Here is a 281,904-nt window from a genome sequence, read left to right on the forward strand (position 1 = left end):
CTGTTTCACCTCTCTTTTTTTATTTGTATTAATACATTCGGTCTATTTAAAAAAAAAAAACAGAATAAAAGAAAATATATAATATCATTACTTATTAACTATTTCGTTACGTATATTTCTTCAAGAGATGCACCGGTATTTTCAATAAACGTTCGCAATACCTTTTTTCTCTTTATCTCAAAAATGGACTAATCAAATATTTCTTAAACGTTTATAAGCAACTTGTAACTTCTATGTTCATACTCTTACCAGATACAGTTACAACTTCGCCAGCGAGGCAGTTAATACAAATAATAAAGCAATAATTGAACATGCAATTTTGTTAAGTGCACATGTCTGAAAATGTAAAAAGATTAGGAAATGGAAAATACTTCCAAAGTAGTGCAAAATAAATTAGATTCATTTTTGTGCTACGACTTGGGTTCAATTAGCAATAATGCAGAAGTTTTGTTATTTGTTATTATATATACATTTATAGATATTTAATATTTATGAAATTTGCCGTTTTCGAAATTGCATATTCAATTGGATTAAGAACATATTCTGCATCGTAGACGCTGAGCCTGCTACGAAACGAACGGCTGCAGGTTTGATTCCCTTACCGGTACAATATTTGTGTGTTCATAAAGTATGGGTGATCTGGGTTTTAAAGGATCAAATGTGTCCCGAATTTTTTGTTATTTACAATAATTAAGGCCTGTATGCGATTTATTATATTTTATTGTATTAAGAATTCTATAGCTTACTAATATGGTCTTTGACTAAAGAAAATGTAAATAATTTTATTTTTATTTTCTTGTTCAACACATTTTGATCAATTGGTAGAAAAAACCTGTTATATTTTCATACAAACCTTGCTAATAATTAAAAAATAAAATTAAAACCAAACATACAAAATTTCCTACAATACATTTTCACCTAACCTGTAAAATTTTCATCAAAGACCAAGTCCATCCACAATGCACATTCCAAATTTAAACTAATTAAAACAAAAACAGACATACCTCAGATAAAATAATTTGCGTACACGACAAATAACCTCAAACCCGCACCGGGTTCTATAAATCAAGCCGTAACGAAAACCCCCTGTCTCATTGTTCCGACCAGCTATTCATACATCTATTACCTTCGTGGTTTAATGCGATTTCAATACAATAAGAAATAAAACGGTGATAACTAATATATAGGTTTAACTCATTTTGTTTCATTGATCACTGCCGGGTTAGCATTTGATTTGTGGAAGAAATGTAGACGCACACAGGTGGTTCAAAAAATCACGTATAAATATACCTCTGTATACTTTTAGAGGTAAATTGACGATATTTTGCTTGTGGTGGGATATTTTATCCGCTCAAATAGCTACCATTATACACCAGGTGTTAAAACCCGCCATATTGGCCTAACAAGTGTGTCGCGTTCCGGGATCAGTCTGTGTATATCTGGTTTAACAGGCCGGCATAATTGTTGCGACTGCCGAGGAGTAATCATGCTTAGTTGACATTCTATTGGTTCCCACTCTACTAACCACGAGTTGCAGTAAGGTCACGTTGCAAATAAAAAAAATGTTAATCCAAGATGTAGTTAAGGAGCTATAGCCTCTGTAAGTGGAACGGACTGCCGAGATGAATGTCTGCAGGTAAAAGCCAAATAAACCCAGCTATGACTTTTCTAAAGTAATGTGTATTATATATGAATTATCGCTTGCTTTAACGGTAAAGGAAAACATCGTGAGGAAATTGCATACTTGAGAAATTGTCTAGAATTTTAAGGGTATGTGAAGATTGCCGATCCGCACCAGGCCAGCGTGGACTAAGGCCTAATTCCCTCTCAGTAGTTGAGGAGGCCCGTGCCCAGCAGTGAGACAATATATAATAAAGGGCTAATATTATTATATAATGTAGTACAGCATGTGTCAAATATCGTCCAGATCTGTATGTTGTAATAGGGGACCGGCCTATGCTTGATTTTGTACATTATTCTATATGTAATGGTTAATAATACGAAAAAGAAGCACTCCTGCGAAAACTGCATAAAAATTGATAATAAATGAGCGAGTAATTCATATTTAAAATATTGTAATGTGCAGAAGTGGGCGCGATGTGGGGATATCGCTTCATCTCTTTCTTTCACACGCGTCGTAATTCCCGATGACGTCACATGTGGGTATTTCGTCTCTTTTCTGTGTCCTGTAAATTACCCCTTCCACCGAAATTCAAAGACTTATAACTTGTTGATTTTTTACCGGATTTTAATAATTCCTTCTGTGTTATCATATATATTATATAAATATTTGATAATAGTAAAGAACAAAAATTAGTCCGGTACCCTATTCCTTTTCATTCGATGTAATTTCTTAAATGCAGTGGTTTAGTATATTAACTGAATATAATTATCATTTTTTATTAAATTCTACTTAAGTCAAAGACATTCTAAAACAATCTTGGAATATAGATACATACTAACTTAGATTGTCATTACATTTGAAAGTATGTTGATTAGATTTTGTGCAGAAAATAATATTTAATTTAGAAAGTATTCTCAGTAGTTGTGATTGCTATGACGTCAAGTAACCAGGTAATATTGATACTCATCAAAAGCCATGGCTACATGGTCGAATGATAATGTTTTAATGCCAGCATGTAATATTCTTACATCATCACCAGACCATGGAGGTACCCAGGGGAGACAGCGAGGGCAGAGGAAGGTAGCTACCCACCCGTCGATTCAAATGCACACTTGTTATGTAAGTACTTGCGCTGTTATTGAGATTACCTATATGAAATGTCCACTTTGCCTCCGCCCCTAACCTAGATCAAAATTAAATATTTGTCTCCCTCGTGTCGACAGCTGGCTACACCCAACCTTCACAATCTAAAGCATCATTACCAAGTCATCAGCAGGTGTAAACACATTCAAAGCATTTATTTCCAAGTAATTCCTCACAATAAAGCAATTAATTAAATAAGTATAACGCATAAAACTTTACGTCCTCACTGACGCGTGCCAACATTAGACAGTGGTTTATACTGATATTGGCTGAACATAAAAATGGCGTCGGACTCGTAATGGCTACTAGAGAAACGATAAATATATCCACTGACCGAAGGGATAAACAGACGGTCCTCCAAAAGCTATGCTATAGATTTGCTGGCCATTACATTTTGGATATATTCCTGCTCAAACTCGTTTGGATATTCATTTAGTAAACAAATCGATTGCTTACTACAAGGTTCTATGTTATATTTGATGTAGAATGAATTATCACATGATTCTAAACCTTTTGCAGTGAAAATTAAAAAACCCCGAAAGATAACAGAGGAACCATAAATTATTTTCCTGACATAATTATTTTTCTCATTTTTGCAATATAAGTAAAAATTAAAACATATTACTTTGTAATAGTGAGCCAGCGAAATAATATGTATTTATTTTATTCAACCAATAAATAATGATGATATAAGTTCTTTAGATGCTAATAATCCTAACAACTGTTTTTTCTAATTATTTATAAGTAACAGAAACCTCATACAGATTTCTTAGAAACAAGCAACTGATCGCGGCTTCGCCTGTGTGAAAAGCCTTTCCCACTAAAAAAGTCGCTAAAACACTGTACAACACCAGCGTCATCTATTTAAAAACATGGGATTCACAATTTTTTTTCCCATGGGAGCAAATTACCGGAATAAAAGTAGCTTATGTGTCATTTTAGGACATGGTCTACCAGTGTGCCAAATTTCATCTCGACAATCGACACATTTATGCCAGCCTGTTGGAACCGGATATACACAGGCTGATCCCTCAATGCGACACACTTACGTGAGCCCTATGGTGGGTTTTAACACCTTGTGTATGGTGGTCGCTATCCGGGCGGATATAAATTATATCCTACCACCACCAATTATATGTGAGAGTCCGCCTGAGTAGGTATCACCGCAATGTTTATTTCTGCCGGCAAGCAACAGTGTGTAGTCAGTGTTGTGTTCCGGTTTGAAGGACATTGTAGCCAGTGTAACTACTGGACATAATGAGACTTAACATCTCATGTCTCAGGATGGCGAGCGCAGTGGAATACCAAACAATACTTTGTAATTAAAGGTGTTGGATAGTGTTTCTACTGTTTATGGGCTGTCATATCGCTTACCATCAGGCGAATGGCAAGCACGCGTCGTCATTCGAAGCAAAAAAAAATCATATATTCAGTCTTTAACTCCAAAAGGGCAGTTATAGCAAATCCTCAGGTACGAAACAGTCCTAACGGCATGTGCGCGCGACGGCAGCGGCGCGGTAGCGGCAAAGGGAGATGCGCCTTTGAAGATAGCGCCGATACATTTATTACCCGGCTGAGTTTGCATACCTCGCGATTTCGGTCTATCTGGCCCCACGGACCCTCCGGATTCGAACGTACGAGTGGCTTAATTGTCTTCGAGATTTTGTGGATAAGTTTCCGATCATTTTAGGTATAGACGAGCGGTGTTTTTGGCAGATGTGAATGGTGTAAATGGTGACATGACAATATAGAGTCCTTGAGAAGTTTTGGCTTATTATCAGATAGGTGACATCGTAAATGAGTGACGTGGCAATGTAGATTCCTTAAGAAGTTTTGACGTATATATATCATCATCATCATCATTTCAGCCAGGAATCGTCCACTGCTGGACATAAGCCTCCCCATGGAGCGCCACAGGGACCGGTTCTGGGCCGCCCTCATCCATCGGACTCCGGCGACCCTCACCAGATCGTCTGTCCATCTCGAGGGAGGCTAGCCTAAGCTGCGTGTCGCATATACGTTGACGTATATACATACGTGCTAGAATAGGTATGCATTTATATAGATGACAATGTTTAGCAGTGGCGGTGTCCTTATAACCCGATTCTTACCGGCCTCTCTTTGGTAATTTATGTAAAATCTAATTATCATTAAAACGGTTTACAGATTGCATTTATGCATATTAGTGCCTGTATTATGATGTGTCGGGTTTTCGGAATACTTCACCGTTTGCCAGTGATATTTAGGGAACCTAAAAAGATTGGGCATGAAATTAAATTAAATGACATGATTTATTTGAACCCGTAAAATGTTATACATTATTGAAATTCCGTCAATATTAACTCTACCACCAATTCGGAAAGCAGTTCTCACCAGAGAAAGCAAGAAACTCTGGTGTTGCTCCTTTCAAAAGCATTTTAAGGTATAGACTACAGTACATGATAGAGAGAAGAAAAAAATACAATTGGTTTTTTATTGTTGTTAGAGCAGTTAATTTATATACTCGCAAAATAAGGAATAAGGTATTTAATATACCTATTTGTTAGTATGGCTAGTATAAATTATGTGTATAGGTCGTGTCAGTTATTGATTGGTATTCATCAACAACTATTTTTGAAGAAAGCCTTAAATAACAAAACACCAAACTTTTCCCATTTGTCAAAAACTCTCCTAAAACTACGCAACAAAAATATCCAACAGTCAAAGCTTAAACAAGCCAATCCTTAGTAATTAGAAATAGTTAAACATTCATAATGTTTGACCACGTGCGGCGTATCTGAAGATGCCCTTTTTACCTAGTTTCATTTCAAACCAAAACATTTTCTTAACGATCCATTGTTAAGGCGTAAAACGCGTTGTTTCCAAACAACCTAGGGAAAATAAAAGATCAGCCGATATAGCGATAGTGCGATGGTATTTGCTTGGTATTTAGCGAAAATTATAGCAGTGTATCAACGAGGGGAAACCGTGAACTAACAAATGATTTAACTTTATACAAAAATATGTCCATCATACTACTCAGATCACTATTTGGATCACTTTGTCATACCCATAAAAAACCGGATTGAGAATTTGGAATATATGTGAAATCTACTAAATAAATAAGACCAACTTGAAAACTTCGAATATATGTACCAAACCACACTAGGCCAGCGTAAAGAACTGAGGTCGAAACCCGCTAAGTGATAGAAAAGTACCCTTTTTCGTAAAGCATCTTACAAATTAGTCGTCTATTATTATTTTCTTATTATTTATTTATTTATTTAAATTAGAACGGATAAACCAATTACACTAATTAATTTAATAATAACACATAACTACAGTCAAATATTAAACAGATCAATAATGTACATAATAACTACATGAAATATACGGTATCATGAGTTAACTTCACAATAATGCAAACATTCATACTGGATCACGTTCCAATCAGCCGAAAACACGTCAAAATTATGTTACAATTATTATTAAACTATAGCGAATAGACTGGGTCTTCTATCCACAACACACCACACACCATTACCTTTCAGAAGTAGCAGAAGCGTATTACACTCACCGTAGCAAATAGATTCGGCCTTCTATCACAACACACCATCACACCATTTTACGTTGCAAGAGCAGCAAAGGTGTATCTCACTCACATTTCGCTAGCCATATACAGAAGAGGGCGAGCCTATGGGAAAAGTTTAGTAAGAGCGTTAATATTTAAACCCTTAATGAAATGTATTGGTGGAAATCTTTGCATCCTCGATCTATATTTTTTTATTCCAACTGAGTGACACAAGGATTATGACACTGGACGTATGGTAGACGATACGACCGCCTATAAACAGTAGCAACACTATAATGAGAAGAGAAATGTATACCGGAAAACTCCTTCACGCGGGCGAAGCCGCGACAAAAAGCTAGTTCTTATATGAAATAAATAAATATATGAAATCCAGTATGAAACAGCAAAGTCAGGGGGCCCTATTTCGTCTACAGAGCATTTCTACAATTTTTGATACATACATAACATCACGCATTTATCCCCGAAGGGGTATGCAGAGGCGCAATTAGGGAACCCACTTTTCGCCAAGTATGTTCCGTCCCATGATGTGATAGGGGGCGAGCCTATCGCCATATCGGGCACAAATTCCAGACTCCGGACTGATACTGAGCAGAAAAACCCAAATATCACTTTGCCCGACCCGGGATTCGAACCCAGGACCTCAGAGCGCTATTGTACCGGGCATGCAATACAACTACGCCACCGAGGCAGTCAATTTTTGATATGATACCAATTTTGACTACAGCATGAAAGCATTAGTCTGCTTTATCCAAGGTGGTATCTACACGTCGTACGTCTACAGAAAATGATAACAAAAACAGCTTTCAACGTTTTTTTGTAGTCGATAAGTTTGTCAAAAATGTTCTTCGCCATATCCAAGTATCCTTATTGTAGACAAAATATAAATTTCCAACCTCATCTTTCTATTCAACAATTTTTTTATAAGGAACTCTAAATTACTAAGCACTGCGTGGTACTCCACCCCTAAGACATAAGATGTGAAGTCTCATGCGCAGTAATTACGCTGGATACAGTTTCCTACAAATCGTCAAACAACAGTGCACACAATGCTAATTTCGTAGAAGCAGACATTGCGGTGTTAATTACCCAGACAGGCCCTCACACAAGACATTTTTTTTTCATGTGCAAAATCCTCTTGGATTACCGTCGTGCATATGCAAGGTAGACGGGGTATGTCGGACTTTTACCACATAAATCCCCATGATGGTCTCCATTAGCACTTTAGAATGACTCCAGGACCTCGAACCGAACACGCCGAACATCATAAGACACCTACCACTTTCTCAATAGTACAGAACTGTTAATAATAAACGCATTTCGCTGAGTCATCACATCCTGCCCGGCTAGGTCGCTTCATCCGTCCGTCTGTCACGCATATCACATTTGCATACAAGTTCATCCTATTTTTTTGTAACGGGCACCGGTATATTTATTAAAATTGTCTATGGTATGGGTATATACTGTATGACGAAAAATAAATTGTGGAGACTAGCTGGTAAATGTTATAAATACGAAGACAGAACTTAGAACGTGTTAGGAATCCTACTATGCGAAAGTTTGTTTGGATGGATGTATGTATGTTTGTGCCTCTTTCACGAAAAAACTAAACGGGTTTGGATTAAACTTTGCATTAATATTGGTTATACATCAGAATAACACATAGGCTACAATTAATAATTATTTTGTGTAATTTGATCATAATATAACGATACATATAAAGTATGTCGAAAAAAATCTATCCCGGAAAACTCCTTCACACGGACGAAGCCGCGAGAAAAAGCTAGTCTTATATGAAATAAATAAATATATGAAATCCAGTATGAAACAGTAAAGTCAGGGGGCGCTATTCGGTCTACAGGGGCATTTCTACAGCGTTAGATATGATACCAATTTTGACTACAGCATGAATTAGTCTGCTTCATGCAAGGTGGTATCTCTGTCTACAGAAAATGCTAGCAAAAACAGCTTTGCTTTTACGTTTCTTGTAGTCGATAAGATAGTCAAAAATTATCTTTTCCATCTCCAAATATCCTTATTGTGGCCAAAATATAATTTATATAATATTTTAACCTTATCATTCTATTTAATTAACTTCTTTATAAGGTAAGACAAAAAAATATAAACGGGACTGTGCGAACACTTTAATGATTGCTGTGTACTACTTTAAGTTGGTTGGGCAACGGAATCTAATCATCGATATATATACTACTGTGTAAATTTAATGTATAACCTGCTGGAGAACCTACAATAAATAAATATAATACGCGTGTCATAACGATCCTTCACAGGAGTTCGTAGTGGCGAGTGCGTGGGCGAGATAGGGTTATTTATTTAAATTTTTCGAAACATCTAGATGATTATGAATGCTAAATGTTAATAATCACTAAGGCAATTCATTTTACATTATTGCAATTAATAGAAAAGCAAAATAATTTTCAGAATAAAAAACAAACCGTCGTCACTCGAGAAAAAATACAGCCAATATTCATAAATCGACATGGTGCGACATACTCATAAATAAAATTAGAAATTCAAAAAATCTCTCGTCAGACCACCCCTAACTACACAACGTATTCTTAAACTAATCACGAACAAAATTACCATAACTTAGCACCAAGTAAACCACAGACAATAATATAACTTTTAAACTCCATAATTATAGAGTCGATATCACACTTCACCTGCTCTATGGTTAAGTTTGTCAATAAAACCTTTTTATATAAAACAACTTTTTTTTTTATTTGTTCGGACGCGTGCTATGACATCGTAATTTTTGTACCAGACGCAATTTCCTATTGATTTGCATCGAGATAATATTAGGAAGTGACGAATGTTTACAGTGGAATTTATTTATTATCGTCGTAAAAATATAATGTTATTGGCCATTGATTTTATTTAAAATAGAAGGCATTTTACGATCAATTGACAAACAAACAATAACATAAAAATAAGTGTTTTTATTCCTTTTACAATACAATGTGTAAAACAGAGTGAATTAGATTCAAGAGGGTGAAATGAAACAACATTCAGTTTTTACCAGATCAAAGTAATTTAATTTCAGTTCAAATCTTTGTTTACGTTAATAATGGGTGCTAGAATTTTACGTAGTTTACACTTTGCTCAGTCATACTTCTTACTATTATAAATGCGAAAGTTGGTGAAAATGTTTGGATGTTTGTTACAATTAACGCACGAAACATTTGAACGGATATGGATGACATTTGGCACACGGATAGACTATATTCTGGATTAACACTTGGCTTTTTATTATACTAGTAATTTGCTCTTATATGGTTTTTTTAATCTGATTTTTAGGAATAGATGGTGCTGGTGTTTCCACGGTTAAGCAACTTTTGTAGCGGAAAAGGCAATTCACTCGGGTTAAGCCGCGAGCGAATGCTCGTTTGGAAATAATTTGCAATATAAGTTTCCACTCATTTTGTCTTAGCTTATATTATTTTGGTTTAATGGCATGTGCAATAAACATATATTTATAAAAAAAAAAAGGAATTATAAAACATATCCTTATTACATTAATTTTCCGGTCTCCATAAATAATGACACAGCAATTCTTTTAACCCTAAAATCGATCAAACATAACCTAAAAACTCAATTACATAAACCAATTCGCAATTTACGAACATAATTAATTATAATAAATATTCGTGAACGTAATAAGGAACGCACCGGCGGATTCCAATTAAAACAAGCACTATCAATATCAGTCTAATTACTAGGCTATTCGCCGGTCGCATAGTTCTCGAAGGCTTTTAGCTAAAAATGTCTAGTGAATCTGGAGGGCATCCCTCTTATGTTAATGGTCACTTGAAGATTCCGGTGCGTACAACAAACGCTAATTTAAACTGGATGCTGTTGTGTACGACTGAGGGGAATTTGGATCGTGCTGGTTTATCAGCCCTGTATTATATACTACTGCTAGGCACGGGCCTCGTCTACGCAGAGAGATTTGGCCTTTGTTCACTGTAGTAGCGTAGTGCGGATTGGTATACTTTACACACCATCAAAATTCCTATAGAGAACTTCAGGTCTGCAGGTTTCCTCATATTTTCCTTCACCGATAAAGCAAGCGATAATTCACAAAGAAGAATATAATTTTTGAAAAGTCAGAAGTGCCTACCGTTGGGTTTTGAATCTGCATTCATCTCGTCAGTGTGTTCCACACCCAAGTAGACTATCGCCGCTTGTCGATGTGTTATCGTGTAGTTACGGTTCAGAATTTTATAATAGATTATAGTCACATAAGTAGGGTGTAATTATTGTAGATCAGTACATAAATTACAAAAAAATATTTCGTACAGACTATGGGACCGTAGCCTAGATGCCTTTCTACAATCGTTAACGATAATAAAAAACAAAAAAATGTAAGGGTATTACGTATTCGAACAATAAATCTGTCGCTAAAATTTCCATACATGACATTAGCGTTATCCATTGTAGAAAGTACCTTGGCAATACCTCATGCTGTTGAAGGCATACAATTTGATAAAATCCATCTATTACATATATTTATACATATTCATATCTATTACATACATATGAATATATGTCCTTTTAATACTGATAAATAATACAGGATACAATTAACGCTCTCCATTTTCTAACATATGTACTACATTACCTCAAATAAGCTGATCATTCCTCAATAGCAAAACATTAAATTATAAATTGTAGTCCATTTACAAATCCTAAAATTTTGCCAATACATTACCTAATCACACGACTATTGCTCTAATTTCTACAAATTCGCTCTATAATAGACAACTCCAGTTCGTTAAACACTACAAACATCAAAGCAATCCAAACCGGCCTGCGGGCGTACACGTCAATATTTTATTTATCGCGGCGGTGTATCGCAGATATCTGGCGGAAGATAGCGTGGTGGCAGCCAGCCACGGCAGCCCAGGTAAATGAGGGGGACACCGCCCGCCTCGCACACTGATTTATTACACACACGCACTTTCGATGGATTTTATATAAAATGTCTCATATTTATGAGATCTAAGGAACGGCGGTTCCTTGGTCTGCCTTTCTTGAGTTTCAAAATGGAATTTTGTTAGACATTGCATTAGCTTGAGTTAAAAATTGAATTCCGCCAGATTTTGTACTATCTAGAATTTAAAAATGGAATTCCGCCAGATTTTGTACTATCTAGAGTTTAAAAATGGAATTCTGTCAGGCACTGCACTATTTCGAGTTTAAAAATGGAATTATGTCAGACAATGTGTAAGATACATCATGTCATGAATAGTATACATCATGGACTTAAGTTGATATTCGGCAATTCAGAAATTAGTCATGAAGTTATTTTTTAAATTTTGTACATAAAAATGAAATTAAGTCAGATTTGGTGCAAAATTGTGTCCAATTCATACCTTACGTCTTAAGTAATTATTATGTCTATGGGAACCTCTTTACCGCAAGCTCTATTTATTCAGGAACTTCTTTTATTTCAACTCCAGTAAAACTATATTCCTGTCCGTGTCATTAAACTTTTTTCATTTATTTATGCTCGCTCGTTGATCTTAATTCTCTTTTAGGGCATCTGCGCAGACGCTAAGACCTGAATATGTACATCACAACCACATAAAATTAAATTCAATTATCATGAATCCAGTTCAAAAGACATTTCTGTCCAATAAAAATCATCCGATCAAAAAGCAATGCAAATGCGTTTAAACTGAGAACGCGGGTTGTATGTAAATACGAGATCTATGCGCCCGCGCAGCCGCCGATTTATTGCATAATTGACTTCCGGTGCGCGCGCCATCTTGACATCACACTCGTTGCTTTATTGAAACTTGTTTTAGAACAACTAGTAGACTAAAATATATTATTTATACTCTCATATCACCACGATATAATAAAAACATATATAATAAGTCTAGTTTCAAACTACATACAAATATACCGTGATTTCAACTTTTTGATTTGAGAAAAACGAAGTTTTGTAGATTTCCTTCGTGTATTTACTTTATAACTACATATTAATGTAAATAGATATTAATACTTTACTCTTTGCTCTATTCTTTCAAGTAATCGTCAATCATAATATATTTTAAAGCTCAAAATAGTTTCCATCAGCACTAAAAATACATAACAATTACATCATAATACTTAACTCTTATAACTCATCGGCGTAGAGGGAAACTAAATAATTAAATATCCTACTAATATTATAAATGCGAAAGTTTGTGAGGATGGATGTATGGATGTTTGTGCCACTTTCACGAAAACGTACTGAATGGATTTGGATGAAACTTTACAGTAATATTAGTGATACATCAGAATAATACATAGGCTACAATTTATAATCATTTTGTGTAATTTGGTCATAATATAACAATACATATAAAGTAAATCGGAAAAAAATTACCCCGGAAACCTCCTTCACGCGGGCAAAGCCGCAAGCAAAAGCTAGTATATTTATAAAACCCATAAAATAACGCATATATAACTGCTGTTTCTTAGCTTATAATACTAACAATCAATAAATTAGAGTGGTCATTAACCAGACGGCAAATCGACCATAAAATCTTATAATCAAGCCGAGCATCGCATTGTGTGCGCCTAATTAATTGGGCTTTGATTGCGCGTCAATCGGAAGATTAAACCTTGACGGGGGATTGAGGAGGTGGACTGGAGATGGTTGATAGCGTAATGTGTGGTCTTGGACGTTGAATGGTCAACAATAACCTCTGGCGGTGCGTTTGTTGTAGAATATAGTATTCTATCAAGAATTACACAGTCAGATTTAGCAAAACATTTTACACTAAGCACTGCCTGTCCCGTAGAATGAATTAAGTAGGATTAACATTTTGGGCGGGTGTGCCGTGTTTAAGCAATTTCAATAAAAATTAATAGAAGTCTTCAATTATAAAGAGGCAGTTTAAACTTAGGTACGTTCTATTATCAGGATGTCCACTGCTGAATGTAGGCCTCCTCCAAAGATATACAGATCGACCTATTTTTTTTGGTGATCTGCCGTGGTCATCTCCGGGAGTACCCTGCTAACGGTGTACAAGCGATCCCCCGGCTTAGCAACCACGGCAGTCTCATGACGATTTGGTGGGCTATCCGGTCACAGAGCCCGGGAGGAAGAAGGGAGGGGATAGACGGAAGTAAGAGAAAACGAAGAAGAAGGAGCTTTCTTAGAATGGTTGGATGGAGAGAGAGAGGAAATGTTCGCGAACCCTTATAGGCCTCAAAGTGTATTTAGCAACCACCATAGGTATACACTGAACTGTGTGCCTAGAGTCGCGGCAAATGTGCCCCCATTCATGGGTGTGCATTTGGTGTGGAGACCAAGCGCACAAGAATTACCTCGGGGGGTAGATCGACCCATTGGAAGCAGCCCGCATTCTTTCTGCGACTATTGAGTCATCTGTCTACCTCATTCGTACGTTTACGCTATTTTATATAAATGAGTATGAATATTATTAATGTGGCTTGCGCAGACGCTGTCAGTAAGTTGAGAAGAAATACTGCGTTAATGATTTCTTAAGTTTACGCGAATGTTAGACATTTAAATTAAACTATTTTGGGGGACTGTCCCCCCCGTGACTATGAAGGCTGCAAAGTCTTCGAAACATCGGAAGAAAAGTAAAATATTAAAACCGCGATAAAATTCGTAAAATAGTTTAATTTAAATACTGCTTTAATTACAGGCACGAGGTTTCTGGACAGTCTAATGTTTCCGCTGTCCTCGACTTTCTAAAAACTGTAGGAACAACGTTTAATGAAGATTTCTTATGTTTACGCGAATATTAAACATTAAATAAAACTGTGAAATTAAAAAGTAACTTTGACTTTTCGGATGACCAACACCTTAGTCCGCCCCGTGACCACGAAGGCTGAAAACTCTTCCAAATGTCAAGAGAAAATTATAAAATTATGATTAAATCCGCAAATAGTTTTATTTTAAAGCGTTTAATATTCGAAATTCGCTCTAAATTGCGATGTCAGTGAGTACATATAGTAAGATTGTTAAGGTTCAAACAGCACTTAACTAATAAATCTTTATAAATAAAAAACAGTTGCCACTAATATGTGCTATTGGTAAGATATATTTATATCCGCCCGGATAGCGAGCACCGTACAAGTTGTTAAAACCTACCATAGCGGCCCACCTAAGTGTCACGTTCCGGAATCAGCCTGTGTATATGTTCCAACAGACGCGCATAATTAAGTCAACTGTCGAGGAGTAATCATCTCTCGTCAGTCGACATTCTATTGAACCCCACTCCACTTACCATCAGGTATAGTTTGATCACGTTGCCATGCACGTATTAGGAAATACATTAAAAAGATTTAACTCTACACTGAATCTCAGAATATACGATATATAATGAACTGTGTATGCAAGGCTGTGCCCAGCACGGTAGCCTGTCGCATGTCGCTGCGACATCGCTTTGTGAGGCGACACCGCCGCGGCGACTTTATTGCCAACTATATTGCCTATATATACCTAGTCTTGCCATAAATATTGTAATAAAGAAAAAAGAAAATTGTTAACTGCAAATAACATTTATTACTTTTACAGTGTGTCAGTTTAATACATAAATATAAAACAATTAAAAATATAAAAGCTTATTCGAAGTGGTCTCCATTGGCTGCAATACAGTCCTTTAAACGATGAGGCCAGTTATCAATAGAAGCACGCACTCTTTCCATGGGAAAATTCTTCACTGCCAATCGTATAGATTGTTTTAGGGACTCCAAATTATCATGGCGTTTAGAGCAAGCTGTACTCTCTAAAACTGACCACAAATCATAATCCAGCGGATTAAGATCGGGACTAGACGACGGCCAGTCTTCAGCTCTGATGAAGTCCGAAACGTTCGATTCCAACCAAGACTGCGTGGACCGAGCTTTATGACCCGGCGCCGAGTCTTGCTGGAAGGACCATACTTGGTTATTGAACATGGTGATGTTAAGGGGCTTAACTACCTTCTCAAGAATGGTATCTTGATACACTTGTGCCGATGTTTTGATACCTTTTCACAAAAATATGGCTCAGTCACTCCTTCATAGCTAACACCCCACCAAACCATCACTGAAGTCGGATAATGTCCACGTTGCACTCTGTCGACTAATTGGGAAGCTTCCTTAGAGCTTTGAGCATAAATACGGTCATTTTGTTTGTTAAAATGTTGCTCAATTGTAAAAATTTTCTCATCCGTAAACAAAATTTTTCTGTGACCTCCCTTTGCGTACCGCTTCAGTAGTTGTTTCGATTTTACCACCCTATTCTTCTTTAAATTATCAGTTAAGAAATGGCCAGTGCGTCTCTTATAGGCTGCAAGTCCTAAGTCATCTTTTAAAATACGCGACATGGTTCTAGGTGCTATCTTCATTTCCCGAGATAAAATCTTTTGCTTTCGGACAGGATTTCTTCGAATTCTTTCCCTTACTGCTTTGACCACCTTTTTCGTACGAACACTACGTGGACGGCCAGATCTTTTCTGTCACAAACAGAGGAGGTCTCATTGTACCTATTAATAGCCCGGTACACAAACATTTTACTAATACCAAGTGTATGGAGAGTTTTAAAAATTGCATTTGGCTCCATACCTACTTTGTGTAATGCTATCACAGCGATTCGGTTCTCTTTATCACCCCACACCATTTTAATATCGCAAAATATTTTACAATGTATTGGCGCCAAAATGAGAAAACACAATGAACAATCGTATAAAAATGACAGATTCGAAATTCAAATGTAATATTTTTTTATAATTAAGTGTAACAGTATTTATGGCCAGACTAAGTAAAACTCTAGAGTATATGTCAAACTCTAGAGTATATGTAAAACTCTAGAGTATATGTAAAACTCTAGAGTATATGTAAAAATCTAGAGTATATGTAAAACTCTAAAGTATATTTAAAACTCTAGAGTATATGTGAAACTCTTGAGTTTCCTTCTTAATAGCAACCCAACACTAAAGGTTTAGTCCGTCTTGAAATGCTTTGACGGACTCGATGTATTGGATGGACGAGATGGGTGGATCATGGAGAGGAACCCGATCGACTTGTGTGAGTAGAAGCTCAGCAAATCTCTGGTAAACTTCATTTGTTTTTAACCCGCAACGAAACATTTGACTGCCTTAGTGGAATTATTTCGTTCCGACTACAGTGTAAAGGTAGCGGATTCGATCCCCGGGTCGGGAAAAGTACTATTTTTTCTACAGTAGCCCAGGGAGTCTGGAATTTGTATCCGGTAGGGTGATATTCTCCATACCTACCATCATGAGATGTTATACAGGGAGGAAAGTGAGTGCGCTAGTTGTGCCTCTGTCTACCCCTTCCGGTAAAAGGTGTGTGTGTAGGGAAAAATTAGGAGTTTTTTTTCATTTATTTGAGGAAAGCTAACAGGCTAATAACGATTAACAAAGTGAACAACATGTATAGGTAAAATTAAGTTGCTAATTACAAGCTTCTATCAATAATTGTCAATACTATTTGTGGGTACTTTAACCTTTCAATTACGCAATCGCAAAAGTGATCTAAATATTTTGAATGGCATAATGCACTAATACCTATCGGCTAATCAGCGCGCTTGATATCTTGCGGGTATCGGGCGGCGCATAAAGATGCGTCCGATAGCCGTATCTCAGATAGTCGAGATAAATGGCCGCGCGCGCAGCCGAAATACGGGCAGCGCTGAGCAAAAAGGTGCGCGGGCGCATGATGGCGGTATGCTGTACGGAGCAAGTTTTGCAGTGATTTAATTATAGTAAAATTTCATTATATTAAATGTTTGTTTTGAATTATTCGTACGTTTATTATAGCAAATTGATTTTATCTTACTAATTCTTTTTTACCATGAAAACATGACTGATTCAACGTCATTTTGTTATTTCATTAATAGTATGATAATAACACTATTATCAATAATTGGTAGATAATATTACAATCCAAGGCACATTGTTTGTCAAGCCTTTCATCCACAATTTGAAAATGTCATAAACGCCTCCAAATCCTTCTTTGATTCAGACAGTGTTCATCACGTGACCAAAGTCCTTTTCCGACTTCCCCGATTACATAACGCTGTCCCCGCGGCGTGTGCAAAGGGAGCGCGACACTGTTATTTAGTATCGGCAGCCGGTAGCGATACCGCGCGTCACTCGCGCCGCCTGCGCTTCTACCACAATACCACTTTATAAAGAAATAGATTTTATGATTTTAAAAACAGCCAGTATTAATAAAATATTTTTAGTCAGAATAGGTTTCGATCGACCGATCAATAGAACTGGCCAATGGAATCTTCTCGAAGACCCTAAATTTAAAAATTGAATAGGTCGATTTTGGCAGATGCGCAAACCGCGCCTTGCCAGAGAGAGAGAAAAAAAAAAGTAGATCGATTAATGAGTGAAATAAATGGTCAGGAAGCCAAAATCCTCCTAAGCCCCAGATTTAAATATGGAATAGTCTAAATCAATAGATTTTTAAGTCTGGCCAGGAATAATAAAACAAATGCTGACCAGGACAGGTTCCATCGACCAGTGAGCAGAACTGGCCAGTAAAGTAACATCGTTGTTACTAATCTGCAGTTTTAAATATCGAATACCTTGACTTCTGACACGTCGCTCGTGTACAAATAAGATAAAGTAGGTAACCGTTGCATTTGGTCAATGTGAAATGTGAAGAGTTGGATCTCACCCATTGCTCCCTAACTTCTATTCCTTTTCTTTCAGTTTCAAAATTGCATAAAAACTTTAGTGATAGATATACACACAATGCTTTTTGAACTGGCCTTCGAACTTAGCCCATTCTAATCGAAAAACTATATAATTATGTAGTATTTAAATAAGAAGGCGATCAGCGATAAATGCAAAATGGAAAGGATTAAGTAGAAAGAAAATCCGATACCAGTGCCAAGGTAAATTACAAGAAAATTTAGAACCTTAACACAGGCATCTTTTTCAATTCCTTATTATTACAAATGGCAGTAATTAAATCCCCTCTCATACTGAAATCAGAAACTACAATATTGCTTTTAAATGAAGACGTATACTCTGTCTACAAATAACTAAACTATACAGATTTGCAAGACCCATATGAAGATACGGCTAAGCGTAAAATTTGGAACCAAACTCACAACCAAAACAGCCCATTATCATCCTCTAAACAAAACGGTTAGGTCGTTTTGTCTCCAACAGCATCCCAGCTAATGTAAATTTTTATTGCAAATTTTATTTCGCCACAAAGTCGGGTGCTTCGATTTTAATGTCCATTCTCTGGTGCAAAGTAAGTTAAACTCTTTTAACGATATTCAACTTTGTTCGTAAGTAAAAAGGTTTATTTTAGTATAGCCAATGATGAGGTAAGCCGTTTCGCTTGTAAACAATTTAACAAATTAAGGACTCTAATGGGGTATTTAAAAATTGTTTAATTGTACTACGAAAGATAATTGTGGATTTATTTAAGTGTTGTTTTTATTAAAAACTAACTGACCCGACAGACGTTGTCCTGTTTAACTATGTATGCACGCGCGCATTCTGTCGATCGCTGACAGTTATTTCAAACAATTGACAGTTATATAAAATTTATATTGTCGTTAAGTTTTCTTAAATTTTCTAATTTTCCGCAATTTTTTGAAGTTTTCCTTTCATAAGAACCTTCTCCCACAATAATAAACACAACAAAATAAAAAATAGTGAAATCAGTCCAGCCGTTCACGCGTGATGGCGTGACCAAGGGAAATAGGGATTCATTTTTATATATATAGATCTCTGGTTCCAAGGTTAAATATGTAGTATCTACCTATAATAGGGGACCGGCCTATGCTTGATTTTGTACATTATTCTATATGTAATGGTTAATAATACGAAAAAGAAGTACTCCTGCGAAAACTGCATAACAATTGGTTAAAAAATGAGCGAGTAATTCATATTTAAAATATTGTAATGTGCAGAAGTGGGCGCGATGTAGGGGATATGCTTCATCTCTTTTTTTCGCACGCGTCGTAATTCCCGATGACGTCACATGTGGATATTTGGTCTCTTTTCTGTTTCTTGTTAATTACCCCTTCCACCGAAATTCAAAGACTTATAACTTGTTGATTTTTTACCGGATTTTAATAATTCCTTCTGTGTTATAATTTATATTATGTAAATATTTCATAATAGTAAAGAACAAAAATGAGTCCGGTACCCTATTCATCGCGCAGACGCGCATAATATTACTGGGAAAATTCTGGTGGTAGTTCTGTCATATGTGAGAGTCCTGGGTAAGTACCACCGCAATCTCTATTTCCTTCATAAACACAGACTTAATCACCGAAAGTTCTTGTCAGACTCACTTCGGACAAAGTCTTTTAAGACGGGAGTTGTAAGTATAGGTTTATTGATTAAATCACCTAGAATAACATGTAGCAAGCTTTGATACTTAATTTTTGTTTCAAGCCAGCAAATTTTAGTTTATTCTTTTCCAGTCTTAAAAACTACAACAGAATGTAGGCCTCGCTTAGAGATTTCAAGACTATCGTGTTAGAAGAGCCCTTTCTCGTTTTTCTTCACACGATCAAATCAGATATAAGGAGATTCGAAGAAGAGCGCAATTTGCCGACAAAGCCCAGCAGATTACCAAGCTAGGTCTATTAAATCAATGAAATTAAGTTAAATCTTGTCTCACTTCTTACTCTTACTAATATTAGGTCCTTACATATGAAATTGGCGTTTTGTCGTACTAGCCGCTTTGATCTGAAATTTCTTTTGTTTGGTTACGAATTCCAAATTCAAATTTATAAATGCATTTAACTGGTATATTTGAGTTTCGAAAACAGTCATTCATTTGTTTCTTCCTGGTTAATTTTTTCTTTGCGTGTTATATTACACGTTGTGTAATATAACACGCAAAGAAAATTGTGTACTCTCGTTGTGTACACCTACCTCTTCAGTCTCTGCACTACCTGAAAGTTGACTGGTAGAGAATGCCTTCTTCATTAAGTCCGCCTGTATACTCTTTGTATATAAAGTGTAATAAATAAAATAAATAAATATTAGAATGTTTATTACTATACGTAGTGACTGTAGGCGTATATTCTATAGACACGAACGTCCATATTATTTCAAAATCTGAACTAAAATGGCAACCATAACTTTCTAACTAACCTATTTATTTAATTATTTCTTAAGTTTACGCGAATGTTAGACATTTAAATTAAACTATTTTACGAATTTTATCGCGGTTTTAATATTTTACTTTTCTCCCGCCGTTTCGAAGACTTTGCAGCCTTCATGGTAACGAGGGACCTGAGGTGTTGTTCATCCGCAAAGTCAGAGTTACAATATCTACCTACATTTTAATTTTTTTTAGCTGTTGGTGGTCCGATCTACGCAGAATGAGCTCACAGTATCTTGAAGTCTGGCAGCCGGTCTTTTGGGTTCCGATTTAATTAAATGTAGAACAGGATCCCAGGCTTGCGCAAGCTTCCAACCATCTTCCCTATTGAAATTAGGATGTTTTTTAATTTCAATAGCCTCGCGGATCATCCTACGAAGGAATCGGTGTTCTTTGGTAAGGATTTGTGGCTTGACAAGCGATTATCTGCGACTAGACAATTCTTGTGCGCTTGGTCTCCACACCAAATGCAAGCCCATGCATGGGGGCACATTTGCCGCAACCCTAGGCGCACAGCTCGTGCGTATGCCTCTTGGTTGCTAAATTCACATAGAGATCTGTCTAAGGTTCGTGAACATTTCCCTTCCCTTCCTCCCAACCATCCTAAGAACTCCTACTCCTTCCTCTTCTCTTCCTTCCCTCTATCCCCTCCCTTCTTCCTCCCGGGCCCTAAGACCATCTAGCTGCAGGCTACCGAGCCTACAGTGATAGCGATAGGGCCCACCAACTCATCATGGGGCTGCCGTGGTTACTAAGCCAGGGGATCGCTTGTACACCGTTAGCAGGGTACCCCCGGTGATAACCACGGCAGATAACCAAAAAAAAAAAAAAAAAAAAAAAACCTATTTATTCACTAGAACAACAAATAATTTTACTTATATGACTAATTTTTTTTTATTCCATGTTTACATTTAGACTCTAGTTCTAAGAATAGAAAAAAAAAATATATATATGTCGGAGAAGCATTATTCCCGTCGACATCATCATTAGTGGTTGCGGACTTAGTGGGCGTTATCGGGGTAAAATGCGAGCACAAAACACAATGATCACAGATATTTTTATATTCGAATTCAAATTAAACAATATTTGTCACTTTACAATAATGAAGATAGAAAAGTGGACAATTAAGACCGAGCAGCGGGTTCAGGGCACCGATCTTACTTTAACCAACAAATATTCTCAACGATCCAACTCGATCAACTCGACCAGTCACTATCATGATTCCTTCAACGAATGTCCAAAGCACTCATGGCCTACCTGAATAGTAAAGATGGCGCCTCGACCCCGCTCGAGGCACGTGCCTGCTCTGATTGGTCGTTTCGTAAATTATAATTTTTAAATAAACTTCTATTACATTATGGCTTATGCGTAAGGTTTTAAGTAATAGAAAAATGTAACAAATCTAATAAAATTAGATTAACAATTATTGTGCGTTATGCACGTAAACAACAATCAACCGGACACATGGCTTTCTCCGACACGGCCGTCCTGACATATTACACGCCCTCGTGTAATGTTGAAGGCCGCGCATCATAGTTTCCTGCAGAAAAGAGAGTAATATAATAGCATAGTTCGGCCACTCCTGACCAAGGAAATCGTGTACATTTTGGCTTCTGCGCGACAACTTTCTTTAAGGTATTTTCACAAAATAGATGCGCTATCATAGTAATTAGGCTTTCCGTATCCAATCTGAATCTCAATAGACTCCACATTACATACTGAATTAAGTCTGCAGTATCGAAACAGTCACCTCGTCGTCTATCGCGTTTCACATTTCTTTATTATTAACAATGGCCACCTCGCCTCTTACACTACTTTTCTAGAGCCACCTCGCCTCTTATACACTTATCAAGGGCCACCTCGCCTCTTATACACTTATCAGGGCCACCTCGCCTCTCATTCTACTGATTCTACTTTTTAATGGCCTAACAAATTGGCATTTCAAAGCTTAACGAAACCATAACCACCACCACGCCTGCCAGGCTACCTTATGAAGAAAATTTATCTCTTGTGAAATCCTTTAGTAACAGACGATATGAAAATATTTAGTCATATTGCTACTGGAGCTGATAATCTCGCACTACAAGAGGACCTTACTCGTTAAACAAGTTAGTTTTAAAGATTTAAACGTCTCTAAATGCTATATCTGTACCTTTACACGAAAGCCAAACCCCATTGAATTTACAAAATCAATTGATGAAACTCCTTAACCAGTGTCAACTCTATTAAAGACTTAGGAGTAACGTTCGACTCGAAAATTTAGTTTGATATCCACATTAACATCATCAAGGCTGCATCTAAACCTTAAGGTTTCGTAATGAGAATATCGTCTGACTTCAACAATATAAAAACAATTAATGTTTTATACTGTACTCTCGTGCATAGCCATCATGAATATAATTCACAAGTATGGAATCCAAATTACAATAGTCATCATATCGACAGAATTGAAAGCATTCCGAGAAAGTTTGTGAGATATTTACACTATCGCTCCCATAAGTATCTTCCAAACTACATTATCCACTACAAAAAAATCACATTCATCCCTTAGAGGAACGGAGGCGCATAGCTGACTTAGCGTATCTCTTTTACATTCCGAATAGTTCTGTGGACTGTCCTGATCTACGGACAAAAAATGGCATTACATATCCATACTAGCCATATAAGAATACCAAGCCTATTACATGTACGCACTGCGACGTAAGTTTATCATCAAAGCTCTTATATAACCAGAGTCAGTAGAATATTTAATTCATTGAAAGTGTCTCGAAACTAAGAAAATTCTTGGCTGATGCTTTCTTTTTATAATACGTGTCACTTCTCTACATTTTAATTTTTATTTATGTAATGTGATCTCTGTAATCTTCTGAGCTGCCTGTTATTACTTCTAACATAAACTCACACATATCTGTGAAAACTTTAAATTGGCCTTCAGTTATAAAATTGTTCAAAGTATATCTGTTTTAGCTGATAGTTTTCTGTAAAAATAGAAATAAAATATTAAACCGTCTGCTAGAATGAAAACATATTCCTTTCATCCTTTTGCCACTGAACTTACTTGTGGCGCCGATGTGGACTGTAAGCTAAGGAATATCAGCTTTCAGTATGGACCGTTACACTATCGGTTGTTTTCCACTTCGTAACTTAGCTACTCTACATGTTACGCAATTTTATGATGTATTTTGAAATACTGGGAAGCCCGTAATGTTGATAACATGCCATCTCTTAAGTTATATCCCAACCCAAGGGAAAAATTTACTCATGTATACCACTAATAATTGACCAATGAAAAACTGTACATTTTTCGCAGGTATCACTAAATTATCCATGTAGACAATTGTGGAAGATTGCGCTAAGTCACCTAGAGCCATTGATGTATATTCTATAGACACGAACGTCCATACAAACTATTTGTTCAAAATCGTAACCAAAATGACAACCAAAACGTTACTGTTAAACCCATTCATTCACTTGAACAACACATAATTTCACTTATTTGATCAACATTTTTTTTTATTCACATCCAGGTACACCCAGACTCGAGCTCCCTTATAATGAGCGTCACTCCACACACAACCACACGCTGTCAATGTTGAAATTCATACTAAAGTCAGGTGTACGGATCGCAGTACAGTTGAGTCGAACACAATGAGTGTACGGAACACCAGATCCAGCACGTAGTACATATACATCGATGCCTAGAGCAGTATTAATAACTCTCTGATACATAGAGGTTGCATTTCGTAGGCCAAAATACATTACAGTAAACTCATAATGAGAGTTCTGAATAATAAATGCAGTTTTTTGTATTGAATTTGCCTCTACATCTACAGGAATTTAATTAAATCCATTAGCCATGTCGCCACTTATTTAATCGCACGACGGATAATCTTTGAACTTGATCACCGATTAGAGTATATGAGTTTAATTCTCGGTTTTCTATGCACATTCGATGTGTGCCATCGCGATGCTTCACTAAGAGTATTGGGTTAGAGAAGAGCGAGTTGTTTGGTGTAATAAATCCGGCAGATATCACTTACTCTTCAGGACTCAATGACATGGTTGCCGTTGCACGATTTTTCTAGGATCTACTAAAGTCATTTGTAACTCACCTCTTTTTATTCTACTAGTAGGCGTGCCTTCAACAAATGGGTTCTTGAAGCTGCTAAGAAGTTCTATTAGTTGTGTTTAAAATCATCAGGTATATCGGTATCCAAGCCAAGAAAATCAGCCACTACGTTTACTTACGTTGCAAATATTAACTAGAGAGGGCCTTGCAATTATATTAAGTTTATTGCTCGATATGTGTATACTGATAAACCTAAGGCTAACAAATTGCGTCCAATCAAAATATCACATAATACATCGCATTTTCTTATACCAATCAAAGTAACAATTGCACGCTACAATGTACCAACAAGCTTAAGAGAGACGCTCTTTCTCAATTAGGGAACAGTCAGCACCGGAATCAAAACAAAATGAGAACTGCTCACCAAATTACGTAATTATCCCAGTGATAGGTTTCATACCACATACGTCCACTCGCTTCACAACGCTCGGTACGGTGGCAGATTGTGCACTACTGCTCGCAACTGGCCATATTTTAGAGCACCGCCACGTCACATGACCCTCAACACTACTCTTGTAACAAGTAACAGGAGTCTGTGTAGCAACGGCGGTGTTTCGGCGCTCAGATGTCGGGGTTATCTTCTGCATGTTAAGTAGTCGACTGAAAGATCGTTACTTCTTTAGAAAAAAACTAAAAAAATATTACGTTGTACACGTGGCTCAATTTGTCCCATGTGTGCAAGTATTAAGGGTACCATCACTTCTTCTTTGTCTTAATTACTCCATCGTGAAATAAGTAAAATAAATAAACGACTTGTATATGCAGCAAGACATTCTCCTTCTTACGGTCTACCAGTAAGCATTTCTAATATAGTCGCTGCCTAAGATGTTTTCATTACATAGACACGTTGTCCGAGCTATATTAGCAAGACAAAAGCAAGGCAATTGCCCGACATTCAATTAGTTGACTTCCAACACTGTCGCGGCTAGTTGGCCCACAAGGTTTTTGTATTTTAATAAATAAAACGCCTTCCTGTATTTTTAAACGACGTACAAATTATACTCCAACTGTGAATGAAAAAAAAACGTTTCATTCCATACGTTAGTAATAAGCATACACTATTCAAGTCATTTTTAACCATTAAATACATTACATTCGACTGTCATGGCTGGTCATGGCGACCAGAGACCAATAAACTAGATGGTCACGGCGGTCGACGCTCGGGCCATATCAATGTGAGCTGCAAGGGCTGTACAAGTATGTGACTATAGTAAATAGTACGCTGCTCCTTTGTGCAATTTTGCTAGTCCATGACACGTCTATTTGTAAAACGTAATTGGTCACTGCACATGTTTTTTTTTTTAACGTATCGAAACGAGAAATAACAATTTCCTTAAATTTATTCACTACATATTAGGAAAAGCTATCTGAGAAAACCATGTTGCGGGCAAGCCTTTCATTGCCTTACTAAGTATGAGAATTAATTTACTTCCCTCTATATCACAATCCGATAAGCAGATTGCCTGCCGTTGACAGCCAAGCCTGGGCATCAGTGTTTGTATGTGCCAGTTGGAATTTAGGTAGCGTGATACCCTTATCCGAGATATTCGGTGAGTTGGTTAGCGCCTCCACGAGTAGCTTCATATTGGTTTCAATGTGCTTCGAATAACGTGCACCATCCGTCATTTGCCGCCATCCATCCACTCACGTTTTGTGCCTGCACCGATCCCACTTCTGATGTCGGAGAAGCATTATTCCCGTCGACATCATCATTAGTGGTTGCGGACTTAGTGGGCGTTATCGGGGTAAAATGCGAGCACAAAACACAATGATCACAGATATTTTTATATTCGAATTCAAATTAAACAATATTTGTCACTTTACAATAATGAAGATAGAAAAGTGGACAATTAAGACCGAGCAGCGGGTTCAGGGCACCGATCTTACTTTAACCAACAAATATTCTCAACGATCCAACTCGATCAACTCGACCAGTCACTATCATGATTCCTTCAACGAATGTCCAAAGCACTCATGGCCTACCTGAATAGTAAAGATGGCGCCTCGACCCCGCTCGAGGCACGTGCCTGCTCTGATTGGTCGTTTCGTAAATTATAATTTTTAAATAAACTTCTATTACATTATGGCTTATGCGTAAGGTTTTAAGTAATAGAAAAATGTAACAAATCTAATAAAATTAGATTAACAATTATTGTGCGTTATGCACGTAAACAACAATCAACCGGACACATGGCTTTCTCCGACATATATATATATATAAAGGCATATCCCCATTATGCCGCCAGTACCGCACCGTGATCGTAGATCGGCGATGTTCAGGAAGGGACGCTCGCCGATGCGATCAACAATACTTATTTGTACTTAACTCGGCTACACAAATCTACCTTATCGTCGGTTTAGTTTTGTCCACTTTGTGTTTTGTTTAGGAGTGGACTGCCGAAGGTAGAGTCAATTTAAAGTCAACTTCTGACATGTTCTTAAAAGTATCTGTTGTTTTACGTAATTACTTGCGTAAATTTTATGAGGTTTCGGGTTATTTTATTAAATTGCATAATAAATTGAAGACATGACTCGAAAATCCCACAGTAGATGGTATTAAAATCTGAGTTCAATACTGCATTGATAATGAATAAATTCCAATAACGGAATCTATGATGTTTTCACCTCATATCATAATATAGAACAGGAGTAAGCTCCGACAATGCTCTTTTATTTCTACCTATCTCTTAAAAGATATAGAAATAAGAGCTCATTTCAGAAGTCATTTAGTATCTAAACTATGACATATATGACCTATCCTCGTATTTCATTATTATTAACCTATTTTACCACAGTGGTTATCACTATCGTGCATAAAAAACATATCCAACGTACTGCGTATACATACGTTAATTAATGTTGACGCATTCATACCAATTTTATTTTAGCCCTAATTTAATAATATATTATGTATGTATTTTCACCCGACTGCCCGAGAAGGAGGCTAATGGTTTTTCACAATACGTTCCGAGACTAATTGGACGCAAAACTTGTATGTAAATGCTTATAAAATATTCTAGGTCAAAGCTTAGCTCTCGCTAGATGCCCAATATGGCAATCATAGTTCAAAGGATCCACGCGAAGGCTGGAGCGGACTTGGGAGGGGTTGTTGAGGTTTAAAACCCTGGTTTTTCCGAATTGTTAAAGACAATTGATATAATAAATCTTTAAGGAAACATGTGGGAAAGAATATCCTCGTTACATCGAATTGCCTTTATTATTTATTTTTAGAGGAGGCATGTGAGGCTGAAATTGAAATAACACGATCCACACGATAATGTGTCAAATCTTAAATTAAAGTCGACAATGAATCACACTACTTAACGAAATTATTTTTTTTTTGTAATTTTTAAAGCTACCAAATAAAATGAATAGCACATAAAAATATCACCATTCGAATTGTATACCTATCTGCTCCCTAAAATTTGTTTTTTGTTTAAATAAATAGTCCCCCAGATAGCTCTAAGTCCGTGTCGTAGAAGTGTGTGCAAGGAATAGTTAGAATAGCCGACGGCAGAGGTCGCCTCCGGTCCCGATCCACCTCAGTAATTAGCGAGACCACTAATTAAACTTATGAGACAGGTGACAATAACTTTGGTTAAGAAAACTGATAATATCGTTAATTGTTAGTTAAAATTATTACTAAATTATTATTAAAAGTGCGCGATAACCTAGATGGGTATAGAACGGACTGCCGAGACGAATGTCCGCAGGTTAAAATCTGAAGGGGACACCTCTGACATTTCTAAAAAAAAAATATATGTGTATATTCTTTGTGAATTATCACTTGCTTTAACGGTGAAGAAAAACATCGTGAGGAAACCTGCATAGCTAAGAAATTCTCTATTAGGAATTTTCGAGGGTGTGTAAAGTCTACCAACCCACAGTAGGCCAGCGTGGTGGACTAAGGCCTATTCCCTCTCAGTAGTAGAGGAGGCCCGTGCTCAACAGTGGGGCAGTATATAATACAGGGTTGATATTATTATTATTAAATTTAGACATGTAAGTGTTTTGGTCAAGTGCTGTAAACTTAATAAATAAATAAATATGGTGCTAAGCCATATAATGAAACGGCATACATATGGTGGAAAGTGGGTGCTATTTCTATGCTTACTTTCGGAGATAAAAGACGTGAATAAGTGTGTGTAAAAGAAAATCAATCACGCCGTTTATCCTCAAAGCGGTAAAGAGAAAATCGATGTAAATTCAGCGGGCCCTAGTCCGTCTACGGCGGCATATCCGTCTTTTAGCAATTACGGGCGTTCTTATTAAAGGACTGCTTTGATAGCCGTATAGGTAAATAGGTGATTTTTTTACTCTCTTACTAGTACGGAACATAAACAAATTGATGTTATAAATAGCAACTCCCAAAGTTTATAATAAGTTTGTAGCAAATACTGTTTTATAACAATTACAAAAACATTAAGTATTTTTAGTATTTTAATATTTTATTAAAAAGGACTTAAGTTGGCGATTTCGTTCAATCTTTACACCTATTAAAATTAAATATTAACACATCTTTTGTCATAGTTATAATTTGGGCACAAATTTTGGAATTCACTCTAGATTAAGTACTAACCTTAGCTATCGTCATTATTATATGTTTTGACTGTATTCTGTGTGTATCTTAAATGAAAAATTCTATGTGTTTTTAGCCAAAATAAACTTTTTATCTTTCTAATGTTTAATCATTTTTAATCCGTTATATTAGCCAATAACCATCAGTTAATTAGTAACCAGATAGTACAACCGACCCGTGCCGAATACAGCGATAAACTGACTGCACGCTGCAGCCCCTTATGGCAATTCTGGCCATAAGCAGAAATCAACAAACATCGTTCAATCGATCCTTTAACTACGACTAGTGATATGTTCTAAACTTCATCTAAATACTATATGCTAAACAGTTATATATGACTCTATGGTGCATTAGTACTACTGTGCTGAGGTCTCGGGTTCAATTCCCGGGTCGGTATAGTGATATGTGATTTTTCTGCTCACTAACAGCGGCTAGAAAAACGACAATGGCCTAGGTGTGGAACGGACTGCCGGGACAAATGTCCGTAGGTTCAAAACCTAAAGACACCTCTGACTTTTCAAATGATGTGTGTATTCTTTGTGAATTATCGCTTGCTTTAACGGTGAGGGAAAACATCGTGAGGAAACTTGTATACCTGAGAAGTTTTCTATAGGAATTCTGCGGGTGTGTGAAGTCTACCCGCACTAGGCCAGCGTGGAGGACTAAGGCCTAAACCCTCTTAGTAGAGGTGACCTATGCTCAGCAGTGGGCAGTTATGTTATTATTATCCAAATGCCAATCGACTTATATTGGACTAGTGAGCTGTTGAGCTAGTGAAATTTAGATTACACTACGTTTTGCTCGCGGCTTCGCCCGCGTGAAGGAGTTTTCCGGGATACATTTTGTTCCGACTTACTTGATATGTATCGTTATAGTAGCTTCCGCTCGCAGCTTCGCCCGCGTGGATTTCGGGTTTCAAAAATGGAGAAGGTGATCAATTTGTCGCGATGTTTTTTTAATTTATGGTGGTATGCAGGTGGTCCGATTGTCCGGTCAGGGTCTGATGATGGGATCCTGGTGAAATCGAAGGAACTTTTAACCATTAAGGTTGCACACGAAATGACGGAAGCTTAAAAAATGGAGTAACTTCTCCCGTTTTCCCAACATTTTCCATCACTGCTATGCTCCTATTAATTGTAGCGTGATGAAAAGTATACTATAACCAGCTCAGGAGTATGAAAAATAATTGTACCAAGTTAAGTTAAAATCCGTCGAGTAGTTTTTGTTTCTATAACGGTTATACAGACAGACAGACAAAAATTTTACTAATTGCATTTTTGGCATCAGTATCGATCCCTAATCACCCCCAGTTATTTTGGAAATATATTTCATGTACAGAATTGACCTCTCTACAGATTTATTATAAGTATAGATATGCAAAAGTAGCTCAAAAATTGTCCATAACGAAAACATGCATTTTAAAGTAAAACAAAAGAAATAATATCGTGAAGCCAACCAAATAACTAATGATATATTAAATTTTGTGACTGTTCAATTTAGTCGGGTCCGCGATATCACTTTTGTTGAGTTTCAGAAGGTGACATTACATTATTATATTCTGTGCTCCAACGCACACTGCTTTGATGTTAGGAACACACCTACATTGCTTAGACAACAGTGAACTTTATACAATAGCAATAAAGCTCAAATTGACTCTACGTATTAGTTAGAAAACGTTTGTATGGGAAATAGAAAAATGCTGTTTTGAGGATTTTCCCGGCAATTATTCGAATTTTTCTCACCTTTTAAACCTTCCCTAGACCTCCACGAATAATTCAAGACCAAGATAAGATAAATCCGTTCAGCCGTTCTCGAGTTTTAGCGAGACTAACGAACAGCAATTCATTTTTATATATATAGATATATCGTTATATTATGATCAAATTACACAAAATCATTGTAAATTGTAACCTATGTGTTATTATGATGTATAACCAATATTCCAAATCCGTTTAGTTTTTTCGTGAAAGAGAAACAAACATATATATAAACATCCATCCTCACAAACTTTCGCATTTATAATATTAGTAGGATTCATGCCTACCCCTGCGAAGAGAAAGATTCCAATACCATGTCTAGTATCAATGGTCACTTACCATGAGGAGACCCGTTTACTTTTGCACTCACACTTACAGAAATACGAAACTACAACCAAAGTAATTATCTCAAGGGCCATTAGCTAAATACTTTAATCATTAGATTTGTTTAAACAATAAACAACAAATATATAAAATTTTAAAAATGTCCTGTCTGTATATTTAATATACTATTAACAATATTTTTCCTGGGTTCGAATCCCGGGTCGGGCAAAATGATATTTAGGGTTTTATGCTCAGTATCAGCCTAGAGCCTGAAATTTATGCCCCATATGCCGATAGGCTCGCCTCCATCATATCATGGGACGGAACGCACTTGGCGAAAAGTGGGTGCCCTGGTTGCGCCACTGCATACCCCTTCGGGGATAAATGCGTGATGTGTGTGACTATTTAAAAGCTAAATAAAAAATAATTGAAAGAATCCAATTAAAAGATATAAATACTAATTAATTTTATAAATACATATCATTAAGTAATAATGAAAATAAAACAATATATTTTATTTATATAGAAGGAGATAATTCACAAAAAAACAATCGATGCTGATAATACCTGTTAACATTCTTTATTTAACACTAGCTTTTGCTTACGGATGTGTTCGCGCAAGGATAAAATGTATGTGTGCATTTCATACAAAAAAAACACTGGTTATAACACTTTTTGAATAGGGTATTTTTCCAAACTTCATCCGAATCTATTTAATACTAATTTCCGTATACTATCCTAACCGCTAAGAACAAATTAACTGTAAGAATAAACGAATAAAAATAACTCACTTATAATCATGTCAAATAAGGTTTATTTAGATTGGTCAATTTTCGCTATAGATCTAAACTTTACAATTAAGATAATGTATTAAAACCCCTTTAGTGGTTCGAGCAACTAACATACAAATCACAAACTTTCACATTAATTATAATTATCACTAAGTTTACTTAAACTAACTAGAGGTTATCCGGTATAAAATTCTGACATTCTACACTAAATTATTGCACCAGATCAATTCGTTTGTTGTCACATTTTTGTAGGAATCATCTGTCTTGTAATATAAATATCTCGTTTTCAAAACATGTCAATTTTGCAAGTTTAATAGTTATTAGAATTTGTAATATCCAATATTGAAGAAATTATTACAGATCGTAAACATATTTCTTATAATCTATTAAACAAAATCTGAATTTCAAATAATCTCTATCGACCTATATCAATGAAATCAATATTAAATTTAACGTAAATATAAATGTAATACATACCTATATATTCACGTCTTTATTAGATCTTTACAGGAAAGATAAAGTTGTAATGTCCGCCCAGGTGGCTCTACAATTAAAAAATCTAACAGATCATCAATCTTTATAGTAACAAACATTAATAACAATTATAAATTAAGTAATTTACACGGACAGATCCGCGGGCTAACACTTGTGAATAACAAATTGACACTGACATTATCATCGGAAAAGGTCAATGCGAGACAACAGCACGGTTTAAAATTATTCCAGTCACTCTTAAACTGGAAGCTCACGCGGTCACACTGGCAACTTATTTTTAAAATAAGAATAGAACGTCTCTAGTAGAGAGACCGTTACAAAGAAGAAACATGGCCGCCGCTCAACGGCATATTAGCAGCAAAATCGGCATTTGCACCAGCACCCATATCTTGTGCACGCTGTTGCTACCGTACGTTGCTCTCGCTAACCAACCATCCTTTGATGACTCTTCAGCAAGTTTATTCAACCATCTCGCTGTAGACAGCAGAACAGGAAACGTTTACATTGGAACAGTAAATAAAATCCACCGACTAACACCAGATCTAGAAGTTATACAAACCGTGGATACAAACCCTGATAAACTTAAAGACAATGTGAACAAGGCCTTGTTGATTGACTACGCAAGCAATCGTCTCATCACATGCGGGTCTGCAAATGGTTTTTGTTCAGTGAGAAATCTTAATAACATTACCGAAGCTCGTGAAATGGAAGAACCAGTTGTATCTAATAATGCAGAAGCTTCTACTGTCGCCTTTATAGCTGAAGGCTCTGGATCAAAACAAGTAATGTACGTGGGATCTACTTTTGCGCCTAACTCAGATGATTTCGTAAAGCCTGCAGTGAGCAGCCGTTCGCTAGAAGACGATCGCCTATTCAACATAGACCAGAGTGGAACCAAAATGTACGTAAATTCCTTATCACGGGAACGGTATCCTATAAACTACGTGTATGGGTTTAGCTCCGAAGGATTCAGCTATTTTTTGACGACACAGATGAAGGAGGGAAGTTCCACGTATTACAGCAAGTTGGTGCGCGTTTGTAATAACGATGAGAATTATTACTCCTATACAGAGATCCCTATTACGTGTAATGGAGTGGGAAAGAATTATAACCTCGCTCAAGCAGCATTTGTGGGTAAAGCCGGGTCGATGCTCGCCTCAGAATTAGGGATAAATGATCAACAAGAAGTCCTATTCGCAACGTTTAGTCCGAGTGAAACGGAAAAATCGAGCAAACCCTCTGGAGCTTCAGGACTCTGCATTTATCCCCTCAAAGACATTCGGCGTAAGTTCACACAAAACATACAGTCTTGCTTTAATGGCCGTGGCTCACGAGGACTCGATTTCATCACACCATCCAGTTCATGTATATCTATAAAGATGGAAATTAATGAAGATTTCTGCGGCCTAGACGTGAACACGCCTTTAGGAGGTGAGGTAGCTCTGGAAACAGTCGCAGTGGCCACATTCAACGAGAGACTAACAGCCGCGGCAGTGTTAGTCACCAGTTTCTATACGGTTATGTTCGCGGGGACCGCACAAGGACATCTGAAGAAAATTCTCGTGAAAGGCTCCAACGCTGTTGAATATGATGACATAGTTATTGACAAAGGTTCGATCATCAAAGATTTAGTTTTCGACACTCAAAAGTCGCATTTGTATGTAATGTCAGAGCGTAAAGTGTCCAAAGTGAAAGTTCAAGAATGCAGTTTATATCACTCGTGTTCAACCTGTCTCGAAGCCAAGGATCCGTATTGCGGATGGTGTCCTTCAAAGAACTGGTGCAGCACTCAGTCGTCTTGTGAGAATAATCCTGAAAGTACTATACATTGGCGTCAAAATATACCCCCATATCAAAAAGACATATGCGCCACAATCACTCATGTAAACCCAGCACAGTTGCAACGGACGACACCTGCAATTTTTAATGTTTTTATTAATAACCTACCTGCTTCTGATGAACAGTTCTACTGCGTATTTAGAATGTTAGGTCATACTGTTACTACTGTTGCTACCCGAGAAAGTTACGGTGTCGATTGTGCGTCGCCTTTTGCGAACTCATTCCCGTCATTTCCTGCCGGCCGTCATCAGCTCGAAGCTGAACTCATCGTACGATCAAACTCATACACTAATATAGCCTCGACTAACATCGCAATTACTGACTGCAGTTCCTACACCTCTTGTACAGAGTGCACTAGTTCACCCTATCCTTGTGAGTGGTGCGTTGACAGTGGTCGTTGCACGCACGATGGTGCTACATACTGCCGCAATGATATATTAGTTACGAGCAACAGTTCTACCAAGGAAATTCCTGGTACCAACTCATGTGCGTCATTTCATTCCAAATCTGGTAATGAGATCTTAGTACACTCGGGTGTAAAGAAAGGTATTTCGGTTAAGGCTCACATACCAGAGTATGCTATATTGTCTAGATTTTTATGCGAATTTATGATACAAGGTAAAAAAAATCTCGTGAATGGTCAGTTAGTTGCAGACACTATTTATTGTGATAAATTTAAATTTACGTATGCTTCGCCGGATCCTTATATTACTGCTACGTTTAAGATCTTATGGGGTGGCTCGAAAGCTGTTGATAATCTTGATAATGTCCACATTGTCATTTACCGTTGTGACTTGGCAGAAAACTGTGGATCGTGCCTTACAATGCCCGAAAAGTTTCAATGTGGATGGTGCAATGGCGTGAATAAATGCGAATCACAAGACAATTGCAAAACTCCAAACGTGTGGTTTAGCCAGAACCGTGCTTGCCCGAATCCTGAAATTCACTCGTTTACGCCGCATTCAGGTCCTTGGGAAGGGGGCACTAAGATCACCATCGTAGGTGCAAACCTTGGAAGAAAGATATCGGATATCAAAGGTGTGGATATAGCAGGAACTTACTGCGAGCCTATTCCAGAACTGTATGTTAAGACTAAAGAAATAGTATGCACAGCGTTGGGTCCTGGGGATGACGTGCCTCGAGAAGGCCCAGTTGTCGTCAAAATAGCCGAATATCGCGGAGTATCTAACGTTAATTACTCCTTTGTCAATCCAGTAATAAACTCTATCGAACCGGCATATGGCCCACAGTCGGGTGGCACACTATTGCAAATTAATGGCGAATATCTGGATGCGGGTAGTGACATAAAAGTGTATATTGACGATTCGCCGTGTTACATTATATCAATCTCGCAAAGTAGAGTCCAATGCAAGACAAGCCTTTCACATATCGCTAAATTGGGAACTGTAAGAATAAATTTCGATAATGCCACCCGAGTTTTAAATAGCCCAAAGTTTGAATATGTTGAAAATCCTATTGTATTTTCAGTAGGAACCAGACTGTCCTCTGAAGAGCATCCTAGAGGTACCCCTTCTGGCGGCACAAGCATCAAAGTTTTAGGTCGAAATTTCCGTGCAATACAATCACCGAAGATATACGTATATTACAACAATAGACTTTTCACTGGCCCTTGTAATAAGGTTGATTATGATACCGAACTATCATGCGAATCTCCCAAAATTGAGGGTATTGTATTCTCAGATGAGGAGCAACCTCTACAACTGGAATATGGCTTTGATATGGACGATGTGGAAAGTGTACAAATAGTCAGCAAGAAGCTTGGTGCATTCGTTCTGTACCCTGATCCAATTTACGAGACATTTGAAGGTGTTAAGCAGCTTAAATCCGATTACCTGACTATAAACGGTGATAATTTGGATCGGGTTAGTTCATCAAACGATATAGAAGTGCGCATAGGGAATAAAAATTGTAATGTGACGTCACTGTCACGTCATCAATTGACTTGCCGACCACCAACGTTAAATGAGCTACCTGTTGGTGTAGATGCTTATAATGTGGAGGTCAAAGTAGGGCGGAAGCTTTACAATATAGGCAAAATCTCATACGACCAGCAATGATTGCATTATATCATAACACTAATTCATAAGAATAATTATTTTTAGTATAATACATAGAAATTTTGACAGATTTTCATTAAATGCTTTGTTAACAAAGTTATAATTAGTCGACTAATTGCAATCAAGACCTTTGTTTTTCTTATTGTTAATACATTTTTGATGGTACAACATAATAATTAACATTTACAGGTTAATTATTTTGTTATACCATCAAAAATGTATTAAAAGGATTTAATAAAGAAGTAATTATAACATAACATTATAATGAAGTTTCTTTTTAAAAAAAAACTTGACTTGTATTACGGTTAATTCAAAAAAAATATTGCATTCTAGATTTTTCTCTTCACATAAACATTAAGAGGACATAAATTAACAAAGTTGCTTTAGGTATAAATTACCATGAAAAACATTATATATTCCAAGTTCTAGTTAAATGATCCTTATTTAGATAGGTAAATGGTTATATGATAAATAAGTGCTTTATTATACAAATTTACAATTTATATGTGCAAACGAAAATAACCAGTTTGAAGTATTCACAGCTCTGACTGTAAAAAGCTATATTCCTTTGCCTGCGCAAATTAACTTTTAATTAAAAAGCAGCATCCCGTATTAATATTATTTGTATTTTTTAGCCTCATCGCTTTGGATAGACGAAATTTTAATCGAATATATTTTCTTGCGAATATTCGAAGTTATATTAAACATTGAGAAATACATAATTATATTAGTAATTATTATTTATCGACTCATTTCTACGATAATTATAAATCAAGTTTGCAAATTAGTAACATACTTTGCTCTTTAGTAAGTAAATTAAAAGTTAATTAATACTCAATAATTTAACCAACTTCTTATTAGAAATTAATTACCCACCATTGTAGCTTAAAAGTAAAAATAAAATTAAAGTAATAAACATTACATACAGTACTAAAAGGCCACTATAATAACTAAATGTCGGCAATCCTTGATACGTTCGGCATCAGCAATTTTGCGACTGCCTTTACTTTGGAATATGTTCTAGAATTCTAGTTAATATGACGATACAGTGTTAAAATCTAGAATAACTTAGTAAGCCGCTGTGGATATAGATTATATATCATCACAAATACCTTTGTAATTTTTACTAGCTTATCAACCTACTAACACTTCAATCTTCTTTTCCCAATTCAAAAGAAAAAAAAAACAAAATAATACATGAAATATTCAAATAAAGAACTGCCACGCTCATTTCCTGTCAACTTATCCGTCAAGTTGATGCAAAGAAATAAAAAAAAATAAAAAAGCAATTTACGAATAAAGACTTAGATATTCAAATCACGACTCACGACGATTAGCATCCAAGATGGCGGACCCGCCCGATTTTCGGCCGGTGATACAAATTTCAATTTCCTGTTTTCTTTATCGTACGAAATGATCTAAGTTTGACAAATAAGTTCATTTTGACGAGTCGTCCAGTGATGGAGAGGGCAATTTATCATTTTAAATGATGGTATCCAGTAGCTGCCACTTCGAAAATCCGATAAAATTCAAGACTCATGAGAAGAATATATACCTACTACTGGGTAAATATTTTTTCACGTAATTAAAATGTAGGGTTGTTTTAGCTGCATTTATATTACAAATTAAATTAATTATTAATAGCAGATATAGTACTAACTAAACTCTAAAGAAACATTTACTTTAAACCGATCCAAAACAAAAGCAGCTTTCTAACCGCCATATTGAAAATAAGAAAAAGCATCGACCAAAGCGCGTCGAAAATAGTGAAATAATTGCGACGGTGGGTCTTAAATCCGTGCTCGTGTCATTTGTTTATTAAGGGCTCGCCGGCCGGCCTTTTAGCATAAATACGCTGTTTGTGGCAGCTCCCGGCAGCCGCTGCAGCCTGCCATAAAATGAACGTAAGCTAACCTAATATGAAAATACGATCCGTGTTTCTACCCGTATACGCTTGATGTAAAAACAAACAAATGAAAAATAAACGCATTTTCTATTGTTTTTTAATCGTATGAACATCATATTACATTAATTATGTACCTACATTTTTGTACGTACACATCACGCCTTTATACTCGAAGAGGCAGCCTGAAAGGCAAACAGGGCACTCACTTTTCTCCAAATGTATTCCGTCCCATGATGTGATAGGGGGCAAGCCTAGCTCCATATCGGGCACATTCCAGACACCGGTGTGAGCGGAAAACCCCAAATATTACTTTACCGGACCTGGGATTTAAACCCGTAACCTCTTAACAATAGTCGTACCACGTGCACGCAATACGACTGCGCCACCGAGGCAGTTTGTATGTACCCTACAAATATATTGTGATCTATTCGAATGACATTGTTATTACAAATGGACGGGATATAACACCTACACACTACATCATTTTTCTGAACAAGAAAAGCTGAGCTCTCTTTATAATAAAAAAACAACGATTTTATCTATCCTGGCGCGTAAAAAAATTCGAATTAAGAATGCGAACGCCGATACGTACGGTGTACCAGGCGCACATAACGCGTAGAGAAGTGGCCGGGGCCGCTGTCATCGCGTGGCCGCGCGCACATAAATCCGACGACAGCATTCTTTGCGACCGCCGCCACCGCCGCTCTGCGCTCCTGATACAATGACGACAGAAGATCGCAATTGTTTCTCAGTTATTTCCATGATATAAGGATGTATTTTTCATGACATACGTTGACGTTTTTATATTGTCTATGATGTTTGCGATTTTGTTTTGTTCTATCGATGTTTTATAAATGTCACGATGGATTAATTTTGTTTTAATAATAATCTTTATTATTTAACGCTCTATTATTTTGAACATTTGTAAATACATATGTACTGACACACGATTTAATATAAAAAAATGATTAATGTGTTCTCTCGTGGAACAGATTTGGCTACGTAAGTAATGAACAGCATTCTAAAAGATAGTTCTCATCCAAATGAAACACAAGACATAGAATTGGCTAACATTCAGTTAGTACCGTGAGTCTATTTAATTTTATCCGAAAATGGCATTGGAAAACGGCATTACGAAGCAGCGTTCGTTAGTGGTTGCATCGCTTAACAAACTTTACTATCGTACATTATGAATAATAGATAAACTGATTTCTTATTTATAAAATAATAATATATACTAATATTTTTACTCGGTATTAAGACTAAAATTAACATTTAGCACACGATAATATTTCCATGTAGCCTCGAAATTAACATCTACCTACACCTCCCTATTCGACAATAGACAATTTTTATTTTTGTTTAAAAAAAGAGCAAGGTGTCTCGTGGCACATGCCACCATGATCACCACTGTAAAACCTGAAATCGCAAAGAAAATGTCAAATGTATAGATCAATTATCCAAAGCTGGCGAACACATTGACATGTTGCGCGTGCGTACAATGATTAAAACTACGTCAGTATCGGCAAAGGCAAAACATATAGCATATTGTTTTGTTTGTATCTATCAATAAGTTCTAAAATTATGTAGAACGAGCATTTGGAAGATTTTCATACAAAAATGTTGCGTTCATGCGATAGTTACACGATCTAACGTGAGATAGCAAAACACCAATGTAAGAGCTTCATTTTTTTTTCCATATCATAATTAATGCGAATTTGAGCATATTTTCGATAAATATTTTGTTATTGTATTAATATCTGAAGTTGCTGTGACATCTTGTCGTACGGACATTTCAAATAAGACAACGACTTATTACCAATTGGTAATAACTTTTGGAGCAGAAATTTGGTCCTGATGTTCGGTCTATAACGAAATAACATCCTGATTAATGTCATTGACATATATATATATTTCCCGTCAATAATAATAATTTGTTTTTTTTTAACACACTTTGCATAATTATATTGTGTATTGTAAACGTGCAAGCTTTAGTTAACCGATTCTGAATGAGATTGCATAGCGTTTTATGAGGCACCGCGCTATCTATCCAACCTAACCTACCACGTGACACAAAAAAGAAAACCTTCAAATATAAAATTTAGTTTTTTTTTTGTAACTTATAGTGTGAAAAGGTTTTTCATGCCTGAGATGAAAAATTACTTTGAAGTTCGGCACAGCAATGTCATTTATTTTATCATCGCCATTTAACTAATCTTAAATAAAAAAATAAGAACAATTTAATAATAAAGCTTCCGTGACTCTTAAGCCGCCTCCAAATTAACCGCGCGGCATGGTAAATCCGTACAAAAAGGCACGCGCGACTAACGCGCTGCGGTCGCTTGCAGCCGCGTCGCACTTAGCGGCAAATTGAAAGCTCTCTTAAGTGTTTTACTTTAGCGTCGTTTGTGCAACGTCAATGTTTGTGAATCTACAAAGCAGTACTGCTGCCGCACTTTAGCCGTGGGGATAATTTAAAGACGTCCTTAAAATATCATAATCAAAGACAATATATCCAATCTCTTCATGTTCCGCGTTTCTTTTAAATCTTTAAGGCATGTCATCCTTTCAATCGGTCTCTACTACAATTTCAGTTAACACGTTTGATATTCTGATATATACGAATAATTTGCTATCTTTCACTTTCAAATGGAAGAAAGCACTATCCCATATCCATACTTGGAGAAATTCATTCACAGATAGATAATTTGCTAGATGATTAAACACCCACACAGTCAAGGGCAACCTTTCACTATATCTGTTATAAATGTGAATCTGTTAATAGGTTCGAAATAAGAGGTATAATATAAATGTACTGCGGTGCGCAGGTTGCAGAAACAATCAAATTTAATGTGCATCACATAGAGATGCGCCTGCGCACCCACGCTTCGCCCACGGTGGGTAGGGTGGCCAACAGTTACGTTGTTAAAGGTTGTTGATTGGGACTATGTAGAAAAAATACAACGACGGATACTGCTGCTGCTACTGTTTATAGACGGTGGTATCGCTTACCATCAGCCCAGTGTCATAATCGTCTTGTTACTCCGATGGCAAAAATAAAATAAATCCTAATGAAAAATATCTCACATTCCCCGTGAAAATTAGTAGTTTTCCAAAAATAAAATATATGATAATATTTATACACTTAGATACTTAGTGACATATTTAATCACATAAACCTCGTTTCCCCAATCACTATATTTTAAGAATGAAGAAAAGTCTGTCTTATTTCCTAATTCATATGGGTCCTATTATTATGAGCACGATTTTTCCGGCCAATCAATAAAACCATCGGCTGCCGCAATGAAACAATATAATGCATCGGATATTTCGCAAACGGTAACCTTGCCTCATCTGTAAATTGTTATTTGAAAACTTTATGATTCATTGGTCAATCAATCTTATACCTTTAACATTAGAACTGCGAAGTGCGAAGTACTTATTATATCGTGGTTGAAGTTATTGCTTGGATTTGAGTTATGACGTCATGATTATCATTTGAAATTCGAACGTCGAATTTAGTAACACCTTTTACATTAAATATTATCTTTCTGCACTCTTTCTCTCTATGAACTTAAAGTTTTGGTTTCACGTATTAATCATATATAGATTAATCATATTTAAATCCTGGTTAATCTAGTTGCCGTATATGTTATTTTGTATTATTGGATGTTAACTCTGTAAGTATTAGAGAGATCTTCGATTACTAAACAGTTTTTTTTTTACATAATTTTGCCGGATTTAGATTCAGACAGCCTAAAAACAGCCGAATCGTTTGTGCAAAATAAACAGTATCTGACATATTAATGAAATAAGTAGTATATATTACATGGCTCCGACCCAACTTTCGTGTTATATAAAAAATTTATTTATATATTATATGAAGAAACATTACATTTTTACCAAAGCATTACCTTAAATATTCCACAGATCTGATTTATCAGAAATATTAGATAATCATTAAGTACCCACATTGGGCACTTTACAGACAAAAGCTCCTTTGCAGAAGCTACAAGTTCCCTAATTTTGTCAACTACTTATATAATGTTACTACAGTATAAGTAATGAAAAAGTAAATTAATTAAGTTCTTAATATAAATTAGGAGTGTAAATAGCTTTGTTTTTAAAAGCCCGCCAGTAGAAAAAATCAAGTAAGACGACATGTAATATCAAGAGTGGACCTAAAAACACCGACAACAGTACCTATTTGCAGTCTCGATTATGCCATATTTAAATATTTCAAATTTATAACAATTACTTAAATTCGTAACAACTTTTAACCAACCAGTTCATCAACCTAAAGCCCGCCACACACGGTGCATCGTGAGGGTTGCGCCGCGATCAGCGCCATCTCTCGGCAGGCGGGGTGGCTCACGCGCGTGACGTCATCGCCGCGGGCGCAAACTGATTGAGCGATGAACTTTGAAGGCCCGTCGATCATTGCCGTATTATTATTACGGCCATAAGGATTATCCATTCAGATATTGGGTGCACAGGATGCCCTTAATGTAAACGCTTTTAAATTTGCAAATTTAATTAGGAAGAGGAAATGAACAAAGGTGGTAAGAAAGATTAAAAAACACAAGTTTTCCTTGGATAAGTACCCATTAAATAGTCTTTTGTGTGTGGGTGTTTGTCCACAATCCGCATAGATACAGCCACTTTGGTAGTACATAATACCTTCGTTATAAGCAGGTAATTAAGGGTTCTCAATAGTATTGCTATTGTTTAAGGGCAGGCGTGACAATAACCATCAAGCAAGCGACCAATTTTAGTCCTTATTTCATTAAATAAAGTATACATATATGTATTTGAATAAAAAAAAAAACAAATTGGTTATACACCTTATCTAAAATTAACAGGCTGTGATATCAATACAATTTCTCACAAAAAAAGAACAATCATAGTTTTACATCCAGAGAAACTTTTATGAATAATATATGTTACATAGAAATTCATTACAATAGGAATAAGGTCAGAGTGTAAAAGTACGTCTGGTGTTACGCGGAAACTATGATTTACCAAACAACGTGTGGGCTGAGAGATAAGTCGAAAATAGAGGTCAACAGCGCCTTCGAGACTCTTATACAGCGGCGGATGATTTTTAAATAAAACCTTTATTGTTTTTGTTTATGTTAGGCATTGTTTTTTTTTTATTATTTAGCGGTATTCGTATTTTAAATTAAACCTAAAATTATACATAGATTTTCGGAAACCCGAAAACGTATTATTAATAATATTGTAAAAAATCTTATTTAAATATTTAGTTCATACTTTTTTGTAATTTAATGTTTCAAGACTTTATAAACCGTAGGTATGACATTCCAATAAAAAAAGTTTATTTTGAATTAAGAAAGACATCAGCCTGTGCACGACGTAGCCGTTACAGCATCGTTCGCAAGCACTTATTAATAACATGAAGAAAGCTGCACCGAATCTTTGATCGAAAACCAACAGTGGGTGTGTTTGTACCCTCGTGCTCACACAACACTTTTAGTTTATTTTATTTATCGGATAAAAAGTGATGGCAAAATACTCTATTAATAAAATGCATTTATTTAGCGCTTTTTTAATTTCAACTTTTATAAAATATTATGTAACAAGTAATAAATTCATAAATGCTATTAATTCATTATAAACTGCAAAAGCAGCTACTTTTACGTAATTCCGTTTCCATTATTAAAAAGGGGCTTAGCATTCAACTCTTCAAAACTATATTTATAAAAAAAAAACATCGCTGTTTTGGTTAATGTCTACTTTAACTCGAATTACCAAATGATTAATATTCGTAATTCAAACTTCTGTAAGCGACTGTACGCAAAACAAATACAGTCTATATCATAGCACAGACATCTCTGTTACTCGTACTAAGCGCTCGTATTTATTTATAAAAATTACCTCAATACCTTATTGAATAATCCGCGAACCGAGATTCAGCTGATACGCGCCCTCGCTGTACCAAATTAATATTTTGTACGGCCAAATTAATATAATTAGTAAATTGATGTTAATTTTTAAATTCTTGTTTCGGTTAGGACCGTGAGAATATTTTTCTCGCGTCACTAATTCCAAAAAAAATAATAAACTAAAAATGTTGCGGGCTCTGGACACGTTTTAAATATTTTACAAATGTAGGTACGTACATTTGTAAAACCTTTTTATAATTATATTCCATACTCAAGAAATGATTTTCAAGTTGAGTTGAATGGAATTACAAACACGAAAATATAAAACGGTAATTACTGTCCATGCATTGAAGATATCCATGAACCAGTTTAGAAGTTTTCTTTTTTTTTCATGCATTCAATTATTTTGTCTTTTACCGATAATATAAAGTAACATTAGATAATCACAAGATCATTTCTATCATCTGGGTACCATGACCGATTCATTTTCCTAGTGCTTATATTTTGCTATAAAATAATGATGAAATCTCTTTTAATGATAGCGCCATCTAGTATAAAAATACGGTTATATAAAACTAAACGTTCCATTTTATAATGCTTATTGAATTAAACATCAGATATATATTCAGAAAAACTTTATGGACATTGTTAATGAGAAAATATATTTATCGGATTAAATCTATTTTTATGAAATCAATCTTCATACAAATATTATAACATGTAACATGTACAAAATATTACATCAATAGCGTATAACGGAACGATAACCTTATGTCAACGCAAACAAAACTATGTCAAAATTTTATCTAAATTCAGTGTAAAAACAATAACAATTTCACAATTACAATTTATGTGCAGTGATCGATGTACTCAGTGTATTAGTTTTATTATTAAATCAACGTGATGGCGGAAAAGTAAGTACGCAAACCACGGCACAGCTGTATCCGCATCGCTTATCATGATATCGAGATTGCATAAAGAATTGTTGTTCCATGCCTGAATTTGTAAACAATATTCTTTTTGTTTACTTATTTCCGTATTCTAGATATTCATATCGGCATATAATCGCAAATGAAACGATTAAGGTCATTACAATTTGATGTAAATATATCCAAGTCGCAACGTATGTACGTTACTTGAAATAATAACTGTACAATGTCAAATAAGTGTAGCGAGAGCGAACAGGTCTAAACTACGTTACATTGGGGACTAGATTAACCGGACTAATTGTTGTCACACCTTCGGATAATCCAAAATTCGGATATTTAAATGTATGAAAAAAGTAATTTTTACATGTGTATGAATTATTATGAAACTGCTTTTGCTCGCAGCTCCGCCTGCATCAATGACCATTCCTGTGTTAAATTGGTCTGTAGCTCTTAAGGGTTATATAGCTTCCTATTGGTGAAAGAATATTCAAAATTCGAAAAAGTAATTTTTGAGATTCATAGAAAGTATCATCCTACTGAAAATTCATCTTTATAAGTGAGGCCTGAATAATGAAGTCTCCATTGCTGTGGGTAACTTTTCTCACTTCACTACTTTTTGGGATATTCAATATGAAGTTAGTTATACATTAATCTTATATATTATTGTCACAAAACATTAAGACTAATTTCAATAATACAATTTCATATTTATACAATATCCAACCATACTTCACATATCTATATATATACTACACCTGTTATATAAAATCTACATATATGTCATAAACTGGTTATTAAAATTAATGAATGCAAATTCTTCTGCCTATTTTTATATGGTACTAGGTATACAAAAAAAAACCAGAGATCAGATAAGATTTTTGAATATTACTGTAGCCAATTTAAATAATGTTGAGCATATTTTTTTTCCGAACTTTATACTTGCAGTTCACAAATAAAGTTCAATAAATTTCTGAAGTGAAATAAGATACTTGCCTTTGCTAGTTTATTTGGCTAAATAACTACTAAATAAAAAAAACAAATTGATATCTATCGTTAGCCACCCATCTCCAATTTTAGAAGCTTTTCAATGTAGATCTTAATGAAATTCTTCACCTAGAAAAAATTGAATTGCGTTTATTCAAAATCTCACTTATCTATATTTATTTCCTGCTTTGCTATGGAGGGAAGTGGACAAGTAATATTTCCAACTCTTCCCTATCTTTCTATTTGATTAATTTTGTTGTGGGATAATGACAAATTAGTTTTCCCTGAGACTCAGCAAGCTTCACTGCTTGGTGTCATAAAATGCGTGCCACTGCTGATCCTGGCTTACAGGAGTTGTAATGGTGGGTGTGAGGGCGGGATAGTCTAATCTATTTTTTTTCTTTTTAAGATCATCTGACTCAAGTCCCAGTGATGTGGCCAGCACTCCTCGCAATGAAGACAGACAGTCTGGCAACTGGTGGGACACATGGCTGACGTCTGCCAAGAGCAAGGTAATAAAATAACCTTACAATAATTTACCAAAAGAAAAACTTCTTGTATTTATTTACATGAAGGTTAGACATTGAAATAAAACTATTTAACTTGCTGCCTTCATGGTCATAGGGGACCCCCTACAAAATCTGTAATACATAGGGAAATATAATATAAAAAAACACAATAGATCCATGTTAAATATTTAATCAAAATATACCGTCACCTCCTATTTTACTCATAAATATTAGTATCGCAACATACATTTTTCATAGAGAGGTATTTAATTTAGTTCATTGACTAATCAATACTTCCTAAAGAACCTAATAGAAATAAATTGTGTCCAAACATCTTCACAAAATACTGTCTAATCTAGGTATCAAATGGACAACCAGGCTCAGCATAAACATGATCTAATATTCTACACTTTATTTTTGAGCATAATTTTAATTTAGTGTATTTGTAGCCCTATCCTATCTTATCTAATAGGCTCTACTGAGATACCTTTAGATAAAAAATATCTAGGTCAACATGAAATTTTCAAGCACTGAGGCCTTCTTCCTACATGTGATATTCAAAAATTCAAAAATAATCAAATAATAATATGGCTTGTATAAAAATATTTGCTTTAACACAAAGAAAATATGGAACAAAGAATATTACAAATGTAGTTTGAACACAAACTACCTGCTACGTTTTTGTTTCTCCTTGAATAGGTCAATAAAGCTTTTCGTTAATATTTATTATGAATCAGTAAGTGGAAAGGAATGTTATTGTATTATCTAAGCAGATATACATATGTTTGAGCTGATTTTTATCAAATATTCTCATAAAAAATATAGTAGACCTTATTTCCTATGCTTTGTGATCATAAAATTTACAGATAACAAACAAATATGTATAATAAAATTTTAATCATATAGCTCCACAAACATCCTTCATCATCAAAAGTCCTACCTAAAAAAATATCTGATCAATTTTTCTATCTCTGAAATTGAATCTATCTTTGGACTTAATTTTAACCCAAATTTTTTATCCCCGCATTTACTTTTAAAAACTCAATTCAAATTCAAAATTCATATAAAAATAAGTAAGTTGGGTGAATAATATATACATTGATCTTAAGTAACAACAATAAAGTTCTCTGACATCTGCTTTTGGAGCATATAAATATTCAGAAAATTATGCTTAGATCTAGCCTAGAATTAATGATAAGTTTATAGCATATATAATTGAATATTATATGTCATTGCTGTCCAATGCATGCACACTATAAATTTTTAACCATTTGAAACATACATTAATAAATCTATCTTGATTTTTAATAATTCTCGTCTATTGTACAACATGTTTACAAAGTAAATACACTATTATCTCTGTCGCTAGACAATTAGGTGTTTGTATAAGATTACCATTGGCACAATATATGTCATCGACCCCATGACAATTTTTCACAAAATTTGTCTGCTCGGCTTTGATTGTATGTAAGAATATCGACGGTCCCTACGTAAAGTATCGAATCTACAAAATTGCATTTTGCAGATGAAATATTTTACGTAGGGATCGTGGAATAAACATCGCTTGTTTAGTGTTAATTACCATGGCGATAAACACTTCGATCCTTGGCCCTTATTCTGTATGATAGTGTAAGCGCGTAACGCGGCCGTGTCATGTTATCTTCGAGAAATGTGCGTGGAATGGTATTCTGTAAGCCAAATCTCTATAGTCCTAAACATGACGCGTTGTGTTGCGACTTTTTACGCACTGTCAAAATAAAGTGTGAGATAGAGAATAACGGCCCTTATTGTCTTAAATAAATGCAGTTCATTTTAATAAGGACCGTTTAAATATCGACAGTCCCTACGCAAAGTATTGAAGCTGCAAAATGCAATAACAACGTATAGTACGTAGGGACCGTCGATATATTTATTTATAATCAAAGGCCAATACCGTCTGTCGGGGTAAACCTGAGCATTCTAATTGAAGGAGTTTGATACCCTTATAGGTAAAAGAGGAAAAAATCCCTATTTACCTATACTGGTAGACAGATTAGGGCCCATGGATCATATTAAATATTATCAATTCCAGCTGCCTAGTGCAGTGGATTTCATACCTCAACTTCCCAATAAATAGATGTCTATTTATCCTATCGTAGAAAAAATGGTCACAATATGGTATTTGACTATGTTTCATTTTATGCTTTTTTTTATATGTAACAGCAAATAGTATAAAAAATAAATCCTTCTGTGAAAACAGCATTAAAATTCGATAAGAAATTAGGCTGTAATTCAAATTTCAAATATTGCTACGTGCAAGAGTGGGCGTGGAGTGGGATATCGCTCCATCTCTTTCTTTCGCACGCATATTAATGCCCGCCGACGTCACAAGCAAGTATTTCGTCTCTTTTCTGTTTTTAGACCCTCACCTCTACTACCAAATTTCAATGGCTCATAACTTGCGGATTTTTCATCAGATTTCATTAATTTCTTCTGGTTTAGGTTTTTTATAAAAAAAAATAAGGCAAATACCCTATTATTTTAATTCCAATGGCAATTATGGCTAACCTAACTTTATTTCAGTCTTGTTTTTCGATCTTCCCATATAGATGTACATAATCGAGAATCTCTCGGGAAAAAACATATCGGTCAAAACAAATTTTTCATGAATTCAGGACACGAATTCGACATTGATCTACATTGTGTCAGCTCTTATCGTCTCATGGATGTTTGCCAAGGACGATGCGTCGCCAATCTCCATTATTGAGTCCAAATTATACGTTTATGCACTATGACATCATAGTCGTGGGTGTCATCCTGTAAAAGATTTGATCTGAAGTAAAATTTAATTTTAATTTTAAATATTGGAATATGTAACGCCGGCTTAGAACAGTAATAATTAATTATAATATGATGTTGTCTTGAAAGCTTATCGTTTTTTTTTGTTTTAAATTTAACTATTATTTTATTTAATATCCTCGTGCAGCATGGCGAACATAAACGTTAAAACGATTTTCTTGTTTTCGTATAATCTTGAGTGGCGCCGTACAGTCCGACTTTCCCCAACCTCCCCGCAAATGACGTCACTACTTCTGATGCCACTACCAATATCACAGCTGAAAAATAAAAGATTTAAACAGCGATTTTTTTATTTTCTTATTTTGCTTTAATTTAATGGGACTTTTGGAGACTACAATTATGTAGATTAAATAATAAGATTTAATTTAATTCATTAAAAAAAATCAAATCAGGTAAAGCAGATAGATTAAGTTAAGTGAAGGGGATGCAGTTGTATTGAGTGTGCAAGGTGACCACTGTTTTTTAAGGTCAGGCATATTTGGGCTTTTCAGCTCATTATCAGCCAGGAACCTGAAATTTGTGCCCGATATGACTTAGCGAAAAGTGAGTGACCTGGTTTCTCCTCTACCTATCCTTTCGGGGATAAAGGCGTGATGTGTATGTGTAATTTAGACATTATTTCTCTCATACATAATGTCATTAATTATAGAGATCGAATAAAAATAGTCTCAACTAATTCCACACGTCTATTAACCAGTAAAAGCCAGCCGACAAACGCGCAATAAAAAAACTAATTCCCGTGACCTGACCCAGTCGAACTGACGCGTTCCACATTCCGAGTCTGTATGCAAATTTAGATGTAATTGGTAATATGATTTGCTCAAACGCGTTGGTTTACGTTTGAATTATGCTATTCAATTATTTTTTTTTATAAATATAATGACAGTAGATCCTATAGCATTCGTGGCTATGGCTGCAAATGAGAAAAAGTCCCATGATGTGATAGAGGACGAGTCAATCGCCATTTCGGGCACAAATTCCAGCCTCCGGGCTGATACTGAGCAGAAAAACCCGAATATCACTTTGCCCGATCCGGAATTCGAACCCAGGATCTTAGAGCATATATCATATAAATAAAATAACATATGGATACAGATACAGATTATTACATTCATTATTAACTTGTGTATAACTAGAGTTCCGTGGTAAATGTAGTACATAATTCCATCGACGAGGTTATGTTTTCTGACCAACACAAAGGGTAGTAATTAACTCAAAGGCCATTAGCTGATGTATTGGACTGTCGCACCTGTACAGTTGTATATTGAAGGTTGGTATGTGGTGTGATTTGTGTAGTCACATGTTATATTGTTGATAGGTTTGATGTTTGACTATAACTTGAAGTGATCGGGCATTGGGCAGTCTCTATTCATTTAGAATAGTAATTATAATCAATCAGGGCCCTTATTCTGTATGATAGTGTAAACGCGTAACGCGGCCGTGTCATGTTATCTTCGAGAAATGTGTGTGGAATGGTATTCTGTAAGGCAAATTTCTATAGTCCTAAACATGATGGGTTGTGTTACGTGCTTGTTACACACTGTAAAAATAACGTGCTGGATAGAGAATAAGGCCCCAGTGTTGTACCTTTACTTATGTTTTTAGAGAGGAACTTAAAAAATTGATGTTTCAAATATCCATGATATTTACTTTACTTAGAGATAGTATTATGATAGACAGGGGCCTAGCTACTGCCGTATCAGCCATATCAGTGATACAGGGGCCCCTCTTGGCCCCTACTTATATTAAACTACGCGGGCGCCCAATAGTTCGCACTGCCCTCAAGAGCCCCCAACAACTATATATAGGGCCCTTTATGGCAAGTTACACTACACATTATAATATTTACTTTTGAGTATGATTTTGGACATGTCGCGGACGCGGTGAGGCGTATATTAATATCGTAGTCATAAGGTTCAAATTACGCCATGTATGCCCCAAAAACAATCACTTATTACATTTGTAAATGGATGTTGGAAAAATAAAAGCTCGCACAGATTGCATAAAGCGATATTTAATTACCAATAATTATTAAATAAAAACAGCTCGCTCAATACAAGCGTAAATGCCAAATATGCTACCGGCATACCAAAGATGCGATAAAAATTATATTTTATAATACAAAATGGATTTTTGACAGTCAAAACAAAACCAAAAATATATGAGAGGTCAATCAGAACAAATATACTGGTTCTACAAGTATAATTCCAGTATTGTATTCTGTATATATATGACGTAGGCAGCGGAATCGGTTATTTAGAAAAATACGTTAAACAACTTTTTATACAAATAGTAATAATAATAAAGTGCAAAAGAAACTCATTAATATTTGCTCAAAGAAAGTCTCGCTGTACTGTGTACTTTCACAGACATAAAAACCTTATTTGTTTCTCACAAACAGTACATTCTTTACCACAACCGTCTAGCCTCAAGGGCGACTGGATGGTTAGAGTACGGCCAGGCTTACGATCCGGCGTTGAGAGGTCCAGGAAAATGGTAAAGGACGACTGTGGGCAGAGTCCCTAATAATATACAACTCTTCCCACAACAATACCAACTAAAACACCACTGTGACAATGTTCAGCGCATTACGGACGTGTGCAGGTTCGTCTGACAGAAAGTGCCAAGTCGTCCGCAACCACCCCGCGCGGTGCCATCTCGTGTAGTCAATCTCCTACGATGGAAAGTGGTTCAGAAGATTCCGTGCCCCGAACGCCACCCCTGTCAACGCCTATCCCGAGGTCGCTAAAAGCATGCAAAGAATGTATATTAAACAAATTACTATTTGTAGAAGGACCACTGTCGCCCGTCCGCAACTCTCCAATGGCCTCTATTATAGCCTCTTTCTACAAACCATGGTGGTATTTTCCAACCGCCTCTAGTCGATAGAGCGGGATAAGTATACGTCTAACAACCAATCCAAAACATGGTCTAGCTGTTCCAGAATTCGGTCACCAATGTCAAGTTCCTGGGTTTACATCTAACAAACACACACACAACATCACGCATTTATCCCGGAAGGGGTATGCAGAGGCGCCACCAGGACACCCCCTTTTCGCCTAGTGTGTTCCGTCCCATGATGTGATAGGGGGCGAGCCTATCGCCAAATCGGGCACAAATTCCAGACTCTGGGCTGATACTGACCAGAAAAACCCAAATATCACTTTGTCCGACCCGGGATTTGAACCCAGGAGCGCTGTCATACCACGACATACATCTAACAAACATCGTCATAAATTTAGACATTAATTATAATGAGTTAGATACCAGTAATATTCTTATTAACATATTCAAATGCCTATATTATACTTTATTATCTCTATATTGGCGATCTTAGGAGCATCGCATCGGCTTTCGACAAAACCACCAGTATTTCTAAATACGAGGCGCTAATTCAATGAAGCGAAGCTAAAATAAGTTGTTAACATTCTGTTTCTACACCAAACATTGCCCGATTTACTAATCAGGGTCAGAGCATCATTATTATGTTAATTAAGTCGATGTTTACTAACGAAAAAATGCCTTTTTTCTTCTTACACAGCATACTTAAGTTTTCCAAAACCAACCTTTGCACTTTGTAGTAAAGTTTGTTTTCTAATAACAAGATATTTGTCAGGATACTTGTCTAAAGAAAATCGGTGTGCTTTTATGATACACTTGTATCATAACCAATCCTAATACTATACATTAAAGTCTCTTTTTCTATAAAATGATTTATAATGCCCGTCTAACAGTGAATCATTTCAGGTAGAATTAAAGCCACTGACCTACAGTACCGTACCCAAAATTTACATGTACACGGCAGTTATTTTGATTTCGCTCTAGTTTTGCGAACGCACCGTTGACCGAAGTTTCCGGTTTGCATTTGGGTCGGGATGTCAATGTATCTAGATTTTTGTATGTTGAATTTAAACGAAATTTCTGGTGGTAGGTCTCTCATATGTGAGAGTCCGCCTGGGTAGGTACTACCGCAATGTCTAGTTCTGCCGCCAAGTTGCAGTGTGTAGTCACTGTTGTGTTCCGGTTTGAAGGACATTGTAGCCAGTGTAACTACTGGACATAATTAGACTTAAAATCTCATGTCTCAGAATGGCGAGCGCAGTGGTATACCAAACAATACTTTATAATTCAAGGTGTTGGATGGTGTTTCTACTGTTTATAGGCAGTCATTCAAAGCAATAAAAAAAATACTGTTAGGATCTTAGAGATAATGAACATATTTGAATTATTAAACGGGACATATTTGTCGGTAATTCTCTGACTAAATGATGATAAGGACATCTGCAAAGCGGTCAATACAATTCTAGGGTAGGTCGGATCCATGTGGTTCAGCATTTGTTACGCCTTCCTACCTAAACAAAATTATATCGAGGTTGAATTATGAAATCGAACAATCAATGAATTTATGCCAATTGAAACTACCGTGTAACTACTGCACATAATGAGACTAATATCTCATGTCTCAGGATGGCGAGCGCAGTGGAATACCAAACAATACTTTGTAATTCAAGGTGTTGGATGGTGTCTACTGTTTATGGGCGGTCGTATCGCTTACCATCAGGCGCACGGCAAGCTCGTCTCGTCATTCAAAGCAATAAAAAAATGCCCTAATAAAAGCAACTTTAAAAAGGTTTAACTATTATATTATTTATTTATGTCAAGAAAAAAATATTATGCAGAATCAAAAACTGAATTTCAACCTTATCAATACTAGAACGCTTATGTGGCCAAAGATTGGCACTCTCCCAAAAAGGCTGTATACTAATCTGTATGTAACAATATCCCCAGTCTCCCCCGCCCCATAACACTTTAGACTCCCCGCGTCCTTGGTAAACAAACGTTTAGTTGGCAACATCGATTTGTATGGTATTATGACGCAGATAATGTTTGGTCTACGAAGGAGAATGTAATGCTGGCACATACTTGGCGTATTTGAGCGAATATTTGCGTTATATGGCCAATGTAATATCAACTTTATACGTAAAGAACAAAAAGTCGATATTGCTTTGTCCAAAAGGCGCAAATATTTTGACCAATACGCCGAGTATAAGCCCAGTGTAAGAACTAAACGATACGGGTGTTAGTTCTTGTGCCGTTTCAGTGAAAGTACTTTGAAGTGAATAATGAAGAAAAATATTATGAATAGTGTAATTAGATTTATTTAATTTTGTATCATTTTATTACTAATTTTTCTTTAGTGCTTGAACGTAATGTCTGTCAAGAAATAAACGTATTCAAAACAATTCAGTGTAGTTTCGTAAGTGAAAGAAAAATCTATTCAAGGTTCAGACTTCAGCAGTTTTAAAAACAGCTCTGTACCATATAAAAAAGGTTTTTCTTATCATTAGCGTGGACTAGATCCAAGAAAATAGTTTGAAAAACCGCAATGCGCCATTTGAAGTTAAAAGTATAAATAAAATTATGTAGTGATAATATTATTATTATAGCTTACTGTGTGCTAATACATTAGACACGCCATCACGGCAGTAATCTCGAGTGTAAGCAGAGTGACAACCTCTTGGTACTTTGACGACATACTTTGAATATGAATACGGGAGATTTTAATTGTGTTTTGGCAATTATTATGTATGAATGCCCTAAAACTTTACTAATAAATGCTTTGTAGCTGTATAATGTTATGAATTAATTAATAAAAAAAATATTCCGTTAAAGACATTTACCCATCTTCCATATTTAAACGTTCTTAATATTCGATTGCTTACTCCAGCCAGTCACAAAACCATCTACTTATCTTCCATATTTAAACGTTCTATAAATTCGAAAACTTGCACCAGCCAGTCATTAAACTATCATACCAAAGACATCTCACCACAGAGTTTTAACTCTATTTTTTTTTTTGTTGTCAGTCAGCTGAAGTGTACACCATGGTCAAGAAAGATCTAGATGAAATAGGCAGCGCCGTGAAAAGCGAAGCGAGCCATGTCTTCAGTACCACATCTAATGTGATAGGCAAGACTTTTAAGGTAAGATTGTTTTTTTTGTGTGTGATCAAAGAAATTTTATTAACAGCCATTGATAAAATATCTGTATGTTTTATTTAGGAATCATGTAAAGGAATCATAGTCTATTCAGCCACTGTTGCTGTGTATAGTATATTTTTGAAAAATAATATACAAATAAAAGTCAGCGTTTTAATTTTTTTTTGCAAATAAATATTTTTTTCCATTTTATTACTCATGTTAACAAACTGATATCTGTTATTTTCAGTTGGACGTACCTGAATCGCCAGCTAATGTTGTCAAGAAGAGTCTCAGTACCTTTATAGGTGAGAACTTTTTATTTATTTGTGGTGCTGGTGTTACCATCTGCATTAAAAATCAAGCTAAATACATTTATACATATTATAAAACAAAGTCCCCAAAGTTACCTGGTGTATGTGATTGATTTCCTCGATATCTACTGAACGGATTTTTGTACGGTTTTTACTAAATGATAGTGCAATTTTTGAGGGTATAGGTTAATAGTACACGATTTCAACGCGGGCGAAACCGCAGGCACAGTCAGTAACTTAACAACCCAAATCAAAATACGTCAAGGCCTTCCATAAACAGTAGCAACACAACTAAGAACTTAAAATGCTATCATAATGTTGCAGTAGGTGTTACCGCCGTTTTCAATAAACAATTCCAATCGCCTTTTTCGATCCATCGTAAAAATTTACCAATCATAGTTTTTTGTCATACTTACAGATGACTTTTTTTGATTGGTTTATTCTACATATAATCGGATCATAGACTGAATGGGATCATTAATTGAAACAGCCGATAGTATGAGATGTTACCTACCTAGAATATCAGATAAAGGAGACCTATCAATTAATTTGAGAGCGACTTTAATGGGCATTAAATAAAGGCTATTTTTTGTAATTTTTTAACAGCCGGACTATACATGGGTTAATCTTGATTTTTACAGGCCAAGTGAGCACGGTACTGAACCCTGAACCCGACGATGAGGACGACACCGAAGTCATACTGTCCTCGGGAGACACCACGATGCTCTCCACTTACAAAGTATTTTTTTTTTACTTTTATTGTTATATATAGTGGTTAAATTAATTGGCTTGAATTCGAAATACTGAGACCAATATGGATAGGTACCAAAATTTTGATAATTTAAAACCTCAAAAACATATTTAGGAAAATAAAATGTAGGTTTTGGGTGATGGTTTACTACTCCCAAAAGTATTTTACACCATTCACGCTGAGAACTTTCAGCAATAATACAAAGAACTGGCCTTTGAAAAACTAAAATTTGTTGAAACAAACTTTGCCACAAACAGATTCTCTATATAAAACTATCCATCTGATAGAATTTAAATAATAACCATATCTCCTAAACTTTCAAAAATTGATCTAATAACCTATCTTCTGAACTTCCAGAAAGAACTAGAAGCCCTGCAACGCGTGGACGCAACGTTCATCGTGCCCGCGTACAGTCCGGAGTTCGAGGCGTGGCTCGCGAGTCTCGAGTCCACGGAGGGAGGCGTCCTGAGTCCCACGGCGGCCGTGCGGAGACTCGACTCCAACCCGATACTCAAGGCGCAGTATGAGAAGCTCGTGCCTGATGCGGTCTCACATGAGGAGTTTTGGGAACGGTAATATTTATTTATCAAACTAAATTATAACATCAATTACAGTTAACACGAACACGATGCTATAACTAATATACATATATATGTTCATTCTCTTTATTTTAAAGGTTTTTTTACATATATATTCTGTAACAAAAAACATGCATATAAAAATATAAAAAAAATTATGACCCTCCGATGGCCAAGTTCAAGACCCAAGCCACCGGCTTAAGAATTGATTAATAACATTATACATATTATGTATCTTTCCTGCGGGAAATCACAGCATAAAGGCAGGTCCTTTTGGAAGGCGTGCGTGGAGACATGGATCCAACACGTAGAGGTCCCTTTAAAATATATTACTCTAGTTGGGGTTTATTATTAAATTCTTAATTCTTATAATTAACAATCATTTTAGTTTTATTTTACACACTTGTATGCCGCTTCAGTTAATTTCGCTAATTTACAATTAAATATATCAACGTCATGTGATATAATATTAAAAAATCTAATAGCCCATGTTAAGTGCTAGTAGTGAGATATGTTTTGTTGTTTTTAAAAAAATATTGCCTCGGTGGCATTGTTGCATTATGATACGACTGTATCGCTGAGGTCTAGGATTCGATCCCCGCGTCGGGCAGTGATATTGGGTTTTTCTATTTAACATCAGGCCGGACTTTGGAATTTGTGCTCGATATGGCGATAGGCTCGCCCCCCTTATCACATCGTGGAACGGAATACGGCAGAAAGTGGGTGCACTTGTGCCTCTGCCTACCCCTTCGGGGATAAAAGTCGTGAATGAGTGTGTAGAAATTTGATACCTTTCTTGACAGGAACAGAAATAAATATAGGCCAAAAATAAATAGCACCATCCGCCACGTATTTTACTATCTTAATACAAACAAGAGGACTGGATGTCGTACAATAATTAAAATGTAGTGTATGGTGTTCCGGGGATATGAAATGAATCAACACTACTGTCTTAAGTGACATCCATTTATTGACTGACTCCTTAATGCTACACTAACTTATATATACCACACCACCACAAAAATGAAAGATAATTGTCACAAAATGGTATTGATTCCAGGTACTTGTTCCGCGTGGCGCTGCTGCAGGACCGGCTGGCGGCGGCGTCGCGCAAGCAACCCATCGAGGAGCCCTCCACCGACCCCGTGCTCGCGCATCTGCCGCTACAGACGCCCGTGGAACAGTCAGTTTATATATATACTAGCTTTTGCCTGCGGCTCCATCCGAGTGATGAAGATTTTCCCGGGATAAAAAATAGCCTATAGCACTCAGGAGTAATGTAGCTTCCTATTAGGGAAAATATTTTAAAATCGGTTTAATAGTTCCTGAGATTAGGGCATTCCAACAAGCAATCACTCTTCAGCTTTATATATTAGTATAGATATAAGGAGTTAATGGTGAGCGGTCACCATACCTCGTTAACGTGCAATTTTGAGCTTGTGAACATTTTTTAGTCATAAAAAAATTGGGATAGGTTCTCGACAGTGATCGCATAATATACAATACTTACCGATAAAAAGTAAAAAGTAATACTTACCGATATTTTGTAAAAATAAACAATAATACATTTTTTCAGCCAGTCATTCTTATTTATATGGTAAATTGTTAAAATATGACTCTAGTCAATGGCGTTTATAAACAAATTAAAATATTTTTATTCACAGAAGTCCAAAAAAAACTATGTCGGGTTTGGAGGAAGAGAAACCTTACGACGGCTCTGATATAGACACCGCCGTCGCCTGGGAGGACGGTGAGTACAACAAACAATCTTAGAATGTGTTGTATTCATAGTCGTGCCGATTTTTTTTTATATAAATTGCTCATACATTAAATAAAAAAAAATGAAATAAGAAAAAAAACAAAAAAAATATTAGTTATCATATCCTAAGCTAAAAAAAAAACAAAAAAATGTTTTCGATATAACTTACTGGTATATGGTTAGTTTTTAATTTCCTAATATAGCAATATGGTTTTTTTTTTTGTGCAGTCTAACATTTTTCTTTGTATAGAATGTAGGTAGCATAATAAATGTTCTAAACTTCCTTATTTAATAAAATTTATACTTATAGACAATGGTTTGATTTAGAAAACTGTAGATTTACAGTTCGTTAAAAAATAACACGCATTATTCCGTATAGAAGACTTCGCAAATGACGTAGAACTTACCGAAGAACAACAAACGCTGCTGCTAGAGGAATACGAAAAGGAGATCGCGTCCAAAAAAATATCCAAACAATCCTCCTTCCGAGACGTAATCAACAATAACCCTGAAAAAATATCCACAGACAACAGCCAGACCACAGACAAAATGAACAACAAACTGACAGTTGACAAGAAAAACAAAAATGGCCGTTCGCCAAAAAAGCCCGCCAAAACTGACGTGTGTGGAAATAACCTAGTCGAGGATTATTTCGGCGACAAAGAAGTAAAGGATGACGCTAGCGCTAATTCAGACGAGAGCTGGGAGAAAGATTTTGAAGTAGACGATGTGGTTGAACAGAAAGCTTGAATCGATATACCGGGCCAGTGATGTAACGTAATCGATATATCACACCGTATGTATGCCCGTGGTACCATGGCCTTGTTTGTCGATAGCGGAACATCACTATTCCGGCCATAGATAAGTATTAAATTGTATGCATAAGCCGGACGCGCAAATATTTAGCTTGATCATTGCACGGTCTGTATATTGAAATAACTCTTCGAAGAAGAAAAATCTAAACCATTTAAAGTAATTTATACTCTACGAAGTATAGCATAAAATCGATTTTAATAATTCGACAGTATGTATTTGAACACCAATGATAAATTTAAAAATCCATGTCGTTATCATAGATTTTACTTATTTTTTTTTTGCGAATTAATGTTAACTTTGGAATAAGTAGTTTCCGTATACAATGGAATCACTAAGGCCGAAAATCGGTTGCGAAATGGACCGATCAGATGAAAGTTTTATTGACATGGGGTAGTCTCGGGATCGATTCAAAGATAGCTATTAGGATCGTTTACTAATTTTGTCTATAAATCTCAAGAGTTTCAATATACAGATCATCAAAACTCATGGCTACAACCAATTATTCAAATAAACTGAGCCAACAACCGAACATTACTGTGGCCATTTCGTCTTATGAGCCTTAATAAATGCCTTTAGTCCAGCGCGCGGTTTGACGTGCAATCGAAATTTAGTGTGGACTGAAAATGTAATTATAATTTTAGGATTATGCGGGGTGTAAATTATTGTATTTGTAAAAATTACTGCTCGATACACGTGTGTCAACCCTAACGTCGATATTTTATGATCTGTCAATGCTTTATGCCTACGTTGTACAACGAGTAAGGTTGTCAAAAAGTGGTTATTTTAGGTAACACAATGGAAAAGTAATTTTTCAGGCTTTTTAATAAAATTTAAATCGATAAAATATAGTAATTAACTTTGTAAAATGCAAATCAAAGTAAAAAGTGGTAATATAGTTTTAATACCAAACTTTTTGTTAAAAGCAGCAAAAAATACAAGCTGCTGTTTTAAAAAAACCTTGTTTTCGAAATTCAAAAATACAATGACATACACCCCGTACACTAAATATAGAGTAAGTGCACATTTTTTTTGTATTGAGCCCCCTTTTTCATCCCCACCATCCTTCCTTTGTTGCATTTATGAGACACTGATATATTGCACATTTATTATAAGTTATATGGAATTATAGTTTATTAGATCTGTTATGTTTTTTCTATTTTTCCAACCATTCCAATATGGAGCTCACCTTTTTTCAGGCATTTTTTGTACAAAATCAATATATTTATTTAAATCTGATATAGTTCATCTCTAATGGTTGCATTATGTAATTTGCGCGAGCATCTCTATGTGGATTTCACTTAAACTACCCTAATGTGGATCTTATGGCAGTGTGTTTTAGATTCAATTCATTACTTACCATTAGAGTGAACTGTATTGAGATATAATAATGTACTGCTGGTGGTAGGATATATTTTATATCCGCCCGGATTGCAACCACCGTACACAAGATGTTAAAACCCGCCATATTGGTACATGTAAGTGCGTCGCGTTCCGGGATCAGTCTGTGTATATCCGGTCCCAATAAGCCGGCATAATTGTGTCGACATTTTATCGGATCCCATTACACTTACTTTCAGTTGACGCGGCTCAAGTATAAAAAAATATGCCATGCAACTGCCATTAAACAATTATTAAACTTATTTATTTATATATGACATTGTATTTTAATTATATGCTCGGATTGTAAACCGCAAAATATGAACAATGTTTTACATAAATGCTATCTGTAAATGTACTCTATCTACTTAGGACATGAAATGGATAAAGCTTATGCAATAACTTGAATTTATTAATAAATTTAATTACGAAGTAAATCTACTTGGAGTAGAGGTGCAATTATGTGTAATTAGGCTTGATACGCACTATCAAGCCAATGACCATCTACTAACTTCAGTCCAGCGTCAGTTATTTTTAAATATTAGTAACGTATTCTTAGCATATTAGTCAATATTCTAATATAGACAAACAAAAAAATGTAAAACTGATTCAAGCTTTAATGTCAATCGCGTAAAAATTACTGTGCTCGCTTCCGAAATCCATGTAATGCTTGCTAAAACAATTATATTTTCTATAATTATTATTTTTATTATTAATAGCTTTTGTTTGGTGAGCACATAGACCTATTCAATAGTTTGTTTGAGACACCTTTCGTATGGTACAATAATGTAAAGTGTGATATCCACGTAATTTAAGGGCTTTTCGGTATAGTAGTGATGTATAGCTAAGAGTGTTTTATTGAATGGATTCCATAGAATATTCGAGAGCCGTGACGTACTGAATTTGACGTTAATATTGGCAACACTACGTTCAAGCGGGATTGACAAGTCGGATTGGTGTGGATTACATAGAATGTATAAGTATAATATAATATGTAAATGTTTGTTCTAAAAATAGTTTTTATACATATTATAACTGTTGAGTTTGAACTATACACATAGAGAATGGACCGTGTGTAAACAGCTGTAAAATAATATTGTTGGAGTGAAAGAGATAAAGCGATCGTACGACCTATAGTTGTCTCGTTCTGGAACTTTAGTTGACGTCAAAGGCTCCACACAGGTGTACACACCTTCGTCGTTAAAGAAATACAGAAAAGAGATAGGTAATGGTCGCTTCGTCTTTTTCTACAAATATTTTGCTCAGTCCATTTTACATGTATATCGTTTGAACTTTGACCTAGTAAATGTCAATTTGGGTGTCCCGTAACCTGCTAGACATATTTAACCATTTCATAAATAAACACTGTGTAAATGAGAAGCTCAAAACACCAAGCCTTATATATATATTTTTGTCGTATTGCCCACTTGAACGCGTCCAGTCGCCCTTATATAACATTGAAATAGGGAATATATTCGGCTACCGCGTGAAGTGCAATAAATTTTATTACCTTTAGACTCTCGGCAATATATTTTAAAATATTTAGTGTAAAAAATATGTGAGATAACTCTACCAGTAATGAGTTTGACATTAGGTATCGTTATGTTTGTATAAATTATCATTATGAATAAAAGTTATTAAAAATTGTAACAGTTGTTTTATTGCAAAAAATATTTCTGTTTTTTTTTTTATAATACTCTCTAATACCCATACTCTCATTTTCGAAACTAAATGTCTGATTCGGCTGACAGCCGTTGTCAATTCGGATCCTCAGTCCGATCCTTAAATCAAAAGAAGTAATTTGTAAGCATACTGATCGATTAAAAAACAATTGGGTTTACAAAAATCGACAGTTATTAAATTCAGTACTCAAATAGCATTCTTTATAAATAAAAATTCATGTTCAAGAAGTAATTAGTGCAAAAAAACACTAATTGTATAAAGTGTATTCAAGCATTTTATGTTACGGGTAAGTTGATGAGCTTGTTTGATGAACATAAAATATTACAGGGATGATGGATGGATGTTAACTGTATCGCCAATCAGTATTATTTCAACGATATGTATTGGTATTTTATATTACCACTGATTTAATTTTACTTACATGAAGTGTTTCATATTTACGATACCTTATTAAGCATATTCAACAAAAGTTTGAGGTCAAAAGATTATTTATATTAATATACAATTGGCTGGGCACCTAAGCATTACCTAATGTATATAGTTAGTTATTTACGAGGATTTTTTTTCTATTAAAAAGGCACTACTATATACTATATACTTAATATAATAATAAATACATCAAATTCACTCGAAAAAGGCGACAGTAAACCTTAACCCCCTTATTCATAGACGTTTTTTATCTAACGACGAATAAGGCTGTGATAACAAGTCTGTTTCTCAGTGCTGACTGCATGGCAGTCTTCGCAGTGCGTAGACGTAGGGCCATTGTGATTGGCTAAAATTGAAATACAACAATAATAACCAATCACAACGGCCCTATGTCTATTTCTCAGTGCCGTTGGGCACTGAGAAACAGGCTTGTTATCACAGCTTTACTTCGTCCTTAGATAAAAAACGTTTATGAATAAGGGGGTAAGACTAGTGCATGCAAGTAATGATTAAGAACACGTCACGTATTACGTCAATTATAAGGTTTAGTATCACGGTAATGCCTATTGAATTAACAATAGACTGACGGCGCCTCGACGAAGTTATTATATTCATATACATTACAATATGTATGCAGGGCAGGAGGTTGATTCCCTATGTCACTTTCGATAACTGTAAACGCGTGTTGTCATAACAAGCTCTAAACACAAACGCGTTTCATAAACGCGCCACGATGTGTTCTTAAAAAATAGAGTTTGGCCAATGAGTAACTTGACCATTTATTTTTCGTCTCAAAACGGGACATCGGTTTATTTACGTCAAGTATAAAAAAAAAAAACAATGAAAAAATGATTCGGGAAAATTCGCGTTTTCCCGAACTATAAAGATAAAATTAAGAACAAAACCTGATCTAAATACAAAATTTTATACAAATCCGTTCAGCTGTTTTTGCGTTTACTTCTGACAAACATACAAACGTCTGACAAACAAAAAACATTCAAACCTTTTTACAAACTTTTGCATTTATAATATTATTAAAATAAGATATGATTATAGTATTAGATAATTATAAATTTAAAATATTATGTAATATACTAATGTTAAATTTTATTTATATTTGTCGGAAGAAGAAATTTGTTTTATTACAGCTGGTTTTTTTTTTAATATGAGTTTAGTTATCAACATTGTTTTCAGAACTGGAATCTGTAACTGAGTTTTTTGAAATGTCCACATTTTATTCATTAGAGAAAAGATTCGTAGGCGTTGTAGTCAAGTAGCAGCCCGGTCGGTTCTTAAATTTTCCCACGGTTTCGAAAAACGGGACAATTTTTGTGTCCCCGAGTTTTTTGCGGGGACACCGGGACAGATTACGGAAAAACGGGACGGTCCCGTTCAAACCGGAACGTCTGGTCACGTTACCAATGAGTCGTGTCACAAAAATATAGCGGCAAATTCAAAAAAATCTACGGTTTGTAACCCCGTGAAGATTAAAAAGATGAGTTTATCTTACAGTTATATTTTTATTAAAAAAAAAATCATTTTAACGATCTTAAATAAATACATTAGTCACTTGATATTTACCCGCGGATATAAGGTATATTTTTTTGAATTTGCCGCCCTACTTTCTGTACCACTATTCGTTGGCCAGACCTCAGAACAATGACAAATTGGCAAGTTGGAACATTTGACATTTTATTTGCTTTTTAATTCGGCACCATAAAGATGACCAAAGGTAACCATTTGATTATTTTAAAGTGTACGCAAGGCGACCTTAGCAACATAATATTTGTCTCGTTCTTTTCAACGGTTTTGGTCTATTTGAAAAAATAGTATATGACTCTAGTATTCTGTATGCCATACGATAGGTTGTCTATGCTTATATTACGATGTGTAAAACGTTCAGAAATCTTTCATCCGCTCAAATTGGAAAGTCCTAGTTAATTTTGTTGTTTGTATTCGTGATATAAGTTGATTTATCTAAAATAAATGACTAGTAATCCATATCTTATAATATTTTAATGTTAAAAACTCGAAAAATATATAAAACCGTTTTAGATAAATTACTTACATTTGAAACGTTAATGAACGATTATCAAATATCAATGTCATAGATGTTGGTTTGCAGTTGCACTTTGTCTATGTCTTGGAGTTTTTAAATTACCTATTGCTTGAATTACAATTTACAACAAATTAGTTGGAATTAAAGAATTTTCCATTTCTAACTTGACATCGCCAGAATTGTCTTTTACACGATACATCCAAACAAAATAAATTGTATTGGACAGAACTTTCACTTAAGAAAATGAATGCCGTTTTGTTGAGGCGAATTGTACGACGTTGGCGCCAACAACGTACAAATATTGGGAGGCGTATGCTTCGGGATGCTGTAGACCCTCTATCATTGGATCCTCAATTCTTTATACGCAATTATAGGGTCACTAAGGATCTCTTTGTTTTTTTGTGCAATATTCTTGCTGACAGTCTAAAGACTCGTGAGAGGTGTACTGGAATTTCCAATCAAACAAAAGTAAGAAACCTTCATTGTTTCATTAATGCAGAATTGTTATCAAAACATCTATGTCAGCTTTTACCTTGATATTTTATTACTCCTTAGTACAATGATTATTTTCGTTTTTCTAGATCCTTGTAGCTTTGAACTTTTTGGCTACAGGAAGCTACCAAAAACCGGTGGGAAGTGATTGGTCGGCACCCGTTAGCCAGCCAACTGCAAGTCGGTGCATAAAGGAAGTAGTGGAAGCATTGAATACACTTCTTCCAACATTTATAAAATTTCCGACTAGTGAGCCTGATAAAAACAAAATCAAACAAGGGTACACAAACCTCCATTATTATTTATTATTCAAATGTGTCAATTCTCTTTATTAAAAAACAAGCATATAAAAAAATTACGACCCTCCAATGGCGAAGCTCAAGACCCAAGCCACTGGTGGATAGGGATTCAAAGTGAGGAATCTCCTCAATTATTCCAATAATTATTAATAATGTCACTGCTAAGAAATATCAAAGGTAATGATAGAGAAGTGTTTGAATAGGAATGCAAATGCTGGCAGTAAGTTACAATATTAGCCAGCAAAAAGAAAAATTCCAATACCATCTCTTTCAACTTAAAAAAATATTTTATATATTGTTATTAATTAAGTGACAGACTCAATAATATGTGTATTGGTATTGTAGATTTTATGAAAAATTTGGTATGCCTGAAGTTCTGGGATGTGTTGATGGCACATTAGTAGCTATAATTGCACCAAGACATGACCCGAGTGAAGCAGCATTTTTTAGCAGTAAAGGATACCATGCCATCAATGCAGCAATAGTAAGTATACTTTATATACATATATATCTAATTGTTTATCCCAATTAAAGGATTTGCTGGTGTTTACATAGTTTAACCAATGATAGTTACTGATCTTATTTGAATCTGACTGGCTTGCACTGTTATTCTAAGTAACTTACTGATAAAAATGTGTATTTTACGACTTAATAAAAATAATTGAATGCATTGTTACAGATTTCTGACAGTGACTTAAAAATCATTGGCTTATGTGCAAAGTTTGGAGGGGCAGCTCATGACAGTCAGGTTTGGAGTTCATGGAGCATAAGCCAATATCTGGAACAAGAAAACAATAATGGCAAAATTGGATGGCTTTTAGGAGATTCGGCCTATCCGCAAAGACCATATTTAATGACGCCTGTATTGCATCCTGTTGAAAATACCCCAGAAGCGCACTATACCAACATGCATGTTCGAGCGCGGATCTGTGTGGAACAATGCATATGGCTGTTGAAGGCTAGGTGGCGATGTTTAATGCCACACAGAGTATTACATTATAAGCCTGCTATGAGTGCCAAAATTATCAATTCCTGTGCAATATTACATAATTTGTGCCTAAATGATGGCATTGAAGTTGACTGTACTGAAAGCCTAGTTAATGATGATAATGATGCCATTGGATCTGTACCAATGGCATCATTTGCTGATGAGCATGCCAGGCAAGAATTAATTCAAAATTTGTGGGGTAATCATTAAGGCATTTTCTAATTTCTTATTATTAAATCACAAGAAAACCATGCCATTCACCTAATGGTGAGTTATATGACTGCCCATAAACAGTAACATTTCTGTCTAGAATTTTGTATTACTGAACCCTACATGACACTCCACTGCAGTTGTTATTCTGAAATGTAATTTCATTGGCTACAAAGTCCTTCGAACTAGAATACAACAGTGCATATACACAGTTGCTTGGCAGCAAAATAGACATTGCGGTGTTACTTATCTAGATAAACCCTCGCATATGAAAGTTCTACCTCTATTATTTATGTGTTAATATATTTGGCTTATTAATCTTTCCTATATTAATAATCTATTATTACACACTAGCTTCTGCAGCTCCTTCCACATCTTTTAGGCATAATAAGTAACCTACTTATACCCAATTCATAGCCAAAGGTCAATTTCAGTACTGTTTTTCATAAATATTAATTCAGCCGTTAAGATGAATTGAAATAAAAGTAAAATAGTTTAAATCAAAGTATATTTATTTCATTTTAATTTATTGGCAATATCTTCTAAAACACTCACCATCCTGTAAAGGAAAGTATTTTATTACTACCTTTGATAATATCAGTTGTGTTGACATTAGTATTTAATGTAATGTGCCAGTGGCCCCTCAAAACAAAAAGCAATTTTGACCAATTGTCATACAAACAAACACACATCAAATATTAAATTTGGCACATTATAGGTCTGTTGAATACACTAATAGCAAATTAAAGTCGCACACGAAATTAGCCCACGGAAAGACCTATTATTCCACAGCAATATAAACCATGTGGTTGATGCAAACTGTACTTTACATATAAAATCCATAGATCCTGTATGCCTCCAAAGGGAGGTTAGACATTTGCACTGAAGGTTCTTGTTCATTTAGGAGATGTTAAGGAGAAACTAATCAAAGATGATCCTAATATTATACAAATATAACTGCAAATACTAAAAACAATTCTTATGAAGAACTTTTTATGTATGCAAGTTTCTTCATAATGTTATTCTGCCCTGTTAAAATCAAGTGAAAATTGAGATATCCATAACAGTGCCGTAATATAATTTTGCAGCATATGATTCCTGTTTTAACAGCATAGCAATACCATTATGCAGCAGCTTGGGAGTTTGAACGACATAAGAGGTAAGCCGTGAGATAATTGTGGTGTGAAATGGTATTTTTTTTTACATCAATCATAGAGGGAATGGAATAAAACCTTCATCAAATAATTTTTATTGAACCCATGATGTGCAGAAAATCAAAATATATACACAGAAACATCACGCATTTATCCCCGAAGGGGTATGCAGAGGCGCAACCAAAATACCCACTTTTCGGTAAGCATGTTCCGTCCCATGATACGATATGGGGCGAGCCGATCGGCATATCGCGCACACGTTCCAGAGTCCGGGCTAATACTGAGTAGAAAAACCCAAATATCACTTTGCCCGACCTGGGATTCGAACCCAGAATTCGTACCGCGCCGCGCATGCAGTACAACTACGCCACTGAGGCAGTCTAAAATCTCTACTATTATATAAAGCTGAAGAGTTTGTTTGTTTGTTTGAACGCGCTAATCTCAGGAACTACCGGTCCGAACTGAAAAATTCTTTTTGCGTTGGATAGCCCTTTGTTCGTGGAGTGCTATAGGCTATATATCATCACGCTATACCCTATAGGAGCGGAGCAGTAATGGTTAATCTCAGGAACTACCGGTCCAAACTGAAAAATTCTTTTTGCGTTGGATAGCCTTTTATTCGTGGAGTGCTATAGGCTATATATCATCACGCTATACCCAATAGGAGCAGAGCAGTAATGGCTAATCTCAGGAACTACCGGTTCGAACTGAAAAAATATTTTTGTGTTGGATAGCCCTTTGTTCCTGGAGTGCTATAGGTTATATATCGTCAGGCTATGACCAATAGGAGCGGAGCAGTAATGAAACATGATGCAAAAACGGGGACAATTTATTAGTTTTGAGAGCTTCTGTTGCGTGCGCTGCGTAAACGGTTAAAGTTATGCAACAATAATGTATGACGGGATTGTTCCTCTTAAAAAGTTCTACAAAATTATATCATAAAACAAAGTCCCCCGCTGCATCGGTCTGCCCGAACGTGTTAAACTCAAAAACTACCCAACGTATTAGGATAAAATTTGGTATGGAGACGGTTTGAGACCCTGGGAAGAACATAGGCTCCCGGGAAAATATATAGCGTGACTTTTATAACGGAAAACTTTAGCCCGACTAACTTTATAACGCGGGCGGAGCCGCGGGCAAAAGCTAGTATATAATATAAAATGCACTTGTTATTTTTTTTTTGTTTTGATTGCACATGCTTGCTAATTCCTCTAATCCATACTTCCAAGCTGCCACATATTAAGTGATGATTTATGGTAGAGTCCAATGTCACCTGTGTAAAATTTCATTCTTCTCTTTTTTAATTCTTAATTTTTCTTCTTCTATTCGAAGCAGTTTACTATCAAAACTATCTGAAAGTAAATATAGTTTAATCTCAGTTGGATTTGGGGTAACTTTTTTATTGTGTAATTAATAATAATATATCTCTTTTATTCAAGTTTTACAGTAAAATAAGTTTGTTAATATGCCATAAATACATTAAATAGATAGTATCTATTTATGAATCAAAAAAAGTATATCATCTTACCCTGTCTCTTAACAATACGTCTACGCTTTTTTATTGGTGATGGTGCATGTTGAAGGGAAGGCTCAGGCAGCACTGGCAGTGAACTGACAAATATTTTAGGCTGGGCCAATGTTGATGTCATCTGGTCAGCAAATGTAAAATCCTGTTCAACAGTTTGTGGTGTTAGTTGTTTCTCCTGGTAAGCAGGTAGTGAAGGTTGCGGCAATTTCAGTCCAGTCAATTTTGCGTCAGGTAGAATAGGCTTTAGAATAAATATATTTTAATTATTGAATAAGTACACATACAAGTATAGTCTAATTTTACTAATATGTGCAACATTTAAAATTTACATACTTCTGTACAGGCAACCTCTTCCATACCATGGACAGCCATGGAGCCCGTTATGGAGAGCACTTGCTCATCCACCTGTGAAACCTTTTTTATTGTCGGAGGTCCATTATCGGTGCTACCAGGACCACACCCCTGATATTCTCTTTTGTTATGATATCCCTTCCTTTTGACGTTATTTCGTAAATCTCGCCAGGTCTAAAATGATAACATTTTCTAATGAACTTCACTTTTGAAAATATACAATTATTTATTTATTTATTTATTTATTTAGCACTTCATATACAAATGTGTACAGGCGGACTTAATGCCATAGGCATTCTCTACCAGCCAACCTTAGGGTGGTGCCGAGATAATCATGGTAGGTGCATGAAAGAAGGGTTGAAAATTTAAAAGTTCAAATGACAAATAATACAATATATAAATAATAATATATATAATAATAATGTATATATATAAAAATTACTATACATAAATATATATGTAATATATAAAGAACTGAGGTAGTGACTCTTCCGCTTTATTCAAGAGTAATTGCTGGACTCTCAATTTGAATGCTAGCCGCGTAGTGGACGTCCTAATTTCGAGGGGGAGTGAATTCCACATAAGAATAGATTGGATAGTGAAAGAAGAATGAGTGAAGTTAGAGCTATGAGGGGGACATTTGAGAAGATTATTAGACGATCGAAGGTTCCTATTATGGCTGTCACAAAGATATTGGAAGTTTGGAGATAAATAAGTAGGAGGGGACAGGGACATAAGCAGAGAGTATAGGGTGGTAAGTGCACGCAAAGAGCGGCGCTGGCGAATAGGTAACCATTTTAATTGCAAACGATGCGAGGAAATATGGACATATTTGCGAAGGTTAAATACAAGTCGAATGCAGTTGTTAAGAAGTCTGTCCAGTTTGTTGAGTAGATCTGCATTCAGGTCAAAATAACAAACATCACCATAGTCGATTGCGGGAAGGATTAAGGTTTGCACCAGCATAATCTTGGTCTTGGGCGTTAGGAAGTTTTTAAGACGGTAAAGAGTGCGAAGAGTACCGGTGACTCTCGTGACAGACAGAGGTTACATGAGGCCTCCAGCTCAGGGTGGAGTCGATGTGTAGGCCTAAGTCTCGAACACTAGAGGACCAAGGTATGATAGTGTCATTAAATATGACAGGTGGGATGTTTATTAAAACTAACCTACTAATCATTTTCTGGCTACCTATAATAATGGCCTGACATTTCGAAGGATTTACCGATAGACCGAAACTGTCAGACCAGCCTTTAATAAATGCAATTAGTCAAAAATTACAATACTAAATCATACCTGTTTCCATTTAGCCACTGTTCTAGTTGGCCCCCCCAAAGAATTTAGCTTTGCGGTAAGATTCTCCCATAATGTTTCCAAATTAGCTCGCTCTTGGAGACTATGGCTGATGCTCGATGCCATCTCACTATGGCTTTTCATGTACTCAGCCAAATAGCTCAGCTGAGCTATGCTGGCCTTGCGGCGCATTGTACTAGTTTGCATTTTTACTAGAAACAAAAGTATAAGACCACTACCCATTATTTATAACAACAGTAATATACTATTCAATGCGTTAGTAAAATTTACTTAAATCTTTATCACCATCAAACTTTATAGGTTTGAATCTTTCACCACACACAAACAATAGAGGATTAATTGTAAACCACATAAGTTGGGCAGATACATTATTAAATATTTACCTTATTTCTATTCACTAATACAAATATACCATGAAAGTAATTACTTTGGTAATAACAAATATATTGATTATCCACAATTGTCAAAAGTCGGGTTGCCAGTAGTAAACTAACTTATTTTTCACCACTGAGTCCATAATACAAATATGTCTATCAAGATAAAAAATATGTTTGAATTTTTATTCGATCATTTAGGATTCATGTTGGTTTTTGTTTCTGCTTAGGTAGAATATTATATTTAAGATTTCACGATGTAAAGAGGATACAATCGTCAATAGAAATTATACAGTCTTTGTATCTAAATAAATAATTTGTCTAAACGCACATAGACGCGCTAGTTTGCTACACGTTATTGTGACAGTTCGTAACATGCCTATAACACGCCCGTAATAGGGGTGCCAGATTTTTTTTTCAGTCGGTACAAATGTCGAAATGGGAAAAAAATACGGAACTTCAGATTTTTACCCGGAACAAATAGGAAACAAAATTATTTTGTCATTTTGTAATTTGTTAAATAATTTTCCGAGGATTGAAACAGTTTTGACATATTCCTATTCGTTTTAACATTTTTGTAATAATCACTACATTAATGATCACAATTAAAAACGGATATCAACTCGCTTTTATTAAATTTAATAAAAACCGAGTCGTATTGATATCTATGCGAAAATGTGGACGTAGCGTGCGTGAGTACTTGTCAATCGTAGATCGATCGATTTACGTCACAGAGTCTTACCCGCCGGGACAAGTTTCTAAATGTACCTAAAATACAGGACGTCCCGGTAAGTACTGGACGTTTGGCAACACTACACGTAACACACATCGAGTTTATGAAATGTCAAATTGGCATACAGAATACTCTTATACATTCATAATCGAAGTTAACATAACACGCCGTGCAACGAGTTTGACATTGTCGTAGAGAATCATGCCCCTACACGGCCCGGTGGCGTCCATCCATTACACACACACATACGCACGAACGCACGCACTATTTGTCAAGCTTTACCGTCACATACGGGGCCTGTTGATCTATGGGTAACGTGACCAGACGTCCCGTTTTGAACGGGACCGTCCCTTTTTTCGAAACCGTGCGAAAATCTAAGAGCCGACCGGGCTGCTACTTGACTACAACGCCTACGAATCTTTTTATTTCTCTAATCATAAAATGTGGATATCTGAAAAAAAGTCAGTTACAGATTCCAGTTCTGAAAACGATGTTGATAACTAATGACAATATATAAAAAAACAGCTGTCATAAAACAAATTTGTTTTTCAGACAAATATAAATAAAACTGAACATTTGTATCTTACATAATATTATTAATTTATAATTATCTAATAATCCAATCCTATCTTATTTTAATAATATTATAAATACAAAAGTTTGTAAAAAGGTTTGGATGTCTTGTATGTTTGTCAGACGTTTGTATGTTTGTCAGAAGTAAACGTAGAAACAACTGAACGGTTTTGTATAAAATTTTGTATTTAGATCAGGTTTTGATTTTTTAATTTTATCTTTATAGTTGTTCGGGAAACGTGATTTTCCGAGTTTTCATACGTGCAACGCTCGGCCGCTGAAGTACAAATTTTCTAATAAGCGTGTGTGATTTTTTTATGCTTGACGTAAAATAAACCGATGTCCCGTTTCGAGACGAAAAATAAATGGTCACGTTATCTATGGGATATGAGAACTAAATAAAACAATTTACTAATTGTATAAAGTATATTCAAGCATTGGATATGATGGGTAAGTTGATCGGCTTCTCCGGCTGCTGGAGGTGCGGATAGTACGGGACGGGTGCTCCCTGAGGCAGGTCGGCGGGCGCGTCGGCTGACTGCGGATACGGGTGGTGTGGCGGCGCACCCATCCATTGCGGGTACCAGTACAGGCCCTGGGGGATATGAAAGGCTTCTAAAGCAGGCATAATTGTGTATTTGACAAATTATTGTAAAGTACTTTAAAATGTTCTAGAGTCTCTAAAGATACGCTTTACAATTATTTTTTTTATATTTAGAGCCATTTTAATAGCAAATAGACAGTTTTAATAAATACATTTTGTGTTTCCCGCTGAAACGCTAAGTCACGTGACAAATAAATGGTGTGACGTCATGATGTAATAGTCTTAATGTAAACAATACGTGAGATTCGTTTATTATTCAAGATTATAAAAAAGGCCAATACAATAAAATACCTTATAAGTAGCACACCTGATGGTATTATTAACTACATTTCTCCCTGGTTATGGTGGCAGGATTAGCGATGTGTGTTTGGTTGAAAATTGCAACTTTTTAGATCATTGGGAACCTGGTGCGATTATACTAGCTGATAGAGGATTCAAGCATATTGAGCAACTGTTATTACAAAAGGGATTTAGTTTAGTGAGACCGCCAAGTGTATCAGTTAAGTCCAATTAAACCAAAGTTGAAGTTCGAAAAACTAAGGAGATAGCAAGTTTACTGATACACATTGAAAGAGTCATCAGACGTCTAAGGGAGTTTTTAATGTTAAAACCGCATTCAGTTGTCAATACAAATTTAATTAAGTTTTTGGACGATTGCATTGTTATTGCATGTGCCTTAATTAATTTACAAGGCTCCTTAATTAAAAACATTTGACGAATAAAAACAAAATCTAGAATAAAATGTTTTATTTTCCTATCTTAAGTTATAAAAATAAGTTTTTACAATAGATTGTAAACATTATTCTTCCAAAACTTTACAACTTTAGATAAAATACCATTTACTTTGATCTCATCATTGATATTACATGGACTATTATTTTTTTCAAATTCCCAATCTGCCACACAAAATAAACCTTTTGTGAAATTACTCACATACATTTTGCAAAAGAACTTAGACTGCAAACTTTTCTGTGATTGTGTTGTTACATATATAATATATAAAACTTTTTTGGCTCATTGGACATTTAATTTCAATAACTGTGTCACTCTTTAAAATACCATCTGGCGATGCAGCTACCATTGGGAATTTTTGGCTGATAATAAAACCACATTCTGCAATCTTGCCATATTTTTTTTCCAACTCCTTTCTTACTACTTCTTCCAATGATTTTCCTCTTTTTATGGTTGGAGTATCTGGTACTTTAGCTCCCATTATTAAGGCAACCAAGGATCCAACAGTTGTTTTGCATCGTGAAACATCAAATGCTTTTGATGCTTTTATTCCTGAAAAGAAAATTCATTTTTTTTAAATGTTAAACTAATGACTGCCTGGTGGCCACATATACATTTATATCCCCACTAGAATGCCCTGTAGAATGGGTGCCCAACACATATGAATGTGAACACAAACATCAAAGACTAGTAAAGCTACAAGTCTAATTTACATTTTGAGATTGCATATCACATGGAAACATATAATTCCAATATATATTACTCTAAGACAGCATTTTCCAACCTTTCTTAGCTGTGGACCACTAAATGAGCAAAGATGATGACCACAGACCTCCTTAAATCACAATAAAATGCTTCTCTTAAGCACAACCTGAAACTTCATATAGCTTTAACATTGAAATCAGCCGACTCTAGATATGTCCACCGACCCCAAGTTGGGAATTTTGCTCTAGAACATTGATTTTAAATATCTTATTAGTTCAATCCTTACAGTATGAAATCACATTTAAAAGGGCAACATCACATTTAAAATACAATCAAATACCTATAAATAAATAATACCTTAACTCATGCCATGCTTGAGTTTTGTGTTGTGCTCGGGTCAGACTTTCCACAAAATTTATATTTTCTTGTGTAAAAACACCATTAATTTTGGCTAAAAACGTTTCACAGTCACTTCCTTTCTTATACTTGATGCTCTAATAATGCATCGAGAACTGAAGAATGTCGGGCACTTTGTAATCAGCTTGATGTTTTAGGATTTGAGTTAGCATATGAATTAGCATCATCACCATACAACTGTCTTGATGATCTGTAAAAATAGAAATAAAGCATCACAGATAGCCACAATACGAGAAACTTTTCGTTGAAAAGATTTTACACAAATAACAGGTACCTAATCAGAGTAAGATTCCTCATAAGTTACGAAGATTGGTAACGTAATAATGCATTATTTGTATTTATAGTCTACAAAGTAAACAAGTACCTATCACATGCATGACACAAAGGTTATTTTATAGCAAAAAAAATAAGGCTAAGTACATAAATCAGACTGTAATCTATTGTGAATTGAACAAAATATCAGAAAAGGACAGTTTTGTACTTACAATGAAGTTTCCGCGTTCCTAAATTCTGCAGAACAAAAGTCCGGGTTTGAGGCAAAGAAATTTGCGATCATAAAAGACTCAATTTTTGGCAAATTTGCACTGTCAGCTTTAATAAAACCAATTTCCATGTGTTTTTTCGGTAAAGTGCACCTTGGACACGAATTAATCATATAAATATTAATGAAACCTGCGAATGAAACGCGCCAAAATCTTTTTCGGAATGACAAGACCAAAAGACAAGACATTACATATAATACATCGTGACGTCACGTTCTCTAGTCTTGGTCGCTTGAGGCGTTTCTTGTAAATGATGCACAGATTCAAAAACTCTTATTTTTATTTAGGAAAATAAAATATTTAATAATTTTTATTTGTAATTTAAGTCAAATATTCTTAATTAGCACCTTAAATTATATAATCTTCAATACCAAATTTATTTATTTCTTTACTATGTCAAATACCCAATTGGGTCGAACGGCAAGGAGTAGTCGTTTCTCGTCGTTATGTCAAAAACAATTGGTTAAGGTGGTAGCTCAAGGTCCATTTTCATACATTTTGTTTCGGCTTTAATCTGGGTAACTAAACAAGTATTGGCAAGTAAAGAATTTAAATTCACGTCTAGTTAGTGATTAGTTCTCGCAGTTGAAAGAAAAATGTAAAAATAATTAATAATCATGGATATTTCGGCCTTTAAAATTTAATATGACGAAATTTTAAAGGCAGAAATATACATGATTATTAATTATTTTTACATTCGTGAATTTAAATTCTTTACTTGCCAATACTTGTTTAGTTACCCAGATTAAAGCCGAAACAAAATGTATGAAAATGGACCTTGAGCTACCAAGTTACGCAATTTGGGGGAAGGGAGGTTCTTTTAAAACGTTACGATACATTACAGGGGCGGGAGGGGGGTTTCGTACGAAGCATTATATAACATTTTTTTTTATTTTTAAACAATAACAAACGTATTTTAGCGACTTTCCGGAATTTTGCGTAAAATAATTGTGAATATTACACAAAAAAATGTCACATTAGAGTTACGTAACTTTTAGAGGGGGGGGGGGGGGCGTACAGTAAAGCGTTACGGCGCGTTACATGGGGGAGTGGAGGGGTCAAAAATCTTAAAAAATTGCGTTACGTAATACTTGAACGGCCCCTAACACAGTCGAACTATCTTTAAACTAAGTAAACATGTTTTAGAAATATTTAATATGAAGTGGAATAACGTGTAGAAAAATATAATATGTCCAACCGCGATGATATAACTTTTAAAGTCCATATTTTGATATCTACGGTGATAGGCTTGAACTTTAGTGAAGTTTAAAGACTATTTGTCTCTAATATGGCTGCAATGCCTTAATGACTGTTGCAGACAAAAAACTGCTAGTTTAGGTTTTCTTTTATAGCTGAGATATATTTCCATTCTTGTGTTCAGACACTATATAAACTAGGCTATCTATGTGTAATCTTGTCACCCATACGAGCTAAGCTAAACTAAATTCGATTCTTTATCTGCAAACGGCTTTTGAGTAAGGACAAAAATAAATACATACTGAAATGAAGTGTTTATAGTAAAACTAACCTTATTACCAGAGCCTTGGCAGCTAAACCGGTACTCATTGACGCTCAGGGGGTCCAAGTAGCTGATGCCGGCGATGGAGCCGTAGTTGGGTGGGAACATGAACCAACAGCCATCCAGAGAATCTGACAATAGTACAGCAGATGATCAACGAATCTCAATTAATGATCTCAATATTAACTCCAGGCTCAAGCATAAAACAATGGATGTAGGATGTAAGCACCGAAAAAAAGCTTTCTGATTGGTCAATTTTGGCAAAGGGAGATTTGGGTCTTCTTCTTTTAAAAAAAATGGCTCCACCGTCTTATGGATGATTTGCTAATGTCGAGTAGGTAGGAGTTTAAAATTATGACATGAGTTTAAATAACTTTCGACCCGAAGTTAACCGAATAAAAAGACACCAACGACAAAGAGCATTTGGGAGAGATTTGGATCATTTATTGAAATCAGCTGTATGTAACATAATTTTGAAGAAAGCTTTTCTATCTTGACACATGACAACATTGTATGGTTCAAACGAATCAAGCCAAATCGAAAACTGGCAGGTTTAAACTTGGAATCTGGAGCTGAGATAAGTAAACCTCCCAATTTTCTAAAATGATTTGCCTGAGTCCCACAAAGAGGGTATACATCAGGTCGTTCGAATAACTAAGGTAAAACCTTTCTGAAATATGCTAGGACAGCCTCTTAACTCGACCACGCATTAGCATTGGAAGCGGAGTCGCTAGCAGGGCATGGCCTATTAATCCCTTTACGGCCATTTTCAATAAACGATCCCAATCTTAATCTTTGATCCAATCCTAAGAATGAATCAATCAAATTAAGACATTTTGTAAACATGTTAAAAAAACTTTGTTCTGATTGGTTCACGTTCTCAGGATAGATCCAATAAATCGATGGGGATCGATTATTGAAAGCCGCGGTTAATTACACCATTTTTATAATAACCATAATTAACGGTTTCTTTAACAGCTCTTTCTTCAATAGCTTTCAGCAGACAACAGAAGAGATCTGGGTCTAACAGTGGGGCAGTATAAAATAGAGAGCTGGTATATAAAATTTCTTCCCTTATTTGCTGGTTACGTAAAATAATTACTTACAAGTGATATTCGGATTGAATTCACCAATACTGGGATCGGTGGTGACATGGAACGTCTCTGTCGTCTGCTCGATGAATGGTGGGATTGGAGACAAGCCGGTTCCAGGATCGCCGGGAATTATGAATGGACCTGGAATTTTTTACAGTAAACAAGTGTAAAACTAAGCTAACTAGCAAGTTCCTGCAGCAATATGTCGCGGAGACCTTCCAGATTTTGCTAGTGGTAGGATATATTATCTTCGCCCTACTAGCGACCACCGTACACGAGGTATGAAAACTCGCCATAGTGGTCCACGTAAGTCGCGTTCCGGGGTCAGTCTGTGTATATCCGGTTCCAACTGGCCAGCACGTATCGACTACCGAGAGGTAATCATCTCGCGTCAGTCGACATTCTATTGGACCCCACTCCACTTACCATCAGGTGAAGCAGGGTCACTTGGCCGCGCACATATAAAAAAAAAGATGCGTTTACTCTATTGGTAATTTCCATAATTCGAAACACATGCAAGCAAGACCTACATGGTAAGTGCAGAAGTCTACTTCTGCAAATTTTCTTGTTAATCTGAAGTTAGTAGTTTTAGGGTACTGTCGTATTTTGTTTAGCGATAATGTAAAAATTGGTCTTTAGGTATTAGAAACTCCAAAATATCTTAAGTTATTACCATTATATAAGAGAAGAAACAAGAATGAAAAATTGCTTTTATAGACAAATCCTCGCTATGTTGTTACTCTATTCTGACGATTGTTAACGGTTTTAATACGTAGGCTCTGAATTGATTGAAGATAACCTAGGATTCTATATTAAATGAAAGCTAAAAACACCGGCTCTTTGTAAGACAGTTTGACCTTCATACCTCCATAAAAGTTCGTGTTGTTCCATTCACAAACATGGTGGTCGCAAACCAACGGTGAGAATGGTTCTTTTGTATAATACGTGTGTCCATTCGGCAATGACTAAAAGCAATAAAATAGAATTTAATTTACAAATAAAACATTTTTGATAAGGTTTTTAGAGAAATTGAAAACCTAAAATATGGAAACTAATGATAAGTAATGAATGAATCCGTCGAAGCCGTCTTCGGCCACGCCGGGCAATCTTAACGGAGGTCAGCCAGGTACGCAGAAAATATTATAGTGCACAAGTTTAAGTAATTCACAGGTGCCCTCTCTGTTCCTTCACTCTCATATTCCGGTGAGATGGCAGTTCGACATGACTGCAGAGAGATCAGGCGCAGGACCGACGGCTTTACACGGTTTCTGAGGCACGGGGGTATCACACCTCCAAATTTCTGACTGCGAGCTGCGAATGAGTAATTTTTGAGATGGAGAAACCCAGTCATATTTAGTCATAATATAAAATAAAATAAAATAAATAGTACTATAGGAGCTATTGTTTTTTTTCGTACATCATAGGTACCCCAACATACGAGCATGGCCTGGTTTCGGGACCCCTGACCATATTGAAATACTCATATTTGCCAATTGTTGTTAAGTTATTCTTAATTGTATTATCTATGTGTATTTCCCGTAATAAAGTTATGTTTATTATTATTGTTATAAATAAATCGATAATAAAAAGTGTAAAATAGGGGATACGATATTCTTACTGAAAAGGCTCGGTATAACAAGATTTTTCTTTAAATACAGTCACTGATATCGCGTCCAAAATATATCGGTTAAACCTCAACAGATCTATCTTACCAACAAATAATCATAATGCCTGAACCGAATGCCCTGTATGTTGAAGTCGAGTATGAACGACCCTGAGGTGATGATGCACGAGGCAGCGGTCAGCGGCGGCAGCTTATACATCTCTGTACCACACTTCACTATCGCTTTGGGTAGCGTGGAAACATCGCGAATGTGCTGTAGGTTTTTCTTAAACGGGAATCTGTAAGCAAATAAAAAGTTACCCCACAGCACCTAATGGTAATTGGAGTGGGGTCCAATAGAATGTCGACTGGCGAGAGATGATTATCCCTCGGCAGTCGACACAATTATGCCGCCCTGTTGGAACTGGATATACACAGGCTGATCTCGGAACGCGATACACTTACATGGGTTTTAACAACTGTACGACGGTCGCTATCCGGGCGGGTAAAAAATATATCCTATCACTAGCAAAATTCATTCATCCCCATGAGGATGGATGTCTAGCCAAAACTATTAGTAGTTGAATCGTAATAACTAAAAATTCCTTACACAAATTCTAAATAAACATTAACAAACGAAATCCATTATGTTGGTAAAATACAACAGAAACATCCGATGAATGACAAACACGATTAGGTAAACACCAAATTTATTCACAAAAAGGAATCCATTCAGTTATATCAGTTGAGTTGGTTATTCGACTAGAAAGCTTAAGGGAAAATGTAAGTTTACATCGTTAAATTAGCAATCATTTTAACCCGTATATTTTTCTATTTCTCCACAGTTCGAGGAATCCTTCTATGAATAGTTCTATAATATATATTTTTTAATTGTATATATTCTTTCATATGGCCTGTTTCTTTAGCAATGCTTTGTCTGAATTGTTCAATATTTTTGTGTATTTATCCTTTCGGGCCATTCCATTTCTGTTTTATATACTTAAGTATTATGATTCGATAAAAACAATATAACTTCTCCGCAAAGGACGTTACAATTTAAATTAAATTGTTAGATGAGTCGACCGAATATTTAAACTAGGTATTGATCGCGGATTTACTCCTTTAAAAAACTTTTCCGTTACAAAAGTCCCTAAATCATAGATATCTAATCTAATCTAATCAGGATATCAGTTAAAAAAATTGCATTATTTCCCATGGGAGCATAATTTATTAGGATCAAAAGTATGTGTTAATCCAGGTCAGGTGTACCTGTGTGCCAAATTTCATCCGAATCCATTCAGGGGCATGATTCTCTACGACAATGTCGAACTTGTAACACGGCGTGTTTCGTTAACTTCGTGTTATGACTGTGTAAGAGTATTCTGGATGCTAATTTGACATTTCATGAACTCGATGAGGTGTGACACATCCGCCTTACGGGCATGTTACGAATTGTCAAAATAACGTGCGGCAATCCAGCGCGTCTATGCGCGTTTAGACTAATTAATTATTTAGATACAACGACTGTATAATTTCTATTGACGATAGTATCCTCTTTACATCGTGAAAACTCAAATATAATATTCTACCTTATCAGAAACAAAACAAACATAAATCCTAAATGATCGAATTAATATTCAAACCTATGTTTTTGTATCTTGATAGTCAAATTTGTGTTATGGGCTCAGCGGTGAAAAATAAGCTACTTTACTACTGGCAACCCGACTTTTGACAACAATTGAGTTCAATCAAATTTATTTTTATTACTTCGATGTAATATTTCTATTAGTAAATAGATAGGCAAACAAATATAAAACACTAATGAAGGTACCTTTTTAAACAATATGTTTTCTTAATTATGTACATTACAATTAATACTATGTAGTTTCTTTGTGGTGAAAGTTTTGTACCTATAAAGTTTGATAACAATAAAGATTATTGAAGAAATTTTACTAGTTATACATTATTGTTGTTATAAGTAATTGGTAGAGGTCTTAATCAAGGGCTTAGCCAGCTTTAAATTAAATATCAAAATCTTCAAAGTGTGAATATCGATCCAGGGAAACAAAGCAAAAATTTCATGTAGGTAATCCCAATCATTTTAAACAATTACATACAAAAGTATGTAATCATGTTGAATCTAAAATTGTTTGTACAAACACTTCCTTTTTATTTTAGGAGACCAAAGGCATCTTACATTGAATACTAATGTTAACAAAACTGATAATATCAAATGTAATAATAAAATTATTTACTTTTACAGGATAGTGAATGTAATGCAAGATATTCCAAATAAATAATAGTAAAATATACTCAGTTTTAACAACACATTATCTTTGTTTTATTTTTTATTTATTGTTCAGTCTTAGATAACATAATATAAGTAAAATTTCTATACATGAGTGAATGTTTGTTAATTAATCAGTTTCACCTTAATAACTAAATGAATGTGTATGAAATATGGTACTCAGACAGTGAGCTGTGGATTGAATAGAGTACTTTTTATTCCAAAAAGATTAATGCCGGTTGAGCGGCTAATAGAAGTTACTAGGTAATAGAGCTATAAATTTTTAAAAATAACGTTTAATAGGCAATATACACTTATTTTAATTATTGGTGGTAAGTCTGTTATATGTGAATGTCTGTCTTGATAGTTATAAGGTGTCTACGGCAATGTCTGTTTCTATAGCCAAGTTAAACTGTGTCCATGCACTGATGTGTACCAGTTTAGAGGAAATTGTAACTAGCGTAATTACTTTATAAGACCTAAAATCTTTATCTCATTCTGAAAACCTACTGTGGAACGTCACATAGTGCTTTGCAATTCAAAGTTCCGGATGGCATTGTAACTGTTTATGGGCGGTCGTATCGCTTATCATCAGATAAACGGCATCCTCGTCACATTATTTAACTAAATAAAAAAAATTGAGTTAATGCCTTAACGATTTTGCAACAAATTTTATGATGGAAGGTCCGTAGAATTCCTCTTAATATACATTGTTAGCGCCAATTTAGCACAAACTACATAAGCACAACAGCATTTACTCTTATTCATATAACAGCATTCGTGTAAAATCTTCAGTAGCATTAAATATATCAATTCAATTCAATTTTTAAAATGTGGCTTTAGTAAACAAATCAAGTAAATAAGTCTATGACATTGACATTGGACAATCATTTTGAAGTAATATTTTTTTCGTTTGAAAACAATCACAGTCTACAGAAATTTCTTTAAATTATTTTTATATTCCTTTCATGTTTCTTACATTTAAGTATATACAAAAATGGGATTAAATAAAGTTTGGCAGTGATTTATTCGAGTTACATCATTTAATATCACGAATACAAACAAAAAACCTTTTCAAAAAAAACCGATACTTGCCGATTCGAGGGGATGAAAGATTTCTGAACGCATTAACACATCGTAATATAAAAATATTAAGCATAGACAACCTATCGTACGGCATACATAATACCTATTTTTCAATTACACATCGTGGCGCGTGTATGAAACGCGTTTGTGTTTAGAGCTTGTTTTGACAACACGCGTTTACGGTGTGTTATCGCGAGTAGCATAGGGAATCAACCTACAGTTGTTTCTGCGTTTACTTCTAACATTGAATTACTCATTCAAACATTTCCACAATTTTTTTTTTATTTTGGTAAGAGAAGACATTGTTTTCACTCTTACTACCGAAATTATTTTATATTTTATTTTAATAAAACAAAATGTTGGTCCCTTTCAGGATACACCACCTCGCATTAAAAATATACATCCTCATAACCTTTAATATTATCACAATAATGTCAATCACCATGTGGAAGATTGAGCCGATGCATTGGTACGAGAATCCAAACGCAGACGACAAAGACCTATGCGCCGATGGAGTTGTTTGTATCAATCTCGATTTAAAAACAACGAAGCTGCGAAATGACAGCAAAGATAACGAAAACCATACTGTCGTAGCAACTGGAGTCCTAATCAGCAAATTCCAAGTCCTCACATCTTTCAACGCCTTTAGAAAATTGACACGTGACAAAAATAAAATGAGATCTATCGCAGTTGGAGCGTTAAAAGAGCGTGTTTACAATAAGTCTAATATATTCTACAATGTATCATACCATCACATTGTATGCGGTAGACAAGTTATTCCGATGAGAGATAGTGATATAAAAACAGACAATTGGCATGGTAAGGATCATCTGCACAGTCCCTTGCACGATTTGATGGTATTACGACTCGAAAGGAACTACACATTGCGGAATAAAGACAAAGATTTATACGTAAGAGTTGAAACTGGGCAAGACACTGCGAGAATGAAATCCGGACCATTGTTAACTGTTCTTGCTAAAACTAATGAAGTTCTTGGAAGGGATATTAAAATAGTATCCATAGGGCATGAGACTGACAAACATATTTACAAAAATTTTCAGTTGCTTCGACATGATTACGATTCAGAAGATAATGTAGTAGTTGATTGCGATCAATGGATTCCTAGGCAATGGGGACACTTTATATGCCTGAGAAATGTTAATGATTTTGAAGCCATAGCGTCTGGTGCTGCTCTGTTCTACAATTCAACATTGTATGGCATTGGAAGCTTTGCGTTGCGAAAAGGAAAGAAGGGTATTTTAGTTTTCACTGACGTGCGGCCGTACTACGGTTTGATAAATGAAACTTGCTCGACGAAGGATCAGATATAAATATACTTATTGTTTTTAATTTTTGTATTATATTCAACTAAAATAAACGCTTGCTGGACGTAACATATTAATGATTTATTTAAAAAAATGTTTTATGGAGAACTTAAACATTTGAAAAAATGCCTTACAATATGCATTTACTCAGAAAATATGAATCAAGCCCTTAATGTCATACCCCTTTATTCATAGACTTTTTTAATACTTTTTAAGACTAATATAATATTGAGATACAACAATAGTAGCCAATCATAACGGACCTATGGCCATGTACTGCCAAGGCTGCCATGCCGTCGGCACTGAGAAACAGACTTGTTATCACAACTTTACTCCGTCCGTAGATAAAAAACGTCTATGAATAAGGTGGTTAATTTCTCTCCTAAGTGCCTACCTATCAATGAATACACCTTGTCACAACGTAACAATGATAGAAAGTACTAAACCGTGACAAAACCATTAAACTCACCTGAAAATACAAACACCAAGATGACACTCTAATCCATGAATAAAGTTGTCCATCTGAAAGACGATGTTAGGGTCTTCTTCTAAGTAGTAATGGGTATCGTCCATGAAATGCACGAAGCCGATGAAGTGGAAGGCCCGACCCTTGCAGTAGGGTGCTGGGCCGCGACCCATGTTGTATATATCACTGTATAGCTCCGACATGAAAATGTACACGTTTTTGCCGCAGTAAAATTCTGGAATAAATTTAGAGTTTTGGATTGCTTTACCAATGGTTTGGAGCTTCGACACAGAGAGATAAAAAAGTACCTATCTCTTGGAAATACCTATGAAGTCTTCCTATATGTTAATATGTTTTCGAGATTAGACGGAGACACGTCATAAAATCCTCGTCGTTTATGAGTAGGCAGAACATATAAGATTCTTCTGAAATAAATGCTTCCATTCTCTTCAGAAACTGGTGTATACCACTACAGCATATGGACTTATCAATAAAACTAAGATAACGGGATTACAGCGTAAAACGTATAGGACCTTTTAAGATTCAAAATTTCAATAATTCCATTATATTATTGCTGTATAAAGCACAACAAATTGCTGTATTCAACAAAATGAAAGCTGTTTATAACTTCTTACTCCTACCCGTTCAAATAATAGGAATAGAATGAGTATGAAGTAAATACATTTTTGGCAGATACCTTGACTCATATAAAACTCTGAAGGCACCGCTCCCCCCGCAGCAGAATTGTAAGTAGCAACTCTTTCCGTTTTGATTGCATTGTGATTGTCATACATCGTCAGCATGTTGTCTATCGTGTCTTCTAATGCTATGAGAAGCACCTGCAATGTACTTTATTTTTCACGGACTGACGAAAATGATAGGAAAGGGATGTTTCCATTGATGTTTAATTTTCTATGCGAAATTCAAGCTGTGGTAATATGACTATTTGTATTGTATAATAATAATAATAATATCAGCCCTGTATTATATACTTGCCCACTGCTGAGCACGGGCCTTCTCTAATACTGATAGGGATTAGGCCTTAGTCCACCACGCTGGCCTAGTGCGGATTGGTAGACTTCACACACCTTCGAAATTCCTATAGAGAACTTCTCAGATGTGCAGGTTTCCTCACGATGTTTTCCTTCACCGTTAAAGCGAACTATAAATTCACAAAGAATACACACATGATTTTTTAGAAAATTCAGAGGTGTGTGCCCTTGGGATTTGAACCTGCGGACATTCGTCTTGGCAGTCCGTTCCACACCCAACTAGGCTATCGCCGATTGTATTGTATTAAATGTTTAATTTTTTATCCACGTACCTTTAGCTCCTTAATGTGCAAATGAATGAATCTCGCTAAATGATCTGTTGCTATGTGCACGTGTTCATTGATGATGTACTGGAAATATGTAAAATGAAATTATGAGATTTTTTCATACCCTGCCTAAAGCAATAATATATTCAAGCTGCCACCGCTGACGGCTGCCTCGTGTACTATCGCCTCTGAATCGTTTATACTCGACTGCAGCGTGCAGGGCATTCGGTGCACGCATGAATATTTCCTGGCAAGGTATGACTGTAAACAGTGACCTGACCTTTAACTAAATATAATTAAGTCATTAACGTCTTATCATGTTCAAAATACGCTCGCACATTTAGTGTCTATAGTAATATTATAAAATTGAAGAGTTTGTTAGTTTATAAATGCTAATCTCAAGAACTACGAAACCGATTTCGATTTATTTTCACGAATAGGAAGCTACATTACTCGTAAGTGCTATAGATTACTTTTTATCCTAAGAACATTTATCCTGGAAAAACTTTATCAGGGGGACGGAGCCGCAGGCCTACGTGCTTTATTAATAAAACAGATAATAAGCCGCGGAAGAGCGTATCACAAGGCAGAACCACGAATTATTGATAATTTTTGGGTTTAAGATTCTTACTAACTAACTAATCAAACGAATCCTTATAGTGAGCAACTTCTCGTCCATTCTATCACTGGTTTCACCCCAGTCGACCCATTTCATATTTACCTGATCAGGTGCTCGCTTTACTTTCATCATCTCTATCTGGTAGTGGGCCAGGTGGTCCAGTTTGTCAGTTGGGTCATGTCCATATATCTCGTACGCGTCGATAATCATGGCTAACGTCAGATTCTCGCTCGGCTCTTGACAACATGGATGGTTGCTTACAATGTAACAGTGCTGGAAAAATAATGATGTATGATCTTAGATGGGTAAGGTTTTTGTAGTCATTTTTTTACGGACATGCCAAAGTGCTCCATGGCTTCTGTTGATAAGCGGCATAGATTCCAGAATGTCGACGGTCGAGAGATGGTTAAGCCTTGCCAGTCGACATAATTTGGCCGTCCTGAAACGGGATATACATAGGCTGATCCCGGAGCGAAACACACCTTCGTGTGCCACTATGGCAGTTTTTGAACCTTGTGTACGGTGGTCGCTATCCGGGTGCAAATATACTAACACGAGCAAATTTATTAATAACACCGAGCGGTGAACCTCGGGCAGGGTTCTGCGAGCACTAATTAGTCTTATTCTGTAACAAAATTAATCAAATAAAAGGAGGAAGGAATTGAAAATATATTTACTGTCTGTAAGAAACATCAATTATTTCTAATGAACTTACCGAAAAAGTAAACAAGCATATTTCAACAAAAACCTTTATTAAAAATCCACATTTACGCGCCATTTCGACTGCTGCCCAGAAAATAACTTTTACCTTTAACAAATCAATTAAATTTATTGCCAATCAATTGATTGAACCTGGATTGTTTTTTATTGGTACTAAATTAATGGGAAACGTTCCGAAATCTTCACGACTATGTAGTGAGGTAGATAGAGTTAATGGAATTAGAGTAGAGATATCACGTAGCGCATCGAAATGACATAGGTCCAGAAATCGAAAAAAAGTTATTTATCGTACTCAACTTTATCAATACATTATTTATATAATAATTATGAAAGCAAAAATTTCAGAAAATGTTTGGATGTTTGTTACAATTAAACGCAGAAACAGCTGAACGGATATCGATGAAATTTGGCACACGGATAAACCATGTCCTGTATTAACATACACGCTACTTTAATTCCAGTAATTTGCTCCCTTGGAAAATAATCAAGTTTTATTAATTTGATTTATAAATAGATTAGTGTTTTAAGTTCCTTTGTAACGGCAAAGGACTTTATATGTTATGACAATACATTATATGTCTTGTGATATAGGTACAACAGCAATATATCAGCTTAAAATTTAAATTTTGGAATGGAATCTAAAATGGTATTATTATTATATATTTTTTTTAATAAGTGAAAATAAGTAGGGCTTTCAATAGCTCAATACATTATGAGCAATAATAATTTTATGTTGCACTGACTGCTGACTGACTTTGTGTTCCCATTGTTGGCGTAATGGGTATAACTGTGTTAGAAGAGTATATTATCTTTATATATTTTATTTTACCTTTTTTTTGTATATGGTGTACTGTTATTGCTCCATTAATAAATTCTTTCTTTTTTCTATTAATTTTATAAAATATAAATTGATAGAACGAATGTATTAAGTTTAACAAGAGAAAAGACAGATGTGAAAAAGAAATTAGTTACAATATTTCATACAAACTATTTCTTTACGTATATTTATTTTAAGAAATTCTAATTAACAATAAGTAATGGGAAAGTCATAAATCACAAATCATTTAACTCATACCAAAATAAAAATTGCTTCCCAAATAAATGCTATCGATTATTCAATCATAACCCAAAAGTGAAACATAATCGTAAACAGGGAATTCAATAAGAAATAAAAATTCTGGGTCTCGGTGAAATTTTACGACCCAGCATTATCGTATCCTGTGAGATTTTACACCTTGTGCCAGTTATCGATCGGTTTCCCGCGCAGCCTCCCCGCGCCGGACTTCATACAACCCCTACATTACGGGGCGCGTGCCAGCAGCCATTACACAAAAGAAAACCAGATTAAAAATGTTAAAATACAAAAATCACTATCGAAAAGCCTAATACAGTGTAATACAAAGTGATTCCAGAAGGAATACCATTAAAAACAAAAATGCTGGCCGCTCGTAAAATTAAATATAGAATGTAAAAAATATTCTAATTAAAGTAAAGAAGTCTTCCAAATTAGTGTTTAAATTAGTAATTTAGAATTTATATAGTATTAAGATAAATCGATGTCTTCCTGTCGTTAAGTGATATCAACATATTTATATAAAATATTGTTCAAATTGAAAATTATTGCATAATCAAAGTAAATTTGGTGTCTAATTTACGAGAAAATAAAGTAGGTGAAGATGATTAACCTCGGGCGCTTTAAGATTCCGCCGTTGAAGAATGCCCTGGACGTAGCTCTGCAGACGGTCAGGCAGCAAATGCCTGACAAACCTGGACCACCGCCGCGTCCCCCTCAGAACGTCAGGTTCGCTAACTTAGGTAAGTCAAATCAGCAAATTATAGTGTAAAATCCATCGAAAAATCACGTTTATACTCGTATAGGGGTCATATCCACCCTGAACTATATTTTACACCTTTGCTACCCATGAATATTAAGTCAAAAATGTGAAAGAAATATGCATACAATTTCAAAACCGCAATTCATTAGTTGATCAGAAAAAAGTGGCTTAAAACTATCTACTCTTTAAATATTAAAATTTATTAAAATGAGTAGGTAATTTCGTTCGGTGCTGATATTTTTAAATAACAAAAAGTAAATTTTTTTAATTTAATATGTATTTTTAGATAACATGGGCGAGTCCTGTGAGTTATCGACCATGAACGAGACACAGTCCCCGAGCTATCAATCGACGAACCCCACTAACCCGTTTCTTAGTGGGGAACTGCAGGCTGAAGATTCATTCACCAGCTATCAAAATACATACCCACAGCAAGATGGGGCACCCAGGTACTGAATACATCCTCTTTTATCTAAAAAGATGGAATTTTCAGAGGATCAAAAATATCATCAATTAGGTGAGAAGAAAAAAAATTCCAACGTAGTAATACTTCTTTTATTTTCAGAACTCAAAGCATGCAAAGTGTAGATTTCTACGCTTCGTCTGAAGAGGGTGGTTTTGAAGAAGGTGGTGGAAAACCAGGCGCTAAAATCAATGAGTTTCAAGCTGCATGGAACGTCACTAACGCTATTCAAGTAAGTATTTAAGACATTGGAAATTTTTGACCTAATTACAATAACTGCCTTGTTTTCCTTATAACTAGAATAAGATTACGTTTATTGAGTATTTTTATTCAACCTACATAACAAGTATAGCACATGAAGCCTTATTTGTAGATCCTTCTCTCAACTCTGTTCTAGCCATCCTTTTGAAAATGACACCGAGCTTAATCTTATTTTTATTGTTACAGGGTATGTTCGTAGTGTCACTGCCGTTTGCTGTCCTCCAAGGCGGTTACTGGGCTATTGCTGCGATGGTCGGCATCGCTCACATCTGCTGTTACACCGGGAAAATCCTAGTCGAGTGTCTCTACGAAGACGACCCCGTCTCTGGACAACGTGTCAGAGTTCGTGATTCATACGTCAGTATCGCTAAAGAATGTTTCGGTAGAAAATACGGTGCGAGAATCGTTAATATGGCCCAGATTATAGAGTTGCTTATGACTTGCATCCTTTACGTTGTGGTCTGCGGCGACCTCATGATAGGCACTTTTCCTGACGGATCCATCGACACTCGATCCTGGATGATGCTGACTGGCATTTTTCTCTTGCCTTTAGCATTCTTGAAGTCTTTAAAGAGCGTCAGTATGCTATCATTTTGGTGTACCATGAGCCATTTGATCATAAACGCCATTGTTCTTGGCTATTGTATACTTTACATCGGCGATTGGGGCTGGTCTAAAGTCAAATGGAACTTAGATTTCGAGAATTTTCCTATCAGTTTGGGTGTCATCGTGTTCTCTTATACTTCTCAGATATTTCTGCCCACTTTAGAAGGCAATATGGAGGACCGTTCTAAATTCGAGTGGATGTTGAAATGGTCTCATATCGCCGCAGCAGCTTTTAAGTCCATCTTTGGGTATCTTTGTTTCTTAACTTTCCAAAACGACACCCAGCAAGTCATCACTAACAATCTTCGATCTTCTGGCTTCAAAGGCCTCGTCAACTTTTTCCTGGTAATCAAAGCAGTTTTGAGCTATCCCTTACCCTACTACGCTGCTTGTGATTTATTAGAACGAGCTCTCTTTAGGGGAAAGCCTAAGACCATATTCCCCGTGATCTATGCCTTAGACGGCGAATTGAAAGTCTGGGGTCTCGCTTGGAGACTTGGTGTGATAATGTTCACGATTTTGATGGCCATTTTTATCCCCCACTTTACTATCTTAATGGGTTTCATTGGTAGCTTCACGGGTACCATGTTAAGCTTCATATGGCCCGCCTACTTCCATCTTAAACTCAAAGGCAACCAGTTAGAAAGCACTACCATCGCTTACGACTACTTCATCATAGGTCTTGGTGTTTTATTCGGCGTCATTGGCATGTACGACGCCGGCTCAGCCCTAGTCAAGGCGTTTAAGATCGGATTGCCTTTCTAATTCTCCATAGATTTAGATCGATTGTTGAACTATTTTTAGATTTATGCATACTTCGTGAAATTATGTTACGTCGCACACACTGCGGCTTGGAAGTCAATCGCACGTATCTAGCTAGATGGCTGTTGTTTATACAATTTTATATGTTAGCGGGAAATAATGCGTACGTTTTAAAGCACATACATTTTACTAGCATGTTTGTGTATATAGTCTATATTGAATTTAGTCGTGTAATAATCCAATGTCTTCCATACAAGATGTTTATTTTGATGTTAACAACGAAGTCTTCCATTATAGTTGTAACGGTTATGAACCTTGATTCATGTGTAAATCAATATTATTTATTTGATAATTAGCATTTATTGTAGAGATACCTATTAATCAATTACTAAGAATTATGTGTAACGTTTGATGTGAGAAATAAAAATTAGAAGTCATAATTTTTTAAATAATTACAAGTTTGTTCGGTATTAAGAAAATTGTATTAATTGATTAATATTTTTTAAGTTATTTTAAATTTTCCATTATAATTAATTCTCGACTTGTTTACGATCGAATTTATCAAATATTTACAGATAACACAATTAATAAGGTTTTGTTTTAAAAAAATAATTGACTATTCATATTTCTAAAAGATTTTTGATGATAAGTATAGGTAAGATGTATCGTCAGTCTTCCATTCCTAAATAAATTATTGTTGTTGATTATATTATAGAGTATTAAGCCAAATTATACACGTTATTTAGACATTAGTCCAGTTATATTGAGCGGGATACGATAATTTTTGATGTATTTTCGATTAGGTATACAGATTTTAATGTGAGGTTATTTGAATGCATTACTTTGATAAATTTTTATTCAACAAATTATACAATAATAATAATGTCAATAATATTTAATTTGTTACAAATGTTATGGCTACTAAAAAGGTTGACAAAATGTTTAAAAATCTTATATTATTAACGACTAGAGAGACCATATACAACAGATTTATAGATAGAATTCACAATTGTTATGATCAGTTGAAATGGTAATAATCCGGTACTCATAAATGAACTGTTTAAGAACAAAATTATTTCCTGGGAAAGGAGTGCGTAAAATCGCTCTCTCCGTAGTCGGTCCCTCATGACTGAGGATCGTGGTCATCACTGGATGTATCGCATTAAGAGCGGATTATTTGTCTCCACCGGATTTTGTTCATTGCATTTTCAACTAGTTTACAACTTGGTGGCAGACGACCGGGCAACCGGTTGGAAAAGGCGACAGCGACCTTGGGGTCTATATAATTCCTAAAATATCCGGGACAGAAGGCAACGGGTAAGCACTGTCACCAATTTCCAAGAATGTCATCATGGGAAGTGCGTAAAATAAGTACCTATTAAAAATAACTCATACATACAACGGTATACCTGACGGGTAAGTATTTTAGAAACTTTTTAATTATTTCACTACGACTTAAACCATTCTTCCAACGTCAAATAATAATCGTGTTTATATAAACATATTATGTAAAGTTTTTAGTTATATATTTTTATTAAATTTTATTATACATTTTCGTCTGTATACCTAGTAAAAAAATGGGCTACCAAATGTTGATGGTTTAAATATACATAAAAAAGCTTGTCTATACCTATCTTAATGTTTAATTTTGTTCATAATCCAATGCTATTCTATACTTAGAGATGTATCCAAGTGCAATAATGTTGTATAAATATAGTTAAATAACAATACATGTATTGTGATGAAATGAAACAATTCTAGGTGTGTATTTTAAAAATATAAAATGTTATTCGATGTTATTCTTTTATTTTACTGGTGGTACTTAAGTCTCTCATATGTGAGAATCCGCCTGGATAGGTACCACCGCAATGTCTATTTTTGCCGCTAAGCAGCAACGTGTATTCACTGTTGTGTTCCGGTTTGAAAGACATTATTGCCAGTGTAACTACTAGACACAATAAGACTTAATATCTTACGTCTCAGGATGGCGAGCGCAGTGGAATACCGAATACTACTTTGTAATTGAAGGTATTGGATGGTGATTCTATTGTTTATGGGTGTCTTGTCATTCAAAGCAACAATTTTTTTTTAACACCTGTTAGAAGGAAGACTAGAGATGCGCGCAATACTCTCACAAATTTCACCACTCTGTAGAAAGAGACGAAACGAATGTGCGGCCAATACTCGTCAGTTTTCTATAAATGTTAATCTATGTGGTAGAATAAAAAGAAGAAGCTAAAAAGGGAAGAAGGAAAGAAGAAAGAAGATGCTAAGAGCGAATAATAGAGCTCTCTAGAAAAAATATAAAGTACTTGGTACCGATTGTTCATCTACTATTTAAGGAGATATGAGAGTTTTTAAAAATGTTTGGATGTTTGTTAGAAGTAAAAGCTGAAACCGGATAATGGATTTGGACCAAATTTTGCAAATATAGGTGTAACCTTATCCTTAATTAGCATATGGGCTACAAAACGGTATAATGTTGCACTTCTTATCTAGTTAGATTAAAAGTGACGTATTTTTTTTCTTCGTGGCAATAAGCAAATGGCGCTCGCAAATACCTTTCTACTTAGATGGTCTAAGCAATTCTTAATTTCATTAAGGTCGACAATGACCTTGCCATTATGACCAATGTTTATCATCCTGCGGTACAGCAAAACTAAGATCGTAAACGTAAATTGCCAATTAATCATTTTACTGTTCGCTATGCCGACAAAATGGACGCTCGCGTTCGAGCATGCGTGTTGCTCGTCGTATATTTTTTGTTTCATATAACGGTAAGTCACAAACTGTTTTTAAGGTAAAGTAAAGTGTTATTACCGGAAAGATTAAGTAGAGAAAGATAGAGTCGGGGAAATAGAGACCTAAAAAATAGTGGCTTTTAGTTTTAACCTTAAAACTAAAGTATTTTACTATAATCCCTTAATCTATGTATCCGTTTAATCCACGTAATAGACTCCATTGCGTCAAATACTAAAGAGTATTTAAATATAGGTAGTACTTAATAATTATTATTGTAATAACTCATAGCGAATAAAATCTGTTTAGCCGTCATTCTATTTTTTTATGTGGGTATAACTCACGACTTAAACAGAAATTGCACTTAAATAATTTGTCAGTTTAATCGCAAATACATAAATACTTCGAAATTCAAATACATAGTTATTATTTTATAATACACATTCCATAGACACCGTATAGCATAAGGAATCATCCATGCTGCCAAGAGCCGAACGAGAACCTCACCCTAGCGATGATCATAGACGCGTTCGAGATATACGGCCACGACCCAACAGATAAGCTGGATAATCTGTGGCTCTACCAGAACGAGATGATGCGGATCAAGACTGCTGAAGATCAAGTAATATCAAGAACTTATACAGCCATCTATCTATGCTGATGCAAAATTGTTACTCACCTAAGATGGTGAACAATTTCAAAAATTCAAATCAGCTGTAGAGACACTTTTGTGTGCTACAAAAAAAAGTTCTTCAGAAAAAACGAATAGTCAATTAAACTTCACGTATTGGAAATGTGATGTTATGAATTTGTTCAGCCTTCTTCTGACTATACATTAACAATAGTTATTGTTTTTCACTTTTCTCTTAATTTACTTACTAAGTTGAAGTATTACGAGAGGATTTATTAGACAATTTGAGATATACTTACTTACTTCGTAGAGGGTTTCCTGGACCAAGATCTATTGATAATATTCCCAAAAATGAAATAACAAAAAAGCAGATATATTTATTTCAAATCTATTAGAATCATGTACACACTTATACGTTTTAATACGCATATTTTACACAAATAGTTAATGTGTCTATTTCAGTATCTAATTAACGAACGAGTGCACATCGCAAGTGATCATTTGGGAAGATTTATAAAACTGCACATTCAAGAGTTAAAGGTACAAAATAAAAAAAATACAAAACATTGTTGATTGAATAAGATTCGAATGTATAGAATCAATGTGTTCTTCAAAATCATTAATATTGTCTGATTCTCGATAATAATTATCTAAATTCGTAACCAAATATACTTAATAATAATAACAAGTTAATTTCAGGCGTATTTATCCATATTTTAAGATTAAAACAACAATAACATATTTTGAAGAAAACTATCCTATTTTACATGCAATTGTGCCCACCTCTGAGTGAACTGAGACCCTTGTGTATGTAATCAACATTTGAAACATAATCATTAAAACGACCACTAAAAGCATCTCCAACAGACTTGCAATCATAGTAAAATTTATTTAAGAACTCTCAACAACTTTAAAAGTAACTAATGTTTCCAGGTAATGCTCATAACATTAGACGACGTGATTGACAATATGTTGACAATGTACGAAAACCACAACGCAATAGCTGCTGAAAGGAAGGCGACCTACACCGGGGGACCGGTACCCATGGAGTTTTACCTTAGTCAGGGTCTGTATATAAGGAAACTAAAAAAAAGAAATAGACTTTTTGCGTCATGTTGTAAAGCAGTAGAAACTTTTTGAATAAAAAGTAAGTTCGATCAGGCTTGAATTCAAGGGGAGTCGTGTGGTATGACCACCCTTTTTGAATGTACAGTAATAAAAAAATAATTGTTTTAAAAATTTCGTTATACTTATTTGACAATATATAATAGTTATAATAAACACGCAGAACTGTGGCAAATTTTTCCCTTTTTGATTTTTTTTTCGTTTTAGAATTCTACTGCGGCAAAAACGTATACATCTTTGTATCTGAGCTATACAGCGACATCTACAACATGGGCAAGGGTTCAGCACCGTACTGCAAGGACAGATCTTTTATATTCCTAGGCTTCCTGCACTACCATGACGAACAAAAGTACTATCTACTAGACGACCCGAGTATATCGTTTCCTACTGATAACTATATGCACGGACTCGAGTGTCACATCGGCATTTGTATATTTAGGTAAGATATGTTTGGAAATAAAGTGATGAGAGATCGTACGAATTGGAAACACAAGGGAGAGGCTTTTGTGTAAGAATTAAACCCGTTACTCATGAAAGAGTAACCAAAGAATAAGGACATGAGAGGGACAACATTTTCTTAAATGGTGAACGAAAGTTGTATCTAATTATACACGATCTCTTTCATTTATTTTTTATTTTATTGCACTTATACAAAACATGTAAAGGCGGACTTAATACCAGAGGCATTCTCTACCAGTCAATCTGGTGTGGTGCAGAGATAGAACATCAAGTGCACAACAGTGCACGTCATCAATTAAAATTGTATCTCTTTCTGTGCTATTACTTGTTTTATTCAGGTTTCCAATTAAGAAACTACTTCAAAGAGAGCGAGATGTGGTAACATTACCCAAGGCTATAGTAAAGTGCGGTTTGGTTATGTACAAGCTGCCTCCGCTGACGGCTGCCTCGTGCATCATCACCTCAGGGTCGTTTATACTCGACTTCAACATACAAGGGCTGCGGTACCGGCATTACGATTATTTATTGGTAAGGTCGTTTCATGGCTAGAATTTATAGAGGAAAAATTATTAATAGAGGCATTCTTAATACCTGAGCCCCTAAGCCTATTAAGTAAATATTTATTAATGTAAAACAATAAATAATAGCCTTTATACTGTCCCACTGCTGGGCACAGGCCTCCTCTACTAATGAGAGGGATTAGGCCCTAGTTCACCACGCTGGCCTAGTGCGGATTGGCTTCACACACCCTCAAAATTCCATACAGGTTTCCAGGTTGACATACAGGTTTCCTCACGATGTTTTCCTTCACCGTTAAAACGAGCGACAATTCACAAAGAATACACATATATTTTTTTAAATAAGAGATGTGTACCTTTGGTATTTGAACCTGCGGACATGCGTCTCGGCAGTCCTTTCTATATCCAACTAGGCTATCGCCGGTTACAATATATACATAATATTATGTTATAAAGGATTTCATTCATTCAAAAAACACGTTCTTAAAACCACATAGAATCGAATGTGATCATAAAAATTAGCAACTGGCAAATAACGTTAAAACTGATTTTATTCAATTGATTGGTAATTTTTCAGACAATACCAAACGGCAATACGTATTACACTAAAGAGCCACATTCTCCCCTCATATGCGACCATCACGTCTGCGAGTGGAATTACACTAACCATTATGGAGGTGAGTTTACCCTATAATTAAACTTCATTGAAAGCATTTAAAAAAAAAATCACCACAATCTTACTTACCATGTGTCGTTTCAAACTCGAGGAGTTGAATACCCTCAAACTCCTCCCTTCTTTTCCGGTTTTTTTTTTTTTTTTTTGCTAGCTTTAATTATGTTTTTTGGTATAATAAACACAACAGCGTCTTGACAAACTAGTTTCAACATTTAAATATATAATGTCATATAAAAATATTGATTTGAAAAAATAACATAGAAACAATCATAAAATGTTCTCGCAGGACCATTCCTGATCCCTGGTGATCCGGGCACTGGTATAGATCCGGTTCCTCCCTACATCGAACCTACGCCAAAACCAGACGAACCGGAGGACGACGAAAACATCACCGTGCCTTGTGAGTTTGTAAAGGTCTTCTACAAATTATTAAAACACAAACAAAAAAGAAATTTAAATAACTCTTCGAAGTAGAGTTATCATACCTTTAGGATGGAAAACTACACGATTTAAAGGCGATGAAAAGAATACATAGCTCATAGAAGGCCACTATTAAAAGAGTTTGATGTCCTGATATATAGACCAAAGAGCTCAAAATCATTTAAGAAGGATCATAGACTAAAATCAGTCTAGAGAACAATACAGTTAACCGTACTATGAATAATAAAAAGGATTTTTTTTATTCCAGATATATTGGACGGTTGTCTGTTCATGTACCCGCCTAACTACGGCTCCATAGCCGGTAAGAGCTACTTGGACGCCGTCGATTTGCACGATGATAGGTTTACTTGCAACGCGGCTGGCGGCAATAAGGTACTGAATCCTTTAATTTATAGAATATTTATAAGGCCTGGTAATGTAAGGGGAAGAACTACGTATAAGGGCTACATGGTTAGTTGTTAGGCCTAAGTCTAAGATAAGACCATAGACTAATATATAATACTGGAAAGATAAGACAGCATTTAAATTACATTATATGCTTGTAACTTGGAATGAGCTAATAAAATGTTATATTTACTGAGCTGCAATTTAACTATACAGGTACAACTCAGTTTAAAGAACCATGACATTGAATACAGAGACACCAAAAGATGCAACACTATTCATATACTCACACACGCACACGCACGCGCACATGCAGTACAACTACGCCACCGAGAGAGTTATAGACACTCCATTGCTCAAAAAACATTTTAATGGACAAATTCGTGGCTCTTTCATGACATATTTCAGATTCTATAAATCAATCGAATGATGATCAAAATAACATAATATCTTATTTATTTATTCGCGATTTTAAGCTTCGAGACGTCAAGTAAAAATTCTAGAACACAATAAAAATATTTCAAAATGTTTCAGGGCCTGTATTGGTACCCGCAGTGGATGGGGGCGATGCCCCACCACCCCTATCCGTCCCTGGTTGATGAAAAGGACGGCTTCGAACCGCCAGGGCCGTACTACCCCCATCAGAAAGGATACGATATGGACGAACCGGACGATTAGCACATTTAGATAAATAAATTATAGTAATATCAGCCCTGTATTATACTGTCCTACTGTTGGGTACGGGCCTTCTCTACTATGAGAGGGATTAGGCCTTAGTCCACCACGCTGGCCTGGTGCGGATTGGTGGACTTCATTCACCCTCGAAAATTCCTATAGAGAATTTCTCAGATGTGCAGGTTTCCTCACGATGTTTTCCTTCGCCGTTATAGCAAGCGATAATTCACATATTTTTTTGGAAAAGTCTCAGGTGTGTGCCCTTGGGATTTGAACCTGCGGACATTCGTCTCGACAGTCCGTTCCACAACCAACTAGGCTATCGCCGCTTAATAAATTGTATCAATTACAATTTTATGATTTAGCATTTCATCTTTAGGAAAGTAAACTTACATAGTAATATCACACCTCTATCCCATAGGGGTAAGCAGAGACTATGGATTGCCTTGTAGGCGTATTTATTTTTTGACAAATGAAATTACTTGAAATTCTACAAAGCTATGTCAGAATTTGTTAGAAATGATTTAAAACCGCATCGTTTTTTTAAGACATCCCTGTTGTCAACAATGTGGGATATCTGCGAACAGTATACTGAATTCTCATGGAAACAGGGGTTTATACGTTACGGAGGGAGGGATGGGATAGAAGTGGGTGTTTTTCTGTGTACCAGTGGCCGCTGGTATGCATTACTGATTAATTAGTCACTGATATAGATTGTTATGATTTATTTGTTATGCAGATTGTCAAGTACGTATAAGCTGCAGCAAGTTGCTGCAGATTGGCGTATGTAAACGCTGTTTACACAGTCGTAGAGGAGCGCCTAGCGAAAGCGGCCACCTCCTCCGGTAGTCGCGGCGAGACTAACCTGATAAGGTTGAATGCATAAACATCACTTCATAAAACTACAATTTGGTCGGAATTACAATCAAAAGCAAGAAATCCATAAACAACTGTTTTATTAACAAATTATATATAACTCTCCAAGAACCGTCGCTCGACCTTACTTCCACGAGGCAGCACGAAGAACGCAGGCGTCCCTGCCTTCAATACAAAATACTTCATCACCAACAAATCACCTAAGTTCTTCAACGGGTCCACTATATGTGGCATCTTGTCACGACCCTCATAATACACATTAACAGTCCTACAACTGTATTTATTCTCCTCATCCCATGGTGCGGGGAATAACTGTTCCAGCTGGCTTAATAAGGGAACATTCTCTGGGCATGCTCTTACAAAATCTGTCATTTGATATTCTGGATACAGTAACAGTATTGGCCATCTTAAAATCCCGTTTTCTAAATTTACTATAGCATCTTGAGCCCCGGGTAGGCTAGGCTCTAGTTTCGATAAGTCTATGTCATCCTCATCATCACAATTGGATAGCTTGATACCACGTTCAATGATTGCTTGGATGACAGTGTCTTTTTGCTCTTCTTTCTTGGCATTGATTCGGGCCTGTTTTCTTTGATCACGCTCCTGCAACAAAAAATACATACATTTTTCTTAATGCCAAGAATAGAATTTCTATATTGTTTTTGAACATTGCAATAGTACCGAAAATATAAATCAGGTGTGCTAATATCATATCTCAGGAAATTGCCCTTACCGATTTTTAAAAGTCGCAACTTATAAATAATTTATATCATGAACATAAAGCCTTAAAAAATGTTATTAATATAATTTTTATTTATTGCTTTGAAAGACGAGACGAGATTGCCGTTCGCCTGATGGTAAGCGATACGACCGCCCATAAACAGTAGAAACACCATCTAACACCTCGAATTACAAACTATTGTTTGGTATTCCACTGCACTCACCATCCCAAGACATGAGATGTTAAGTCTTATTATGTCCAGTAGTTACACTGGCTACAATGTCCTTCAAACCGCAACAAAACAGTGACTAAACACTGATGCTTGGTAGCAGAAATAGACATTGCGATGTTAGCTACCCAGGTGGTATCTCTCATATGAGAGACCTACCACCATTATTAAAGAATATGACCTTATACTAAGCTCATTACAGTCATTACATATTAACAATTATTAAAGCCAAATAGAACATATTTTTTTTTATATTTACCATAACCAATTTCTTCTTTTTGGCACTATTGAGCAATTCTGTAATCTCCTTATCACTTTTATCTTCCAGCAGCTTCTGACAATGTCCTATACATGTATCATACTTTGCCACCTCAAGAGCTGCTTTAGCAGCACGGAGCCTGGCTTTGCTATGACTAGGGTTGAAAGAAAGAGCTTTTTCACTATCATACAAAGCAGATCTGTAGTTCTTTAAATGCCAATGCGCAGCGGCCCTGTTATTGTACAAACTTGCGTTTATTTCTGCATCATCACACTTTTGTTTTATGCCTTCTGTGTATCTGTAAAAAGTATATAATTAACATCAATGCCTTGAGTATCAATTCAGAAAATAATGAGCAGGAAACTTTATTTTTATTGTTTTTATTAGGCAGGCAGTTTAACAAATATGCCTGTATCCTGCAATTCTCAATTCAGATTTAACTTTCCAGCAAAATATTTATCAAGTTTCTTGTTCCACGCTCTTACCACTCTGTTTGTCAAGATATGCTTATGTGGTTATTTATTGGACAGAGACTTTCCCGCCCTCACACCCACCACTACAACTCCTGTAAGCCAGGATCAGCAGTGGCACGCATTTTATGACACCGAGCAGTGAAGCTCGGCGAGTCTCAGGGAAAACTAATATGTCATTATCCCGCAACGAAATTAATCAAATAGAAAGATAGGGAGGAGTTGGAAATATTAATTATCCACTTCCCTCCAGAGCAATGCGGGTGACAAAATCATGACGTAAGGAGGCGATTTAACCTCAAGGATAGGGACGTTTACAACTAGATAAGCTAGTTATAAAGCACCACGGATAAAATTAAATGAAAGGGTCCTATCACATGTGCTGTTAGATTTGATTACAATAGGCATGGCAAAAACGACGGAAAGCACGGAAATTCCGTCTAGTCTCAACAAGGTCCATGTAGTATACAACCCCAGATGTTATTTGCATACTGTTTAACATGATGTTGCGCTCTTCATGCCAGAGACCACACTCCCAAAGTACGTGATGAGCAGATTGTTCAACCTCGTAACCAGGTGTAGAGCATGGGCACGCAGGAGAATCAACCAACCTAAATGAGAACAGTTTACCCTTAAAATTACCATGGCCGGTAAGGAATTGCGATACACAGTAATCTATTTCTAGCCAAGATTTAATTAGGCGATCGCGAACATACGGAAAGTATTTATATAAATGACGCCCTTTCGAAGACGAGTCCCACCTACATTGCCATTCATTTAATAATTCATTGTGTACATCACTGTGCGGTTTAAATAGTCTATCGATTCTTAAGAGCTCGCGAGACGTAAGAAACTTTTTATCCATATCCTCTCTGGTTGAGTAATACATAGCGGCGCGACACTGTACCTCCAAATCGACAGGGAGTACACCCGCGAGGACAGGCAAAGCTTCTGTACTAACAGTTCTATACGCCTTGCACAAGAATATCAACGCCAATCGTTGACTCTGGAGCAGTTTCCTGCGCACAGCACCGATAGTTGCCCTATCGGCCCATACAGGTGATCCGTATGTAATGCAAGCTAAGTAAGTCGCTCCATAAATGATTTTGAGCGTAGTGAAAGACAGTCCCCACCTAGAGATCGATATCCTTGTCAAGGCGTAAAAGTTACGTTTTGATTTTCCCCCGACGTTTTTTATATGCTCTAGAAAGGAAAAATTTCGTTCTAAAATCAAACCTAAATAACAAACCGATTCTTTCCTTTTTACAACAATATTATTAAATTTTATTCGCGGCGGTGATTTTAATATACCTTTTAAAAGCAGTTGGAACGTTTTGTGAGGTGCGAATGTAAGGCGATTTCTTTCACCCCATTCAGATATTAATTGTAAACACGTATCCGCCAAACTTTCAAGCCCCGATCTACTATTCGATTCTATTAGTAAGAGACCGTCATCCGCATATCCGGTTAAAGTGCATCCTACAGGTAAGGGAATTGAAAGAAAATCATCGAAGCTCAAATTCCATAAATAAGGACCTACAACTGAGCTTTGTGGACATCCCATACTCAGCGACTTCGACACGGCATGGTGGCCGAGTTTCAGTTTGGATGTTCCGTACGAGAAGTATGAATAAATTAGGGAATATATATTCCTATAGCAGCCTCGTATTTTTAACTTAAGAAGTATCATAGGCCACCAAGCATTGTCGAAGGCACCGGAGATGTCTAGGAAGATACCGAGTACATATTTATGTTCCGATATACTTACTGTTCTTCTAACCGATATTGCCGGGTCTGTAGTCGACCTACCTATGGTAAATCCGAATTGATTTTTGTGAAATACTGGTCCGCCCGGTAGCAGACGAGGGACAATGAGGCATTCTAGAAGTTTACCTAAAGATGGTAACGACGTAATAGGTCTATATTCGAATGAAACCGGAGCGCCATATTCGCGGAAATATACCTTCAGCAATACATCGGTTAAAGACAGATAGTAACGAATCTCCGGCTGATTTACACGCTTCTTTAATCATCTTGTTAGACACTTTATCCTCGCCGGAGGCTTTGTTTAACGGCAGAGATGCAACAATGGTAATAAATTCATCTAATGTCGCAAGGTTTGAGACTGGAGAGTTTGGCAATTCCGCGGCCCACATTCTAATTTGGTTGTGATAATTGTTGTCATTAATAATATCATCGGGTATAAGTGAATGCAACAGTGCTTCCGTAGTCTCCTCAATACCAGTCGTATAGCTATTATTAAATTTAATATTATCGATGTAAGATAAATGAATTGGTCTATTTGCTTTAAACTCTTGGTATAAAGGAGACCACGGGCCTTCCTTATCTAACCGCGCGGCGATTTTACGCAATAAATTACCTTTCGATTTTTGTACTGCTGCTCTATAATGCGACCTGGCAATTTTAAGTTCATTAAAAGCAGATGTAAAAGTGTCACCTGTGACACAACGCTTTTTAAGCCTATTAAACCTCCTGCGCGCCCTACGAAAAATTCGGCGTAGGTGGACTAGATATTCGTTCCACCAATCACATCTACGAGTATTTGTAATTGAACCTCGACCGATAGCAACATCTGCAAAGTATGTGAACGTGGCCGACATAAGTTCAGCACATGTTTCAGGTGAGAGATCATTGCGAGTAAAATCTCTGGCATGTCTAGCAAATAAAGAGCTAAAAAAGTCCCAGTTTGCCCCTTGATTTTATATCTAAAATCATAGTTGTTATGAATAAAACCTTGTGTTAATCTAGGCAAGAATTCGTACACAATCAGGCGATGGTCACTACACGACGCATCCGGCAGGACACGCCACCTATCAAGTCGAACGTCTCCACTAGAAAGTGTGACGTCAATAGAAGACTCGCCCGTAGGGCTACAGTAAGTTGGTGGTGCATCGGGAGTATTGTGAATACCAAGATTCATCTCTGCGATGAAATCTTCGACGGCGCAATGCCGATCGGTATCGGTGGATCGATATTTGCCATACCAAAGAATAGATGACGCATTAACGTCAGCGCCTATAATTACTTTACGACCTGCAAGTGATCGTAAAACCTGGCGGAGATGGTGTATATGTGGTCCTACCGGGTCCGAGTATTGAAAGTAACAGCTCACTATGAAAACCTTACAGCTCGGATTTGAAACCTCCGCGACTGCACAGTGTGACGTCATGAGATTACGCACTGAAGTTACAGTGAAATTGGAGTTCGCTACATAAATGCCAGCTCGTGAGCTGCTATCAAGCTGTACGACTCTGCTACGCAGTCGAGCGTGTTGATATTGTTCCTGTACAAGTACAACGTCGAGTTTATAATCCCGAACTAACGTATCTAATTCCGACGTCGCCACCCTATCGTTGTGGAGATTTAATTGTCCGATAATAAAGTTATCCATATTAAATTTATTTAATAATTAGTTGACAAAATGATGGTTTCTAATTTATGTTTGTATGACGGACATTCCTGAGACCCACAGCGATGGTCGTGGGGTTTCTTAAAACGTTTGCAAGTTGCGCATACGGGCTTAAAATCACGATTGTCCCTATGTGGACAAGCCTTGGTTTCATGTGCCTCGGAACAAACGGCACAAGTTGGTGTTTTAATGGTGCAGAACTTATGCACATGCCCGTATTGTTGGCAATTGAGGCAGCGGACTATCTCCACGTCATCAATAAACCTGCAAGTTGCCCAATCTATAAATAGTTTGTCTTTGATCGCAACTAGATGTATTCTCACTTCCGAATCAATTTCCACGCCTATCCATTTACGTCCGTGTTCCAAACTACGTCGCCGAACGATTTTTACGGATTTAATGAAATCGTCCTCCTTAATTGGCATTTCATCCTTAATATTTTGCCGATACAAAGCTGTTAAAAACGGTTTGTCTTCCATTGAGGATGGGACATCTTTAATTAAAATTCGCGGACGTCGACCTTTTGGTTTCTCTAAACGTAAACCAGCTGATTTTTATTGCATCCACCGACTGGAGTTTGTGAATCTGACGTTCGTTGGCAACGCGAAGTACAACGCCAGCTTTCGCGGTTTTTTTAACGCCTACGATTTGAAACCCGTCGTCGCTAGGTTTAATTGCATTAAACAGCGCCTGTTTCGTGGCAGACGATGACGTAAGATCAGCCGTCCGCTCGCCAGTCGGGTAAGCCACAACGCACGGAAGAGGCGCGCGAGGCTCCATTGCCGGGGCTTGTTTTGGCAGACGGAGCTTAACGGTACTCGCGTAGGTCATTTTGCCGTCCGCTTTGGGTGGAGTAGGACGGGGACAATTCCTGATACCTTCTAGCTCCCGTTGCGCATTGGCTAACTTGGTTTCGTTGCACGATGACTTTAGGGCCAACATCGAAACGATTGCTGTGATGCGCTGAGTAAAGTCCATTATCGCAGACTTATTCGCGACGTTCATACGCGAACCCTGATCATTCACGAGTTCATTTATTTTGGACAAATAATTTGCGGCCTCAGATACCAAATCGCAATAATTATCTTCTTTTTCAATGTTATCGTCGGACCTAGGCGAAACCGTATTTTGAGATGCGGATCGATTTATTTCCGGTGAAGCATTTAATGAGGGCGAATTTTCTCTAAAAAGTCGCTTGGGTTTTGCGGAAGAAGGCGATCTCGATATTATTCCGCTTTTACGAAAAGGGTTTGGACCCCGATCAAGCGGGTCGTCGTTATTATTTGGCATGTTAAATTGAATTAAACGCTATTAAAAATAATAAGTTAAATGGCAAATACACGGAATAGAAATACTTATTACCTTTACGGCAACCGGCCAAGTACCCTCGCAATAAAAATAAAAATAAAAGCACTTACCGATGAAACAATTTGATAATTATTTCAAAAATCAGAAATAAAACACTCAAAAACTTACGGACCGTAGTACACAGAACAACACCACACTACTAGAAACAGCCCACGAGCCGATAATCAAACCCTAAACGCAATTTGCACAATTTTAATAATCAGTGCGTAAGTACGTCACCGCACCGAGCGCGCGCGCGGAGGGAAGTGTTGGACAAGGAGAATTGTTTTTTGTTATAGCCCCTGAGACAAACATCAGATTAAAATGTGGTATAAAGTATGAAGAGTATTATGTGCTACCACCCACAGTCTGCAGTCCGTCCGTAAAGGACCCCTGATGCAAAGTTTCAAATTCATTCAAAAAAAACCTATGAAAAATTATGTGACCAAATGTTCTAAAGAGACAATAAACCTAAAAGAGAATGACAGGTGAAATTCTGTACCTTCAGCAACAAGAATTTAACAATAAGTGTTAAAGATTAAAATAATACTTTACCCTAATATAGCTAATCTATAATTTTTATGCTTAAAGTTAAAGTTGCCGTCCTCCTTATAATTAGTGGCCAGTTCCAAAGGTGTGTTCTCTTCAGGATCGTATTTCAGTTTAGCTAAACCTTCCGCAAGCGGAGACAGCTCTCCGTTATCAGGTGTTTGCTTCATGAAAAAAGGATGCTTGTCCATTTCCTCCTGAAAAATTTTATAGACAATTATATTATTGTTGTATTCCTTCATTTAAAATCAAATTTGGTAGTTCTACCATCAAATAGGATTTGTTTAATAACTTTCCTAAACAGTAACAGAAAGTCTACAGATGAAACTATGTTCAGGGCCTATGCCCTATGGAGCTTTCCTCAATGTCCTGTTGGAAGCAGGCTGCATCGTGACTATCTGCGACCTTTATCAGGCCAGTTTTACAATATTACATACCACCTTTAAAAAAAGTATAAGTATCATAAATTATGTTTACTTATAAGTACCATACCTCCCATTTGTCCTCCGCCCATCCTTCTGTGTATCTCTTCCTCTCCAAACTATTTATAAAATCGTCAAGCTCTTTGTCCATTTTTTCACATAAGGCTAACCTTTCTTCGTCGGTCATAGGTTTTTTGGATTCGTTTTTTACTTCCTCGGCCATGATTCATTAAATCAAATAACTTTAAAATTAAAACAAGTTTTAACGCACAGCGGTAGTTCCAATAATAAATAAGTTTATTTTTATAGTTCTTAGTTTCTTAGGTCTCACGATCCAATATCTTATAGTTTATTATTTTTCTCTTATTCTATTATCCGAAAATAACCTCAAAACGATTGACCGTTGACGTTTATAATTTTTTTTAAACGTAGATAACAAACGAAAAAAAAACTTAATGCCAATATATTGGGAGTATATAAAATACTCAATTAATATAAAATTATTATTTTTAAATCTTGACTTATTAGTAACTAGTTTTTTGTCGCGTTCGTAAAGATGGATATCCTAGATAGAAGTCCCGCTATATATTTTTTGCAATAAATACCTATGTTGTTCCTGGGGTCTCAAATTATCTCCATACAAATAGGTAAATATGATCGAAATATGTTCAGTAGTTTAGCTGTGAACAGGTAACAGACACACAGTCAGAGGGAATTACTTTCGAATTTATGACTAAGTATGGAAGTATGGATTGACTGCATTTCCGTAGTACGTATTATGCTCTTTGGTTCCAATATTTATTTGGTTTTATCCGGCTTCACATATTAGAAAAAAATTAAACAAATAAAATAATTAAAACCAATAATTTTATTCAATACCTACGTAATCTTTTGTTAGAATGAAATGCATAATATACATGAAATAAATAAAAAATAATCAGCTGTTTACTCAACATAACTCCTTATTATACCAATGTCTAATAAAGTCGCATTTACGGTGCTCGCGTCTGCGGAAATATTCTGGATATTGGGCCTTTTCCAATGGATGCCAGTAATCAAGAACCCAGTCAGGTATCACTTGTACACGATCGTATGCTACACCACCAGCAATACCAACGGATCTAGCAACTGAAATAAAATATATTTTTTTAAGCTAAAATAATTAATTTATGCAGGGTTATACCTACCTAAAGCCTTACTGTGCGGCAGAAGAGTAGCTAACTTAAGGTTATAGCTTAAGGTCCATTTTTCATACATTTTGTTTCACCTTTAATCTGGGTAACTAAATACGTATTGACAACTAAAGAATTTAAATTCACTTCTAGTTAGTGATTAGTTCTCGCAGTTGAAAGAAAAACGTAAAAATAATTAATTTGCATGGATATTTCGGCCTTTAAAATTTCGTCGTATTAAATTTAAAGCCACATTCTAAGTAACTGAGTTACAGAAGATATCAAATCAAATTGGATTTTGTGGCCGATATTCTGGAGACTCCAGGCTGATACTAAGTAGAAAATCCAAATATCACTTTTCCGAATCCGGTATTCGAACCCAGGACCTTATAGCGCTTCCGTACCGCGCATGCAGTACAACTACGCCACTGAGGCAGTTTGTCATTATAACTATACTATATAATCTTTAAATTAGAATTATACATTTAGCCACGGGTATGGGATGCTGCATTGTGAATAGCTCGTGTTCTCCCACCCACAGTAGACGACGTTGCTCTTTTGCGTCACACACAGCTCGATTTTTATCAAATTCGTTACGTAAAATAACTTGGTGATATCGAACAACGAATCTGAAAATAACAGTCCTTTCATTTGAAATAAACCGATTCATATCTGCGATAACTAATATCGACAATATGCAGAACTTTATTTGGTCTAGAAGTAATTTGGAATAATGTTATAACTCCTAGGATGCTACGTTTGGTAAATTACATGGACTTTGGAGTGGAAGGTCTTATGCTCGAAAAAAAAGGAACTATTATACAGTGCTATAAACAAACTAAACCAATATTTAAATATTTAAAACTGTTGGAGCCAAACCTTGCAACATAATAAGCTTCAAGCTGTCGCATACCCTTTTTGTAAAGTGTACATACTTTTTGAGAATGTGTTCTTAGCTCAGGTGCAAATTGCATGTCTCACAATATGTTTCTGCTTTTGTTACTTGGTTTCTAAATAAAATATTTTATTTGAAATACAGATCTACGTAAAGTGACAGAACAATTTTTTTCGATATAAATACTCTTTGGATTTTTGTCATATTATTATTGAATATAAGAATAGTGCCATAATAATCAATGATATTTAAAAAGTGTATTTAATCATAGAAGACTATTTACGAATACGTAGAAGTAATTACATTGTCAGAAAATCAAATTAAAAATATTTGTGTTGTAATTTACGTTCATGCTTTCACAACTCTCACAGTTATAAAAAATGGAACGTCATAATAAAAATGGCAAGCTGTCAATTGTCAGTGTCAAGTGTCAATCTGTCAAACTTTGTAGTTACTGCCAGACCTGTTTAACTCGGCGAAAAAAAGTAACACAATAGCGATGAGCAGCTATCTCACTTTTCACGATTTTTCCATACATTTAATGAATCGTTCCTTAAATGTCTCCTTCTACACAACGTCCTTTATTAGTGTGTGTATTATAGTATAAGCTGTCATTCGATCGCAAATAAGAGTCTCTAATCTCGGATTTTGAAACGACGCGTAGCGCCATTTTTTATTGTGGTTAACCTTTAACCGCTGCTTTGAAATTGAATTTTCCGTTGCAATTCGCTATTTTGATTTGAAGGCGGTTTTCATCTATTTATTATCTAATTATAGTGCTTTATTGTGTGTGAATGTTTTTGTAAACAATATATTATAAAAGCAATCATTTAGTGTTTACCGGTTTAAATGTGTAATTGTTTTCTTCGTATAGTTTGGTTTATTTGATAATATAATGGTTTATAAGTGCTCTGTTCCCGGGTGCAGTACTCGAGGCCGAGGTATTAAATATTATAGTGTGCCGTTCACAAATAAAAAAAGGTGGGAAGAGTGGTTAAGGTTATGTCCATTTCTACAAAATTATCCTCCTACTAAACGCGAAAACATTCGTTTTTGTCATAAACATTTTATTCCCGAACATATAAAACAGAATCTAAGATTAACACCTAATGCGATTCCTTTAGTAAACTTAGGAAATACAGATGAATATAAAGTCACAAACCGAGATTTGATATTAGAAATTGAACCCACTAGTAGCATTACTGAATAGCATTGCTGCTATTAAGTCATTAATATCAGATTCTAATGCTGAACTCCTACGTAGTAACAAATATACCAATGACATCTGTTATAAATCGGCCCAAACCAATTGTACCATATCTATGATGTACCTCATTTATTGAAATGTTTTCGCAATAATTTTCAGACAAAAATCCTACTCATTGGCAACCAAAGGGCAAAGTGGGAGTATATTGAGAGACTTTATAAAGTGGATGGTTTTGGTGGCAGAGCAAGAAGCACCAAACTTACTGAGAAGCACATAAATCCAACTTCATATGACAAAATGAAGGTAAATAAATATACATTGTTCTATCATAGTTTTGTTTACAAGTCTTGACTGATTAATAAAAGATTGAAATTCTCCCTTATTTAAGCATGATTATTGTACTTTGATAATTGCTCCTAATATACTTTTCAATATTGACATTATTAAAAATGACCCTTATGCAAACTCTAATTGGCCTAACTGGCATCATAATTATTGTGCTGCTTCAAAGAATAATGCATCAACTGTAGGCATAGGAGTTTATCACCTACAAATTAATATTATAAAAAAAACCTCCTGGACTGGATTTATTTTATCGACAGCTGCCATAACAGTTGATGACAGGTCAAATAATGCCATATGAATAGAACTGTGCTTATGAAAACCTTTTAGATCAGCACAGAATAATTTATGTTTTTCGAAATATGAGTAATGAGCAGTTAGTCTGTAAATTACTTTCCCAATAACTTTTGAAAATTACGAATTTTTGCTATAACAATAAAAAAACATTATAGACCTATAATTCTTCATATTACTTTTTTGGAATATAATACACAAAATTATTCCTGTAAATATTCTCTTATATAATAATATGTCTTATCAATTAAAAAGGTTTTTAATTTAAGTTTAAATATATCTATGTTTTCTATGTTTACAATACAACTTGTAATTTATTATACTATATTCTTGGACCCATGCAGATAACGCTCTTATCTAATAGAGCTGTATTGTTAGGTGGCATTTTTATTTCGTTTGCTATAATATTTAGTGTACATAATATATGTAGGTTTCTTTTACAAATATTGAAATTTCGTATATAAATAAACTAGTTAATGTAAGAATTTTTCCTTAAGTTCCTTCCAGTTTTAAGTTGCAGTACACCTGGAGCCCTAAAAATCGTATGGCTTCTGCCTGTAAGTGATAATTTATAGAAAGCAATTTAGTTGCTGACCTATTCTTGAAAAAAAAAAATAAGATGTTTTCTTTTAAAGTAATTTATAAATGGTTTTCTGTAAGCCAATTTACAATGTCCTCTAATGCCTTATTTACTCTAGCCTCTAGTAATGACTGAGTTTTCTCAGAGAATATTACCGTACTATCATCAGGAAATAAAATCATATCATCATTACTGATCCTTTTCCTTTCATGTTTCCAATAAATCGTATTCTGTGATTAAATTAACCACTTTCCCCAACTTGAAATTGGCATAATGTACAATTGTCATAAAAAAACCTTAATATAATATGTTAAATTGCCGTATTCTTGTGAAAGTATTGGCCAGAATATAAATTTCTTTGGGCCATTTAATTAAATATCTTTAAGCTCATAACAGATTAAATAAACATACCATGATTAAAATCGTTCATTTATTAATTTACAAATATATTATTTATATTATTAACATTTCAGGTCAAATTTGCAGCCCAAGTTTTTAGCCGGCAAGTGGCTACATCACTAGAAATCCAGATGAAGTCTCTGCTATCTCTCAAGGATCATGATTACATAAGTTTAAATAAAGACATTGGAAATGGTTTGTTCACAGCAGAAATTCTTCTTTTTATAAATAATTTCTTTGATAGTTTAAATGGTCTTGGTCATTATGGGAATAAGTTAAAACATGCTCTTTCATATAATTCGGAGCACATTGCGTTCTGGAATGATGCTGTGAAAAAGCTAGCTTCAATGCGCTTTGACGCTTCCAATGAAAGGGAAAGGAAACCCTTATCACTGAAGCATTTTGAACATAATATAAAAACAATAAAACATTTGTGGTCAGATCTGCTGAGAATTGATGGTGTTAAATTTTTAAGTCTTAGACGTCTTAATCAAGATCCGATAGAAAACTTTTTTGGTCAAATAAGGGCACATGGTAATTTTAGTACAAATCCTAATTGTACTCACTTTGTATCGGCTTCTAAAACCTTGTTGATTAACAACATTACTACCGGTAAATCTTTATACACTAATTGTTCTGATGATGATGACAAAATGTTGGGAACATTAAACATTTAGTCAGCCACCAAAAATATGGTTCATACACTGATAGTCTTCAATGTAATGAAACTAACTTTATAGAAATTTCTATACCTAACGAGAATATATTCCAACATATGTCTGTAGTCTGTACCATATATTGCTGGTGCAATTTGTCGTTTTTTGATGTCCAATTTGACCTGCAAAGATTGTGATAATTGTACAAAAGCACTATTATCTCAGAGAGAATCTAATGTAGATAGGTTATCTTATCCTTCTAATAATTTTAGTCAAATGGTCTGGCAGAGTATTTACATTATTGACAAGATGATGCCTTTCTTTGCAGTGTTTATATTTATTCTGAATTAATAAGTAATTTAATAAAATATATTGACACTACTTGGTTCAACTGTAAGATTCACAAAACAGCTGTTATTAAAGCTTTTTGGTCCTACATAGTTAGAATGCAAGTTAAGCAGTGGTGTATTAATTTTAATAATAGAATGAATAATATTGATTCAAGGCCTAAAGATATAGAAATGGAAACTCTAATCCGTGAGAAAGTTACAAAAGGATTGAGTTATAGATCACAAAGAAGGCGTAGTTCCTAATCTCACTTAATTAAAGTTCTTCATAGTATTTTGTCCACAATTATTACGATTTTTGCAAATGAAATTGATGTTTTTTAAAGTGTATTACCCACATTTTTGTGGTTTTAAATTCGCTATTATGCTTTCTGTTTATTGTATAAAATCATAGTAGTTTTTAAAATAATCTTCATTATGGTGACTGCTAAGCAAATAGTTGTTAAAATCTTATATACATAATTATGCTTGTACAACCTAAAATGAGCCTACCAGGTAATTGTCAAGTAAATTACATTTCTACAAAAAGTAGTATTATGTGTATGTTTTCCAAATTGTTCATATTTTTATTGATTTACATTGTGCAGAATTAGTAATTTTACCTTTAATTTAATATTATATTTTCATTATAATGTATCCAACATTTTTTGTATTTTGTAGCATTTTTAGTAGCAAATGTGCCATTATATGATATTGCAAAATGTTAAATTATGCATGGAATGCTTTTCGTGAGAGAATAATCATATTCAAATAAATTCTTAGTTTTGTGTTTTTAGATTAGTTATTATACCTAATGCATAGTGTATAATGGTGAATAGCTTAAGTATGTCTCCTTATATTGTGTAAAATTATAGTGCTAGTCTTCACAATTATCTTCATTTTGCTAACTGTTAAGCAAGCCGTTGTTAAAATCTCATATGCATAATTATGCTTGAACTCGGTAAAATAAAAATGTTTATGTTTCCAAAATAGTTCATATTTCTATTCATTTACTATGTACAAAAATATTATTTTTACCTTTTTATTTAAAATCATGTTTTCAATATAAAATATCTAACATTTTTGTCCTTTGTAGTAATTTTTCTTACAAATGTGCCACTAGTCAGTCATTGTATTGTCATTATTTTTAATTTTATGTAAATTGTTATTGTTAAATTTATATGCAATCCAATTTTGTGTCTTGTATGTTATTGTTGATTTATATGACAAAATATTAATAAGTGGATGACAACCAAAAATCATGTTGTTGCATTTGCCTTTATAATATTGAATTGTAATGATGAAAATTAAAATTATGTTGGTAAATGTAAGCAGCTGAACGGTGTGCACTATTTATGTATTTGCTTTATGCCAGTCCATGTTTTTAATCCGTGCACCACCTTATATAAGCTATGTGACTACTTTGTATACAACATCTATAAAAAATGTGGTAATTGATGACAAAAAAATAAGCCCGGAGTTCCTTTCTGCCTTTCTTCTTCGGGTAGTCATCTCTTAGGTAGCTAGTGAAAGGCTGGTGGGTTAGCTAGGTAGGGGCCTATATTGTATTCTTCGACGGCGGAGATCGTGATGCATTCCTTTTATTTTATTAAGATTATATAATATACCTTTTGTCCTGTCGGCTCGAGCTGACTTCTTTCGTTTTTTTATCCTTTATATATCAATTATTTTTTAAATTTTAGCGTCTGTAGTGCCTTAGTTGTTTGTTCATTAATTTATTTGATTTGTTTTAAACGTATCATAAGTACAGCAATAACTTTGTTTACCTATATTTTATTTTATTGAACAGAAAATGCAATTATACGGACTGCAATTTTAAGTAAAAAAATATTTTCGCTGGCTATCGGTAAATTATGGTAAATTGGGCGTGAAAAGTAATGAAAACATTACTAATAAATCTTTATATTTAGATAAGAAAAGTTGTTTTATTTTATTTGTCAATATTTTAAATGGGTCAACACGTGACACTACATTTACGCCGTGTACTCACTGTAGAAAACCGATAACCGATTTTTTTGTATTAGTATGAAACCAGCCTAAGCACATCCCTAATTATTTAAAAATCGGTATATTCGGAAAAATATCGATTTTCAATACGGCTACGTCTCTAGTACTACGGCCATATTTAATTTTCAACATAACCTGCGTGCAAGTGAGAATAATAAGGGTCACAGGTTTTTCACACGGGAAAGAAAGAGAGTTCCAACTATTCATGAATTAATTGTATAACATAATATAGACATGGAACGCATGCTAGTGTGGGTTTCCTTATCGTGTTAAAATCAATGTATGAAGTTAACCGTCTCTCTAGTTTATTGGTCTCTGGTTACTGCCAAAATACGATGGCTTTTATTTTCGTCAGCTATTTATAAGTTAACAATTAACGTTATCATAAAATAAAATCTAGTAAAGTACACTTAGTTACACTCATAAAGTGACTACACATAACTTGTCGTAAACCCATGTGAAAAACATAAATAATGTCCGACGCGTGGGAAGAAATCCAAGCGGTCAAGAGTAAAAGGAAAAGCTTTCGCGAGAAGCTTGAAAAGCGGAAAAAAGAGCGGCAACACATATTAAATGCAAGTTTAAGTAGCGGAGAGAAATCTGAAGGATCTCCTGGTGGGGCACCGAGCCCAGCATCAGTAAAAAATGATGGTAAATACATAATATTTTTGTTATTTTTTTTTAGTTTTGATGTGTCAAGAATCATAACACAAAACTCAAGTCACATTTAATATGTGAGTTAATATTTAAGAGTATTTTAGATACAGATAGGGATAGTAATTGATTGAATAATTATTAGTAAGAACTAAACTTATGTATAATTTAAGCTAGGTTTGCCAACTTTGTATTTGGAAAAGTAAAGTACATTGATAAACTTAAAGATAGAAAAAAAAACATGTGGTGTCGTAATAAAGTGTAAATTAATTCTATTTTATCATTTAACATAAAAACATTTTCTATTACCTGCCTTTGGCAACTTTTAACTAATAAAATTATCAGATTTCAACATAACATATTACCAGACTTATTAAATACTTGGTGCCATATTTGTATCATTATTTACTGCTGTTTTAAACATAAATTCTTACCAACCATCCCAGAGGAATCAAATTATGCAAAATGATGTATTTTTGCATACTTTACTGTTCTCATAAAGTATAGACTATAATAACCCTAAATAACATACAATATTTTATTATAAAGTATGGTTGGCAACCTTAATTGTAGCTATGTAAACATCATTGCTTCTAATATTCAAATCCTCCAAATTGTATGAATATCAAAGCTATAACAAATATTTTATAAGTTCCTTCTATGTCTCAATAAACTGAAATTGGATCAAATTCAAAAGTAGTTTTTTTTTTTACTTTAAAATTCAGCTGTATTTCGCAGCTGTTCTCTATAAAGCTTGTCCTATAAGATGGAAGGCCTCCAGTATTCGCCATTTTTCCCGTACCTTGCCATTATTGTCCACAATGGTCCAGCAACCTTCTTAAGATTGTCAGACCACCCTCTGAGTTGCCTACCTCTTTTCCGCTATGCAGTATCTGGAGTAGCCCGCTCAGTTACCTTTTTCCTCCATTTTGGTCTTAATTCTCTTAACAGGCATCCTGCTCATTTCTATTACAGAACTTTCACATTTCTTTTAACATCTTTCCACTTTGTGAAATTTCTAAGCTCTATTGCGCTATTACATCCATCTTTATAGCCTTACTTAAATTACCATATCTTAATTTAGGACCAACACATGAGAAATCCAAGCCGATAGTACCACCTGCATCGTTAGAAGTACGGCTTCTCCAAGTGCTGTCAGACATGCAGCTGCAACTACCTGCGACGGCCAGCGCTTTACTGCCAGGCCTAGGTGACGTGGATGCGGAGATTGTTGCTAACCTGCTCCAGAAGTTTGCTACACAGAAGCTGATCATGTATGGATTCATGATTATTATATTATTAGTAAAGACTTACCCCCTTTTTCATAAACATTATTTATCTAAAGACGGAACATTGCAGCTTTGTTTATCTGACAGTCAACTAGGTTCAAGTTGTATCTCAATATTAGCCAATAACAACGACCCTGTTTCTACGCACTGCGAAGGCTGCCATACCGTCAGCACTGAGAAACAGACTTGTTATCACAGCAATGCTCCGTCCTTAGATAAATAATGTCTATGAATAAGGGACTTATTTTTTAACAACATAATAAAATAATAGGTTCCGTAAATATTTATAATACTTGTAATATTGACAAATTTTTAAATGGATTTGAATAAATTGCATTCAATATATTTCAACAGGATTAGAGAACGAACAGAGAGTACAACAGACGCAAATGTTGAAGTGGTGAGTGCTGAGTCTGTGAGACTTGCTGCAGTGCTGGCAGCACTCATGGAGGAGCAGTCTTCCAACAATAACAATAAGAGGAAAGGTAATATTGACAGATTGTATGTAAATGTAATAAAAATATCTTTGTTTGAAGCAAAGATAACTGTAGAACATATGACAAAAATAAATAATATATCTGCACAGTTCCATTAAACTAAGTAATATGTTAGTAAATAAGAAAAAATGTTTTTTTTATTTCTTTTTTTGTTTTTCAATGTGATGTTTTAATTTAAAGTAACTTGCTAATGGAATTGAATATAATAAACTTGTTTTTATAATAATTTCAATGAACAGGAGAAACACCAAAAGTCGACAGCACTAATGCAAAAGTGGCAAAAACTTCAACGGAAGAGAAAAAGGCTGCAAAAAATGACACTGATTTAATGGTAAGCATTCACTATTGATATTTCTTAATAGCAGTTAAACTTACTACAAATTTGTTTATGGTCTGATAACCAATCATAAGGTAGTCCAAGAAAAAAAATCTCAGCCAATTTATTGACTTTTGAATGTATGGAACAAATACTCTGAGAATGTTGTATGGAATATGGATATATTTATAAAATTTATAATTTCCACTCATTTCTACATTAAGATAGTCAACTACCTAATTTTTTAAATTATGAACAACTATGTTTTTTGCCAACAGTCTCTACTAGCTATGCCGTCTAGCCGAGAGAAAGCAGTAAAGCGAGTAGGGGAAGAAATCATGGACCTTTTAAGTAAACCAACGGCAAAGGAACGATCTTTGGCTGACAAATTCAAGAGTCAAGGAGGTAAGTATCAATAAAATTGTACTCCCATGCACTCTGGCATAAACATAGAATCCAAAGTAGATTTTTTTTTTTGGTTTCCCGAAGAAAGTGTCTTATTACTACCGTCTATCCTTCGTGAGGGAGGGGCGAGATACTGAGCGGTTATTAATACATTCTAAAAAGTCAAAATGAAACAGTTACGAGGCCTCCAGTGATAAAATGCTTGATGTGGTATTGCTTATAACATAATAATACTTCTTTATTGACTTATTTGGTGGCGTAGCTGTATTGTGTGCGCGGTACGACACCGCTCTGAGGTTCGATGATCGAATCACAGGTCGAGCAAAGTTGGGTATTTTTGCTCAGTGTCAGTCCAGAATTTGTGCCCAATATGGTGATAGGGTCGCCCACTATCACATCATGTCACGTGAAACATTGGTGAAAATTGGGTGCCCCGGTTGCACCTCTGTCTACTCCTTCAGGAATATAGGCGTGATGTGTTTGTGTGTATATTATAATTGTTCCGCAGGCGCGCAGGTGATGGAGTTCTGTCCGCACGGCACGCGCGCCGAGTGCGTGCGCGCCTTCAACCTGCACAAACACGATGCGCACGCGCAGGACGCACGCGCCGCCGTCTACGCCTGCAAGAAGCTGCACTTCAAGAAGATCATACAGAGTCACACCGACGAGTCCTTAGGAGACTGTTCATTCCTCAACACTTGTTTTCATATGGACAGTTGCAAGTGAGTGGATATTACTGCTAATTTTATTTCGCCTGTTTCGAGTAATAGGCTCCTCCATTTTACTCCACTGGCTAATGATGTTGATGGACCATCTATGGTTATTTCTTGATTTCTTGAGGTGAAACATGGCCTGGCCAATTTAAGATTTGTTGATATTTCTTAGTTTTTAACATACATTTCTGAATATATTTAAATAATATTTATCACACAGAACAAACTAGAAATTAAGTGTTTTAAACATGGAAATTGTGAAAGGATCTTTATTCCAGGCAAATTATCATGCCATTAAAAGTTTGCAGCATAAACTGTATTCTGGTACTTCAACTTGCTGACCTTATGTCGAAAAAGCTTGTATCTTGGTTAAAACTAAGAATGTGATTATTTTGTTTATACAGATATGTTCATTACGAAGTGGACAACACAGATCCAAACGCAAGCGCTAGCAAAATGCCAGAATCCTCACCAAAAGCCGCGGTGCAAAATGGTAAGTCTGCTATTCAAGATATTTCCAACTTCCAATAGGTTAAGGAGATGGGTAGTCCAAAATCAAGCCCTTTTCACATGTATAAAAGTTGAAGCCTCCAATACTATATTAGAAAGGGATCAAAAGGTTTTTTTAAGTAAAAAAAAGTTTGACCCAATAAGTATAAAAACAAAACAATTGCAAAATAAATTGTTATTGACAGGTTCATCGAGTGTGGTGCCCAAGCCCGATGGCGTTCTTACACTCACACCACCGCAATGGATACAGTGTGATCTCAGATATCTCGACATGACGTTTCTGGGTAAGAGTCGTATGATATCATTATTTGTTTTCCTGTCTCGGGTAGGGCAGTTTAGCCAACGATAGTAAAGCGGACACACATAAAAAAATTGCCAGATTAAGTCAAAACAAACATGTAAATAACATCACAGTATGTTAACACTTATTTAACGGCTGTGTAGATCCACTTTGCTATAAGTACAGTGGTATACAGGGTGTTTTATAACATAATATTTTTTCTAATTAAGATTCGGGGAGAAGGGGCCATATACTAATACCTAATTCAACAAATAAATACAGAAGTGCTTATAATGTACTTGTGGTCCTGAAACCCCTGCTATGGTACTTATGGTATCAAAACCTGCCACAGTGATTCACGTAAGTGTGTCGCGTTCCGGGATGAGCCTGTGTATATATACCATGCCGGCATAATTGTTACAACTGCCAATGGGTAATCATCTCTCGTCAGTCCACGTTCTATTGGACTCCACTCCACTTACCACGTACATTGGGGTCACTTTGCCGTACACATATAAAAAAATATATATCGACGGGCGACATGTTTTGCGTCACTAAGTATACACGTGTCAACTCGAGTTACTAACTCGAGTTAACTCGAGTGGGGCTTAGATCGAGTCAACTCGAGTTGAATTCTCTTTAACTCGAGTTTAAATACTTACTTTATTTATGTTACGAAGATTTAATCTTAAATACATAAAACATAAATACATGATGAATAAATAAATAAATTCCTTTTTTATTGGCGAATCATTACATTTGTAAAAATAACCCAAAACAAATCATCGAGTTACTTAACTCGAGTTCAACTCGAGTTACGTGAATTTCAACTCGAGGTAGCTCGAGTTGTGTTTATCCCGAGTTGGCACATCACTATCACTAAGTGTCATAGATATTTAAAATCAGCACTTTTTTCTATGTTTTTTTTAACCTAGTTAGAAATTAATTGTCGCTTAAGTAAATTAGCCTTTCAACCGTCGATATAAAAACAAAGTAAAGTTTGTATTATGGGTATTAGGTAAATTCGCGGTGATAATGGCGGACCCTCCCTGGGACATCCACATGGAGCTACCGTACGGCACCATGTCGGACGACGAGATGCGCTGCCTCGGCGTGCCGCAGCTGCAGGACAGCGGACTCATATTCCTCTGGGTCACCGGCAGGTATGCCACGTCGAAATTTTCCTGGCTCACGTTATCAAGTTCTTATGTTAATGTTTATTTACGTGAAAAAAAAATATTTAAAAAAATCATGAAGGTAAAAAAAATCAAAACAATACGTCATGACGGCCCCTTTTTATTTTACGAGATTATAGGACATTTTACTAAAAAAAAAAAGTTCTGTATGATGTTGCTTATGTTTATGGGCGGTCGTATTGCCCAAGACGAGTGGCATGCTCGTCTAGCCATTCTATCGCAATGCAAAAAAACAAAGCCATTATTGTATTGACCAATCACGGTCGAGATAAACGCCTCTACAATCATTAACGCTAATAGAAAACAATAAAATATATGGGAATGACGTATCTACGCGATAGACTTATCAATCGCATATGTCGTCGTATATTTTTTTTGTTTTTTCTGAGCGGTAACAATTGTAATAAGACATCTTGTCTATGGTTTGTGATAGACAATATAATTAGTTTTATTAGATATCTCTAATTAGCGTGCACTTACTTCATCAATATGTTGAATTTATCGATATTTGTTTATAAACTTACGACCGCTTACAATAAACGATGCCTATCATAACCTTCTAACCGATCCCGAGAACAAACCAATCAAAAATAATCATTAAAATCGGCTCACCCAATCAAACGTTCTGAGGTAACAAACATAAAAAACCGTTGAATTGAGATCCTCATCCTTTTTTTGAAGTCGGTTAAAATAAGCCATTTGTAAGCATGTTAAAAATAGTTTAATCTGATTGGTCCATTTTGACCATCGTTAAAAAGCGATTGGAATCGTTTATTGAAGTTGGCCGTTGCGAAGCAGTTTGACAGAGAATATTGTGTCTAGGTAAATTGAACTTTCAGAGCGATGGAGTTGGGTCGCGAATGCCTGAAGCTGTGGGGTTACGAGCGCGTGGACGAGCTGATCTGGGTGAAGACCAACCAGCTGCAGCGGATCATACGCACCGGACGCACCGGACACTGGCTCAACCACGGCAAGGAACATTGTCTGGTAGGTCTATTGTATAATACAGGCAGTCCTCGACTTACGTCGTATCGATCGAGTCACGTCGAACAATATTATGACACTATTCCTCAAGAATCCGTTTTTTTTTATTTTCGGCATAGGAGAATTCATTTGTCGCTTATTAAAGTTACACATATATACCAAAAGTGACTACTGATTTCATAAGTACATAATTATTTAAAGAACTTGCTTTTGAAAATGCAGTTTCATTTTTATTTTGAGTCCTTGTGGAACCTAGTCCTAACCCATGTTAACATATGAGAAAATATGTCCTCGACTTACGTCGTTTCGATTTACGTCGCGTATTTCGAGAACCTAACATGCCATAAGTACGAGGGCTGCCTGTAAACTAAAAAAGAATACATTTTCCCTGTTTTTGCAACATTTTTCATTAATGAGCATCATCATCGCTCCTATTGCTCATAGCGTGATGTTATATAGCGCATAGCCATAGTCGAATGGTCGGGAACTCTTTAGTAAATTGATCTTTCGAGAACGTTCCATCGTCGAACCTTCCGCATTCGAGTAGGCGCTATTATCAGCGAATTTTACTGGTCATATGTGAGAGTCCGCCTGGGTAGGTAACACCGCTATGTCTATTTCTGCCGCCAAGCAGTAGTCACTGTTGTGTTCCGGTTTAAAGGACATTGTAGCCAGTATAACTACTGGACATAATTAGACTTTACATCTCATGTCTCAGGATGGCGAGCGCAGTGGAATACCAAACAATACTTTGTAATTCAAGGTGTTGAATGGTGTTTCTACTGTTTATAAGCGGATGAATCGCTTACCATCAGGCGATCGGCAAGTTCGTCTCGTCATTAAAAGCAATAAAAAAAAAATGACCATGGGTGTAACAACATAATATAGGACTGGGTATTATATCATTACAGGTAGGTATGAAAGGAAATCCGGAGAACCTGAACCGAGGCCTGGACTGCGATGTGATCGTGGCAGAAGTTCGCGCCACCTCGCACAAGCCGGACGAGATATACGGGATTATTGGTAAGAAAAATACCGCATACCCACTTGGTTACAGGGGCAATTATGAAGATTTGTTTGTCTGTGGTTTGATGCTAAAAGGGCCAATATCAATATCCTTAAATTAGATGATGACAGGTTTATGTCTGTGGTTTGATGCTAAAAGGGCCAATATCAATATCCTTAAATTAGATGATGACAGGTTTATGTCTGTGGTTTGATGCTAAAAGAGCCAATATCAATATCCTTAAATTAGATGATGATAGGTTTATGTCTGTGGTTTGATGCTAAAAGGGCCAATATCAATAAACTTAAATCAGATGACAGATTTATGTATGTGGTTTGATGCTAAAAGGGCCAATATCAATATCCTTAAATTAGACGAAGACAGATTTATACCTGTGGTTTGATGCTAAAAGGGCCAATATCAATATCCTTAAATTATATAAAGACAAATTAGTGACCTGAGATTCGGCAAGCTTCACTGTCCTGGCTAACAAGAGTTGTAGTGGTGGGTGTGAGGGCGAGAAAGTCTATTTCCTTATTTGTATTTTGCTAGAAGTAACATCAGGCCACAAATATAGAAGCAAGAAGTTAAACTGATATGTGTCTGCATCCTACTAATCTCAGGATTTTTTTTTTATTTTTTTTAGAACGGCTTAGTCCAGGAACAAGAAAAATTGAATTATTCGGTAGACCACACAACGTTCAGCCTAACTGGTAAGTAATTTCTTTTTTATAATAAAACAATAGATAATAGAATTCAAAATATCAGTCCCTATTTTATATTATATCGATAATACATTTTGCTGGCATGCATTGAACCAGACTATTAAAATTAAGGAATTAAGATAGCTATTTCCAAATCGATCTGGAGATATTAATCAAGATCTATTCATTTCAAACGCAAAACTATCCAAAATGATATCTATATATATAAAAATCAATTGCTGTTCGTTAGTCTCGCTAAAACTCGAGAACGGCTGAACGGATTTATCTTATCTTGGTCTTGAATTATTCGTGGAGGTCTAGGGAAGATTTAAAAGGTGAGAAAAATTCGAATAATTGCCGGGAAAATCCTCAAAACAGCATTTTTCTATTTCCCATACAAACGTTTTCTAAATAAAATGGAGAGTCAATTTGTAATTTATTACCGCTGCATAAAGTTCAAATTCGCGTGCGCGTTAGAGGATCTAATATCGCGTTCTGAAACTCAACAAAAGTGAAAGTGAATCGCGAACGCGACAAAATTGCATAGTCTCAAAATACATAGTACATAAACAGTGGTCGGCTTCGAGAAACTCAATTTTAGCTAACTTCAGTTGTTAATCTGTCCGATTATTTTTTTAATAAGACTATATAGAAATCGAAAGATAAATCTTAAGTTTTGTCACAAATTAAATTATAAATCTTAAGTTAAATTTCTGAACGCAATCATAATATTTGACATTAAATTTGACAACCAACTAATATGTCAATCCATCCTGTCGCATTTCAGAGCACGGAAAAAGTATTATTACGATATTATATCTATCTTTGTGGTTACGTGCGCGAGAACTTTCTTTACTTTGGTGATCCTTTGTGATAGTGACATTCCAAGTAATGTGCTCTTTTTGTGATAGTGACACTTTACTGCTAAATGAGCGGGAAATTTTCTCACTTTGATTAATTACAATTTACGATGCCGAGGAGAAGACGACCTGACTTAGGTCGTCGTAGTCAATCAAATGTGCGAAGAGCTACCTCACGTGCTAACCGCACTGATGACCAGAGACAGACAGATCAAGAAAATAGTCGTATTGCTATGTCAGAATTGCGTTCTTTAGTGAGTGACAATGTAGGAGATAGGCTATATTTATTATTATTTATTTATTCAATAAATGCTTTTTTATTAAATACGGATTCGATTTGTTTGTTTTAAAATCATTTTATACAAAAGATTAGGTCTTTTATTTATCCATGAGGTAGTATGAAGTCTGCCGGGTCAGCTAGTGTTTGATATATTTTTAAATCAACCTTTAAATGATTCCAATCACTCTCGATCAATAGTAAATATTGACCAATCAGAATAAAGTGATAACAAGTTTACAAATATCAATGTTTTGATTGGTCTACTCTCACCATAGATCTGCACTTAGGGAAACTCCTAAATGAAGATCTATGTATATATTGCTAGCTTTTGCTCGCGACTTCGCCAGCGCGAAAGAGTTTTCCGGGATAAAGTTCCGTTATGTATTTTCCCGGGATAGAAACCCTATGACCTTTCCAGAGTCTCACGCTATCTTTATAGCTCCCTCCCTCCTTTTCGTCACCATCGCCCTTCTTTTCCCACTTCCACCCCCTCCCTTCACACATGGGTCCCCGTTGTCATTGAGCTGGTAGGTTCCAGTACCTCATTAGCAGGTGCCACCCGGTGTTGACAACGGAGAAATATAGGCCTCTATACTCCGCAAAATTCGGAAACTCAAGACTAACATAAATCCCGTAAAAAAACCTATGTCCATACCAAATCTGATCGATACCCTTTGGGTAGTTTTTGAGTTTGTCGCATTCAGAGTCAAGACAATTGCATGTTTCAGGATAACCCTGGGCAACCAAGTGGACGGAGTGAGGCTAGTGGACCCGGATCTTATAGCGGCGTTCAAGAAGCGATACCCGGACGGGAACTGCATGGCGCCGCCCCCACCCGACCCTGGCCTACCGTAGACAAGAGAATAACAAAATGAATACACCAAATAAACATATTATCTGCTGTTTTCGATAATCGATCTCAATCGCTTTTTCGATCCATCGCGAAAATTTCCAGTGAAAGTTTTTGGCATGCTTACAAATGACTTATTTGGATTGATTTATTTTCGGCATCGGATCAAAGATTAAGTTTGAGATAGTTTATTGAAAACGGCTGTTAATGACTTATAATCAGGTTTTACACGAACTATTAAAGAGCTAAAGTAAGTCATAATTGTCAAAACAAAAATATTATTTTGACGAAAATAACTGCCTGCTACTGTCAATTAAAATACGGGACGTTATTTACAACATAAAGTTAATATCTTGACTATCCAGCCAAGTTGATTGATGAATTTGGTTTATGTTCCCATGTTGGTATGCATTATATTTTTAAAAGTATTTTAAGGACAAGGCGTCAAACAAATAGTTGCAAATTCATTACTGAACTTATTGAATGCACTCAAAAATATATAAACTAATAGCTCTCAATGTCCTGCAAATGTATACATAGAAAGACAACCTACAACGATCTGAAGTTTGCCACGAATATCAAACTCAATATGTTCATATCGTCGCATGTTATCACATGAATGGGAAGAAAATGAGTTCACTGGTTCCGCTTCCTAATATCCTTAAGGGATGTGACATTCTTAACCGTATTACCGCCATTTTCAAAAAACGATCCCAATCGCTTTTTTCTATCTTAAAAATGGACCAATCAGAAAACAGTTTTTATTGACATGCTTACAAATTAGTTATTGTCATTGGTTCATTCGGAATCAGATTGAAGATTGAGATTGGGTTCGTTTATTAAAAATGGCTGTAAATGAGCAGATTGCTTGGAATTTGGCAAAAAACACGACATGACTCTGTGTCGCTTCATTAGGATTGGTTGGACACGTGACTGACGCATTGGTCTCTCGATCAACTAACATAAAAAACATCGACTTACGAGTAATTTTTGGGACATTCTAAAGTTGCTAGAGTAACTTCGAACCGGCTATACAGATTTGCGTTCTGTTACAACTATTGCCTAAATACATTAGGTATTGTAAATATGTTATGTAAATAAAACATTTTATAAATGAACAATACTTTTATTTCACAAGACAAAATTTAATAAAACAGCTAATAAAAGCTTGTGTTTTGCGTTAACCTTCTACCTTTGGGCGATAATGGACGGCTTGAGTTAAAAAACGCCTTTGGTATCGGTGGTCTTTCCCTGGGACTTCTGAAGATATAAATAGAAAATTATTTTACTATCTGCCGATTACATTAATCCCAATCGCTAATTTCGGATCGATCGCGTAAATCGACCAATCAGAATAAAGCTTGTGTGACGTGTTTATAGATGCCTTATTTTGATTGGTTTATTTTTGGCATTGATCCGAGGTTTGAATCGTTTATTGAAATCGACCTTATATAAATAGGAGTATGATATAATATACAACTCTACGTTTGATATAACAAGAATTCTTATCGTTAGAAATTTGCGAATTAATTCTCGAGTAATTCGTAAATTATCTTTAGTGACTAATAGAAATAATTTTTTAAACAACCTAAGTATTAAGGTTGGCCCAAACTTAATTAATGATTGTGCGTGTTTGTGCGGGGTTCGGTTGCTGTGCGCGTATAAATCTGCTCGCCGCAAACGATTTTATCATGAATGAAACTAGCTTTAAGACAAGGAGTATATTAAGCGAAATTAATTGAGTAATATCACGCGCCTTATACAAGCCGTGTTGTATAGAATTCGAACATTTGCAATTAGTGCACACGAGTGGTGCGCGTGCGCATATGTCATATAAAACCTTGTAATAATGAGCCAGTGATATTTGGACGCATCCTTATAGTCATTAGAGCTACCTAATTATTCCAGTTACTACTAGTGGTAGAAAATTAAAATCCGTACCCAATTTCGTGGCTGTGGCCAGTCATCTTGTTGGGAGTGATCGATATTGCAGTGTTTCTTAAGCTACTCGGCGTTGCACTGTGCAAGATAAACCAACAAATTACATTGCCTATGTCGATAAAACTGAGTTCAAAATCCCTGATGCTCTACTACTATATACCAAAATACAACTATCGAAAAATTGGCAATTATTAAAAACATTTTTGGAAATGTGTTCTATATTTTCATCAAACTATCATTATTTTCTTTGCATATTTTATCTGTATAAAGAGGGCAAGTGTTTCTACAAGATTTCTTTATCGATAGCCTCAACCCTTTTACAAACAGACATTAATTCATATTTACCTGTTCTTATCTTGGAACATGTTAGATTTATCAGGGTACAGAGTTTCGCGCAATCTTCTTTGGAACTGAAACATTTAATAGTTGTACAGAATTTTGTCGCCTTGGTTTTAGTTGCAGCCTAGTTACTAGGACCACGTAGGACTAAGTAGGACCAGCATTCGATTCTCAGGACAAACCGGATAGTAAGAGTGGGGTTAGGGGAGGAAATTTTATATAAAATAAATCAAATTTGAGATGACGCAACTGGCAAGCTAGGAAGCTAACTGGTAACTATACCGTCCTCGGATGTCGGTCTGCCCCAATGAAGTGTTAGAAAACAATCTTCTTAAGGCGATACCTCAAGGTCCATTTTCATACATTTTGTTTCGGCTTTAATCTGGGTAACTAAACAAGTATTGGCAAGTAAAGAATTTAAATTCACGTCTAGTTAGTGATTAATTCTCGCAGTAGAAAGAAAAACGTAAAATAATTAATAATCATGGATATTTCGGCCTTTAAAATTTAATATGACGAAATTTTAAAGGCAGAAATATCCATGATTATTAATTATTTTTACATTTTTCTTCAACTGCGAGAACTAATCACTAACTAGACGTGAATTTAAATTCTTTACTTGCCAATACTTGTTTAGTTACCCAGATTAAAGGTGAAACAAAATGTATGAAAAATGGACCTTAAGCTATAACCTTAAATTTAAAACATAAGTGTTAGGGACCAAAATAAAGGAGTACAAGGTAAAAAAATTTACAACGCCGCGCCTGCGCAATTTTAACACAGCTAAACTGACAGACTAAGTTTTGTCTGCGGCTCCGCCCGCGTGAAAAGTTTTCCAGGATAAAAACTAGTCTATAGCAACTCGGGATCAACGTAGCTTCCTATTCATGAAAAATATAAATCGGTTCAGTAGTTCCTGAGATTAGCGCATTCACACAAACTCTTCGACTTTAAAATATTAGTATAGATTCGGTAGTATACCTTGATGCTATTCAACATGTCTCCCTGTGTGGCGAGAGGCCGTTCGTCAGAGCGCACGCTGGGCGCTCGCTTCGGCAGCGGCGCATCACGACGAGCTCCTAATGACGCGGCACCCACTGACGCTGCGCCAATGGATCCGTCGCGCGGGGCTGCCACTAGTCACAATGGAGATAGCATTAAGGATGTCTTTAAATATGCGTGTGTGTGTTTGTAGGTGTTGTGTCAATTTATCCAAGAAAACACATGCAAGTTCAGTGCTGTTCGTCCAGCATCATCATGAAGATGGAGACCCTAAATTATAAAATCCAGAAATATATTTCATAGCTAAGCAGATATCTCCCTTTTTAGATTTTTGAGAGATATAAATATTTTTTTTTACTATTTTCTTCCTGGAATAAAAGAACCTTCATGACAACTTTAAAAATAAAATAATACATCAATAGAAAACAAAACATTCTTTATTTTTATACTACATCTAAATCACTTAAGCTTTGCAGCTTTATAAATATAATAGCACTATCAGCAGATAGCAGCGGCCGAAACCAGCCACACATTGTTCAACAGTTATAAATTAACTATACAGATATTTCATTTGAACAATGACTTGGCATAAATATTATGCCAAAATAAAATAAACCCTAAGCAACTTGCAGACTATTTGTTAAAATTTTCCCTTTAGTATGATTGTATCCCTTTTGTAATAAAATTACATGTGCCTTCTGACTGTAATTATAGTTAAGTTTTTATTATAAAAATATGCACTTTGTTAATAGGATCTGTACTAACTTGTATGAAAATAGTTTATATGAAGAACAAATTGATAATTTCATTAGATTCAGGAAATTTTGTGCAATGCTTACAAATTGAAAATTAGTAAAATGACTGCAATATCTGTTGGTATCATACATTGGAATATTCAGAGTTAACAAATAGAAACTATATTGAGTATAACTTAAATTTTTTCATAAAATAAACACCACTAATTTTAGTTTTCTATTTACTTTCCCTTTTAGGGGACCCCTGTTTCACACATCCAAAGCGATGCAACATTATTGTAAATTATCTAGATTTTTTATTGCACTTTGACATTTCCTATCATTAGAAGTCCCCACAAATAAGGGTAAAGAAAACCAAATTTGTTTACTATTAACATAGTGACTATTATTCCCCCCTTTTGCTACTATATGGATCTATATCCTTTTCAAGTTCTTTATGTTTTATTTGTTTCCTGTCGTGTTGCTCTAGCTGCTTCCTAGTATTAGCTGGTCCCGCAAACACAGCAGGACTCTTCTTAGTTTCTGGTATATAAATTTCAAATGTTTTGAAATATTTCAGTATAGTCTCCACATCCTTCTCGTCTAACTTGTATTCCGTTGCTATTTTGGCCGCAGTCACTTCTTTAGGGTTAGTTTGGTGAGCGCTAATGAACTCTATCGCGTTACGCAGCGTCGTCCGCCCGTACCGGACCTTCTCTGGTTCTTTGAAGCCGTATTCAAATTCTTCCACCATTGACCTGTCTTGGGGCAGCCCGCGCTTGCTCTCCTGCTGCGCGCGCAGCTCTCGCGTAACATCATCCTCGGGGCGGCCGTGTGATGTTACATAAACATCTTTCAGTCTCGCGTCGAGTCCAGGGTCTTTTTTGTCCAACTTTTCGTCTATATCGGGTTCCAACTCCAATGTTCGTTTCAAGTCCTCGATGTTGTGTTTGTATAGAGGCGCCGGCGTAGGCTTCTCTTTAGATATCACGCGATGAGCCCGGTTTTCAATGTTGAAACTTCGGATCGGCCTTAGAGCTTTTGTCACTAAAGCACCCATCTTAGGTGGCGTTAGCACGAATTGTTCGAGTTATGTGAGTTATTTATCGTACGAAAACATTGTTTTTAACGAATTATGCGGTTGCATCACATTATTCACAGTAAAATCTAGGTTATAATTTTAACAAGTAACTATTGACAAGCGCATGTCATTGTCAGCTGACAGTTCCATTTGTGAATTTATTTATGTTGCCAGCATTTATGAAGACAATAACTTTTGACGAAGAAAACCAAAAAGGTGAAAAATCTATATAAAACACTTTATTTAAAGATGAGCATTTCAATTTAAGCTTTTTTAGTCTGATTACTGATATTATTGTTATGTAATATTATGTGCAAAGTATATAAGTTAATATTAGTAAAAAAAATCTATTGCTATTGGTTTTCAGTCCTCTAAATTCTACAGAACTAGTTATAACGTGCAGAAAACAAATCAACATACGTTTGAGCCTCGACAAAGCTTCTCTTATCGCGCATTTAGAAGCATCTTTCACGAGGAACTTCTCAGCCGTGGTCGGAGTATTTGTGGCTCGCGTCTGCTCAATAGACCCGCGAACTGGTGAAGGGCTGGGACTGCGTCCTAGGCGCCGCCGCTGTTGGTTCATTGGAGCCCTGGCAGCTAAAATTGATATATTATCATCAATTAATACTTAAATGAACAAATCTTGTATAAAACTTATAGACGCAATTAAAGCTTGACAATATAATTGTGAACGATTTGTTAACTATTCTTTATTTATTTATTTATTTAAGGAACTCCAACGAAGGATACACGGCATTTTTACAATTAGCAATGCAACGTACCTCTTCAATTATAAGAGACCACAGCATGCAAATTTATATAAAATTTATCCAATAAAACTTTAGGAAAGTGTAAGGTTTACCATTATAGGCGGTTGAATTTATTCGCGACGTATCAGCAGGATTGTAAGTTATTTGATTTGGAATATGAATTGTGTGCTGCGGTACAACTCTCAGAGATGCGTTCAGCTGCCTCTCTCGCTCGCTACTGAACACACTGCTGCGCATCAAGAAGTCCTGCAATAAAAAGTGATATGAGACTAAAAAGGTAGGATATCAGTCCAATATTGGCCATAAATGAGGTTGACAGTGCAATGTTATATTGCAGAAATATACTAAATAACAATAACTTACCCTGGCATCGTTGACATTTTTCATGACTGGCGCTTGGCTTGTTCGGAATGTTGGGGCGTGATGATATTGTCCATAATTGTTCATGTTTAAATCCTGGAAAAAAAGGAACAGTTTATTCCATATCTAAACATACTTTAAAAATACTTTATACTTTATATTGAAGCTTAAGTTTTTATATAGTATCTCTCTTAAATTGTAATGCTATGGCTTTCACAAAGGGCTCACCTAGTACTATTCCTAAGATTACTTTTAGATCATAATAAGTTGTAATACCAAGTTATTTTAATGAATAGTTTATTTAAACTTACTTTCGAGGTAGTCTTTGTTGGCTTAGATCTTCCAGTAGAAGTGCGAGACTTGGGCCTTGCGAGTCTTGGGTCGCCTGCCGCGCTGCTACGCCGCGATAGGTTATCGCTAGTTTCATTTTGGTCTCTATTGACACAATGATAAATTAGAAATTATTTAAATTTTACTAAGTTTTAAACAGTCATTCGGACCAGACTTATGGATTAGAGATTTCATACGTATCTTATATCTATAACGATACAAATTAAGCTTCATTCTCTTCCGTCAAACGAAAAATATTTAATTGATCATGAACTCAATTCTACTAAATGTAACCATATTTACCCTTTGTTTGTAATTTTTTGCGCGCTATACCTCGACGACCTCACGTGCCAGTCGCTCGGCACCTTGTTGGGCGCCTTACTAGGAGCTGCCTCAACAATAAGTAATTAGTATATCATTAATTTGCTGCTACTTATGAATATTAATTATAGAAGGTATTTTCTGAATCACAACAAATATATATAGTATATTTGTGCAAGGCAGCTGAACTTAACTCCGCAGTAAATATTTCATATACAAAGAGTATCACCAAGTCAGATTCAAAATTTGATATAGATGTAGCTGGCAAAGTATAGAATTATTTAGTATATTATACTGATCTGTAATTTTATTTAGCGCTGACTACTGTACTATTTACCGTAAAGTAATTAGAACTATATACAAACCATATCTAAGAAGCTGCATAATCTACTCGCATTACAGTTGCTAGGAGCAAACTTTGCGCAACGCACTGCCAATATCCAGAGAACATCATTACAAATCCCGATACAAGGCTTGCAGCATAAATACTTTCTCCACGTAGATTCCTCCTTTTCTTCAGTCATATAATCAACTATTTCGTCATCTTCAAAAATCGAATTGCTCTTTATAATGCAACCTTTCACTTGAGTCATCGGTGTAGCAGGCTTGACGGTCAAATCACATGCGGTGAGAAATATCTCTTCATCTTCAAAATCTTTTTCTACACGGAAGACATATTTCTAGTTAGGTGCAACATTAGATTATTGTTTTCTTTCGTAATTTAAAATAACACTGTATTTTCGTTGTGGTGTTACAATCATCTGTAGTGGTCAGTGCGTTGCGCAATTTCTGCAACAAAAACTAACGGAAGCAGTGTTACTTTAAATACAAAAGAACCGTTATCGAATACAAAACGTTATTTAAATTATTATTTTTTAAATGAGTAGTAATTCATCATTATAGTTATTTTAATAAATCTTTTATATTGGAATAACTAGTCTAAAGCTAGGTAAAACGTAATTATTGGCATAGTAGTACACTTATTTATAAATGGTTTGCAACGAATAATAGTGTTGTTTAAATACCATTAGCCATAAGTATAACTACCTTCTCTGATTTTAGACGCTTGAGGTCTTATAATAGGCGTCATTTCCGGTTTATTCGTCCTTTGCATCGGCGGCGGGGGCGAAGGTGACTTGTGAAAGACGATTGGACGTTGCTTTAAAGTTTTTTCAGCAATGGAATAAATTCCAAATTCATGAATTGGCATTTTCTCCGTGTCTTGGAATAATCTTTTCCTGTTTCAAGTAATATTCATGTATATTTGTGTAATTGGTAACACTTAAAAAAAGCTATTTGTTCTTAATAATAGATGGCACTGTGCAAAAACATTAAAGTTTGCCAAACATTTGGAATGTTACCAACACAAAAACAAGAAAAAGACTGAGTTGTGACTTAAAATAATAATAAAGTTGAGTGCATAATATCTACAATATTAATAAAATCATCACCTGTTTACCTATAAAGATTCCCTTGTTTGATTAACCACGGCTCTAACTGCTCCAACCATCCCTGCAATAAATAACTAATTTTAATGAATTCTACAAATAAGATTTCTACCAAGAACTTCTTCGTAATAACGTACTAGCTATATTTTGGAGAACGAAGATTAATATTGCCATATCAACTATTGCCAATATTATTTATTTTTATTTAAAAAAGAACAATAATGATATTGTATAATTAATAAAATAATGCCATATTATCGCTCACTTGCTGGTGGCCTATGACAGAGCCAGGTCTGCATATCCTCATCCAGCTGATGGCTTCGTGTGAAGTCATGCGATAGTGCTTCATCAGGAAACATCCGATTAGCGAGCCAGTGCGACCTAAACCTGCCTGAACGAGAGCCTCATTAATTTAAAGCGCGTTTAATTTAAAAAAAGATAACTAATGTTGCGAGATTTCCTATGGAATGAATACAAACTATGTGTAAAATAGTAAATATCGTGTTATTATTGTGATTAAAAATATATAGTTTGAGGACTGTGTAGTATTGTGACTTAGGAATGTTGTGCTATTAATTCCTAAATTAATTTGAAGTCTTGTTTACTTTTAGCAAATGTACTATTCTTTATGTTCAGTAATGACCATTGTCCATAAACATTTAAATTATGTATACTATTTAGTCCAAATATTACAGATATTAATAATAATACTAAATTTTGGGATTTCAAATGCTATAGGATAGATTCGTAACCTTGCAATGCACTGCGATGGCGCCGTCAGCGTCTTCGCTGATTTGGAGGAATTTGAACAAAATATGCCGCGGTGGACACGATCCGTCCGGGAAGAATAAATCGTAGTGAATTATGCCCACATTGCTAAAACTGAAAATGATAAAGAAAAAGATATGAAGAATATTCAAACGAATTTCAAGCCTACATTTCAATTATATAATTTATCAAAACTTTTTCCTAGCAGAACAGCTAGATAAAACAGTACACTAGATAAACAAGTTGCAGCATTTAACGAGATTACTATGGTTATTATTTACTATACATTTTTTATATGCAACGCTACTGCTTATTCAATCGGTTAAATATATTAAATATTAGCCGCGTTAATAATATTATGTTTGGTACATTACTACCATCTCAAAAGTCACTATGAAAAATCTAAATTCCTAAAAACATGGAAATCTGAAACTTTATTAGACTTACACATTGCCATCGTATAGCCTTTTATTCAGCCGTATCACTATCTTGACGTTATTTTCTAAGAAATAATCGATATACATCTCTGGCGGATGGTACAGTGAAACGCTGTAGTCAACGGGTCCAATGAAAGCTAGGAATTTGCCTGCAACCATTAGATTTATGAGAAAATCAAGTTACAATTAAATTACATAACTTCGAATGGTATTTTCAATGCTAATGTTTTATTTCCAGCCCCGTGTCGATGTAAGATTTATGTTTCAGCTCAGTATTAGACAAAATTAAGTCCGAAATGTAGAAAAGGGGGTATTCAATGTACTATTTAGATAATAGCTCAACTACCTGGTACAATCCAATTTAAATCACCACCCTGAATTTTATCCAATCTATCGTATTCTTCGTAATTATAATCTTGCAAATTAAAGAAGCCCAGATCGTGAGCTTTCTTTATTCCTTGAAGACAATCTAACAGAGATATCGTATACGCGGAGTCACCTTGCGTTGCGTCTTGGAATGGTCTACAACAAAATGAAAATAAATAATTATGAGAATTATAATTCGAAAAGGTAAGTACTTAACAACAAAATTCTAGAATAATTGATAAAAATTGTATTCAAGATTGTAGGTAGTCACTAAAGTTAAAGTCTCACCTGTAAGTTTGCCCGTGGACTAAAAGGGGTTTCAGAGCGTCTTTTGGAGATAAACTCAAACACAAAACTCCGTAACATCCTATTAGGTACGCCGCGTTCGCCTTTTTCTTTGGATCGATGGATGTGTAATGAACAATAGTTTGCTTATTCAAATATAGTTTCAGTTTCTCATTCAATATTTTACAATACTTGTAGACGCATCCTAAGTTCAATGGTCCAAAATCTGAATAGTAATTTTCGTATACTAGTTCGTTATCTATACAAAAATAATGCGTATCGATCGTGTCTTTGAGGACCTTTCCTTGTCTCACGGTAGCAAAATATAGAACATTCTTTATGTACTCAGTCGTAAATAATATGTCAGGACTACGAGTCATAATTAAAATAAAACATAATATAAGATACTATACATTTCTATTGTTATAATTGTAGTAAACGCTAAAATTAAAAAACGTTATATAAATAATAGAACTAAGCACTAATTTATCACAAACATAATATTTTTGTATAAATTCCACAAAAATAAAATGATTTATCAAATGACGTTGTCGAACTACTCTTTTGTTTTAAATTATCCGCCATCCTGTCTAATTTAGCAATAAAGTTGCCAGCATTAAACTTGTTTTATAAGCTATTAGCAGGATTAATTGATAAGTAGGTAAGGAAACTGGTAGAAATTATCTTCCGTATGCGACTTTTGCCATGTAAACAGTCACAGTAAACTAACTTCTGCAAATGGACATTATAGAACTAGCGGATAGTCCCATGTGTATAGAATTTTTGAAATATTGCCAGTAGAGTAAACGCGTTGAAAGATATCGCGCAATATATTGCTGTGAGTAGGTACTTGCTGGTCTAAATTTGGTTATAGAATTACATACACTAAAAACAACTTATTCCTAAAATAATTTATATTCACGTGTATAATTAAAATATATTATGAAATGTATGCACAATTTTTTTTATATTTTATGAATCATTGTTTGCTATTATTATTTCAAATGTTGCCATAAGTCGTAAACATGACAGCCCTAGTCTTTTTCCGGTACGCAAGGTAAACTGTCAAAAGCTTCGTGTTGTATTTTGCTAAATCTTAAAATATTTCCGTGATCTTTTGTCTATAAGTGACCATCGTTGTTATCTAAAATGTGCAAAACGTATTTAATTAGTTGTATATCGTATTTCAGATCGTTATTTTGTCAGAAACCATGGCCGATGTTGATGTGTAAGTAAACTTGTTTTTCTGCGTTATTTATCACTTATATCATATACCCTTATGAATTTAAATTAAATATTTAACTTTTATTTGATATTACAATGGAAAAATTAACCATAATTTTAATTTTATTAAATAAACATGTTGTCAACATAACCTACAAAATTTATAAGTTCCAATCATCAATTACTGATTCTAGAGCTATTTCATGCTAATTCATGTCTTTTCCTGATGATTTGTTAGTATACATTACTCAAAAAGATTCAAATGTCTCCAACGATGACCGGTATTTATGTAAATATTGTCACAAATACAATTTGCAACTGAACAAGCCTCGAAATACAATTTCATATTACTATTACTCTAAGACATAAATCAATTGATTTATTATTAGATAGACTATGTAGTATTGAGGTTGAATTGTTTTTTGTTGTAGCGAGGTCCCCGCCAACCCCGTCCTGAGCGGCGGCGCCATGGACGTGAACACAGCTCTGCAAGAGGTGCTGAAGACTGCCCTCATCCACGGCGGACTCGTCCATGGCCTGCATGAGGCTGCTAAGGCACTTGACAAGTAAGTACAGTTAATATAATGAAAAAAAGGTTGATTTATATATCTATAACTGACCATGTAAGCTAGAATAGCTTTAGAGACCTACAACGCACATTTTACAAATAATATTTCTAAGTCAAACTTAGTAAAAAAAAAGTAATTCTCAAGTTGTTGGTTTTTTCATAATAGTTCATAGTCTTTGAGTATGTAGATAATAGTGTAGGTTATGTGTTTTTATATGCATTTAGATTAAGATCTACAAAATACGTTAATGATTAACAATTTGTTGTCCATACAAATAACAAAATGAGGCCTGGGAACAATGTATTACAAAGAGGATGACAAAACACTATCTTAAGTATTTATATGTGCGAATACTGAGGTAAACATTGATTTTCTAAAGGATGATGCATTGTATGTATTATCGGAAATGGGATTTACAATCCTCAAAACTTAGAAAATAATTGACATTAAAATAACAAATATTGTAACTGCCACCAGGAAATAACCACATGGCTACAAAACATGTAAAATGAAAGCAATACATACATTATGTTGCTTTATGTACTATTATAATCATTGTAATATTGTTAGCAATTCAATTATTTAGAAATAATGCTCACAATGTTTAAAAATGGATGGCAATGGAATCCCACCAAACATTCCCACAACAATTGGCTGTTCTAGTCATGCGTTGTGGGGAAATATTCATTACAATATAAGTTGTGATGGGTCTATTCTGTTGCTGATATAAATGCACACGCATAGTACCACAGTACTTGTGTTATCGAGATTGTGGCCTCCCATGTGTGCCACATTATAACTTAGATGTTAACTTATCTGTCGACACTGGCTTTGCTGTTGTGTTTCTATGTATTTAACTATTTCAGGCATTGTTGTATATTTTGGTTCTGAGTTAATCTACTTAGCAAGAATTTTTTTGATATGTGGCATCATCACTACTGATTTAAAAAAAATAAATATCCTCAACAATACACTACTATCTCTGTGCAAAAAGCATTTAACTTTTGGCTCTGGCACAGTTTTTTGAAAAAGTAGTACCAAGTGAATAATTTGTGCTAATAAAATGGTTTAAGTATTGTTGCTGAAGAGTTTAGACTCACTCTTGCTACTCATTCAAGTATTGATTACTTATTGTAATTTATTAACATTATTATGGTTTCACTAGGAGGCAAGCTGTCCTCTGCGTGCTTGCTGAGAACTGTGACGAGGCTGCGTATAAAAAACTTGTGCAGGCTCTCTGCAATGAACATCAGATCCCACTTGTGAAGGTAAATTGCTGTTTTAATACCAAAATACAATTTTTTTATCGTATTTTCAGTGTAAAACAGTGGCTAATGGAAACAATTTATTGAATATTAGTACTATGTTTAAGAACCCACTTGTGAAGGTAAATTGCTGTTTTAATACCAAAATACAATTTTTTTATGGTATTTTCAGTGTAAAACAGTGGCTAATGGAAACAATTTATTGAATATTAGTACTATGTTTAATGTGAAATATATATAATTTCTTATCACTATAATCTTTCAAAAGGAAGTTGGAAATATCTTTAAATATTACACAAGTAGAATTATTGTTGTTTACATAATACATAATTAAATTAAAAGTATTCATATACTAGCCACTGTTTTAAAATTGGTTTGTAGATTTCGCTCCGCACGAGTCCCCCTGGTCAATGCCAGAAGGGATTAGTTGGAGCGAACAGTGAAATGTGTGCCCCTATGGTGACTTTCAACATGATGAGTCAACTTTCCTAGCACCCATACATTTATTTTATAAATATCTTCAAATTTGCTAAAATAGTTGTTAGTGCATATATGTTTAGTTATTTGCTATATTTACAATGACTTACAGCGATATTATATAATATATTTTAAACATGTACACAAAAGGTATAAATTGTTAATAGGAGCCATCTCGCGCTCATTGTAAACACTAAAATTAACCGTGGCCATTTTTACTTTTTTGCTTGTCATTCAGTCCAAAATAAAAATGTCAGTTCATAGTCAATACTGTGTTTAATTGAATAAAACGAAATAACGATTTCATACAGTGGTCAATTCGGACCCGAAACAATGACATTATAGTATATACCAAGTAATGATACAGCAGTAGTTCTTATGGTTCCCATATATTGGCGTCTGTATGCTGAAATTTATATTCAGTATTGCTTTTCACATTACAAGTAGTAAATTAGTATTTTTTGAAAAAGTATAGTATTAGTAATGTCAATAACTATTATGTTACTGATAACAAAATCAACATGTTTAAAGTTGGACTGTCAGTTGCCTTTTGTGTTGATAACACTTGAAAAACTATCCAGATGTAAGACAAGAAATTAAAATAAATAATTTTTCAAAAAAATTTGTTCTACCATTTAAAGATGCCTAGAAGAAAAGTCGAGATTATTCTAAAATTTTTGTGTAATAGGTGGACAACAACAAGAAGCTGGGTGAGTGGGCCGGTTTATGCAAAATCGACAAAGACGGCAAGGCGAGGAAGATCGTCGGCTGCTCGTGCGTAGTTATCAAGGTGAGAGTTCATATTATTAGTATGTTGATTTATTATTTAATAAGTCTTCAGATTTTTTATTGAAGTGACTAAATTCCTTTAAATTTTATGATACATGGGAGCTATTTCGTGTAACAATGTGGCTACAAATATTGTTACATATTCAAAAAGTAATTTACAAAAATTTTTGGATTTCAAAAAACATTCATTTCTTATTCTCCAAACTTCATACAACTTTTTATGATTCAAAAATAATATAAATTTAATACATTTGCGCTCAGCACGAACACTAACTGCCTTTTAGTGGGTGTTAGTGACGATATAACGGCGCTACATCGAAACGAGTGACCCTATGGTGCCGCACACAATGGGCAGGCAACTTTCCTATCACTCGGACAGGCAAAATCCAAATTAAATGATAAACTGGGTTTCCAACTCTCAGAATTTTGTTTAGGAGGAGCCTTAATATAATGAAAAAGTTTATAGGTAAAAACTAAACTGTCCTGCAATTTTTGCAGTCATACAATATTTATCTGTGGTATACAAATTATCAAAATTTTAAGTAAAAACTCATCTTTAGAGCTCCTGCATTGTGTGGTATTCTGTGTTACCTATTGAGTTGTAAAAAATTCTAGCAATCTTATCAGAATGACTAAAGAAAATGCATTTGTTTTCAGGATTTCGGTGAGGAGACGCCAGCGTTGGACGTGCTCAAAGACTACCTCAAGTCGTCGAGCTAATCCTTAGGTTATGGCATAAGTTAATAAAAAACCAAAAAAATTGACATGTGTATTTTATTGAATCAAACTACCCTAAACAAAACAGTAAATTAAATAAACATTTCGGGAAAATTAAATAGTTTATAAACAGAACTTGGCGTATTGATCGCAGAAATCCTTGTGCTTCGGCCATTGCTGCACTTGGCATTCTCTGTAAGAATTTTAAATATTAAAATGTAGGGAGGGATTAAACTAGTCTTGTAATTTTGGGAGAGGGGCGGGGGCGCTGTATAAAAATCACAAAGGTCATTCACATGTCCAAAAAAAACTGAGTATTTCTTACTGGTCATATTCGGGGTTGATTAAAGAGTGATTGCGATTCTTTATTGAAAACTATATCCACGAACCTGCCACAATACCATTCAGTCTTGCACCTCGAACACTTCTTGCTTGCATTCTCTCCACATTTGGCGCACTTGGCCCCACCACTGTCGAGTGCCAGCGCCGCGTCACTAGTATAAGATTCTAGAAGCTTCTTTGCCATTTCCCGCGTCTCGTCCGAGCCGTCCATGTGGAAGTATTCTAGTTGGGTCTTCGCTAGAGATTTGGTTCGCTTGTGGACTTGTTTCATGTACATTTCTTTTATCTGTCGAAATAATTCTTACGTTTATTGTTATATAAAATCAATGCCAACCTTGGATCAAAATTTTTAAGTGTTTTCGATTTTATAACTCCATATATTTCAATTGCGAACAGGGCTGTATTAAGTAAACTAGACAATGTCTCTAGGGACCTTTGCTTTGTTAAGAAACTTAGAAACAGCAAAATATAACTATCCACTCTTGCGTCATTATCCCGCGTGTTTTACATCTAACATGGCTGTCCTACGTTTAAAAGTTATTTTACCTGAGGGACCACTTCAATGAGCGTGCAGCCTGGGTTCTTGACAGTGTTCCCGTTGGTGCGGTTGTGTAGGCTGGAGAAGTCTCCCACGGAGAGCCGGCAGAGGAACATCTTCAGCTCGCCCAACGGTGGGATCTGGTCCAGCATCGTCTCTGTCATCTTGGCTTGGAGCTGATGGGAAGAACGCAATGTAAATACTCAATTTGCAAAAAATATTTCCATATGGGCACGGCAAATTATCTCCATTGTATCTGACGGTAAGACAAAAAATGATTATACCGCGTCAGTTGACAATCATCCTGTTTGAAATCCTATATAATATATATACGGGTGCTCCAGGCGGATATAGGCGTGCCCCCATAGAACCTGGCACTGTGGCCCAAATTAAAAAACAAAGAAAAATCGTTACACTCTAAATTCCTTGAAATATATGCTACTCTATCCCTGTACACTCTTAGGGGTAGCAGATAAACCAGTAATTACTCTGCAAAAAGAATTCCGTCGACACTCGTCAATAGTGTAGTACTGCACGAGACGCGGCTCCAGTAACAGCTGCCGCAAACACAGCCACAGCTGCGCCTCGCTGCGGTGAAGCTGCGTCAGATCCTCTGTGGTCGGCTTAGTCCATCTACCATCTGGAATTGTAAACTATATGAACGCCAAATCCGTTTAGCGTTTCCAGCGGTTACTGTTAAACATTCTTAAATGTCTTTAAAAACTTGTGCAATAGGTATATTCTTAAGAGTGAAATGAGGGAGGTGTTGATTCATTACCAAGGGTCGGACTCTATTTCTATCGGTGAACGATTAGACCATGCCAACATAACTAGTCGAGAAATGCAATTTGTATCCATGGTAGGCATTTAATTAGTTGATAACATGTAGTATACTTAAGCTGGAAATACTTCGCCAATCATCAAAAACAGAACCAGCACTACCTTCCCTGGCCATGTAATCAAACTTACAATTAAACACCTCGAGGTCTCCACTGTCGTTCCTCTTCATCCAGGGCTCGTGCATGATCAGATGGCACAGAAGCGAGGGCACGTCCTGCGTCTTGTATAGGTTGGTGGCGAGCGACGCGCCGATGCCGGCCACTTCCATGTGCTCCGCTAAATAACTATAATACCAAGGCTTTAGGCAGGTGAAGCCACTCATTATTGGGATTACCTACATGAAATTGCTACCTCCCACCCTTCCCCAAACAAAGTTTCAGATTCACACCCCTGCCCCCTCCACAAAAAATTCAAACTGGCTGTGCCCTTGTTTAACAGTTAGAATAAGCGGCAATAGGTTGTATTGAAAACGTCTTTAGTATGGAAGAATATAGAACATTTTATTGGCTTAAACAGAATTTTGGTTATGTATATGTGAATAAAGCCCTTGTTCACATTTATATAGACAGCGACGTACTTAGAAGTGAATACACGTTAAAGATCATAAAATGTTCAGGCAAAAAAACTCTTATGACAATAATAAATCTAAAAAAAAATATTCTATGTTTAAAATTCCTACCGCACGATAGAAATGCATCTCATACTGATGTCGAACTGCAAGTCCCGTTTCTGCCGCTCCAATTCTTCGAGGACCGTCTCGCACTCCATCTGCTTCGCTGTCACCGGCTTCAGGTAATCGTTACTGAGGAAATAGTTATTTGAAGGCATCTTTTCTTTTATCAAATAGTTTAATGTACTTAATTAACTTTTGCATGCGGCTCTGCCCGCGTGTAAAAATTTTATTAATTACGCAACCAAGGCAGTAAAAAATGAAACTTTTGGAAATAATGCCAAATCAAAAAGTTTTCCACAATTTATAATGTAAAAATAGTGCTATATTGGGCCAACTGTGTGTAAAATATTATATTGACAAACATTCTATACATAACTAGGTACTCACTTGATGAGCGCAACCAACGCAGTTAATTGATCTAGTGCATATTGCAGCAAGTCGATGGCCACATCGCTGACACACGTGGCGCCATCTTCGTGAAACAGAACTGTCTCCAGTAACCCTATTGCCGCTGCTTCGTGGTACAACTGTACAGAAATTTGTTGACTATGTCCTTCTCACTGGCATTTTTTAAATGTATTCCATAAGCAATTTAAGCATATATGTTAATTAAGCAAGTAGTGAGATTTAACGACCATAAAAGTGGATTTCAATCCTTTTTATCTACTATTGTGAACCTCCGCGGTGACAATGCTTGTGTGACAAATAAAAACTAATAAAAAAAAATTACATTATCAGAGACTAGTATTTTTTTTTAATATTATAACTAAATTCGGCCCTGTCTTAGGACGTATGTGGCGCCCGTTCTGTTCCGGATGGGGAAAGGTATCTAATGTGATAACTATGTCACGTAATAAGATATAATATAATAAGAAATCTAATTTACCATAATTAGTACTTACGACCATATAAACCCCGAAAGTGTTTGCCGGCGCTGGCTCCAATTTTATTATTTGCGGATATATTTTGGTACGCCATACTTGGATACAAATGGCTTCGTAAATAAGAACAGGTAACTGCAATTATGAATTACAATTTATCACGATACATCTACGGGAATTTAACTATGGACTCTTGGATTCTATAAAAAACTTGGATGTCCAAATTTCTATTACCTTCCCACAAGAAATTAGTGTTTCTTTAGTAAGTTCCTCTTGCATAGACGAAGCTTCTAAAACAGCTTGCTGGTTCAGTTTTTGTAGTCTTATATGCCAGTCTACCCAACTGAAAAGAAACACATTTAGTAATAAGGGAATATCTGATTATTATGTTATTTTATAATTATGTTCAGTTATTAATCGTTGTGCAATGGTTCTTACGCCTTATTCCCAATGAGTTCCAAGCGCGAAGGTTCCATGCTTTCTACGAACAAATCTAGTTCCCCCGGTTCTAAGGCACTTAGCTGGGGATCCTTTTCGACCATGATGTGTTTTATCCTATTTTATTTATTAAAAACACAAATTCCACAATAAGAATATCTCGCTATTTTGTAACTATAGCAACGTTAAGTCAATGAACGTTTTTAATAATACGCGCCACAGGAAGTAGTGTTTTTTTTTTATATAGGTAATCGTCTATAATTCTTTTGTTGACTGGTATTCAACTCTGGTATTTTTTAATGTTATTTAGTTATATGTAGGTATTGAAAGTAAATTGGAGAATTTATGTTAACAAAAATGTAATGCATTTGTTTGAGGTTATGTTGCTTTGTAAATCTTTTTACTTGTATAAGTATTTATTTTTTGTAAGAAAATAATTATTTATTAAAATATATACTTCCATAAATTAGTAATCAATTTTATGCTGCGTTTATAAAATATTAAAAACAATGTAAGTATAATCGTAATTTGTGTGTTGCTACACCAATAAAATATAAAAATGGCGACTGGCGGAAGTCTGTTTTCTCTGTCTTTCTTTTGATAACTTGACACACGTGCCGCGTGGAGTTTTGCCCCGCAGGTTGTTAAAAATTTAGTAATTTTGTACATAATACGGTGCTAATAAGTTTAAATAGGTTCTAAGGATTCATATTTAAGTGTTAGTATAATAAAAAGTTTAGTGAAATTGTGAAAAAGTGAAAAATTCAGATGGATGGATGGGTGACATGCCGCCGAACCTACTCATTATTGTTTTTTCTTTCTGAACTATCAATATTTATTAAGTTGAAACGAAAATACATATTTCTGCACATTTAATAGCATAAATATGCGTGTTTCTGAGATATATAATGCAACCACATCTTTTAGAAGTGATCATCATAACCTCCATGAAAGTTGAACACAGCGTGATGTCTGACAATGATTAGTTATTGTTATAGCGTAATTATGCCGAAAAGCAGTGCATTTGCAATATTTACTTCGCAGGCATACAAAATGTACAGCAGACATGCATATGAACCATCGCAGTATTGTACATATCTCGATTAGCCAGTAGCGTAGCTTGCCACAGAGGGGCCCTATATATATATTTGTTGGGGGCTCTTCAGGACAATGCGAACTTTTGGGCGCCCGCTTAGTTTAATGTAGGTATGGGCCAACAGGGGTCCCGTATCACCGATACGGCTGATACAGCGGTAGCTACCCTACGATTAGCCCACAGTCATTAAAGTTATACAGTTCTGAACCAATATAATATAGAACCAATATACTATATATATAGAGATTATTTTGTAACCACATGTATTAAAAACACTGGTATACAAACCCATTGGTCTCCAGACATGCTATTCACAATTTCACTTCACTTATTCTACTACAACCCTACACCATAAATATTGTCTTAACAATACCTACATAGACTAATAGCATCATATTATTTTCAATAATTGCAACCATTCACTAATAATACATTCACATTTTCAGCACAATGGTTGCGACTACAGAGAAAAAGGCTCCGGCCGAGAAGAAGCCCGTGAAGGGTAAGGAGGACAGCAAGAAGCTGCCCGCGGTCCCCGAGTCAGTGCTCAAGCACCGCAAAAGGAGGGAGGCGCTCCGTGCTCGCCGCCTTCAGGTATACAAAATATTTTATACCAATATGTAGTGGAAACTGGTGATAGCCTGAAAGGACTATCTGGTCTGGACCCTGTATCCTATAGTTGTTATGAACAATACAAATTTTTATATATTGCATTCAAGGAATTGTCAAATTCTGGTTATAAACTAACAGTAAAATAAATAAAAAAATTCTTCCATACACCATTGTTATGTTTTGTGAATAATTTTGGTTTACTCTATATTAAAAATCTTATTCTTTCATATTATTTATAAATGGTACTTTTATGACAAAACAAAATGTGTCATGGTTACTAGTTTCTGCTTTGTTTATTTTTGATGTTATACATGTGATAATATGTATCAGTGGAAAAAACACTTTCTAGCTAGGATTGTAAATTTTGACACATTTATTTTTCATGTAATAATGTTTTATCAGTACTAACAGGCCTGTTTGTAAACAGTAGTAACATTTTCATGCTTGGTATAGCAAAATCACTGTACCTTAACTCATGGCAATTGGAAAGTAACATAGCTTACAAAAGATATCAATAATTTTAAAATCAGAACTGAGTTACAAAGTCCATGGCAATGAACTATATTCTTATACTGAGAAATAAGTTTTTATGTCTCGTAATGCCCAGTAATTAAACAGGTACTTCATTACCAGAAATATAAAGGTGCTTGTACACTACCACTTGCTGGCAGGCATTTACAAAACATAATATCAACACAGAAAGATGTATCCATTCTATGTGAATATAAGAGTCAAATTACCTACATATTTAAATGATGATTCTCATTTACAAGGCATAGTTCATCTGAAAAAAGATGCTGTCAATTTATTGTATCTGACAATATATTGTCATAAAACAAAACAAAAAAGTCAATTACAACACTAAACAGTCGTATTTGTTTAGGTCACACTTAAGAGGCGTTCCTCTGCCATCAAGAAGAAGAAGGAAATCTTCAAAAGGGCCGAACAGTATGTAAAGGAATACCGCATCAAGGAGCGTGATGAGATCAGGCTCGCCAGACAGGTACGAATCCATTTTATTCAGATGGTAATACAGAAATTATAAAAGAAATCAACATTATTTCTTTTGGGCCAGTGATTATGTTTTGTACTGTTAAAAAGTAGAAATTACCGTGATGAATGTTCAAGATTGATATTGTACCAATTTCAATAAACAAAACTAGTTGTTTTTTTTTTATCTTTTTCAAAAATTAACCAATCAGAACAAATTTTTTGTTACCTTTGTGTTGCATGATAGTAACAATTTCAATGTTTTTGTAGCTAGCTTTTATAGTGTATTTATTTACAGATTTAAAGTATATTTTGAAATATATATAATATTTGCTTTGATATGGCTAAATAAATAATAAAAGCTAAATTGTATCTTTTTTAAGTGTATGGTTTTCATAGGTTGTAGTTTGAGATATATGGTGGGAGTGCTCTATTATAATAATCTGTTGTTTACAGGCACGCAACCGCGGTAACTACTATGTTCCCGGTGAAGCTAAACTCGCTTTCGTCATCCGTATCCGTGGTATCAACCAGGTGTCCCCTAAGGTAAAGAAATATATTTGTGATTTCTTATGTTTACGCGAATATTAGACATTGATAAATTCCAGAGAAAATCATAATATAAAACTGCGATAAATCAGTTATTTCCATATATTTAATTGTTGGTCAATGATTTGTTGTTTTTAGAATAATTAAATTATTCACATGTTATGATACATTTGTGATAAAGTTTTAAAAAATTATTGTAATATTTATTGGATACTTATTTTTCACTTCAGGATTTTTTTAAATATTCATTATTATTGTTTGGCACATTAATTTATTATTTGTATCATCCAGGTACGCAAAGTCCTGCAGCTGTTCAGGTTGCGCCAGATCAACAATGGTGTGTTCGTAAGGCTTAACAAGGCCACCGTAAATATGCTGCGTATCGCCGAGCCCTACATCGCGTGGGGTTACCCTAACCTGAAGAGCGTGCGCGAGGTATGTAGTACACTGTATTGATGATAGATGTAAAGTGTTTATTTTGAACAGATTGTTTGGACAGGTGGAATAAACAAGAATAGTGAAATATTTTGTGTAGTTGATGATACAGGGCTTTAATGTTTCAATATAAGGATTATTTGGTTGGCAAAGTAGATGTTGACATCTACAAATGTTGTGGTTATGTGAATTTGTGCAGCAGCGCACATAGCAGATTTATTTTGTCTTTACAGTCAACATTAGGTAGATTTTTTTCTTGGTCATATCAATAGTTTGTAGCATGATCACATTTTTGTGCCACATTAAAACAATGCTGAATAAAACATTTACATTCCAGTTGGTATACAAACGCGGTTTCGCGAAACTGCACGGCCAGCGCATTCCCATCACTTCCAACTCCATTGTGGAGAAGAAGCTCGGCAAACACAACATCATCTGTATGGAGGACCTCATCCACGAGATCTTCACTGTTGGTGAGAAGTTCAAGGTGGGTTGTTTGACTTTAATATAAGTTGTTGATTGTGACTGTTTGTGTGAGAATTTTTGGGTTAAAAACTAGCTTACATGTCAATCCAAGACAAAGATTTCTAGGTGTCCAAATAAATTCATCCACCACTACAGAATAATATTTTCTTTGTCTAAATATGAAGTTGCAGTGTTATGTGTGGAAAGAATATTTGATTTTTAAGGTTGTGAATTGAAGTAGTTACTTCTGAAGTTAATGGCCAGCACAAAAGTGTTCAATTAATTTATTAATATTGTTTTATTCAACACTAAATTAGATTGACAATAAATTTACTTATAATATTAGTATTTTACTATGAGAGATTTCAGAATTGTTAATATGTTTATTTTTGTGTACAGTACGCGAGCAACTTCTTGTGGCCATTCAAGCTGAACAACCCCACCGGCGGCTGGCGCAAGAAGACCATCCACTACGTCGACGGCGGAGACTTCGGCAACCGTGAGGACAAGATCAACGAGCTCCTCAGGAGAATGGTCTAAATAAATATAGATTATAATTTTATTCCACTTGTTTTATTTCACAAAATACTTACCTTTACACAACCTTGAGCTGGTTGCAATAATTCAAGCGTAGTAAGCAGTATAGCTATATGGCACTTTAAAGTTGTATCCACGTAGGGTATGTTTCGAGCTACCATACCCAAGTTTCGTAAGTTGTTGTCCTATGATGATAGGAAGCCTAGTTCCGTCGGTAATTCTAATGTGTAGGTTGGATGGATGGTTTTTTTTTTAATGATTCTCAGCTAGTCGAATTTCGTCCATGGCGGCCAATCTCAACAGAGATCAGCCAAGTATGTGTGCAATACACAGATGCACTCAGTTCCTTCACTCGTTCGGTGAGACGGGAGTCCGACATGATCAGATATCAAACGCAAGACCTACAGTTTTAAGGGCTTTCCGAGGCATGAGTATCTTAAAAGGGTTGGCAGATATAAGACGAATGTACTCTGCATTTATTATATTACTATTCCATTTTGATAAAGTGTGAACCTGTGGCTTCATTGTATTGGAATTCGAATATCTGGAAACATGGATATTAAAAAGCCCAAATTAAAAAAAGATTTTAATAAAAATACAAAATAATATCACATTTTATAGAGGCTACTATATCAGCCTTGGTTTTATCATTATTAGAATATTATTGTTTTATTTAAAGAGGCAAAGCTCCAATAACATTTCTTTCAAATCTGTCGACCAGTGGATTGAATTCTTCAGGGTCCAGACCTTTTGTAATGAAGCTCTTCACAGCATTTTGCACATTCTGAAATTCAAAGTAATCATGAATTTATTTACCGCTGTTTGGTTTTTTGTATAAAATATAGACACATTAATTATTTACTGTCATGCCAATACTCACTTCAACAGTGGTATAAAATGTTTGACTAATAAATTCCTCATCCGGAACATAATTATTGAATTTGTTATAAATTAGTCCAGCAAAGAAATTTCTTATATCCAAAGCTACTTGTAAGTTCCCACTAGTGATTTTTAATACAGGATTCGAAAATCCGTCATTAACAATTTCTAGTTTGACTTTATCTTTACTGACGTTAATAACAAAATTACTTTTCGATTTCAAAAATTCATCAGAGGTATATAGCTGGGATAGATACTTGGATGTTTTTAAATTCAAATATTTATCACAGTAATCTGAGTTCTTTAACACATTTGGGTAATTTGTGGGTAATTTAACGTACAATGACCATTCATCTTCCTTTGTGCACTTCGTTTGATCTATGAAAGTAAATTCATTTCCATAAGTATTTTGTACAGTTTTCAGCAGTAATTCATCAGTTCCATCAGTTTTATTCAAGAGCAAAACTTTATCTGTTGTGTTATTAATAAGTATAAAATTTTCTGATTTTAACAAAACGTGTTTTCGGTATAGTACGTTCCAGGCTGTTTCTTTCTCATCATAAGCTCCCGGAATATTCGTAACAAATGTTATATTTACATCTATTCTTGTGGATGTATTTTTCAAAGGAATTAGGTAATTAACTTTATTGAGTTGTCCCAACTCTACGCTTGTAGTTTTTAGCAATTTATTATCACTTGAAAAAGTCACATGTATTTTAAAATCAGTGAAAAGATTTGAGAAAATATTGCTGGTTATTGTGTGCGATGTATTAATCAATATGTTTATAAGATACAACATTGTTTCCGATCTAAAATATTCTTCAATACTTTCAGTTAATGTTATAGGAACATATTCTTTACTTGCATCTTCATAGTTCTCAAAAACTATAACTTTTGTAGTGATAATATTGTTCATTATATCCTGTCGATTGGATAATGACAAAGCTGTTATATAATTTTCTTCTTTCCTCAATTTCTTTACGAGTTCATTGTTTTTCTCAACCTCTTCCATAATTTTATTTAAACAATCTGTATTGTTTAAAAGCTTATCTACTGCTAAATATTCTTCTGAATTCTGTGACTTGACATAGGATGTCTCATCATTACTAAATATGTAAATTAAATTTGAAAATGTTGTGCAAATTATCTTATTGTTAACTTTGATGAAGTCTTTAACCTGTCTGACAAAGAATTTGTTTAATATGGTTCTTTTTGAATATAAATTCTCTGTGTTCCACATAGTACATCCATCTGTGTGTATTAGTGTGTCTTTGAATACATAAAATTTATGTATTGCAGTACTCAAGTGTGTTATTATTGGTTTCCTGTCTTTTGTTAAAGGTATTGTAATTATAGATCCAATGGAAAGTCCTATTACAATATTCAAATTATCTTCTTCAACTACCTCTATGTTGCATATCTCAGTTGGACTTGAATAAATTTTAATCAATTTTGTTTCATCTTCAATCATTTTTGGACTTACTACGGCAGCATATATTGACAATTTATCAAAAGAAATAATCACTAAGTTGAAATTACTTAATGAACATTCTTTGATATCAAATAATTGTTCAATACCCTTTAAAGTTGTTAGGGAATGAGATTTCAATATACAGTTGTCCCGTGTCCATGAGGAAGAAATCTGGTCATTGTCAAGTAATAACTGTAACTCGTTTTCTATTTGAAATTCTTTGTTTATCATATGAAAACTAAGGTACAACGCACCCATAGAATATTGTAGAGTTAAAACACCATCCGAATTATATTGTGCGAAGGCTAGAATGTCTTGTTTTCGTGGCTGAAAACAACTTTTGAATTTTTTCTGTGTAGGGTTTTTAAATTTTAGTGATATGACGTGTATGTTACCGCTGCAGTCTAAACAAGCTATGTGGTTATTATGGAGAAGTAAATCGAGTATTTGAAATTCCGGCTCGATAACTCTGGTGGCGGTCTTAAAGCAAAGTTTTTCATATACTAAAATTTGGTACTTGTTCCACAGTATTGTCATGTAATTTAATGTATTGCAAGCAATATCTAAACTACCGAACAACTTTTGGTCACATTTAAAACAAAGTTTATTTGATACATAACAAGAATTATCCATTCTGGTGATAACATTTATAGTTTTTACGCGGATTTTGAATTCGCAACTACTTTTTTTTTAATGACAGTTTAGTATTTATATTATTGGTTCGTTCGGAAATAATTTTTATGATAAATGTTTTTTTTGTAATTGTTAAATTATTTCAATATAATTGCAGATAACTGTTTAAAAATGGAAGCATAGATATTTTTATTTGCTCTAAAACAAAAACACGTTTATGTTTATTCATGGAGATTATACGGATAGTGTTAGGCTTATAGAGGGCAGCATAGCTACTAACAAAAGAGACGTATTGCGGAAACAATAAATTGACTGACTTGCCACTCGCCGATAGGTGGTGCTGTAATTCACTAACTTCGATATATATTTATCTATATACTAAATATTAATTTATGGATAAACCTTGCTATGAGAATTTAATATTACGTACATATTACCCAAGAGAGACATTTATGTGGGTGAAGTTCCGGTTAAAAGCTAGTAAATGGGAAAAAAGTCCTCAGTAAATTTATAATATGGGTCCAAAACTAAAGTAATATTTAATTTAGTTTAATATGATTTTTTGCGATCTCCACTAAATTCTACTCGGGGCTGAGCGAGTCAAGCCACAAAACCCGCTCTCTGTAAGAGCCAAGCCCGTTTCCGTGGCTTGACTTTGCCTGTCACCACCCCTTAGCCCCCAATAACGATGGCTTTATCGACATTCGCGACTAACTTTAAGTTGGCTATGACTAAGTGTTCGTAATGTTTATTTTTTAGTATTATTTTCTTTTCTGTACTGTATGTTGGGAATAGGATCCGGAATTCGAACCTGAGTCCTTAGAGTGGTAGTCTGTGCTCGCAATATTACTAGCAGCGGCAGTCACATCGAAACATGATTTTATTTTATTACTTCCATATGACCTGATAGATCGGCATAGACTCTCAATGAATGTATATTTCTTCATTTATGGGTAAGCTTTTTTTAAAGGTACACTCCAGTGGCGAAGGTTGAGGTTTTTCGAAAGGGACCCGATACAATATACGGGTACTACTGAGATACAAGAATGCGGTTTATAAATCTTTCCAATGATAATTATTATACTATAAATAAGCCACGAAAGGGAAGCCGGCAGTAATTGGGTTATATGGAACCTTCACCATTAATATATTCAATCAAACAATATTTCCAACATCATTCTTTACTCCACGAAACAAAATTCAAGTATACAATGGTAAGAAAAAAATGTTATTATTACAAAGTTTTCTTTATTAATTGTGGCCCTATGGTTTACAAGTGCTGAAAATTACTTATAATAATGCCATAGATTTTCTTGACACAAAAAGAGATGTCTTTTGAGGTAAATACAATTTACACAAACAAATAAAAAGTACATAAAGAAATTAATATACAAAATGCGGCCATGCGTAGATCTTTTTTTTTAGGTAAGAGTTATCCAACATATAAATTATAATCTGACAAAATAAACAAGTCATACGGTCAATTTATTTTGTTGATGCGAACGCAAATATTTGTCTATGTTACATTTTATAAAACGAATAACTTTAGTCTGACGGTTGAAAACCAACTTTCAATTGATAATTAATTTATTTTGGCACATCTTATAGTCCAGATCCATACTTGAGAGATAAGTTTAGTATTGAATTAATAATTGATAGAAAACTTTTTTCAAGTTCCCTTACCTTATGTTTATATTTTTTAATTTCACACTGTGATGTATTTAAAAAAAGAACATGGGTGTCAACAAATAGGCCACCATATTTTGCCTGTTCATATTATATTTACCAGTAAGTTATAGATTTTGCAGCCCTTTTATTTTTCAAGATAAACGAGTAAGTAATGGTCAGAAATTTTATGTGAAGTTTACAGATGGTCTAGATACCATAAAAAATAAGAATCAAAAGGGAAAACTCTCATACCAATATAACACAGCAAAGAGGCACTGGTTCTTATTAGAAATGTTCTCTCAAATAACATACAAAAATATTGTTGGCCACGAAAGGAATAAAAAAAAAGAAAAAAAAGCCTTAAATGAGACAATATACCAATGTCAATGTATTTACAAGCCACAATAAATATTAAATACTTAAAACAGTTGGAAAGTATTCATTCGTTTCCAATGTTACAAACTAATTGGCACACTTTCACATTGATTCACTAGCAAAACTATCTTCTAATTACCAACTAAAGAGGTTTCATGTTTTTTTATCATCTAAATTTCTAGGACAGTCCGTGGTTGGGCTGATGATTAAAAAATTGGCGATAAAGGTTTTTCAAAAAGAGATTTTTTTTTATAGAAATTAATAATTAAATATCCCAGGCTGTTAACTGACGAGTAAAAAAATATTGACATTATAATCTTTTTGTGAAAATATCTTTGAAAAAGGAAGGGAATGTTTAAATTGTCATAATTAACCGTTTTTTATAAGGTATCATTTGCTTTCAAAACTTTCGCGAATCAGGAACAATTACTAACAAGGTAAGACAATAACTTTAAACTATATTTCAATTATTTGTCAAGACATTTCTAGGTGCTAATATTTTTTTTATTAATTCGAATAGTCACGTGACCCTGCCGAAGACTGTCCGTATTCTTTTAATGAAAAAAATGTGGAAAACTACAATAATATTTACATTTATCGTACTGATATGTGTTCGTATTGCGGTGGATGTTACGGAACTTTTTCGACACAATCTGTTTAGTCATTGAGCAGTTAAAACTATAAATGCTTAAATTAATACTATATGTTATCTATAACTATATTTACACGTTCTCACAATCATGAGTATTATTATAATTGCACTTTATTTGTATGCGGATCGCCACAAACGAAATAAAAATATATACGCAATTTTTATTTAGTACTCTTATGAGATGGCAATTTGTATGGCTGTATGTGACTTTATTCTTCGTCTAAGGATGAAAAAAAAAACAAATATACAAAAATTCAAAACTGTTCTGAACATGTCTCTGTTATAAAGGCAGTGCCAGTAAGATTGGACCGATTCCGTAAAAATCTGTGGTTTGAACTGAATTTTTCAAAGTCTATAACAGATCAAACGATCATCTGATGACATATTGAATCGAAATGTCCGAACTGAAGCTATTTGCATATAATTGTATCCGCAAAAATTTAGATTATTATTACAAATAAAAAAAAAAATTTCAAATAAAGAATAACGTCACTATATATTTTTAAAAACAGAATAAAAGTCACTTGTGTATTTGAATAAAGAACAAACGTCACTGTAGACTCCGGAGTAGACTAAAGTCACTGTCAGTAGAATGAAGTAAGTTCTCACTGCGCGTGCGCGGTGTTCGCCGACACCGTCGTAACGCTATTGTTACTTCTTGATGTCGGGGTCCATTTTTGTTTTGTCCATCGATGACGACACCATGCCGCTCTGAGGGTACAACTTGTCTAAATGCTTTAGTGATTCGTTGAGAAAATTCTGAAAGCAAAAAAACAAGTTATTATACTTTAAATAGATGATTTTGTACGATGCAAGTCAGATACAAATGCGTCGTTAAGAATTTTGAGATTTATTAATAAAAACATTTGCATCTAGGTTTAATAAAAATTTTAGGACCAACTCTTGATTAAGGCTTGATTGTTTTCATGTTCGTCGAGTAAAATTATTGCTATTACACTGAATTAAATCACAGCGACGTGCAACGCCTTCCTCGTGATACGAGTCATAACTCTACCACGAATAAAACAACGAGGGCTAAATGTATTAAGATGAGAATAATAAAACATTAACTTCTCATTTAAATCGCGCCAGCCCTTCGTTAATGACCTTTATCCCCGACATCTAACTCTAAGAGCTAACAAAATATAATAAAACTTGCTTAGCTCGATTTATCTCTAAATCATCGAAATTGATTACAAACAGGTAATGTGATTCCCAACTGGTATAATTCTGAGTGCAGTAGAAGAACGCAAAATCTCTGTCATTATATTGAGAATCTTTGTCATGTTTCTTTTGGAGTCCATTAACTAGCGTTAATTATGATAATGTAGCGTAGGTTTATAGTTTATATAGGCACATAGTTTTATTTAAAGTCCATAGTTTAAGCAGTCGCAATGTGCGCCAGAATTTATAAATTAGATATTTAAATATAATTCACTGGGTTTTATTACAGTTTTCTTTAAGGCTACACGATTTTATTCAAACTGTCATTCCCATTCGATTCATCATTAACCGCCATTTTCAATAAACGATCTCAATCACTTTTTTGATCTATCTCGAGAATTGACCAACCAGAACAACGCATTTTTGACATGCTTACAAATGAGTCACTTTGATTGGTTAATTTCCTGAATCGGATTGAAGATTGAGATTAGGATCGCTTATTTTAACGGCTGTTAGAAATCAAAGATGACGAGTACCTGTATGGCAGTCAGAGCGGCGACAATGGCCGGTCCTCCGAAACCATGCGAGATGAGTGAGAAATGCGTGAGGTGCCGCTGGATGGCCGGCTCCAGCAGGTGCGGCGGCCGCGTGTTGCACAGCGGCGACCGGTCCTGGTTGAGGAGATCCATCAGCTCTTTCGTCACCTGGGGAAAGGGATTTGTTACATAAGCTGCTGGGAAATGAGTAGGCGAGTCGCCTGGAACCATAAAATTTTATTGTTCACCGGCAATTGTTGAAGCGAACTATGTGACGTCACTTAGAGGGGAAGTAAAAAGATCTAACCTGCTTAGTGGCCTGCAAGAGGTCTCGCCGGCGCCTCGCGTCGTGCTCCGCGTACTGCCGCGCGAGGTATTCCGCCAGCGCCCGCGCCGGGAACTCTGTCTCGCACACGTAGCCAAAGTCGCGGGCCAGGTGCACTGCCTCCGCTGCAACAAAACATGTTTATTTTAGAAGACGTATACAACGAGTTATGTTAAGTCATCCATTACTTCCCCCTATCTTTCTATTTGATTAATTTCGTTGCGAGAAAATGACAAATTAGTGTTTCCCCGAGACTCCGCGAATTTTATCGCTCGGAGTCATAAAATGCGTGCTGCTGTTGTACCTATACATAACATTAGCGTTAACGATTATAGCAAAGCTTCTTGGGTATAACGGTCTCGATAGTATCTGCGTTTACTTCTAACAAACATCCAAACATATTCACAATCTTTCGCATTTGTAATTCTAACATTAGCAAGATGACATCAGAAGTAAGATTAGTCATGACTACCACTATATGAGGTACTAGCTTCGCATCTGCCTAACCTACAGGAGAAATAACGCGAGCTTATGTTTGGAAGCCAATATCATGATTAGGGAAGACAGTTTTAAGTGCCATTTTGATTGGTACTACTATAGGATCCATTACGAAGTATTGTTAGACATGCCATTAATACTTTAAGAAAACAGCGAACTTAACAATAAGTGTTTACTCAAGTGTAAATGATGGACACATAATAAAATCAGATATCAATTTATTAAGAATAACATAATTTTAATAGCGTCTTTATTATACATGATACACAGCTACATAAATATATGCAGACTCACGAATCTTAACGCGCGAAGCGTCCATACAATCCGATTCCTACCGGCTTCCCTTTCAGGTTCATTCATGTTTATCTTAGGTTTTGTTTTCTATTAAATTGGCCGCGATATGTAAACTAAAGCGTTTATTTTGCCTCGGGTTACATTTTAGAAAATTTCACCCTTCGCCACTTAGTTCAAGTAATAGTTGACCCGGAGCTAGAATGACGTGGATGGTCATAACTTGCGCTTTCGGAAACGATAATTTATTTGACCAATTGTGTGTTATTGTTATTGTTTTTTTTTAATATGGCAAAGTGACTGCTCTGCACCTGATGGTAAGTGAAATGGGGTCCAATAGAATGTCGACTGACGAGAGATGATGACCCCTCGACAGTCGACACGAATATGCCTGTTGGAACCGAATATACACAGTCTGATCCCGGAATGCGACACACGTGGGCCACTATGGCGGGTTTTAATAATTTTTTAAGGTGGTCGCTATCGGGTCGGATATGAAATATATCCTACCACCACCAAAAAAATACTTATAATAATTTATTATAAAAATACTTATTTGTCTTACCTTCTACTAACGAAGTGAGGAGCGTGACATTGGCGGCTTTCCGTCTCCCCGCCGGTAAGTTGAGTCCTATCTTCTCTAACTTCTCTCGGAGTAATCGTCCGCCATTTTTGCTTTTCGCTCTGAAAAAAAGAATAGTTTAAATTTAACGTATATAGAGATTTTTTTGGTTTGTGAGATTTTGGTGAAGTCCAAATTAACTAAATGCAAGTAAAAGATTAGATAATAACACCTCTGGGTAAAATTAAATATTATTAAGTTTCAGTTTAAATCCTTTGTAAAACTCTTACGTGTGACATTTTCATTAGAAAATAATTGACAAGTCAATTATTAAAATTCCCAATGAAAACAAACCCATGACCGCAATATTCAATTCTGTATTGCTCAGTCAAAACAAATGATTGAATAAATTAACAATGCATTGTAATGGCGGTGACCGACGCCTTTGTAATTTGACTATTCATTTTCATAATGTAAATAGAATTAATTATATTAAATTATTAAGTTTTTATAAACGTTTTTATTGGTTATTAATTTTATTAAAGTTAAATGTTTTATTAGTTCAAGAGAACTGAAATGTCCATTAATTTTGTATTTCGATAAAATCGCAAACAGTCTTTTGAGTTTTTATCCACGAATATCATTAAGTCTTTTCCATTTATCATTTTTACGCGTAATGTATTAAATTGTTTACTTTAATAAGCATTACAACCTTATAATATAAAAAAAATTGTACTTGCATATTATTTAAAATTGTATAATATTATTTGTTAAACTCTACATAAGTAAGACGTTGTTGTTTTTTTTTTAAATATATTAACCATGGTTATGATCCTAAACACAAAGAAAATATGATAAAATTTAAATGTTTCTTCAAGTAACATTTTACTAAACAGTAATCAAAAAATGATAAGGAAATGTCTGTATCAATTAGTTGCGCTACTGCCCGCTAGATGGCAGTGCCCGATCAATAAATTTATATCCGCGTATAGAGCGGGAGAGCAACTGATAGAAAGTTATTTGCTAAAATAATAACATTTACTGTTATCACGTATTTTACCTTCTGATAAATCAAATTGGATTTGAAATCAAATTATAAAGTTTTGATTATTTCTATATCACTTTTAACTTTTTTAATGCGGCATAGAGTTGAAAATTGTTTAGCATTACGGTTTTATGGCAAAGTTAAGTGCTGATCGTCGAATACGTTAGCTACTAGTATCCGAAAAATAAAAGCTCGTTAACGTTTAATTGTTTTCGGCCAGTGTTAAAAACTTGAATAGAACTTAGTTAACGATGAATAATCGATTAAAATTAAACAATCGATTATGAAAACTATTTGTAAATGGTGGTGAAGTGGCTGACAGGTTAACTAATAAAATTAAAAGAATAAATAAGCTTTTGGATTCGAAATTTAAAAATGCTACCGGGTTGTGTGTGCATAAGTAATTTTAATGTCAATAGACGAACAAATAACTACTGTTAGTTCGAGACGTGATAATTTCGTTTATTTATCAAACAATTCATGGACAAATGATTGTAAATTGATGATTTTTTACTAGAATTTTGAATAAGCTTTTGATAAACTTTAAAGCCTTATGCCAATAACGTTTTCAAATCAATTATAATTATGTGGTTTGATTTCTATTAGTATTTAACTTACAGAGCAAAGAAAAATACGATGAGTTAAATTGCTGAGTTATGAATCAATGCAATTTTGAAGACTAAAAATTGTTTTAATTAGGCATAACTTTATGACTCCTTATTTTTTTGTCAAATATGTTTTTAGTAACGACAGCAGATAACTATTTTATGTTTTTTGGAATTAAAAACTAGCGATAATATTTTTTATTAAAAAGTATTATCACAAAGTGCTAATTATAATGTAAGTTATGGTTAAATTCCTTGAATGGCTTATTTCATCATATCGTCGGATGAGAGCACCCCTCAGTCCGCCGAGGTTGGCACGCGAACTGAATTCCTTTAAACAATTTATTAAACGAGAAGTTTCGTCGGGTTTGTAGACTTATTAATATGGTAACCATTTTTATATCAACTGAGGAATGAAAACAGGAAGGTTTTTATTATTTAATAAGTGTTGGCCGCATAAAAGAACTTTAACTATTCTATACGAATTGATGAACGAAAACACGAACTTTTTTAGTATTTTTAAGGTGTTGGCTGCGTGAAGGACTTCCAGCCCAAAAATTATTTAGATTATGAATATAATAATGTTGAACGTAGTCTGAACTGAAGAATTTTAAACGTGTTGAGCTTAAACAAAAATTATATGACTCCCAGGGCCGTAGTTAAGATGCCTTTCTAGAATATTACGTGCTAATGATAATTTCCCTCTTTTTCTCAAAGTCGGTTAAAAACAGGAGCAATGTATGAGAATGACATATCGTATCGATAAATTTATCGCTAGGACATGTCATTCCCATACATAGTGTTAGCTTTAACGATTGTGGAAAGTCATCTTTGTTGCTGCGATTGTATTTCGACACTAGCCTGCTCGCGGTTCCGCCTGCGTGAGAAAGTTTTTCTGAGATAAAAAATAGCCTATAGAACACAAGAGTAATGTAGTTTCTTATTAGCGAAAATGTTTAAAATCGATTCAATAATTACTGAAATTAATACGTTCAAACAAACTTCAGCTTTATATATCTCTATTGAGGTATATCTGTTGGACAAATGTCTACATCTTAGTAATTACTCCATAGCCACATTCCAAGGCAACGGTTTGGCTTTGCTTCTGTCATAGTTTTAGTCTATGGGCGGATGGTATTTACCATCAGGCGGATCACTCGCTCGTTTACCTACTAAGGTCATAAAAAACCTAGTGTTCATAATAAGACATATTGGCAAATCCTTGCTTTGTTAATTGCTTACCATCAGGCAGACCGCTTGCTCGTTTGCTAAGGCAATAAAAAAAAAGCCAGTGTTCGTAATTTTACAAGGCAAGGATTTGCCGATTATTATGAACACTGGCTTTTTTCCTTTTTTTATACATATCCATTCACACACAAAGCTTAAGCTTCTGAATTTCAAACACAGTTATTTTACATTGTCATACGAACGTATACCGTCTAATCTCGTCTGGCGCCGAATGATATGTCCATAAATCACTCGATAAGTAATCGATGTAACTTCACTCGTTACGTCTGAATACACGATTATTTCGTCCAATTAACGCGTGAGTAAGATCGCATCGATTCTCTCTATTTACTATGGATGAGCAATTTCTAATGGATTATGAGTTACAAAGGTAAGAATATATCTGGTTTTTTAGCTATAATCGTATGAATGGCAAAAGTGAAATGCCTAATTGCCTTTAATGCGATTTAAAAATCCTTCGTGATGTTTCCATGAAATTATTTTAAACTTTTAAAATGTCAAATTAATGACTGGTGGGAAGTCATTCATCACGAAATTATGTAGGTGTGTAGGCAGAGGTCACGGGCGTAGCTAAGTTTTAGTTTGCGCAGGGGGGTCTAGGTAAGAAAAACAACAGTAAAAAATTGCATTGAATTGAAAAAAAATATAGAAGAATGTCAGTATTAAAAATCAATCTATTGTCAGTTAAAAAAACATTATTTCGATATAGGGGTTGAACTCCTAGCTTCGTCCACGGTAGTGCTGTAACCAGAGCACCCACTTTTGGTCAGAAGCCATTTAAGTCTAGTTACACTTTTGAGCGAAATTTTCGTAGCAAAAATTTAGTGTCATGATATTGCATTAATTAATTAAACCACACACCATCTTTACCTCTGCTAATATTGTGCTAAAATGATCCATGAATAATGAATATTTTCACTAAAAATGTATGTTTTCTTTCTGATTCTTGTATCATTTTCTAATTTAGTGCGAATATGGTGTATCTTTGAGTCAGTGTATTTCTAATTGAAAGTGTAATTTTGCCGATGTGACAAATTCACTTATAGTAGTAGTAGATTAGGGCGAACTTTTTATTTTGTTCGATATTTAAACGTTTTTTTAAATCCATAGTTCGAGTAACTTCAATAAAGTGTTATTTTCAAGAAATATGTGATTTCTTTTAGTAATACAATGTCAAAATGACCCAGTATATGTAAAATAGGTATTACAAACTACAGATTCATTTTCACATTACTTAGCACATTCCTTGGATGTTTTAAACCATCCCGAACTCACTTACAAATCTATTGAACGAAGAATAACAATCATTCGGATATTCTTATGACTAGTTCAATAGTACCGTATCTATTAAAGTCGGAATGAGACGGTTGCCTCACAATGGATGTCGCAACCGGCATGCGAAGGTTTTGACATGTTCTTTTGTCAAACGGCTTCGTTTAAAGAACTTTTGTGCTACCAGTGTGTTCTGCGACATAAAATATATCTAAATAAGTCCCAAAATGTGGCGATAACCTAGTTGGGAGTGGAATCAGCCGAGACGAATGTTCGCAAGTTAAAAACGCAAGGGTATCTCTGACTTTTCTAAAGTTATGTGTGTTTTCTTTGTAAATTATAGTGAGCTTTAACGGTGAAGGAATACATCGTGAGCAAACCTGTGTACTTGAGAAGTTTTCTATAAGAATTATGAGGGTATGTGAAGTCTGCCGCGGATGTGAAATCCTCACAGGTCAGTGTGGTGGACTAAGATCTCCTACCTCTTAGTAGTAGGGGAAGCCCGTGCCCAGCAGGGGGAAAATATTTAATATACGCCTATATTATGATTATATAGTTCCTATGGTTGTCTTGAATAATGTTTGTAGTGTCATATGGCTATGAAAATCGAAAAATAATATTTGGTTTTCAGGGATAACACGTAGTCACTCGATGGTTTTTGTGACAAAGATTAGAGTCGATGTTGTACTATTGAAGTACTTTTTGAATCCTTTGGGAATAAATACTGAGAGGTTGATATCACATTTTAATGGTAAAGCACTAAGCAGTATAGTTTTCTATCAAAATGTAATCAATGCAATAATGGGAAACAGTAGATTACATATTAATTGTAAAAAAAAAATCATTCGATAAAGTAATTTCGTATAAATATAGCTTCATAGATCATAAAGAGAGAGATAAATACGACAATGGTACTGGTAAGAAGTCGAACGAATTAATTATCAACCCACTCTTTAATAAACGGCGAGTGAGTCTTGCGTAGTCTGGTACGTCAGAAGCTAACAAGTGACCCGAAGAACTAGTTCGCGACTTATCCTTAAACCGGTTGAAGAGATGTTGCATAATATTCTTCTTATTGATCAATATTCAGTATCGACAATGCGTAAGAGCAATCGGTGATTGGACGGCTTGACATTTAAAGGACCAGGAGAGAGTGAGAAGTTAGTTTTTATGTTTGGAATGAAGATTTTTGTTCTGGAATATTATAAGTGTACTCAATTATTTAAGTCTTCTTGAGTTTTTTGACTACGTCGGGGACGTAGTTGTAATCCGTACGCAGTACGAGTGCGGCTACGGCGCTGAGGTCCTGGGTCTGAATCCCAGGTTGGGCCAAAAATAATTGTGAGTGGGTTGTTCCATTAAAACACAATTACTCAGTCGCATCCCGGAGTTAGGAAGTTGGCGGTATGATACCCCCGTGCCTCGGAAAGCACGTAAAGCCGTTGGTCCTGCGGCTGATTTCTCTCCGGTCATGTTGGATTGCCGTCTATCCGGACCATAAGTGTGAAAACGAGAGTTCACCTGTGTATTGTGCACCCACTTGTGCATATCTCCTGCGTACTTGGCTGATCTCCGCTGAGATTGGCCGCCATGACCGAAATTCGGTTAGGAGGGATTCATTTCAAATTATTTAAGTTTCCGTTGTCATAATATTTGCAATGGTAAGTTAAGGCAAGGCGAAAAATATTATAAAAAAATATCATTCTATAGGTAGGTATGTACTCTTTCTTGATAAAAGTACCGTGACATTCAAACTAAATTAAATTAATGATTTTTCGCGTGAGTGAAGTATCGCGATTGATCAACTGTCCATCACTGATCCCTATCTAATATAAGATAATCGAACCGCTTTCTATGACACATATTTAATATTTAGTAGGTACACATAGAAGACATAACAAAAAAAAAAAACAGTTTTTATGTTTAAATGGAATAATATTTGAAAATAGAATTATTTGTAAGCATCGGTTGTAAGCATTTAAAATATCTATAAATTTATCAACAATTTAATTATGGAACATGCTATTTTTCAATATCTTGTAAAGTTTAAATTCAGTGGTCCCCGTAAATTGTCGTCGCAAAATACACTTATATTGTCAGCGGTTTTAAAATGTATTAAATTTCCACAACAATTACCGTGGAAATGTGAAATATTTGAATTTCCAAACAGTTGCGGCAGCTGTCGGTCGGCCATTATTGTAACGGTGTTGCCATGCAAAAGAAGTGGAGCTAAATTAAATTATACAATGTGTTGTCTGTATGTTTTCAGACAGTATAATTGCTGTTGACTTTATGAAGTCCACAGCGAAATACTTTAAATGTATCCATGAATTTAACATGTTTGTAATTTGGTGTCCATTATAAATAATATTCTTTGGTTTTTATAAAAAAATAAATAATAAATGTTTCGATTGATGCAGTGGAGCTACGCTTAAAGATATGTTAATGAATATTTTTATTTTTCTTCACGTCTTGTATATTTAGCCAAAGTCAACTTGCTGCAAACATTAATATTTTTGGTTGCTTGGCTTGAACTCGCACAGTATTTTAATGTATTCTTTAGACTGACAAAAGTAGGAAAACAATTTGAGTTAGAATTAAAGAAGAATTATTACTTATATTGAATATTGAAAAAGCACTTTTTTAAAATGTATTGTTTATCAATCAATCACATCTATCATGACAGTGCATAATTTAGAATTCTTTTTTAAATATTAAAATTCACGAAGCAAACCCACGCACGGTCACTAGTCCATCAATGCCGCAGTATACGGCGGTTGCAGCGGGTTGAAGTGGTAATGGCGGCAATTACACCGCCACTATGTACCGATGATGCGCCATTTATCGCGTTCTAAATTCAATTTTAAAATGCACCCGCCTTGTCGTACGCCGTTTATGAAGTTTTTATTTTATTTTACCAGCCATTATTGTTTCGTGTTCGCGTTAGAATGTGTAGATTAAGTTCCTTTGCCTGTTTCTTTATTAAGATGGTTACGGAAATTGCTGTATTATCGTACTGGTAAAAGAAAGTAGCTGCCATTTTGACTTTTAGCAGCGATGAACACATTAAAATGTTGCAAAATCAATTCCAATGCAATTTGAAAACATAATTTGAGCAGACTTTCGTACGTAACTGCGAAATAATGTCTCTCATGATCACGTACCAACTAGGATGTGCCCAATGACTTCACACGTCGGGCCCGCCTCTCATTACCGACTGGCTTTAGTCAAATAATTGGATTTTTTCTACAAATCATGACCCGACAGATATTTTTTGCCATTGCTTTCTGTAATGGTTACAAAGTGAACGCGATAGTCGGTCTGTGTGTTGTGACGTCATTGGTTACTGTTTATTTTCATGTGTAATTTTAGAAAAACTTTTTTTCAAGCTAGCTATGTTTTTATTACTATAGTGATTTAGAAAAAAAAATACTTACTTTACTTTATTGATTGTCTGTAAGAAATAAAGTGATTAGAATTCTTTAGAAAAGTGTTAAATAAAAAATAAAATATTTTCTATCTGCAATAAAACGTAGAGACTATCATTTATACAAATATTAGATTGAAACTATTTAAAATGATCTAGTCTACCAAGTCATTCGGAATGCAGTTAAGATACTTGTCATATTAGAATACATAATTAAGAGTGATCGGTACTCGTGTATCGTTTAAAGAAGCAAATTAAATTTTAATGTTCTACGGACACCACACAAGCTGACCACTAAAAAACGGCCCGATGAAACCAATGTAAAGGAACAGATGGCAAAAACCTATCTAGGATCTAGATAAAAAGTCCAGATACACCGAGCTAGCCACAATGAACTAGAATACCGGGCAATTATATTAAATAAACACGACAAAGGAAACGCGGTATACGTACATCGTAAAGAAAACCGCGACTAATTTTAACAAAAAAATATCTTAACAATTATTAAAATGGAATAGTTTTTTATTCGCGCATAGACGTCTTTATAGCTCGTTGTGGTGTGGCCAGAGCAAAAAAATATGTGAAAAATGGTAGAAAATTAAGTAGATATACGATGAATGGTGAATATTTGTAATTTAGCAGTTTTTGTTTGCGATCACTTTTACTATGAAATTGCGCGGTAATATGTCTAGTAGATTTCATTTACTTTGTGTAAAAAACTTTACTCTCCAATTCAGAAATTACATAAAGTGGTGAAAGTTGAATTAAATAAATTATGTATCGGCTATTGTTGAATAATTTATCAAGAATGTATTCATGTAGGTTGCTGTTGGTAATAAACTCTATTTTATAACGTTTTCCTTTAGCAAACTTGCATGTCTCTATACTTTAATTTTGGACTAGTTTCTTATTTCTTACTATATTTCTCACACAGGTCTTAAAGTAAGTTTTATTTGTCAATATACTTTAAATATAGCCTCTTTAATTCAGCACATTTTATTCATAGGCCAACACATCGTGAGAGGTAATTATGTTGTAAAATCGTCGATAGCGGTAATAATGAACGCATTATGTTAAATTATCATTAAACTACGCATATATTGTGAGAGATGAACTGCTAATAACCGGCCGATAGACTATCTCACTATATTTATTTATAGTAATTATTTTAAACTTAGGCTTGGCATTATGTTTTTTTTGTTTGTTATTGTTTTTATAATTGTTTCGAGCTGAGGCCTTACATTTTTATTCTATAATTTAATTAATGTTTTATTAATGATTATTACGGGGCTTCGGTTCGCTTTTTTATTAAGTCATAAAAATGGATGCATCTTTAAGTTTGGGTATTATTTTTATGCTGGAAATTTTGGTAACATATTAAAGCAACACATTTATCAGTTAATTATTAAATCAGGAGAACGGACTTATATTGAAATATTTTATAACAAGTACAGTTAATGAATATATGGACGAGAGATATTTTCCTTTGGTCATTCATCAAAATGGTGATTTACTTAATTATGTTGCAAAGTTACCATTTACCATCGTACAGTGTATTATTCTGTCTGAGTTCAAATAAGCATCTTTTTAAACGGCGATGTGACTTCAGTGCCCCTGATGGTAAGTGGTGTAGTATACAAATAGAATGTCGACTCACGAGAGATGACCATGGCCTGGTTGAAAATGTACATGCACATATTGAACCCGGAACGCGAAACAGTTATGTGGGGAACGTCTGCGGCTTATACATCTTATGTTTTTCGCTCAATGGATAATAATAATATCAGCCCTGTATTATATACTGTCCCAATGTTGGGCACGGGCCTCTACTACTGAGAGGAATTAGGCCTTAGTCCACCACGCTGGCCTAGTGCGGGTTGGTAGACTTCACACACCTTCGAAATTCCTATAGACAACTTCCCAGGTGTGCAGGTTTCCTCACGATGTTTTCCTCCACCGTTAAAGCAAGCGATAATTCACAAAGAATACACACACAATTCTTAGAAAAGTCAGAGGTGTGTGCCCTTGAATTTTGAACCTGCGGACGTTCGTCTTGGCAGTCCGTTCCACAACCAACTAGGCTATCGCCGCTCAATAGGTTGTGCTGTACAATTAATAATGTTGTTAACCCTTACCTTCTTAACACTCCGCCGAGTAGCGACGCGTTTAAACACTCTGGGGGTGACAACCTCCTCTGCACCTCTGCTACTGTCACCTTGTACTTGCTGGTGGAAGATAAGAGTGACAGGCGACCGGGCACGGAACAGAACACGTCGTTTGGCGCGCACGACCCCGTACCGCCGAGACCGTCGCGGCCTTTCATTGCTAAAAAAAAGTGTTATTTGAATTTCGAATTTAACTTTTTTTATATACAGACTAGCTTTTGCCCGCGGCTCCGCCCGCGTTTTAAAGTTTTTCAGGCTAAAGTTTTCCGTTATAAAAGTAGTAGTTTCCCGGGAGCCTATGTTCTTCCCAGGGTCTCAAACTGTCTCCATACCATTTTTCATCTTAATACATTGGGTAGTTTTTGAGTTTAACACGTTTAGGCAGACGGATGCAGCGGGGGACTTTGTTTTATAATATATTTTTTAGAACTTTTTAAGAGGAACAATCCCGTCATACATCATTGTTGCACAACTTTAACCGTTTACGTAGCGCACGCAACGGAAGCTCTCAAAACTAATAATTTTTCCCCGTTTTTGCAACATGTTTCATAACTGCTCCGCTCCTATTGGTCATAGCGTGATGACATATAGCCTATAGCACTCCAGGAACAAAGGGCTATCCAACACAAAAAGATTTTTTCAGTTCAAACCGGTAGTTCCTGAGATTAGCCATTACTGCTCCGCTCCTATTGGTCATAGCGTGATGATATATAGCCTATAGCGCTCCACAAATAAAGAGCTATGCAACACAAAACGAATTTTTCAGTTGAAACCGGTAGTTCCTGAGATCAGCCATTACTGCTTCGCTCCTATTGGTCATAGCGTGATGATATATAACTTTGAGCACTCCACAAATAAAGGACTATTCAACACAAAAAGAATTTTTCACTTCGAATCGGTAGTTCCTGAGATTAGCCATTACTGCTCCACTCCTATTGGGTATAGCGTGATGATATATAGCTTATAGCACTCCACAAACAAAGGGCTATCCAACGCAAAAAGAATTTTTCAGTTTGGACCGGTAGTTCCTGAGATTAGCCATTACTGCTCCGCTCCTATTGGGTATAGCGTGATGATATATAGCCTATAGCACTCCACGAACAAAGGGCTATCCAACGCAAAAAGAATTTTTCTGTTTGGACCGGTAGTTCCTGAGATTAGCGCGTTCAAACAAACAAACAAACAAATAAAACAAACTCTTCAGCTTTATATAATAGTATAGATAAATGAGTAGTCGTGGTTAGCAACACGATTAACCTTTAACTTACTTGTCATTACTGGCATAAAGGCGTATTAGAATATTTTTTTGTGTTTTTTAGTGGCAACCCTAAAATCAATAATGCATCGTTTAATTTATTAATAGTAAAATAGATAGGTATATTAGATTAGTGAGGAAATCTTTCATGCTTTTTAATGGAACTTAGCAACCCTAAAATCATTACATAAGGTCATCCTAAAAGTCATTTGAACTACGCTAAGCTATAGCCGACTTTAAATCAAAGCATGGTAAACATGATTTGAGTATGCAGATATTTTTGGGTTGTACAACATTACACTATTTATTATGCTTTTTAAGACGCTCGTCTAGTCAGCGTCGCTACAATCATAGTATCAGCACCATACAGACCTTCGAATTTTAAAACTATGCATGACATGACATTTATTGATGGTCCCACAATGTCTAGATATTATAAAGAAAAGGATATTATCCATTACTGTGGTTATTAAAGTACACAAAGATGACTTTGCAACTACATCGAGAGGTTAATTACTTTAAGATATTATTGTATAGGAAAATTTCCGATACTGTCCGTTGAAGTGAAATGTCCGGTGCCGTTAAATGACTATTCATGCAATATTAGTCCGAAACATAAACTATAACATCGTTGAAACCAGTTAAGCCATCACAACTCTATTATTAAGAGTTGAAAAAGTTGTTAATAATTTAAGTGCGGAAGTCGAAAGTATATTCCATAATGGATTACATTGACGGCTCTCCATTTACTAGTCTAGGCTAGTTTTTATCTTAGCCAACATAAAATATAATTTTGCCCGCAGTAAACATCAAAACGGAATAATATTCTTTGTAATACGAGGCTTGAGACTTGACAAAACGTCACAGTAGGCATAATGCCATAGTCACGAATAAAAAACCCGCGTGATTACAAAATTCCCGCCATCGAAAACCAACAATGGCGCACCTAACAATCAGGGGCACGCCCCAAACATGCCGCTCAGCATGATCACCATTCTTATTGTAATATTTCAATGTGCCAACCCTAATACAATAAACATTAGTGTATCATTAGTCGCGCTGCACTGGCTATTTAACACCCTTGCGAGTTTAAAAAACGAAATGTATTAGCGGCCAATTACAATATGAATAAAGCGAATTGTTACTGGCTTGTAAATTGTTTATGAGAATTGAGAAGTAAAAAAATATATTTTTGGTATGACGATCGTTTTATTCGAATTTTAAAATCTGAGCTGGCATTGCTGCAGGCTCCGTTCACTCTTCGTAGTTTTTGTACAAATACAGACATTAGCAGTTGTTTAGTGGCATCGAATTTTGAATGTAAATCACATAAGAGATATATTTAAAGTTTCCTAACATGAAATGCAATCAAAATCTTCAGAAACTTATACGCGGAATTTAATATGACTTTTTTATAAATTATAATAGGTAAATCGATTACTTGTCGATCACTCGGTATTATCGAATGATAGCTTTAATAGCGACAAATGAAACGTTTCTACGAAATTCTACAGGAAGGCAATTAACGTCTGTAACTATTGTTGTACAGATACACAAGAAATACAAGTCTATTTCTTTTTTTGTCTTTTTAAGACATGATAAACAAAGGCTTCTGTTTTTTGATAATGCAATCTACACCAGTGGACCACAAATTACTTTTCGATGTGTTCTTTATTTAGTTTTCAAGCTAATGAAAGAACGATTAGTATTCACATCACCTTTGAAAAAAAAACTGCATCAGTATCGGTCCATTCTTTTAGGAGTGACGATGACACAGACATATAAGTACGTAAATAGATCTTAAACTTATAACACTCCTCTTTTTCCGTCGGAGGTTAAACAACAAAGCATTTTTTTTTAAGAATAACAATACTTCTTTAACAGCGCTGATAGATTTAATGAAAAGAAGGTAAGTAACCTTATTGAGACTCGGCAGATGACATGCAACATTTAAATTTAGAACGTTAGTCCTTTTGCAACAGACGTCATTTTCTAAATTAAAAATCGAACGGAACAGCCAGCCGGTCTATTCAAATATCGTTTGATTGATCGTTACTTTTATTTCTGTGATATTGATTCATTCGTCCGGTGTACGGAGATGCTTTTTTTTTCTATCTACTTAGATACATGTACGATAAGTGGTGGGAGGCCTAATTACAGTTTTATCAACGCGGGTCATCTGTGCCCGGCTAACAATAAAAATGTTTGATATGTTAATAATATGTAGTTATACTATCGGATCGGATGTTCGTGCGATTTAAATTACATACGGGAGTGGTAACGTCAGACGGGAAAGATAGTTTTAGACTTATGACAGGTTAAGGTCGGTTTTGGGAATATTATGACGTTTTGTGACTTGATTGAAAGGGTTAAATGGATATTTTGAAAATCTATCGCGTGTCCAAGATATGAGATAATATATCTAAAAATAAATTGATTTATTGCGAATTTGATCACTCTATAATATTCTTAAGATTAAATTCATTGCTGAAAGTTTTAAGCTCGTAATGAAACTTCGTTAAAACTCTTAAATAAATTATAATTGTTCAAATGAAAATTCTGTCGATAAATAAAACGATTGACATAAATCCAATATCGATTCCAAGTTCAAAATTTAAATCAATTGCACTGACCGTACTTCGCAGCCGATGAGTCGACAAAAAGTACCGCATCGTTTAGTTACCGCCAGACACCACTAATTTCCTTCGTTTATTAATGTTTATTTTGTCCGCGAATGTGGCAGTACATAATTATGGCATAAAGGCTATGTTAAAAATAATGCTTAGCCATTGATAACTTCTTTTTAAAATAACGATTTATATATTTTATAAATAATATTGTAATCGCACAATAACTTAGTAAAGAGTAGCTTTTTGGTTATTAAAATATTCAAAAAAAGAACACAAAAAATACAGTCTATGGTACTCACTTTTTAATAAAGGAATGTCCGTCATAAAGCCAGTCGTATCGTCCATCGTTGCATTCTAAAATAAAAAAAGTTTTTTTATTACCAATATTATCGAATGTTATCAATATGAATTTTTACGAGGAATCCCGTCTCGTCTCCCGATTTTAATTTACTGCGGATTATTAAATTCTGGACATTGCTGGCCATTATTTTGTCCATATTGGTTTAACATATTAAATTTTTAAGAAATGTTTATTTGCACTTCGTAAAAGCATTTTATACAATAGTATTTAGTTCGTATTTTTATTTAATATTGATAATTTATAAATCCTTGGATATTTTGAGCAGCAAAAATGTATCTTAGTACCAAAATATTTGTACCTACTTTTAGTTGATAATATTTTTTTTGTAACTACTAAAATTCCAATGAATAATTTACGTATGCTTTTTATAGATTAAATTATTTTGGTTCGTTTATAAGTTTACAGTCTAACATATCTTTAAACTGTACTATATATTATTACATTATATTATAGTGTAATAATATTGAAGGGGAGCTACATCATAGTTAATATATAGATGGGCCAGCTAGTATTATCGCTGAAAATTGTGATAGTATTTTCTAACAACCCCGTATCCTTATCAAATGTAAGTAAAGCTCTAATTCCCTCTTCCTTGCTGACGTAAGCATAGGTATAATGTTTACAAAAGTAGTCTAAATATTTTTTTATTATTTATCAAAAACTCATTAAATATGCTGATGTAATCACTGTTCAGATCACCCGTATCATCTAAAATTCCCTCAAAAAAGCTCTTCTTTAGTGCTTATGTTAAACTTGAACGGCCTTTAATCATCTTGTCGATTTCGAGATTTCCCGAAACCCAGAAACTCATCTCTAATACGTAAAACTAGAATGGCCAGTAACTATCTAGCCAATTTCGAGATTTCTCGCAACTCAGAAACCCCTAATTTGACTCACCGGCGTCTCCTCAGTGGAGTGTAGCGCGTGGTGCAGAGCGAGCTCGTGCTGTTCCCGCGCGCCGTAGTCCGCGCGTCGCTCACCACCGCCGTAGCTGAAGCCGCCGTGCGATAACTAGGGAATAGCGGTCTTATAGAGACTAAGGGTCAATTTAGGATGGCAGGTTTACAAGTTGTAAGTCTTAGGTTTACTTGATAGTAGTCAGTGACGTAGCGTTGTTGTGGTGGAGGCGTAAAATGCGTAAAATAAAGCCTTATGGTAATTTTTTAAACTTATGTCAGGGTGACTAGAGTTCTTATTTGTTCAAATTACCTCCTTTTTTGCTCACTTGCTGCCTTGTGTGGACGAATTTTGGGTTAGCACCGGGTGGCAAGAGCCGACGCTACAGCATTACTACTCTACCTTTTTACTTGTCTGATCTTATAAACCTACTACGTAATAAATTGTATTTGCGGTTTGAGTGTACCAACATAATTTTCTTAATTCCTGATACTATTATCAAATACCAAGAATACTAGCTAAAACTACTCGATACTCCACAAACTCGAAAATAATGTATCAACATAAAACTATATTTTCCGATCGCATAAAGCGATCCATTGACAATGGTAGATCTCCGCGTGGTCCTCCGAGCCGGAACATTAGCGAGTTAATCTGGTAAAGTGGCCGCTAACGTCCCGGCGTATTGTGAGCGGAAAATATGATGCCTATAGAATTTGTGCTGTTATTCAAGTTGATTGTGTTGTGTTCGATTTTTGAAATAGATTCGTAGCGATGTTTCGAATTGTAAAAGTATTAACCGTTCGCAGTTTATTATTGTTCCATTTTTAAATAGTAAGAAATATTTTTTTATTTTATCGATTTCTTAATATGATAACTTAACGCGTTTTTTTTAACAAATATTCCAAAGTTTTAAATCGGTGTAAACTTTAATACATTGTAATTACTATACAGACTCGAATCCAATACAATGCTAACACGAGCAATAAAACAGAAGTGCTTAGCATTGTCCGATAAATTTGATCACAAAAATTTTATTACGTCATTTGACCATTCAGTTTAGTTTTATTTCACAAAAAAAAATCGATCAAAACAAAAATGAACTAAATAACGTTGACATATAATTGATTTTACTTCCGTTCAGTCAATGTCTTGCGTGACAGATATCGACATGCCATCTAGTACACCTATAAGTGTACCAGAACTGTGCACAAGTTATTCAATCTTATTCACACGGTGCTTTAGTTGACAAACACTTTTATTAATAATAAAGTACCTAATTATCAAAGGTAATACGAAATAAAATATTCAAAACGTTGACATATCAATCGATGTGTTCTAGTTCTGCCTAATGTCAATGTCATCGGTGACAGATCTCGACACGCCATCTTGTTCATCCGTAGGAGCATGCGCGACTCTTTGTAACAAGTGTACCGGAACTGTGCACGAGTTAAGTCTTGTTCACACGCTTGTACTTTAGTTAGCTTTTTAATTATGAAATTTTTTTTTGTTATATTACGATTACAAAAAGCGACTTTATTGTACCCACATTTTTATTTATTTATTCATGTGGAAGACTAACAGCTATAAGTAATTTTAACAATGGTGTAGTAGAATTGAAAGCTAATTATAAGTCTTCACTTATAGTAACAGGTTATAAATACTAATTCTATCGCCAATTAATAAAATTTGTTTTGAGAAAAAAATAATTTATTTTTATAAATGCTACACTGTTAACAATTGTATAGAATTATTAAAAATCAAACGTTAATTCTGAGTTCTAATTTATTTTTCTTAAGGTCGAACCTCAAGCCCCATTTTCCATACATTTCGATCGATAAGAAAAATAAAAATCAAACATTAATTTTGAGTTCCAATTTATTTATCTTAAATCGATAGAAAGAAACGAATGCGTGCATAGAAATGGAATTCAGAGCAATAACATTTGGATTTACCACTCGCGCAGAACTAAATATAGCATTTTCAGACTATTTACAATCCTGTGACCAATACAAAATAAACAATGATATGATTAAACAGAGTTCAAATTACATTCAAGGGCCACAATATCTAAGATCAATAATATTAGCGAAAATGCGAAACGCGCGCGGCATTCCGGCAACCCTCGCGAAAGAATTCGGTATAGTTCGCTACCCTACAATTTTCGTTATAATTATTACATTATTATAACGGAAACTGTACAGAGAAGTTGGAACAGTTAGAATCAATTTTGAGTATAAAGTCGTCTGAGTATCGACTTCATGGCAAAACCCTTGTGGTTTGCAATTTATTACGAGTTTTAAATATTGTGCAACCGAAAATGTACTACGTACTAGATTTGAACTTGATTTATGTTCAACTGAATTGAACTGTAATCGATTGAAACTGACTTTAGCATGGTGTCAATATTGATGCTTTTGGTTGTGTACGGAGTGGCGCTCATAATATACAAACGCGAGTCTAAGTGCAAACCTGGATATGAATAAAAAGTATTAGTAAAATAAGTAAAGTTATTTGTTGTGCAAGTGAATAAATAGGTTATAACAGTGACGTTTTGGTCGCCATTTTAGTTCAGATTTTGAACGAATAGTTTATATTGACGTTCGTGTCTATAGAATATACGTCAATGTGATACTATTATACTATGCGCTGAATAGAACGGAGTAGAAAGAAATGGAGGAGGCCTTTGCCAAAGTTGGGCAAACAGACCAAGTTGTCACCGACTCGCCAGCATTGTTAGTTTAAGCTGATAATTTAATCTAAAACTATGTGTTTGAATAAAGGCTTATATTATTATAATGTGATACTAGATATCTCAGTGTTCATCCAGTCCACTGTAAGACGTTGATGCTATAGGATATCGCTGTATATAAGTACTATATACATTCTATTATAAGGTCTGATGTTAATAATTATTATTTATGGATAAATGAGATTAGAAATCATCATATTGGTAATAACCAGTAAAGACAATATTCACGGTTCCCCCTTTGTTTGTTTGGGATTGTAGGTTTACGGAAAAAGTCGTAGAATTGAGTGTGTAATAGTGATCTAGCCACATGATAATATCACAAAGTTCCCGTTTGATCAGTATCTCTATGTAGAGTCCGTTCAAAACCTATTAATCTTACTATCTTGCTAATGTTTAAATATCTCGTTAAATGTTCTATTGTTCAGATGCAAACAAAGACGTAAGACGACATTAGTAAGAAGTACGTAAGATAGACTTCGTCGCACATTCTATAACCAACAACAGTAAACGTTACTCACATGGTGCGCGTGTATCGCGTCATGATGGTCGCGGTGGTGGCGCAGATGGGCGTGCGGTTCGTGGTGCGTCACGTGGTGGCGCGGCAGCAGCTGCTGCGGCGCATAGTGCTGCGCGTACTCACCGCCGCCGCCGCCGCCGCCGTACTCCATGCCATGGCTCTGGGGAGGAACGAGGAGTTAGTACCTTATCGATATGCTCACTTCATAATTTATCTAATTTGAAGTTAATTCACATGGCTGCGATGAGCTCCACGCTGACATTAGATTCATAATATTATAATAATAAAGGTACCCACCCAGATGTACTCGTGCAAATATATCAGAATGTTACCGCAAAATGTGGTAAACATGTAACCTGCTTTATCTGGTAGTAATTCCTATCTTAGTATCACCTCTTGGTCTTGGTATATTTGAAATATTGAATCAGTTCATGTGTTACCTGTTGCTGATGATGCGGGCTGGCGGGGTGCGGCGCGGGCGCGAAGGGCGGCGGGAAGTATGGCGGCTGGAAGTCGGCGAGAGACGGCTGTCCGCCACCGCGGAACCCGCCGCCGCCGAGCCCCAATCCGCCGCTGCCCAGCCGCTCCTGAACACAGACAGAATCATCTACTAACGAAAAAATGCTGCTAACGAAAATATACATGCTGCAATTAATGTTAACCAGGATTGCTGCATATGTTGATTATGACCTACCACCAGAATTATTGGTGGTAGGTCTCTCATTTGTGAGTGCACCTGGATAGGAACCACCGCAATGTCTATTTGTGCCGCCACAGTGTGTAGTCGCTGATGTGTTGCGGTTTAAAGGACATTGTCGCCAATGTGACTACTGGACATAATAAGACTTAACATCTCATGTCTCAGGATCATACGAATACCAAACAATACTTTGAAACTCAAGGTGTTGGATGGTGTTTCTGCTGTTTATGGGCGGGCGTCAGGCAAACGGCAAGCTCGTCTCGTCATTCAAAGTAATAGTATAAAAACTTGTATCACACGCGCATACGAATACAAAGCAATACTTTGAAATTCAAGGTGCTGGATGGTGTTTCTGCTGTTTATATAAAAAAAAATATGTTTCACATAAAGCCATTGCTATGTAGACTTCAGTAACTGGCATATATACTAGATTAGTTAAGTGGAACAATCTAGTGGATTGACCGATTGATGCCATGGCGAGTTAAAATTGATGTCATTAAAGTTCTGGAAATTTATATTATGGGATTATTATCGTATTGATGATTGTAGAAGAGTAAGTTTAATTACACACTTAAAATAATTAAAAAGCATAGGTGACAATGAATGCATAAAGCAGCAGACCGAGCTCTGTAGCGTACCTCGGGAGAGGCCTATATCCCGCAGTAGACTACAATAGGCTGATGATGATGATGATAGTGACAATAAATATATACATTTTTTGAGCGTTACGAGCTCATGTTATCATTTACGGGAGGGCCTATATCATGCAGTAGACTGCAACGAGCTGATGCTGATGATGATGATAGTGACAATAAATATATACATTTTGTAGCCTTATAATGTCATTTTATGGTTTACTTTTAACACGCCATTGATTCCCATGTATAACCAAGTCTACGAACGTTTTATGTAGTCAAAAGCAAGACCGAAGAAATAAATCTTATAGGTCATCTTAAACTCACAATGGCGAATGTTCAAATGATCATAAATTTCCAAGAAGATAAATGGATACTACTGATAAGATGGCCGTCTCCGAGGGGTCACTTTTTGCAACTACACATCGCAGATTCACATCCGAATCAAATTAATCATAATAGAAATGTTAGTTGACCGGAAAATAAAAGCGGGTTTTGTATGTCTAGCTAATCAAAGTACATGTGTTTAATATACTTCAAATATTATTGTAAAGTTTATTCAGTTCAAAGAGCAAACGTTTAATCAAAATAAAATGCGAACGTTTCTAAAGACATCTGATTCTTTGTTAGAAGTAAACGTAGTAACCAATGCATAGATTTGGAGTATACAGCGGGGCAGATATTGTTCCTTATTCCTCTCTGCGTACGCGCATGACCGCGAGCGAACCACAGAAAAGCCCCGTTAGAACAAAACCAATGTTGCCAATCACAAATTATTCCAATCATTTTTTATACGATCGATTTACAAAGATCCAATCTGTATCGATAATTAAGCAAGCAATTATCAAATCACGTAGAGTTGTTGTAATTTACACTCGATGGAAGCCATTGTTCGTACATGAGAGGTGATAAGCTAATTGTGATGCTGAAATGAAGTCTTGTTTAATTTTGATGGTAGTTTAATGAGATATTTTGAACCCGGTTTTGTCCAAGAGTGCTTTGAGATCAGTTGTATGGTACGTAAATAGTTTAAGGAATTGTATGGTCCGTATTAATACGTTAACGATAACAATTAGATTAATGTAATCGTTAGCGAGATGAAGTGTGTATTACAGGTCATGTCTTCGATTTTATTTCTATCGAATCATTGTGTTCTAAATAGAGCCCTGTTTCCACGGCTAATATGAAAGATATGAATAAGTATTTAGCCCTGAATCATTTAGTAGATCGTCTATCTCACTGACGGCTGAGCAGTACTTACCATTAGGCGAACGGTTGACACGTTCCGTCATTTTTATAAAAATGCTTGATAAGGTTGGACTCGCGCACAGAAGTTTCCGTAAAAACTTATAGGATCTATGTATATATTTATAGTTTTCAGACATTTTCTTTGTCATGTGCTAAAGGCAATGTTGCTTGCCAAATTTCATGACTTTAGGTCAGGAATATCCTCTAGGTTTTGATATTTTTTGTGAAATCGCAAAATATGCGATATAAAAGGTTATATCTTTGGATCGCGTTAACTTAAAAGTTTGATATTTCCACAGCTAAGAGACTGTATACTTGAGTATTTAATATAAATTTCAACTTTATACTTCTAAGCGTTCTAAAGGATAATTATATTGACAAAAAGACAAACAGATTGACGGACAGACAGACAAACAGATTGACAGGCAGACAAGCGGAGAAACAGGCGAACAAACAAACAGACACACAGACAGACGGACAACAAAGTGATCTTGACGGGTTCCTTTTGAAGTACGGAACGTTAAAACTAACTATTGCGAGTCTAATAACTGATGTATCCTATGGTCGCTATCATCCTCAGCCACAAGAGGTCCACTTTTGAACAAAGTCCCCCAAACATTTCCACAACAACTGCATGTACCGGTCGCCACACCGGTACTATATAACAGCCACTCAGAAATCATTAACTGAGCAATGTGTACAACCCATAAATAATCATAACACTTCAGATTACATAGCACACGCGAACTTTAAATTATATGAAATATTACCGAGTGTAATGTTTTATATGTCAAGTTTATCATTAACATTATAAATCAAGTGCTCGCATTGCTTGTTGAATCAAGTCGGAATGGTGAATTAATTTTTATGAAATAACGTGATTTGCCGTGGTGATTACAGATTTAAGTGATTTTTGTTTACGTGTCAGTTTTGGCTGACTTGCCCGTTTTGACGTGGAATGAAAGGATGTGCTCTATTGTACAATATTGCTCATATTTCATACAGGTATATGCTATCACAAATGTTTTAAACTTGTACTCAAACTAATATTTTAGTACAGAAGTTCTAATCGGCTTTATAATTAACATATTAACCTTCCTAATAGCAGACTATGCGTTCGCTTATTCCAATTTCAAATTACTGCTACTCAAAAAATGGAGCTGGTGTTAACAACATTCTATTTTCAAATTATTGCTACCGAAAAAAGGTGCGATCAATGTTGCCTTATTTCAAAACGATTACCCAAATAATATACATAATGAAATGGGTTCAATTACCAAAGCATCGAGTTACGGCAACGGCCCAATCGATTACTCTCGATCTAGTTTTAATTTTTTATAATTTATGCGCCGGATGTGGTGAAAACTTGTCCAGTTGACATATGTTGCCATACCCAATAATTACTTTTGGAATAGAGAGACTATTAATCGAAATATTTCTTAAAATTAGTGTTACATGATAGATAAGCCATTAAAATAATATAATTACTATTTTGTAATCACTAATCGTGAAGAAGTGACTGCTAACTGGTGTTATTTTGTAGGCTGGAAATGTGATAATTATCGATTCTCGAATTTTTTGGTCATGTTTGTTTGTTTTTTTTTTACCATATGGTAAATACATCATCAATATTATAAAACGTATGATATATATATATCAGATCGATTCACTATTACCTTGCTCACTCTAACAAGAATCTATTAAAATTGCTTATAAAATTAATATTTCCAAATTCAAAGCGCGGGCCGAAACATTCTTTTTTCAAAATAAGTCAATACTTTTTTTTTTTAAATTGGCAAAACCATCATAATCTCAAACATCCCAAACACAACTTGATCAAATCAAAGCCCTTAAACAAAAAACGCATGCTCAAGAGGTGAAAGCAGTGGTATTGTTTGCACGAGGTCGGTGGGGTCGCCGTGTCGTAACCAAGTAAAGGCACCAACTTGATATATTGATTAATGTCACTAACCGTTTGTTTTTTGCTCTGGAGTAGGTGCGGCGCGATTTGGTTTCTTTACAAATGTTGCGGTTAAAGTTCATGTGAAATTTGGTAGCGTAAATCCGTTTTTATTATCGTAAACTATTATCGTTAAAATTATTGTTTATTATTTATCGTCAGAAATAATTTTACCGGACAAAGTCGATTTAGTGACTCTTGTAGGCGAATGATTGAATTTAAAGGCAAGAAGGTATTTTAGTATGGCTGCATTAGGCATTTTTCAAACCTTTCTTTTATTTAATGAAATGAAATTAAAAAAAAATACTGTTTACAAAATGCCCAAACACACCAAAAAAATATTACTAGACTGGTAAATCAACAAATATATAAATTAATTTATTTATTCTAGTGTCGTGTCCAACATCTATTGACTAAAGATCAAAATAATGCACATTTTAAAAAAATATAAAATACCCTATTTGTTCTCACTGGCCAGTATAAATTATCGAAAAGCAATAAAAACAAAATAAACCATTCATTCATTGGCCGGTCTAGAATATCGAAACGCAATAAAAACAAAATAAATTCCATTTTTAAATCGTGGATTACCGTTATATCAGAAGTAGAATGTGATCAATCAACAGAGATATAGGAATTCGTTTTAACCACACGCCGTGTACGTCTCTATTTCAATGAATGTTAATGATGAATACCCGACCCATTAGCATAGTATGTGTAACGCTGTTTTGAAACACATTTGATATATTATTGTTAATTAATTAGTGTTAAGATAATGTTATTGAGCCAGGTGTACGGGTTGACGCCTTTTTGTTGGGTAATAGTTTGATACATGATCGACTCAGTGGCGCATTTGTGTTACGACTGTAGTGCTGAAGTCTCGGGTTCAATTTCCGAGTCGGGATATTAGGTATTTCTATTAACTATCAGCCCGGATTTAATTTTAATTTGTGCCGATATGGCGATAGGCTTGCTCCCTAATGACGGAATAAATATGAGGCGCTATGTGAATGCGTTAGTTGCGCCTCCTCCTCCGAGGAATAACGGAGCAAGTGTGTGTAGAGTTTGAATTTTTTTTACGTTTACGTTACTATGGTGAGATTTTGCTAAAATGGTTTCTATAATTGGTTTCAAAATATACCCAGTGACTTCTTAATTAGTAAGAATTAAACCAGATGTGAAACATGTCAATACCTAAGTACTGATTTAAGTACGAAAACATTTGCTTGTTTGATAAAAGTAAATGCAAAATAGCTGCGTGGATTTTAATTTTACTTAAAACGCTACATTGTTGGAAAACTGAACTCACCAAAATGACTTGCACACAGAGCTGGATTTTTTATCTATTTTATTATGTCCGCGCAAGCAAAGGACTTGGCATTGTCATCCATTCAACAAACGTATAACATATAGTGTTGGGTTATGACTATATTTAAATAAAATTGCGTAAGATTTCTTTCATTCACATATGGTACGCTTAACGAGCTGCACAATATATTTTGACACAGTAAAACAACAACGCCACACGGCGGAAATCAATATAAACAAGATACGTTTACTAGGACATCTTTAAATATACAATATATATTAAATACGTTTATAAAAACATTATACAAACCTTTAAATTTATCTTTATTCAACGTATAAGTACTAGGTAGGTGTGTACGCAATCAGTGCCAAGATGGATTGATAATATCTATGATCAATAGTCATTGTATATGTAATCATTGTTATTATACAATACATAGGTTGCATAATGTCTATGAACACTAGTTTTGTACAATATTAATTCGATTATAGCCAAGGATCAACAAATTATACATGTTGAAAATTAAGTAGTTGAAACATAGTTTGGAAAATGTTATACGGTATTTATTGGTGGTAGGTCTCTCTTATGTGACAGTCTGCCTTGGTAGGTACCGCTGCAATGTCTATTCCTGCCGCTAAGCAATAGAGTGTAGTCACTGTTGTGTTCCGGCTTGAAGGATATTGTAGCCAGTATAACTACTGGACATAATAAGACTTAACATCTCATGTCTCAGGATGGCGAGCGCAGTGGAATACCAAACAATACTTTGTAATTCAAGGTGTTGGATGATGTTTCTACTGTTTATGGCCGATTGTACCGTTTTCCATCAGGCGAACGGCAAGCTCGTCTTGTCATTCAAAGTAATAAAAAAATCTTTGTTCTGAGGTATCATAAAAAAATACATGTCCACTTGAGAGCCTCCTTTTTTGAAATCGGTTAATATACTTAGAAAATAGAACAACCACGAAAACAAACTACGAAACAGCTGACGAAAGAAGTTTTAATGTAGCTTTTATTATACTCATTAAATATTTGACCGGCGTCGTTTGAACAAGATTGATTGGTACTGGACTTGCAAAAAAACAAGTCTCTAATTAATTTAGTTAATAAACTTTATCAGTGTTAGGTCAACTGTACCGTGAGAAATGTTTTATTGCGGTTACTGGCTTTAATACTCTAGTATTTATTTTGAGTGGATGTTATAAGGAAAATGTCCTTTTGAATTTACTGCTATAAATCTAGATTTTTAAATCTTTTTTTTATTTTGTTGTTATAAAGACTTTTGTCTTGAAAGTTTCATCCAACTATATTAATATATAAAGCTGCAGAGTTTGTTTCTTTGAACGCGCTAATCTCAGAAATCACTAAACGAATTTTGAATATTTTTTCACTAATAGGAAGCTACATTACTAGTGCTATAGACTATTCATCTCGGGAAAATATTTATCCCAGAACAATGTTTTCACGCAGCCGAAGCGACATGCAATAGCCAGTATGTTATATTGTATATATTATGTATAATATGTATTAGTATAAAGTATATTAGATGAACAGATATCTATGGTCATCAATGCTAAAGCTTCCCATAGAGGGGTCCTTTATTAAAATTTGTCGGAAGCCTTTCAACGCAATGCTACCCTTGGACTAATATTTGAGTCTCATGTTATTGATACAGCTGATACCGCGGCATTTACGTTTCTTATAGTAATTTAAGTCGTACGAGGCTATAATTATGCTTACAGCATCTGATCAGAAACGTAGTGTTTCCGAATTTTCTTTCTTGACAAAATCTACAAAATAGATACATATGTTTTAAAAAAAAAACAATGACTCATACTATCGGTAATTGGATATATTTTTATTTTTTTGAAAATCGAATTCAATCTCTAAAAAGTTTTTATTCTGATACCATTCGTTGCTGAAATTATGTTATTGGCTAACACAGATACCGACTCTGCTATTTTTATGGCAATACGATGAAAGTTATTAAACGTTTTATATAACTTGTACAGGGTCGAATCAAGGTTATTTGTGGGTGCTTATTTATTCAAGGTAAAGTGGTGATATTACTTGAGTGAGAGGTTCTCCTGATAGTGATTTGTAATGTCAATAAACATCCATAGTATCAGAGGATTTATCAGCTGCCTTATTTCTCCTTAACTTTAGCATTTATGATAATAATATTTATTTATTATTAACTTACACTTATGCTATTTTCTTTTTTTATTTTTTTAATATAAACTACTCAATAGTTTAGTCCGCACTATAAGTAATTAACTAGTATAAAGGCGCAAAGTTTTGGTATACAATTTAGTTTTATGTTTATATATTTTGTAATTTTTTATAGTTTTTGATTGTAATCTGTTTTGCGTCTTAATTTAATAAATAAATAGATAATAGAAAGAAATGAAGTAGATTTTTAGAATCTAATTTACTTCGTTTATTTGACTTAAGAGTGGGCATTCACTCCCATTACTCTCTCTAATTCCACACCTGAGTCTCGCTAATTGGTCAAAATCAAAGTGTTCTTTAATCAATAAAATTCGTCCTAATAAATAACTTCAAAGAAACAATCTCCATTTAGATGTTTTTGTGGCTACGTGTGACTTTCTCTTTATTACATTTGTAATTAACCGATGTCTATTAAGAATGCTTTTGTAATGAGTTTTTGTACGACATGCTATCTGATATGTGCCGGAGTAATTGCGTTCCGTTGCGAGTTCAAATCCAGTGACACGATGAGATTTTCGGCTCAAGTATTCAGCAGTTTTTAAAACAAATTTGTTCCTTTTATTTAAATATTAAGTTCCATTTATTGCAAATAATATGCTCATTGACATTCATATATAAGTTGTTATTATTCCTTTCCGATTCTAAACCCTTGTATATATAAATTTAAATAAGAAAACATGTATTTTTTTTATATTATGGCGTGCACTGTTTCGATATAACATATAAATGCGTATACATGCATATTTTTTTTGTTTTATCTTTACATGTTTGTTATAAATAATTCATTATTGAAGATATAGGGGTCGTAAATTTATGTACAATTTATCAATATAGTTTTATCTTATAAGAATAATCATGAATATATTAAAACAAATTAAATTATATAAAGCGTAAACATTCGGATAATTTCGCCAAGATCAACAAGTCTTCGGTAGTATAGTGGTCAGTATCCCCGCCTGTCACGCGGGAGACCGGGGTTCGATTCCCCGCCGGAGAGAACCTTTTTTTCTTTTTTACTTTTTATAAAGATTTTTTCTCGATGTTTTCTTTCGTAATTTATAGTTTTTTTTTTCTTACCTGCAACTCGATCACACTGGATAAATCCACGTACGCCAGCGCCACGACTTATTTTTACACACTTCACAAAATCACTCACTCTTTTAATCATATAAAATCACTTTAGTATTCTCCCAACATAATACACATTAATTGGATATTAATCTATAAAAAGCGCCGATTCAAATTAAGAACCATGTTAAAAATCTCTAACTACCATAAACAAACTAGCTTTTTAATTTTATAACATAAACGAATCACAACGGTCAGTAGTGAGGTGAAAGCGAAATTTCAACTGATATGTAAATTCGAGTCGATGTATCGATAATTACCGGTCCCTTAAATGGCGGCCGATTGTGGCCACAATCGGTTAGTGATTGCTTTTTAAATTGCGTTGAGCCAGTGGCCAGACTACCGGAGTTTTTATTTATTACCCGAGTGTTGGACACGTGTCGATGTATGACAGATTATGGATGGGCGCGCTGGTGTATTTTGATTAAGCTGACCCTGAATTATGTACTCGAGTGAATTATACTTTTGTAAAGAAATACCGTAAAATCTATTTGGATATTTTGATAACGATACTATGAGCCAAGGAGAGCTTAAATGTTATAGAAATTTGGACAAACTTGATGATGATGGGGATATTAAGATATCTTTCTTCAAATATTCAATACATATTATATACACATTGGCTTTACGTGTTTGTTTGCTTTGTTTTATTTTGTTGATGACTATCCAATATGCTTTTTACTAGTGCGTAATTATTTAATAATCTGATGCAAATAAGATACATTATCATATCTGATAAAAGATACTAATCAAACATTTTAGCATCGATCATTTTTTTATCGAAAGCATACCATCACTAAATCACAAATTTATTTGCAAATAAAACCGATTAAATCGATTTACTTCGGTCAATTATAATGGTTAGTGTATTATATCTTGCATCTATACTCTATGGCCGTTCGTTAACGGAATGTTCAGTGGGGCATTCCGTTTTACTATCGATCTAATTAATTGTTATTAATTTATTGTATCGATAAATCGAATAATAGAACGCAAATAGAATGTAATATATTTTTTTGTTTTATTTTGGATATTATTATTTTTCGTTAAAATAGAAGGCAAGAATCGCGAAAATTTCTACTTATATATGTTTAATTTAACCTCTATTTTACCATAATGATGACTGCCTCATAGTAACTTAAAAAATACGCGATACAAGCAAAGACACATTTATTTAGAATACAGACAAAGTAATTATCATCTTCTAGTCTATTATTCTGATCTAATCGCTCTTTTTTATGTATAATATTACGTCGTATTTTTTTGACTTCACATTAATGTTTATGAATAGTTTATTTAGAAACATAACATATTATTAAAAGAAATAATTGACTTAACAATGTACTTTTATGTAAGAAGCAAGTTCTTCTGCTATTCAAGCCAGAAGTATAAAAAGCTACCTAAGCATATCCGCAATGGCACGTTACCGGGAAGTACAACCGGAGTATTCGTGAGTTAATATTATGTTAATTCACAATTCAACTAATTTGTACAAATAATTATTGCAAAATAGTTACCAAACACGATTCTTTTTAAAATACAATCTGATTGATACGAACTTTTAACCCGTTGAATATAAACGAATAATTTAAATTCCTTTTTCAAATAGTATAACGCAGATGAAATTCCTTTTCCAAAAATGTAACTTCTTATTTCAAACCGCGCAAAATCGGCCAGTTATAAAAGCGCGCAAAAATAGTGATGTGTGTACGATCGGGCCGGTCGCTCGCGGCTTACTGCCGGAGGGCGGGCGCGCCGCCCTGTGCCCCGGAGTATGTCCACCTTAGTGAATGCGCGCCCTTTTTACTCTAATACCGCTACTACGGGTTTTATTGAAGATACTTTATTCTGTGTTTTGCGATTATTTTAATGTTATCTAAAAACAAAAAAATAAAATGTTTTGGGCGAAATCAGAATGAAAGCTTAATTATTGTATCGCATATTTTAAATATTTTTTGTATCGATCTATGTTGAACAATATTAATGCAAAAGATCCAATTACTATTTAAATATAACGGAAACGAAGTACATGGAGATATATGGTCATTATAAATAGTATAATATACATCAGATAAGTTCAAAAACACTTAAATTTTACGAACACAACTCGAAGTTTAAAATCTTAAAACCGCGTTGGCGTCACTTAAAGTCAATCGTATTTGTAATTGACACACACGGGTCAAGATGACGAGAATTACGCTTTTTATTCTTTTTACATCCGTGGGAAATTTATTTTGCTACAATCTACTTGAGATGGCGTGTCATTGAGATGTCTCAAACATTATGTGGGTGTTAAGAAACGCTATACTATGAACCGAAATATTATTGTATGTTCAAGGCTTATTGTGGGCGTAGTCGCAGACTACTTGATCGCTGAGTATTTACGAAGTTAGTAGTCCTAATGTAAAAGTGCGATATTTTGTTGCTTTAGTATGAATAGGAAAAGAATTACATGTTGTATTTTTTGATTTTATAACTTAATTGGAATTGCAGAGTTGTCTGCATACGTGATTTCATTATCGCGTCTTAATTTTTGACGTACTGTTGACAAAAACATTTTCAATTTTAAAATCACACCTCGTCGACGCGCGATATGTTCTCTTCTGAAAACTCATTAAACAACTCGAATGAAACTCGAATCGTTTTCAGTTCGAGTAGAGCGAGTACAGTTATGCCCCACCCTCAGGCGACGTTAATTAGTAGGCAGGCATGGCGATCGCGCGATTGGTGAGCGCTCGACTGTGTCGCCACATCACTATGTACCCGACACACTTCGCTTCACTTATTGTTCTCCAAATGATCTATGAATTTTGAAAATGGAATAATTTCGCGAATATAGAGTTATCGATATTTGATTATACGGTTATACAATCGGAATACGCTGTTATTTTATTTTTTTAGGGAACGTGTTGATCATTTCATCATCATCATTTTGTAACGGTTCGCTATTTTTCTCATGTCTCTTTTTGATACATTCATAAATAAAAGAAATTTGTTTTTTTTTTTGGGTATTTTGTACCTTTGTCTTCATAGTGTGGTGTATATAAATATGGCATTAAACACACACAAACTCTGATCAGCCTTTTATTCCCGAAGGGGTTAGACAGAGTGCGATTAATGCATCCACTCATCACCATGCATATTCCGTCCCATCATGTGATAGGGGGCGAGCCTATCACCATATCGCGCAAATTCGAGAATCCGGGCTGATATTGAAAAACCCTGCGAATCGCAAGCACATTCAAATAAATGTGAGTTTGAATGATTCCTATGGACTCTACAACCGCTGGAATTATTTTAAGAGCGATTTTAATGAACATATTAGGTAATCTTCAGATTAGTCCTGCGAGTGATATAGTGAAGTTGGGAAGTTTTCGGACTACTAGAAGCAATCTGGCGATAGATTACTAGTGCTACCCAAGCGGAGCCGGGGCCGGTCACTAGAATTTTATCAATTTTTAGTACCTCTGTCATGACGAGATCTTAATAATACCCACCCACTCTACCCGTCCTTCAAATCCTTGCTCTAACTGCAAATTCGTTCTAAAATCATCAATATCCGGTATTTAGTTGCCTGTAGGGTGCTTCCAAAACACCCTCCGGTGATACAAAATAAGAAATATAGGTCCTGCTAGGTTTTGCTCGCGACTTTGCCCGCGTGCGTATATTTTCTCGGGAGACTGTGGACCTTTGCGATAAAAGGTAGCTTATATCTTGTAACTTATGGTTTAAACTACACCGTACCGAATTGGTTCAATTGTTTAGCCACGAAAGCGCAACAGACAGACAGACAGTTACTTTCGCATTTATATTTTCCTGAGAAAGTTGTGCACTAGTGAAAATATAAAATTAATTTATTCCTTATTTTGCGAGCATAATAAGGAAAAAAAAACAACAATAAAAAAAACAATTGATTTTTTTCCTTCTCTTTATCACGTACTGTAGTCTATACCTTAAAATGCTTTTGAAAAGAGTAACACCAGAGTTTCTTGCCCGTTCTTCTCTGGTGAGAACTGCTTTCCGAACTGGTGGTAGAGTTAATATTGACGGAATCTAAATAATGTATAACATTTTACGGGTTCAAATAAATCATTTTATTTCATATAAGTATGGATTCGAAAAGGCTGCTCTTCGTATTTAACTGCTACTTGAAAGGATCTCTGTCATTGAACTCTTTTGGTGTAAACATTTTGGAGCTTGATTAAATTTATATTCAAATGACAACAGTATCCTAGTTTGATACTTAATTGAACATTTTATTTGGTCCTAATGAAAGACACCGTAAAATTAGTCAATTTGAGTTAACGTAGTTAATTTTTTCCCTTCTAGTAAGTACACTCGAAAATTACAAGCTGTGTCCAATTACAGACGAAATAAAACGGCCCGTAGGATTAGACAAAAAATGAAATGCATTGTGTAAAAAGTTTTTTTTTGAATGCGAACGCGCCGATTGGCAGTATAGCCTCGGGCAAGATGGCGGGGTGCCGGTGTTGCTAGCCTCTCGGCCGGAAATATGAATTCTATTCGGTTAATGACGTTCTTAATTCGAATCTGTTCATTCGATTTTCGAATGCTGTACAGAGTGCCATTGTGATTGAAAAAATATTATAATTAAAATGTTGTGAACTTGAATGCTTTGTGAAGAGAATTATGTTATGAATGTGTTGCATTCATATTGTGTCTGAAAGGTTACGTAGTGGATTCAAAATTTAATAAAAACAACAGTGTTATTTTTTAAGTTTGAAGTCATATTTTCTTTAATTTTGTAATCAGTTAAACAAATAAATTGTTGGTAGAGACTGACTCTATGAGATTCCTTTGATTTCAGTATTATCAACATGAGACAATTATAGTATTTTTATTCTGTAAGTAATACTATATAAGCAATTTAAAAAAAATATGATATATTAATATTAAGTGTTATGTTTGAACAGAGTTTCAATGAATCAGTCATTCATCAATAATTATATAATTACTCAGAAAAAGGATATTTTTATAGTATATTACAAAGGTACTTGCTCATTCAGATATTGACTACCTTTATTTATCTATATTTAATTACAAATTCTAGTAATAACCAAACTAAAACAGAAAACGAACAAAACCCGCCAAAAGCATAATTACGAATTCCGAAAAAGGAACGCGATGAAGAAAGCTAAGGCGCGCGACCGTACGGCCGGGGCGCGGGACGTTCCGTTATGTTCTCAGAAGAGCGTGATTGATTCCGCGGCCCATTGTGGTCAGCTGTTTGTACTGCTGATGGGCCAGCCGGGTCGCATGGCTTGTTCCATGTTTGAAATCTAGGGTTACGGATCTAAGGGAAAATTGGAAAAGTAGTAGGTAAATTGTTTTTTTACATAGGTTTATTTTATTTTCAGGCCGTTAGTATGTCGTTGGATCCTGTAGTTTTATAAAGCAATAACAAGGTGATAATAAATCTTTAAAGAATGGGAGATTCAAAAAGTTTCCTAATATTTACGATGACAAATTAATTTGTCTGAAGTGTGGAATGATAATTAACTAGTATTTGAGTAATATTAACGCGATAATCCCTCTCATAAAACATCTAAAATGCAATATCTTAATTTACCCAACTTTTATCAGAGCCGTATCAAAATCAGGATTTTACGGTTCACAACACACTTGCCCCCAACGAGGTGACCGCAAAATATTCAAATTAAACTAAATCAAACGTTATTGCACCAACTTATCTTTACCGTCGGCTGAATGAGTTTTTGCCTTTACACGTACAAAAGAGTACGTAATAAAAAAAGTTTAATCGTTCGGACGGCAGACGTAAGATGGCGAGTGTTGGGCAATGTTGACACGGCGGTTGATCTGGAAGCAACTTTCTATAAGTATAAACGAGAATAAGTTATGTATGTATGTACGCGTAACGACACTGACGAAATTTGTATTTATCACGAAACGTGAGGACTTGGAACATTTTGCATTAATAAAACATTTTAAATTTAGTGTATCTGTTGCAACAAATTGAAATATTATTATGAACAATGTATAACAGCAAAAAATTCTGGAATTTTACACTCTATTTTTTTTATTTTAACTACATTAGTTTTCAAAATAAGAACGTTATCAACCGTTAAAATGGTGTTGCAAATAAAAATAAGAATCAATTCTCAACCTTGTTGCGTTAAGCAAAATAACTTATGCGAACTTCAATCACCGATTTCATCAGTCTTTCAAAAGTGTTCCAAGTTCAAAGTATAACCGTTGCGTTAAATACAGGAATTACGAAACTGTAATTCGGCGAGGTCCAATTAAAAGCTATACTCGTGCCGCATGACACACGGACACGCACTACAGCCCGCAGGACAGTATTTAGATTGTGTTACCCTTAATGAATCACTTGGAATCCAATAAGGGAAATCGTATTTCTTAAATATGTTAATCTATATGGCTATAGTTTAGACTAAATGTTTCATCAACTAGTTTTGCTCCCGGCTTTGCTCGGGTGAATGAGTTTTCCTGGATAGAAAGTGGCTTATAACCTTCCCTGGGACTTAAACTATCTCTATACCAAATTTCATGAAAATCCGTTCTGAAGATTTTGAGAGAATTGATAACATACAGCGAGACAGAAAAGGGAACTTTGTTTTATAATATGTAATATGTATGGATGGCTAATATAACTTAAAAGTCTGATATGTTGAGGTTAAATTACAAATATTATAATGATACTTGAAAGGCAATTATATCTAAGCGACAGTTATTGAACTATTGAAAGTTTTGATTTTATTAACAAAAATAATTTAATAACTATAAACCTATTTAAATTTCTTTATAAAAATAATACTACCATAAAATTTGAAGTAGATGTAAAAAATCTAGATCAAATGACGTAGAAAAGCCTATTAACTCCAAATACGGACATAAGACATTTTATGTATCTTTGTCGCTTAGTGTAATATTTATCATTGCCTTTTAAGAGGCGATAATAAATTTTATCCAAATATTAATTGCATAAATGACTGACATGAAAGTATATTTTGTTAATAAAACACTTATCCATTAAAATGATCCGTGGTGTCAATATCATGTAAACACTACGTACAGACAAAATGGCGACTTGTTCCGACTAAAAAGGTAATATGCTGATGCGAATTTTACATGTTGCTTTAAGAACCGGATCCTTTGTAATATTTTTTATGATATCATGGAATAAACAAAACTTAATAATGTGCTTATGAAATATATGTACAGAACATGGGTTTGCTCGTGGATTCGTTCAAGAGCGTCGACAGCCGATGGTCCAGGGAAGTTGATATGAAAATGAGAAAAGTATGAATTGTAGGTAAAGTTGAGAGCACACGTTCCTTCCTTACTCCCTCCTCTCCCGCTTTCACAATAACATAGAGCAGAGCGTAATTGAGCGTACGGGAATGATCGATCAAGCTAGTCCAAGACTTAGGACTTTAGTTGCTTTACCTTTGGCAACTTTTTTAGAATTTCTAGGGGGAGACAGATGCCCCTTCCCGCTCCCCCTTGGCGACAGCCTTGAATTCGTCCACATAAAAGAGTCTCTATGACGTTTTCTAGGACAAAGTAGCCTCCATGTGAATAGACGTTAGCTAATTTGTATTTATAAGTACAAAATTGTGCCGTTTCTAATCTTGTGACATTAAATTTTGCCTAAAATTCCAAAATTTTATGACAACGATCAAAATGTAGAGCTGCCACGGATTTTAATTAAGTTAAAAATAGTTTTATATATCGGCTTATATATCAAAATCCGACTTTTGCAAATATGTTTTGCATATTATTATTTAACTGCGATCTATGTAGAATCATATTTGCAGTCTTGTCTCGGTAGCGACAATTACTTATATTGCGAAACGTACGACTCGTGCGTGCGTGGGCGACTACCTACGACGACCAGTATAAGCTGAACCCTGGATAGAAGACTCATTTATATTGTACACTAGCTTTTGTCTGCGGCTCCGCCTATGTGAAAAGATTTTCTGGGATAAATAGCCCGGTATGAAAAGTAGCCTATAGCACTCAGGAGTAATGTAGCTTCTTATTAGTGAAACCAAAACTCTAAATTAGTTTAGTAGTTCATGAGATTAGCGCTTGAGATTAGTGTTTTACCATGTTTTTATAATATAACTTATAAAAACATAATATAACTTAGAACTTATAGCTGTTAAATTAAATTAGCTTGACACCCTTTATACTTCATTTTGGACACACGTCATAGTATAAAAACAACAAATAATAATTCGATTTTTGACAGGTAAGATCAAGAACTATTTTTAACATGTAAATAATGTTCATTATTTTTATCACGCAATACCATCTATTTTGTGAAGCGACCATAGTCAAGCAAAATGTATTTAGATATCATTGTTCTATTGTTCGTATTCTACAATTTATCAAAGAATTTTGATGTATTATTCTTAATATACAGAATGTAACATTTGCTTTTTTGCCGTCGTTTTTCGGAGAACTAGCTGTTTTTTTAATAGCTATAATATCCATAGAGTTCTAATTATTCTTGAAATTTCTAATCACACTGCCGAACTGTTACATCATATTGGTTTTCTAATTGATACCACCCAAGTCGAACAAGCCAATGCCGTGGACATATTAACTACAGCTTAATAAAGTCACTAAGCGCATAGTAATTGTTTTAAAATAAATATTTTGAACGTCTTAATAACACTCAAAACTCAAAAGTCCATATTAATTATAATGTTATTTAATTAAATGTTGTACCCGACGGATCAATGTAAACTGGTTCGGTAGTAAGACAAAAACTATACCGTCAACCAAGCTTGACACATTTACTCGTGGCAAAAGGTCGACAAACTCCCGCCAAAAGACACCATAAACAATATTACTTGATGCGTGAGAAAAATGGCCGACACAAATAATATTTATGGCTTCGATTTTAGGCGATGCATTGGATTAGTGCGGTAGCTAGCTGTCATTAGAGATTCCGATTTCAAATTTTCATTAGAATAGGAAATTATACTCTTGGGTAGAATTTATGCTGAATCGGATCTACTCTTCGTAAATATAAAGTTAGAATGTTACATAATGTCCATTATTGTAACTAAAACTCAAAAAAAAAAAAAGATTCAAAAATCAATGCTAGTTAACAATAAAAGGTTTGTTTAGATACAAAACTCTAGTTTACGTCGAGTTTCAATATTATGTCTATTTTTAAGTTACTTGAACATTGAAAAGCTCTTTTCTCATGCTGTCAAGTATTATGCGTAATTTCTCAACATAACGTTAATTCTTCGTTCGACACCAGGCGCTAAATATATTTTTATTATGTGTTTATGGTTATTGTATTATGAGAAACGTATTTTATTCGGATACTGTAGAAAAAGTGTTATCAACATGCGATTGCTTTCTAATATAATTTAACTAGGTGTTGGTAGCGGCTTCACCCGTCAATCTTTTCGGGTGAAATCTCACCTAATGCATTCCTGAAATATAAAGTCAGTGGCAGATTTGCAGTTCTAGCCGCTTTAGGCCCGATGCTATGTGCCGCCCCGTGATTTAGGAAGATTATAATCATAAGTTACGCGAGCCTTTAATACATTAAGATATTTTGCATTTCAGTTATTTCTTGTAATCATCAGAGTTTTCCTTTTGGCCCGATTTGCCGCCCTTATCGTCTGGCCGTCCTAGGCCCAGGCCTACTGGGCCTTAGGGCAAATCCGCCACTGTATAAAGTAGTAATGCAATAACTGTTGGATAGTGTTAAAATTTGGCATATAGATAGAAAATATCCTGGAGTAACTTAAAAGCAATTTTTATTCTAGAAAAGTACACACTAAGGCTTTTTAGCTTGTATAGACTAGAGCTACGCTGAAACAAGTCGTATTTACCTTGTAAGTGCAACGATTCGGATAGATACGCAGCAACGCGTGTTTTAACAAGGTTATCAGTACAATAAATTAGATCCATATTTTACCACAACTTGACGAAGTTTTTTAATTTTCTGGTCATGTATAGTAAAATAATACGACTAGATTCGATTCAGCGTGCCTAGTTATTTCTAATATACCAGGTTTCTCTCGTGTACAGTCGCAAGTCGATAATAAAACTTTACACGGTTATATGTGACAGCGGCTTCAATAAAAGCCGGTATCTTACATGATCAAACGTGACGAATGCGTCAGAGGGTAACGGAAAGGGAAATCGGCCACAGGTGCTGAAATTTGTGTCGAGTGGTTTTGGGTGGCCGGGTTCCGTTACTTGTGATTACTTTGTGGTCATTTTTAAGTATTTTTTTTTTAAAAACGATTATGTTCTTGGGAAAAATTTTAATTGCGTCCTGGAATGCTTATTGTGTTTTTTGTTTAAAACTTGTGTGTGCTTACAATGGTTATATTTATGCATATGATGATAAGGTTCCCATCTTATTGGCTGAAAAGAAGATCAATTTTGGATTGAATGGAGCAGATAGCTGGAGTGGAGACCGCAATTAGGTAAGCGTAGTCTAGGACATTGCATGTCTATGGCTCGTGATATTGCAGATGTCCATAGTCGATGGTGATCACTTACCATCAGATGAAGCATATGCTCGTTTACCCCCTATCTCATAAAAAAATAAAAGATGATTTGTTGTACGATGGACTGACGAAAAAGGCGGCGGGTACTGGATATATGCGGGCTCAAGATCGGAACGATTGGCGCTCACTTGGGAAAGCCTACGTTCAGCAGTGGATAGCGACAGGCTGTTTGAAGCCGTTGTCACACCATAGGCTACACCTAATACAAAGTACAGACCTGACTGGATGTTATTGTACAGACATTTATAAAAGTAACGAAACAAATTCAAACCTAAATCACTTAGAAGTCATCAGTAAAGAAAAATGTTGGTAAAGATAGAAGTATAGTTCGTAAAAGTATATTCCACTTTTCTTTAGACTAAACAAAGCCGGCATCTATTCATTCTGTAATTCTGGCATAATTTGATGGCCATTGAGGCACGCCATCTCTCTATTTTATTAACATTATATTTAGAAGAGAATTTGACACTTATGTAAAAATAAATACGCCATTCGCAACTCGCCTTTCGCAAGCTTAACCCCAAAATATTGCAGTTAAACGCATACCGCGTCCCACTTGCGACCTTTGAGATGCCGACTTCACCAGAGTATTGTCTCAGCAACAACATTAATTTTAGTTAATTCGCTTGATATTCGAGGAAAACTTCGAGGAACAACTTTGTATTGACTATCTCGGCGATGTATTACGTGTGCGGTACGACTGCCTTACAGAGATTTTAAGTTCATTTTCAGGTTGAGTGATAGATTGTGATTATGCCCAGCAGTGGCGAAGGGTGAAGTTGTCCAAAAGGTAACCTGACGAAAAATATAGGGATTGATATATGTAAATGCGGTCTGCGAATCGTTGTAATGATAATTAGATTTTAAATAAATTACGAAAGGGAAGCCGGTAGGAATCGGGTTCTATGGACCTTTCGCTACTAATGCTCAGCAAAATGTAATAAACGCCCCATTTGTGTGGGACCTAACATAGGTGGTGTGTGCTAAATGCGTATGCAATACATCTGAAAAGGGGAATGGTAGATATTTTTATGCATTCTTGATTTGTGCATCGAAGAGTCTTTGAAAAAATTACTTTATAATATTGTAATTTTGATATTTTTTACCATTACCTTAATACTACGCACGTAGGGACCTGAGCTTGGTTAAATAAATCTTTTTCTTCTAGCGGTATACCATTTTAGTCTGGAGTCTGTGTTTGTTACATCAAAATAATAAGTATAACGACGGAGATTGACCGGTTGCGAGATGTTTGTGTGTTTTGCGAATATTTGTTTCGGGTTACTACTAGATTCAATACGTCTGTAACTCTAGTCTAGCGTGGTGAATTTTGTAACGGGCTGTTGTATTTTTCACAAGGGTTTAGACCACTATATTAATATATATGGAAGTAGTGGTAATTAGTAATAATATAATAATATATATTTCAAACATACTGTCAAAAAGTTACTGAATTTTAAAGAAATCCATCCTAGAAAACCGAATTCACTAGCGTATCATTATTCTTGAAGAACAGCTTATTAATTTCTGAAAATACCGAACTTTATCAAATATAAAAATCCGGTCTGTGGCTGAAAGAAACCTGTTATAAATCTTGTTACTTACTGGATCTTCCTGTTCTTCATTCCCATTCATGTTAAAGTCATCCTCATTTTTCGCACTCGTGTCGACATTTTTGGCATATTCGTTAGGCACGTCGTCATTTCTTACATCTATGTCTATGTGCCCATTAGTACCATGTCGCAGCTCTAATCGGATACTTCTGTCCGATTCTTTATCGATAATCATATTCGCCTGCACTATCTTATCGATATCATAATCGTCGAAACTTTTCGATTTTCTTTTATTCTGCGATGCATCTACCTTCTCTATGTTATTGTTATTAGAAAACTTATTTGTGTCTTCCGATGTTTTATCGTAATCGATGTGTATTTTCTTTCGTTTTGCATTAAAATTCTCGTTAAATATGTCGTCGACGGACAGGTTTTGTTCCGCCATGTCAGGCAGGTTGATTCCGTTCATTTTAGTCATACTGGCCCGAGATGGTCTTATCTAATTGTTCACATTGTGCGCACCGACTGGGGGTTATCTCGTGCCATTGTCGGTTTAACACAGCGTAAATCATCGACAGATCATTATCTATCGGCGAGATGACCGCTTTAACTGTCCGATGTCGATTGAACTCTAATTTGTCCGGAACCCGATTATGGAATCGATTTGTACGAGGTCTACATACGCTGGTCAGTTGGTATTGTTGCCGCCGCACGTTGGGCAACTATCGTGAACTTTTACACGATTATTGTACCGCCATTACATTTCGTATGAGAATTCTATTTTCTTAGATCGATGATTTGGTTCCCTCTTGCTCTGCTGCATACATCTGTCCCGTTTCAACATCAAATAATATTATTGTTTACTTGCCCCGTCATTACTGATGTTATAGGAAATTGATGCTCCTCACATTCGATACGTGATTATCTCTATTGGTATTCTTGAGTTGTAATAACTTAATTTTTTTTTCGCTTTGTATTGGTATACCACTGTGAAAATTGGCACTGGCTGTAATTTGTTTTTTATAACGTTCCCAATTCAAAAATGAATCACGGCACTAGCACAGCGTTCTAAAACAAAGCACGGTCACGTAGGGGAGTTAGAATTTGAAATTTGAAAATGGAATGTTTAATTTGAAAAAGTGTTTTTGGCGCGTGTCGCGACGGGTCAGCAGGCGGGCGCGGGCGCGCAGTGGAGCCACGTGAGCGGCGCGCGTCGCTCGCGGCTATCACATGGAGTGGTGCGAGCGCGCCGCACAGCCTCCAGACATGATAAAGACGGGGAGTGCGCAGTATATGCAACACTAACGGATAATTTGTTTGATTTTTAAAAGTTCTAATGAAATAATTTGCTGATTCATGCATGCTAGAGTTATTATCATTAGACAATATTTATGTCATGTTCTAATCATAATGAACTATACAAGAAGATACTTTGAAACTAAATCTGTACAAATAAACAAACATACATTCAACAATCGTAAAAGATAAAACCCCATAACGGAGCATTATGATATTATAAAGGTTTTCGGTAAACGTTTAGGTTGTAGTTTAAACTTTTACACGCAGATTATCTTTACTGATAGTAATATAAAACCTAAGACTTATTATTTTATTGTTTTAACTATGAGAAATAAAAACAACGTCGCATCTGCAAATGCAACATATACTGCGGTCGAAAGCTTCCAAACTTCCTCTTCGCAGTGCCGCGAATCTATAACATTGTTCAGCTCGCATCAGGTTTGACTGTTACCAGTGTGTGTACACTACGCGTGCGCACAACGAACGTGTGTGTGCGTACGTTGTGAAATCATTTTGTGTAGTTGATTTATTGGCCTCCGAGTGTGACGTCGCGTGGCGAATTGACTCTGGAACGTTTTTTTTAAACTTTTTTATCTAAACTACAGGCAGTGACGTAAATCGATCACACTGTCCCGTGTAATTTGAATGCGTAATGGTATCATGGTTGAGTTATTAGCGAATCATGATGACTTAGTAAAACAAATTTAATCCATTTAAAGGACATGCGTAGTAGGAATGATACTGACGCACAAGACCTTGTGGTCTGTAGAAAAAATCACACACTATAACGAATATTATTGTAGTGTTTTTGTCGCAACTAAAAAATAAACAAAATCATAAAAAATAAACACAATTTTAGTGTAAACACAAGGTATAAATGAACTGTTTTAAATAATAGATAAGTTCTCCTTGGTCGTATAGCAGTATAGAAGCTGTGTGTTGGATTGATACAAGCTCTACCGCGGGGTTGGGCAAACAGTGTATATGGTTTTTATATCACAATTTGCTAAACTAAAGTTGACGGTAGTCATAAAATTTGCAATGTGTCAAATTGTTAATACGGCTCTACACTGCAGTTTGGGAAAAGAACAGGAAGAAAATAAAATATAATACATTAAAAACAATTCAACAGTAGATAATACGCATATATGGCTTAAAATAATAAGTGAACAAATAAATACAACAGCTTTATTCAAATATCGGCAATAGTCAACAATAACCAATGTATATGACGCTGCTTAAAACTTGAGATTTGCAATAATGACAAAGCAAAATGGCCGAATGTCTGATTCTCGGAGCCTGCCATTATGTATTTAGTTATACCCCATACTATTAAAACATTTCATTTATAAATAATACACTTAAATTGTATTAAATAAAAAGAGTTTTAATATTTTTTCCATAATTCTATTAAATTATATATTTTAATCGACAATATTAATCGACTATATATTTTTGTTTATTTTTATTTGCGTCATAGTTTCAGGACGAGTTGGCAATAAATACTAAATACGGTACTTTTAAAACAGTAAAAAATGCGGATACATTATACTACCTAATAGGAAAACGAAAAACCTTAGACTATGCGCAAAAATTACTAGCATACTTTAACACTTCAGCCTTATACGAAGTATGACCAAAACGGTCTACTGATTTTCAGCAAGAGGCACGGGACAAAGATGCCAGCAGAAGGCGAAAATAAATTAAGTAATTTTTCAAAATAAAAAAAGATACTGATAAATAATGCATTACATATGATTGGTAGAGTTTGTAATTGCATGAGTTTCCATGTATGTAATTTTAGTAATATTACCTGAAATTACTAATCAGATTCTAAGGCTTTAGAAGCTACATAATGCGTTTGTAATTGGGCTGAGTGCTACGGCGAGTGATTGGGGTATGCAGAGACGCCCACGAGGCACCCGCTTTTCGCCAAGTGTGTTGCGTCCCATGATGTGATAGGGGGTGAGCCTATCGCCAAGTTGGGTACAAACTCAGACAACGGGCTGATACTGAGCGGAAAAACCCAAATACCATTTTACCCGACCCGGGATTTGAATCCGGGATCTCAGAGTGCTGCCGTACCGTGAAAAAAGTATAACAGCGCCACCGAGGCAGTCTAAATAGACTTTACTGATATAGTATTACAATTTCTGAGTAATAAATTAAGCTATAATAATATATTTCCATTTAATTTATTATGGGAAAATAATTCTACACGAGCGGCGCCGCGAGCATAAGTTATATTTGCTTACCAAATTCCAAAACTAGAAACAATGGAAAGGTTAGTGAGAGACATTTGACCGCCATGACATGTCAACAACTGCCACATAAGTAGGTACTTTCTGTGTCAATGACTTGTACAGTCATTATGCACACAATACACTGTTAATCACATGTGGGTAGGTACATTTTGGGAGTTAACTGATTTTTATATAAAAACACAAAAAAAATAGACATTCCTTAACAATTAAGGTAAAGTTTATGTTTTATGCTAAAAAATATAAAATTTTCTAGACAATAATATTTTGTTAACGTTGAAAACACTTGCTTTCAAAAAAAATAAATAAATTATGCCGCTAATAGTAAGCAACGCCATCTAGTATCGAGTAGCGTACTTAAATTATTGCAAGCCTTTCGTGAAACGTATTGATTCCCAATTTTTATCGACAGATGGCTATAATTGGCTACATACATTTTTAATTATTTAAAGTATTGTTAATAAATGTATTGAGAAAAACCACAATATAAAATTGTTGACATTCCTAAAACATAACAAAACATTAAGACGCTTTAAATAATTTATGTTAAACAGAAAGCGCCATCTATGGACAAGTAGTATAATTAGATGTAGAGTTACATTACTCACCCAGGTGGCGTTACTATCGTTGGAGACAGCTTGGAAAGTAGGAACACATCGAAAAGTCATCTTTTTGGTAAAAAAGTAATGTTCTTAAAAATATTTTTTTGCAAATTTCTTGTCACAGCTTACCTAGAACAAAACAAAACACTTACTTAGTGATGCACGATAAAAATATTATAATGTGACTCTACCTAGTTTCTATTTTCTAACATAGCGGTATACAATAACCACATTTAAATTTTTTGTTGAAAAGTATAGATTTTGAATAATCTTAATCTATTCCTATTGATGAGATTGTGTAAAAAAGGTACACTTGCTTTCATGCTTGGCTTGCAAGCAAATGTATTGCCCCCTATTTTGTCTTAAAGAACAAATGTATCGCGTTGCATACTGATTCTGCGAATGTATGATAGCCATAGAAGCTGACGTTGATTTTGGAGATGGTTGAAAAACCAATAAGATTAGAAATAAAAATAAAAAACTAAAAAAAATATGAAATCAATTTATTTTGATAAAAACACGGTATAAATGATGGTATCAAAATATACTTTTATAACATGTGTAACAAGTTTCACCGTTTCAATTGTATGCAATAATTTATTTACATACTTACAATTACAGCGTGTAATTATACTTTTATTATTCATTGACTCTTAGGTATTGGTCTACAGAAAACTCATCAAATAACATTGCTTCACAAAGAACATCTTTATCCTTATAATTATTGTACATAATCACAATAATTAAGGCCAAATAATAACCGATCTATGAGCAAGCCGAGACCCTCAAAGCAACTATTACAAGTCAATTTCAAAGTAATTCACAAAAAGACAAATCCGAACCGCAAAAAAGGCACAAAACACTTTATACCTCCTTTAGACACCTCGGCTCACGTGTCATAGTTTTTTTACCTACACTGCAAATCATAACATTGAAGTACGGTCACGCAAAGAGAAAAATAATGATAGCCCGCCGCACAATGAGGCATAAAATTCTTCTTGGCTATTACCAAAAAACTTTAAAGAACACCGTACTTTCGGTCGAAAGTGGTTTTTATGGCGGTTATATTAAGTCGAAAGTCTACATAAGTTTTTTACGAGTTGAAAAAATGGTGGACATGAACGGATCGCCCCGGGCGTGGCACGGGCCGGGCGCGCCGGCCGCTTCGACCGCCGACACAGCGCAGCGACTGCAGAGCGCAAGATATTCTTCATAGATTTTATTCTTTTAGATTTAAGTTATGTGTTTTATTTATGTGAAGTAAAAAGTTTAAGGTTCGTAATGGATGTGATTGTAATTAAGTCTGACCTCCTGATATTTTAAATAATATTTATTTTATGATAGGTCACTGCTTATTATAATGTCATTACACAAAGTTCATATGTTTTCCTGTATTTTTTTTTATTAAATGCACAATTTTATTAGCTATCATAATCGCTTAGCTGTGTGCATAGTCGGAATCGTATAGTCCTTAGTTAGCGCAACGTGAAGTAACAAAATTTTACGAACATTCCCTTGTCTACTGCTTTCAATTCTCATATTTTAATATTCAATAAAATATATGTTGGTTTTAAAGCAATACTATGATTAAATTAACCCTTCTTTACACGTCGCGTTGTGGTAACCGTGTAGGCAGGCTAGCTCGCGAGCGGCGCGCGTTTCCTAATGACTGAGCTCCGATTGCCTGTCAATATCTCGCTAGCATACTTTATTATTTTTAAACAGACAAATCGCTACACACCATTGTTTTCTACTAATAAAATACTTCTTACATTGATCTGAGTTATTGCGATAATTATGAGGTCATAATTTCGCGCCTTTAAAACCATAGACAAAGATATTCTAGATTAAATTAATTCACCTATAAGCTATAGATATACAAAATTCCTAATGTCATCTTTTGAGATTTGTTCATACCACAGGGTTCTGTGATTACGTGAGGCTAATAGGTCGTTAGTAGTTATGGTGAAGTTCCTTGATGACCACTAAAGGGGTTAGTTCAAAGATACAGCCTTGAAGATGGTATGACCTCATACACCCAAGTGGCTGATAATATCAGTCCAGTTTATACTAAAGCACTACGTCACGGGCCTCTTCTGAGAGGACTGTGAACAGCCAAGTCCCGCGGAACTAAAGATTTTTGATAGCAGAGGGTCATCACAACCTATAAATAACCCTAATATTAGAGTTACCATAGCTGTTTTCAATACTACAGTTACCGTCTATGCTTTGCCGGACTGAATGTAATTGAGTAATATTTTTCTTTGTGTGACATCAAGTTTTTATCCCAAAATTAGTTTCTAGGGATAGAATTTAATATCAGTGCGCACGCGATGGCGGGATCAACCCTTTCAACATTCATAAAAGGTCCGCAGGTAAAGTTCTACAGAACAGTCGCGGAGAGAGACTACATTAACACTCGACCCTTTATTTCGATGAATTAAAGACAAATTTAGTGTTAAAATTGAAGGAGTTTCATAGAGCCTTCGACTTCTTTGTCCTTATTTAGCAAAATAGAGTTTGCCACTAATTTATGGCAGTATGAAATGAGACACGAGGTGGTATTTGGTCTGATTTATTCTATGTACAAATAGTGCTTATATACTAATGTAGTACTTGCCGTACGAGAGTTAACACTCATCCAAGCATCTACGTGATACTATGTGCGACGCTGTCGCTATATAGAGTAACAAGAAAACTGTAGAAGTATTCTTTGGGAAGCGATTTCTACCATGTAGACAATCACGGCAAACCGACTTAGATATTTTTTTAAGCTTGCAGGACTTGCGGCACGTGCTTAGAATTATTAAAATGTTGTCGCTCATGTATATTCATCTCGAAGTTCTTGCTTAATATATTGCTGCCACAATTGACTATTCTAATTTAGAATTAAACTAATTTTCGGATTCTATCGTGGTAATTAGTGTTTTATTTTCTCCCGACGTTTCGAAGACTTTGCAGCCTTCATGGTCACGGGGGGTCCCCCCCGTGACCATGAAGGCTGCGATTACCGCGATAGAATCCGGAAAATTAGTTTAATTTCAATGTCTAACATTCGCGTAAACATAAGAAATCATTATTCTAATTTAGCTTTTCAGTTGAAATTAATTTAGGATTTGAAATCCAGTACCTAATCTAATTCAAGTTTGAAATTTACATTTTTTTATTTTACATCATCTGCTTATTGTAAAATATTATTTTCAAGAAGATAAAATATGTGCTGTTGATTCGTAACGCAATGGTAAGATGATCTTGTATATTGATTATAATGAAATTACCACCTCTAATATCCAATCCTTTATAAACATTTACAATAATATTAGCTTAATCTCTGTTTGGTTTCAAACTTGTAAAAAACAAAAGAAATAAAGGCTAAACTTCCGTAACCATTTTATATGTAAATTGTAATATTTTCCATCAAGTATATCCGTTGCTTACGAGGGAATTACTCAGCGTTTACTAGACGCGTTGATGCCCGAGTTCTGTAATTGGCGGCAATTAACTTGTCATAATCTATCTATCGACCTATAGAGGCGAGATAAAATAGTTTTTATGTGGGTGGAGTGTTGTGGATTAAAAACTAAATTCCACTTAAAAATAAATAATTTTTGTTGTTAAGGTGGATTTAAGAATTTTAGTGCAATAAAAATGATTCATTTATGTTTTATTCACAAAATTGTATATAATATAATTTATATTTCATTCTGTTCTATATGCATATTAATGAAATACAAAAGAATCATGGCTAAATTCTTTTTTCAAATGTTATTGGAGCAGGAATTTATTGATCAAAATTTTAACAAAATATTGTTAGGAAATTTGGGAACAGATCACAAACTCGGTGTATAAGGATTAACTGGAAACGCAGGCATAATATGAGTTCTATTTATCTTAATAAAAAGTTCAAATTTGAAGAAAATAGCTCATATGCGCGTATTAAAAAGTGGTAGCCCGGTTCATTTCAACATTCCGATCCGTTGTGTTCTCTTTTTAAATTCAGGTGGTTATTAAATTGCCCGCGATTTGTTTTATTTTTTTACTACGTGCCAGTGTTAAAAAAATCGAAGATAAATTGTAACTTTTTTGCATAGATGTTCTTTTGTTAGTTAAAATTTTTGTAATGAAAAAATATTAAAAGTTAATTATTACTGGTCTCGTTCAAGTGACAGGCGATAAATGTGCGTTGCTTATAAATATTTTTTTATGGAAATCTCAATAATTTTAACTCATTTGATTGAATAAAGGTATCAAGGTAGACAACGTGACATTTCTGTTGCGTTAAATTTTTTATACGTGAACGGGTCTTTTAAAAATAATTAAAAATAAACATTATATTATAGGCTATATGATACATTGATATACGTAGACACCTGCGTAGGTACTTATACTATCATACTGTGACCAAATCCTGGACGGTTGTAGTATCCAGGCCTGTCAGTCAAATGTAAGGTATGTTTACCATTTCCAAAAAAAACGGCAGATTTTTCGTGTGCAGTATTTGCACTTCTGTTTATATCTGTGTAGAAATATCATAAATATATTCGGGACGATTCGAAAAGGAGAGTCTTCCGAGTTACGATAAACAACAAACCACAAATCTTAAACATTCAAAATTCGAACGACGTTTATTACTTCCAAAATTAAAAATGTGATTAAAGAATTCCAAACGTCGAAAATTTTTTTTAATCACTTTCAAAAATCATTGACCGGGGTTAAATATTCCGTTGTGGCTACACTGGCCAGGGGCGTGGTCCCATGATGGATGTCGGCGCGAGTCTCGGATTAACTGTCGTACTACTTGCCTACCTATTAAAATCTTTACCATCCGCACACAGTTGAAATAAAGGAAAATAAATCTTAAAAGGTAGGAATACGGATGGTAGAGATTGTACTAATATGTTGGCAATACTAAAGGAGTTTTGTCAAAAGATCGGTGTAAGGTTAAGTAAGGAAAAGTTAATGACGATTGTAAATGGATTTCTGTTTGAATGGCAATTCGTTTATCCATTCAGTGTCTAGTGTGACACGAAGTATTGTTTTCTTCACGACACGTTGTGTATTTATTTTAAAGTATTTTACTTTCTTTTTTTTATTTCTATTTGGTTCATAAGGTTAGTAAACTATTTAGGCGGCCTGGTAGTGTAAAAATATTTGCGAATCAAACACTTTTGTGTTTATATATACGGAAATTGAACATAGGATATCTCGTTAGTTTGACCATGCTCGTCAGTCGTAGTACCACGAAACGACATAGTTATTTACATCTAGCAAGCATGAAAATATCGCACACACATATAACTTTAGTAGTATTGTCTCGTTGTTCGAGTTGATGTATCTATACATATTATAAAGACCCTTTTCTCAAAATCTCCTGAACGGATTTTTATGAATATTGGTATGGAGATAGTTGAAGACCCTGGAAAGGTTATAGGCTATTTTCTATCCCAGTAAAATATATAGTGGGACTTTTATCCCGGAAAACTCCATCACGCGGGCGATGGGATGCTAAGTGGCAAGTAATTTTTATAAGAACAATCCTGAATAACCTGGGTTTAGAATTCCTCATTATGGCTATAGGCCAGCCGACTACCATTTTATCACATAATGGGATGAAAATAAACTTCTATGAGTAACCACGTGTACTCTACCTAAACTTTTGTGGGAACAAACTTAAGTATATTTAGATCAACTAATGTTACTACCAACATTACAAAACTGATTTAGTATATTAAAAAAAGCCACTCTAGTTAGCGTTTTTAATTAAAGTAACCCGTGCGGTAAAGTAATAAAGCGAAACGAGCGCTTTTCATCAGAAGCTGTCGAGCACGCTCCGTGCCCAAATCTGGCGCGTTTCGAAATGGTAGACATGTATTATGTTTACTACAGCGTCCCTGCAACTTTTTTGCTTAGACTAGATTATCAAAGCTGTGTAGTTCATATAGATAAGTAATATATCGAATAAACGAGTAATGAGTAAATTAAATTGGAGGTTTATTTCTGTATCATATTATGATACCAACTTACAAACATTTTATAAATTAATTACATTTAAAATGTGACGTATAAAGCTGTTAGTAAAAACCAGCCAGTTACATGTTGATTAGATTGTCTATGTTTCACGTCCATCCTTCCAATTTCAAACCGTAAGTAATAAAATCAAATTACGAAGAGGTCGTGACCGTGCGCACGAGCATTGCTGCGCCACTGTCTTCCGCCGTAACACAGTAAAGCTTATGGCTTTTTAATTTTATGGGCATAGGCGTGTTTGGGTGGATTCCTAAAGTAATTTGGATACGATGAAAACGGGCGTTGTGGGTGTGGGGTCATGAAAGGGGTAGGCTACTGATTGTGCATTGATTAACTAATTACTGTGTTGTAGATAAGATTCAAGATTTGCTGATAGTTATAAAAATAATATTGCAAAAAACGATACACATTTTTTTTAATACAGTCGAACTGAGAACCTCTTCCTTTTTTTGAAGTCGGTTAAAAAGCATGATGTAGATGACTTAGTATAATTATTGTGGCTAGATTAAAATCTGACTTAAAATCATGAATTGAGGAATGTGGGTATTTATTATGTAGTTTTTATATAATGTGAAGAGCCATTTTTTGATTTACGTGTGTTGGTTCTAAAAAGACAAAAAATAAACAATCATAACTTAAACGCCGTAAAATTAATCCATGACGAAAAAGGTTTCAAGCAAAAAAGTAGTTAATGCTCCTATTGTCTCTGATCATACATCAAGCCATAGACATTAAGATTTTAATTTTTCCATCGACCGGAAGACATGACACCTATAGATTTACAACCATCTATTATGTTAATAGATATTTTCATCTCTCTCTTACAATGGCTGTCTCTATCGTTTCATTTAGTTTTGTTGATTAGGATAAATGAACGTGTCTTGCTTAGTTTTATCATTAATTTTTTATCATTTGTTTTACGTTTTAAAATTTGATGTTTTATTTTTAAAAGTTGTTGCAACTTGGCACTTGGTATACCATTTATAAATATAATATTCTTTTTTCGAATATCTATAATTCTTTATTCGTAAATTGGTTTGCATATTTATAAGTGACTAGCTTCCGCCCGCAGCTTCGCCCGCGTGGATTTCGGGTTTCAAAAATGGAGAAGGTGCTCAATTTGTCGGGATGTTTTTTTAATTTATGGTGGTATGCAGGTGGTCCGATTGTCCGGTCAGGGTCTGATGATGGGATCCTGGTGAAATCGAAGGAACTTTTAACCATTAAGGATGCACACGAAATGACGGAAGCTTAAAAAATGGAGTAACTTCTCCCGTTTTCCCAACATTTTCCATCACTGCTATGCTCCTTTTAGCTTTAATTGTAGCGTGATGAAAAGTATACTATAACCAGTTCAGGAGTATGAAAAATAATTGTACCAAGTAAAGTTAAAATCCGTCGAGTAGTTTTTGTTTCTATAACGGTTATACAGACAGACAGACAAAAATTTTACTAATTGCATTTTTGGCATCAGTATCGATCCCTAATCACCCCCAGTTATTTTGGAAATATATTTCATGTACAGAATTGACCTCTCTACAGATTTATTATAAGTATAGATATGCAAAAGTAGCTCAAAAATTGTCCATAACGAAAACATGCATTTTAAAGTAAAACAAAAGAAATAATATCGTGAAGCCAACCAAATAACTAATGATATATTAAATTTTGTGACTGTTCAATTTAGTCGGGTCCGCAATATCACTTTTGTTGAGTTTCAGAACGCGACATTACATTATTATATTCTGTGCTCCAACGCACACTGCTTTGATGTTAGGAACACACCTACATTGCTTAGACAACAGTGAACTTTATGCAATAGCAATAAAGCTCAAATTGACTCTACGCATTAGTTAGAAAACGTTTGTATGGGAAATAGAAAAATGCTGTTTTGAGGATTTTCCCGGCAATTATTCGAATTTTTCTCACCTTTTAAACCTTCCCTAGACCTCCACGAATAATTCAAGACCAAGATAAGATAAATCCGTTCAGCCGTTCTCGAGTTTTAGCGAGACTAACGAACAGCAATTCATTTTTATATATATAGATTGAAATTTGCAAACGGATTAACAAGCAAGAGGACGACAAACTGTAACTTGTAATTTATACACTCGTAGTATCTCTCATGTGAGAGCTGGGTGGGTGCCATCGTAATGTCTATCTCTGCCTACCCTTGAAAAAGTAAAACCGTGATGATGTATGCCTTGTATCGGCAGCGATGGAGCAATATGAGTGATGGTCAGGATTTTAGAAAGGCGGGCGGGACGACGCTCGTCCGTCAAACGCATAAGTTACTAAGCACATTATAATTAATGGTACTGTGTTTTATTTATTTTCGCGCTAATGAATTATTCGCACGTGCTTCGGATTTAATTTCGAATTTGAGAGGCGGTAAAAACTAACACGATTGGCGGTTGTTACATTTAACAGTCATGCTTTGCGCGCTGAACTTTCATAATTTAATGCAGACTCTTTAGCCATTGTAAATGTGCGATAAATAATTGTTATTTTGTTGAAATTTAAAGATTGATTCAAATGATTTTTCATCTATTAAATGTGTCAATATTTACATTAGTTTAACCGGAAAACAATAATTTATTAACTGCTGGTCTATGGATTGCTAAGAATTTATCTTTGCATTTCAATCACTCATTAACCAACCTAAAGACAAAATTAAACCATTGTATGGCAGAAAACTGCAACATTCCAAAAACCCGTAATACCAACATTCAGACACGCAATACATACAGACAACATAAAGCGAGAAATAATCCGAAACATTTAAATTGGAGCTACCGTGCGTCTGCGGATTCCACCACGCAAGTTGTAATCATGTCGGCTGGGTCCCGATTTGCCGAAATAATTCGTCTAATTCGGTCTGGGAATCCGATTCGTTTTCGCCGTGAGAAAGTGGATTCCGTTGGCCACGTCATGGTTATCCTTGTGATTAGCTGAATTATTGACATTGGAATGGACGGTTAGTTTCTGAATTATGTGAAGTAAGATTATGTTTTGTGGGAAGGTTATTGCATTGCTTATGTAAGTTTTTAAGTGTTATATTGTTTTTTTACAATGATAACGTGAGAAGTTATAATATTGGCTCTGTATTATACTGTCTCACTGGGCACGGGCCTCCTCTACTACTGAGAGGGATTAGGTCTTAGTCCACCGCGCTGGCCTAGTGCGGATTGGTAGACTTCAAACACTATGGAAATCCCTATAAGGCATGTTTTACTTCATCGTTAAAGCAAGCGATAATTCACAAGGAATACACATATAATATTTAAAAAAGTCAGAGGTGTATGCCCTTGGGTTTCGAACCTGCGGACATTCGTTTCGGCAGTCCGTTCCACAACCAACTAGGCTATCGCCGCTTTTTTACGTGAAGTTACCAACATTAAATTAATCTGTCAACATGTATTACCTAAATAAGTTTAAATGTATAAACGCCATCGGCAATAGTAAAAAGAGATAAACTGGACCATATAATTCAAAACATTTCATTCATAAACATGACTTCCGTACGTTCATTAATGTATGAAACGGTTGGTGGTGAATGGTGATTACTAAATTAAAACGAGATGGTGGCTTAGCGTCCCGCTGCGAGGTCGCGCAGCACGACCCCGCGCTTGCGCCATGACAGCGCTGTGAAATGTTGCCACACCAAAAAATGTAGTAGAATAGGAGAATACAAGGTCTATTATTTTACGAAAAAAAAATAGAAAAGGCTTGCATTTCAATTTAATTTGGCTTAATTCACATAAAATTTAAAATATTGGTTTCAATGTTTTAGATTTTATGTGAATTAATTTGAGTTCTCACGTACATAAAGGTTAAAATGGAATGTATAATTCAATGATGAAACATCGCTAAAGAGGTTCCTAACTATCTGGTTGGCGGCTAACTCGTTTGACTGTACAAGACAACATCGAATGAATAAGATAACGAAGTCATAAGATCCTAAACAAAACATACAGCATGCCTATACCAGGGCCTTCATTTGTCACCGTGTATGTTCCGTCCCATGATGTGATAAGAGGCGAGCCTATCGCCATATTGGATAAATTCCAGATTCTGGGCTGATGAGCAGTAAAACCCAAATATTTCTCTACCCGATCCGGGATACGAACCCAGAACCTCAGAGCGTTGTAGTTCTACGCAATAAACTACGCCACCAAAGCTGTTCTAACGTAGATCCGTTCTAGTTACATGCTCCCTAAGGAATACTTATACTATAGAATATAACTTAGCATTCGCACTCCCCAGTCACATCAATAGAAATGAGGCTATTTTAATTACCAACAAGACTTATTGTATTAATTATTATCTGGACTGGACTCAGACAATATATTTTATTGTTTCCTTGCGTTTGTGATTTATATATCTAGTTAGTAAGTTATTCGAATTTTAATTTAGACGAGGTTTAATGGCCCTCGGTGAATGGTTTCTAATTAGTGGAAAACAACCGGCCGATGAGTAATGTCGGGTATAAATTCCTGTTACGGGTTAGGAAAGCTATCGGCCTGTTGTCGGATTTGGGGATTGATTGTTTCGGAATAGGGTTAAATAGGTTTTGTTATAACCTGAAGATGTTTCCGAAAGATGTTTGTATGGTATTAACGAGCCAGTTCTTAAAGGCAAGCATTGACGTATTCTGTAGAGACGAACGTCCATAGAAACTATTTGTTCCAAATTTGAACTAAAATGGCAGCCAAAACGTCACTGTTATAATCTATTTATTCACTTGAACAACTAATATTTTACTTATTTGACTAATACTTTTTATTCAAATCCAGGTTTACACTAAGACTTAAGTTCTTACATCATGAGCTCCACTCCGTACACAACCACGAGCTGTCAATATTGACCATAATAAAGTCAGTTTAAATGGATTGCAGTTCAATTCAGTTGAGCACAGTGAATGTTCGGAACGCCAAATCTAGTACGTAGTACATATATATCGATGAAGGCAAGCAACTATTTATATATTTTTTTTCTTTGATTGGCAAATAATTTAAGTAATTTTTGGTTGATACTGTCTTTATCAGAGGTATAATTTGTAACTATGTATTGTATAAAATATATATCATAATTGTTTCATAAAACTTTTTTAAAATTGGTTGACAATTTTAAAAAAAATATTCGAAGCTATTCACTCTAATGTAAGATTTCTCGGTTCCCTCAGCCCACTTAAAGCTAACCTCCCTACGGCCCTGTGACCTCCGTATCAATACAATAGAACTATATTTGCCATGACAAATGGCCATTAAAATTGACGATGAAGAATCACTAAAGCTCTGATACCGTTTAAAAAGGCACGGTGTTATAAAAGTAATGGAGATAATTTGTTTGTTTGTAAATGTTAATTGGTAGTATTGTTGTCTGTGAAAAAATGGTGGCTTCGTGTTTTTTAGGGTTCCCTACCTCAAGGAACTAATAATCGAGTCTCTAGTCTCTTCAGCTGTAAAAATCAAACTTATAAGTCAACGCGATCAAAAGATATTACCGTTTATGACACATATGTTTGCTTATTTTGCAATTTCACGAGGGAATCAAAGACTATAGGGTACTTCTGTTTGACCTATAATCATACATTTGGCAAGAAGCAATGTCTTACAGCACATGTAAAGGAAAAAATCTGAAAACCGTAAATATTATGTACTACAAAAACAAAGGTATTTTGTACGGAACTCTTAGCGCAAGAGTCCACCTCGCACTTACCCGGTATTTATTACTGGGCTATGAATTACTTTAACTAGGTAATCTAATGGAAAGCAGTTTGTGAAAAATATAATGATTGTTAATTTACAAAAATGACAATGAAAAATAGAATTATATTTTTCAACAATTGGCAAAGCAGCTGAGGTTACATCAAAATCTTCATACATTTGATACACGCCATCTTATCTTGCAATTGTAAAACTGTGGTTATATGACGTGAACGTACCTTCGCGTAATTACTTAATCTATTTTCGCAATAAAACTCCGAACAAATTTTCCCATCATTTAATGACCTACACGATGACATGCATATCGTAAACTGGAAAGTAATGAAAGAATTTTTACTGCTGCCAATTTAATATTATACACGGAGCCATTATAATAAACCGATTATACAGTTAATGAATCGTCCTTTGAATTATAAAGGAGCTCCAAACAAAAGAGTTACGATTGTTGTTGGCAGTATAAAATAAGAAAAATAAAAAGACAAAATAAAACAGTTTCTTTTGACCATTGCATAAAAAAATAAAACGATTTCCTTTGCCCATTTAAAAAAAAAACAAAGCAGAATGAGCGGCGGTTATTGCGACATCGATACTTCATTAACCGATACACAATTCATTGCTTATAAATCAAAATTTGAAAAAAGAATGTTACGCTCTTCTGGACCCGTGCCGTACCAACGCTGTGGAAATAAATAAAAATGTACCTGTTTGAGAATTATAGCTTATATGCGATGTATCTAAGGTTCAAATTAGTAAAGGATGCTTTTAATGAAGTAAAAAAATAATGTGTATTATTGTGATGGTCCATTTCTTTCTCCTTTACAAGAAGTTTCACTGAAGGATATAATGCAAAAGTAGTTTTATGTGATATATTATATTGAATATTGGAACTTTTAAAAAGTAATTATAATCAACATAATTAGAATAAATAAAATCTAATAGTTTATAAATAGCTACACTATTGCATAGTGTAACTTTAAAGTTTTATTTAAAATTAGCTTTTGCTCGCGGTTTTGCTCGCTCGAAGGAGTTTTGCGGGATAAAAGCCCCAATATCTATATGTTTTCTCGGGATAAACCGGGATTGTGGCCTATAAACTTCCCAGGTTCTTAAACTATCTCCATACAAAATTTTATAAATATACGTTCAGTAGATTTAGACAGACGGAAAAGGTACTTTGTTTTATAATATGCATAGATATTTAAAAATGTTGAAATTAAATAGCTAAGTACTAAGTATATTGTCATACTAACTATTACGTATTGTACTTATAATTTATTCAAATTTTGTCTTTACTAAATAGTGATAATGCCGCTAATAACGATATTGAAATTGTAAAGATTTTTATTTTTTTTATTGGTGTTAATGACGAGACGAGCTTGCCGTTAGTGGGCGGTACAAAGGTGACACATCGTTTAATATTGTGGACAAAATATTTATTGTCTCTTTATGTGATCTCATTCTTTTTTGTAATTTGATACTTAGTTTAATAAAATGTATCTAGCGGCGATAGCCTAGTTGGGAGTGGAACGGACTGCCGAGACGAATGTCCGCAGGTTCAAATCCCAAGGGCACACACCTCTGACTTATCTAAAAAATCATGTTTGTATTCTTTGTGAATTTATCGTTCGCTTTAACGGTGAAGGAAAACATCGTGAGGAAACTTGCACATCTGAGAAGTTCTCTATAGGAATTTCGAAGGTGTGTGAAGTCTACTAATCTGCACTAGGCCAGCGTGGTGGACTAAATCCTAATCCCTCTCAGTAGTAGAGGAGGCCCACGATCAGCAGTGGGCAAGTATATAATACAGGGCTGATATTATATTAATAAAATGTAAAGGTTGTTTGAATAGTTTCCTTTGCCTGATTTTATAAGGGTAAAAAATCAATTTGGCGGGAATTATGAAATTGTTAGGACGATTAACTTGATGATTTTATATAAGATTTTTGACTGCAATACTTGTGTTGAAGATCTTGAATTTCTTGTGTAGACAAATGTGAAACGACAGGGTAAGAACATCTTCTATTATTTATGGATACTATACTTCACAGTAGTAGAATAAATTTATTATTTAGCAGAAGACACGTAATGCCTTCTTTCTTTGCCTAATCGTTGGAAACAATATGAAAAAAAAAAACTATACTTTTCCTTACAGATTCCGTTGCTTCCAACGGTTAAAATGATTCTACCTTAACATTTACTTCCATATTCGTATTTCATAAATAGCCTACTCTCTTACTCTTTTGTAAAAGATGAAGCAAAGGATTTTACCTCAACATCCATATTCATGTGACTAAAAATAATTGTTTAAAATAGTTTGTAATACATAACCGTTTACGTAGTTTATATGATTTTTTGTATCAGAGCAAGCAAACGACTCTACTTCAACATCCATATTCGTCTGACTAAGAATAATTGTAAAACAGTTTGTTATACACAAAGAGTGCTTATATTATATAGAGCGGACCTTGGGAAGATTGTGATACAATAATTTTGCGCTTATGTGATGTTTACTCAATCTCCCGTGAAATAGCAAAACTTCATATTTCTTCCATATCATGATTTGCTTGTTTTTAATGTTATTATTAGCATATTTTCTGTAAATAGATATTTTTGTATTAATATCTAAGGACCCTGAGATATCTTTTCATATGAACCTTTTAAATAAGACAGCGACTTATTACCAATAAAAAAGAAAAAAGCGGCGATAGCCTAGTTGGTTGTGGAACGGACTGCCGAGACGAATGTCCGCAGGTTCAAATCCCAAGGGCGCACAACTCTGGCTTTTCTAAAAAATTATGTGTGTATTCTTTGTGAATTATCGCTTGCTTTAACGGCGAAGGAAAACATTGTGAGGAAACCGGCATACCTGAGAAATTCTCTATAGAAATTTTCGAGGGTGTGTGAAGTCTACTAATCCGCATGATGCCAGCGTGGTGGACTAAGACCTAATCCCTTTCAGTAGTAGAGGAGGCCCGTGCTCAGCAGTGGGACAGTATATAATACAGGGCTGATATTATTATGTATTATTATTACCAATTGCACATTAATAAGTTTTAAAGCAAAAATTTGGCTCTGATGTCCGGTCTATAAGTAACTATATAGTTTATTGTCTTTGGTCATACATAACCGTTTACGTAGTTTAGCCGACGATGGGCCATGGGCGGTGCCACTGTGACACATCGTTAAACACTTCTTACAAAATCTATTACATCGTGTAATTATGTGATCTGTTGCGACTCGCTCCATTATTAATGTTCTTTAATTACAACACATTAGCTTTTTGTTTTGTGAGAGCGTTTGCTGGACCGTTATTTTGCTTGGGTTCCGTACTTACACGTTTCCAATGGAATCTTACTAAACTCATAATATATGGATGGCTATATTTTGATTGTTTTTTTTTATTGCTTTGTATGACGAGACGAGCTTGCCGTGCGCCTGATGGTAAGCGATACGACCGCCCATAAACAGTAGAAACACCATCCAACACCATGAATTACAAAGTATTGTTTGGTATTCCACTGCGCTCGTCATCCTGAGACATGAGATGTTAAGTCTTATTATGTCCAGTAGTTACACTGGCTACAAACCTTCAAACCGGAACACAACAGAGACTACACACTGTTGCTTGGCGCTAGAAATAGACATTGCGGTGGGACCTACCCAGGCGGACTCTCACATATGAGAGACCTACCACCATTAATGTTTTTTAAAGGGAGTTATTTTACGAATGGTAATGGCAGCGTGAAATTTTTACATAAATATATTTTATTGTATTATTATTTGTATAAATATAATAAATTAAATGTGGTAGTGGTACGGAACACTCGAAGTGTGAGTTCGATTCTTTTTAGGACGGTTTTTTTGTTAGTAAATCAAAGTTTATTATAACGCAATTTATTTCATAGTTTCAAGTTTTACATAAATTATATCAGATTTGACAGATATTGAAATCAGTAAATTAAAACAAAGTATATATGAAGCTACTGATAACGATTAGCTATATTGTTCGAATAGATTCATTTATCAATGACAATTTTAAAATATCTAAAATGCCACAATTCTAACAATTTAATCAAAAGGTATTTTGTATCAATATACATTTTAAAAGTAACTTGAATACCAATCAAATAATCAAGTACTTAATAAGTTGATTACGGTCTATTGTTCATTGTGTGAATCACATGATCTTAATAATGTTTTGGAATTACTGGTGGTAGGATATATTCTATATCCGCGCGGATAGCGACCAACTTACACAAGGTGTTAAAACCCGCCATAGTGGCATATTGAGTGTGTCGCGTTCCGGGATCAGCCTGTGTATATCCGGTTCCAACAGGCCGGCATAATTATGGCGACTGTCGGAGGGTAATCATCTCTCGTCAGTAGACATTCTATTAGACTTCATTCCACTTACCATCAGGTGAAGTCAGTTTGCCTCGCAAGTATAAAAAAATACCTATCGTTTTAACTTTGCAGAGTTACATAATTGTGTTTTGGAAACATATTGGAAACATAATAATTATGTTAACAAAAAATATTTTTGTTTCATTATTTATCCCACTCTAATGAGGTCGGCGCAGCACAGTTTTTCAAGAATATTCCAGAAATTATATTTTGTTTTAGTTTTTACAATCGGCTTCCTCACTGACGTGAACCTTTTTTGGAGGAATTCAGTAATTGAGAAATCATATTATAAACACACACAGTATAATAAGGATTGGAAGCTATAATTTTTAGATCCATAGCCTATGAATTACTTCTTTAAAGGCTTTACTCTAACTCCTAAACGAACAGACAGGCCTGATCATAGGAATGTTCGTGTTTCAATAAATTTTGTATAAAAATAGCTGTTGCATGCCCCTTAACCTTACCTGTCAATGGTTGTTTCAGCAATCGACGGAGGTGGTCTATCACACAAAACGACGCATTACAAGTTCCTTAAATTAAACTTGAACTGAAATTCAATTTCATTAATAAAGTTCAAAATAATTTCAAGAATTGCCGAAAATTAATTAAAATTTTGCTCAAATTACTGGCACACAAAGGCACGCGTAACACCATTGAGTTGGCGCGCTCCTGTTCCAAATTCAAAATTCGTTATTAATGGCGCATTTGACAGGAGCTTTATTGTGGCGGCTAATTTAAATCTTATCAACGCAGCGATGACAGCGCTTTAATGGGATCGCACCGGTTGTTTTTAAGAAAATAATTCCATTCGTTTCGTTTTGTGGGGGCTGGCCTTTTTGTTTTCTGTTTGCAATTTCCTTTTGTGTGGGACAATTAAATTAATTTTGTTATTAGATTGATTTAGGCTGTATGGAATCAAAAAGTTGTGTTTCGTTTCACTAAGAATGATATGTGAAGTTTAGTATTTAGTTATTTTAGGTGGTAAAGGTGAGTGGTACGTACACTTGTAAGACTATAACACGTCTCAATGTTTTAACTGACTGTTATACAAACCAAAACCTTCGCTTTATTATCTTTTTCATACTTATTAACATACTTACATAGGTATACGGTAAAGTTGGATTGAAAAACACTACAACATTAAAATTTTCAAAGAATATACTAAACCGAAATATTATTGCCTGTTTAGCGGTGCCTGTGCCCTGTCCTAGGACAGTATAATATACAAAAAAATATATTTTTTTAAGTTTCTTTTTTTATTTATTACGGTTATCCACTTAGCAATAGATTATTAATTAATCTCTTAACTACTTTTAGTCTTACCCAAAATAATACCAAAACAGAACCGATTAAGTTCATTATTGACTAAAAAGTATTGGAGCCTAAGATAATTTAGGCGAGCGAAGACCGGATGCAATATGAAACGCGTCAGGACCCGTCGCGGCCGCGCACCTTCGCGTTATGGATCGATTTTGTGAACTTATTTATCTACATATACGTGGTCGAATTTTTGAGTTAATTATTTCGCATATTGATCTTTTTTTGACCATTCTTTACTTTTTTCGAATATGCCTTGGCAGACGCCGTTGGACAGTTGCAGGTGTATTTTTTTTTAAATAGCACGATGACCAATAACGTTTCGGTGCCCTGCTTTAGACTAATTTATACTAAAAACTTTTAAATATCGATATTATAATAATAATAATCCCTAACCGCCAGTGGCTTGGGTCTTGAGCTTGCTACCGGAAGGTAATTTTATTATATTTTTATATGCATGTTTTTTTTAAAAAAGAATATATTATGTTAATATGAAAAAAAACACATTTAAAATAAAGAGGATGAACATAATATCAGTTTTGTATTATATACTGTCCCACTGCTGGGCACGGGCCTCCTCTACTACTGAGAGGGATTAGGCCTTAGTCCACCACGCTGGCCTAGTGCGGATTGGTAGACTTCACACACCCTCAAAATTCCTGCAGATAATTTCTTAGGCATGCAGGTTTCTTCACGAAGTAAATACCAATGCATCATGCATTTGATAATGTTGAAGTGTCTACTGATTTTTGAAACTAATTCTAAGTACAATTATGAGCTGATCTAAAGTGATTAAATAGGAATATGTATTAGAATTTTTCCTATCAGTCTCTTATTGGAGCATGACTATAGGCGTTGAATGACGACGAGCACAATCCTCGTTGATGGCAATGGCCCACAATATTTAAAGTCGTATTTATCGTCCACAATATGGTTTCTGGAACTGCTGATCCCGGACTGCGACACTTGGGCCACTATGGCGGGTTTTACACTTTGTGTACGGTGGTTGCTATCCTTGAATACAGAAATACCACCAGCAATTCATACTAACCAAGATAGGCTCTTGCATGAGAGATTTATTTATTTACACTTTATACATAGTAACGTAATGGCAGACTTAATGCCTACCAGTCAACTTGAGGAGACGATAAAAGCATAGTATATGCACGCAACTGATTTAAACCTACTAAGAGATCTGCATAGCAACTGATATGTATGCTAAAGATATACCAGAATATTTGGATTGTGGTTTATTTGTTGCATTGTGAATGGAGTAGTTATGAACCGATGAGTAACTGATTATCAGAGTCTATACTTGTATCTATAACTGGTTTAAACCGTAAAAAGGCAATGAAGAAATAAGTACAAAAAGTACAAGTAATACAGTTTACCTTGTAAAATAAATGTTCTTTACTATTTATTTAGTATTTCGTAAAGTTTCTGTTGAAGCTGATAATGACAGACTTTTTTAACGTTACACCTCTGTGTATAAATTTTGTGGTAGACAAACTGTTATTTCCATATTCTCATTTCTAATGTGTTTGATTAACTGTAAATATTTGCTATGATATATCATATTTCGATAGCTTGATGTAAAATTTTACACATAACTGGCCGAAAATTTTAAATAAATACCAGAAAGGCAACATGGATAGTTTATGTTTTTATTTTTTTTTTAATTGGGTAACGCATCAAAATTATTCACTTTCAAAACGACGCTCATCGAACAAACGTTTAAAATAGTGTTCCATTTTTAAAAAAACTTCTAAAAAATATAAAATCGTCGGTCAATAACTATGGGTTAAGAAGTTGGTATATTTAATTATTGGGTTCGTTGGAATGTTCAAGATAGGCCTTGCTGGCATTACAATGTTTTACTCCGTTCGGAACCGTTGTATGTTTTTAAAAGTTTCGTTTTGGTTTTGAATATGGAATTATAGATTGTTTTATTTTTATTGGCAAAGGACTAATTAGTCCAAGCACAGCAATGGGAATCAAATGATAATGGTCCTAACTTAGCGACACAGAGTTTATTTTGATTGGTTTCAGTTATAGTGCTTATACATTAATTATTATTTATACTTGATTTTGCGGTATACATAATTAAAATTATTTCTATTAATATATACATTGTATGGAGATCACTGCTTGTAAGAAGAAAAGCTTAATCGTGATATGATCGGCTCCTAGACCTAGCGGCAGCTATTATTATGGACTATAGTAAAGTAGGCTCGGGTTCGATTCCTAGTTTGGACAATACTTTATGAAATTTTATGCTCCAGTGGCGGTTAGCGTCGCGTCGGGCCCATAGTCCAAACTATGTTTATTGAATGGATTCTACATGAATATTTTATGAACAAAAAACTATATTTAATACTTGCCCATCTCTCAGTTTATCTAACATAAAGACATGAGAATGTTTGTATGTTTGATAGAAGTTAACGTAGAAAAAATTTTACCGTTTTAGATGAAATTTGGCACGACTAAGTATATATTACTATTCTAATCCGGAACAGTACGCAGTGGGAATTTTTGTGATCAAAGCCGTGAGCCCTTTATATAAGATAATGTGAATGAGGAAAATTTTGGAATGCCGCCGGCGAAATACATTAAAAAATATTTGCATAAACTTTCAGATAAAAATAACCAACCCTTTGCACGCAACGCAAATTTAACAAGAATTTTTAGTATGTTGTAAGTCTAATTATTTATTCAAAATGTTATATTTTTTATGATTTAGATACATAATATTCTTAATATGATTTGATATAGTTTTTTAAATTTTTAAATCACAGATTCATAATTATTAATTAAGTCTAAATTTATAAATATTAAAATTATCAGAACGTGTGTAATTGAAACAAACTATTCAAAATAAATGCTTGATACTATACTAAGTGACCAATTACAATTGTTGTTACCCAAGTACCCAGTTTGTATAATAAATAGTAGCAAGTTTATAAAATAAGCTCGTAGTCACAGATTAATATTAATTTACTGTTCATTATCCTAGTAACCCTCTCAAACGAGTTTTAATTTTGTTAATACTTATTAACACAGATTATACATAAATCAATAAAATAAATAATGCCGGTGCGGTGGCTTCATACCTTAAATTATTGTTATTAAACTTAGGCCTCTAAGAAGAAGATAAATATAGCATACAAATTGAAAGAGACATTAAAATACTCTCCACTTTTAATCAGCTCTAATCATTTATCATTTCATTTTATTACTAACAAAGAATCGTAACTCAGCTGTGTTTTACACGAAGTAGAGGAAGCTCCTATTTCGTACACACTCTGTCCTCTTTCCAAGTATTATTGTATAAAGATCATATAAAACGACATTGCATACCTCACGGTGACACTGCATATAAAGATTCATACCGTCGGATCACTATATGTATATGTATAGTAAGGCAAGCATATCACAGCACTATGTGTCAAGTGGCGCGGCCGGCACAGCACATGCGTAGCATCGCACCACGAGCGACGCCCGGGGCGAAGCCTATCTCACACAATCACACGTACCGAAATGTAATAATAATCGTCCATCCCGCGGGCTTATCTGTAAACGACTGCAGGCGAAAAGCTTTTCGCTGGGGGCGAAAAGCGGCGAGTGGCTGTAAGCTCCGCCCCGGGGCACGCTATTGGCCAAAAAGCGGTAGCTTGAGTCGGCGGCGCCTCCCCATTGGCCACCGGGGAGCCCCCGAGCGGCCGGTGGGGCGCCGTCGCACGGCCGCACGGACGGACGTGGCATTTTTTTGGTGCGGTGGCATCTATTAATTGTCCGCGCGCGGCGCAGGGTTAAGTGATCGGGATCGGGACGTTTGATTGGCTCCGTGCGTTACCGCTCGCGAGTACTGCGCCCGCGCAACTATACACATCGGGTTCTTTACTTCTACTTGGGCTGGGCTGGGATGGAAAATGGTTGAGAGTGTTTTATTCAGTTGTAGTGTTAATTTTTTATGTTGTCTAAGTTTTACCTTGATAATTCATACTATCCAACAAATAGTATTGTGTAATTGTAATGTAGAGCTACATTCATCATAAGTTAAAAGTTTAGATAGATTTATTAGGTTTTGCAGACATACATTTGTTGGAGTGATCTTAGACGTAGAGTTACTTAATGTTTTGGAAATACTATCATTTTATTATTTTTATAATATCAATGTCGAAGATTCTTTGGAATTAGAAAATTTTATGCTTTTAAATATAATTCGGAGGAACTCATTTTGTAATGCAATGTTCAGTTTCATATTAAAATTCATAAATTAGATAGTTTTCTTTGCATACAAAATCAATAAAAATTAAATAATAATAGTAAGAGTTTTAAATATTTTAGATAATCTTAGGCGAGGTTGTTTTCAAGAGAAAATGGTATAAATTCAGCTATATATTAAACTATCCCGCTATTTGGACCGAGTTTCTGGCTACCGATTGAGTTTAGACTTAGTCGCGTTTAACTCCGTTGATCGTCTCGGTTTGCGTGCATTAAATACCTTGCCCGCTAAAAAATACCTAAAACAAATGATTCCAGTGCTATATAATTTTGATTAATATTTCATTATATTCCACTGGAGCAAATTATCGGGATAAAAAGTAGCGCGTGTTAATTCAGGACATGTTTTTTTACATTGAAATTTGTTTATTTGTTTCAGCGTTGACTTCAATGAAACATACAAATATTTTTATTAAATGTGAACACTTTATGAATTGTCGCTTGCTTTGACGACGAAGGAAAACATCGTGAGGAAACCTGCATATCTGAGAAACTCTCTATTAGAATTTTAAAGTCTGTAAATACGTACTGATCCAGTATAACGTTGTGGAATAACGCACAATCCGTCCCAGTAATAGAGGAGGCCTGTACCCAACTGTGGGACAATATTACAGGGCTGATATTATGGACTAATACTACATTATCAAAAACAAATTTGATTATTATTCTTAAAGACCACAGGATTATAAGAAACTAGAGATATCAACTAAAATTTACACCCAGTTACAGTTATAATGCTCCTATATAATAATTTTTAAATATGTTTTGTTAAATTGTCAAATAGGGAAAGATATAACCTGTATATGAATCAAGATTGATATTACATAATTGTAATATTTAGTAGAGTTTCCACTGAAAACGTTATTATGAGCCACATGGAGTCCACTGCTGGACAAAGCCTCCCCCTAAACATTTCCAGACGGACCTGTCAAAGGTGCCTGCATGCAGTGTATTCACTACCTCCGAATTGCTCGCTTCTGACGCCATACACTACTGTGGAAGTACTGTTTTGTTTAGTTTAAAATATACTGTAGCCAATGAAATTATTGAGGATACATTCACACATTTTCTTCCAGAAAGGGTAGGCAGAGGTGCAACTGGTACACCCACTTTCCACCGTGTGTATTCCGTCCCATGATTTGATATGGCGAAGTTATCATCATATCGGGCACAAATTCCGGACTTCGGATTAATACTGAGTAGAAAAACTTTACACTTTACCCGACCCGGGAATCGAACTCGTGACCTTAGCATTGCAGACGCACTGTTATAACTACGCCATCGAGGCAGTCACTATATACAGAGCATTATAAGAACTTATGATCATATCGGGCACAAATTCTGGATTCGGCATTAATACTGAGTAGAGAAACCCAATTTAATTTTGCCCGACCCGGGAATCAAACTCTAGACCTTAGCATTGCAGACGCACTGTAATAGAACTACGCCACCGAAGCAGTCAATAATTACTAAGCATTATAAGATTTTCCATATTATGTCTTCGGATGATCAACAAAAAACAATCATGATTAAACATCAAATCAATACACATGAAATACTTTTAAAGAGATATTGGATTTTTTGCTTACTAGTGAGCAGTCTGAAATTTGTGCCCGATTTCGATGGGACGGCACACACGTAGCGAAAGTCAGTGCCGTGTACTCCTCTGCCTGCCCCTTTGGCGACAGAGGCGTGATATATTTATTTATTGGTTTTTAAGGGAAACATACAAGCAATAACGAAAAACACAGTATACAGTACTTTAACCAATGTTTCAACAATTAATTAGCTCTTTGAGAACAAAACTGAAAACTTATTGTAATTGAGATATAGAAATGTACATAGAATAATTTTGAAGAAGCGAATTAAAATAATATTTTAATAAATGCGTCCCATGCGTGAAGTTAGTATTTATATCTATCTATATATATAAAAATGAATCCCAATTTCCCTTGGTCACGCCATCACGCGTGAACGGCTGGACAGTTTTCACAATTTTTTTTGTTGTGTTTGTTATGGTCAGGAAAAGGTTCTTATGAAAGAAAAAATTCAAAAAATTGAGCGGAAAATTAGAAAATTTAACGTAAATATTAATTTTATATAACTGTCAATTGTTTGAAATGACTGTCAGCGATTGACAGAATGCGCGCTGCAAATTCATAGTTAAGACGGGACAACGTCTGTCGGGTCAACTAGTTTATAATAAAATTTTACAATGTGGAGATTCTAGTTCTAAGTTTGTCATTATCTTCAACCTACCTTGTTACGAATGAGGGAGGTTATATTACACTACCAGAGACCCCTCGGCTAATTTCCACCCCTATATTTTACAGGGTTGAATAACCCGTATAACGTTAATATTTATGTATTTGACTAGGATTTCGGGGGAGTTGGGGAGAGTTTGTATGAAAACATGTATCTAATTGTGTTCTATTTCAAATAACTTGCATGAAACGTATACAAACTTATTGTTATTATTAAGATTTAAGTACGTTAGTTTTGTCTTTGTAAGATCGATTTAAAATTCGAATTCGGATACAAAATTTCATTTCATTTATTAAGCGACGATAGCCTAGTTGGGTGTGGAACGAAATTTATCGTTCGCTTTAACGGTGAAGGAAAACATTGTGAGAAAACCTGCACATCTGAGAAGTTCTCGAAAGAAATTTCGAATGGTGTGTGAAGTCTACCAATCCGCACTAGGCCAGCGTGGTGGACTAAGGCCTAATCCCTCTCAGTAGTAGAGGAGGCCCGTGCTCAGCAGTGGGCAAGTATGTAACACAGGGCAGATATTATTATTATTATTATTTCATTTATTTAAATATTAATAATTTGGCCTACATTTGTATTTCGAAAAGTACAATGGGGTTATTCCGGTCTTTCGCGAATGGACCCGTGAGCTACAACTAAGATACCCACATAAGTACAAATTAAAAACATGCAATCGTCTATACACTTTTGTGTCCTGACCAACCTTTTTTCTTCACAATACAATACAATTACAAGTTAAATTTACTTTATTATAAAAACAATTAAAATTGTATAGGCGATTAAGAAGTTTTGAATTTGTTCAGCTAATTTCGTGTCTCACTGTACATAATACATATCATCGGATGACTGAGTTGTACGTGTAATAAACACATTCAAATCATAAACGAAACACCTTAATTTAAAAATACCGAATACAACTAACGATAAAAGGCTAAAAAAAATCCATCGGGTATAAACCTTTTTATCACAAAAATAAACAAGCCATAGACAAGGCTAGTTCAATAAAATTCTATTTCCCGCCAACCTGTGCTATGTAATTTTAAAACCAAAAGCTTTGATCGAGGAAAACACCCGACATCTGTCATTGCATTGTGTGGTCTCCGAAAATTCAGTGTTGCGGCGAAATGGGTAATTTTCGACTCGCGTACAAATATAATAGGTTTGTAATTAATTTCTTGTGGAAACGGTGTTGCCATATTTTAATATACGGCCTGGGGTGTGAGACATTTGGCGAGCGACGCGCTTAATTTTTGCGTTTGCAACCTTTTGTTTTTTAATAACGGATTTGTGTTAGTTTTAATTGCGGTCGCTATTGTTATGTTAATTTTACAATGGAGTGATTTTACTTAATAGTAAAAAGTAACTTTGCTAGTCTAGGGGTAGAGTTAATAAATGAACTAGAAAGTCCAGAGTTTGAATCCGGGTTAAACATATTTTTTTTGGATATTTTTATAGATAATATACATTTTCAAAGACTACTGTTTACGCTATAGGGTTTTACACAAGTCTTAAAATGTATACCGCATTACTATCTACCCTTTTGAGGACAGGAATAATGATATTTGATTTTAGTCACGCCAAATCAAGAACAAAAATTTAAAAATTACTTCGACATAAAAAAAAATTATAGAATCGAATTTCTGTCGGAAATGAATTACTGTTCCGAATTCAAAATATACCGTTACAAACTTAATTTTAATGTTCATAACAGGTACCGTGACAAATGGAAGCCGAAAAACAATCGGCGGTACAAAAGTAAAGCGAATTAATCATAGTGATGTGTTAGTTATTAATTAATGACGCGTGTGTGTGTGTGTCGAATGCACTGTTGCGAATTTTTAATGTTGTCTATGATTTTTTACAGGAGGTGAGATGGATTGAGTACTCTTGGATATTTCATAGTTTTTTTTAATTATAAAATAAAAATAAAAATAAAATGTTTTATTCATCACGTAGGTAAACATAGTTGCACTTATGATAAGTGAAGGTGCATGAGAATATTAATTATTACTTAAATAAAGTCGCTTATATAACTAAAGACATTTTATTGGATATAAAATAAATGAAAGACTATAAAGTAAACAAAGAAGCTCGGGCTGGCAGGAAAGAAGAAATAAAACAGACATATTATACTTATATACCTAAGTAAGGCATAACTGCTTATTAACATAGTCAATTCATGATAAAGCCAAAAAATTATGTAATTATGGCATAGATACAATATTAGAGGAGATAAGAACTCATTCGTAATGCGTCATATTAATAGTTTTGGAGGTTCCATACCTCAAAGGAACATTTATAGGATCACTTTGTCGACTCTCCGTCAAAACCATTGTTTACACATAAAACACACACACACAACATCACGCATTTTATCCCCGAAGAGGTATGCAGAGGCTCAACTAGGGCACCCACTTTTCGCCAAGTATGTTCCGTCCCATGATGTGATAGGGGGCGAGCCTATCGCCATATCGGGCACAAATTCCACACTCCGGGCTGATACTGAGCTGAACCCAAATATCACTTTTGCCCGACCCGGGATTCGAACCCAGGACCTCAGAGCGCTGTCGCACCGCGCATGCAGTACAACTACGCCACCGGGGCAGTCACATAAAACACATGTTTTTAAATAAACATATTGCTCAACTACAATAATAAAATTTCCCAGTTTATAAATCTCTAAAAGTAAAATTCACATCACTATTTCCCGGTATTTCAACCAGTATCTTCAAATAAATAGAAAAAAACAACATAGCAACAGGTCCTGCTCTATGGTTAACATAAAATAGTAGTGGACACATAACGAATAGTAAATTACCGTGATTTTTACTGTGAATCTATAATTTTAGAAGTATTTCAAGCATTTCACCCGGTACTTATGACAATTACTCCGGCATTCTGATGGGACAAGAGTTTGAATGTGGGGCGATGTAGGGAGCAGTAGTAAGGCAACACAACATTTTTTATAATTATACAATGACGAATAGTTTAAACTTAGTAGACTTAGAAATAGATTTTTCCTTTTTCTTAATTTGACTAACTAGGCACATTTATATATGCGTAATCAAAGAAATTAATTTAATTTTAATTTTAACATTTTATACAATATTTAACTTAGTCTCTATTAATTATTTATTTAATAAGAAATAAATTTATAAAATAACCTGTAATATGTAGAATCTTTTTTTTTATAAAGTTTGTATGTTTTTATTTTAGTTATTCTTATTAGAATATTAAGTTTTAATCAACATTGTGCATACATTAGTATCAAACTATTGTTTTTAAGATAAAATTTATTAAACATCCAATGGTATTGCATAGACTTCTCAGAATTAGGATATAAGTTTACTGAACGGTAACTCTTATCCCTATAACACTTAGAGCCAAATTTGCTTATCATACAAACATTAATGCATGAATGAAACCTACGGCCTCTTATTTACAACCGATTCATCTTCACTATAAATAAAGTTACCATACTGCGCTCTCTATATTCACTAAGGTCGAAATTTGTCCGGCACGCCATCCTATTACATTACACGTAACACACCTAATTTGGTCATAATTTTGATCTCGGTATGCGGGTTCTATTCCCGACACGAGACTGTATGAATCAAGCATCGATTATCCAAAATTTCTTGATAGATTGATGAGCGTCTTTGATAGGTTAATAGGGCAAGGATAAAGGGTTTTTGAATCCGCGTCTGAGTCATAGTTATAATTTATCTTTGGATATATTTTATATCCGCCCGGATAGCGACTGTATCCAAGGTCTTAAAACTCGACATAGTGGCTCACGTAATTGCGTAGCGTTCCATCAGCCTGTGTATATCCAGTTTCAGTAGTCCGGCATAATTGTGTCGACTGTTGACGGGTAATCATCAATCGTTAGTGGACACTATTGGATCCCACTTCACTTACCATCACATGCAGAGGGGTGTGTATATCCAGTTTCAGCAGACCGGCATAATTGTGTCGACTGTCGATGGCTAATCATTTCTCGTCAGTCGACATTCTATTGGATCCCATTCTACTTACCATCACATGCATAGAGGTCTCTTTACGGTACTCGTATAAAAAAACGAGCTTAATTTTATTTTGTGCATGTCCAGACTAGCACATGCTGGTAGTAGGATATATTCTGTATCTGCCTGGATACCAAGGTGTTAAAACCCGCTTTAGTAGCACACGTAAGTGACCCGTCCCAGAAATGGAACCCAAGACCGCACGTCATATCACAATCAACTGTCATCATGGCAATCATCAAAATTATTATGTAGTATTTTTTTCCAGAATTCAATCAATGGTACGTTTCTTCTTGGCAGACAGTAAGTGTGGTAAAGTACAATGTCGACTGGTCTTAATTAAAGCAAAGCATTTTTGATTATAGGCGTCAGACATCTTGAATTGTTCCAATCTGACTACGCGACTGTCTGCTCAAGTAGTATGCCGAATACCATATTATCGATTTTCATTTACCATCAAATCGATACTAATATATATTAATGAACACTACGCTAAGTTAATTTTTGTCTAATTTGCGTTAGATAAGCAATTATTTCTTTATCTTTTATAACCTTACCATACTAAATATTATAGATTTTTATTTACCATCAAATCGATACTAATAATGAACAACTACGCTTAGACGATTTTTGGCTAATTTGCGTTATAATGAGCAATTATTTCTTTGTCTTTTATACCTAACCTTACAAAATTTCTTGTTTTCCTATAAAATGAAGAATTCTAAAATTAAAACGCTCAGTAAGAAAGCTCTAGTATTAAAGCTCTAGTAAAACGTTACCTTATTTTCTTTAAACGTCTTTACTACAAAGTTGACATTATCGAGTTGGCGTAGTCTTAATTGCTGCTATCAAAATGACCATCTGTCTATTAACATTGTGCTACAAAAACTTGAATTTACGTGGGTTTAATGTATCTAAATTTAATAACTTGAGGTCAATGGTCACTCTAATGGTAGATACTGGACACCTACACGCATTCTTACCTAGTGACTCAGATACCACCCATACGTCAATACACTGACGAATATTCTATAGAGACGAACGTCCAACTAAAATGGCAACCAAAACGTCACTGTTATTACCTATTTATTCACTTGAACAACAAATATTTTTACTTATTTGACTAATACTTATTTTTTATTCAAATCCAGGTTTACACTTACACTCAAGTTTTTATATCATGAGCGCCACTCCGTACACAACCCCAAGCTGACAATACTGACCATACTAAAGTCAGTTTCAATGGATTGCAGTTCAATTCTGTTGAACACAGTGAATGTTCAGATCGCCAAATCTAGTACGTAGTACATAATGTATATTCATACATATATATCGTAAGAAAATATTAATAAAAAAAATTGTCAAAATTACGTCAACTATCGAATGATTTGGATCATGTTTTTTATTTGGTCGGATTCTATACTATTGCTCCTATACAGTGCTAGATAATAAACGTGTTTGTTGTGTTTCTGTTGTTATGATAATATCTTGAAAATATAAAACGTGTCACCGCGTATGTAAAAGATTCGCAAAAAATAAGAAGAAAACAAACACGTAACGTTTTTATAATAAGTTTTTATTACTTATGATTCATCTAATCACTATTATGTCACTTAACCTCAAATTATTAAACAATTACAAAAAAGTGACAGAAGTCATCAATTCAAAACATAAAACATTTATAATTATAAAACTCATACACCACTAACGACGAGCACAAAAGGCGAAGGAATTCGTCGTACAGCCAACATAATTGTTCACGATTCCTTAAATCACAAAACGTTTTATAATTGCAAGTTTGGGCCGCTAAGTGGCAGTTATCCGTCCCCACCTATAATCCCGGCGGAAACATAGTCATTTGGCTTATTTTATCGTGCCTAAATATTAGTATTGTTTGTGGAAATATCTTTTTGTGAGATTTTTGTTTATGGTTTTATGTTTTTGAACTTCGAATGGGATTCAAATGTTACACGAATAATGAAAGATTACCAGTAATAAAACTATTTTTGTGATTCAATTTGTTAGAAGTATAAAATTATTTTTTAGGTGTTTGTTTTAATTCTTTTTGAGTATTGAATTGAATAAAATCCTTCTGTCATATGTTTTATATAGGCATGGTAGAGTAATGACATTTTAATTGATGTTAAATACAATAAGGTCCAAATATAATGTTGACTAACAGAAGACATCGCGTCCCATAGAATTATATTAATATTATTGTATCTTGTTGTACCAAAAAAGTTGAACATAATGCTTGAAATATTTCCAATCACGATCGTCCACAAAATCAGTTTTTATACCAAAGTATTCTTTACCCCAAAACGTGTCCATAATTATATATTACAGCTCATTATATATTCTATGATGTTATCAGGCATTATGCAGATGCGGACATTATGACCCCAAACCCTATACTTAGCTGAGGGTCGGATCTTATCTATGTAGAAAATGTCGGAGCCGATGTCCCATTTGTCCTTGATTGGAAAATGTTTAAGGATGCTGTTGCAAGGATGCATTATATGATTAAATTTGTAACACTTTGTTTTAATGATACAGGTACGACTTAACTGATGGTACATGACATGATTATACAATTATTATTAAGTATAATTAGATTTGAAAAGTCCTAAATACAAGACTTGTACATTACTGTTTAGTGGCAGAAATAGACACACCTAGGCTTAATTTTTTTATTGCTTTGAATGACGAGACGAGTTTATCGTTCATAATCATTTGGAGGGTATGTGAAAACTACCAATCCGCACTGTGCCAGCGTGGTGGACTGAGACCTAATTCCTCTTAGTAGTAGAGGAGGCCCGTACCCAACAGTGGGACACTAGATAATACAGGGCTGAAATAATTATATTGAATTCATTGTCTGTGGTCGATTTAGATGGGTCATTCATATGGTAAAGTGCAGGATAATAGGGCTTTGGGATTTTTCGTCTCGTTGTATCTGACTTCTAAGGGGCTCTATCTATTAAAATAAACGTAACTGGCTGAATTGTTGACAGAATGTGAATGACATTTAAAAAATATATAATAAAGGCACAGTATTGCACACTCACACACAGTACGGAACACTCAGTTCGCGCGTGACTCGCACTTACGGTTTTTATGAAATATCAATTTGTAATCCTAACTTATAAATAATAACTCATAATCTTGTAAACACCACAGAGCGTTTTACAACACGTGCGGAGCAATCATTGTGATTAGCGTGCCCTAATCTGATAATGGGCTGATTGGGCCCACCAGAGTTTATGGTCAGTTTTTGTTTTTGATGTTTTGGCTTTTTTTTCTACATCGAAGTCAAGTGCGAATGAAACATGTTAAAAAAAGTTGGAGTTAGATATGCCGAGAAATAAATTTAATACTCTCGACTCGAACTGACAAAATTGTGACTATGCAAGAAGTTGCCTTAGGAAGTGCGTATAAAATAACAAAATATTTAGAATACAATCTACGGGATAGGTACTATTTTATTTGCTACATTACAAGCATGTTCATAGTCGTAATCTGATCACGATATTTTTAATCTTATCTCACTTTAGCGCGGAGTCGACGCTACAATATTTTTCCATGAACAAATGGAGATAGATTTTACCATCTTTTCACACTTCAATTCCCTCTGGGGGCTCCGAATTCGGGTTTATCGCGATACTGGAATTGAACTAAGGAATTTCTGTTCCAGACTATTCAAACTGATTAACAACAATTAAGTAAAATATTTATGAATAACGTATTGGTAAACGATTCGTAACACAAAGAATAGAACAAAGCGCTTCACAAGCCGTACGAGCGGCCTAAACCACTCTCTTTCAATCAATTTAATCGCAGCATTTAAATCACAATCGACTGTAAGTTTCGGGACCCGGGACAATTTGGAGCGATCTCTAAGACAATATAATTTGACTGATTGATCGCCCGCGTGCTCGGAACTCGGTTCACGCGAGAATCGAATCACCTTTGGTATTCTGGGATTTTAAATGTACGTTTTCTCTCGCTTGAGTCAAGGTTGCCTTAGACTTAACTGAATAGAGTATTGATAGTAGAAACAGTGAGCAAGATGGCATACTGTAACTTTAATATTATGTCGTTTTATGGCGTTTCGAAATTCAAATTTGGAATTATCATCTCTGAATAATATAAACATTACGTGTTCCAGCAAAATTATTATTTTAGTAAATACATAAAACATCTACAAACATTTGATCCAAAACAAACCAAGGCAGGTACAAATATGATCACAACCTTCGTCCAATTACATTTATATAACCGTCATTATGTTATAATAACGATTTTTGGTAAATTCTGATTTATATCGCTCATGTCGGAACATTAACTTGATTTGCGCAATCGAAACACGTGATTTATTGGTGCAAATGTTGGCGAATATTGGCCTTGGTTGTAGTCGAATGTATTTTTAGGTTATTTGTAAAGTATTCAGTATCGTAACCTGGTTATGGATGTATGTGATTACTTCAAAACAACATTATTTCATACATAATACATTCGTTATTTGGTTTTTCTAGTTTTTGTGCTCAATATCAGCTCGGACTTTAGACTTTGTGTCCTATATAGCACTTGCCTAATACATCATGCTGTGAAATACACATAGTAATAAGTGGATGTCTTGGAACCACCTCTGCCTACCACTTTGAAGATAAAGGCATGATTGTATGCATGCACGTGTGTATAGTGCATTTGTTAAATTTCTAAAAATCCTTAGGTCAATCGTCAACATTTATATTCTTCTTAATCATTTGTCTAATGTCTATAAAAACTTCGTATTCTTCATTATAATAATTAAATAATAATATATTCATCTTAATAAATTTATTTATTCAATAGGTTTAATAAAAAAACTTTATTTGCACTTTGACTGCTACCTATGGACTAATTCGATGACCTATTACCGAATTTTCAAAATAGTTGATCTCGAATCAATCATTGAATGAATGATGGCTTTAATTAAATTTGCGGTTTGATATTTTAAGATTATGAATGAGATTTATTATCTTTTAGTATGACCTTTGTCTGGAATTTAAAATTTATTTTATTTATTGAGTTAATCTAATCTGACTGTTAAATGTTAGTAACAACCTGTTACATAGTGATGTAGTGTCAACTTACTAAAGTGACATCACTATGTCGCGTCCTTCCGGCCGCTGTCACTTCCGCCCACTTTACGTCCCGATAGCGTCGGCTTGGTCATGTCTGTCTAATTATATTTATTAACCGACTTCAAAAAAAGGAGGAGGTTATCAATTACACGTGATTTTTTTTTTGTAGTCTCAATTAATAAATCTATTGTCATCATAGACTGTGTCGTTCAGACCAATACTCAACCACTATACACAACCAAAGACATAAACTATAGTTAGTTATAGACCATCAGAGCCATATATTTGCTCCAAAAGTTATTACTAATTGGAATTCAATTGGTAATTAATCGTTATCTTATTGGAAATGTCCGTGTGACATGTCATGTCCTTAGATAATAATACAAAAATTACTAAAATATTTACTGAAACTATGCTAATATTTGCATCGCATGCAAATCATGATATGTAAAAAATATGAAGTAAAATATGAAGACTTCAAGACACTGTGAGCTCATTCTGCGTAGATCGGACCACTAACAGCTAAAATTTAAAAAGTTGTATTATTGTTAAATGTAGATAGATATTGTAATTTTGACTTTGCGGATGAACAACACCTCAGTCCCCCGTAACCATGAAGGCTGCAAAGTCTTCGAAACGTCGGGAGAAAACTAAAATATAAAAAACCGCGATAGAATCCGAAAAGTAGTTTAATTTCAATGTCTAACATTCGCGTAAACATAAGAAATCATAAAATATGAAGTACTTACATTGTTGTTTTGCTATTTCGCGGTAGATTGAGTAACTATCACATAAGCACAAATAATTTGAATGAAAATCTTTCCAATGTCCGCTCTATATAATCTTAAAACTCTTTGGTAAATATGAATAAGAAAACATAAAATCCGCACGAGTTTAGAAGTAAACATCAAAGAATCAAAAATCGCAACAAATTGAAAATCGAACGTGATTTCAAGGATCGTTTCCCTCCAATTCTCACCCTCAGTCGCTATTGCACAATATGTGGGGTTGTCACATCAAAAATAAATGAAAAATGGTGTGTTATTTTTATTAATTTTCCTTCTGTGGCATTGAATAATTTTGCCACTTACTACCATGTTCCCAACTTTTTATTTACAGACCAAAAAATATTTCTAAATGTCGATAATATTATATTCTCAAGCAGTCTTAAATATATCACTCTAAGAGTAATATCAAAAATACGAATTACGTTCTATCACGATACAACATGGATACCTACAGTGATAATTTAGAGAATAGCAAAGTTAATTACTACAGCTGTTTTTTTTTTAGAATCTATTTATTAAATGACATTATTTTGTTATTTTTTTGTATTTTCATATATCGCGAATTACTTAAGAATTTTTCTCATAAATCTGGCCATATTGCACCAGACTTCCTCGCGTGCGCCAAATCGCATCACCCGGATAACTTCCTACGCATTCGAATTTCAAATTCAAATTGTGGCAAGTGGCGCGTGCCGCGTGCATAATGTGCACAATATCAAAAAGATGTGACCGGATTTAAACTTTTTGAAACGTTTCGGAATTTAAATATCTGGCCATTGATACGCGTAAAGAGGCATCGATTGGATATTACGGTATTTTTTTTTAATTGTTTCTTCAATGGATTTACTTGAATTCACTTTCCGCAGGTATTATCTATTAACAAAGCCTAAATCGGGCAGATTGCATTGGCAATACATAATCTAACTCTTCACAAAAAGTGTTCTAACAAAAGTTCTCTTTAATTCTTTAAAATAACAAAACAGGACGATTTTCAGTTACCAATTATAAACATTACACAAGCAAAGGTCATAGAAACATACAGCCGACAGACGAAACTCTAAAAACCCTTCCTTATTCTGTACATTATACCAACGTATTTTTGTTATTTTTTTATTAATTAGATTACCGTATTTTCCAAAGGTACTCCATTATTTTCGTCAACAATAACCACTCTGACACACACGCGTCATCCATTAGGGGGCGGCGGTGGTAAAAAAGCTGGCCCACGGCGCGCCACGCGTTGACACTTGATATCGCTAGTTGATTAATATTGTCGGCATTCGTTAACTAAAGCAGATAATTAGGAGGATCTTTGTTACCATTTTTATGGGATAAAAAGTTGAGTATCTGATCTGGGGTGAATTTATATGGGATATTTTTTATGCCAATGAAACTAACTCTTCAACTTTAATTTTTAGTCGGTAATCGGCAAAGAACACCTTTAAATGCGTTACTGAAAATCTTGGTCTTTACAAGTGGTCGTCATCAGAAAATTATACCTAATAATGTAGGTACACTGTAGGTACTAACAATAATAATTTTCCGGTCACAAGACATCCGCTTCTCAGCATGATTCTCTCCAAAGCAAACAAAATATGAATGGAATCAATTGACTACTCAAGCTGTAAGGAGAACGTGAGTAGAGACAATGGCGTGGTGTCGCCGCGTCGGCGCCCCGCAGCGTCCACGCTGCGTGCCCGCTGCGCGCGCGCACCCGCTAATTGACTTGTTAATGTGATTGATGGATGTTGACATGATGTGGTTGGAAGGCTTTTACGATAAGACTTTAAATTTGGGCAAAGGAATTATTGTAGGGCATAGTTGTATTGCGAGCATGGTACAACACCGCTCTGAAATCTCAGGTTCGAATTTTGGATCAGGTACAATGATAATGTATCAGATATAGTCCGAAATTCGTACCCGACATGGCTTTTGGTATGACATAAGCTCGCTTCCTATTACATCTTGGGACGGGACACTCATAGTGGAAAGTGGACCAATTACACCTCTGCCTAGTCCTTGAGGATAAGAGCGTAATGTGAGTGTTAAATTTGTAACTACTGGCAGCCAAAATATATGTTGAAATTAATAATCAAAGTTACCATTACTTTTCTCTTAATTAAATTAAATGCTATATTTTCGTGTTTTTCGTATTTAAACAGGTCATTATTGTTTTAGTGTTTATATCAATCGATCGCTCCCAAGTAGACGTAGTGTAGCTTTCGTTGACAACCAAAGAAACATCCTTACGCTATCGTATTTAAAAAATACAAGAGACAATAACAACATTTTTTTTTCACACAAAACAAATCAAAGCAATATATTAAAGACAATAAATCTCGCTATGACACAGGGATGCGTCGAATAGGTCATAATCATTAGTCACAGATCAGATACGGGTAAAAAATCAGATAGTCCGGGACTGCGGGCCGCGTAATTTAGGGGTCCGGGACCTTTTTTTGGCCGCGTATCGATTTGTTATATAATATGATAATGAGTATGTTTGAATCAGATTGCAGTTCCAATCTTATTCATGATATTTTAATACAATTATTTGTCCATCCAAGACATGGTCTATTGGTTTGCCAAATTTAATCTAAATCCGTTTAGTGATTACGGTGTTTATTCTTAACAATATCCAAACATTCAAATATGGTCAACAACTTTTTATACGTGTAAGGTACAAGTATGATAGGTATACTGAAAATATAATCTATACTATTATATAAAGCTGAAGAGTTTGTTTGTTTGTTTGTTTGTTTGAACGCGCTAATCTCAGGAACTACCGGTCCAATCCGAAAAATTCTTTTTGCATTGGATAGCCCTTTGTTCGTGGAGTGCTATAGGCTATATATCATCACGCTATACCCAATAGGAGCGGAGCAGTAATGGCTAATCTCAGGAACTACTGGTCCAAACTGAGAAATTATTTTTGCGTTGGATAGTACTTGGTTCGTGAAGTGCTATAGGCTATATATCATCACGCTATAACCAATAGGAGCGGAGCAGTAATGGCTAATCTCAGGAACTACCAGTCCAAACTGAAAAATTCTTTTTGCGTTGGATAACCCTTTGTTCGTGGAGTGTTATAGGCTATATATCATCACGCTATACACAATAGGAGCGGAGCAGTAATGGCTAATCTCAGGAACTACCGGTCCAAACTGAAAAATTCTTTTTGCGTTGGATAGTACTTGGTTCGTGAAGTGCTATAGGCTATATATCATCACGCTATACCCAATAGGAGCGGAGCAGTAATGGCTAATCTCAGGAACTACCGATTCGAACTGAAAAAATCTTTTTGTGTTGAATAGTCCTTTATTTGTGGAGTGCTCAAAGTTATATATAAATCACGCTATGACCAATAGGAGCGGAGCAGTAATGGCTAATCTCAGGAACTAACAGTTTCGACTGAAAAATTCGTTTTTTGTTGGATAGCCCTTTATTTGTGGACCGCTATAGGCTATATATCATCACGCTATGACCAATAGGAGCGGAGCAGTAATGGCTAATCTCAGGAACTACCGGTTTGAACTGAAAAAACTCTTTTTGTGTTGGATAGCCCTTTGTTTCTGGAGTGCTATAGGCTATATATCATCACGTTATGACCAATAGGAGCGGAGCAGTAATGAAACATGTTGCAAAAACGGGGAAAATTATTAGTTTTGAGAGCTTCCGTTGCCTTCGCTGCGTAAACGGTTAAAGTTATGCAACAATGATGTATGACGGGATTGTTCCACTTAAAAAGTTCTAAAAAACATATTATAAAAACAAAAGTCCCCCGCTGCATCTGTCTGCCTGAACGTGTTAAACTCCAAAAACTACCCAACGTATTAAGATGAAATTTGGTATGTAGACAGTCTGAGACCCTGGGAAGAACATAGGCTCCCGGGAAACTACTACTTTTATAACGGAAAACTTTAGTCTGAAAAACTTTATAATGCGGGCGGAGCCGCGGGCAAAAGCTAGTCTAGTATATTTTAGAAGCAATTAATTTAGATCTACGTAGATCAATTCCTTATCTACAAGATTGTAGCTTTAAAGCGGCGATAGCCTAGTTGGGTGTGGAACGGACTGCCAAGACGAATGTCCGCAGGTTCAAATCCCAAGGGTACACACCTCTGACTTTTCTAAAATCATGTGTGTATTCTTTGTGAATTTATCGTTCGCTGTAACGGTGAAGAAAAAGGTCGTGAGAAATCTGAGAAGTTCTCTATAGGAATTTCGAAGGTGTGTGAAGTCTACCAATATGCACTAGGCCAGCGTGGTGGACTAAGTTCTAATCCCTCTTAGTAGTAGAGGAGGCCCATGCTCAGCAGTGGGCAAGTAAGTATATAATACAGGGCTTATATTATTATTATTATTATATCATAAGATTGTAGGTTTAGATAAAATAGTCTCAAAAGTTCCAGAAATAAGGTTTAATCCGCTTATAAAATCCGTTACAATGTAATAAAGGCACGTACGCTACTGATGTCTAATTTATTTCTCAACTAACGGTGCGTTCACATTGGGTCTACGCGTCTTGCAAATCTCATTAATTTGTGAAGACAAGAAGGCAACGGTTACTAGTTGGTATGCCGGTGAAATCGTATCAGATAGTACGGAGTTATCTCGGCGGGGTAATGGGCTGGACTTTAGTCCACTGTAAAGTTGTTAGTGAAGAGCGGATACATCCGAAAAATATCCGCTTGTCTAGTTTCGGATATTGATGTATAATTGTTTAAAAATATCCACTTGATTAGACGTTTCGGATGGTTGTCTAATTGTTAATCAAAAATGTACAAATTACTTAGTCGGAGTATGATTGTATAAATTTGACTTTTTTTAGAGTAGAAATATGAATGCCATAAATTATGAATAAATAAAATACCTAACTAAATGTATTCAAATAAAGTTTAGGAAGTCGTTAATAAAGACTTATAACTGCTTAAAACTACAAATTAATGTTAAGTGTCATCAAGCTCTAGGATGGTGTTGAAATTTAAAAGGTGGCGAGTAATAAAGATCTATAACTGCTTCAAACTACAAATTAATGTTGAGTGTCATCAAGCTATAGCATTGTCTTGAAATTTAAAAGGTGGCTAGTAATAAAAATTTATAACTTCTTAAAACTACAAATTTTGATTAGTTTTATCAGGCAAAATTACAAATTCGATCGTTTTGAATTTTAAAAGGTGGTTAGTAATAAAGATTTATATCTGCTTAAAACTAAGAATTTAGTGTCATCAAGGTATAGGATCGTCGGATATCCGCAGCACATCCCGCGCTGGCGCGCCCCGGGCTGTCACGATAACCGCCGTACGCCCATACACAATTTCACCGATCGCCGGTCCGCGCTCATGAAAACACACCTTTTGCTCGCTTTTTTATTATTAAAAAAAATGTTTGAAGGTGTTGTGGTAGGTCTTTATGTATGGAATAAAGGAGTTTTACACAAGGCTTTTATTTTCTTTGTGCTATGTACTTAATGGAATTTAAATAATTTACTTATCATACAACATTTAAACATATTTTGTCATACAGATGAGCCAATTACTTTAACAAATCTAAATTCTAGAGGCAAAATTAAGACATACTAGTCTATACAGGGTCATTTTGACATCGCGTTACTAAATGAAGCCACATACTTATCTACTTGGAAATAAAACTTTACAATTAGTTACTTGAGCCGTAAAATAAAAAAGTGTAAGTTTCGAACAAAATACATATTAGTAAAAAGTCATTTTAATTTTACACGCTCTAAAGCCACTACTACTACTCTAAGAGAATCCGTTGCAATGGCAATATCATACTTTCAGTCGGAAATACACTTACGCACACGTCATATTCACATTAAACTACAAAATGATCAAAAAATTAAAAAACTAAAACCAGGATTTTTGGTGAAAATATTAATTATTAATAGATGACTTTTGGCACAATGTCAGCAAAGGTGAAGACGAGTATGGGGTTTCATTTAGTAACGCAATGTCAAAATGACCCTGTATATAATCCACATAGTTGATACTTTCCGAACCTATTATCAAGGATCAAATTTCATAATTAAGGCCCTTCTATTTGGTTAAGCATTTTATTCTACCATGCTAGTGAGGAAAGCTGGATTCCCACGTAAATTTTATTCTGAAAAGCACTTCAAAGATAGGTTAAAGTGACTGTCTCCATACCATCACGGGCGTCTGCAGTATAAAACAAAAGCGAGTGCGTAGAAAGGCCGGGGCTGGCCGCGGCCGCGTGATGGCTGCGGGCGACGTGCGGCTTACGTTCTGCCACTTCAGAGTGTGCCGGGACGGGCATAGAGCGACGCGTAGAGTGGACACTTGGTTATTATATTAATATAGATTGTGAATTATTTTTACCTTCGATAACCTATAAGTCATAGGTTTACTTTATTTTCTTTCATTTATTTTATGTCCACTATCAATTGTCTTCGTTTATATAAGCGACTTTAATTAATATTTTCATGTACCTTAATTTATCATAAGTGCAATTATATCCGCCTACGCTATGAATAAAGCGTTTTTTTTATTTATAGATAGGTCCGGGCCTATGGAGCCGTACAAGTATTACGTAAGCACTTAAAGGGGGGGGGGGGGGTATGGTATGCTTATTTTCCATCACTTAATCGTCAGTAATATACTTAATTTTTTGTTTTTATAAATAATTAAAAATAATGAAATTTAAACGTATTTTATAATCATTATACCTAAGCGTACGTAAACTTGTGAGAGGGGATAAGAACTGTGCTTACTTTTGCTGATAAGGGCGACGGGGGGTGAAATACTTTTACTTCCGTCATACTAGAACGCCACCTATCGTTGAAAACTGTTAGGTATATTTAAAACTATATAAGATTACTGACCTAAAACTACACGGGGAATTGGCTTTGGCTTTGACTGACAACCATCCAGAAAACTGCTTTATATATTCGATACATAAGCAAGTTCTTTGGCATCTAATAGTATTACGTACCTTAAACATTCTTCAACTGAAAACTAGAAAAAAGGAAAAAGAACATTTTAATCTATGTCCTCAACTCTACTTACAACTGCCGACATACTACTTATCTATAAAAGCAATATAATCTCTGCACCATTGCAACAAGGTTCAAAGTCCTAGAAAATTATTCACTGAGGCCCAGAGAACCACGGCTTGTAAGTGGTGTAGGCGTGATTTGAATGGCAGGTGTATGGTGTCCGCTGCAAAACGTCTTTATATATTACATAGTCGTAGGCCTTGTGCGTTCTATCTCCGATACCTCTTAACAACTCTTATATAGCGAGGGAGTGGTACGCCAATCACTCAAACGATTGGAGTTAAATCGATAAATGAAACATTTTGAAAATATAATTAAATCTGGGTGGTCATGAAAAAATGTTTAACGGTCTTTCGCAACTGTTATTTGTATTCTGTATTTAAATGAAATACTTTATATTAGATATTTGATAAATAAGAACATTAAATATAAACTAAATATTAATGTTAGAACCAACATTAAGGTTCCTCTCAATAATTTCAAGTCTATCCCTAAGATTAATGAGATTTTGATGGATCAACTTTTAATTTCGTGGAACATCTTAGGGGACATCGATTGCACAAACAATGGCGCCAAGAACAAAAAAACTGCCATTCATAAAACAAAAGAAATAAGTTGCCAGTACGTTTTGACAACTTCGTGTTTTTTTAATTTATTCACCCTTCTGTGTCACCGAAACTATATAAACAGAAATGTTTAAAACAAGCCACGATAAAGAACTCATTTACACGCCGAATTAACCGCGAAATGGAACGTATCGACCTCTTTGTAGACAACGATCAATTTGTGCCACATTTATATTTGTTTCTGTAATTTGAACTTTAATTCGACGACATAGCATGTAATGTTTAGTTTGGATACGAGGGTAATGTTTAATGCGTAAAAAACGAGCAATTTGAACAACTGTCACTCGTCACGGCCAATGTAATTGAGCTGTCAGATTTTGGAGGGAAACAATTGAATGTGGAATAAATTGTATCGGATACACTTTTTATGCAGTAAGTTTCGTTGGCATAAGATTTATAGTAATCAAATACATACAGTACACAAGTTTAGCATAAGAAAATTATATTTTATATTATAAATATATACAATTAGTTCAAATATGGGTTTCGCTAGGCACCTTTATCCCACCTTGCGTTATTTTTCTCTTAATGAATGGAATAGAAAAAGGCAAAGGAAATGTCATTCATAGAGCTATGGCTATTTTTATTGTTACTACAAAAAATATACGTTTGCGTTACTTAAACCTGTTACGGGCTTTTAAGTTTTTAATCACACGTTTTATTTATTACGGATGAGGAATACTTGATTATTAATTTATTATTTAAATGAAGCTATCTTTGAGCAAACGAACGCACCCCATCGAGGGTCCAAACTCCGAACTCATTTCGCGCCCAATTTGAGGTCGATTAAAAACAAATTTCTATCAGAATGCATTTGCTTTTTGAATAGTGCCGCGAGTGATAAATTTTCATCGACTTTTAGTGCGTTGTTTACGATCCAATCAAAATTGAAAAACAAAACAATACGTTCAATTTATACGGATAGTATTATTAAAAATGTTTGACTTAGTAATCAAATTTATTCTAATATTTACAGAAAAATTAGAACACTAGCGCTATTTTATTTGTACAAAAAATAATCCATGTCATATAAAATCAACAACACATCCATAAAATAACATTTTAAAATCCTGCATATTTTTATTGACGCGTCGACGTGGCTGTGACGTCACTATTCCCGCGTCACTGCGCCGACATATTGGACGGCGCCCTCGCTTTGATGTCGACGCTCATAAACACCCTTTGAGGATCACTCCTTGTGTTTATTTTGCGTTGACCGCGTACTATTGTCTGACGCGAATGTGACAGTTTTGAGTTTGTAATAAGTGGAATGTCGATTGTAGTTTTAAATCTATGGGAAAGGTATATTTTTTTTTATACTGACAAAGTGACCTTACTTCACCTGATGGTCAGCTCTCGACAGGGACCGGAGCGCTTACATGGGCCACTATGGCGGGTAACACCGTTTATTCACCGTTTCAAGAAAAAGTGCTTTATGACTACCCAGACTTCGTTGAGAGGCGACTGGACTGCTATGTTAAGGTCATCGTGTCTTACGACCCGGCGTTGAATCGCTTAGATTTAATGTTGACTTTCGGGCGACTGCCGGGTCGAGTCTCTAACCAATACAACGCATGATATACCAACTAAAACTCCGCGGTGGCCCTCTTCAGCATTAGAGACGGCTACGGCCTTGCTCTGACGGAAGTGTCTAAGTCATCGTCCGCCGCCGCCCCTACGCCCCGCGGTTTTTAACACCTGGTATGGTGGTAAAACCCGCGGATACAAATATCCTACCACCTCTGAGATATTCGAAAGTAAAACTTTACTGTATATCTGAGGGTATGGTTGCCACGGGCGTGCAGTATTCTCCCTAGGATATCCATAAATATCAATTAATTTCCATAACCTGTCGCATATTAAAAAACAAAATTCATTTAAAAGAAACAGAAGATATTGTTTTTAGTCTATGGGACACGAGTTCTTCCTGGAAAAGGATTCAGGCTACATACAGAGGAGAGTCGATAGTCACTTCACCTCGCGCTTGCAAGCGTTGCTATCTCGTACAAACTTCATGCGCAAGTTAGATGTACTAAAGTTCTAATCTGCAACTAACTTCACATTTACTATGAGTTAACGTGTTACTTGTATTAGGTACCTTGTTATTCATAGATTAGATGTTCTGGTGTAGTTATTGGTATATTTCTACCGGTTTTGCATGAAGCCCATTGTGCTTTTTTTCGCAATAGAGCACCTATCCAGGAATGGCGAACTTTTAATAGTTAACGTGACATTATTTATAAAAAAATGGCCTGTAACGTGTCATCCAGGACCGGTTTTATCTATCCAAATGCACCTTTTTAGCGACTGTTTTATGACTTAACTTTGTTTATTATTTTTTTTCGGGGCTCGGCAAATTGTTTCACACACCTGATGTTAAGCGAAGTGATGCCCGAAGGAAGATAAATATGAACAATATTAGGCATATTATTCGCGTGCCCGAATTGTTTGGGCACGGGTGCTGTTGGTTCGTCATCCCTGATCTATTTTCATGTAGGACTTGTTCTATCTGTTTGAAAAATTCCATCCAAATCCATTCAGTATTCATTAGCGATTTTTTTTTGCTGTTTGTATACGTCTTAATAAAGTTATCTACATTCTTAACATCAAGAAAATAAGAAATATGAAACAGCAACTCATTAATACGACTTAAATAAATTACAACAGTTTTATGCTAAAAAAAATTGTAGTGATAATGATTAATTATTTGTCCATCATACCAAGATGGATGATTACTAAATGTTTGTTTATATTGTACCAAATTACAAAGACAATTTCCTCATTTCCATTACGTTATAATACCCTCGAATTTGTACCAATTCAACGTCTAAATGATGATGAGGAACATCGTCACGATATTTCGTGAACACATTTAATTTGACCAAAGTTCACACGTCCATAACAATCTACGTCATAATATATCAACCAAACAAACTGACAAAGTTATTTTTACTGTCGCAATATCGCAACCCCTGTACATACGTCATATTTTATGCCGTAATTGGACAGAAAAGCTAACTTTGCGCATCAACAGGATCTAATTACATATCGCGATCGCCGGCCTAAGGCTAAAACGTCAAAACTCACGAATTCGTCGAAAAATCACAAACGCACGCGGTCACGTTCGAAATTCGTGGCATTTCCCCGCCACGTATCAAAAACATCGACCTTTTAAATTTGCGTGGTTTCAGAACGCATCGTTTAAAGGAACGAAGGAGCGAACGACGCGGCCCCGCGGGGCGGTCGTGTGCGTTCTGAAGCTAGTCATGACCGCCCCGAGACAAAAGGGGAATAATGCTCAATTAGCGTAGGTTGCATTATGTTGGCAGCACTGTACACTGCACAATCATACCAACATTAATATACGAATGGTTAATTTTGTTGAAGGCCATTACGATAATTGTTTGGCTTCTTTCTTGTGGGAAATTTGTGAAATGTTTAGTATCCAATGGAATATTATAAGTGTTGTAGGGCGTGACTTCACCTGAAGGCATTTTTAGAGATAGATCACGCGAAGCCGTGGTAGCAGCTGATACACAATTTTCTTGTATGTGGTTTACTCGCTGACATTTAAAATACCTGATCACGTTCAGAAACCTTAACATTTTAATGTTTCGAAAGGCATACATTTTTCATATTATAATAACCGCTATCAATAACCTAACGTCTAATAACATCAAATATTTTACTCTCTGGTTATGCCTTCGGTTCCGTCCGCCCTATATTCCATTCACGGGATAAAAAAAAAATCACCCGTAGATAAAGAAGTTACGTATTCTCAAGACTGCTCTTATGCCGCCTGTGAAGTATTTCTCGTACAAAAGTCGCACAGGATCCAAAAAGTTAAAATATTTCGTTTGATTATTAATGATAACAATAGCACTTTTCATTAGTTATAATGTACAATTTATACAGGCCTTAAAGCAAGTTTAGTATAAGTCGTTAACCTCGACATTAGACGATCACGAGCTATTGTCATATTAATTATCTATTTATAGCAATAACTATGGCCGCGAGCGCGCTGTTTGCATAGGATCCCAGTTTGGGGTCAGTGTTAATGTGGCTTATGTCCTGAGAGGCAATACTATTTGTACATAATATCATCCATAGAGTTAATAGGATTGAATAGTGTATGCAAACTATAACCTTTTTGGTACCCTTATTTCTTTAAAATTAAACTATTTTTCGGATTTTATTGAGAAGTTGGTTAGAAGCTTGCACAAGGCTGCAAAAGACCCGCTGCCAGTCTTCAAGACACTGTGAGCCCATTCTGCGCAGATCGGATCACCAACAGCTAAAATTTAAAAAGTTGTACAATTGTAAAATGTATTGATTTGAAGCGGCGATAGCCTAGTTGGGTGTGGAACGGACTGCCGAGACGAATGTCCGCAGGTTAAAATCCCAAGGGCACACACCTCTGACTTTTCTAAAATCATGTGTGTATTCTTTGTAAATTTATCGTTCGCTTTAACGGTGAAGAAAAACACCGTGAGGAAACTGACACATCTGAGAAGTTCTCTATAGGAATTTCGAAGGTGTGTGAAGTCTACCAATCCGCACTAGGCCAGCGTGGTGGACTAAGGCCTAATCCCTCTCAGTAGTAGAATAGGCCCGTGCTCAGCAGTGGGACAGTATATAATACAGGGCTGATATTATTATTGTAGCTTTGACTTTGCGGATGACCAACACCCCAGTCCCCATGACCACGTAGGCTGCAGTCTTCGAAACGTCGGAAGAAAAATAAAATACTAACCGCGATAGAATCCGGAAAATTAGTTTAATTTTAATGTCTAACATTCGCGTCAACATAAAAATCCTTACTTTTTTTTACGGTAGTAAGCCAGATATATGGTCATAAATACCTATTATATGTATCGATCTATAGAAAGGAAAAGTCGGCGATAATTCGTGAGAATAGGTGTGAGTGTAAGAGACGAAGCTCTATATAAACTGATTTATTTTGTCAACAAATTAACATTTTTCCAAACAAGTTCGTAATTCCATAAATCATTATTCAAGTATTCTGAGTAAAGTTGTGTCAAGTTTCCTTGATTTGTGATATTACTGTTATTAAATTCTTAGTATATAATTACGTTATTAATCCAGCAATTTTGTACATAATGTACGTAAATATAAACAAGCTATAATTACCTTGATTGATTGATAACTTGTAATATAGTGATTATATGATATCATGCTGTATGAGCTTATTTCAATTTATTGGATATACAGGGTCATTTTGACATCGTGTTACTAAATGAAACCACATACTTATCTACTTGGAAATAACACTATACAATAAGTTACTTGAGCCGTAGATGTAAAATAAAAAAGTGTAAGTTTCGAACAAAATAAATATTTAAGAAAAGTAATTTTAATTTTACGCGCTCTAATGCCACTACTACTACTCTAAGAGAATACGTTATAGTGGCAACATCATACTTTTAGTTAGAAATAGGCACACGCCATATTCGCATTAAACTACAAAATGATAAAAAAAATCAGAAAACTAAAACCAGGAGTTTTGGTGAAAATATTCGATATTAATTCGTGATTTTTGTCACAACGTTAGCAAAGCTAAAGACGAATATGTGGTTTCATTTAGTAATGCAATGTCAAAATGACCTTGTATAGATACATACACACGCACGCAGTCACACCATTTATCTCCGAAGGCAGAGGCAAAACTGATGCACCCTTTCCGCCGCGTGCATACCGTCCCATGATGTGATACCGGCGAGCCTATCGCCATATCGAGCACGTATTTATTTGATATCTGGTTGACAATATAGGTGGTATGAGTTTGTAATAATTTAGTTTTGTTAGCGGTTTCGCCTGCGTATACGTCTTATCCAAACCCATAACCCAAGTAACGCGATGTGGACGTGCGTTTAATAATGGTTACATATAGTTAACAGTGGTATTTATTGTTTTTTCTTTGTTCTTTATTGCAGGTACCTATTTGTTACATGATTGTGGTAATGAATGTTCGTTTCTTTCTATCATAAATAAAAATCCTACTACTAATTTTCTGGAATAAGATGGGTACCTATTTGTTAATCTAATTGTGCATGATATTCTTCAGTCAGTGAGTTATTACATTCATAAATAAGCTGCGAAAATCATTATATCGTATTATGTATTTCCAGATCATAACGAAAATTATCTTTTAGTTTACGCTTAGCTTAAAGATTTAAGTCTCCAAATATCAGTTTTTATTAACGGCATACGAGAAAATGGTTCACATCATGTTTATGAACTCTATTACACATAAACACATCTGTAGAACCATAGATGTGGTGGCAGGTATAAAGAAAATACTTACTTAGAGATTAAATATCCATAGAATATCTCTACCACTTCAAAACTTTGACATTATGTTAGGAATTTTAACCTTGCTGGAAAGCCCTTCTACGGGGCAGAACGTTCCCAAGCTCACAGTGAGCCTATGTACATTGTACAAGCAGGATGCAGGCATAATACTATAATCTCAATGTTATTTACTTGGGTATGTACTTTGCAGGACGCGGCCGGAGAGCTCATCCTGCCTGTTCAGACATACGAAGCAGAACCTTGCTATAATCTCAATTCCATGTTAATCTCAAGTTATTTACTCGGCTATATACCTGGCAGGATGCTCCGTTCATCCTGCCGGTACGGCGCGAGGTCGGGCTCCGGCCCGCGGCGACGCGCCCGCGCAGCTGCCGCGCTCCGGTAATGAACGCACCCTGTGCACTGCTGACGTTAGGACGGCTTTTACAGGATGTTGTGCTATTCGATTTTTAAAAACAGGGTTAATTTTTTTGTTGTCATTTCATGGCCAGTGTTAGTCTTGTATTGTTTTAGTTTGGTATTGGATTTCTTTGCAAAATAGTCAAAAAGTTCACCATTTAAAAAAAAAAAAAAAACTTGAGATAAGACGGAGTATTTGTTCCAAGTTTATTATTAAATTAAATATTAACACATGACATAATTTATTAATGTTTTCAGCATTCCTTTTTTAAAATACGCTCTTTAAATCTTAAGCAATTATCTCATATCCCCAGTTTTTATCAACTATAAATAATAAAAAACTGGTTAAATTGTTCGAAAAATTTAAGAATAAACCATATTTTATTTTAAAAAAATATAAGACACGTGTGCCTCCTGTGTGCAATTGTTTTATCCCACGTCCAAAGCTTAAAGTCTATATTCAAACTTATCTAAAATCACGATCGCAATACGAAACATCCTGTTTGAGGTTATCTGGGCATATTACATATGCGCGCGGCATAATAAATGTATCCGCTTAATTATTATTTTGAAAATATCCACGCCGCGGGCTGGCTGCCGATGTATGCGGGCAAATAAAAGTAATGCACAGGGCACAGACACTTGGCCCAATGTGGGACGGACTACATAATCACCTATTTAAAAATAAAACTCATGCGTTTCAACTGAAAAAGAAAATCAAGTTGCTGGCCAGTATTTTTGCTATGGTATGCAAACTTTTTGATTGTAAATTAGTAAACAAAATTTGAATTTCGAACATGTCGCCATGTCACTTTTAGAGTATATTTCTTCTTGATTCTACTCTCAGTTAATTTTATCTTTATTTTAAAGTTAATTTACAAAGGAAGTTGAAAATTCCTTAACCAAACTCCAGAATAATAATAATTCAAAATACCCCAAACATATAAAAGATGTATATCGCAAATGATCTGCAAGTATCTATATAGGTATATCTGTGCAGCTTCGCGCCGATACAATGGCGACCGCCGCGAAAGGGAAAGGGGTTGTTTAACCCTTCACTGCCACAGAACTGCGTAAGTACAGAATCGATATCGGAATTCCATGACTTGATATTCGATTTCAATCAAATCGATTTCACTTATAATGTTTGTTTGTTTCTTAATAATGAACAAGTTATGATAGTTAGATTGAAAGCTAATTTACGAAATATTTTCTGAAAATGTTGGTAAATTTTGATGCTCGCTGTCACTTTCAGTCACTATTAATCTTATTGCACTAGTCCAAAAGTACGACAAGATTTCGTACCACCGTATTCTAATACAATTAGAACCAAATTCTTTTCAATCCTATCCTAATACGGGTCCAGACCGAAAACTAAGCTAATTTAGAGCTAAGCTGAAATATTTTTGGATTTGTTTTTTTTTTCATTAATAGGAAACTACGTTACTACTGAGGGCTATAATAATTAATAGGCTACTTTTTATCCAAGAAAATCTTTTTCATGCGGGAATAGCTGCAAGCAAAAGCTAGCTCTATATAACTATATAACTTTGTCACCTATGCGACTGAAGCTCAACTAATTTCGCTTAGTTTTTAGTCTGCAATCGGCATTGTCGGGTATTTTATCTTTCCTGACAATCTAACCGTTCCAAACTCTGCTAGGCTCTGTACACCAGTAGGTAACCCTTCCGCGCAGCGAGCCCTTTGTTGCGATCAATAGAGGCTGCGGCTTAAATAACCGTCCATTCACTCCCGTCGTTCACTCACTAATTCACTGGCGGATATCTTTGTTTATCTCAATTACTGAGTTTATCCGCTGGGGAATATTATTGGATTATTTGTAACAATAAAATTTAAGATATTTTTTTTATTTGACGACTCAATATTTCTTAATTATTTAATAAAGGAATATGCTAAATATAAATTAAATGTTTTCTGATAAAGTAATGGTTTGGAAACCGTATATGCATTTAAGTATGCATTAAGGGTGGAGTTACAGTGATTGGTATATTGCAGACAATTCCTATGTTTCGTGCAGTAACATACAATTTTATATTTATAATGTGTTTCATGTTTCAACGCACGATGACATTTTCATTGCACCCAGATAACACCTCGAGTCTTTAAAGATTTCTATGACTTAAAAAAAGAAAATGTTATAATAAAAAAGAGAGATTTCTTCGGAATATACACACTGCAGTTTATGCGATTTTAAGTCAGTTTTAACGGCTCCGCTCCGTCGAGTTAAACAATTTCCTGTATATTACATACAAAAGCTTTTACCCGTGATTAATTTTCCTAAAAAAGTCCTAGAGAATCTTTTTAACACAAAACAATTGTCAATCCAATAATTTATTGGTCGAAGCACTACGGAAAAAACATCTAACATTAGTTATAAATAGGTATAACTATAGATAATATTCTAGCTATTCTCTGGTAGGTACACGGGCACAAGACGCGCGTTAGGTATTGATCGCGGTTGCCATGGCGACGAGCGTGAAATGTCATTGCCTCGCCCATTACCACACAAGTGTGTACGCGAGGAGCCGACCGTGATAACGTACTGGCGACAACACCGACCAGTGTAAAATGAACTCTGTTAGCACTTCGTCGGCGCACTTTGACAAGGTTCTATGGTATATTTTTTGCACAAACTAAGTATATAATATGTATATATTATAAAACAAAGTTTCCTTTTCCGTTTGTCTGATGTTATCGATTTTCTCAAAATCAACTTAACGGATTTTTATGAAATTTGGTCAATGTTACAATCTATCCCGTGACAATATGTAGCAGGACTTTTATCCCGGAAAACTTCAAGCGGGCGAAGCCGTGAGCACAAGCTAATATATTTTGATGCTATATCTTTTTGACGAACAATTTATAATAATCCCGAAAGATAGATGAAGGGAAACATTAATTATTATGTTTTAAAATTTAAGTCAACAATTTTATATGAATTCTTTCCTAAATAAATAAAAATTAACATAGCTGATAGGACCATGTAATTGTAACCCAGCAATTAATATAAAATAGGCGAATCATATTATATTTTGGTAGCTAAATGTGACGTATTTCCATAAACGTAGCTACATTTACTTACGCCCAATTTCTCAGTAGTTATTCGGTAGCCAATGATTAAGGCTAATATAGATATTCCTTTTGGATTACAAATTATTTGGGACCATATCGTTTACTGCTTCCTACAGCATCTAATTTACAACTTCACTGCACTTGATGGTAGGCGGAATGAGGTCTAGAGAATGTCGACTGACGAGATGTGATATTCTTCATCAGTCGATAGTTTATCGAATGTTTTGGTTTACGAAGAATTTCAGAAAGCAATAACGGAATGTTACACGAATTAATGCTCATATAAACACAATAGATTCTAAGCACAGAGGTCGTATGATTGTTATATACCTATGACCTAACAGTTGTTAACACTTTCAATAAACACGATCATTCCATGTTTTAATCAATACTAATTGTCGTCCAATGGTCGAAATTCGACCGTCGAATTTAATATATTTGGAATACATATTATTAATTTTATTATTTTTTACTGCTTCTCTATCATTCCTCTATATGCGCCATGCGCTAAAAATGTGTACAAAGTTTTCGAAGTTAAACTTCTTTAGAATCGTTGTGATTTGAAACTAGATGAAACGAAAATGCGTCACATGTTTGAAAAAGGAGCAACGTTCAACCAGCTTGCATACTACATATTGCATTCTTATATTTTCTTGTGTTAATATTATATACCTAGATTTATATTTTTTGTTATGTATATGGAATAATTTAAGAGGTGAAATTATGGACGATAATAAATACTTTAAATGATTAACAAAGTCGCCTCGCCTCACAAATGGCGTATGTAAAAGCAGCAAAGGAGTGGATTTAAAAAGAAATATTGTAGGCAAACAGACATTGATACTGCCAATAACCATTAGCTAATAAATTATTAATTATCAAATTTATTTGGGAGTAGTTCGCGAGAGTTCAAGTTACACTGGTCGCCGCTAAGCAGATTCGCCACGGCTGTTGGGCTCGGAGATGAAAACCCTAAGGTGTAACGATGTTAGAATAATTCCGTTACGCCGTCTTTGCAACTTATCAGCTTTACTATAATGTTTAATGGAAACTTTAGTGGTGGCAAATTGCGTTTTGTAATTTCGTAAATTTTCGCCTTTATTTAGTGTGAAATCGTTTTGTTGTCGTTTAGTTTTTGTATTTTTTCAGTCTGCACAAATAAACGTATTTTAGATTTAAAAGAGTTTTACATAATTTGGTTTTTGGATAGAGGTACACTGCCTCGATGCGCAGTTACACGGCATACGCGGTACGGCAGCGCTCTCGAGGTCCTGGGTACGAATCCCGGGTCGGGTAAAGTGATATTTGGGTTTTTCTGCTCAGTATCAGCTCGGTGTCTGGGTTTTGTACTCGATATAGCGATAGGCTGGCCTCCTATCACATCATAGGACGGAACATACGAAATCATTGGCGAAAAGTGGATACCCAGGTCGCGCCTCTGCATACCCTTCGCAGATAAATGCGTGATGTGTGTGTGTGTGTGTGTATGTTTCTGCATAACAAATAACTTCCTGCAACTCAGTAACCATTCAGGCAGTATCTTGTATACAAGTGTTTTGTATGCATCAGTTTATTTTCTATTACCACCGCTAAGCGCAATAGAAAAGTTTTTTTTTTTTATACGTGCGTGGCAAAGCGATCGACTGCACTGGTAAGTGGAGAGGGGTCCAATAGAATGTCGACTGACGAGAGATGATTACCCCTCGGCAGTCGACACAATTATGCCGGCCTGTTGGAACCAGATATACACAGGCTGGTCCCGGAACGCAATACACTTACATGGGCTACTATGGCTGGTTTTAACTTTTAACACATCTCGTGTACGGTCGCTATCTGGGCGGATATAAATTATATCCTACCACCAGCTAATGCAAAAGGGTAACAATAAAACGTAATCATATTTCCCTAAACATCCAGTCACGAATTATGATGAATAGATATTGTGTATTTAGTCACACTACTTGAATTTTTAGGGGCGATAACGATCTTGTTTTAACACCTTTTTGTCGTTTATTAACCGTAGATATTTTTTTAGATACATAGTGAGTTTTGAAGGCGATAGCCTAGTTGGGAGTGGAATGGACTGCTGAGATGAATGCAGGTTCTAAACCCAAGAGCAACACACCTCTGACATTTCTACAGTTATGTGTGTGTTCTGTGTGAATTATCGCCTGTTTTACGGTGAAAGAAAACATCGAGAGGAAATCTGCATACCTGAGAAGTACTCTATATAAGAATTTTGAAGGTATGTGAAGTCTGTCAATGTGCACTAGGACAGCATGGACTAAGGTCTAATCCCTCTCAGTAGTAGAGGAGGCTCGTGTCCAGCAGTGGGGCAGTATATAATACAGGGCTGATATTATTGTTTATTGTTAAAGTAGGTTACTTGTTGATCTGCATCTGGTGTGTTCCTGCAAACTTTATCTGCAAAATGTATTTTAACAAAACATATAAAACATCAGCCGCTATATTCTAACGTTTCTAAACAATAGAAAAACAGTATAGAACGATCAAATAAAGCAACAGGGGCACGTAGCTCAACTGTAAATTGCTATATCCGGTCGGTTGGTCCATATCCGCCAATAAAGCCTACTTCCGGCCGGGCAGGTGGCGTCACTATTTAGTTTGCGCCGTCACTTCCGTCGGAGAAAATCCGTTTTTCCACTAAAACGCGTTTGTTGTTGCCCCGACTGATGGAAAATAAACTTGACGGCTTTGTTAAAGATTGTTTTATTGGATTTTCACGTTGTTTTTTTTCATGAATTGGTTGAGTGTTGTTGTTTTTCTTGTTTACATTATTTTGACGTCATCGTGTTTACATTATTTTGTGTAATTTATATTTTGTGGAAATTTAAGCCCATTATCTACTGTAGCTTCTTTTTTATTGCTTTGAATGAGAAGACTAGTTCGCCGTTCGCCTGATGGTAATCGATACGACCGCCCATAAACAGTAGAAACACCATCCAACACCTTGAATTACAAAGTATTTTGGTATTCCACTGCGCTCGCCATCCTGAGACGTGAGATATCTTAATATGCCCAGTAGTTACACTGTGTACAACGTCCTTTAAACCGGAACACAACAGTGAATACACTGCTGCTTGGCTGCAGAAATAGACATTGCGGTGGTACCTACAAAGCGGACTCTCACATATAAGAGACCTATCATCAATTGATTAATAAATACGGCCCTTAGACTTTTAAATCGCTATTAGTAAGTGTCCACCTGCAACAATCATGTGAATACAAGCATTGTCTTTACATAGCACATAGCTCGTAGAACTGATGGCCGTTGGGGCAGAAAAGTTCTGGAGTGGCGACCACGAACCGGGAGACGCATCGTAGGCGGGCCCCCCACGAGATGGACTGACGATCTGGTGAGGGTCGCCGGAGTCCGATGGATGAGGGCCCAGAACCGGTCCCTGTGGCGCTCAATGGGAGAGGCCTATGTCCAGCAGTGGACGATTCCCGGCTGAAATGATGATGATCTTTACAAAAGATATATAGACTCACCTGCCAGCCATTAGAATCCAGAGCCAAATAAGACATCACAGCACCTCGTCCACATTTAAACACGCACTTGTACTAGTCATTATATCACATTTTACACATCCTAATTAAGTTGTAGTCTGTATTCAGTGTTTGTGGAGGCGTAAAGGTTGATGCCACTGTAGGGGAACAGATGGTTACCTTCCTCTATGGAACGGATCCTCAGTCAGGCAGATGTTGCGATATTCCTATTCAGAGGTGGTATATATAATTTGGACAATTGATTTGTAACTACTCCCTACCTTTTTATTTGATTAATTTCGTTGCGGGATAAAGACATTAGTTTTCCCTGAGACTCGCCGAGCTTCACTGCTCGGTGTTATAAAATGCATGCGACTGCCGATCCTGGCTTACAGGAGTTGTAGGGTGTGAGAGCGGGAAAGTCTCTGTATTCAGTGTGGTTAGACATATTAAGACATTGAACGACTGAGAAGCAAGACATTGTATAACTATGATAGATTGTATTAGTATCGAACAATTATACATTAGAGAGAGTAGATGAGAACTTATTAAGGTGTAAAAATGAAGTTACTAGAACAATATATCAAGTCAAGTCTCTTGTCCGATGGTATCTGATATAATACTCTTAAACATTATAACAAATAAAGTACCTTGATATAGCTTCGCGCAAAACCACGATTGTCATGTTGATACAATGTCCTTCACCGGAAAATATTCATGCTTGGTACTAAAATAAGACAGAGCCTTACCAAAGGACTTTATGTAAACGGTATACTTGGAATATTGTATTAATTAATTAAAGCAGGTACCTTAATAAGTACTTAGAAACCATGACAGGATTTTTTTTCTGAATATTTTTTTTTATTTATGAGTGCACGGCAGTTTGTCCCAACTGCATCTGATGGTCAGTGGAGTGGAGTCCAATAGAATGTCGACTGACGAGAGATGATTACCCCTTGGCAGTCGACACAATTATGCCGGCCTGTCGGAATCGAATATAGACAGGCTGATCCCGGAACGCGGCACACTTACGCGGGTTATCATGGCGAGTTTTATCACCTTATGTACGATGTTCGCTATCCAGCAGGATATAACATATATCCTACCAGCAATTCGTAGAAGACTTCAAAGTAATATAAATTAAGATTTGCGAACATAAACATTACAAGAAAACCTCGCAGTTATTACCATACTTTACCAGAATGTAGACCACTTGTAAAAAATCCTACCCAGTATATAAATGCACATAATAAATGTAAAAATATACATTACAGGCGCGAGGACGGTGGGGGAAGTTTGCAAACCTCAGTGTTATGCCAAAGAATTTGTTATATCCAACTTTATAACAAGGGGGCTTGTTAGCGAGAATAGAGTGGACATGATACATTTTTTCTGTTTAATTTTTATTACAGACTTCTTTACGAGACGAGCTTGCCGTTCGCCTGATGATAAGCGACACGACCGCCCATAAACAGTAGGAACACAATCCAACACTTTGAATTACAAGGTATTGTATAGTATTCCATTGCGCTCGCCATCCTGAGACGTGAGATGTTAAGTACAGTAGTTACACTGGTTACAATGTCCTTCAAACCGGAACAACAGTGACTAAACAATGCTTCTTGGCGTCAGAAATAGAAATTGCGGTGGTAACCAGGCGGACTCTAACATATGAGAGAACCACCAGTCTGTGACACCAAACTGTGTTATTACTTTATGATATAATGCTGTAATGGTAAAAACATATTTATTTGCATACACATTGTAACGGTCGCCTTTTCACCGTTTTTACATCATACGAATTTATAGCTAGGTATATATAATATTTTGAAGTGTTTACACTAGTTCTTAAATCCTTTTTACGGATCTTATAATATTTTTAACTGTAAAGATTATTAGTATTTCTATGTTGTTTTGGACTTTCTAACACTAGCTTTTTATAAGGGTAAGAATTTATTGAATTGGTTGAGTAGTTCCTGATGTCACAATATCCTGTTTGACAACACACAGCGCATGCCCAGATACCTTAGATCTTAAGTTTTATTATGTACAATTATAATCAATGTTTCCACTGTTACTATTGCTGGGCTTGGAGAATAGACGAAGTGGTACTCTCTCAACCAGACCATGTCGTATAATAAACCTATTTAATAATCGAAATTTCTGTTCTAATACTTAAATAAAATTATACCATTGCCTCTGGGAGGTCATAAACTTGGAAAACTTATTTTAACTTCATTAAAAACATAATAAAAGATCGACTCTAAAAATCACAAGAAACCTTATCCATACAATTATTAAATTTTTTCCAACAAAGAAACAAATTCGTAACGGGAGAGTTTTCAAGAAAAATAATTATAATAGGGGAGACGCGCCCTTTCCACACCCCCCAGGGGGAGAACTTCCCTTTGTAACTCAACGTATTTCTTAAATAATTAAGCTTCTTTATTTTTTTGCAAACATTCCTGTAACAAGATTACCCGCTATGATTACTTTCTTTTGTTTTTATTAATTTAATTTTAATGGGATATTTTTATAAGAATGTCAATCTACGTAACAAAATTGTTGATAACGCGCTGTTTACTGCTATATTCAATTAATGATCCCAATCAATTCTTTCTATCTCAAAAATGGACCAATCAGATCTTTTTTGACATGCTTACAAATTAATTATTTTGATTGGTTCATTGTAAAAATCGGATTGAAGATTGAGATCAGGATCGTTTATTGAAATGGGCTGTTAATCAATGGCTTTAGAGACGTGAAATTTTTCATACGATTTCTTAATGTACGTGACGTAACGTGAAAATTCATCCCTTTATTTTTATTTATTTATTTTACATAGGGTATTAGGAAATTCCATACCATTAACTAACAAATAATTTTATTTAAGTAATAAAAGTAATATTAAATATTGACTACTTAAATACTTGACTAACTCGATAGAGTATTGCATGCGCGGTACGACACTGCTCTTAGGTCCTGAGCTTGAATCCTGGGTCAGGCAAAGCGATATTGAGTTTTTCACCTAAGTATTAACCCGGAGTCTGAAATTTATTCCCGATATGATTAAAGGCAGGGGCGTAACTATCGCTGTATCAGCTGTATCGCTGTTACGAGGCCCCCGAGCTTTGGGGCCCCTCTTGGCCCATACTTACATTAAACTAAGCAGGAGCCTATAAGTTCGCACCTTGAATAGCCACCAACAAATCAGATATAGGGTTCATCTATGGCAAGTTACGCTATTGATTAAAGGCTTGACCTAATCGTATGGGACAGAACACAGTCAGCGAAAAGTAGGTGCCCTGGCCCTCAACCCTTTTGGGGATAAATGCGTGATGTGTGTATGTGTGTGTACATGTGTAATATAAAATACATATCTCCGTTTGGCGCCAATTTCGTTATATTATGATCATGATAAAATGTAGAGCAACAATAGAATTGAACAGATTTTAAACACCATAATCTAAATTTGATAAATCACTATAACGGACTATCTTATAAAGAATTAAAATACCTACCCCGCACTGTATGTTCCTGAGGGGCGAATTCTAGAACATTCTTTACGAGTGCTCACGTACGATAAGAAGTCGTATGCTTTTCACATGTAAAGCCATTGATTACAACTACACGTTATCATGACATTTTTATAAAATAACTCATTAAAATTAAATTTATAAAAAAAAAAAAACAAGATAAAATCTTACCGCTTTATCTTGTTCAAATATTATTTGCCGTACCTTGGCAAAGTATATTAGTATAAAATCAGATCGCAGTTTAAGAAACTAAGTATCATTCTCTTGACCAGTCACTAAGGAATTCCAAAATAATTATTCAATTATGGCAACATTCCACATCGACTTGTAAATCCCAACCCAATTTCTATTTTATCTTAATTGTCAAATGAAGGATTTTTTTTTAATTGTTTCCGAACTACACAATTTCCTATTAATTTTGGCTTGTTAACAAGCCACTAATGTATTGAAAACATGACCTTAACTATTACAAACATCCATAAGCCTTACATGCTATGCAGATAGAATCATAGTGTGTTATCCGGGCGGATAGCGGCGAGGATAATGTAAAACACTACTTTACATATAATCTATCACGCCTTTTTTCAGGGGTAGGCAGGGGTCTTACACATCCAAACTACTTTATATTTAATGCTTAAGTCGGTCTTCAATACCAGCCAGTATATTCAGAGAGTAAAACAAGACAGCAACGCGCTCCGGGATCAATAACCTACTTTAAAGGATTTTAATCACTATGCCGTAGACAATTTGTTATTGCAATTTTTTTATAATTGCTTTCTGTGTAAGTCTATATAAGGTTCGAAATCGGTTGTTACATAGATCACTTTTAAAAATTGAAATGGGGCGATTATTTTTTATTAAGTCAATCAAGAACTTAGCATATAAAAACTGATATATTTAAAATTAATAATTATGTAAATTATAATAAATATGTAATGTTTCAAGGTCGTATTTATCACAATATTCGAAATAGAACCATTATGAAGTCGATAAAAGATGCACATTTTCTTTAGATGTCGGATAAAATAACAATAAATTAATATATTATTTCAAATTTAATCTGTTGTACATAAACAAAAATATAAAATGTATAAACTTTTTCAAAAATACAAACGTTAATCACAATCCATAATTCTATTTTCGAAATTCAAACATCACTTAAAACTGGCACGAATAAAAAATAATAATGTTTATTGATGGAATTGACGAATGGAATGCGTGTATTTTTGGTTTGTCGGTAAAAGCCCGTGTTTCAGGGCGGCGCGGCTGAAACTAACGCAGCCGACGCGGACCGCCTGAAATGTTCGCGCAATATAAATACACACAGCCCGCGTGCTAAATGGGTTTGTATTTTTAAGCATGAATTTCATATTTTTGAATATTTGATTTTGGAATGTTTTCTTTTTATTTCTCATTCTGTCGACATGATAATTACGGCCAATACTATGATATATTCTAGAAAATATAATATTTTATACAATAAATTAAATTATCCTATATAATATATTTGTATTGCAAACTGTACAGGAATTGAGTGTAATTATACTTAATCCGTGTTAGAGTTTATATATCGCTGGCTTACTCTGACAACGACCTATGTCAATTTTAAATTACTTTGAAAAAACATATTAAAAATTTCATGTTGGTAATAATTCTTAAAGATAATAATAAATGGTTATATATTATTTGGGATTATTGGAAATCTTCACTGAAAATTACTTATAATAACGTGATATACTTATATAATTCAACTTCAATATCAAGTATAAGATAGAACTTTCTAACAGTTAGTCAGTCATATTGCTCTATCATAAATAAGAATTTTACATAGTAATTCTATGCCCAGTTTCGTGGTGCTTCCTACATACTTTTTGAAAACATCAATACATCGAGATAAAATTAGTTTCTGATTTATAGCGTAGTATTACCGTAAAATGATTAAAGTTTTGAATAAATTTTGATCACTTGCGAAACACGTGATTAAATTTCTTTTTCATTAATTGGATGTAGTTAGCTTAAGCATTTTTGATTTTCAATCTAGAAATAGTCTCAGAACAACACAATCAAATCAAAAATCTTGTTTATAAGAACGAAATGTTTTGTTAAATAATTTAACTATTCAACTAGATTATAATTTGAAGTGTAATTTTATGTTGTAGAATAATATCAGCCTTCTTTACAGATAGTATTCCATAGACTAGTATAAAACTGTAGTAAGTTAATGAAAGTATTATACGTGAAATGAAAAATACGGATAAATTCAGAGAATGTTTTTTATCATTGAGCACTTATTTTACGATTTGACATAAAACATTTATATTTATAATTTTTTAATTATATTAGAACTAAGAGGTTCTACAACAAAAACTAAGCCTAATACAATCATTTCAATGAATAACGGTGCCAGGGAAAATTTCCAAAATATAACCCGAGACAAAAAAAAATGCTTTAACACATGGGCAATTTAACAGAAAACAAAACTAAGACAAACGTAAATAAACCTAAAAGGAAAGCCGGTAGGAATCGGATTGTATTGACGCTTCGTCACTGAGCAGTACCAATAACAATATCCAAGCTGAAAGTATAAGCAGAAATGTAGAGGCAGGCGGTCGAGTTTTCATGCGAGTAGAGTGTCACCACGCCCCGGGCAACGCCGCGGGTCGAGCATAACTCGCGCGTTTCGATGTGTAGCTTCATATATTTGGATTAAAGACATTAACAGTAAGTTAGATATAGACTGGACATCGGGACCAAATGTGTAGTCTAAAAGTTATTGCCAATTGGTAAATAGTCGTCTTATTTGAAATGCCCGATATTTAAGTTTATACTATTGTATAAAGCTGAAGAGTTTGAACGCGCTAATCTCAGTTAATACTGGTTCGAATTGAAAAATTCTTCTAGTGTTGGATAGCCCACTTAACAAAGAAGACTATAGGCTATATGTCATCAAGCTATGACCAACAGGAGCGGAGCATCAATAAAAAATGTTGCAAAAATGGGGAAAATATATAATACATATTTAGGAATATTTACAGACTTATGTAACTTTAAATTAACTACATAAATATACTTATTGCTTATATTCAGCATATATTTTATAATTTAATGCACCTTACGACAGAATGGGCACAAGCATAATTTTAATGAAATAGACTAAGCAACGTAAATATTTAAAAGAAAAGAAAACCACCAGCTGCATTGTGTATGCAATGCTTATGTGTGTTAGAGAGAGTAGAGAGAGAGAGAGAGCATAGAGAGATAGACAGTTTCGGTAGCGTAGTTAGATGACTGCAGTGTTGAAGTCTCGTATTCGATCCCCGAGTCGGGCAAAGTTGTACTGGATCTCTACTGAGTATTATCCCGGGGTCTGAATTTGTATTCGATATGGCCATTGGCATTATATGACATACTGTCTCACTGATGGACACGGGCCTCCTCTAATGAGAGGGTTTAGGCCTTAGTCCACCACGCTGACTTAGTGCGGACAGTTTTCACATACCATATTTTTTATGGAGAATCGTTTCATTCTATATTTTTTTTCACCATACATGTACTTCCATCAATTTTGACGAAACGACAGCCAAAGCTTAATATTATTTATAGTAGAGTTTTGGAATGACATTACCGTATTTAAATTAGTATTTTAGGTCATTTTAAGTGAATTCACGCATAAATACAATAACATATCGACATGTCGTTTCAGTACAGCTGTGTTCGCACGGCACGCCTCGAGCGGCGCCGTCGGCACATAGCGACATAAACTCTATCAGAGGAAGTTTTAGTTACTGCTATTTCCTTTGGTTTAGAGATAATGTAGTCAAAACGTAATGTAGTCAGTCTCCGGTGTTCTTTTCTAATTGAAATTACAATGAGACTAAACCAGACCAGGCCGTTAAATTGTAAGAAATGAGTCCAATGACGATCTACCGTTTAATTATAATATGACTAGTGAAATTGTAATCTCACTTTGACAATATACCTGCGGCATAAACATGAATTGAAGTAAGTCTCTGGTAACTGGTGCTTTAAGTAACTATTTAACACTACCGAAAACGAAACAGTCTTCCGTTAACTATTAAGATAGTATATTACAAGTGAGGAAATAACTAAATATACAGAGCTATTTTGACCCACTCCGTATTACAAGGGACTTAACATAGATAGAGAAATATGAATGTATTTAGGTTATACCTCTACCTACCCCTCAAAAGGAAAGTAAGCGTGATCCTATATAAAATTATAACGTAACGTCTTCTAGTTTGCGTCTTCTGTTAAAGACTGAGCGAAGTGTATATAGTATGTCCGCGATTTGGCACAATAATGGCTAAGAGTTTACGTTCCGCCACGCTCCGAGCGTGCCCTCCGGCGCACGCATGCCGTAGCTCGACGTAGATTATGGATTATGAAGTTAAAATAATAGTTACTTTTGTACTTCATTTGGTTTAATGGAATTAGGAGAAGCATTTTGTTTGAACGAAACTTGGAAGTAGAGACGAATAGCTGTTTATATTGGATGTGTTTTTAAATTTAGTTTCCTGGTGATTTCATGTTTGTGTTATAATATATACAGAACTTCGTATTAAATAAATATTCGTAACAAACATACATGGCAACCATCAGAAATATGTTTTATCTCCAAACAATATATACAATACCTTTACAAATCATAAGAATAGTGTACATTCGTATTCAGTTTCACCTTTTGTATCTTTACAATAAACTAAATTACAGTAATGGCCTCGCATCCACATGTCCCAAACGTTAATAATACATAACTAACGTACTGTAAATTGTAACAGAATATTAAAACCAACAGTTTCATCTCCAGTTTTGTATTTTTCCTCAAAGCCCGTCGCTTACAGTAGACGTAGGGCGGGCTACTGTTCACTGCCTGCGGCCTTCCTGACCAATCACAGTGCTCCGAGCTATATCTGTCTCTCACTCACACTCATTACAAACCTTATAGCACCGTCTCCGTCGCCTCCCCCGGCGAAAATCCTAGCAACGGAAACCAAATTAACAACTCTACGTCTTCAACTACACGCAATGAAGTTCAATTTCCTTTGCACAAACACGCGCCGCTTGGGGCCTTTTGAAACTGCCGTAATGTTTATTTGATATCGAGCGTCAGGCAGGAGACGATTTTCAAGTTCAGATTTGCGTTACAAACTACTTTGGACCTTATTGTTTGCAGATTAAAGTCCTCACATACGCGAGGGTATCTTGAAAATGTATTTACGCGTGCAGTGCTGGCATTTTCATTGTTACACCAGCCGTAGAGATTTTCCCGCGAGGGATTTGATACTTTTTTACGCAACAAATAAAGTAGTATTTTAGAATGCTATGTTTCGCGAGTTACGTCGTTTTTGATCGGACGTTCGCATCGCCCAAGGCGAAAGCTATTTGCGATGACAATTTTGCGAATGTCGGCGAACGAAATATGCCTTTTATTCGTACTAGAGTCGGGATTAAAGCTCTAAAACGGAATTGCTGTCAGACGAGCGAGGCTTTGTTGGAATTTGTGAACTACACCTACATATTTGCAGTTACCTATGCGATTTAGTTTTAAAATGCGTGCAAAACGGTTAGGTGTTAAGTGTTAAACGCTACTTGAAAATGCGTTTAACTGATTTGAATTACAGATAATAAATAGCAGCGATTTTTACTAAAATGTCAAGTTGGCGATTGAATTTTGATATGTATGGGTGCAATGATGAGTCTTATAAAAAAATCGAAAAGTTATGCTTAGTTAAAACACAAATTTACTCGATCCGCTGGAAGTCAAAGCCCGCCATCTTGCCTCTTAATAAGGTTTAAACTAGGAACCGGTGATTTTTTTGACAGCTATATAGCAATTCTTAGCTACCTCTTAACGCTAAAATAAATTTATAAGTAACATTGAATGAATCTAAAAGAAAGACATTCGTCGGATTGATTCAATAAAATGGTTATCATTCTTTCGTTTTTTAATCTATAACCTTTTTATAATTTATTGGACAGTTCAATATGATTTGGTTGTTCCATACGAATAAAATAATATTTCAATAGAATTTAAAAGTAAAATCACCATTTTTCTTCAATATCCAATCAAAATGTAACCTTACATTAAACTAATATACGGAAAATTACGTAAAAATCATTTTATTCCGTATATAAACTCTGTTCGGTGAAATCAAAATGTTTGGTTTCTATTAAAGGTTCGGGCGGGGCAAAACACGAAACTTGGGGACGTATAATTTGTAATAACAACTCATTTTGATTTCAAACGAACCCCGATATTTTTTTCTCTTTTGCAGTTAGGTTAGCGGACTAGATTATAAAAAATCTGACGCTGTAGGGCGGGCTAAGGGTTTGCTTCCCCCTATGTTATACAGAGTCATTTTGATATTGCGTTACTAAATGAAACCACATACCTATCTACTTGAGCCGTAGATGTAAAATAAAAAAATGTAAATTTCGAACAAAATTAATATTAATAAAAAGTAAGTAAAAATAATTAATAAAAAGTAATTTTATGCGCCCTAATGTCATTATTACTACTCTAATGTAACTTGTCGAAGCGACAGCATCATACTTTCATTGATACGCACACGCCATATTCGTATTTAACAACAAAATTATCAAAAAATCAGAAAACTAAAACCAGGATTTTTGGTGAAAATATTAGTTATTAATGGATGATTTTTGGCACAATGTCAGCAAAGGTGAAGAAGAGTATGTGGTTTCAATTAGTAACGCAACGTCAAAATGAGTCTGTAGAAAATCTGCCTAAGAAATATTGACCATTTTTCTTTTAACTTGGTTTTAGAAAAATATCATTAAGTAGAGATAAGATAAGTGGCAGAAAAGTTCTAATACCGTCTTACATTTACTTAAGAAGGTAATTTAAACTTAAGATTAATACATATTAAGCTATATACCTATATAGTTTGAGAAAACAACTTAATTTGTGACACCTATCAAAGCGTTCCGAAACCAAAGTTTGAAAGTTTAATCGTCTCCAAAAAAAGAATTTCTTAATTTGTCACGTATGATGTTATTTTTAAAAATAAAATAACATATCATGGCCAAGTAGTTTCAAAGCACCATGAGCACCTTGTTCTTTTGTTATTCTTTTTCCATTTTTAAGTTTAAACTAAAAAAGAATACTGGCCAAAACGTCTTTTACCACGATTTGTCACACTTGCTGCGTGGGATCGCAAGATTTCTTGGACCTAGGCACATAGGCAAAGGATGGGAACACCGTAGGTTCTTAGTCAGTAAAAGTCTGACACGCCCTCCCGCCCATCCCAAGGCGGGAGATAGTCACCTGACGATTTACCTACGTAAAAAAAAAAAAAAAAAAAAAAAGTATCGCAAGATTCGTAACCTGCAGTCTGTTTTCCACGGAGATCACAATTACACGGTAACAAATGCCGTGCAATTTCTTTGAATTTATTTATGTTACTTTTGCTATTATACCTAGTCTTGCCATAAATATTGTAATAAAGAAAAAAGAAAATTGTTAACTGCAAATAACATTTATTACTTTTACAGTGTGTCAGTTTAATACATAAATATAAAACAATTAAAAATATAAAAAGCTTATTCGAAGTGGTCTCCATTGGCTGCAATACAGTCCTTTAAACGATGAGGCCAGTTATCAATAGAAGCACGCACTCTTTCCATGGGAAAATTCTTCACTGCCAATCGTATAGATTGTTTTAGGGACTCCAAATTATCATGGCGTTTAGAGCAAGCTGTACTCTCTAAAACTGACCACAAATCATAATCCAGCGGATTAAGATCGGGACTAGACGACGGCCAGTCTTCAGCTCTGATGAAGTCCGAAACGTTCGATTCCAACCAAGACTGCGTGGACCGAGCTTTATGACCCGGCGCCGAGTCTTGCTGGAAGGACCATACTTGGTTATTGAACATGGTGATGTTAAGGGGCTTAACTACCTTCTCAAGAATGGTATCTTGATACACTTGTGCCGATGTTTTGATACCTTTTTCACAAAAATATGGCTCAGTCACTCCTTCATAGCTAACACCCCACCAAACCATCACTGAAGTCGGATAATGTCCACGTTGCACTCTGTCGACTAATTGGGAAGCTTCCTTAGAGCTTTGAGCATAAATACGGTCATTTTGTTTGTTAAAATGTTGCTCAATTGTAAAAATTTTCTCATCCGTAAACAAAATTTTTCTGTGACCTCCCTTTGCGTACCGCTTCAGTAGTTGTTTCGATTTTACCACCCTATTCTTCTTTAAATTATCAGTTAAGAAATGGCCAGTGCGTCTCTTATAGGCTGCAAGTCCTAAGTCATCTTTTAAAATACGCGACATGGTTCTAGGTGCTATCTTCATTTCCCGAGATAAAATCTTTTGCTTTCGGACAGGATTTCTTCGAATTCTTTCCCTTACTGCTTTGACCACCTTTTTCGTACGAACACTACGTGGACGGCCAGATCTTTTCTGTCACAAACAGAGGAGGTCTCATTGTACCTATTAATAGCCCGGTACACAAACATTTTACTAATACCAAGTGTATGGAGAGTTTTAAAAATTGCATTTGGCTCCATACCTACTTTGTGTAATGCTATCACAGCGATTCGGTTCTCTTTATCACCCCACACCATTTTAATATCGCAAAATATTTTACAATGTATTGGCGCCAAAATGAGAAAACACAATGAACAATCGTATAAAAATGACAGATTCGAAATTCAAATGTAATATTTTTTTATAATTAAGTGTAACAGTATTTATGGCCAGACTAAGTAGATTGCTGACTAAAATTGCCGTAGCTACAAGTATGTTTTTTATTGTTACGTCTGAATTGACACGGTTATTGTACATTTTTGTAAGCTTCTGACTGCAGCCATCCTTATTTTTTTTTTTGGATATCTAATAATAAAGTAATTTTTAATAAAATAATTGCAACCCGTGGACTTAACTGGAAACACGATGTACAAAAGCAATGCTTCTTTAAGATGTTTTAATGCCCATAACATTGAAATGGCCCATCCATGCTTTAGATTCTGTGGAGACATATTGTACATAATCTATTTATTTATGTATACATATATTATAACACCATAACAGTTGATAATAATGCGATGTTATACAGATTTAATCTTAACAATTGATTTCAATACATCTATGAGCCATTTCAGTGAATTCTGACAGGTTACATATAAATATATCCCAGTTCTGGGATATATTGTATTAAGCAATCGTATGGTCCAATCATAATAATGCAACTTTACATAACATATAAAAATATTTTTTATTTTATACTATTGATTTAATAATCATTGTATTTGAATTTAACACTTCAGAAATAAGCAGTTCATTTTGATTTTACTTTTTTTACATATGTGATACTTTAAAAAACTTAAATAAACCTGTTAAATTTCATTATGGACTGTCAGTCACGCTTTTTACGTTTAGAAGCCTTTTCATGCCAAATTATTTTGACATATTGTGTTCTTAATACAAGTGGTTTTGGTATTCCTTCGCCTAAAAAATTAAAAAGCAAAGAAAACGTAAAGGTTTAATCCAATTCGGCATTAAATCAGGGTGCTTGACTAAAATGGCAATTTTTTTGCACAATCGATCGATTCTATGGTCGATTTATTTCATTTGATCAATAATGGCTGAATGGACCATCGACAAAAGATTTTTTTTTGAAATTCGAATGCGTGGGCCTATTTGAAGGATGTTTACTTTATTACTGCATGTTTACTTTTTAATCCTTTTCTTTGTGGTTGAAGGTTCTTGACATGGTATTGGTTATTTGTGCTATTATTATAAAAAGCAACATTAACAAAAAATTGCATCTTACATGCCATTAAAGCTCTTGAACACAGGATTGATAAAAAATAAGTGAAGTTGTTATTCTAACGAGATATGATTATAAGAAAAGAAGTCAGGTCACTTGGTAAAATTAAGATATGTATTTACATTAAGAAAATTTAATAGTGGCATGAAGGTTGTTTTTAGTGGTATTCGTCCTTTTTTTCAATCCAAACCAAAGGATGGGTTGTTCAGCGCTGGATTGGAATCCGTAAAATGTGTCTAATTAACCTCATCTCTTCTATTGTCTTCCAAATTTGAAAAGAACATAAGGTCGCGTACTCACTAAAATATTTTTTATCGTTCAAAAAAGTACACAGTTGAGCGCAAGTGGCTCACCGGTTGAAATATTCAGCAGTCATTAGCACAGCTTTTGTACCGTGTGTACACTTCTGAGAGGCAGCGCATTCTACGCGACATCTTGATACCTCTGTGGACGGTAAGACTCTTTGGTCGTTATTTTTAGTCTTAATTTACTGTGCCAGTATTATTTATAGCCAGTTTTTTAATCCGAAAAGATTTTAAATCGTGCTTCGGATTGTTTCCGTTGTGCCGCGTGATCAACCAACCACAACCAACCAACCAACCATATTTCGTTGCCACTCAAACTACATTTATCCAATGTTTAAATTCTCAGAAAGTAAATATTTACATTTCTAATGTAAACTTCAGACTCAAAGTTAGAGATAGTGTCTACCAATTAATACAAATTTCGCAAAATAATATGGATATACCATAACTAAATACATACAATTTAATATTTTAATGACAGTTGTCAAAATATTTAAATTAAAATTGGCCACAACACTCGTAAAGTATAAAACAATTAACAAACAGTTTCAAATTAATATTTTTTACAGAACTATAAATAACGATGTAAATTCGATGTATTCAAAATTCTCGCATATTTTTAATTCCGCAAGCGGTGGCCAGCGGTAACTGGCGGTGCGGAGCGGAGCGGTGCGGAGCGGAGCGATGAGGGAAGGGTACGCACGTGTTGACCGCGCGTTAACATCGCCGATAACCGCGGGAATTGATTTGCACCAACGCATGAGCATAAACTTCGCGATTCTTACAGAAGGCAAAGTGTGTTTATTTATTCCAAAAATGTCTGGACAATTAATTATCAATTACTAAGAATTATCTCATGTCTCTCATCTCATGAAGCGAATATAGCCTAGTTGGTTCTGGAACGGACTGCCGAGACGAATGTCGGCAGGTTCAAATCCCAAGGGCACACACCTCTGACTTTTCCAAAATATTATGGGTGTATTCTTTGTGAATTATTGTGTGCTTTAACGGTGAAAGAAAACATCGTGAAGAAACCTACATACCTGAGAAATTCTCTATTAGGAATTTTCGAGGGTGTGTGAAGTCTACCAACCCGCACTAGGCCAGCGTGGTGGACTAAGGCCTATTCCCTCTCAGTAGTGGAGAAGGCCCGTGCCCAACAGTGGGACAGTATATAATACAGGGCTGATATTATCTCATGTCTCAGGACGGCAATCGCAGTGGAATACCAAATAATACTTTTGTAATTTCAGTGTTGGATGTAGTTTCTACTGGTTATGTGCGGTCGTATCGCTTACCATCAGGCAAACGGCAAACTCGTCACATAATTCAAGCACTAATAAAAAATAATACTAGCTATGTTCGCAGCTTCGCCTGCATGGAAACAATGTGTCATTAAGTTTTCCCGCGTAAATCCAGTCCCACGAGATTTTTTACAACCACGCGACCTCTTCAACAGTAATCGTCATATTTCAGTAAATTTACATAAAACCGTAATGTACTATTAACCTAAACTTTCCCCAAGAATTGCACTATCTTTTAGTAAAACCGTACAAAAATCAGTTCAGTAGATATTGAGAAAATAGATCACATACAAACAGATTTTAGGGACATTGTTTTATAATATGTATAGATGTCTATTATATTTTACTTAATTCCGTAATTACAAAGTACTGCACACTCGTCACCCCTAACACAAGGCAGTAAGTCTCAAAATGCCTAAGTATCGCCACACTGCAAACCCAAACAAAACTGCACACTGTTGCTTCGCTCCAGAAATAGACAATGTTACATATAGATTCTCCAATCCATGAGGCCCGTCTAATTGTAGTATTTGTTATAATATGTTACCACGTATAGGGGCCATTCAAGTACTTATAATGTAAACAGATATTAGTATTTTATTTTATTTTATTTGGGAAACTTACAGCTAGTACAACTCATAGAAAAAGAATACACTCAAAGAAGGCCAATTAAAAGTTTCCACTACTAAATTATATAATGTAAAAAATAGGAAGTACTGTGGTCTGCTAACTAATAAATAAAAGTAATATCTTACCATCGTAAGTAGGGACCGTTCAAGTATTAGGTAAACAGACTTTTAAAAATTTTCTTAGCCCCCCGTCCCTTTTGTTAGAAAGAGTAAGCAAAGTTCTCATATATAAGTTAATATAGGTCGGTATAATATTTACAAAATCTGTTTAAATTTCTTCATTTCCATTTATTTATCAAAATATAATTAAATAAATATTGATGACGTCATCACTGTCGAGATCCCGTCCACGTCATCGAAAATAAACGTCCTATAGATCTCCCCCCGGCCGCCTTTAGTGCTTACGTAATTCTTGAACCGCGCCTAATCTTGATTTCTTACAAACTGAACCTTCTCATCCACATTCCCTGTGGTCATTGCTAAGAGGTTATAATTTCGGCGGCCCGCTGCGCAGTCGCACGCTGCGTACATTATCACAACGCTCGCGCCTCCAACTGATCGTTTACATAGCTCAATATGTCAAATGTAGATAAAAATAGATATACGGAATAGTTTCATAACTCCGTTTATTTCTGCAGAAAGAATGTGTTGAATCCCAAAAAGTAAGTAATATAGGTTATAAAATAAAATAGTGAAGAAATAGCGATAGAAATTTGAAATATTTATTATTAGTTGTTTAATATTGTAAAGAGATTTTTATAGCAAGATTTTATTTAAGTATACAAAGATATAAAATCTGTGTGTTGCAATTGAATATTTAAATTGTAAAAAAGAAATCGTGAATGGCCCTTTCAACCATGATCATGTCAAACACACGTTATTTCTCACCGCCTAATATGTTTTTAAATTAGGAATCATATAAATAAAAAAAACACAAAAGCTCAGTGTCATCTTGGAGTCTGGAATTTGTGCCCGATATGGCAATAGGCTCGCCCCCTATCACATCATGGGACGGAACACATTTGGCGAAAAGTTAGGATAAATGCGTGATGATCTTTATAAATAAAAAAAAAACATAAACGGTTTTAAAATAAATAAAACAACTTATCTAATTTCTACAATAAATTAAAGAACCAAATCAAAAACACATACATGTCCGAAAACTGACACCCCTAACACAGGGCTGGCACTGCGCTTTGTAAACTGGCACAGGCGAGGGATCAAACGGCGGCCCTTCTGCGCGTGACGTCACTTTGTGGGATTATACCCCGGACAGCGTCCCGTACAGCTAGGATTAATTTATCACTACAAAGTATTTATGCTACTTTATAGTACTAAGTTAAATTAATATAAGCATTTTATTTTGAATTTCGAACAAATTATAATAGTTTTACCTTTGAACATTTAATTTGTATAATTTGTTTGTTTTTTACAAACTTTGTACTTACATTTTATTGTCTGGACACTGAAAAGACTTAATTTAATCTTTACTAGTAAACGAAATAATTTTTTTTTGTCTTTTGGGCGGAGTTACATGAATTAAGTCCATAATAATAGTACAAACAATTTGTAGTTTATAAAATATTGGTTACAAATAGGTATTTCTCAAGAAAAAATTATAACTATGAATGAAACAATATCCAAAAGTGTGCAAAGGTTATTTATACTTTACGGGAGTAGTAGCAACCTATTTTTTGAACCTATTCTTGACTGTTCGTTGTTTTGTCACTAAGCATAGATGGAACAACAAATAGACGCAATCACGACACAATGTTTTCATACAGAGCATCTATCGTGTGCAAGCAGTCTTATCTCCAGCAACACTTCCTTCTACAGCGAAGTAGTAATGTGCGGTACGATTCAGGTTCAAATCTTGGACAAACTAAGTGACTTTCCTGCTCACTCAGTCTGGAATATAGAGTTATGGTAAATGACAAAAAGCCCACCTCCTTTTAAATGCGACCCCATATAGCTGAGGATATATAGTAACACCTCTGCCTACCCATTTACAGGCAAAAAGGCGCTATGATATATCGTTAGTCACTTGGAAACATTACCCCGCTGGGAGTCATCCTGCCCTCGCGTTATCACAACCCATCACAAGCATCGCGTTCCATCTAGTTGTTTATCATCGCAAGCGCACACTGAGTAATTGAATTACCATACACTTACTTGTACGTGTCGTGTGCGTGCCGGGCCCGTGTCGTGTCCGTTACGTGTATATCACGCAGCGTGGCGGCGACTTTTTGTGCGAACCGCGACGTATGTCTGTTTCGCAACATGGCGGACGATATGTCAAAAGTGTTGGTAATTTAATTGTAAACAAATGTTGTTTTTTAAATATTTTTTTTATTTTTTGTCAATTATAATGACCACATTAGAGTTATCAACTGCTATATAATTTATAGACAAGATATAAGTACCTAATTTGTTGTGGGTTCATAATTTAAAATTGCGGTTTTATAAATGATTTAGATCTTTGGAATTGCAAGAGTCAATCCAATGCGACCCTTAACGCCAAATTGAAGACAAACAAACTAAATCGACACGAAATACATACTTATTGCAATTGTTTTTCCAACCGTAAAAACCTATACATTTTATCGAACCTTCTAGAAATAAATTCCTTATATTTCTTTTAGTTATTTCTAGTGATTTACACATAATTTACAACACATTGGTACTTTAATGTTGATATACAATTAATGGCATCTCGATGAACACGTGTACCGCACGCCACCGCGCATGCTGTGCGCAATCAACTCATAATTGAAATCTTAACATCAACGGCTTAATGCGCGGGCGCATCACGCAAAATCTCGAACTGATTAATCATTTACGACTTATTAACAATGTTTAGCATGTTACTTCAGATATGCGGCATAATCTGTAAATAGAGATGCTGGTAGTAGAATATATGTATCCAGATAGTGACTACCGTACACAAGATGTAAAACCATAGTGGCTCACGTAAGAGTATCGCTTTCTGTTATATCAGTCTGTATACATGGTCATTTTGACATTGCGGTACTAAATGAAACCACATACTTATCTACTTGGAAATAACACTTCACAATAAATTACTTGAACCGTAGATGTAAAATAAAAAAGTGTAAGTTTCGAACAAAATTAATATTAATAAAAAGTAATTTTAATTTTACGCGCCACTACTACTACTCTAAGAGAATTCGACGCAGCGGTAACATCATACTTTCATAATTAATCATAACTTCTAAAACCGCAGCAGAACTGTACCCTGATCCTTATTAAGAAAATTGAAACGAAAATATCTACCCAAACGAGCTCTTATATCAAAGACTTAAATACGTCCGCAATAACATCCAAATTGCAACACAACTGTACCCTGGTCAACAAAAATTGGAACGAAAATATTTACCCAAACAATCTCTCATAACCTAAAAACTTAAACAAATCTACAATTCAGACCAAAACAATCACGCCTACGCAAAATCTATTACTACCACACCTAAATTACCTCTCCTATAGTTTGCATGTTGATTCATCCCACACCATTACGTACGAGAGCTTTTAACCGTAAAACAAATCCGCGAGCCATTATAGTCGCAGCGCTCGTTTGCGCACCATTTGACAGTTAATTCTCAACAAACAACGACATCTGTCGGCCGGTGAGTCAAGTGTTGCGCAGTCAAAAAACTACTGCATAAATTATCAACTGCGGATGCTGAGGGATGGGAAAATATCGATGTTTCGACGATTGCTTTTGAGTAAAATATGAGTTTTATTTAATAGATTTGTAAGTATGAATCTTTTACTTGTAACAAATAATATTAAAATATATGATTCAGTATGCTATGTAAACGTATTATTTAATATTTTTTATAAGTATGAACCTCTTACTTGTAACAAATAATAGAGTTTATGACTAAAGTATTCTATGAGAAGGATTGGCGATATTTTTTTGGAGAGAGACTTTTCTTTTGTTACTAGGGAATTAAAAATGTTTCGACAGGCGAAGATATGAAATTCAAGATATACATTTAATTATTAGTGTCACACAATCGCCTTTACCGAATAAACATGTTCTAAAATTTCATAAAAAATTTTGACCTAAATCAAACGTTTACAAACTGATAATATTTTAAACGCATTCATACTAATCAATTTACACGTATTTATGAAACAATTAAAAAAAAACTTCCCACTGAAGACCACAAATGGAAAGACATGAAGAAAGTCACCAGATCGAACTGGATAAAATGATCTCAATGCAGGGAATGGAAAAATCGAACTGGATGAAAAGACCTCAATGCAGCGAATGGAAAATGTTAAAGGTTACACCGAGAAGGTTGAAAAAGGCTAAGGAAGAATAATGAAAAAAATACAATCGATATCTCTTCCGCCATGTACCATCCCTCGCATCTAGTAGAGTTCTTGCGCCAGTGACAGATGCGTCGCCGGCGGCTCCAACCTGATGTGTTATTCATACTCATGCATAAACGGGATGGAAACCTCCATAAATCATCACCAATTACAACCGGCTATTAAATCTCATTCTAATACCAATCGGTTAGCGAATACATTCTAGTTTTAGTAATATACATTGCGGCTACAATTTATTTCCTGCTTTCGCTGTGGAGCTCAGTGAGATTTTTATCGTTATTTTTTTCAAATTATTTTACGTAATGCTTGGTATTTCGCCTTGCTATGGTTATATTGAAAAAATACAAAAAAAATATTCTATAAAAATGCAAAGTTTAAAGCAACAATAGCAAATTTTCGAGTCTTAAAGAGACAAGTATAAGTCGACTTTTTATTATAAATATAAGATTTTATTTTTAGTGGTACCTTTGCTGTGGTTCAATGATATACCATGCTGTAGACTTATTTGTCTACAGAATAATTGTCCTGTGTAACACCACCGGCTCACAGAAAATCAATGCGAAGTGACAACTCGCTATGATCATCAAATTACTACAAAATTACCATATTTAAGTATTGGTTTGAAATCATTTCATACTTCGTGTTTAGCTGTGAGGGTGGCAGCCCTAGCAAGGGTTGATCGCAGTGATTACACACCCTGCCACAATTTGGCCGAGTTTATACAATATGCACACAAATTTTAATTTTCTACCAACGCGGAAATGTACATTTAACTTCTCTAATCTCCATTAATGGTATTTAAATTAAGAATTTGGAAATCACTTAACGAATTTACGTCGTTTTATATGCGGATAGAGTCTAGATTCATTCGCTCAAAATACGAGACCCAAGTTTAACTGCAGGACAGACCGCCGACTATGTTCATATTCAAATTAGAAGCAGAGACGACGTGCAGTGGTTGGCAGTTTCGCGTAACGTACAACTAGTCTTGTGTGAATGGTCTACTGAATATGCATGTTTTAAATACAATTCCCACAAGGAATACTAGTTATATCCATGATTTTAACACAAAAGTAGAGTCGTCTACATCAGCGGCGAAACGTGAAATTTTCAGTAGGCGACCCGACACAACATATACATACAAATATGCATACATGCGGTCTGTAAACAGCTTTAATTATAATTACATTCTGCATAAATTCTACAAAAGGGAAGCCGGCAAGAATCGGATTATATGGACCCTTCGCCAGTAGTCCACGTCATTATAATTTAAAAAAATTACTACCATGAAATTTAAGAATAAAACGTAGCAATATCGCAGAAACTCATAGTTACTGTAATATTACAATATCATATACATATAAAATATAGTTTTTGTTCATGATCCATTTTTGTATTATCTCATCCCCCATTAATTATTCACGTGTGTAATCGATGATGGGGCGCGCGCCCAACCTGCCATTGTTTTAATTTGCACTGTTTTAATAGACCATTGGACATGTGTCAAAGTTTATCAAAATTTCATATTATCGTAGGAATTGTTGATGACTATCGTGAATCGACTTCGTTTTTCAAAATATGTTTAGTTTCTATGATTAATAAATTAGTTACATATTATATACTATTAATGGCTACGACCAAAGTAGCTAAATCAGTACAAATCCTGTATAAATGACTCAATAATTCGAACTGCCAGAGATCACAGTAAAACAAGCAGTGTAAATCTTGAACCGACTCTTGCTTATTTTAATAAAAATAAAATCAATATATTTCAAAGTTCCACAGATAAAACAACCGTTTCCCATAAAACCGTTATCATAATTTAAATAAAGAATATCGTGATTCCTTTTTTAAATAACAGAATGTCGAGTCGATACGTCAGGCGACAGACGAGCGCGCGGTAGCGTCGCGGTAGGACGCCAGCGCCACGCCGCGTTTTCCGCGCGCACCGATGTAAACCGATGTGTTTTGGCTCCTGATCGTTTTTACACGTTTATGGTTTAATTAATTATATTTTTACGGGTTTATTATACGTGTTAAAATGTTTTGTATGAGATTAACAATTTTGTTTTGATTCAACAATAATTATTAAAACCACATATTACGTCTATTCTCTACTTAAGGGCAAAGCTTTTCTCTCAATTGTATCTCTAGTTTCGGGAATTTTTAACACACAGATCTTTCGTTTTACCACACGGAATGTAAATCATTTTAAAATTTCAGACCATAGTTCCATGTCATATTTGCCCCACGTCCAAAGAAAGCAATAATGCACTCCACTTTAATACTATATCTAAACAATATTCTATTTGCATGTCAAACGGGAATGTTGTAAGCGTTTTACCCTTCGAATTACACCATTAGGTAATGAAAGATCGAAATAATCCTGCTTTATCCCTAGTTCCGAAAAATGCATAGTACGTCGGGCCGGGCAAACAACCCGGGGCGGGTCAGGCTGAGCCGGATTCTGTATGCAATATGGGGGAGTTCGAAATTTAAATCTTTCTTTTTAAACTTACAAAGGAGTTGGCTCTTTATTTGTTTGATGACACTGGCTGAACAGCATAGACGAAAAATATTTTTATTAAATAAAACAATCTCTATGCACGTTAAAACTACTTCGTGATTTTTTGTTTGAATTATAATAAAAATACATCGAAGAATTTGAGCTATTGAATTTTATTAAAGTTATTTACAGATTAATGCAATTGATATCAAAGTAATACACTTTGAATGCAATACACGTTAGCGATGTCAAAACCAACAACCACGCTTTTAAAAAACTACGCCAAATTAAAACCAAAGGCTACCTACAAAAAATGTCACTAATCACCGGCTCTATTGTCTCCACCCCGCTGTCATGTTTCCCGCCGAAACAAATGACCATAGAGAATATATTTTTAATTGGAACATATTCCCGATCAATCGCGCATTCAGCCTGTGGGTTTTATATAGTGCAAACTCGGGGTGCTATAGCGGGGAGTGAGTGCCTCAGGCTGTTTGCTTTCGAGTGTGCGCATATTGGTATAAGACAATCTGGCCCCTATAATAACTTGGTAACAATGAGATCGATGCGCGTTTTATACTCTTGGCGATAGTAAAAAAGATTCGCTAATATGTCTTTATTTTCCCCTTGCATATGGTATGTTTGCTATTGTTCGACATTTAAAATTGTTAGAATAATGAAGGTGTGTTAAAAAAAGGTTAAAATATTTTATTTTTTGCTAGAGGTAACATAATATATGTGAAAACCTTAGAGCAGCTTTTTAATATTGATATTCATCTGAATAATCGGATATTTTATTACCTTTCCCATGCTCTATAAGCAGTGGTTACCAAACTACCTAAAAGTTCTAATACTCTACACCGTTCTTGAGTTAAATATCCGATTAACACTCAAAGCAAGATATTGCTAAATAAGTAAAAAGAAAATATCAAAATCCACTTTAAACATCTTGCGCATGACTTATACGATAATAATCTCCCAAAATACCGCCATAGATTTCAACATAAACTGTAATTTCAATGCAAATTAAACTTTCAAGTTTGCCATAAAAATGCCCAAAATTTAGTCTGGAACTAAAGGAAGGACACCCGTAAACAATGGACCATAAGACTATAGGGCCGATTACGTACGCGAAATGCCTGGAATATCAGGCAAGGCTAAATTGGCCGGCCGTATGCCTGGAATGCCTTTAAACAGCCGAGAAAAATTTAAAAAGTGTTTTGGAGCGAAAAAGTCGTGATAGTTGTTCAAAAAGGAACGCTCGGCAATTACTGGCACGCGCGGCAGTCGCGCGCGCCAGGTACGGCGGTAATCAGACTGACAGAAAAACTTTCGCGACTGGAATTTTCAGCGATTTTATATGAAATACTTATGAAATGCAATTTCTAAGCCAACATTTAGAGAATAATCTACGAATATTCTTTTGGTTTGGTTCTAATGATGTGCTAACTATAAAGTATTATGAATGCAACTTCA

The 281,904-nt window shown here is 35.1% G+C and overlaps 16 protein-coding genes, 3 long non-coding RNA genes and 1 other non-coding gene across 29 annotated transcripts; 11 read left to right on the top strand and 9 right to left on the bottom strand.

Moving 5' to 3' along the window:
- Positions 1-32,773: 32,773 nt before the first annotated feature.
- Positions 32,774-36,568, top strand: LOC115451137 (plexin-A2). The gene has a single exon (XM_030179352.2). It carries the CDS (start codon positions 32,885-32,887, stop codon positions 36,470-36,472), a length of 3,588 nt encoding a protein of 1,195 aa, XP_030035212.2. The 5' UTR covers positions 32,774-32,884; the 3' UTR covers positions 36,473-36,568.
- Positions 36,569-45,046: 8,478 nt separating this feature from the next.
- Positions 45,047-62,767, top strand: LOC115451129 (BSD domain-containing protein 1-B). 3 transcript variants are annotated; one of them, XM_037440872.1, is made up of 9 exons: positions 45,047-45,198; positions 46,607-46,709; positions 55,412-55,528; positions 55,773-55,830; positions 56,478-56,575; positions 56,945-57,159; positions 58,226-58,348; positions 58,830-58,915; positions 59,304-62,767. In XM_037440872.1, the coding sequence occupies exons 1-9, from the start codon at positions 45,188-45,190 to the stop codon at positions 59,672-59,674; spliced, it is 1,182 nt and encodes a 393-aa protein (XP_037296769.1). In that variant the 5' UTR covers positions 45,047-45,187; the 3' UTR covers positions 59,675-62,767. The 3 variants fall into 3 exon arrangements, with proteins under 3 accessions (XP_037296769.1, XP_037296774.1, XP_037296776.1); XM_037440877.1 differs by having other exon boundaries at positions 59,307-62,767; XM_037440879.1 differs by having other exon boundaries at positions 59,451-62,767.
- A 2,576-nt stretch (positions 62,768-65,343) lies between these two features.
- Positions 65,344-67,777, top strand: LOC115451131 (putative nuclease HARBI1). Its single transcript, XM_030179344.2, has 4 exons — positions 65,344-65,756; positions 65,870-66,060; positions 66,425-66,563; positions 66,759-67,777. The coding sequence occupies exons 1-4, from the start codon at positions 65,532-65,534 to the stop codon at positions 67,275-67,277; spliced, it is 1,074 nt and encodes a 357-aa protein (XP_030035204.1). The 5' UTR covers positions 65,344-65,531; the 3' UTR covers positions 67,278-67,777.
- Positions 67,771-72,124, bottom strand: LOC115451132. 3 transcript variants are annotated; one of them, XM_037441661.1, is made up of 6 exons: positions 72,005-72,124; positions 71,604-71,812; positions 70,293-70,484; positions 69,960-70,101; positions 69,705-69,783; positions 67,771-67,836 (listed from the first exon to the last, which is right to left on the bottom strand). In XM_037441661.1, exons 2-6 carry the CDS (start codon positions 71,805-71,807, stop codon positions 67,794-67,796), a joined length of 660 nt encoding a protein of 219 aa, XP_037297558.1. In that variant the 5' UTR covers positions 71,808-71,812; positions 72,005-72,124; the 3' UTR covers positions 67,771-67,793. The 3 variants fall into 3 exon arrangements, with proteins under 3 accessions (XP_037297558.1, XP_037297556.1, XP_037297562.1); XM_037441659.1 differs by having other exon boundaries at positions 69,960-70,200; XM_037441665.1 differs by lacking the exon at positions 69,705-69,783 and having other exon boundaries at positions 67,772-67,836; positions 69,960-70,200.
- A 1,589-nt stretch (positions 72,125-73,713) lies between these two features.
- Positions 73,714-88,450, bottom strand: LOC115451133. The gene is made up of 10 exons (XM_037441673.1): positions 88,334-88,450; positions 87,721-87,891; positions 87,006-87,083; positions 86,379-86,520; positions 85,685-85,916; positions 80,627-80,816; positions 79,780-79,879; positions 78,927-79,055; positions 77,830-77,951; positions 73,714-73,896 (listed from the first exon to the last, which is right to left on the bottom strand). The coding sequence occupies exons 1-10, from the start codon at positions 88,394-88,396 to the stop codon at positions 73,732-73,734; spliced, it is 1,392 nt and encodes a 463-aa protein (XP_037297570.1). The 5' UTR covers positions 88,397-88,450; the 3' UTR covers positions 73,714-73,731.
- On the bottom strand, positions 75,090-76,643 carry LOC115447115. The gene is made up of 3 exons (XR_003938979.2): positions 76,245-76,643; positions 75,700-75,949; positions 75,090-75,189 (listed from the first exon to the last, which is right to left on the bottom strand). It is a non-coding gene; the product is annotated as an uncharacterized LOC115447115 (long non-coding RNA).
- On the top strand, positions 82,260-85,284 carry LOC119190246. Its single transcript, XR_005112830.1, has 2 exons — positions 82,260-82,344; positions 84,264-85,284. It is a non-coding gene; the product is annotated as an uncharacterized LOC119190246 (long non-coding RNA).
- A 959-nt stretch (positions 88,451-89,409) lies between the features above and the next one.
- LOC115451121 (vesicular inhibitory amino acid transporter) lies at positions 89,410-93,989 on the top strand. The gene is made up of 4 exons (XM_030179334.2): positions 89,410-90,153; positions 90,460-90,622; positions 90,739-90,868; positions 91,084-93,989. Exons 1-4 carry the CDS (start codon positions 90,015-90,017, stop codon positions 92,266-92,268), a joined length of 1,617 nt encoding a protein of 538 aa, XP_030035194.2. The 5' UTR covers positions 89,410-90,014; the 3' UTR covers positions 92,269-93,989.
- Positions 93,990-94,938: 949 nt separating this feature from the next.
- LOC115451122 lies at positions 94,939-99,948 on the top strand. The gene is made up of 10 exons (XM_037441793.1): positions 94,939-95,042; positions 95,456-95,626; positions 96,098-96,175; positions 96,569-96,701; positions 96,968-97,199; positions 97,558-97,747; positions 98,315-98,414; positions 98,700-98,813; positions 99,102-99,226; positions 99,773-99,948. The coding sequence occupies exons 1-10, from the start codon at positions 94,983-94,985 to the stop codon at positions 99,914-99,916; spliced, it is 1,347 nt and encodes a 448-aa protein (XP_037297690.1). The 5' UTR covers positions 94,939-94,982; the 3' UTR covers positions 99,917-99,948.
- A 904-nt stretch (positions 99,949-100,852) lies between these two features.
- LOC115451123 (DNA polymerase interacting tetratricopeptide repeat-containing, protein of 47 kDa) lies at positions 100,853-108,641 on the bottom strand. The gene is made up of 4 exons (XM_030179337.2): positions 108,287-108,641; positions 107,801-107,991; positions 101,999-102,296; positions 100,853-101,392 (listed from the first exon to the last, which is right to left on the bottom strand). The coding sequence occupies exons 1-4, from the start codon at positions 108,437-108,439 to the stop codon at positions 100,880-100,882; spliced, it is 1,155 nt and encodes a 384-aa protein (XP_030035197.1). The 5' UTR covers positions 108,440-108,641; the 3' UTR covers positions 100,853-100,879.
- A 2,212-nt stretch (positions 108,642-110,853) lies between these two features.
- Positions 110,854-114,451, top strand: LOC119189791. Of its 4 annotated transcripts, none has more exons than XR_005112616.1 (3): positions 110,854-110,872; positions 111,650-111,793; positions 113,180-114,451. It is a non-coding gene; the product is annotated as an uncharacterized LOC119189791 (long non-coding RNA). The 4 variants fall into 4 exon arrangements; XR_005112617.1 differs by lacking the exon at positions 110,854-110,872 and adding an exon at positions 110,946-110,964; XR_005112613.1 differs by lacking the exon at positions 110,854-110,872 and adding an exon at positions 110,986-111,264.
- A 1,779-nt stretch (positions 114,452-116,230) lies between these two features.
- LOC115451127 (N6-adenosine-methyltransferase catalytic subunit) lies at positions 116,231-127,777 on the top strand. The gene is made up of 13 exons (XM_037440383.1): positions 116,231-116,766; positions 117,854-118,043; positions 118,413-118,543; positions 118,795-118,886; positions 119,150-119,276; positions 119,785-119,998; positions 120,394-120,482; positions 120,685-120,783; positions 121,798-121,942; positions 122,815-122,962; positions 123,871-123,982; positions 124,612-124,678; positions 126,538-127,777. Exons 1-13 carry the CDS (start codon positions 116,589-116,591, stop codon positions 126,662-126,664), a joined length of 1,719 nt encoding a protein of 572 aa, XP_037296280.1. The 5' UTR covers positions 116,231-116,588; the 3' UTR covers positions 126,665-127,777.
- LOC115451125 (tyrosine-protein phosphatase CDC14 homolog) lies at positions 127,770-137,430 on the bottom strand. Its single transcript, XM_037440380.1, has 16 exons — positions 136,845-137,430; positions 136,537-136,712; positions 136,201-136,339; positions 135,738-135,867; positions 135,251-135,376; positions 134,997-135,049; positions 134,585-134,775; positions 133,520-133,604; positions 133,198-133,321; positions 132,890-132,982; positions 132,619-132,772; positions 132,177-132,353; positions 129,921-130,075; positions 128,946-129,010; positions 128,601-128,678; positions 127,770-127,919 (listed from the first exon to the last, which is right to left on the bottom strand). The coding sequence occupies exons 1-16, from the start codon at positions 137,219-137,221 to the stop codon at positions 127,817-127,819; spliced, it is 2,226 nt and encodes a 741-aa protein (XP_037296277.1). The 5' UTR covers positions 137,222-137,430; the 3' UTR covers positions 127,770-127,816.
- On the bottom strand, positions 130,357-131,904 carry LOC115451126 (protein NDUFAF4 homolog). The gene has a single exon (XM_030179340.2). It carries the CDS (start codon positions 131,733-131,735, stop codon positions 131,082-131,084), a length of 654 nt encoding a protein of 217 aa, XP_030035200.1. The 5' UTR covers positions 131,736-131,904; the 3' UTR covers positions 130,357-131,081.
- A 441-nt stretch (positions 137,431-137,871) lies between the features above and the next one.
- Positions 137,872-141,929, top strand: LOC115451136 (40S ribosomal protein S12). Its single transcript, XM_030179351.2, has 6 exons — positions 137,872-137,898; positions 138,032-138,069; positions 138,497-138,631; positions 139,800-139,902; positions 141,065-141,166; positions 141,823-141,929. Exons 2-6 carry the CDS (start codon positions 138,053-138,055, stop codon positions 141,883-141,885), a joined length of 420 nt encoding a protein of 139 aa, XP_030035211.1. The 5' UTR covers positions 137,872-137,898; positions 138,032-138,052; the 3' UTR covers positions 141,886-141,929.
- Positions 141,922-145,832, bottom strand: LOC115451135 (zinc finger MYND domain-containing protein 10). The gene is made up of 10 exons (XM_030179350.2): positions 145,595-145,832; positions 145,391-145,499; positions 145,178-145,291; positions 144,663-144,802; positions 144,282-144,404; positions 143,732-143,886; positions 143,251-143,402; positions 142,771-142,938; positions 142,272-142,510; positions 141,922-142,075 (listed from the first exon to the last, which is right to left on the bottom strand). The coding sequence occupies exons 1-10, from the start codon at positions 145,696-145,698 to the stop codon at positions 142,006-142,008; spliced, it is 1,374 nt and encodes a 457-aa protein (XP_030035210.2). The 5' UTR covers positions 145,699-145,832; the 3' UTR covers positions 141,922-142,005.
- Positions 145,833-146,153: 321 nt separating this feature from the next.
- On the top strand, positions 146,154-150,303 carry LOC115451134 (60S ribosomal protein L7). 2 transcript variants are annotated; one of them, XM_030179348.2, is made up of 7 exons: positions 146,154-146,234; positions 147,137-147,284; positions 148,186-148,305; positions 148,749-148,838; positions 149,133-149,276; positions 149,614-149,763; positions 150,141-150,303. In XM_030179348.2, exons 2-7 carry the CDS (start codon positions 147,141-147,143, stop codon positions 150,279-150,281), a joined length of 789 nt encoding a protein of 262 aa, XP_030035208.1. In that variant the 5' UTR covers positions 146,154-146,234; positions 147,137-147,140; the 3' UTR covers positions 150,282-150,303. The 2 variants fall into 2 exon arrangements, with proteins under 2 accessions (XP_030035208.1, XP_030035209.1); XM_030179349.2 differs by lacking the exon at positions 146,154-146,234 and adding an exon at positions 146,294-146,312.
- A 548-nt stretch (positions 150,304-150,851) lies between these two features.
- On the bottom strand, positions 150,852-153,327 carry LOC115451139. The gene is made up of 2 exons (XM_030179354.2): positions 151,159-153,327; positions 150,852-151,062 (listed from the first exon to the last, which is right to left on the bottom strand). Exons 1-2 carry the CDS (start codon positions 153,259-153,261, stop codon positions 150,952-150,954), a joined length of 2,214 nt encoding a protein of 737 aa, XP_030035214.2. The 5' UTR covers positions 153,262-153,327; the 3' UTR covers positions 150,852-150,951.
- Positions 153,328-154,426: 1,099 nt separating this feature from the next.
- Positions 154,427-224,039, bottom strand: LOC115451128 (transcription factor AP-2-epsilon). Of its 2 annotated transcripts, XM_037442757.1 has the most exons (11): positions 223,824-224,039; positions 202,993-203,110; positions 177,947-178,093; positions 177,508-177,666; positions 174,238-174,351; positions 173,279-173,333; positions 169,065-169,254; positions 159,336-159,454; positions 157,964-158,106; positions 157,657-157,824; positions 154,427-156,715 (listed from the first exon to the last, which is right to left on the bottom strand). In XM_037442757.1, exons 2-11 carry the CDS (start codon positions 203,050-203,052, stop codon positions 156,608-156,610), a joined length of 1,263 nt encoding a protein of 420 aa, XP_037298654.1. In that variant the 5' UTR covers positions 203,053-203,110; positions 223,824-224,039; the 3' UTR covers positions 154,427-156,607. The 2 variants fall into 2 exon arrangements, with proteins under 2 accessions (XP_037298654.1, XP_037298661.1); XM_037442764.1 differs by lacking the exon at positions 202,993-203,110 and having other exon boundaries at positions 223,824-224,029.
- Positions 186,516-186,587, top strand: Trnad-guc. Its single transcript has one exon. It is a non-coding gene; the product is annotated as a tRNA-Asp (tRNA).
- Positions 224,040-281,904: the final 57,865 nt, after the last annotated feature.

Source organism: Manduca sexta, chromosome 4, assembly GCF_014839805.1.
Source record: "Manduca sexta isolate Smith_Timp_Sample1 chromosome 4, JHU_Msex_v1.0, whole genome shotgun sequence".
In the NCBI taxonomy this organism is placed as follows: Eukaryota; Metazoa; Arthropoda; class Insecta; order Lepidoptera; family Sphingidae; genus Manduca; species Manduca sexta.

Coding starts and splice junctions, on each gene's coding strand:
- LOC115451136 (XM_030179351.2), top strand. Junction 138,632..139,799: donor GCTGCTAAGGCACTTGACAA/GTAAGTACAGTT, acceptor TGGTTTCACTAG/GAGGCAAGCTGTCCTCTGCG. Junction 139,903..141,064: donor ATCAGATCCCACTTGTGAAG/GTAAATTGCTGT, acceptor TTTGTGTAATAG/GTGGACAACAACAAGAAGCT.
- LOC115451128 (XM_037442757.1), bottom strand. CDS start 203,052: ATGACTTTTCGATGTGTTCCTACTTTCCAAGCTGTCTCCAACGATAGT. Junction 174,352..177,507: donor ACGCGATACACGCGCACCAT/GTGAGTAACGTT, acceptor GCTATTCCCTAG/TTATCGCACGGCGGCTTCAG. Junction 157,825..157,963: donor TCTTGCAGGCCACTAAGCAG/GTTAGATCTTTT, acceptor CCCTTTCCCCAG/GTGACGAAAGAGCTGATGGA.
- LOC115451122 (XM_037441793.1), top strand. CDS start 94,983: ATGGACGCTCGCGTTCGAGCATGCGTGTTGCTCGTCGTATATTTTTTG. Junction 98,415..98,699: donor TTACACTAACCATTATGGAG/GTGAGTTTACCC, acceptor ATGTTCTCGCAG/GACCATTCCTGATCCCTGGT. Junction 98,814..99,101: donor CGAAAACATCACCGTGCCTT/GTGAGTTTGTAA, acceptor TTTTTATTCCAG/ATATATTGGACGGTTGTCTG.
- LOC115451126 (XM_030179340.2), bottom strand. CDS start 131,735: ATGGGTGCTTTAGTGACAAAAGCTCTAAGGCCGATCCGAAGTTTCAAC.
- LOC115451137 (XM_030179352.2), top strand. CDS start 32,885: ATGGCCGCCGCTCAACGGCATATTAGCAGCAAAATCGGCATTTGCACC.
- LOC115451129 (XM_037440872.1), top strand. Junction 55,529..55,772: donor TGATAGGCAAGACTTTTAAG/GTAAGATTGTTT, acceptor TGTTATTTTCAG/TTGGACGTACCTGAATCGCC. Junction 58,349..58,829: donor CTACAGACGCCCGTGGAACA/GTCAGTTTATAT, acceptor TTTTATTCACAG/AAGTCCAAAAAAAACTATGT.
- LOC115451125 (XM_037440380.1), bottom strand. CDS start 137,221: ATGACTCGTAGTCCTGACATATTATTTACGACTGAGTACATAAAGAAT. Junction 135,868..136,200: donor AGGCTATACGATGGCAATGT/GTAAGTCTAATA, acceptor TATCATTTTCAG/TTTTAGCAATGTGGGCATAA. Junction 129,011..129,920: donor ACATGTTGAATAGCATCAAG/GTATACTACCGA, acceptor TAAATGTTTCAG/TTCCAAAGAAGATTGCGCGA.
- LOC115451135 (XM_030179350.2), bottom strand. CDS start 145,698: ATGGTCGAAAAGGATCCCCAGCTAAGTGCCTTAGAACCGGGGGAACTA. Junction 144,803..145,177: donor CTTTCGGGGTTTATATGGTC/GTAAGTACTAAT, acceptor ATTTCTGTACAG/TTGTACCACGAAGCAGCGGC. Junction 144,405..144,662: donor GCGTTGGTTGCGCTCATCAA/GTGAGTACCTAG, acceptor CTATTTCCTCAG/TAACGATTACCTGAAGCCGG.
- LOC115451131 (XM_030179344.2), top strand. CDS start 65,532: ATGAATGCCGTTTTGTTGAGGCGAATTGTACGACGTTGGCGCCAACAA. Junction 65,757..65,869: donor GAATTTCCAATCAAACAAAA/GTAAGAAACCTT, acceptor TCGTTTTTCTAG/ATCCTTGTAGCTTTGAACTT. Junction 66,564..66,758: donor ATGCCATCAATGCAGCAATA/GTAAGTATACTT, acceptor GCATTGTTACAG/ATTTCTGACAGTGACTTAAA.
- LOC115451123 (XM_030179337.2), bottom strand. CDS start 108,439: ATGGCCGAGGAAGTAAAAAACGAATCCAAAAAACCTATGACCGACGAA. Junction 107,992..108,286: donor GGGCGGAGGACAAATGGGAG/GTATGGTACTTA, acceptor AAAATTTTTCAG/GAGGAAATGGACAAGCATCC. Junction 102,297..107,800: donor TATAGATTAGCTATATTAGG/GTAAAGTATTAT, acceptor TACTTTTTACAG/ATACACAGAAGGCATAAAAC.
- LOC115451121 (XM_030179334.2), top strand. CDS start 90,015: ATGATTAACCTCGGGCGCTTTAAGATTCCGCCGTTGAAGAATGCCCTG. Junction 90,623..90,738: donor CAGCAAGATGGGGCACCCAG/GTACTGAATACA, acceptor TTTTATTTTCAG/AACTCAAAGCATGCAAAGTG. Junction 90,869..91,083: donor ACGTCACTAACGCTATTCAA/GTAAGTATTTAA, acceptor TTATTGTTACAG/GGTATGTTCGTAGTGTCACT.
- LOC115451133 (XM_037441673.1), bottom strand. CDS start 88,396: ATGGCGCGTAAATGTGGATTTTTAATAAAGGTTTTTGTTGAAATATGC. Junction 80,817..85,684: donor CTTGGTGTTTGTATTTTCAG/GTGAGTTTAATG, acceptor ATTTGCTTACAG/ATTCCCGTTTAAGAAAAACC. Junction 73,897..77,829: donor GCCAAGGCTCTGGTAATAAG/GTTAGTTTTACT, acceptor CATATCCCCCAG/GGCCTGTACTGGTACCCGCA.
- LOC115451139 (XM_030179354.2), bottom strand. CDS start 153,261: ATGGATAATTCTTGTTATGTATCAAATAAACTTTGTTTTAAATGTGAC. Junction 151,063..151,158: donor CATTTTATACCACTGTTGAA/GTGAGTATTGGC, acceptor TTTGAATTTCAG/AATGTGCAAAATGCTGTGAA.
- LOC115451132 (XM_037441659.1), bottom strand. CDS start 71,807: ATGCAAACTAGTACAATGCGCCGCAAGGCCAGCATAGCTCAGCTGAGC. Junction 70,485..71,603: donor CAGTGGCTAAATGGAAACAG/GTATGATTTAGT, acceptor TTATCATTTTAG/ACCTGGCGAGATTTACGAAA. Junction 67,837..69,704: donor AAGAATGAAATTTTACACAG/GTGACATTGGAC, acceptor TTTCCTTTACAG/GATGGTGAGTGTTTTAGAAG.
- LOC115451127 (XM_037440383.1), top strand. CDS start 116,589: ATGTCCGACGCGTGGGAAGAAATCCAAGCGGTCAAGAGTAAAAGGAAA. Junction 121,943..122,814: donor TTCCTCTGGGTCACCGGCAG/GTATGCCACGTC, acceptor TTGAACTTTCAG/AGCGATGGAGTTGGGTCGCG. Junction 124,679..126,537: donor CACAACGTTCAGCCTAACTG/GTAAGTAATTTC, acceptor TGCATGTTTCAG/GATAACCCTGGGCAACCAAG.
- LOC115451134 (XM_030179348.2), top strand. CDS start 147,141: ATGGTTGCGACTACAGAGAAAAAGGCTCCGGCCGAGAAGAAGCCCGTG. Junction 148,306..148,748: donor AGATCAGGCTCGCCAGACAG/GTACGAATCCAT, acceptor TGTTGTTTACAG/GCACGCAACCGCGGTAACTA. Junction 149,764..150,140: donor CTGTTGGTGAGAAGTTCAAG/GTGGGTTGTTTG, acceptor TTTTGTGTACAG/TACGCGAGCAACTTCTTGTG.